At 37.7% G+C, this 233,595-nt stretch overlaps 3 protein-coding genes and 2 long non-coding RNA genes across 7 annotated transcripts; 3 read left to right on the plus strand and 2 right to left on the minus strand.

Moving 5' to 3' along the window:
• Positions 1-5,539: 5,539 nt before the first annotated feature.
• Positions 5,540-143,499, minus strand: CERKL (CERK like autophagy regulator). Its single transcript, XM_077154363.1, has 12 exons — positions 143,268-143,499; positions 97,657-97,899; positions 47,048-47,179; positions 40,121-40,184; positions 31,894-32,036; positions 16,540-16,614; positions 15,573-15,750; positions 15,434-15,493; positions 14,672-14,697; positions 14,470-14,578; positions 10,657-10,753; positions 5,540-5,722 (listed from the first exon to the last, which is right to left on the minus strand). The coding sequence occupies exons 1-12, from the start codon at positions 143,497-143,499 to the stop codon at positions 5,540-5,542; spliced, it is 1,542 nt and encodes a 513-aa protein (XP_077010478.1).
• Positions 29,855-42,888, plus strand: LOC143677837 (uncharacterized). 2 transcript variants are annotated; one of them, XR_013172918.1, is made up of 3 exons: positions 29,855-30,022; positions 31,729-32,061; positions 42,323-42,888. It is a non-coding gene; the product is annotated as an uncharacterized LOC143677837 (long non-coding RNA). The 2 variants fall into 2 exon arrangements; XR_013172919.1 differs by lacking the exon at positions 29,855-30,022 and adding an exon at positions 31,224-31,325.
• A 21,359-nt stretch (positions 143,500-164,858) lies between the features above and the next one.
• On the minus strand, positions 164,859-168,151 carry NEUROD1 (neuronal differentiation 1). The gene is made up of 2 exons (XM_077151973.1): positions 168,045-168,151; positions 164,859-166,428 (listed from the first exon to the last, which is right to left on the minus strand). The coding sequence occupies exon 2, from the start codon at positions 166,414-166,416 to the stop codon at positions 165,346-165,348; it is 1,071 nt and encodes a 356-aa protein (XP_077008088.1). The 5' UTR covers positions 166,417-166,428; positions 168,045-168,151; the 3' UTR covers positions 164,859-165,345.
• Positions 168,152-171,408: 3,257 nt separating this feature from the next.
• LOC143677838 (uncharacterized) lies at positions 171,409-172,973 on the plus strand. The gene is made up of 2 exons (XM_077154364.1): positions 171,409-172,080; positions 172,797-172,973. The coding sequence occupies exons 1-2, from the start codon at positions 171,508-171,510 to the stop codon at positions 172,824-172,826; spliced, it is 603 nt and encodes a 200-aa protein (XP_077010479.1). The 5' UTR covers positions 171,409-171,507; the 3' UTR covers positions 172,827-172,973.
• A 10,391-nt stretch (positions 172,974-183,364) lies between these two features.
• LOC143676427 (uncharacterized) lies at positions 183,365-190,187 on the plus strand. Of its 2 annotated transcripts, XR_013172075.1 has the most exons (4): positions 183,365-183,654; positions 184,739-184,855; positions 189,179-189,297; positions 190,042-190,187. It is a non-coding gene; the product is annotated as an uncharacterized LOC143676427 (long non-coding RNA). The 2 variants fall into 2 exon arrangements; XR_013172076.1 differs by lacking the exon at positions 184,739-184,855.
• Positions 190,188-233,595: the final 43,408 nt, after the last annotated feature.

Raw genomic sequence — 233,595 nt, forward strand, 5'->3', positions numbered from 1 at the left:
TCCTCAAAAAGCTGAATATAGAATTGCCATACGACCCAGCAATACCATTGCTGGGTATCTACTCAAAGGACTTAAGGGCAAAGACACAAACGGACATTTGCACACCAATGTTTATAGCAGCATTATTTACAATTGCAAAGAGATGGAAACAGCCAAAATCTCCATCAACAGAAGAGTGGCTAAACAAACTCTGGTATATACATACGATGGAATATTATGCAGCTTTAAGACAAGATAAACTTATGAACCATGTAATAACATGGATGGACCTAGAGAATATTATGCTGAGTGAATCCAGCCAAAAACTAAAGGACAAATACTGTATGGTCCCACTGATGTGAACGGACATTCGAGAATAAACTTGAAATATGTCATTGGTAACAGAGTTCAGCAGGAGTTAGAAACAGGGTAAGACAATGGGTAATTGAAGCTGAAGGGATACAGACTGTGCAACAGGACTAGATACAAAAACTCAAAAATGGACAGCACAATAATACCTAATTGTAAAGTAATCATGTTAAAACACTGAATGAAGCTGCATCTGAGCTATAGGTTTTTGTTTTGTTTTGTTTTGTTTTGTTTTGATTTTACTATTATTACTTTTATTTTTTTCTCTATATTAACATTCTATATCTTTTTCGGTTGTGTTGCTAGTTCTTCTAAACTGATGCAAATGTATTAAGAAACGATGATCATGCATCTATGTGATGATGTTAAGAATTAATGATTGCATGTGTAGAATGGTATGATCTCTAAATGTTGGGTTAATTTCTTTTTTTCCATTAATTAAAAAAAAAAAAAAAAGAGAAGGGATAATTGGAGATGAAGGGATACAGACTGTACAACGGGACTGGATATAAAAACTCAGAAATGGACAGCACAATACTACCCAATTGTAATGCAATTATGTTAAAACACTGAATGAAGCTGCATGTGAGGTATAGGTTTTTTGTTTTTGTTTTTTTTGTTTTTTTTTCTTTCTATTATTGTTTTAATTCTTATTCTGTTGTCTTTTTATTTCTTTTTCTAAATCGATGCAAATGTACTAAGAAATGATGAATATGCAACTATGTGATGTTATTAAGAATTACTTATTGTACATGTAGATTGGAATGATTTCTAATTGTTTTGTTAATTCTTTTTTTAATTAATAAAAAAAAAAAGACACAAAGACTGAAAATACACTAGAGGAGTTCAAAAGCAGATTTGTACAGCAGAAGAATCAGTGAACTAGAAAACTGGATAAATGAAATCAATCTGAAGAGCAGAAAGCAAAAAGAATGAGAAAAAAGTGAGCAGAGCCTAAGGGACCTGTGAAACAACATTAAACACTCTAATATATGCATTATAGGAGTAGAAGAAGAAGGAAGAGAAAGGGGCAGAAATAATATCTGAAGAAATAATGCCTGAAAATATCCCAAAATTGACTATAAAAAAAACAAAGAATATACATATTCAAGAAGCTCAATAAACTCCAAACAGGATGACCCCAAACAGATAGACTCTGAGACATATCATGGTTAATATGTCAACTGACAAACTTAAAGAATGACAAGAGATATGACAAGAGAGATATGACTGCTCTCATACAAGAGATCCTCAATAAGATTAAATGCTAATTTCTCATCAGAAACCATGGTGATTAGAAAGCAGTAGGATGACATTTATAGAACTGACAGAGAAATTTTGACAGACAAGAATTCTAAATCTGCCAAACTGTCCTTTGGAAATGACAGAGTTTAAGACAGTCCCAGATAAGGAGCAGAGAGACTACCACCACCAGAGCTGCCCTGTGAGAAATGCTAAAGGAAAAACAGTATGGAGGGTAAATACAATGCCAATATTATTGTATTCTTGGTATGTAACTGCATTTTATGTCTTGCAAGATTTAGACTATGATTACATAATAATATTTCTATGTTATTAGGGATGCAAAATAAAAAGATGTAATGTGTGAAAAAGAACAACATAAAAAGGGGGGAGCATAGAGGTATAGGAGCAGAGATTGTGTATGCTTTTGAAATTAAGTTAGTAAAACTTCAAACCAGCTAGCTACAGATTTAGAATATTAAATATAAATCAGTGGTAATCACAAAGAAAGTATCTAAAATATATACAGAGAGGTTACTAGATCAACTATACACAAGGAAAAGCTACAAAAGAAGACATGGGGGGATGCAAAAGACATACAAGTAACAAAGAACAAAATGGCTGAAGTAAGTCCTACCTTATCAGGAATTATTTTGAATGTAAATGGATTAAACTCGTCAATCAAAAGAGACAGGTTGGCAGAATGGATAAAAAAAGTATAATCCAACAATACGCTGTATACAAACGGCTCACCATAGACCCAAACACAACTAGATTGACTAGATTGATTTTAATAATGCTGGAATTAAAATCAGTAACAACTTCTCATCTGAAGGAACTAAGGAAAGAAAAGCAAACTAAATCTAATGTTAGTAAAAGGAAATAAGTAATAAAGATTACAGTGGAGATAAATGAATTAGGGAAAGGAAACAAATTGACAGCATAAATGTAATCATTTGGTTCCTTGAAATGATCAATAAATGTTAGCGTAACTTTAGTTAGACTGTCAGAGGGAAAAAAGAAAAGAAGCAGAAAAATTCCAAAATAAAAGAGGGTAATTACTACTGGATCTTGCAGAAGTTAAAAGGATTTTAAGAGAATACTATGAATAATTGTATACCAATGAAATAGATAATCTAGGGGAAATAGACAAATTCCTGGAAATATACAATTTAAATAAACTGACTCAAGAACATATAGAAGATTGCAACAGACTTATAACAAGTTAAGGGCAGTGACTCGGTAATCAAAAACTTCCCAACAAATAAAACCACAGGGAAATTTTACTAAACAATTCCAAGAAGAATTAACACCACTCCTCAAATTTTCCCCAAAAACTGAAGAGGAAGGAACTCTTCCTAAGCATTCTATGAGGCAGACATCACCCTTATACCAAAGCCAGATAAAGACAGTACAAGAAACTACAGATCAATTTTCCCTGGTGAATAGAGGCAAAAATTTTGAATAAAATACCAGCAAAAAAAAAGAACAATAAGTAAAAGAAATACTAGCAAAGTGAATCCAATGGCATATTAAAAGGATTTCACACCATGACCAAGTGGGATTTATACCAGAAATTCAAGAGTTGCTTAAATTGAGAAAAATCAATGAAATAAGTCACATTAACAGAATAAAGGAACAAAATCACATGATGATTTCAATTGATGCAGAAACGACAACTGACAAAATCCAACATCCTTTCATGATAAAACCCTCAGAAAAATAGGAATTATAGAAGGTAACCTCTTCAACATGAAAAAGGGCATTTATGAAAAAACCCACAGCTAACATTACACTCAATGGCCTTTAAGAAATTAAAGACCTAAATAAATGGCAAGATGGCCTGTGTTCATGGATAGGAAGACTTAGTATTATTAATATGCCAATACTACCTAAAGCAATCCACAGAGTTAATGCAATATCTATAAAAAAAAACACAGGGGCCATTTTTTTTTTTTTGGCAGAAATTTGATCCTCAAATTCGGATGGAATTGTAAGAGGTCCCACCTAGCAAAATCAATATTGCAAAAAAAACTCAAAACACTGTAGGTCTTACATGTACCAATATCAAAGCTTACTATAAAGCCCCTAGTAATTGAAACAGTGTGGTAGTATGGTACAGACATAAAGACAGACATACAGACCATTGGAACATTCATGACCAACTGATTTTTGACAAGGGTACCAAGTATATTTTTAGGGAAAGAAGACTCTCTTCTACAAATAGTGCAGGGAGAGCTAGATATTCTTTTGAAAAAGAATGAAGGTAGACACATACTTCACACCATATGCGAAAATGACTGCTAAATGGGTCAACCACTTAAATATAAGTGCTAAAACCATAAAACTCATAGAAAAAACCAAAAGGGTAAACCTTCATAACCTTGGATTTCATAGATATGATACCAAAAGCATGAGTAACAAAAGGAAAAATGGAAAAATGGACTACACCTAACTTAAAACTCTTTTACACCAAAGTACACTATCAAGAAAATGAAAATACAACCTGTAGAGTGGGATAAAATAATTGCTAAACAAATATCTAAAAAGGGTTTAATATACAGAATGGGTAAAGAAGTGCTACAACTCAACAACAAAAAAGACAACCTATGTTGCTAAATATTTTCCTGATTAGATGTAAGAACTTTCTACTTCATATTTTGAGAACATTCACAGTCTTGACAGCTGATCAAATGTATCTAAGTGTTTAATACTTAGAATTTAAGAACTTTGCTATCTGAATTTGCAGAATTTTTCCTTGTTGCCTTAATTTTAAATTGTTGTATGAAACTTACTGCACAAATACAGGCTTTACAATGATTAAATGGATACTTTATTTAAATAAGCCTATGGGCTAAGCTAACTAAGATATCCATTTTTGGTGGTTCTAAGTATACTGTTTGCTTTTTTTAAATGAAAAAAAATGAAAAAAAAGACATAAAAGGTAAAGACGCAGGTAACTATAAAAAGCAAAAAAGACAAATAAACCAATTTAAAATTGGGCAAAGGACTTGAATAGATATTTCTCCAAAGAAGATATAGTGAGCACATATAAGGATGCTCTGCATCACTGGCCATTAGGGAGATGCAATGATACACCATTTCATGCCTTCTTGTTTAAAAACAAACACAGAAAATAATGTATTAGTAAAGATGCAGAGAAATTGGAATGATTTTATATTTTTGGTGATATTGTAAAATGTTGCAGCCACTGTGGAAATCAGCTTGGTAGGTTCTCAGAATATTAGAAATACAATTACCATTTGAACTAGCAACCCCACTTCTAGGTATATAACCAAAATAACTGAAAGCAGGGACTTGAACAGATATTTTTACACCAATATTAATAGAAAGCATTATTTGCAATAGCCAAAAAGTAGAAGTAACCCAAATGATCAACAGAAGAATGGATAAATATAACGTTGCCTAAATATGTATGTGGATATTGAAATACCATTCAGCCATTTAAAAAAGTTTTGATAGATGCTACAATATGGATGACTCTTGAAGATACCATATTGAATAAAATAAGCCAGACACAAGAACACAAATATTGTATGACATCACTTATGTGAAATACCTAGAATAAACAAATTTCCTAGAGACAGAGAGTAGTTTACAGGATACCATGGGCCAGGGGACAGTTACAGCTTAATGGGAGAATTTCTGTTTGACGTGATGGAAAAGTTGGAGGAATGGATATTAGAGATGACAACACAATATTGTGAATGTAATTAAAGCCAAAAAATTGCATATTTCAAAGAGGTTAAAATGAGAAATGTTGAGATGTCTATGTTACCATACTTTAAAAAGGTTTCAAAAATCACCTGAAAGTTTAAAAACTTATCCCCCCAAATGCTTACATGATGGTATGAGTGAACAGAACTTCCATTATACTAGGGATTTTGTGTCTACTCTGTGAACACATGAGGTTGTGAAATAAGTAGACTTACCTAACATGGACCTCTGATGACACTTCCATTAAATCACCATCTATGTTCCAAGGGAAACTGTTTTCTGGAACAGGTTCATGAGGTTCATCTTCCCTTTCTGGATTATTTTCACTAGTATTATTCTTTGGATGAAGTTTTACTTCTTCAACAGTGTAAGTCTCAACAAATGGAAAGTTAAACTAAATGAAAAAAAAAATGCAAACAATCAGCATACTAGCTTTATCCCTTACTGCTAATACAAACTGAGAAAGTTCTCTCTGCCTTTTAATTTTTTTATTCGAGTTGTGGGTTCACTCAATAATCATGCACAAAATCCATGATCCTCATAGTCCATCATATTATCAATGCTTTGTATTAGTGTGATGTTTTGTTACAATTCATGAAAGCACATATTCTAAAATTGTACTATTAACTATAATCCATGGTTTAACTTAGAGTTGACTGTTTGTATTGTACAGTTCCATGGATTTTTAAAAAAGATATTCTAGTACCATATATAGATCCTAAAATTTCCCATTTTATCCACATTATAATCCAGAGCTGTTAATTACATTCAAAATATTGTGCTACCAACACCATCATTCATTACCAAAATTTTCCATCAATTCAAATAGAAACACTGTGTGTTTTAAGCCATAACTCTGTATCTTCCATCCCTACCCTATCACCTGGTAACCTCTATTCCATGTGATATTTTTCCTTTTGCATTTGGCTTACTTCACTTGACAAGATGTCTTCAAGGTCCATCCATATTGTCACATGTATAAGGAATTCACCCCTTTTTAAGGCTGAATAATATTCCACTGTGCATATATTCCACATTTTGCACATCCATTCATTGGTTGACAGACACTTGGGTTGCTTTCATATTTTAGAAATTGTGAATAATGATGCTATGAACATTGGTGTGCACGTATCTGGCCAAGTTCTTGCTTTAAATTCTGTTGGGTATATACTTAGAAGCTGGATTGCTGTGCCATTGGTAATTCTATACTTAACTTTTTGAGAAGCTGCCAAACTGTCCTCCAATTTGGACACAGCTGCACCATTTTACATTCCTACCAGTGATGAAAGAGTGTTCCTATTTCTCCTCCCCAACATCTGTAATGTTCCATTTTCTAAAAATACTAGTCATTCTGGTGGGTGTAAAATGTTATCTCACGTAGTTTTGATTTACTTCTCTATAATGGCTAATGATATTGAACATCCTTTCATGTGCTTTTTTGGGTCATTTATATATCATTTTTTGAGAGATGTCTAGTCATGTCTTTTACTTACTTTTTAATTGGGTTGTTTGTCCTTCTGAGGTTAGATTGAGGACTACTTTCCATATTCTGCATTTTAAAACTTTATCAGATATGTGCATTACAGATATTTCCTACCATTGTGTAGATTGTTTTATGTTCATGACACAGTCTTTTCTGATGCAAAAATTTTTAATTCTGATGAGGTCCTATTTATAAATTCCTTTTTCTGTTGCCTGTGCTTTGCATATAAAGTCTAAGAAGCCACTGACTAATACAAGGTCCTGAAGATGCTTCCCTACATTTTCTTTTAAAAGGAGTTTGATAATTCTGGCTCTTATATTTAGGTCATATATTTATAATTTTGGCTCTTATATTAATATTTTGAGGTTTTTTTTTTAAATATGGCATGAGGTAGGGGGCAATCTTTGTTAAAGAGACTGTTCTTTCCCAATTGGGTGATTTTTGCCCCATAGTCAGTTGTGAGGATTGTTTTCTGAGCTCTCACTTATATTTCATTGGTCTATATGTCTGTCCTTGTGCCAGTAAATAAATAATTCAAGATCAGGAAGTGTGAGTTCTCCAAATTCATTTTTCTTTTTCAGGATGGTTTTGGCTATTCAGGGCCCCTTACTATTCCATATAAATTTGATGACTGGCTTTTCCATTTCTGCAAAGAAGGTTGTTGGAATTTTGACTGGGACTGTGTTGATTCTATAAATCACTGAGTAGAATGATATAACAATTTTTACAATATTTCCAATAATTCTAGACATGAGTATGGAATGTCCTTCCATTTCTTTAAGTCTTTGGTTTCTTTTAGCAATGTTTTATAGTTTTATATGTACAAGTCCTTTACACCCTTGGTTACAATTATTCCTAGATATTTGATTCTTTAAGGTGCCCCTGTAAATGAACTTTTTTTCTTGATTTCTTCTGATTGTTCATTACTACTGATTTTCACATGTTGAACTTGTAAACCACTGCAAAGCTCGTTAAAGGTTGGGGATATTCTGTATATAGAATCATTTCATAAATGCTGCAGTTGGCTGCGCAATAAATGTGGATCAAATAATTTAGTAGGCAGAAGAATACACAGACTTCATGAGGCTGCCAAGGAAGGTTGAAATACTAAAGCGGCAATAATGGAAGGCTTGCAATGCTAAACAAGGATATGTAAACAAGGATCAGCTGGTCGTCACTGGCTGAATTTACTCTTCTCCCATTTGTTGTCTCCCAACCATGTCCAAGCACAATTGTATACCTTTAAGAATATGTGAGGTAGGGAAGCAAAGAGGTGCAGCCCTTCTGGAGGGCAGTGTGGTGGCTCCACAGGAGGCTAGGGAAGGGGCTGCTGTGTGATCCTGCAACCCAGTAGTTGGGTGCATACTTGGAGGAATTGAGAGAGGACGGGAATGAACATTTGCACACACTGCTGTTAATGGTGGTAGTGTTCAAGTTTTGCAATGGATGGAGGTGACCTAAGGATACATCAACTAAGGAATGGAAGGGAGAACTGTGGTGTATACATACAATTGACTATTGAGCAGCTGCAAGAAGGAAGGAATTTATGAGGCACGCAACTAGGCGAATGAACCTTGAGGACAGTATGTTGACTGAAATAAGCCAGAAACAGTAAGGCGATATTAGTGAAGCTATAATGCTTCACTAATATCGACTAACAATAATGTGCAAACTCTGAGAATTGAATTTGAAAGCATGTTATCAGGTGAAGGCCTATTGTAAATGTTACGATTGTAAGCTCTCACAGCAGTCACATCTATTCTGGAGTTGTAACTGTTATTTATAAATTCTGAGATCCTGAGCTCTTTGTGTACAATCTGGTAGTTCCCTCGAACTTCAGTTGTTTGTGTGACACCTGAAATTCAGAGCTAGAGTTCTGCAGCTACAAAAGTCTGTGCTACCCCATACAGCAACTGCTTAAAACATTGAAAAAGTAATCAGACTTCAATTAGAGATATGAATGAGGCTGATCTGGGTAGGACTAAGGTAAATTAGACTAAAGGGTAAAGGATGATATTGACTGTATTTTAAAACTTCAACTTCTGTGTGAGACCAAAGGAAAAAATATTTGGTGCAAAATTTATATTTTCAATAGCACACTAATCTAACTTGTATGAACAACTTATTTGAACATATAACTACGTGGAAACTTGGAGAGGGAATGAGACCTTGCTGGTTTGCACAGGTTTGTGTGATGCCCTGAAACATTCCAGGGTCATTTGGGTAGAAGATTAAAAAATATTTGAAAGTACCTCTAAGAGACTGGGGAAAAGGGTGGAAATATTTAACTTCTCCACCTGGGGAAGACCTGATATTTTCACAATCACTGGGGACTGCCAATTTGATGGACCAGGCCCTTGATCTTGGGTCTTGCCCTTATGAAACTAAATCCTACTAAAGGAGAAGTTAAGCCTATTTAGGATTATGCCTATGAGTCACTCACAGATAACCTATTTTGCTGCTCAGATGTGGATTCTCTTTCTAAGCCAACTCCACAGGTGAATTTACTGCCCTTTCCTTGGTGGGACATAGTCCCAGTGCTGTAAATCTCCCTGGCAATGTAGGAAATGACTTCCAGGGATAAGCCTGGCCCCGGCATTGTGGGATTGAGAAAGCCTTCTTGACCAAAAGGTGGAAGAGAAATGAAAGTTTCAGTGGCTAAGAAATTTCAAATAGAGTCAAGAGGTCATTCTGGAGGTTATTCTTATGCAGTATATAGATATTCCTTTTCAGTTTTTGGTGCAACTAGAGGGAGATATCTGAGACTATTGAACTGTAACCAATAGCCTTGATTCTTGAAGATGATTGAATAACTATAGAGCTTTTAAATTGTGAATGTGTGTGTGTGTGAAAACCTTGTGACTGACACCCCTTTTATCCAGTGTATGGACAGATGAGTAAGAAAAAAAGACAAAAAACGAATAAATAGTAGGGGGGAGGAGGAGTATGAAATGTTTCAGGTGTTCTTTCTTACTTTTCCTATCTTTATTTTTTTGGGGGGATAATGAAAATGTTCAAAAATCTACTATGATGACGAATGCACAGCTATATGGTGAGCCACTGATTGTACAATTTGGATGATTATATGGTATGTGAATATACAATATATCTCAATAAAATTGCATTAAAAATATGTTGAGACCATAGGAATTTATATCAATACCTATGTAATTTAAGAATTATAAATCTTGAGATATTCATATATTTCCAGAATCAGTTTCTTAAATCTTAGATCAAAATATCTGCCTAAGAATATGGCCCATACTAGTTATTGTTTCTTTTTAAAGCAAATGACTTAAATGAAAATGTAAATACATACCCATAAGGACCACTACACATTCAAGTGTTGAATAAAATTTAAGATATCTGTATAAAGGTGGTATATTTTAAAATATGTACCTGCAAATCTGCTTCAATCAATGAACTAGGCAGATCTGCAAACAATGTCAGAAAAATCTAAACGTTGTAACTAGTGAAACTCTGCTGCCACAAAATCAAAAGGCTGAAAATCTCATATTTAATTACTTTTCATTCTCAAGAACAACATGAGTAGGTAATTTTATCCTTAATGTGTTCACATTTCAGTATAGCATTGCATTTTCTATTTTCTCTGTGTGCAAAACATAAATGTAAATAACCACCACACCATAGTTTTAAAAAGGTCAATCTACATTAATACTGGTCGATGTTTTTAAAGTTTGAATAAAATACAGGTTAAAGAAAGGTTAATATATTCAGAAGAAAATAAAGTCTTCTTATGACAAAGGCGTGATATCAACTCTTATAGCATATCTGCCTCTATGATTAATAGCTTGGCACATAGTACCAAAAAGATTTTACTATACCTGATTCTTTACACTGGCATATCTTTTCAGGTGCTTTATAAATTCTGGTCGAGAAGTGTTTCGTGCAATTATAAGAGCCATACTTCCATTATTTAATCTGAAATTAAACATTTGTTATGACATGAAGAAGCTTATAATAGACTGCACAAAAATAACTCTATATATTTCCTTATGACAAATGCAGTGTTTACAATAAGTTTTTGGAAAGATAGATAAATCATTGTCATATTAAATTTACCTGAAATTCTTAAACTGTATCATCTTCTGTTATTTTACAAGTTAAGTAGGCTTTCAAATCCGTTTTATTAAACAATTGATTTCTTCCTTAGCCTAGTGTTTACATTAAAGGGTTTTTTAAGAAAGAAACTTCATGCATCCTACTCACACCTCAAGACACGATTTAAAACTCCAATGTAATGATTCAAGAATTTTTTTTCATTTTTAAAAACTTTTATTGAAAAATTTAACATAATATCATAGAATATTTGGAAGGCAAGAAGAAATAAGTTACAAGCCAACAACCCATATGCAATTAATAAATATAACTAATGTCTAATTTTCCATTGTTTTTCTTAGGCAGATCTATTTAATGTAGTTAAAATTAAAATGTACATACAATTTTGTTTCCTTTTTTTATCTAGCACATGAAAACATTTCCTAAACTGCCACATTATCTTTTTTTTTAATTTCAAAGTACATCACAACAATTAGTAGTAGAACAGATTTCAGAGTTTGGTGTGGATTACAATTCTATAATTTTTGTTTTTTTACTACTAGCTGCTCTAAGATTCTGGAGACTAAAAGAAATTTCAATATAATGATTCAGCAATCATACTCATTTGTTAAACCTTACCTTTTCTATATAACTCTGCCATCACCCTTGATCATTCTCCCATTCTTTAGGGGCATTTGGGCTATGCCCATCCTAACTTTATCATGTTGGAAGGGGGCTGTTTATAAAATGGGATTGGGGGGATGGAACTAGTTGATGTTCTGGAGAGGCTGGTCCCTCTGCTGTTCAGGACTTTTCCAGTCCAGGGACCCATCTGGAGGTTACAGGTTTCTGGAAAGTTACCCTAGTGCATGGATCCTTAGTAGAATCTTACATAATGCCCTAGGTGTTCTATAGGAATGGTTTGGGTTGGGGGTTGGCAAGTTATAGTAGGTTGGTAGCAATGTCTAACTTCAGCTTGCATAAAAGTGACCTACAGTATAGCCTCCCAACTCTATTTAACTCTCTCAGCCACTGACACCTTATTTGTTACACTTTTGTCTCCCTTTTGGTCAGGATGGCATTGTTGACTCCCTGGTGCCAGGGCCAGACCATCCTTGGGAGTCATCTTCCATGCCGCTAGGGACTTTCACCCCTGGATGTCATGTCCCATGTAGGGGGGAGAGCAAGTAACTCTTAGGATACCTATAGGTAGGGTAAGCTTCTCAGCTACATACATAAGCTTCAAAGAGCAAGCCTCAAAATCAAGGGCTTGGCCTATTGATTTTGGTGTCCCTAATATTTGACACAATATCAGGGGTTTTCCCAGTGATAAAGTTTAGTAGTTTCATATTTTTTCTCCTATCCATTATTTAGGAATTCTTAATGCAAAACCATGTATGTTTTTTACCATGTATGTTTTAAAAATATATATTAAAAATGGTTAATATATGCAAATGATTTAAGGTATAAATACTTTCTAAAATCTAAGGTAGGATTTACATGTTTATTTACGGATGGAAGTTTTAAGTGGCATGGGAACCTATATAGCTCAATTGGCTCCTGAATAGATGAAATGGAACGAAGAAATGTTACTATAATATGGTCAAGTTAAATGACACAGCATTTTAATCTTGTACAACTATTCTGTTCTATATGAGACAAAAAAAATTCAGAGGTATGAGTTACTGTCAAAGAAGTCACTTGCAACAGCATTTAGCTTTAGAAGGCAGTTTGCAGCTATACATGCAAATGACTTCTAGCTCTCTTTCAGTACAAATCTAAAGTTGTTCCAAGAATAACAACAGTGACATAAAACAAGCAAACAAAAAAAAGAGCTCTTTAATTTTTATAGAAGCTCGAATTAGAGCTATAAGGGACCTTGGAGATTCTATCTAGTCATACTTATTTTATGAAAGGAAAAGAAGACACTTGTTTAAGTGATTTGTTCGAGGGGATATAGAGAAAAACAAAATAATCACTAGAACCAGAGCTCTTAATTCCGAGTATCTAGTGCTCCTTCTATTCATTAAAAAAAATGCTTAATTTTTATTCATAAACATGAAAAACCTTTCATATGTCTACGTCTCAATACTTACTAATAATTGAAACACATCTATGTGACTGTCACCACTCTAAATGCTTTATATATATTAAAACATTTAATCTTAGAATATAAATATATTCACTCCTATCAGCAATTTGCATGGAGGCATTTGGAAGTAAATTATGCTTCATCGTGAAAACAGAAGTCTGAAAGTTGACTCTCCTGTGCAGTTATCCTGAATCATTCATTCAGAAGCTGTCTCTGAAAATCTCTGGCCAGCAGTGTAAAGGGCTTTGCAAAAATGGCTATGTTTGATTATAATCCATAAAAGAAAGAAATCTGTAACTAGTCATCCTTCTCTGAAAAAGTCATCAATAATGATTAAACCTGGAGCCTCAGCAGCTGAATTCTAGTCAAGATGACAATTTATGGGCACCTTTGAAGGAGGTATAAATCAAGTGCTCCAAAAAGTACTGAACTCCCTCCCATGCACCAGAGAGTGGGGGAGGAAGGAAGGTTAGATAAGCATTGTCTCAAGTTCTGCAGAATTTCAGTGCTAGCCATGTCTCCATGGTGTGTGTTGAGGATCCGGGTTGGGGTGTGGTGGGGCAGGCACTTCAAGGAAGCACATAGGAGCCTAAGATTTCTAAGGGTGTGATGAGAAAACAATCAGGGTCAATTCCTACCACACATAAGCTTCAAGATACTCCTTTAGACTTAGCCCTAGAGGCCATTAATGAGGGCTGTGACAACTGGGTTTTTCAAATGAAAGTCTTTCATTTCTCTTTTTCTTCACTAACTTTATATATTTCCCTGTCCACTACCTCGGTATCAGTTGCCAAAGCAGAAATTTAAAATCAATTGCTTTTCCTAGCTGGCTAAGTATTTTTCTGGAAAATTGAAACTAATCTTTAACATGAAGTTATAAGTTGCCAAAGTACCTGTCATTCTTTTATTCCATTTCCAGGCAGAAATCTAGGGTTGGCTTTCTTTTACATTCTATAGGATTGGATTTGAGACAAATATTTTCAGAGCAATAATGGACAATTGCTTGAAAAACATGTGCCACCGGAGAAATATCTACACCTTGAGATAAAATGTCTCATGATTTATTCATCGCCAATATGGGCAGTAGGTGCATATCCACCATCTTCACACTAAATAAATGGGAATGCTTCCTTTGAAAAAATGACATAAAATATACATACCCACAAGCTTTGCATGCTAAGTAAATTTTTGTATACATTAAAATTGGAAAACGTAGACAGTCATAAGAAATGCCAGAAATGAATGTAATATTCTAACAACGGATAGATAGAGCAATAAATTAGCCATCAAATAACATGATAAAATTATGTCAATAATACCCAAATTATATTATTTTAGCCTTAATGACATTAAAATCTCAATGTTGTTATCTGGTAATTTTTCCAGTTTAACAGTGGTCCTCAACCTCTTCTGATGACGAATGCCAAAGGCAGCCAAAGAAAGCCCATCTCTCGATAAGATTCTAGATAGGTATGAAAAGCATCATTCAATACAAATGCTTACTAACCTGGTATTAGGTGCCAAGCCTCTCGGGGCCACTGAACACAGGCACGGAATTGCCATAATGCTGACATTCAAGAACTGACCCTGGATTACGTGCCATTGATCATCACAGTCTAAAGGCAATGGAAGTGTTTGTTACTTTCCTCACAGGAGCCAAATGTCAATAGGACCTAAATCAGTACTCAAAGAGATAATTTTGGACTCACCAGATTTGGGAGATCCCTGTGCCCTCCTGAAAGAAAACCAGAGAGGGAAACAGAAACACATAACACACAAATAGCATTTATTAATATGAGGAAATTACAGAATCCAATATTGCATATTTTAAACACTTTCTTAAAGTAATTAGAAGTAAGAAAAAATATGTTAACAATTCTGTTACTGCCAACATTGTAATGGGTTAACTCAGTTAAAGGTAGAATATTATAATAGGAGCAATGTTTTGTAAAAGACCAGGGCCCTTCCTTCAATGACAACTTATGCAATTAATTACTACTGTTCTCTCAGATTTCAGCTTGTCAGTTCCTATGTGAAGTCTACTGCATCTCTCTGACAAGGACAATTCTCACTCTAATGGCATTCCAAGCATCATGTGCTTCTATATATTATACTGTAATTCCAGTTTTAACATGGAATTTAAATGTAAGTGTGACTGACTTACATTTGTATTCCATTTTAGATAGGTTACCATGAGGGCAAAAATTGGCTTTTGTTGTATCTAAATTATCTGCACGTAGTAGGCACTTAATAAAAAGCTGTTGAATGAATGAGTGAACGGTCTAAAGACAGAAGTCAAACTACATGGCCTACTGGAAGAGGACTCCACAATTCTATATGCTTTACCCGTATGTCAGAAAAACAACCAGCTAGCCTAAAGTGCAAGTTTGATAAATTATTTATGTCAAAATGTTTTATGCTTTAAGGAAAGATGCTTAGAGATTTCTATATTGCTTTGAGCTTTGGCCTACCTTTCTTGTAAATTCTGAGAGCCGTTATATGGTAAAAATGATATTTCACAGGCCTCTGGCCTAAAATATAATGAAATTTGTTATTAACAGTCACTGAATCTGGGATGTGGAATTTTTGAGATTTAAGAAAAAGACTTACTTAAGTTTTGCCAGTGCCTTAAGTACAGCAAAATCTCTCCGTTGGTTAGGGGACATCCATCGATGTTTTTCTGCCAGAGCCAAAGTTCTTCCACCAAAGCCAAACATGGCTGAGAATCCAAAGCGAAGAAGCTTGCCCGTGGTGCTGAAGGTACAGACATCGACCAGCTGTGTGTGCCCTGGTATGTCACCCGCCAGTCAATGAGTGCAATAGGGCCAGTTCCCAAAACAGCAAACAGAGGACAATATATTAATTGACTCATAGAAGAATAGTTTGTACTACTACATACCATGATAAACAGCCTTGCTTTCTCTTCAATTCTCATTGCCTACAACTACTTTATTAGTCATTTGTAAACTTTTTTGCCATTAGTATTAAGTGAACAAACACAAAGCAATAAATTTTGCAGCATGTTGCTACTTCATATAAAACATGGATGGGGAAGTAAAGTTGAAATAGATTTGCAAAGTAAATTTAGGTTTAACAGTATATTTTTATTGCTTTTATCTATACTTATGTATTTTGCAACAACTGAGATAATAAAAGGTCTAGCAAGTCCACATAGGTTGAAATTTTTTCTTGTGTTTTTTTAAAAAAAACTGTAGTCCAAATAAATAAATAAAATCATAGTCCTAGAGTCTGGATAGAGTCAAACAAAAGTGTCTGATATACTTAAACAGCATGCTTGGATTTTCTTAACTTTTCTGGTCATAAAATTGTGACTTTGAACATCATTACAGTATTTTTTCTATCAAGATCATGGTAAAACTTCATTTACTGCTCTTTACAGAAACCTGTATTCTGAAAAGGTAGGCAATCCAAACAGTGAGCCTTTGACTATTTGGCATTTGTTTGTTAGTCAGTCATTTCTCTGCCTTTCCTTTGATAAGTATAAAAGACATGAAATACCTTTGTGTGTAAGTAAGAACTCCCAATAAGACGTGAAAATCCTTGGAAGAATTCTTACCCATTATAATGTGCAAAGTTGCTGTTACCACATGAGGGATCCCAAGAAGAGAATGTGCCAATATGTTAGTAGAGCCTGCCAAATCATTAAAAAACATGTATGGTCAGCATAACATATGCTTTAAATTAACAATTGCTCTTAGTTATATAGATGTCACTATATAATGTTCAGATGAAAAATTAACGGACTTTTTCAAGGGCGGGGTAGGGCAGAGGATTGCTATTTTCGTTACATGTGCTACAGTATTGAACTTTTTAAACTTTATATATGATTTATTATATAAAAATAAAAACTAAACTTAGGCCAGCTATGAGGACCAGGTGATAAACTGTGCATTAAATTTGAGAGCCCTGAGGAATCCTTAGCACAGAACCCTGCACACACATAATAAATGATAAGATACTTAGAAGGTTGAAACCATTATTACTAATCAATCTGCTATAGTTACTCTAGAACCAAAAAAGAAGAATGCCCTGCCCTTAAGGAACATGCCAACTATTTGGATAGCAAAACAGGCCAAATGCTTGCAAATGTCAAGCACTACAATCCTTTGAATCCACTGACCATCAGTAACCCAACGAATTCCAAGTGAACTTTCACATCTAGCACCTTCTCTGCCCTGACTTCTGGTCCTAAAGCATCTTCCAGGGAACTAAGATTTCTCACACCAACGACATCAATGCCATTAGTCTCTCTTCTAAGGCTTCCTTCCACTTTGCCCTCTGTGCACAGCCTTACATAAATTTGATGAAAATTTCCAAAAATTAAATGTCACCATTTCTTAGTTTCCACAGATGATATGTGCTCTCATGTTTTTATATTTCTTAGGTCCCTGGGGGGAGGTGTCATGGAGAGCAGGGTCTCTGTCATCCGGGTATAAATCTTAACCCTGAAGCTTGATCATTAAACCTTTCTGACTTCAAGTTTGTCCATGGTCATCTTAAACTTGAATCATCTGGGGTGATTATTAAAAATATAAGATTCCAGGGCCCTACCTATACCTAATGAGTTAGAAATGCTATGGAGTTAGGAATTTACATGGTTCTCCAGGAGAGTTAGCTCACAAGCTTTTAAAATCACTCATATAAAAAAGTTATTCACAAACATCAAACTTTAGAAAACAAAAATAAAAGATCGAAAAATAGGCCATTTCTGGTACTACAATATTCAAAATTGAGTACAAATGCATGTTTCCATCCCACAATTACTTCCAAAGTATTCCAACTGAACTGGATTTGGGTGGTGGAGGCATGAAATACATTATTATATGTGAGTGAAATGGATGATACAGTTCTCTTCCCCTTCAAGCTCTAAGCAACGAAATTAAGCACAGGTTAAGGATTTTTATTTATTCAAAAACATTTATTCAGCCTCTGACATGTACTAGTCATTTAGATACAACAAGGAAGTATATATGAATATAGTCTTACTCTTCAGGAAATTTTAAGTTTATTATGCAGTTGTCAAATATACACAAAAGTACAGAGAATCTTAGAATAAATTTCCAGTGATGTCATCAGCACGGCAACACACGACACCCCCTGGAAAAGTCTTCCCTTAGAATAAACTAATAAAAGGATAAATCCCACTTACTTGAACCTCTGGAGGATGATAGAGACTGGGGAAGGGACTCCAACCTGCTAAATCAAAGAAAAGGAAAAGAATCTCCCACATCAGGTAAGAGATTTCCACCTCGGACCTCCCCCCACTCAGTCCTGTAGGGAGCTCCTTGGAGGCAGCATGACCCAGCTCCTTCCTCCCACAGATGCAAGCTACAGACCACTCACAGCAGGGAGTTAGAACCCCACACATATCCAGGCACAGGAACCCAAGTCCACGGAGACTGAGAGCAGAGCACAAGCAGATGAGGAGTGCCACATACAAAAGGCACCCAGGGTAAAAAAAAAAAAAAAAAAAGAGGGCGACCAGGGCAGAACTGTTAGCAGGATTCAATCCAGTCTCTGTTTACTAATCTACCTAAATGCAAATGGACCTTTCTAGATTGGCCCCATCTAGATCCCTGGGGTGAGAAACCTTAATGGGAAAGAAACTAAAAGCAGAAAAGCCTCACCGAAAGAAAAGTGGGGGGAAGGGAAGGGGATAACTGAACTGCTGTAAGGCAGGACAGGTCTCAGAACCGAAAAGTATAAGGAAAAGGGACAATGAGTGAAGGAGAGAATTTAAACAAATCACAGAAGTTAGGGAAACAATTCTGCACAAAAACAAACAGAACAGAACAAGATTCCCAGAGAAGAAACAGAAAAGGAAGCTCTCACTTAGAGGTGAAACAATTGCACAAAAAGTACAAATCTTAAAGAGTTCCACATATGTAGAACAAGAAAAAGGTGATAAAGAGCTAAAAACATCTAAAGAGTTAAACAAGGGCTATTCTAAAGGTCCAGAATAAGTTGGACCAAACATCAAAGAAGAGCTTTAAAACAAAGCCAATCAACAATAAAACCTTAGGCCAGAGGGAGAAACTGACCTTCAAGGTTAACTCATCAAGATAATCAGATGCTCAGCATCAGAAACTAATTTCAAAACAAATCCAAGTCAACTCAAAGACATGGAGGAAAATATAAATATAGAGCTAAAGATATTAAGAAGGCACTGGGTGAGCATAGAGAAAAATTTGAAAGTTTAAAAAGAAAAGTGATAGAAGTTATGGGGATGAAAGGCACAATAATGTGGACTGAAAACACACTAGAGGTATACAACAGTAGATCTGAACAGGCAGGAGAAACAGAGAGAATCAGTGAACTAGAAGACAGGACAATTTAAATCATACAGTCAAAAGAAAAGATAGAAAAAAAAGAGCAGTGGCTCAGGGATTTGAGTGATAGCATGAAGTATACAAACGTATACATCATGTGTGTCCCAGAAAGAGAAAACAAGAGAATGGAGAAAGAAAGAACTTTTGAAGAACTAATAGCCCAAATTTCCCACCTCTAATGAAAGACATAAATATACATGTACAATAAGCTCAACATACTCCAAATAAAATAAGCCATAATTAACTTATTCTGAGACACATACCAATAAGAATGTCAAATGAGACAAAGAGAATTTTGAAAGCAGCAAGAGAATAGCAGTTTGTCATATGTAAAGAATCTTCAGTAAGACTAAGTGCCAATTTCTCATCAGAAATCATGGAGGCAAGAAGAGAGTGGGATGGTACATTTAAGGTATTGAAAGAGAAATACTGCGAACCCCAAATACTTTATTCATCAAAACTGTCCTTCAAAAATGAGGGAGGGTGGGCTGTGTGACGGTGGCTCAACAGGCAGAATGCTCGCCTGCCGTGCCAGAGACCTGGGTTCGATTTCCAGTGCCTGCCCATGTAATAAAAAAAAAAAAAAAGGAGAGTTTAAAATATTCACAGATAAACAGAAACTGAGAGAGTTCATCAACAAAAGACCTGCCCTATCAGAATTACTAAAGGGAGTTCTGAAGGATTATAGGAAAAGACAGAAGAGAATGACTTTGGGTACTGTGAAGATATGAAGATCTTCAGCAAAGGTAACTAAAAGGGCAAATACAAATACAATAGTTCTCTATCCTCAATCGACAACTCTATGCTTTAATTCCTATAAGAGTCAGAATACAATTGAACAAGAAAAGGGCATATTTCCTGATAATGGACACCCAACACATAAAAAGGTAAAGTGAGACAAAACCAACATATACAGGTAAATAGAGGGATATGGGAGCAGAAGAAATGTATGCTATTAAAGCTAAGTTGGTATATTCTCAAACTGGTAGCTTATAAAAGTAGGTTGTTCTGGTTTGCTAGCTGCCAGAATGCAACATACCAGAAACAGAATGGCTTTTAAAAGGGAATTTAATACGTTGCTACTTTACCGTTCTAAGGCCGAGAAAATGTCCCAATTAAAACAAGTCTATAGAAATGTCCAATCAAAGGCAACCAGGGAAATACACCTTGGCTCAAGGAGGCCGATGAAGTTCAGGGTTTCTCTCTCAAGTGAGAAGGCACATGGTGAACACAGTCATGGTTTCTCTCTTGGCTGGAAGGGCACATGGCGAGCACGGCATCATCTACTAGCTTTCTCTCCTGGCTTCATGTGTCATGAAGCTCCCTGGGAGGTATTTTCCTTCTTCATCTCCAAAGGTCACTGGCTCGTGAACTCTCTGCATTGTGGTGCTGCAGCATTCTCTGCTCTCTCCAAATCTCTCATTTTCTAAAATGTTTCCTCTTTTATAGGACTCCAGAAACTTATCAAGACCCACCCAAATGGGTGGAGACATGTCATCACCTAATCCAGCTTAACAACCACTCTTTATTAAATCACATCTCGGGAGATGATCTGATTACAGTTTCAAATATACAGTATTGAATAGGGATTATTCCGCCTTTATGAAATGGGATTTTGATTAAAACATGGCTTTTCTAGGGTCCATACATCCTTTCAAACCAGCACAGTTGTGTAATACAAACTCCAGAGTAACCACAAAGAAAATATTTTAAAAATATACGGGAAAACAAATGACAAAGGGACCAACAAGTACATCACAAAAGATCAACTCTACAGAAAAGGAGATTACAATAAAGGAAAAGAGAGGCAAAAAAAGTATGACACAAAGTCCAAAGAACAACATAGCTAAAGCTTGAAGTAAGTATTGCCTTTACAATAACACTGATTGCTAATGGATTAAAATCCCCAAAGGCACAGATGGGGAGCACGTATAAAAAAGCCTGATCCAACTGTACGTTGTTTACAAGGTACTCACCTTAGACCTAAAGACACAAATCAGCTGAAAGTGAAAGGATGGAAAAGGATATGCCATGCAAACAGTAATAAAAAAGAGCTGGGGTTGCCATACTAATATTAGATAAAAGAGATATTAAAAGTCAAAACCCAGCTGTTACAAGAGACAAAGGAAAACACTTTATATTAATAAAAAGGTCAACCCATCAAGAAGAAATCACAACCACAAATATCTATGCACCTAACCACGGTGCTGCAAAGTACATAAGGCAAACACTAGCAAAACTGAAGGAAAAAATAGACACCTCTACAGTAACAGTTGGGGAGGTCAGTACACCACTGTCATCAAATGATGGGAAAATCTGGACAGAAGATCATTAAGGAAACAGAGCACTTGGATGAAATGATAAATGAACTAGACCTAACAGATATCTACAGAACATTGCACCCCAAAACAGCAGGATATATATTCTTCTCAATTGCACATGATCATTCTCCAAAGACAACCACATATCGGGTCAGGAAATAAGTCTCAATAGATTTTCAAAGATGGAAATTATGAAAGATTCTTCTCTGATTATAATGGAATGAAGCTGGAAATCAATTACAGGCAGAGAACTGGAAACTCAAAAAAATACATGGAAGTGAAATAACACATTCAAATTATCAGTGGATCAAAAAGTAAATTACAAGAAAAGAAAAAAAAAGAAAAAAAGAAAAAAAACCAAAAAGTAAATTACAAGGTAAATCAGTATATATCTCAAAACAAATGAAAATGGGATACAGCATATCAAAACTTATAGGATTCAGTGAAGGTAGTGATCAGAGGGACAATAAGAAACCTATAAGCTTACATTCAAAAGAAAGAAAGAACTTAAATCAAAGACTGAACTGCACACTTGGAGGTATGAGGGGGAAAAAAAAAAAAAAACCAGCAAACTAAACCCAAAGCAATCCAAAGGAAAGAAATAAAGATTAGGGCGGAAATAAATGAAACAGACAACAAAAAAAGCAAAAAGCATTAACAAAACCAAAAGCTGGTTTCTTGAGGAGATCAATAAAATTGGCAACCTCTTAGTGAGACTGACAAAAAATAGAAAAGAGAAGATGCAAGTAAATAAAATCAGAAAGGGGTATTCTACTTTCTGATATTACTACTTTCTGATATTACTACTGTACCTACAGAAATAAAAAGGATCATGAGGATACTATGAACAAATGTATGCCAACAGATTAAGACAATTTAGATGAAATGGAAAAAATTCCTAGAAACACATGAACAACTTAAACTGACTCAAGAAGAAATGGAAGATCTCAAGAGACCAATTACAAGTAAAAATATTGAATCAGTCATCAAAAACCTCCCAAAAAAGAAATGCCTAAGACCAGATGGCTTCACAGGTGAATTCTACAAAATATTCCTAGAATAATTAATGTCACCCCTGCCCCACCTCTCCCCAAAAAATGAAGAGGAGGGAACATTACCTGACTCATTCTATGAGGTCAACATCACCCTAATATCAAAGCCAGATAAAGAAACTACAAAAACAGGAAATCACAGACCAATTTCTCTTATGAATAGAGATGCAAAAAAACTAACAAAATACTATCCATTCAAGTAAAAAATGCATTAAAAGAATTATACACCATGATTAAGTAGGCTTTATCCCAGGTATGCCAGTTTGATGCATCATAAAAAATTAAATTAATGTAGTACACCACATTAACAGCAGAAAGGAAAAAAAATCCACAAGATCATCTCCACTGACACAGAAAAGGTGTTTGATAAAATCCAGCCTGCTGTCTTGATAAAAACACTTAGGAAACTAGAAATGGGAGGAAAGTTCCTCAAGATGATAAAGGAATATAAGAAAAATCCACAGCGAACATCATACTCAATGGTGAAAGATTGAAAGCTTTCCCTCTGAGAAGTGAAACAAGACAAGTATGCCCATTGTCAAATTGTACTGGAAGTTCTAGCCAGAGCATCAGGCAAGAAAAAGAAATAAAAAGCATCCAAATTGGAAAGGAAGAAGTAAAATTTTCTTTTGCAAATGACATGATCCTGTATAGAAAGAGTACAAAAAATCTATAACAAAGCTACCAGAGCTAATAAACCAATTCAGCAAAGTGGCAGGGTACAAGATCCACATGCAGACATCAGCAATGTTTCTATATACTAGTAATGAGCAATATGAGGAGGAAATTAAGAAAAAATTCAACTTATAATAGCAACTAAAATATCTAGGATCAAATTTAACCTAGTATGTAAAGGGCTTATACACACACATACAAAAGCTACAAAAGAAATCAAAGAAGAGTTAAATAAATGGAAGGATCATGGAGTTCATGGATTAAAAGACTAAATATTGTTAAGCTGTCAATTCTACGCAAAATGATCTATAGATTCAACACATTTTCAAACAAAATTCCAAAAGCCTATATGCAGAAATGGAAAAGCCAATTATCAATTTTATTTGGAAAATCTTGGGGCCCCAAACAGTAAAAACCATCATGAAAAAGGAGAATGAAGTGGGAGGAGGCACACTTCTTGATTTCAAAGCTTATTACAAAGTCACAGTTGTCAAAACAGCATGATACTGGCACAAGGATAGATATACAGACCAATGTGATTAAGTTGAGAATTCAGAAATAGACCTTCACAACCACAGCCAATTGATTTTTGAAAAGGTCATCAAGCTCACTCAATTGGGAAAGGATAGAGTCTTCAACAAATGGTGTTGGGATATCCACATGCAAAAGAATGAACGAGGACCCCTATCTCACAGTTTCACTAAAAACTAACTCAAAATGGATCAAAGACCTAAATACAATAACAAAAAAGTCTTGTACCCAGGACTATAAAACTTCTAGAAGAAAATGTGTCTTCAGAATCTTCTGTATGCAATGTTTACCCAAACCACAAGCATCAGAAGAAAAAATAGGTAAGTATAGGTAAGTAGGACCTTACCAAAATTAAAAACTTTTGTGTATCAAAGGACTTTATTATGAAAGTAAAAATACACCTACTCAATGGGAGAAAATACATGGAAACCATATATCTAATATGGGTTTAATATCCAGAATATATAAATAAATCCTACAACTCAACAATAGAAAATTACAACCCAATTTAAAAATGGGCAAAAGACTTGAATAGATGTTTCTCCAAAGAGGATATCAAAGTGGCTAAATGTACATGAAGATTTTTTATATCATTAGCTATCTGGCAAATGCAAACAAACAAAAATAAACACACTGAGATATCATTTCAAACCCATTAGAATGGCTAGTATTAAAAAAACAGACAATTATAAGTGTTAAAGAGGATGTAGAGTTATAGGAATACTCATTTATTGCTGGTGGGAATGTAAAATAGTGCAGCCACTGCTGAAGACAGTGGAGCAATTTCTCAGAAAGCTAAATATAGAAATACCATATGACCTGGCTATCCCACTACAAGGCATATACCTCAAAGAATTGAAAGCAGGGACTGGAACACATATATTTACAAACCAATGTTCATAATGGTATTATTCCCAGTTGTCAAAGATGGAAGCAACTCCTATGTCCATCAACCAATGAATGTATAAAAAAAATGCAGTATATGTATATATGGAATATCACTCAGCACTAAAAAGGAATGAAGTTCTGTTTCATGTGACTAATGGATGAACCTTAAAGACAATATGTTGAGTCAAATCAGTCAGACACAAAAGAATAGATATATCATCTCACTAATATGAAATAATTCAAATAAGCAAATTCATAGAAATAGAATCTAGAACATACATTTCCAACGACTAGAATGGGGGCAGGGAATGGGGAATTAATGCTTAAGTTGTACAGAATTTCTATTTGGATTGATAGTAAAGCCTTGGAAATAGATGGTTGTGACGGTAACGCAACATTGTGAGTATAATTAACAGCACTGAATTATACATGCGAAAATGTGGTTAAAAGGGGAAAATTTAGGTCATATACATAATAGAATTAAAATTGAAAGATAAAAATAGGACTTTACAACACAGTAAAAGCTATTCTAAGCAATGGGACTATAGTTCATATCACAATTGTAAAAGTGTTCTTTCATGAATCATAACAAATGTATCACACTAATGTAAGGTGCTAGTAATAGGGTGGTATATGCAGAAAAAAATGCATGCTAATGTAAACTATAGACTATCGTTAATAGTACAAAAATAATAGGCTTTCATCAGTTGTAACAGAGGTACTACAGAATTGTAAAATACTAATTATGAGGCGTGGGCAGTATATGAGAATGCAGTACTACGTGATTTTTCTGTAACCTACAACTTCTCTAAAAAATGTTTTAAAAATAAAAAAAATTAATGTTCAAATTAAAAATCAGAAGGAATAAAACAGAAGAAATGCCCATGTATTAATCACCCAGCTTCAACAATTATCAATGTTCAGCCATTCTTGCTTATCTCTCCCATGTAGTATTTTCCTGAAATATTTTTGAATAAATATATGCTATATTCTATCTTCTAAATACTTCTGAATGCATCTCCAAGAGATAAGAACTTCTTTAAGATGTCAAAATACTATTATCATACCCCACAAAACACTATTTTAACAATATACTAAAGAAGCATCTAATACCCAGCACATGTTCAGTCTTTCTTGATCGTCTCTAAGTCTTTTTCCAGTTGATTTGGTGAATTAGGATCCCAACAAGTTCCACATATTGTATTTGATTAACATCTATCTAAATCTCTTTAAATCTATCACAGTTCCCCTTCCTTTTTCTCTTCCTCCTTTAATGCTATTTATGTATTGAAGAAGATGGTGGATTAATTTTCCTGTGGGGTTTCTCAGTGTTGAATTTGGCTGATTCTATCCTCATGATGATGTTTAACATGAGGCTCTCTCCTCCCTGCTTTCTGTAAATGGGTGGTTGGATCTAGAGTCTTCCGTAGACTTAGGTTTAATTGGGAGTGAGGTGGGAGAACACTTCGCAGATTTTGTTATATGCCTTCTATTATTGCATTAAATCAGGAGCTACATCTGTTTTGTTTTGTTTTGTTTTTGCTTTTAATGCTATTAAAGATTGAGCATTGTTTTCATTCTGACACACTTATTTTAAAGTTTCTGGCAATTGCCCTTTTAAGATCATGCTTCAATTTATAAAGTTGCATTTCAGACATGCAAACTTTTTCTCAATGGAATATAGTTAGGAACAGTAAGTATAGTTTTTAATCACATATTAGAATTTGGACCATTTCCAAATTCATTTTTATTATATTTGTAAAATATGCATGCTGTGTGTTACATGTATGTTGATGAGTATACATACGTGTATATATATATGCATGTGTGTTTAAACATGTATGTTTGTGTTTATTTATATATTTTTCCACTGATAAAAATACTTTCTTTGTACTTTCTCTCCATCAAGAAGTTCCTATTCCATGGAATATTAGAAACTTTAGATATTACGGTTTACCAAAAAATAAAAAAGATAAATGACTAATAAACTCTTAGGAGAATAAACCATGATGGGTGATATAAATTCCAAGCATGGGCAGTAAGGCATATGATGTATCATATAAATAAACTTTTTAATGTCACTCTTTTATTGCTTTTCTTTACACCCTTAAGCATGATTAATTCCTCCCTCTTTTGTGTATATCACATTTAGTATATATCACATTGTATTGCTACTTCAGATTTGATTTGGAGTCTGGACTCCCTGTTCCTTGAATTTCTTTAGAGTAGAGAATGTCATTTTCATTGGCAGCTTAGATGCACAGTGAATGTTTGCTAGATTACTTGTTGAATCTTCCAATAACTTAAAAATTAGAAAAGAGTTTATAGTGTCTACTTACTCATAGATATTTTGGGATGGAAAAAGCTATTTTCTACCAAAAAAAAAAATGCTTGTTATATCAAAGCCTACTCCATCTAACTGTGATGAATGGGCTTTTAACTTCTAAAACAAAATGAGGATCAAAAGTGGAAGGATAACCCTGATGAACAGAGTAATGCATAATGAATAAGAAAAAGACAAAATAACAATAATGCACATAAAGGATGCTCTAAATATATTTAATCATTCTTAAAGATAAGCTCCCACCAAATGGGAGTCTCCTCTATTACCTGAGAGACAAAGACCTCCTAGATAAAGAAAATATTGACTTCCATGGTATTCTCTAGTATGAAGTCTGTATTGAGACATTATAGGTTGATTTCTGATTTCCATATTATCAGGACAATTTTAAAACCTTCATGAATTTTCCCACCAGATTGCAGAAGGAAAGAGCTCTCCCAATTCAGGCTCCTATAAAATGTATGTGTCTGAGATCTTGGAATAAAAGGCTTGCTTCAGAAGAAGATACCAGCTAGCTCCTCTCATTTCAAAGAGGTAAAAGCTGTCTAAAATGGATAAGAAAGTGAATTAATCTACAATTATCCTTGAATTAAGGAAGAAATATGGGGAAGAAGTATAACAGCAGCCAAGAGCTGCAAATGCACGTACATGGTATGCAAATGAGTTATCAAGGCCAAAGGGCAGTCCCCTGATTTGTCATTCAGAAGCAATCCTGTATGGTCACAGGTAATTCTTTCAATTTGTGACCCTTTGATCACAATCCTTTGATATGTGTTTCAATAGCTCAGTCATTACCAAACAAGACTATGATTAAAATAAAAATCATCATCAGGTTCCTATCTAAGCATTAACAATCACCTAGCCTCTAGTAACACCAGTGCATAGAAAAGTAAAGTCCAGCTCAACCAATTGATAAGGTGGTTTCAACTGATTCACCAAAGGGAAAGTTCTGCTCCAAACTTTGTCACTCAGAATATGGCCCACAGTCCAGCAGCAATCACCTGGGCACTTATTAAGATGTTGAATCTCAGACCCATTCCCGAACTATTGAGCAGAGTCTGCACTGTAAAAGATTCTCAGGTGATCTGTATGCACAATCCACTTGGGAAAGTACTCCTCTAAAATATATGGTCCATGGATCAGTAGCATCAACAATTCCTGGGGGCTTGTTAAAAATGCAAATTTGTGGGTTCCACCACCTATCCACAGAAACAAACTATATAGGAGTAGGACTCAAGCATCTCTGTTTAAGCAAATTCCCAGAGTGAGTCTTATGAACCCTTCAGGTTGGAATTCAGGTTTGGAATAAGTGCTCTGGAAACCTGTTATTCAGTAGATCTTTACCTAGGAACTGGCTACTCACGCTTTTTCAGTTTTCCTTTGGCCCTCCACAGCCTGCTCTTTGGCTGTCTAATTGTTAATTAATTTGCGATGGGGGGGGGGGGGACAAATCAACCTATTTTGTTTCCCAGGCAGATTTATGGTAAATATTTTAGAGGAGGCCACGTAATTGGAGTGAGATACTTAGGATCATCGATGGATTGCTATACTCCATGAAACACATTTCCCCCATTATCATGAAAGCATTCTTCTAGAAAAGCTATTAAAAACCATAATGTAATGTTGTCTTGTACAATAGAGAATGATACAAATTATGAACTCAAGAAAATAAAGACCTTTTTCCCTGTGAACTTGAAGTACGCTGAATATGATGAAACACACATTCTTTTAGAATTCTACAGAACCCCTCTGCAACATTTCGTTAATTCTGTAGAACTTTCTATTGATAGTAAGCATGACCAGAAGTCAGCAAACTTCTGTCATCATCTACGCGGAATCTGCACCTTAGTCCTTAAACATGGTTTTTATACTGTAAAGAGAAAAGGAAAGTTCCTGAGGAAGATGGAGTTAAAATTATAAAACCAGAGATCGTCCTATATTTTTGCTGGATAATCTGAAAGATGGATCACATTTTGTTTCAGGAAATTGGACTCTATTTGAAAAGATGTTTACATGACAAAAGAACATGTTGCTCACAGAAGTAACGGTGTAATTTTAACGTTCTCACAAAAGCTATAAATGTCCTAGCTCAAGGTAAACATTTTAATTAGCCTGAAAAGTTATTTTTCTTAGCACTCCAGCTCCTTCACTCACCACCCCCTCCACAAACCAGCTAAATGTGCCAAATACAAAAAGTAAGAACAGTTCACGTAAAGAATGAGGGATGAAGGTACCAGGCAGAAACCATAGAGGCCAAAAACAAAAAAAAAAAAAGAATTAAAAAATTGTCCTTGGAAGAACAAGTACTTCTGCAGAACAATTAACTTAATTAACCAGACACCATGAATATTCATAAGGCTGTTAATGTCTCTCACATCCAGACAGATAAATGTGATGTAATGACTTCCTAGTCAAGCATATCTAAAATTCTCATGAAAACTGCACCTACACTTTGGTTCTTTGCCTGAAATATCATAGAAATTAACAGTCCCTCGGCAATATTTTATTCTCCTTTAATTAATTGGCAAGCATGAATTTATTTATGCAAACTCTATAGGAATATATGGCTCACAGCCATCAGTGTATGGATTGAGCCTTGTTTTACAACAACTGGATTGCTTTTTTATTTTTATGTCCTCTCGGGCTTTTTTCTCTGCCCACCCCCCTCCCCTTTTAATCGGAATCTCTCTGTATAGTTCCTTAGCACCAGTTCCCATAGCAACAAACACCATCGCTAATGGCCAGCAGTTCAAATACAGGCTTCCCCACATCTGATCCATTTGAATCTGACCATAATTCAGCAGCTTAGTCTGTCGGCTCAGTGGAGTAATTTACTAAACACTCTCCCTCTGGGTCTCTCTCCAGGAGGCAAATGGCTTCAAAAGCAGACTGTCTCTTCATGGTTAGAAGCTTGGAAACTTCCTGCCTAGCTCTCGTTCCCATTTTCTGCCTATCAAAACCCTGACTAGGCACAGAGTCCTCATATTAAATACATCCCATACATGACTTTCTCCTCCTAATAGGTGGAATCATTAGGCTGGAACTCCGATACAGCCCTGAGAGTCAGAGTTTTGGCACCATGCGGTACCTTCTAAACAAAAAAGCTTTAAAATGGCGTTTCTACAAATATCCATTGTTTATAGAGGATGCTTTTAAAATCAGAAACATGCTTTAAACATATAATAGTCAATAGAACGCGATGGCATTCCTTTATAAAAATCTGATTTACATGTTTAAAAGATAAGCATAACCACCAGAATTTGTATTTGATCCACTTCGTGTCAAATGCATACCTGCCGGGGCAGCCATCTTTCCACTTTGGACACATGGCAGTTAATAAATAACCTCAGGAGTGTAAGCACTAATGAAGAGAAAAAGTGACCTACACACGTCCAATTTGCGTGGTGGGAAATGTTGGAAAAATTCCGCCATCACAGTCAGAGCTACTAAAATGACACAGAAAGGTCAAAGTGCTGGCCTAAAATGAATCTTTTTTTTTTTTCAACTGAGTTAAGGTTCTTTTTTTTGTCTGGCACTAGAAATCATTATAGGTTCTTCTCTCTATATTTTTAAATTATCAGGACACATCCTTTTATTTCTCTCTTTCTAAATTCTTGTTTTTATGAGAGACTTTAAAAGGGTATTTGGATAATTTTGTTTCTTGTCAATTTAACAATATTAAGTATAATGAAAATGCTACTCAATGAATGTCATCAAATGGATTGAATGTTATTTTTTTAACCATGTGTATTCACTATTTTCGTAGGGAAAATTATTTCTCTTTTTTTCTTTAAGAGATAATGTGATGACCTGAAAATGGAAAAAAAAAATTTCATCACTATTTTTCATTTAAATAATAATTTCAGATGGATTAATTGTATAAAATAATACTAACAAGCAGACTGCTCCCTTAACTCTAAAAGCTTCCATTGTACCCTACTGCTTATCAAATACAATTCAGATTCTTTACTGTGACATCCAGGAATCTGCATGATTTGGGCCTATTTTGACACCATTTTCTCCCCATCAATTACCTGTTTTTACTCCTCAAACACTGCTGAGTTTTCTTACCTTTGCATATATTGTTCCTGCAACCAAGAAAGTAACTCTTATTTCTTCAGTCCAGATTCTACCCATCTTTAGGGCCTATTCCAAGTGTTAGTGAATCTATAAAGTCTTCTTTTAATTCACTCACCTCATAAACTGTGAGTACTCACTTTATGTCGTGTTCTAGTCCAGGTGCTAGAGGTGCAGCCATGAATTTAAAAGATGAAAAGCTTGGCCCTTAGGGAGCTCATCCTTTTGCACCCTGGATCCTCCTTCCAGTGGGAATTATTCCTTATTTATACTGCAATTTTGAGTTACTGCATTTTGCCTCAAATGAAATTGCAAGCAGCTTGACTGGCATTGCCTGTTACTGAAATTTCATATCTGGTACTGCCGGCCATTAGCCTCCTTTATGGCAAGGCAGAATCATCTTAATCTCATTTATTGACTGTTTATGTGGTAAACTACCCCCCCCACACACACACACAGGCACCATCTAATTTAATGTTACAACAATTTCATAATGAAATGAATCTTACAACTATTATCCCTATTTTACAGATTTTAAAGTTTCACATTTGCTGGAGGAAAAGCTGGAAGTCAATCCTGCAATTTTCAGACTTACAGTCTGTATTTTTAACTCTGTTACACTGTCCAGGATAGAAAGTACAAAGGAGAAAGATGGGAGGGGACGTTAATTTGACAAAGCCGTGGACACTGCCTTGCCTGCTGGGATCACACCGAGAGGAAGCTGTGCTGGGACGGGGGTCAGGACGCAGCTTGCTTCCACCCCGGCGCTCTTCTGGGCTCTAAGGAGCAGAGCGTGGGCTACCTCGCTGGCGAATCCATCTCCCCCAACACAGACGACCCTATTGGGGGACAAAGAGAAATGAAGTAAGTGAATGAAAAATCTAACTACAACTGGTAATAATTCATAAAATCTAAGCTCAAAATATTTTGTTAATCTCACACATCGTATATGACTGATCATTCACCCACAAACATTTTAGCATGTGCCAGCAGATGTGAAGACACTACACTATACAGGGAAATTTTATTTCAGAATGCAATACCCAGATAATCCCACATAGTCAAAACCGGTTTAAGCTGCATAAATAATTTCAACAAATTAACTCATATCTGGACGTGTAATTTTGCCCTAATGTCCAAGAGCACACTATTCTCGTTTTGCTTATGTTAAAATACTGTCATCTAAAATTCATCTGACTAACACAAATCAAAGTCATAAAATCTTGCTAATTCTCAATGTAGCTTTGAACAGACAGCAATAAAAATCACATAAAAATATGAAGCTTTAATTTAAGGTACTGCTAATTATCATTAGTATATGAATGCAGTCACTGCAAACCTGAACTGGTTTCCATCTCCTTGACACTGCTATTATATGGCACTTTCAAAATTAGTGTTACTATCCTTTGATCCAAGTTAGTCCTTATAATAACTTTTTAAGACTTTATGGCAAATAGACCATAGAAGGAAAATAATCCATAAGATATTAATAATTTGTTTCATAATCATTTAAATTTAAAAGATGAAAAATAATTTTAAGTGTAAAACTGTCATCAATTTACCCAAAAGGAGGGAGATTTTGCATTACTGTAAGCAGGTGTCAGAAAGCCAAGGCCTACAAGGGCCCAGAAGGAAGGGAAATGTATGCTCAGTCTACAGGAGCAGCAGCTTCTCAGTCCCGGTCCACTTACATAATAGGAGAAGTAGCTCGAGTAGAACCAGATCTGATCTTTCTAGAGCCCCTAGACTCTGGATTTGAAGTGAGTCACTGTTCTAGTTTGCAGCTGCCAGAATGCAATATACCAGAAACGGAATGGCTTTTAAAAAGGGGAATTGAATAAGTTGCTAGTTTACAGTTCTAAGGCCGAGAAAATGTCCCAATTACAAGAAGTCTATAGAAATGTCCAATCTAAGGCATCCAGGGAAAGATACTTTGGTTCAAGAAGGCCGATGAAGTTGAGGGTTTCTCTCTCAAGTGAGAAGGCACATGGTGACCACAGTCACAGTTTCTCTCTTGGCTGGAAGGGCACATGGTGAGCAAGGCATCATCTGCTAGCTTTCTCCTGGCTTCCTGTTTCATGAAGCTCCCTGGGAGGCATTTTTCTTCTTCCTCTCCGAAGGCGCTGGCTTGTGGACTCTCTGCTTCTCGCAGCTATGTCGTTCTTCTCTGCTCTCTCTAAATCTCTCTCATTCTCCAAAATATTTCCTCTTTTATAGGACTCCAGAAACTAATCAAGACCCACCCAAATGGGTGGAGACATGCCTCAACCTAATCCAGTTTAACAACCACTCGTGAGTAAATCACATCTCCAGGGAGATGATCTAATTACAGTTTCAAACATACAATGCTGAACAGGGATTAGAAGAAACTGCTGCCTTTACAAAATGGGATTAGAATTAAAACATGGTTTTTCTAGGGTACACACATCATTTCAAACCAGCACATTCTACCCTCTGGACCCTAAAAAAGACATGTTTTTCCCATATACAAAATACATTCATTCCATCACAATATCAGAAATCCTTAAACCATTTCAGTAGCAATACAAATGAAATACAAAGTTAGAAACAGCACAAACTTCTATCAAAGTTAGTTACAGGCATAGTCTGTTCTAAGGAAAAATTCCTCCATAAGGAGGAAGGAACACAGGCGTTACAGGACCCAAGCAATTTCGAAGACCCACAGGGTAAAGTCCATTAGATTTCAAAATCTGAGAGTCATTTATCTTCGGGGCCTCTGAAAGTGGCAGTCCCACCCTTTCCAAGGACCTATGCAGAGGCTTGCTTCTCTCCAAACACAACCTGGGGAACTTTGGGGAGATGACCTTTTTTTGGCTTCACCCTATACAAGCATTAGGGTCACATCCAGGCTCAACCCCTCCATGTGGTGGCGGCCTGGCTCTCGACAAACCCCAATGAATGTGCTTCACCTTCTCCAAGGCATGAGGTGCAATGACTCTTCCACTGCAACGAGGTGGAAAGCCCATTCTCTGCCTTCAGGGCAAACTCACCCTCTATATGGGCTTGGGTCCCCTGCAACGAGGTGGAAAGCCCATTCTCTGCCTTCAGGGCAAATTCACCCTCTATATGGGCTTGGGTGGGTCTGCTCTCCTAGCCCGAGTCTTCTTGACTTCAGACCCTGGCCTCCATGGTTTTGTCTCTGAAGTTATTTTTCCTCCAATGTGTCCCTTCTCTGAGCCCCCTAGTCCAGACTGGCAGCAGCCCTGTTTATACAGGTCCCATAGCACTCTCGTTGGCTTTCTATGCAGTAGCTTTGGATCATGCCCATTAGACATAAGGAGCTTCCACAAATCCTTCCTGGATAACTCTATCTCTAATCCTGGCTTTCTCTGAAATGGCTGACTGGTTCCATATTTGGACAAATCTTCATGTGGGGCACTATTCTCTGGGGTCTCCCTTTCTGGAGGCCCAGTATTTTTCAGAACTTCAATTTCTGGTTTCTTTGTATCCAAGAGTTCAGTTCTCAGCTTATCTCTTTCCTGTCACATTTCACTATAAGCTGTGAGGAGAAACCAGGCCACACTTTCCACATTTAATTTGGAAATATTTTCTGCTAAATATCCAAGTTCATAGCTTTTAACATCTGTCTTCCAGCCAAAGTCTTGTCAATTTTGCCAGATTCTCTGCTATTTTAAAACAAGGATCACCTTCCTTCCAGTCTGCAATAACATGTGCCTCATTTCTTTATAAGAACTTTTCAGATGTGTCTTCAGAGTCCACATTTCCACTGTTTCTTCAAAGCATTCTAGGCCTTCTCTATCAAGCTTCTTACAACTCTTCCAGAATCTTCCTCTTATCCATTTAAAAAGCCATTTCAACATGTTTGGTATCTGCAAACCGCAGTAGCACCCCACTCCTGGTACCAAGTTGTACTAGTTAGGGTTCTCTAGAGAAACAGAATCAACAGGAAATATTTGTAAATATAAAATTTATAAAAGTGCCTCACGTAACCTTGGGAATGTAGAGTCCAAAATCTGTTGGGTAGGCTGTGAAGCTGATGATTCCAATGAAGGGTCTGGATGAATTCCATAGGAGAGTTAGCTGGCCAAAGCAGGAAGAGAATCTGTCTCTTCTGAATCCTCCTTAGAAGACTTCCAGTGGTTAGATTAAGCATCACTCATTAAAGAAGACACTCCCCTTGGCTGATTACAAATGGAATCAGTTGTGGATGTAGCTGATGTGATCATTATTTAATTCTGTGAAATGTCCTCATAGCAAAAGACAGGCCAGAACTTGCCCAACCAGACAAAAAGGTGCCACAACCTGGTCAAGTTGACACATGAACCTGACCAGGACAGTCACCTAATATTTAAATATCCACAACTAGCTCATTCAGTATACTGAAAAATTCTATGTACCAAACAAAATAGCCTGTGGGCCATAATCAACAGAGGTTGCTGGTTCTCTAAGGTTAGGAAGCTGCAGAAAGTGGTACATCCAGAGGCAGAAGGTTACCTTTTCCATTGATTCCCTCTATCTTCCTGAGTCTTCCAATTGCTGCATCCAGGTGAGGCTGAGCTCTACGGCTGAACACAGACTGGACAAACCAGGTTTACCCTGGTTGGAAGAGACTCAGATTATGAGTCTCTGTCCTTTTGGCTAAGGGCATTATTTTCTTTTAATGTATGAATTGATTTCAGGGGTTTACAACATGACCATTGAATGAGAAGAAAGGAATTCTAAAGCACTGAGGGCTAACTATATGCCAGATACTATGCTACTCTTTTTCATTAAATCCTCAGAATTCTGAGAAACAAGCATTAACTTGATCTTTATATAAACGGGAAACCAGGCTTGATTTGAACCTCATGTGTCTGATTTCAACAATCTCTATGAGCAGATTTCCAAACATTCAATGAACTTAATTTTAACTCCTGGATCCATGCCCGTTTACTCTCCATGGTGTGTGTGGCTTAAAGGAACAATTTAAAGTCACCTGACAAAGCATCTAATTTGGCACCAAAAATTTGACTTTTACATGTAGATTGGCAACATTTCATCCCTGGAATCCTCCATCCAGGTACAGCCTCGTGTATATGTAAATTCATTGTTGGAGTTAGTAGAGATGGTCTCTGTATGAGCATGCTCTGCTAGAAAAAACTCTGAACTTCTTTCATAACATGTTGTTTTAAATCTTGTGAAATTAGTTCAAATGGTGATAATAAAGTAATATTTAGTATACAACGACTATGTGCCAGCAATGTTCTCACTGTTCTCCATGTATTAGCTTGTTTACTTTGAACAGTAACTCTATGCAATAGATACTATTATCCTCAATTCACAGATTAGGAAACTAAAGGCACAGAAAGATCAAGTAACTCTATAAGGTCATACCAATAGTAAATCATTCAACAGGGAATTGAAACAAGACAATTAGCACTAAAGTCTGTGGTTCTATTCAATATATATACTCTTTCTCTATATGAAATCCAATGAAAATAACTTTATGGACACTTTATTATTTCACAAATCAGCTTACTACCAGAACCAGCTGAATGTTAGGAAAGAATATATTTATTTATGTTGAAAACTACTGGTTCATTAACCTCATCATCAGATATAACTGCTCAGTCTAGGAAACAAAACATCATGAGAGTCTGGATATTACAGGAAAAGGTGTGTGTGCACGTATAACTTTTATAATGAGCTAATTTAACCATACTTTGGAGTTTATCTGAAACACGAACTTTAAAGTAAATAATTCTTTGCAGGTGGGTACTTCTTGTTTTCAGATAAGTAAACTTCAGGCAGAGCCCTAAGCAGAATGATTCTGCCCCAAAAAGCATAATTGGAAGCTAATATCCTCTTTCCTTTTGTAAAGGGAAATGAATATTCTTTTTAAATGGATGTGTATCTATTTGTCTATCAACAATATCATCTTTGAAATATTGAGTATATTACTGTATTTTTGGTTTAGACTTTTTCTTTATTAATTAGAGATAAGATACAGTTTTTACCTTAGTAACTAATATAGATATCATGGGCAATGTTATGGAACATCAGTCTTAGCTAGTAACATCTACATTACTGTGGTTATAGTTTAAGGTAAAATGAACAAAAGAAGAAAAAATGATGTGATTCAACAAATTACTCCTTTGAAACAAAGTGTCCGAGTGTTTATAATAGCTGGAAAGTTATGGATTGACCTTAACTACATTCACACTTATAAATTCAACTAGTACTGCTTCATATATAGTCACCTAATATTACCCTTTCTTTTCCTATTAAAATGTGCTATTCATGGCCAGTACAAATGGGGCAATACACAAGCTGAAGCTCCGAGAGTATCAGCAGTGGATCTGTGAGTACTTTCGAGAACACACTTGGATTGTACACTAGCTGTCATGAGTTACACTGTTCCTCTTGGCTTTGAAAACGTAAATGTGTCTTCATAGAAACATGTCAACATAGAAACATATGTAACATATGTAAACCTGCAATATTTTAGCAAATAGCACTTCTCAAAACTTTTTTATTGTTAAATATAACACATATACAAAGAAAAGAAAGAAAAAGCAAAGATTCTCAAAGTACACTTCAACAAGTAGATACAGAACAAATTTCAGAGTTTATTATGTATTACCATTCCACTATTTCAGATTTTTCCTTCTAGCTTCTACAAAACACTGGAGGCTAGAAGAATTTTTTTCTTTTTTGTGAAAAATAATATATTTACAAAAAAGCAATAAATTTTAAAGCACATCACAACAACTAGTTATAGAACAGATTTCAGAGTTTGGTATGGGTTACAATGCCACAATTTTAGATTTTTACTACTAGCTCTTCTAAGATACTGGAGACTAGAAGAAATATCAATATAATGATTCAGCATTCATACCTGTTTGTTAAACTCTACCTTCTCTGTATAACTCCACCATCACCTTTGATCTTTCTCTCTCTCATCTTTAGTGGTATTTGGGCTATGCCCGTTCTAACTTGATCATGTTGGAAGGGGCTGTTATAATATGGGATAGAGAGGTGGAACTAGTTGATATTCTTGAGAGGCTGGCCCCTGGCATTTCAGGATTTATCTGGTCCCGGGACCTATCTGGAGGCTGTAGGTTTCTGGAAAGTTACCCTAGTGCATGGAACCTTTGTAGAATCTTACATAATGCCCTAGGTGTTCTTTAGGATTAGCTAGAATGGATTTGGTTGGAGTTTGGCAAGATATGATAGGTCGTAATGTCTAACTGTAGCTTGCATAAGAATAACCTCGAGTAGCCTCTCGACACTATAGCAAATAGGACTTTTTAAACATTATTTGCCAAATAATTTCTCATTAATAAACAATGTGCAAAGCTTCTTTCTTCTTCTTCTTCTTCTTTTTTTTTTTTTTTGCATGAGCAGCTCCAGGAATCTCTCGCATGGCAGGCAAGAATTCTGTCACTGAGCCACCATTGTAATGCCCTCTTTCTCTCTTTCTTTTTTTCTTTCTTCCTTTTTTTAATCGAATCCATCTGCTCTATATCTAGAAATCTTTAGGTGATTTGCTAATCACTTCCTACCAATAGCTGGTCTAGAATCTGGCAAAGACACCTCAGGCTAAAGTACTCAAAGGAATGTGGGCAACTCATCAAAGTGTCATGGAATATCAAGCTTACCTCATGCCCCTCTGTGGTGGGCAACATATTAAAAGGGAAGTAGCTAACAGACATAATTTCGCTAATTACTTTTCTTAAACTTTGTACTTGCAAGATAATTTCCTACACGTGGTATATTAAACCTTCTGTCTACCTCTAAGTATAAATCTCTGAGGTCATCTCGTATCCCATACTCTTCATCCTCAATATTTATCTAATATTGCCATTCAGATTTACCCTTCTCAAATTCCTTTTTGAAACTCACATTTTACTTACTAAACTTTACTCTTCATCAGCTATTTTTTTCTCATAAGCAATATTAAACATTTTTTTAAAATATCCTGTTGGTGCTCCGTTTTTTTTGTGTTCACTTCCCTCATTAAACATTCTAATCAGAGCCTTGCACTTTAGCTGAAAGGCTCAACTGCCCTTCCTAAAGTTAAGGGCTTTTTTTCTTTTTGCCCTCTTGCTCATCACCATGTGACATAGCTAATTCACATACTCGCCACCTTTTAAAACCTGAAAAAATCCATCCCTGCAAAAAAATTATCCCTATAAGAGTATTTTTTTTTGCCTTACACATCAATTCAGTGCTTTAACAAATCAATTCAGCTCATTAAAAAACAAACAAACAAAAAAACAGCCATTTGAGTATATGTCACATGCCTTTTTTCTAATGTTTAACACCATTAAGTAACCTCTGTACACTTTACAGTGCATTGCAAGCAATAATTGGCAATGACTACTATGAATAAAATATCTATTTGGTGGTCACTAAATTATAAGAGATTATTAAATTTAGCTTTTTTTATTCATTCTGAGAATAACATATTTGTTTTTTATAAAACATTTACCCCCAAATTAATCATCGCCAAATTAACCAGCAGGTAGCTACTAAAACTATCAGTAAATTTGAAAATTAAGACCATAGTATAGTTATACCACATGACCAAAATAATATCTCCATAATGATTTTCCAGATACTCAGTTGGTTAAGTCCAAGAACTAAGGAATATAGATGCAAATGTAAATATATAAGGTAAGTAAGGGGGTGGGTTACACTATGATTTTCCACTGTATATAATTAGATCTCTTCTTTTGCTTGTCTCTGCCAGACCCTATGAGGTAGATGGGCATGCCATGTTATCATTATGTTAATTATTAGCACATGAATGTGATTGGAATAAAGCCTAACTCCAATATTACAAATACTTAAAGTTCTAGATCCAAATATATAAACATTAATAAAATCTATACAACATATAGAGATAGACAGATAGATAGACAGACAGACAGATAGACAGACAGAGGATATAACCTACCCATCAAATCCCTGGAGTTCACATTCCTGAAGCAGTGACAGAGCATGCCCTTCATATTCCGTTACTATTTTATAAAAAACAAAACACACACACAAAGTGAACATTTTAAACAATACTCTACACTTCTTAACTTGGTTTGGCAAAATAAGATAAACATGTGATATGACATGATCATTAAAAACATTTATTCCTGAATATTTATATTTTACTCATGAGAAAGAGGATAATATGTGTTCTACTGCTTCATGCAAAAGAGGGTCCTAGATTTGTTCCAACTACTATAAGTCATTTGGGGATAACCCAGACATAGTGGGTAGATAATTTACCTTGTGGCCTGTCTAGTGTTCCCTAGACACATTTCCTTTAAGTCAGAAGCCTAGAAGCAATAGTATTTTGAAAATAAGGCATATTAGCTGGCATCGAACAGTCGATGTTAAATCGTTTTGGCAACCTTAAATGAATAAATTAGCTGAAACGTTAGTGTAAGATGTACAGGGAACTGCTAGACTAAAGAGAGGAGTTGGGCATAAAAATGTAAACTGAAGCCAGCACCAAAACCGAGGAGGGTGGCCCACTGGCCCACCAGGACTCAGATCCTTAGAGAAAACGTATCTGTCAGTCTACATCGCTGTCTGCACAGTCACTGATGCCCTATGTGGTATTGCAGATGCCAGTGAAGACAGGATGAAGTAGCATAGTGCAGATGGCACTGAGCATTGCAACCACATTTAACATTTCCTAGAGCAGCTCTGCCAGAAGAGACAGCCCAGCTGCATCCACCCATCAAAGAATTCTGCTGACTGACATGTCATTGTGGATGGATTTTTTGTGTAAGAATGTGCATCATCATATGCAAGATTACATTAATCTTTCATGCCTGTCTGTCCCTGGTGCCAGCATAGTTCAAGCTTCTTCTACAATGTCTTTAGATTTTGTTAAAAATTATTAGTCTTGGTGTCTAAAATCATTCTACATCCAGCAGTGTTACATTGTAATTCTCCCATGGCTTATTCAAATGTTGCTAACAGTCACATGAATAAACCCTCTCTACATTAACTGCTAATCAGAAGAAAGCTATTACCAAATGAAAAAAAAATATTAATATTAAAGTTGGAAGGCTAAGGTAACACAAAAGATTGTCTACTGATCCTTCATTTACAACCACAGCAAGTGTTTGCAACCTGAAAATGCAAAATAATAAAGTGTCTTACATATATGCATTAAAAATAATTAAGGATATTATGAAGAAATATTTATGTTGAGAGTCAGTTCATCAAATTTTGCCCTTATACAAAAATTTATATTGATCTAGCTTTTCAAATCCAGTATTAACTTGGCTGAATGTAATGGCTGAATGCTATTTATATTTAGGAAAAATTGGAATGATATTCTATTTTTTTCCTTTGATTCGCAGATGGAATTTGAATATGCACTAATGTAAACTAAGAACAGTAATTTTTAAAGTAACATTTTAAAAGTTATATAAAATCACCAATCTGAGTCAGAAAGACAGAAAAGTTGAAAGAAACCTGACAACCCTCTTCTACAAAATATATTAGCACTATGACCAAAATGAATAAATTCCTTGGCCTAGAGAGTTTACATTCTAGAGAGAGATAGACAATATACATGAATAAAGAAATGCATGTACAATGTAAAGTAGGAATATATGATTATAAAGAAAAATAGCATAGGGTAAAAGGATAGAGAGTGATTTGGACTACTATGTAGCTATAGTAGAAGGAATTAAAATATATAATATGGTCTCTGGAATAAAAAAAGATCCAGATTCACAAGCATTCCATCCCAAATAAATGTACGTTACGCAGTGGGCTGCAAGGCAAATGCAGTTTCAAAACAACTAACCTAGACTTTTCTTCCATCTACTTTCCTTTCTCAATGAGATTGCCATGCAATGCCCCCTCTGTATAGGAAAAGTCCTCACTTTTTACAGGTCTTTAAATATAGAGTTTGCAATGCTAGGATTTCTCCATCTCTCCCCAAACTTCAGTTTAAATATTACATATTACTCCAGTAATACTACAGATATTATCTGGGATTGATAATTAATGTTGATGAGGAAATACGCTGAAATAAATCACATCAGAATTGAGTTAGACATAAGGAAAGAATTCTTGATCAGGTGATAAATTCTATAATGAGAAAAGATAATGACATGTCATTTTCCCTTCTGTCCTATAGGTACTTCAAACTTATAAGCACAAAACTGAATCTGTCATGTTCAACTTTAAATACATTCTCTCCCAAGTACATTGTTCCTTTTATCTTCCATCATCCATACTTCCCAAGTGAGAAGAATGAACTTCATCGTAGATTGTGCCTCTCTTCACTCCGTACAACCAAGCATACCCAACACCAGTCTTCTCTACCTTTGAATTATGCTGTGGAATCTCTCAGTTGCTCAACGCAAAGCCTCAGATCTGGTCACCACCATGTTTCACGTGAGCACTACAATAGCCTCTCTACCAGCGTCCCTCAAACCTCCCACGTTGGCCTGGATGACCTTTCTTGAATACGCTGAATCAGATCACTTCCCTGCCTAAAACCATATGATGGCTCTTCATTGCCTCTAGCGTATAAAGTTCCAACTCCCTAACTCACATCTCATTGTCAAAAACCGGACTGGCCTTGTACATCCACAACGAATTAAGGGGACAGTAAAAAGAACCCTCTGTCCAGAATTTTCTCTCTATCTAGCCGAATACAATACATGAAAATTTACTATTCACATTTTCATTAAACTGCAGGTAAAACTGGGAGGCGTCTTTTGTGACACTGATTTTATCAATTGTCTAGCTCTCTGTCAGGCTAGAATGGCAGTAGACATTTCCAAGGAAGGAAGGGCTTCAACTTGACCCACAAAGAGTCAAAGGGCAGCAATACAAAGAGGAGGGAGACTTGGTAAAAGTGCAAAAGTAAAAGAAACATAATTCTATAAGGAGGAGCAAGAAGAGGAAACTGACAACAAACCCAACTTTCTTGACAATTCTTCCAGGACTAGCCAGGAGGTGGAAAATCTCTCTGGTGACTGGACACTTAGGGGCCCTGAGCTGGTAGAGACCAAGGCTGCCCTTAGAGAAGCATCTTTGAATATAATGATGGAAACTATCTAGCAGTTTTGTTACTACAAAGTGTGACTGAAGGAGATGGGTACGCCTATGGAAAACAAATGAGATCAAAGGGAGACAAGATACCTGTGTTTCAATAGCTCAGTGACTCTTATACATAAGCGATGAGTTTACTTAATAGATAAAAATTACAGGGAGGCAAATGTCACCCCTCATGGCCTCAGTGGATGGTTGTACTGTCTATATCTAGAACAGAAGCACTTGTGCTAAGAGGCTGGCAAGTTTGCAATCCAGCCGATGCTCCGATTAAGCATGTGAATAATCTTCTGTGAATCAGCCCAGAAGGGGCACCTTTTTTTGTAAGCACAGAAGAGGTAGCTTTTCCTAACATGCATGAATGCACAGTGGCTCTGAACTCAAAGTAAGAACGTCTCAGTGTCATCCAGTAATGGCACACAATGCCTCCAGTGTAGGTGCCCTGGTTGATGCTGGGTGGTCCTCCATGGGGAGCACAACCGATGTTCCCCCACATGCAGCTGGGGGCAGGGAGGGTGGTTGGACTTGATGGCTTATATAGTTCTATTCAGTGTGATTCCTCTCCTGACTCAACTCTTTACTTTATTGTTCTACATATTTTCCTATAAATCTATCATCTCTCAAAATTCCTCTCATACCTTTAAGGGTGTAATTCCTAAAATTCGCTTTTTGGGGGAACAAGAGAAAGAAATGCTGACATATATGCCAACACGGCCTTGCCACTCCTGCTCTTTTTTGATCACAATAGGTTGTTGAGAAAAATAACTCAGTTCTTTCTAAGTTCTTCCAGAAGTTCTTCTGATGCCAATATTAGATAAAGTATTGCATTGAGGTGGGGTGTCAAAGGGGGGAATTCAACCTTAACTCAAATATTTCAAAAGACTCTCATCTATATTAGGAAGTAGAGTTTCAGCCCAAGCCAAAATGAAAGCTATTTTTATTAATGGGATATGATCCATTTTAAAAAGAAATTTATGGAAAAATCACTTCCAAAATTGTCACATCTTATTATTATTAATTTTATAAAGCTGAAACTAAGGCATTGTGGTCATATTTTTATACCGTTTTATTATATGCAAGATATTTTTAAATATGTCACTTTATTTTAACTACAAAACCACAATGTCAGGTAGGCGGGAAGACTAAACCTTTTTGAGTATCCACATGTTTAACACAAAACAGGAAACTTTTAAAAATATCTTATCAATACACATACAAAAATAATTTCGAAAGGAAAAGACACAACTTTATAATTTTACCTATAGGAGGAGTGTTAGGCAGCTAATCATTAGTCATTTTGTACAAATATCTAAGTGAATTTTAAATATGCTTTATGTAATAATTTATTTTATAAATAAATTTTAAATTTTATTTTAATTTATTTAAATATTAAATTTCTAATTTATTTTAAAATTAAATATAACATGCAATAACATTTAAAAATTTAGAAAAAAAAATTTCCCCCAATACAATTGTTTTAAGAAGGAAAACAAATTCCTATCATTTCCTCTGCCTGAATTCAGTCTTCATATATCATGTTTCCTTTTCTACAACTCTCTCTATCCCATCTTCATGTACCTGATGGAATCATCTCTGGTAAACTGGATTAAAATATAATGATGAACATTTACACCAACTCTGGATCAATGCTCGATGAGTAAATCCCTGGGAGTAGCAGAAAGATCCATCCACAATGTGGCCCAAATGTCCTCTGCTGTGCATTGATGGAAGCCTACCCAGAAGCCATTTCACCCTTTCTTCTTTATAGACCCTGGATTCAGGTCAGGCATCTGTGACCTTCAGACCAAGGGTGGCCCGACCCTCAGACCTTGGTTAAGGGTCTTACTGGCTAAAGGAGTGATTGGTTCATGTTGGGCACAGATATTATATTGGTGCAAACTGAAAGAAAGAAATTTTAATCCATGTTTGGGACTAAAGCATGTCAGTTCTCTCTCACGCCTCTCCCTATCCCACTAGGTAGGAACAAGGATACATTCAGTTCAGTGGAAGCCACTGTATGACAATGAAAAACAAAACAGATGATGAAGCCAATAGCGAGGATTTCAGAACAAAGTTATATAGAGAAAGAAGTCCCAAGATGTTGTGCCCATAACACAGACGCACCCACCAAGCTGACTCGTAAGTGCCCGACAGACAGCCTGCCTGCCTTCCCTGACTTTCCTTCCTCACCTTATGTGTAGAAAACTTTTTTCTCTTTTGTCTTCTCTACCTCTCAGAAACTGGCCCAACCTTCAATGTTCACTTCAAATGTTTTTCTTGAGACTTCTGATCACAGTTACCATCATCCTCGGAGATAGACAATCTTTTATGTAAACCCAATCATAATGATTGGTTCTAAATATCTATTTAGATATCTAAAAAAGTGCAAGTCCTTCAAAGGCAGGAAGCTATCTTACTCAATTTACATCCTGCACAGTGTTTAACACAAAGTATTCAATGAGAGTTTCTTGAACTAAATGATACATAATTATATCCACAAATTGTTCTGTATTATTTACATATTTAATCAATGAAACAAAACCATTAATTTATCAATAAATTCTCAACTTTCGTCAGTGCTACTGAGGTTGGCCTATTAAGCTACTATATCACATCCACGTAAAAACTCCAAGTCTCATCCTAACATGCATTTCAAACTTTTCTTTCAGTCAATCCTTGACAATCTTTGGAGAGAGTAATGAAAGATCTAGATTTGCCCTTTTCCTTGTAAATCTTTAACATTTATGCTTTATTTTTTATGACTCTTTCATACACAATATACATTTACAGTAAATTGTGACTGAGGAACAGTGTTACATAATAAGTCTATTTAGAAGACAGGCCCCAAGTGTACTTAGAATCTCTTAGTCCCAATTCTGAGTTCACAGGAAAGGGATTCAGAGAGCTCTGGTTTTGCTCATCCATGAGAAAGAGAGACGGGTCTCACAATGTAAGTAAGGCTACAGGACCCTTTTTGTGGGAAGGACAGCCCCCCTAAAAGTCATCTACAGTAGGGATTCAAGAGAAATCAGTCACAATTTACTGTAAATTTACATTGTATATGAAGGAGTCATAAAAAATAAAGCCAGAAAAGGTGAGGGTGGATTCTCAACAGCATCAAGGCTCTTTCCCCTCGATTCTACCTCCAGCCCCACTGTGATTATGGGAAAATAAGAGTCTCAAGGAAATAAAGGAAGCTTTGGTCACCAAATTTAAAAAGTCAGAAAGGATGTTACTAATCCTCTTTCCATTAATTTTAGCAAATTTCCATTTTCCTTGGCACAAACCTAGCACCTTTGCTATTTTAGACAGTGAATTTAAGCTTCTGGCTCCTCTAACTTTACCTAAAACCAGCAGCTAAGTGCTTAGTTTTGACCTAACCAGCAGGGGTCAGAGTCAGAGCAAAAACAACCTAATGAAGGAAAGGACATCAAACATGCAACTTGAGCAAAGATCAACTGCTTGACAAACAGAAGTAATATATAAATAAAAATCTAAATGAAGATGCCAAAGTGTGTACAGTTTCCTTTAAAAGAATGCCTAATAAACTTTAAAGTCTAAACAATTGTTCTAAAGAGAAACCACTTATATTCCAATAAAAATAATATAATAGAAAAAAAAAAAAGAAAGAATTAAGCTATAATCCTGGAGCTGGCAACTGCAGATTATGGACATACATTAAAAACTTCAATGTTATAATTAACATTCTATAAATTTCGACTAGGAGAAAAGGTTAGATTACATAACTTCCTTAACTGTTTTCTTTTTTTAAATGTAGAATTACATTTTGAAAATGACTTACTTGTTACATTAGTCTTTATTCCTGCAAGCTTCAACAGAGGTTCAATCTTGTCATAATAGAGCTGGGTAGCTTCTTTCTTATGACTTTGGGGGTTAAGGAGTACTTTCAATGACTTTGGTCTGCTTGAAAAACCTAAGAGAAAAACACAATGTTTGAAAATCTCTGCCAAAAAAAAATAATAATTAAAAAAAAAAATCTCTGCCAGCATTTTTTCTTTCCTCTTAAAATTGCATACTTAAGACTAGTTAGAATATTAGACACGTATTTAAATAGAATGTGTTATTTTAAAAAAATGTTTCACAAGATTCTAAAACATTTATGTCTCTCCGAACAGTGAACTAGGCATATCCCTATTAAAATAAATCATTAGTTATAACAAAGCATTTAATTTATGAAGGAAGGTGTGAATGAAAGCAGCTTTGTGACTATTAGGCAATATTTACGTTTATTTAACAAATCACATTTAATAGATCAAATGCACTTGGGGCATTTGTTCCTGGAGAAAGAGCCATGGGCTGGAACAAAGAGAAGGGTCTGTAACCCCTCCTTAAACATTCTCGTTATTGGAATGAGGTGCCTCAGCAATCCCAAGCTAGCGTCGCCCAGTCCATGACGAGACCCAGGCTGAGTGGGAATAAGTAGGGATGAGTCATCGCCAGCACCAGGAGCTCGTAGCTAAAATGAGGGGGTTTTGTCAGGGTTCTAGCCTGAAAAGAGGCCAGGGGAGAAAGAATTATTGTCCTGGGAATTGAGAAAAGACCGCCTCTCAGCCGGGATTTGCTGATAGCGTTGCTTCACAGTTGGGGCTGAGATTTGATACTACAATTTTCTGGGCTTGCAAGATGCTTATCACTTAGAACCCAGTTGGAGCAGGTGCAAGGCAAATTTTCTGTCGTTAAGAAGGGGAGGCAGGAGAGAGGAGTCAGAAGAAACCTCACGACCCACCGTTTCTTTTATCGCAAGCTGCTTTAAGAGGACTGTATTTCAAGGCTCAAAAAACAGTTACTAACATCCATTTTCTCGTAAAACCATTACTCAAGATAAATGAAAAATATCTATGACACCAAGGTCACATTTTTGTGCATCCTGAAGTAGAGACAATATCTCATTTCTCATCCCATTTGACACAATAAAAATCTTTCAGCAACATATATGGTTTTGAATCCAGGGAGTTCCGGATGAGGAGGAGAGAGCCACCTTGAACTCCTTAAATATTCCTCACAAACTGCTCCAAAGTCCCCACCTAGGTAAGAGACCTCCCGGTTACCCAGGCTTGAAACCTCCAAGCCGTGCTCAATTGCTTCCCCGCCCCCACCCCGCCCCAATTCCTACATTCAAATGAGGGCGCAGATTCATGAGATGGCATCTCCTTGCCCCCAAGGGCCTTCTTCCCTTTTCTGCTGTCCTGCTCTGGCTTGGCGCCTTCTGGGGCCTCTGCAGCCTTGCTATTCTCCTTCCACCTCAGCCTCCTGCATCACAGCTCTGATTACCGTGTCACCGTTCAAAAACTGCCATGGCTCATCCCTGCTACCGAGCACCTCTAACCCCCTCGAAGCGATATCCAGAGCTCTTCCTCTCCAAACCCCAATCTCTCTTCTCTCTCTCACTCACATACTCAATTAACGCTTATTGAGCACTGCTGCCGAATACAAGGAAGAGCAGCAAAATAGTGAAGACCTGGCTCGTGCTTGAAAGAAGAAGACACATGCATGAAAACAAACAGTACAGGGCAGAACAGATTTAGCATACAGAGACCCAAAGTGCAACGGAGTGTGCAAGAAAGAAATGGTTAATTCTTATTAGGGGTCTGGAAAAGGCTTCATGGGAAATGAGTATTTTAGTTCGGCTTTTGGTTCCTGTAGTATTCATTATCTAGAATTCCTTCCTCTTCTCATCTTATCCCAGCCCTTATCACAACAGCAATGGTAGGGCAAAGGAGGGAATTTTAAGCAGAGACATCAGCATGAGTAAATGCATTCAGCTAAGTAAGTGTAGAGGATGTTGATGTTCCATTTCAGCTCCACCATCATGCTCCAGAGACACAGTATTATTTGCCAAATACCAGACAGGCCAGCCTTCCTTTGTCAAGGCTGTTTCCCCTTCCCACTCCACCCAGCTCCACTTCTATCAAAATTCTACCACCCCTTCAAAGCTTACATTAAACACCACTCCCTCACCGAAGCCCTGACAAATCACCAACAGAATTCACTTCCCTGGCATCTCTGCTCCCACTTTATTCTTTGTGCCTCTATTATGTAATGCAAACCATCTACACACAAAAAACCTCTGAAGACCTAATACCTTAGGGCTCCCACTGGCCAAACCCGGGGAAATAAAAATTGAATGATGACAGTAATGTATTGTATTACAGTGACTTAAAAACTCTCCATTAGTCGAATTGACAGTAAACCAACAACAAAAAAAAAAGGGGGAAAAAGAGAAAGTTCTTTCTTATAGTTAAATACAAATTATAGAGAAAAATACAGAGTCCAAAAGTCATTACTTTCAACCATCATAATAATTGATTCAGGAAAGAATCAGCAAAGGATGCAAGGCCATCAGATGAAAGTCAGTTAGAGAACAAAATATATACATTCTTAAACTCTTTCCCTGCATGCTACTCTAATTACAAAGGGCAAAAGGCAGCTTTACAGCAGAAAAAATCTGGCAGACACCACCTTAACCAAGTAATCAAACTTAACACTCTTAATGGTGCAAAATGACACACATGCCTTGTGAGGTGATACACTGAGAAGAAAACACCATTTCCATGGTATTCCTGCCCAAAGTGCATAATGTCAATCTACTGTATTAGTTAGGCTTCTCTAGAGAAACAGAATCAACAGGAAGTACTCATAAATATAAAATTTATAAAAGCATCTCACATAACAATGGAAAGTAGAGCCCAAAATCTGTATGGCAGGTTGTGAAGCTGATGATTCTGATGGAGGGTCTGGACAAACTCCACAGGAGAGGCTCGCTGGCCAAAGCAGGAAGAAGCCTGTCTGTTCTGAATCCTCCTTAAAAGGCTTCCAGTGATTAGATTAAGCACCACTCATTAAAGAAGACACTCCCCTTGGCTGATTACAAATGGAGTCAGCCGTGGATGCAACTGATGTGATCATGATTTAATTCCACGAAATGTCCTCATGGCAGCAAACAGGTCAACACTTGCCCAACCAGACAAACAGGTGCCACCATTTGGCCAAGTTGACACATGAATCTGACCACGATGTCTACCACGATGAAATGCTCAGACAACCCAAGTTAAGTGACATCACCCAAAACTATACACATATTAACCTTATACACTGCAAAAATGCCAAGGGCATGAGGGACCAAAAAAAAAAAAAAATAGTTAATGAAGTGTTTCAGGGTAAAAAAGTCTAAAAAGATATGACAACTAAATGCAATGTGTGGACATGTTACATCATTTTATAGGCCATTGCTAACCTTTAATTAGGAAAGACTAAGCAGGCTCACTTTTTTTTTTTTAACTTTTTTAAACTTTTTTTATTATATAGCATAACATATGTACAAGTCACAGAAATAAAAAAGCAATAGTTTTCAACAAATAGCTACAGGACAGATCTTAGAGTTTGTCATGGACTACCATATGATCCTCTCAAATTTTTCCTTCTAGCTGCTTCAGCATACAGGAAGCTAGAAGGCTTCAATATTTTTGTAGCATCACAATCAACTTTTTTTCCAGGCTCACTTTTATGAAAACACAACGTGGAGAAGAAATTTGCTCTAAACCCCAGAGTCCAAGAGTCGGAATAAAAATCCAGATTGTTTACCTTACCTAGCATGTAACTTCATGGGAATATCCTCCTTCTTCTTCTTTCAGAGACGGTCAGTCTCATTAAGGATGGTATTTAGGTCCCAAATGGACATTCCCCAAATATTATTACCATTAAAAACCAACTTTTATTCCCCTTCCTCCTACACAGTGACACGGGATGAACAGTAGAAATTTGTAGAAATGAACAGTCATTTGGAGCTTGTGAGGATAATCACACTGAAGTTTAAGAGTTGTGGGCTTCCACTATACATGAACAAATGCGTGTGGCAGGTTCCTGCCCAATTTTTATGACAGAATCCCTTAGATAAGGCAGAAAAGGGCCTAAAATTCTTTTTAAAAAGATTTTTAAATTCAGATTTAAACAATAAGATTTTGTTTCTAAGTCTCAGTTGACAGCAATAAAAATAAAATATAAATAAATTAACCAGAATATCCCACTCCTTAGACATTCTGGTAAATTGAGGGTTTATTAAACAGTAATCAACCAAGTAAATCTGTCCCTTGAACATGCATTTATTTTCTTATTTCTTCTTTAGATGCATTTAATGTGGAACGTATGAAGCTGAGTCTAAATTTACACACACGTATAAATTGGGCAGTAATGTGATGCCAATTAAACATCAGAGGGCGATTTCTATTGAAAAAAAGTGAGATTTTAAAAACTATTCTTAATTAGGTAGAATGAAGAGATACATTTAAAAAAAAAGTTTCCAAACATCTCTTCCATATCCTCTCAAGTCTCCTCCTACTTCATTTGACTCTACTTCCTTGAACTCTCTACACTCCTTTAACTCAGTGCCGATACACCTGCTCACTTCTCTGCCTACTTATCCATACTCTCTCCCACCACAGCTTGTGTGTCCAAATAACCTCTACTCTTTGTTCAGACTCACCTTCAGCATCACTCCCTTGATGAAGCCTGCCATGGCCTGCTTGGCTAGGAGATTTCCCCCTATCTCTTAGCTAAATTATTTCTAATATTTTATGGTCTCAATCTCATATTTATCTTTAATCTTTCTGGAATATATTTTAATAAAATTGGGATTCAACTTTCCTTTTTCTACCTGTCCCAACGCTATTTGTGCTGGTTTGAAAGGATTGTATGTACCCTAGAAAAGTCGTGTTTTAATCCTAATCCCATTTTGTAAAGGCAGGTGTTTTTTCTAATCCCTATCCAGTATTGAATGTTTGAAACTGTAATTAGATCATCTCCCTGGAGATGTGATTTAATCAAGAGTGGTTGTTAAGTTGGATTAGGTAGAGTCATGTCTCCACCCGTTTGGGTGGGTCTTGATTAGTTTCTGAAGTCCTATAAAAGAGGAAACCTTTTGGAGAATGAGAGATTCGGAGAGAGCAGAGAATGCTGCAGCACCACAAAGCAGAGAGTCCACAGTCAGCGACCTTTGGAGATGAAGAAGGAAAATGCCTCCCGGGGAGCTTCATGAAACCAGAAGCCAGGAGAGAAAGCTAGCAAATGATGCCGTGCTCACCCTGTGCCCTTCCAGTCAAGAGAGAAGCCCTGACTCTGTTTACCATGTGCCTTCTCACTTGAGAGAGAAACCTGAACTTCATTGGCCTTCTTGAACCAAGGTATCTACCTGGATGCCTTTGATTGGACATTTCTATAGACTTGCTTTAATTGGGACATTATCTCAGACTTAGACTGTAAACTAGCAACTTATTAAATTCCCCTTTTTAAAAGCCATTCTGTTTCTGGTATATTGCATTCTGGCAGCTAGCAAACTAGAACACTATTCATTGGATAATACATCTTTCCCCATGGGTCTCACAATGTCACTTTTATATATACTAAATTTCTGAATGTACTTGGATTATTTCTGAACTGTTTGCACTCTAAGAGCCACTCAACTATTCATGTGTTAGTACCACAAGAGTTGATATATTATGGTTTTACATCGTATATTAATAGCTGGGAGTGCCTTTCCCCATATTACTTTTATTTTTCAGAATATTCATGGATAAATCTTTGCTTTAGAGTCAGTCTGTCTAGTAGAAGAAAAAAATTCTCTTTGCATTTTATTGGGATTATATTTAAATATAAACTATCTTAAGGGAAAATAACACTGATGATATTTAATCTTTCTATACAGAAAGACGATAAATTTTTCTACACAAATAAGAAATTTGAGTCATTTCTTCAGATATGTGTATAACAATTCTAGACAGATCTTTCTTTTCTCCTGTTGCTGTTGAATGTATCTTTTCCCCCAATTCATCTCCTAATTGGCTAGTGACTGCATATATGAAAGCCATTGATTCCTACACCCAATATTTTTCTGAAATCACTAGCTTTTCATCATAAATTTTCTCTGCATTTTCACAGATTTTCCAGATTAGCAGTTAATTCATCTGAAAATAATGATAGTTTCACTTTCCCCTTTTCAATTTTCATACAAATTCATTTCCTTCTCTAGTTTATTTGTATTAGTTTCTTTTCCCAGTACAATGTAATAATGCTAATAAAGGACATTTCTGTCAGTTCTAGAATTTAATAGGAAAACCTCCAGTGTTTATTCAAGTAGGATTTTACAATTACTTATATATATCATGTTGATGATATATCCATCTGTTCTTATTTTGTTAAGAGTTTTGTGACTTGATAAATAAATAAGACTGGAGGTACTTTGTTAGACATTCGTAGGATTTTACACAACCTCTATAAGTAAAATTTGGGAGCATTCCTTTCCTATGCTCTGAGTCAGTTGAAATAGTAGAGAAGTTTCCTTTTCTTTAAAAGTATGCTAGATATCCACATGAAACATCAGGATCTGCTGCTTTCTTAAGAGTACCAAAAAAGTTTGTTCTGTTTTTCAATGGAAAATAATTTTTTTTTTTTAGGTTTCTATGTCTTCTGGTGTCAATTTGGCCATTTTTATTTCCCTGGAAAGTATTTTCATTCATTTCATTCTACTACTAGGAGGCATCCCAGATTGATGCCTGGGTTCTAGAGGTAGCCCTCCTAGTGACTAGTATGGCAACACCATTTCCCCTTGCTAATCAGAATACATCACCTTAGAAAACATAGTTAGTTGTATGGTTCAGTAATGTGGCCATTTCAACTGAATCATAGTCATGTTCCCATGTAGAAATACTCTTTCCCCATACTAAAACATCTCAACCAAAAAGGTCAAAGTTGCAGAGGCAGAAACCAAAAGTACTGTGAATGGGTCATTAGATTTGAAGTTAAAACAGTCAAAGACTGGAATTAAAATTTCTTTAATATCACAAGGTTTTGCCTCCCAGCTGGAATATAATATATTCAATAGGAAACATGATAAAACAAGTGAATCCCATAGATGTCACTCAATTATCTCATTTCTTTTGTTGTAAAACAAGTCCCTTGTTTAAAAATACTTTGCATAGGATATAAATTTATTGAACAAGGCATTTAGTAAGGTCATGGTAGACACAGCAGACAGGGCATGCAAATCCATACCTAGAGTAAGTATTCATTGTTCTACATAGTTCTACGACCAGAACATACTGTGGACAAATCACTGACCTTCCATGTTGGGGGGGATCCACTGTATCAATCCCCACCAGGTGGGGAGATAGGGGCCCTGGGACATAGCACTCTATTCAGGGCTCAAGATTGTTCTGTCTGAACATAGCACATTCATCAATGACAGGGAGTAAAATCAGTTTTTGTGAGGAGAAGTGTTTATTAAACCCAAATATTCTTCCCATCCCTGCACCAAAAGTACTTTAGTTATGTGTCCACTGTGCAAGCCTTGGGGTCTCTAACTTCCGGACACCTTTCACAGGTGGGAGGGCACATGGTGGCATCTGCCAACTTTCTCACCTCACTTCATTAGGCTCCCTGGGGGACATTTTCCTTCTGAATCTCCAAAGACCTCTGTCTGTGTGGGCTCTGTGGGCTCTATAGGTCTTTCCAAAATGGTTCCCTCTTAAAGGGCTCCAGTAAGCAACCCCACTGTGAATGGGCAGAGACACATCTCCATGGAAACCATATAATCAAAAGTTACCACCCACAATTGGGTGGGTCACATCTCCCTGGAAACAATAAAAAAATGATCCCACCCAGCAATACTGAATGAGTATTAAAGGACATGTTTTTTCTGGGGTACATAATAGCTTCAAACCAGAACACCAACCTTCCACTCTTTTTCTTCCAAGTTCCTGAATATATGTTAGTTCCTAACAGTTAAATGTTGACAAATTGATATACAGCAATCCCTCTGGCCTTCTCTTCTTCTTGAGAAAGAGTATCACTGAAGTTCTGCCCACTAAGAGGATTTCTCTATCTTTTAGGAAGACTCTTGGGGGGTGGGGGCGGGGGGACCTTTAATGATGAAGTAAATCACTTTTGTTATATCATGCAGAATCATTTCTAAATCAGGCCTTAGACAATGCGTGAGCATAAAGAAGAATTTGAAAGTTTAAAAAAAAATGACAAATTATGGGGATGAAAGGCACAGTAATGGAGATTTAAAACGCACTAGAGGCATATAACAACAGATTTGATCAGGCACAAGACTCAGTGGATTAGAAAAAGGACATTCAAAACCATACAAACTATACTAAGGGGCAATTCAAACTTCAGGGGAGAAACAGAATTTGGAACTAATCAAATATGATCAAACAAATATGCTGAACCAATTCTAGTAAAAGAAGAAAAATATGGATAAAGAGCTAATGGATATAAAGATGACAGCATGAAGTGTGCGAATATATGCATCATAGGTGTCCCACAAGGAGACTAGAAAGGAAAGGGGGCAGAAAGAATGTTTGTGGCAATAATGGCCCCCAATTTCCCCAACTCTAACGAAAGCATAATTATACATATTCAAGAACCACAACATAATCCAAATGGATAAAACCTACTTGGACTTCTTTGAGACACATAACAATCACAATGTCAAATGCCAAAGATAAAGACAGGATCCTGAAAGCAGCAAGAGAAAAGTAATTTGCCACAGACAAGGGATCCTCAATAAGACTAAGTGTTGATTTCTCATCAGAAACTATGGAGGCAAGATGACAGTGCTATGATATATTTAAGGTACCACAAGAGAAGAACTGCCCTTCAAAAACAAGGAAGAAAAAATATGAAGGAGAGTTTAAAATATTCACAGACAAAAGAAACTCAAGGACTTTGTCAACAAAAGCCCTGCCCTACCAGAATGACTAAAAGAAGTTGTACAGGTTGAAAGGAAAAGACAGAAGAGAGTGGCTTAGAATAGCTACAATATGAAGATCTACAGCAAAAGTAATTAAAAGGGGAAATGTAAAACCTGATAAGTACTCTATCTTCAATATATAACTATAACCTATAATCCCTAATAAGAGTCAGAATACAATTGAACAGGAAAAAAAAGGTATATTTCCTGATAATGAACAAAGAGGTAAACAGGGATATAGGAGCAGAGAAAATGTATTCTAAAGCTAAATTGGTATATTCTCAAATTAGTAATTTATAGATATAGATTGTATAATACAATCTCCAGGGTAGCTCCAAAGAAAATATTTAAAAATACATACAGAAATTAAAACAAGAAAAGGATCAAGCAGGTATATCACAAAAATCAACTGTACAGAAAAAGAGGTTGCAATAAAGGAAAAGAGAGGAAAAAAAAAAAAGATATGACATAAAATCCAAAGGACAAAATGGCTGAAATAAGTATTGCCTTTACTGAAAGAACACAGAGTGTTAATGGATTAATAACCCCAATCGAAGGCACAAATTGGTAGAATGGATTTTAAAAAGCCTGATCCAGTTATGCATTGGTTACAAGACCATGTGTTGGTTGTTTGTCTTAGAAGCAAAAACAAAAATAGGTTGAAAGTGAAAGTATGAAGAAAGATGTTCCATGCAAATAGTAATAAAAAAAAAGAGCTAGGATAGCTATACTAACATCAGACAAAACAGTCTTTAAGTCAAAAGCTGTTAAAAGAAACAAAGAATGACATTATGTGTTAATAAAAGGGACAATCAGAAATATTTATACACAATACCACAGTGCCCCAAAATACATATGTCAAAGACCGGCAAAACAGAAGTAAAAAATAAGCACCTCTACAATATTTGTTGGGGATTTCAATACACCACTCTCATCAAACATCTGGACAGAATATCAGAATTTCAACAGAATGGAAAGCAGAAACTTGGACATACATGTACACATGGATGTTTGCCAAAATTGGAAGCAATCCAAGTGTTCATGAACTGATTAATGGATAAACAAAATGCAGTATTCATATACAACGGGATATTATTCAACATTATAAAGGAGTGAAGTCTTCGCTGGTTTGAAAGGATTTATGTACCCTAGAAAAGCCATGTTTTAATCTTAATCAATCTTGTGGGATCAACCACTTCTTTTATTTCCTATTCAATAATGTAGGTTGGAAATTTGATTAGGTTATCTCCACAGAGAAGTGACACACCCAATTGCGGGTATTAAACTTTGCTTAGAGGGAGATGGGACTCTATCCATTCTAGGTGGGTCTTGATTAGTTTACTGGAATTATTTAAAAGAGCAAACATTTTGGAAAAGGTTTGAGATTCCATGACAGCAGATCCATCAGAATGATGAGGCAGAGCACATGCAACCAGAGACCTTTGGAGATGAAGAAGGAATACACCCCCCGGCAAAGATCCATGAAATATGCCGGGAGAGAAAGCCAGCAGACACTGCCATGTTCGCCATGTACCTTTCCAGTTGAGAGAGAAACCCTGAATGTATTTGGCCTTCTTGAACCAAAGTATCTTTCCCCTGTTACCTTAGATTGGACATTTCTATAGCCTAGCTTTAGCTGGGACATTTCAAAGCCTTAAAACTGTGGACTTGCAACTTAATAAATTCCCCCTTTCAAAGCCGTTGTGTTTCTGGTATATTGCATTCCAGCAGCTAGAAATCTAGAACAAAGTCCTATACCTGTGATGACATGGATAAAACTTGAAGGAACTATGGTGCGTGAAATAAGAACAAAAGAACAAATACCATATAATCATACTGATAAGAAATAATTAAAATAAGGAAACTCAGGCGGGCCGCGGTGGCTCAGCGGGCAAAGTGCTTGCCTGCTATGCCGGAGGACCTCGGTTCGATTCCCGGCCCCAGCCCATGTAACAAAAACAAAAAAACAAAATACAATAAAAAAAAAAACAAGAAAATGTTTAAAGATGTTTCCCTTTCTTCCTTCCTTCCTTCCTTCTATCCTTCCTTCCTTCTCTCTGTCTTTCCTTTAAAAAAAAATAAAAAAATAAAAAAATAAAAAAAAAAAATAAGGAAACTCAGAATCTAGAATATAGGTTTTCAGGGGCTGGGTTAAGGGTAGGGAATTCTGCAAATTGTACAGAATTTCTATTTGGGTTGATTATAAAGTTTTGGAAATGATGGTGGTGATAGTAACATAACATTGTAAGTTTAATTAATAGAATTTAATGATGTGAATGTTCTTAAAAGGGAAAATTTTAGGTCATATATACGTTATCAGAACAAAACTTAAAATATAAAACCAGGACTGAACAACCTACTGAACTCTACTGTAAGTGGTGGATTATAGCTTAATAGTACAATTATTAAAATTTTCTTTTATGAAATATAGCAAATATATCATAATAATGCAAGGCATTAATAATAGCATGGTATATTTGGAAAAAATACACCCTAATGTAAATTATGGACTATAGTTAATAGTACTAGTATAATATTATTTCATCAATTGTAACAAAGGTACCCCACTAAGACAAGTGTTAATGGGAGAGGGATCTATCAGAATGCCCTATTTTTACATGATTTTTCTGTAAACCTACATCTTCTATGATTAACAACAACAACAAAAAAGAAATCTAAAAAGAAAAGAAAAGGAGGCATATGATCCAGTAATCTCACCTCTTGGTATAAACCCAAAAGTATTGACAACAGGGACTCGAACCTTGAACACCAATGATCACAGCAGCATTACTAACTTTAGCCAAAAGGTAGAAGCAACCCAAGTGTCCATCAACAGATGAATGATAAGCAATTTGTTGTATATATACATCCATACAGTGGAATATTAATCAGTCATGAAGGGAATGAGTTCTGATACATGCTACCAAACACATGAACCTAAAAGACATAAGCTAAGCAAAATAAGCCCAACAACAAAGGACAGACATATTATTTCACTTATATGAAACACCTAGAATAAGCAAATGCATAGATAGAAAGTAGATTACAGATTACCAGAGCCTGGGGGTGGTAGGGGGAGAATGGGGACTTATCACTTAATGGGTATTGAGTTTTTCTTTGGGGTGAAAAACTTTTGGAAAAGGATAGCGTGATGGTGGCAAAAGATGGTGAATGTAATTGATACCACTGAATTGCACACATATAAGTTCTTAAAACGGGAAGTTTTGTGTTATATGTATGTTACCACAACAATTTTTTTTTTAAAAAAGAAGTCATACACTGCAAGACTTGATGGTTTCCTCCCAGCCACATGCATGACCTCAGCTCCCACTGCCCTGCCTGCTTTTGACTGCACTCCACAAATGACCTTCTTGTGCAACCCTCTGGTCTTGCTGTTATCTCTTCTTGGAATATTTTCCCCATTTCTTTCAGGTATCTTCAAAAATGTCACAGATAATGAAGCCTTTCTTAGTCACCCTATAGAGAATAGCAAACAGTTTCATCACATTGCATGGCAGTACGTATCACCATTCCATGTACTTTAAATTTACTTGTTTAATACTTTTCAATCATCCCTTTTCCAGTAGAATATAAGCTCCATGAAGTCAGGTTCTTTTGGGTTCTGCCCTCTGCTACATTGATAGTTCCTAGAATAGTATCTGGTACATAGTAGATGTCCAATAAATATATATATATATATACTGAATTAATAGTTTTTTAAAAGTAAAAGGGAAAAGAAATGATAAAACTGCAATTTAATTACAGTAAAGAAAAATATCAACACTGCAAACAGTTATGTAAGCTTTTTTTTAACTTGCTATGATTAAAAAATCAATTTTAAAATGTAACCATTTTTGCTGACCCCTAAAAAATCAAACAAAAGCCAAATACTTTATGATAAAGAACCAAAGAGTTATCAAAAGTGGGTTCATCAATAGACAACTAAATCCTTTGAAAGGAGTATTTAGCATGGAGAAATTAACAATCTCTTCTTGCCGCCAAGTTAAGCTTTTAAAAAACAAAAGCAATTCAGTCTCTATCTCACACCTACGTATCTATACATTTAAAACCAGTAGAAGAACCATGTAAGAGCCAGTAAAATATTTTCTAAATTAAATCTTACAGTCGCAATGAAAATAAATATTAATCCTTTTGCTCAGAATTTAAATAAATCAGTTTGTCTTCCAGAAACAGGGGCATCAGTTACAATAAAATCTGAACAATGGGCCTGAAAGAAATAGCCATTAGGGTACAGGACTTATGTTTGCTTTAAAAGGCAACCTCAGTTACCTTATTCTGGCCATGGGCTCAGGGTGCCGTCCTCCAGTCCTGCCAGGACGCTCGTGTTATCTCACAAAAGAAAGGAAAATGCAAAGAAGCAGGTGGCCAAAGGGATGGCACCGCTAAGTAAAGATGAAACCAATACAAAATTCACACGTTGCAACTGCCAAATAGTCTATAAACCTGTCTTCCATAGTAAGAACTTCAACAATAAGAAAAGCATTTGAAGATTTGAAAACAATGTTAGGAAGAAAAGGAAGAGTACAAAGTAAATTATTTTTAAGAAAGAAATAAACAGGAAAGGAACTATTTAACTTTGACAGTGAGTAAATAGACAAGCATATCCTAGCACTTTTGACCAAATATTAACATTTCCATGTAATATAATAAAATACAACTTCAAGGATTTATGTAAAATCAGTAGCTACAAAGAACTCCATGAAAAGCTTTAGTAGCATGTGGCAACACAAAGCATCAGGCAGTTAAGACACTGCTCTCCTCTCATTCAATTATGACAAACTGTTTAATATAAAAACTACACCGAGACATACAAATCCCCTGCACTTTTGAATCTCAAAGTAATAAACGCGTTTATTCATAATTTCACAATCATATCAGCATCCCCAATAAGTATCATCCAGTATTAAAATATAGGTATAGTTCAGCATTAACATGCAACTAACTTGGTTCTCAGCCCTTTGGTAACCCTCAGTTCGTACTCTTGAGTATAGACCTTTTTAGCACGCCACTCTGAAATGAACCAGCAATGTAAAACAGAATGGCCAACTGTTCCTCTGTTAGTAACAAATGTGCTAATATGTACTAGTTTAAACTTGATCTATCAGTGAGTCAATGAACCGTGAAGGGTGGGGGTTAATCAGGGTGTTCTCCAAACAAAGGCTCACGAGAGCGGCAGGGACGCCACTCCCAGACTCACATCTGTGCTGTTTTGAGTGCAATGTGACGGAAATGGCACGGCATTCAGAGTTAAGAGCCCAGAACCTTGTCATATTCATGCGTATGTTCATGACTGTTTTCATAGAAAGCAACCAAATTATTGTAAATATAAACCCTAAACACAGAAAAATTTAAAAATACAGTTCACCACAATTCTCAGAAGCTTTTAATATTAAACTATGCCCAGTTAATGTGTAACAGCGCTGGTAAGCCCTTTCATACCTAAGATTTGACAACTTCCCATTAGATCTCAGAGTTGGAGAGATTTAATATTAGGTGATTTATATCAACGTACCTGAAGTTCGTTTCATTCACTTTGTCACTAAAAGCTTATTGATGCACATCTTTGCACATACAGGTGGAAAAAAGTTTAATGCTATAGTCTACTTAAAATAACAAAATCCAATAACTTCTAAATTCAACATGCAACCCTCCAATGTAAACATATCTCTATTTCTAACAGCTGAAACTGACTAAACAACAATTAGTAGAAAGAGTCACCTGCTGTCAGAAATAATCACCTCAATACTTAAGGATTTCAATAATAAAGGAGCCAAGATTGTCTGGAGAGAGCAAGAATGAAGGAGTACACAGAACAGCAGAGAGAGAGAGACTTCAGTCAAAATAGACCATCCACTACTTTTTTCCATAGTTTTTAAACAATATTGATAAAATATTTTTTATTCATTTTTAGAAGATGCTTTTGGATGATCTATTTCACTGTGTCACTTTTCCCAACTGAAAATCCAGACTGAACAAAATACATATTACTAGCTTTGGAGTTTTTTTCTTTTTTCTGCTCTAGTCAATCACAGGATAAGTGAAAATAAACAGCAATTAAAATGATTAAATATATTAAAAATCCAATTTGATGAAATAATTACACATTTAAGTCGCTCACAAACTATGAAATTATGAAATGTTAGAGAATAATGTCATGAACATGTTTTAATTTAATGATTTCAACAGTTAGAAAGTTTTTTTCAAAGTATCCTCTATGGATCATATATGAATAATTATTTGTGACTTTTAAGAGAGAAGTTTTTAATTATCAGCAGTGCCTTAAAAAAAAAATCACTTTGCTTTTAGTATATGGAGAACATATGTTCCATTGTAGAAATGAGGATTCTTAAAAAGGTCTGTGTACTGTAAAATGGGTTAAAGACAAACGGCAGAAAGTTTTAAATTGATCTGTTAAAGATTTATACATTTTCATAAGCACAGTTATCTTTGAATGACAGTTAATGTATTTTAATGTACCATATATAAATTATATTTTAATCCTCTGTTTATGCTGGAAATTACATCAACAATAAAATCCCCTAAACCCACATAAAATAAATTTATAATATTTCAAAATTATTAATATATATCTAAAATATACTTATGTTATTAGTTATGTATTGGTTTTCATGTTGCGTATTTTTAAATAATTCATATAAAAGAACATGAATTAATAGGTCACACTGCCATATTTGTAAAATAAGTTTCAAGCAAATAAAAAGTAGTTGAATATATATATATTTTTTGTTGTTTCGTTTAATATATTTTTATGCTCCTTTTATATTCTAAATGATAAATGTATAAAAATTAACACATGCACGTATAAAACTACTATTGTGCAAGTAATATCTTAGGAAACAAAGGATCATTTATTTCCCAGATAATGTAAATAGGTATGTTTACTGAATGCTGACTATGTGTCCAACATGTTTTAATAAATCACCTTTTTTTAAATTTTCACAATGCTCCTTTAAAGGTAGATACTATATTTCCCCATTTTACCTATTTGTAAAATAGAAGTGACACACAGAATTTAAGTAACTTGTCCAAGGTCACAATGACTGGTAGAGCCAGAATTTGAGCCCAGACACTGCTTTAGAGCCCATGATCTCACATCATCTAGAACAGATGAGGGAGTTATTGATATCCTAATCTATAATAAAGAAAGAGTATCAGAGTGATTAACTGATTGGCACAGAGCATATAACATTAATTACTAAATAGCAAAACCAGGGCTGGAATTTTCAATCTTAATCCAAAGGCCACAACACTGGACCACATTGCTTTTGGCAGAAGCTAAGATGGGAGCGAGTTATTCAATACTTAAATAAAATTAGGCCTACATTTTACATGATAAGGATACTATGTGTTTATAAATGTCTAACAACTCAGTATAAGAAAACTGTAAAGGAATTCGAAGAAACACTCTTTAAAATGGTATTGTTTTAGGATTTCCATTTTGGAAGACTATGCAGCAGTCCGACTATAAACCACTCCATGAATCTTCTCAAACCATGGGACCAACCAGGAACACAAATACAATCACACCTGACCCACACCATTAGCATTACTTGGAAACAGAGAGTACCACAAACTTCAAATTACCTATAAAGAAAGTATGCTTTACAGACTTACCACTAGAACTCTACATGTGGCTGCAAATCTGTGGGTTCATAGAAGAGGGGAAGGTCATCTTAAAAGACTTTGAGATAAACAAAAGAGAGGACCAGATAACTGAGGTGAAACACAGAGCAAACCCCTAGAAAGAGAAAGTTCAACATCAAATGCTACAATACTGAGCATGGGTCTGAGGCTCAGATTTCATAGCACCAGGTCTAGGGAAAAGGCTTGAAATTGATGGAGACCAAAGGTGGCAGTCTTGGATAATCATGACTTCTTACAAAAAGAAATACAGACAATATTATGTTCTTGGAGATGTTGCTATGAAAGAAAAGCAGTCTAAAAAGGGAAAATTAAGGATCCTGCAGAAACAAAATATAAATATGTCCTGCAAATGTCTCCTCATTGCCACAACCATTATCATCCATTAAAAATGCCTTCACCAGGCTGAGAGGAAGTGATCTTGAACCGGCAACCCAGTCCACAAAACGTCTAGAAATATTTTTTAAATCAAACCAATTCCCATACAAAGCATCTTTAGGAAGAAAAGAGAAACTGTAGATCAGAATACTTTAGTTGATGATTATCCTTATCACTCAACAACAAAATAACACACTGGAGAAAAATACATAGTACAATAATTTAAATTGAAGCATCTATCTTCAATCAAGTGATGGGTTTATATATCAGAAATGAAGAATGCATTACAACATGCTCAAAAGAGAACAGATGTGAATATATAATAAGACATATTGAAGGAAGGCAGGAAAACAATCAAGAAGATGAAAATGAGATCAAGAAAAGAATCAGAGAGAAAGTGGTAAAAATAAGAGAAGCAAGGAAGTTCCAACATAAATGTAATTGATAGTGCTGAAGAAGTAAAACAAAAACTAAGAAAAAGAATAGAGTATATGCCTTCTTCTCATACACTCATGAGATATTCACAAATCAGTAATTATCTATTTATGCACAGTGATGACAAAGCAATAAATTCAGAAATTAAAAACAATTTTAAAAGTCTTCTACTAGGAAGTTTTAAAACCTATGATTGGGTAATACAAACAAAAAACACAGAAATTCTAAAAAATTAGAATGCAAATATTTCATAAAAGAAGCGATAAGATACACTTAAAACAGTGATTAGAAGAAAATTCATAGAAAATCACCGAAAATCAACAAAAATGAAAGAGTGAAAATAAATTTAATTCTCAACTTATAAAGCTAGACAAAGAACAAAGTTAACAAAAATAACATACAAGAAAGGACATAAAGGACTTCCGGATAAGATGGTGGCTTAGTAAGACACGCGGATCTTAGTTTCTCCTCCAGGACAGCTACTAGAGGAGTAGAAACGATACAGAACAGCTCCCAAAGCTATGACAGAGATAAAAAAGACAGCGTACCCCATCCTGGAACGGCTGGCTGGCTGAGAGAACCCGCTCTGGTGAGATCGCCGAGGGGTGTGGGCTTCACCGGGCGGGGCGGCAAGCGGCCGGAGTCACTCCCTTCCCCCTTCCCGGGCCGGCTGGGAGAATTGGACAGGCGGTCCCCTCAAACCGCGGCGGCTGGCGCCCACACCACGCGTGGCCCCCTGGACCAACTGAGAGAATTGGATCGGAAATCCCCAGGCCATGGAGAATGGTGACGGGGGGGGGGCCCTTCCAAACCTGTGACTCCCTGGGAACGGTGCACTCTCCCAGGCGGGCCGCTGCGGCTGGCGCCCTCCCGCCACGCTTGGCGCCCCGGGCTGACTAGGAAATTCGGACAGGCGCTTTCCCGGGCTGCGGTGGCCAGCGACCCTCCCCGCGTTCAGACCCCGGGCCGGCTGGCACTCTTCCAAGCCGCTTCGGCTAGCAAACCTCCCGGACGGCGAGAGTTTTCCAAAGTTAAAGGACCCACAGCACCTTTTACTGGTGGGACCCTCAGACAAACGTGTGCCACGAGCGCCACCTACTGGGCAGGATAAGAAAAACAGAACCCAGAGATTTCACAGAAAAATCTTCCAAACTTTTGGATCCAACACCCAGGGAAATCTGTCTAAATGCGCAGACGCCAGCAGAAGATAACGGATCACGCTCAAAAAATTGAAAATATGGCCCAGTCAAAGGAACAAACCAATAGTTCAAATGAGATACAGGAGCTGAGACAACTAATGCTGAATATACGAACAGAAATGGAAAACCTCTTCAAAAAGGAAATCGAGAAATTGAGGGAGGACATGAAGAAGACATGGGCTGAACATGAAGAAGAAATAGAAAAACTGAAAAAACAAATCACAGAACTTATGGAAGTGAAGGACAAAGTAGAAAAGATGGAATAAACAATGGATACCTACAATGATAGATTCAAAGAGACAGAAGATAGAATTCGTGATTTGGAGGATGGAACATGTGAATTCCAAAAACAAACAGAAACTATCGGGAAAAGAATGGAAAAATTTGAACAGGGTATCAGGGAACTCAAGGACAATATGAACCGCACAAATATACGTGTTGTGGGTGTCCCAGAAGGAGAAGAGAAGGGAAAAGGAGGAGAAAAACTAATGGAAGAAATTATCACTGAAAATTTCCCAACTCTTATGAAAGACCTAAAATTACAGATCCAAGAAATGCAGCGCACCCCAAAGAGATTAGACCCAAATAGGCGTTCTCCAAGACACTTACTAGTTAGAATGTCAGAGGTCAAAGAGAAACAGAGGATCTTGAAAGCAGCAAGAGAAAAACAATCCATCACATACAAGGGAAACCCAATAAGACTATGTGTAGATTTCTCAGCAGAAACCATGGAGGCTAGAAGACAGTGGGATGATATATTTAAATTACTAAAAGAGAAAAACTGCCAACCAAGACTTCTATATCCAGCAAAATTGTCCTTCAAAAATGAGGGAGAAATTAAAACATTCTCAGACAAAAAGTCACTGAGAGAATTTGTGACCAAAAGACCAGCTCTGCAAGAAATACTAAAGGGAGCACTAGAGTCAGAAACGAAAAGACAGAAGAGAGAGGTATGGAGAAGAGTGTAGAAAGAAGGAAAATCAGATATGATATATATAACACAAAAGGCAAAATGGTAGAGGAAAATATTATCCAAACAGTAATAGCATCAAATGTTAATGGACTGAATTCCCCAATCAAAAGACACAGATTGGCAGAATGGATTAAAAAACAGGATCCTTCTATATGCTGTCTACAGGAAACACATTTTAGACCCAAAGATAAACATAGATTGAAAGTGAAAGGTTGGGAAAAGATATTTCATGCAAATAACAACCAGAAAAGAGCAGGAGTGGCTATACTAATATCCAACAAGTTAGACTTCAAATGTAAAACAGTTAAAAGAGACAAAGAAGGACACTATATACTAATAAAAGGAACAATTAAACAAGAAGACATAACAATCATAAATATTTACGCACTGAACCAGAATGCCCCAAAATACGTGAGGAATACACTGCAAACACTGAAAAGGGAAATAGACACAAATACCATAATAGTTGGAGACTTCAATTCACTACTCTCATCAATGGACAGAACATCTAGACAGAGGATCAATAAAGAAATAGAGAATCTGAATATTACTATAAAAGAGCTAGACTTAACAGACATTTATAGGACATTACATCCCACAACAGCAGGATACACCTTTTTCTCAAGTGCTCATGGATCATTCTCAAAGATAGACCATATGCTTGGTCACAAAGCAAGTCTTAACAAATTTAAAAAGATTGAAATCATACACAACACTTTCTCGGATCATAAAGGAATGAAGTTGGAAATGAATAATAGGTGGAGTGCCAGAAAATTCACAAATACGTGGAGGCTCAACAACACACTCTTAAACAACGAGTGGGTCAAAGAAGAAATTGCAAGAGAAATTAGTAAATACCTCGAGGCGAATGAAAATGAAAACACAACATATCAAAACTTATGGGATGCAGCAAAGGCAGTGCTAAGAGGGAAATTTATTGCCCTAAATGCCTATATCAGAAAAGAAGAAAAGGCAAAAATGCAGGAATTAACTGTTCAATTGGAAGAACTGGAGAAAGAACAGCAAACTAATCCCAAAGCAAGCAAAAGGAAAGAAATAACAAAGATCAGAGCAGAAATAAATGAAATTGAAAACATGAAAACAATAGAGAAAATCAATAAGACCAGAAGTTGGTTCTATGAGAAAATCAATCAGATTGATTGGCCCTTATCAAGATTGACAAAAAGAAGAAGAGAGAGGATGCAAATAAATAAGATCAGAAACGGAAGAGAAGACATAACTACTGACCTCACAGAAATAAAGGAGGTAATAACAGGATACTATGAACAACTTTACGCTAATAAATACAACAATTTAGATGAAATGGACGGGTTCCTGGAAAGACATGAACAACCAACTTTGACTCAAGAAGAAATAGATGACCTCAACAAACCAATCACAAGTAAAGAAATTGAATTAGTCATTCAAAAGCTTCCTAAAAAGAAAAGTCCAGGACCAGATGGCTTCACATGTGAATTCTATCAAACATTCCAGAAAGAATTAGTACCAACTCTCCTCAAACTCTTCAAAAAAATCGAAGTGGAGGGAAAACTACCTAATTCATTCTATGAAGCCAACATCACCCTCATACCAAAACTAGGCAAAGATATTACAAAAAAAGAAAACTACAGACCAATCTCTCTAATGAATATACATGCAAAAATCCTCAGTAAAATTCTAGCAAATCGTATCCAACAACACATTAAAGAATTATACATCATGACCAAGTAGGATTCATCCCAGGTATGCAAGGATGGTTCAACATAAGAAAATCAATTAATGTAATACACCATATCAACAAACGAAGCAGAAAATCACATGATCATCTCAATTGATGCAGAGAAGGCATATGACAAGATTCAACATCCTTTCCTGTTGAAAACACTTCAAAAGATAGGAATACAAGGGAACTTCTTTAAAATGATAGAGGGAATATATGAAAAACCCACAGCTAATATCATCCTCAATGGGGAAAAATTGAAAACTTTCCCCCTAAGATCAGGAACAAGACAAGGATGTCCACTATCACCACTATTATTCAACATTGTGTTGGAGGTTCTAGCCAGAGCAATTAGACAAGAAAAAGAAATACAAGGCATCAAAATTGGAAAGGAAGAAGTAAAGCTATCACTGTTTGCAGATGATATGATACTATATGTCGAAAACCTGGAAAAATCCACAACAAAACTACTAGAGCTAATAAATGAGTACAGCAAAGTAGCAGGTTACAAGATCAACATTCAAAAATCTGTAGCATTTCTATACACTAGTAATGAACAAGCTGAGGGGGAAATCAAGAAACGAATCCCATTTACAATTGCAACTAAAAGAATAAAATACCTAGGAATAAATTTAACTAAAGAGACAAAAAACCTATATAAAGAAAACTACAAAAAATTGCTAAAAGAAATCACAGAAGACCTAAATAGATGGAAGGGCATACCGTGTTCATGGATTGGAAGACTAAATATAGTTAAGATGTCAATCCTACCTAAATTGATTTACAGATTCAATGCAATACCAATCAAAATCCCAACAACTTATTTTTCAGAAATAGAAAGACCAATAAGCAAATTTATCTGGAAGGGCAGGGTGCCCCGAATTGCTAAAAACATCTTGAGGAAAAAAAATGAAGCTGGAGGTCTCGTGCTGCCTGATTTTAAGGCATATTATGAAGCCACAGTGGTCAAAACAGCATGGTATTGGCATAAAGATAGATATATTGACCAATGGAATCGAACAGAGTGCTCAGATATAGACCCTCTCATCTATGGACATTTGATCTTTGATAAGGCAGTCAAGCCAACTCACCTGGGACAGAACAGTCTCTTCAATAAATGGTGCCTAGAGAACTGGATATCCATATGCAAAAGAAGGAAAGAAGACCCATATCTCACACCCTATACAAAAGTTAACTCAAAATGGATCAAAGATCTAAACATTAGGTCTAAGACCATAAAACAGTTAGAGGAAAATGTTGGGAGATATCTTATGAATCTTACAATTGGAGGTGGTTTTATGGACCTTAAACCTAAAGCAAGAGCACTGAAGAAATAAATAAATAAATGGGAGCTCCTCAAAATTAAACACTTTTGTTCATCAAAGAACTTCATCAAGAAAGTAGAAAGACAGCCTACACAATGGGAGACGATATTTGGAAATGACATATCAGATAAAGGTCTAGGATCCAGAATTTATAAAGAGATTGTTCAACTCAACAACAAAAAGACAGCCAACCCAATTACAAAATGGGAAAAAGACTTGAACAGACACCTCTCAGAAGAGGAAATACAAATGGCCAAAAGGCACATGAAGAGATGCTCAATGTCCCTGGCCATTAGAGAAATGCAAATCAAAACCACAATGAGATATCATCTCACACCCACCAGAATGGCCATTATCAACAAAACAGAAAATGACAAGTGCTGGAGAGGATGCGGAGAAAGAGGCACACTTATCTACTGTTGGTGGGAATGTCAAATGGTACAACCACTGTGGAAGGCAGTTTGGCGGTTCCTCAAAAAGCTGAATATAGAATTGCCATACGACCCAGCAATACCATTGCTGGGTATCTACTCAAAGGACTTAAGGGCAAAGACACAAACGGACATTTGCACACCAATGTTTATAGCAGCGTTATTTACAATTGCAAAGAGATGGAAACAGCCAAAATGTCCATCAACAGACGAGTGGCTAAACAAACTGTGGTATATACATACAATGGAATATTATGCAGCTTTAAGACAGGATAAACTTATGAAGCATGTAATAACATGGATGGACCTAGAGAACATTATGCTGAGTGAGTCTAGCCAAAAACTAAAGGACAAATACTGTATGGTCCCACTGATGTGAACGGACATTCGAGAATAAATCTGGAATATGTCATTGGTAACAGAGTCCAGCAAGGAGGTAGAAACAGGGTAAGATAATGGGCAATTGGAGCTGAAGGGATACAGACTGTGCAACAGGACTAGATACAAAAACTCAAAAATGGACAGCACAATAATACCTAATTGTAAAGTAATCATGTTGAAACACTGAATGAAGCTGCATCTGAGCTATAGGTTTTTGTTTTGTCTTGTTTTGTTTTTACTATTATTACTTTTATTTCTTTCTCTATATTAACATTCTATATCTTTTTCGGTTGTGTTGCTAGTTCTTCTAAACCGATGCAAATGTATTAAGAAACGATGATCATGCATCTATGTGATGATGTTAAGAATTACTGATTGCATATGTAGAATGGTATGAATTCTAAATGTTGGGTTAATTTCTTTTTTTCCGTTAATAAAAAAAAAAAAGAGAGAAGGGGTAATTGGAGCTGAAGGGATACAGACTGTGCAACAGGACTGGATATAAAAATTCAGAAATGGACAGCACAATACTACCTAATTGTAATGCAATTATGTTAAAACATTGAATGAAGCTGCATGTGAGGTATAGGTTTTTTTTTTCTCTCTATTATCGTTTTAATTCTTATTCTGTTGTCTTTTTGTTTCTTTTTCTGAGTCGATGCAAATGCACTAAGAAATGATGAATATGCAACTATGTGATGATATTAAGAATTGCTGATTGTACATGTAGAATGGAATGATTTCTAAATGTTTTGTTAATTTTTTTAATTAATAAAAAAAAAGAAAGGACATAAAGATAAAAGCAGAAAATGATGACACTAAAAATAGTAGATCAAATTAATAAATTAAGATCCTAGTTCTTCGGGGGCTAAAAAAACTACTTAGAAAAAAATAAACAAACTACTTGCTAACATAACAAAAAATGAAAAAAACATAAATATAGAGCATAACTGCTAAGGTGGGCTATCAATACTGAGAATTTTTTTTTTAATCATAGGAGACTATACTACCAGAACTTTTTGCAAATAAATTCGATGAAATACACAATTTCTTTAGAAAATGTAGTTTACACAAATTGATTCCACTGCAGAGGGAGAGAAAGCAAGCCTTGCACTAAAGAAATTGAAAAGTTTTCAAAGAACTACCCTACACAAACGCACCAGGCAGAGATGTTTCACAAGAGGAGTTTATCAAACTTTTAGACAAGTGGGACAATTCACGAGATTTTTCAGAGTATATAAAACAAAGGAGAATTTCTAAACTCCTTTAATGAAGCAAGTATAATACTGAAACCTAAACCCAATGAAGAACACAAAAAGATTAAAAAAAATATAGATAAGTATCAATTACAAATATTGATGCAAAAAATCCCAAATAAAATAGTCAATAGACTGCACGTTTAAATATTTAAATAATTATTTAAATTATTGTATTAAAAATACATCCTGATAAAAGTGGGGTTTATACCAGGAATGCAAAATAGTACCAGATCAGAAAATATATTAATATAATTTATCATATTTATAAAATCTAAAGAGAAAAATAGGTTATCTCCATAGATGCTTAAAAAGCATTTGACAAAGTTCAACATTTGAACTAGGGGAAAGGACTCTCAAAATAATGAGTGAATGGATTCTTCCTTAACATGGATGGAGAAAAATATATCCATACCATAGCCATCAACTTGCCCAATGCAGAAACACTAGAATCATCCTTACTTATTCTTAGGAAGAAGCCAAGGATAATCAACTATCTCTACTACCATTTTTCATTTTCCTGGAGGTTTGTGCAAACATGATTAGTCGAGAGATGACAATTAGAGGCATGAGAATTTGAAAAGATTCCAGCAGCAACATCTTTGTGTAGATGTTGTGTACATCTACACAACATCAGTATCAAAGGTTACTGAGAGAATTTTAGTTGGGTTCAGGTGACTCTCTTGTGAAACTGTGTTACCCTTAAGCTTATCCGTTGTTTGTCCAGGTAAACACTTCTCATTTGTATCTATTCTGAGTTGTACAGATGATGTATTTGGGTTATTGTCATTGTTCACCTCCAGGCTCAAAAGCATTCATTTTAAAATACTCTGTAGAGTGCAGCTATTCTGTAATAGCTTTATGATCCTGATAAAGTTCATCACAAGTAGTAAAGCTGAATCTTCCACGTCACAATCACAGAATTAAAATCAGTATTTGGAAGGGGGAAAAAATGTGAAAATATCAGGAGCAAAAAGAAAAAGAAAAGAAATAAACTATCAATGATAATTCTCGTTTTAGATTCCCAGCTGGAAAACGAATGGGTTGGCTTAAACAATGGGAATTGGCTCATGATTTTGTGACTAGAAGTCCAAAATCAAGGCATCGGCAAGGTGACACTTTCAGAAGACTGTGGCCATCTAGGGCTGGCTGCCAGCTATCCTTGGTCCTTGGCTTTTCTGTCACCTGGTAATGGCATGGGGCAGCATCCCCTTCTGTTTTCCTTTGATTTCAGGTTTCTGGCTGCTCCCTGTGACTTCTCTTTCTGACCTTCTCTCTGCTTGTAAAAGATTCCAGTAACCCAGATTAAAACCCAACCTGGTTCATTTGGGCCACATCTTAACGGAAGTAACATCTTCAAGAGATCTTATTTACAATGGGTCTTCACCACAGGACCAGTGGTTGGGACCTGAACGTGCCTTTTGTGGGTGGGGACACTATTCAACCCCCCAAAATAGAAAGATAATAATAAAATAATTTAGCCAAGTTAGATACAAAATGTGAAACTCAATTTCTTTCATATATATAAATAACTCTTAGAAAACATAATGGAATTCTGTTTGCAATAGCAAAATGCCAAGAAACAGTTTTAAGTAATAAAATATTTAGGAATAAATTTAAGAGATATTCAAACTATTAATGAAGGAAACCATAAAACACCCCTGAAAGGTACAAAGGTAGACCTGAACAAATGAAAAGGCATCCCTTACCCTTGGTCGAGATGTCTCATCATCAGGACGTCAGTTCTTCCTGTTTATTTGCTAAGTGTAATGTTCTTTCAGTAAAATTACCAAGCTAGACAAATTGATAATAAGGTTTATATAAAAAAAATTAACACACTACAATAGTTAGAACAACACCCAAAAGAAAGTGCTATGAGAAGAACTAACCCTGCCAGATAACAAATCTTACTACAAAGCCTCTCTAAACATAAAACTGGCATATAAATAGATAAATTGGCCAATGGAATAGAATGAAAGCCCATATACAGACCCAAATCCGAAGGGAAATTCAGATTGTGATAAAGGTGGCATCTCAAATCTCTACTACAAAGATAATCTTTTTCATAAATGGTACTGGACAACCAGATACCATTTTTTATAAAAGATGTATTGAGCCCATACCTTACAGTGCATACAAAATAAACACCAAATAGATTGGAGATCTAAAAATTTAACTATACAAGTACTAGAAGAAAACAAGGGTTAATTTCCCCATAATTTGAGGGGGAAGAAAGGCTTTTATATTTTGACTCAAAAACCAGATGCAAAAAAATTCATAGACTCTAGACCCTAGGTTACAAGGGGCTAGGCTGGATTTAGAGAATGAAGAGTTGATGCTTAATTTGTACAGAATTTCTATTAGGTTGATTGGAAAGGTTTGAAAATGAATGGTGGTGATGGTAGCATAATATTGTGGGTGAATTTCACAGCAATGAATTATACAGGTGAATGTGGTTAAAAGGGGAAACTAAGTTATACGGATTACCAGAACAAAAATTAAAAGATAAAACATAGGGCTGTATAACAAAGTGAACACTATTATAAATGATGGACTCTAGTTAATAGTATAAGTGTAAGGATGCTCTTTCATGAATTATATTGTACAACACTAATACAAGGTGTTAATAATAGGGTGGTGTATGGAAAAAAATGCACCTGTGTAAACTGGATGATGGTTAATAGTACAATTTTAATAATCTTTCATCAATTGTAACAAAGGTAACTACTGTTAAAAAAAAATTAGTGTAATTACTTTTTTAAATGTTATCATCAGACAAATGTCCCACACCAAAGTATGGTGGTGGGGTGGCGGACGGGAAACTTGTATTTTATATATGATTGTTCTATAAACCCATACAACTCTAATAAATATAAATTTTTAGAAACACAATAAAAATCTGGTAAATCTAAGTACATAAATTTTAAAAACTCGAATCTTTGCATGGCAAAATCACTATTTTAAAAAATCAAGAAACAACCTATGTATCAATAGAAAAACATCTGCAACACGTAAGAAAAGTTCTAATATCACTAATATATAAAAAACATGTAAAAACTGATTTAAAAAGACCAGAAATATTGTGTAAAATGGGCAAATGATATGTAGACAATTCACAAGATATTAAAAGGGGTCTTACATGCAAATATGTTCAACTTAACTCAATTTTTTATATATAAATTAAAACTACACTAATATATCATTTCTTACCTATCACCACTGGAAAAAACTCTCAACTGTGAGATAATGTGTTCATGAAGATGTGAAGAAACCCACATTTTTACGCACTGCTGGTAAATATAAAAATGGTACAGATCCAATGGAGGAGAATATGTCAACACCTAATGAACTACACAGACATTTATGCTTTAACCCAGAGACCCATTTCTAGAAATTTACCCTTAACATACCATATTAACAAAAGTGTCTATTGCAGCATTTATGCTGTAAGATATTATAAACTACGAAAATGCCCCCAACATGGGAGATTGGTTGAATAAAATATGGAGACAGCACAACAGTATCTTACACAGCTGTAAATAACAATAATGAAGCTTGGCTCAAAATGATATGGATGTATGTTTGTAGTGGTTTGAAGCTGTGCATAACCCAGAAAAACACTGTCTTAAATCTAATCCATTCTGGTACACGGAAACCCATTGTAAGGAGGATGTTTTCATGGGGCAGTTAAGGTGTGACGCACCTCATTCAGGATAAGGCTTAATCCTAATACTGGAGTTCTTTATAAACAGAATGAATATATATATATATTCTCTCTCTCTCTCTCTCTCTATATATATATATATATATATATAGAGAGAGAGAGAGAGAGAGAGAGAGATTGAGAGAGTGCCCCATGGAAGCAAGAAGTTGAAGACAATGAAATCCAGAAGGTAAAGGAGAGAGCAGCAGATGCCACCATGTGCCTTGCCATGTGACAGGGAAGCCAAGGATGCTGGTCTTAGAGAACAAAGCATTGTCATGATGATGCCTTGATTTAGGCATTTTCTTGGCTTCAAAACCATAAGCTAATAAATTCCCATTGTTTAAGCTAAACCATTTCATATTTGCTTTAAGCAGTCTAGGAAACTAAAACAATGCTGTTAAGTGAAAAAAGTAAAGCACACCACCATTAATGCTGTTGCGCTTTTTGTTTAAGAAAGAGAAATATATATATATATATATGAGCTTATTTAAAAAATAAATATATAAGCAAGATAAGCCAGAAACCAGTAAAACTTGTTACCTATAAAGGGTAGGTGAGAGGATTGAGGCGGATAAGATACCAAAAGGGTTGGGGGTTTTCCTTCAGAAAACATGTTTTCATTCAACATACCCAAAAAATATTGTTAAATCAATGAAAATGGTGAAGGGTAAAAAAGGCACAAAAACTGAGTATGAACAGAAATAAAGTCAAATATATTTAAAAAGAATAGCAAAACTATTCACAAGGGAATAAAAGCCAACCCAAATAACTTTTGAAAATAATACTTGAAATACTTTCAGTCTAGGGAACCAATAAAGAACTGCCAACAAATCTTGAACTCGTTTTAATAGGTTTGTGTTTCATAGTGGTTTGGCCACAGTGACTCAAACTATTCTGTGCATATCCTATGATTGAGTAAATGGGTAAATTGCTACTGTTGGGAGCCAAAGTTCTTACTATGGAAGAAGGGAGATGTGAATACAGAACCCTGTAAGGTTGAACTGGAACTGGAAATACCAACATAAACTTATGATTTCTAAAAAAACATACTCCCTAATTCTGTCCTCTGCAAGAGCCTAGAAGCTATGACATATTAACAGCAGTGAGCACACATGGTTCCTTGGTCTTGGTTTCTCAATACCATGGTCTACTGAAAGCCATCAGGGATCCTCAAAGAAATGACTGATTACAGGGCTGGGGGGAAATGTATGAGATAAGCCTAGAATATCTTTTTATGTGAGAAAGCAAAGAAATGCTCCCAAAACTGATGAAAGCATGTTGAAAAAAAAAAAAAAAACGCAGGGGTCAGCTCGAAGGAGCTTGAAGTTGTCTTCAACTTGATACCTCACAGGAAACTCAAACTCCACTTATGTTAAATAAAATTCCTTATCTTTCTTCCTATACCTGTTCCTTTATTTCAACTCCAGGCATTCGCATCCACCAACTAAAAAAAGTCTAAGTCAATAGATCCATCAATTGCTCCCCTTGATCCAGCTTATTCCTTGACATAAAAACTTTAATTTTTTCTTTTCTCATCTCTTGGGTTCTGACAACATTAAAACTGCCAGATTCATTTCCATTATAACTTAAGGGCAAACTAATCAACTACATGAAAATACTTTCTATTGCATAAAATTACTATGAGAACATCTTACAGTTACTGTCTTAACTAAAAGTGAAATTTAGAATGATATTCTAGAACCACCTAGCCCCTAAACTCCAAACATTGCTGGTGGTTTCTGCATAATAGTCTGCTAAACCAAACTTGGGGAATAAGGGTCTTTCCTCTTAGATTGCAAAAGAGGCCTCTCCTTTGCCAATATCAAGTGTTCATTCCTAGTTGGATTGTCTAATATTCTTGGCAAAAATAGAGGTTCCCAATACATAGCACAAACAGATTATTTATTGCCTTGCAAGAAAGTAGTGTTACTTATTTTTAAAAGATTTAAATCATTCTTTTGGGAGGCAGTATGGTACAGTAGGAAAAGGGTAGATTTTGGAGTTTAAAAAGCCTGGGTTCACATCTTACTCCACCACTCAGTAACTTTGAGACAGAGGGTAAGCCAGTCAATCTCTCAGGGGTCTATCTCATTATCCACCTTCAGGGATGAAAAAGAAACCCCGACCACACTCAAACGGTTATGAGAAAGATGAAATGAGTCGACAGATGTTAAAAGCAGCTAGACAGATGTGGCTGAGCAAGCAGGAGTGCGACGAGTCCAGCCCTTCCATCGTCCACCGCACACGCTTTTAGGTGGACTGATACTTAGTAGAATTACACTCTTTCTTGACATAACCTAACTTGCACAGAAAACGAGATGAGATTGACATGGCATTTTTTTTTTCTTTTTTTTTTTTTGCCGTGTTTTTTTTTGGCATTTGATTAAGGATTTAAAATCTGGAACAGTGAAAGTGACAGCAGTTGAGCTAGCATCCTCAGGGTGGCTGAGGGCTTTGTACATGGACCTTTTTTTTTTTAATGGTCTTTCCAAATGCCATGAGATGCATTGTTACAGGAAGTTCTTTGCCTTCCCAAAATCCACCCGCTTCTCCCTAAGGAGAATGGCCTAGTCCTTCCCCATACTCACACTGGGGAGGGCGATGGCATTGCTTTCATATAAATCATGTGTCATCCAAAATAAAAAAATCTTTCCACCTTAATATTTTTCATTTTTATCTTTTAATTTGAATGGTCAGCTATTGTGCCCCCCTTCCTTTTTGTTCCCTAACTTTAGATGTATGAAGGCTTTTGGTGTCCCTGGGAGTTGGTCATGTTGCAGAAGCAGCCAGGACTTACCTGTACATTGACTTGAGACCAGTTCAATAAAAGTGCACACTTTACCAAGCAGTATAAGAAATAAGCAGTATATTCAATTTACTTCAATACTCATTGAGCTTGGCAGCAGGCTAAGTGTTATATATAATAAAAAAAATAATAACCCAATGCTGACTGAGCACTTACTAGTGCTTGACAGTCTCTTCATTCTAAACAGCTTAAAGAACCTCTGCAGAGTGAGATATTCCAGGATACCAGCCCCTCACAGATCTTTGTGTAACTGGTAAAAAACTGGCAGAATCATCAGCCTCAGCGCTCTGGAAAATGGTTAATGGTTGTAGTTAACTGGGTAAGCAACAAAACGAGAAAAAGACAAACTAAAAACAGTAGGGAAATCTTTGGGCAGCATTGCTGACTCCACCCCTATCCTCTCCCCAGCTCAGTGTGGAGTCAGCCTATGCTCTTAAAGTAGGTCCCTATTCCTGTTTCAGAGGGAACAGAAGAAGCTGTATGTGCATACTAGGGTACATGTATGGCTATGCCAATCTCTCTGGAGGAATTTCTGAAAGACAGGACCAGAATACTTATGTTTGGCTTGCCATCCCAGAAATTGTTCTACTTGCAGAAGCTGGTGGAGAGCCAAAGCAGTATAAGAATCAAATTGCAATAGCCTAGGGCAAAAAGATTGCCAGATTTAAAGCATAAAATACCCAGACCAGGGAGAAGAGAGGGCATATGGATTCCTGTAAATGGAGAACTCCTAAGGCCAGATACACATGCCCAAGAAAAGACATATGCTCAGAAAAAGAAAAAGAACATACACTTTCGCCTTAGGTATTCTTCAGATTCATTGGTTGACGGGCTAAGCTCTAAAGGAGAACTCCAGTCTATGTGGAGTCAATCTGCAAAGACCTTGAAAGGTGCTTTGCATTTTGTTTCTTAGTTTATTTTAACTCCTGGCATTCAAAAAAAATCTGTCACATCACTAGCTGGATAAAAACTTAAGGAACAGACACTTCAGGGACTAAATTCCAGTGTTAACATATTAAAATATTACAAGGTGCGGTTTGCAACAGACGATAACTTGGTGTACAAAGAAACAGGAAACAGCCCATCCAAAGGAATAAAAGAAAATATCAGAAACCAAAAACAAAGACCAGACTTTATTTTACCAGACAAAAACTCATAGAAACAGATTTAATTACGCTTAAAGAGCTAAAGAAAAACACAAAGAACCAAAGGATATCAGAAAAATGATATACGAATAAAATGAAAAATTCAATAAAGAGATAGAAATTAAAAAGCAACCAAACAGAAAAACCAGAGCTGAAGACCCCAGTAAATGAGAGAAATTCTGAAGAAGGGGTTGACAGAAGATTAGAGCTGGTAGAAAAGAGAACCAATGAAAGATAGGACTACTGAAATTATTCCATTTGAAGAGTAAAAAGAGAGAAGACTGAAGAAAAGTGAACAGCCTGAAACTCGGAGTTAGAGCTATGAAGCTGTGAAAGTCAGCAATACCCCTACAAGAAATGTTAAAAAGTTGAAAAAGGGATCAGACTTTGACCAAAGATATGAATGAAGGTAATCTGGATAGGACTGCAGTGGATCAGAATACAGGTTAAAGACAATATCGTCCATTTATTGAAACTTCAACTTCTGCATGAGGCCAAAGGGAGAGGTGTTTATTTGGTGGAAAATTTAATTTTAGGTAGCATATTATCTAATTTAACTTGTATGGTCCTAGTTAAGTTGAGCATCACAAGTACATGGAATCTTGAATAGGGCGTGAGATCTTGTTGGTTTATCCAGGTTAGTGTGATGCCCCAATATATTCCAGAATAATTTGGGCAACGAATAAAGAAGTATTTGCAAAGTCCCCTTGAGGGATGGGGGAAAAAGGAGGAAATATTAACTTCTCCATTTGGAGATTTCTTGATATTCTTACAAACAGTGGAGAAAACCAAATCAAGGCTGAGCCCTCAATCTTGGGGTTCTCCCCTGTGAAACTTATTCCTGCAAAGGAAAGGCTAATCCTACTTATAATTATGCCTGAGTCACCTCCAGAGAACTCTTTTGTTGCTCAGATGTGGTCCCTAAACCAACTTGGCAGGTGAACTCACTGCCCTCCCCCCTATGTAGGACATGACTCCCAGAGGTGTAAATCTTCCTGGCACTGTGGGACAGAACTACCAGGATTTGCCAGGACCTGGTACCATGGGTTTGAGAGAGCTTTCTTGACCAAAAGGGAGAAGAACAAAATGAGGCAAAATAAAGTTTCAGTGGCTGAGAGATTTCAGAGTTGAGACATTATCCTATAGGTTATTCTTAGACATTATATAAACATCTCTTTTTAGTTTATGTTGTATTGGAGTGGCTGGAATTAAATCCTGAAACTGTTGAGCTGTGTTCTAATAGCCTTGATTTATGAAGATTATTGTATAACGATATAGCTTTTACAATGTGACTGTGTGACTGTGAAAACCTTGTATCTGATGTTCCTTTTATCCAGGATATGGGCAGATAAGTAAAAAAAAAAATGTAGATAAAAAATAAATAATAGGAGGGGATGCGGGGTAAAATAAATTGGGTAGTTAGAAATACTAGCGGTCAATAAGAGGGAGGCGTAAGGGATACAGGATGCATACATTTTTGTTTTTTCTTTTTACTTCTTTTTCTGGAGTAATGTAAATGTTCTAAAATGATCATGGTAATGAATCTATAACTATGTGATGATATTGTGAGCCACTGATTGTTCACCATGCACAGAATGTATAGGTGTGACAAGAATATCCACTATCACCAGTATTATTCAACATTGTACTGGAAGTTAGACAGACAAACAAATAAGCCTGCATCCAAATTAAACAGAAAGAAGTAAAACTTACCCTATTTGAAGATGAGATGGTCCCGTACATATAAAAGCCTATAAATCCATAATACTGCTAGAAATATTAAATGAATTCAGCAAAGTGATGGGGTATAAGATCAACACATGAAAATCAGTAGTGTGTCTATACTAGTAGAAAATAACCTGAAGAGAAAATCAAGAAAAAAAATTCTATTTATAATAGCAACTAGAAGAATCAAATACCTACAAGAAAATTTAACCAAGGATATTAAGGACTTATATATGGAAAATTATAAAACATTGCTAAAAGAAATCAAAGATGGCCTGAATGAAGGGAAGGACACTGTGCTAAAGGATTGGGAGACTAAAAATCGTTAAATTGTCAAATTTATCCAAAGCAGTTTACAGATTCAGTGCAGTTCCAATCAAAACTCCAACAACTCCCTTCATAGAAATGGGAAAGCCAATTATCAACTATGTATGGAAGGATAAGGAGTCCCAAACAGCCAATACATCTTAATAAAGAAGAACAAAATTGGAGGACTCATACTTCCCTATTTCAAATTTCATTACAAAGCTACAGGAATCAAAACAGCATAACAATGAAACAAGAACAGACATATAGGCCAATGGAATAAAACTGAGAATTCAGAAATCTTCAAATTTATGTTCCACTTTTGACAACGGTGTCAGGTCCACTCAATAGGGAAAGAATAATGCTGGGGAAACTGGGTATCCATATGCAAAAGAATGAAAGGAGACTCCCACCTCACACCTTATATAAAATCAACTCAAAATAGATCGAAGACCTAAACATAAGAACTAAAACTATGAAATTCTCAGAAGAAAACATAGGGAAACATCTTCAGAACTTGTGGTAGGACATGGATTCTTCTATTTATAGCAAAAGCACAAGCAACAAAGGAAATAAATGGTACTTCATCAAAATTAAAAACTTTATGAGAAGCATATCAAGAAAGTATAAAGACAGGGCGGGCCACGGTGGCTCAGCAGGTAAGAAGGCCAACAACGTTCAATGTTTCTCTCTCAGCTGGAAGGGCACGTGGTGAATATAGCAGCGTCTGCTGGCTTTCTTGTGGCTCTACAAAAAGGGACTCTCTCCAAACTGTTTCCTCTTTTAAAGGATTCCAGTAAGCAACTCTACCTTCAATGGGTGGAGACACACCTCCATAGAAATCATCTAATCAAAAGTTCCCACCCACAATTGGGTGGGTCACATCTCCATGGGAACAATCAAAATGCTCCCACCCAGCAATATTGAATGAGGATTAAAGGACATGGCTTTTCTGGGGTCCATCATAGATTCAAACCAGCACAGGGGGTTACTCAAAGTTATGCAGAGAAGTATCAGATGATCCAGCAATGTCACTTCTAGGTACATACCCCCAAAGAATTGAAAGCAAGGACTCGAATAGATATGAGCACACCAATGTTCATAGAAACATTATTCACAAGTGCCAAAAGATGAAAGCAACACAAGGGTCAGTCAACAAATGAACAGAAAAACAAAATGTGGTATATACATACAAAAGAATTTTATACAGCTGCAAAAAGGAATGGAGTTCTAATACATGCTAAAACATGGATGAACCCTGAAGAGGTCATGTTGAGAAAAATAAGTCAGACACAAAAGGACAAATATTGTCCTTTCCACAAACAATTAGAACATACAAATTCATAGAATCAGTCAGAAATTAGAATACAGGTTACCAGAGGCAGGAGTGGGAGTGGGGAGTTAATACTTAATTGGCACAGATTTTCTGTTTGGGATCACTGAAAAGTCTTCATAATAGATGTGATGGCAGCACAACATTTTGATTGTAATTAAAATCATTGAAATTTATACTGAAAGGTGGTTAAAACGAGAAATTTCATGTTACATATGTCACCATAATAAAAATTTGTAAAAGTCATAAAAAGACCATATCACCTGGTAAGGCATTAGTTATAAGCAAACAATTAGTACAAGTGACAACGTGGTCTATCAGGAGTATAGGAAATGCTATGAAAATCGAAGAGCAAGTGCCCGATTTTGAGGCGTGGTTCACAAAGTTTCACAGCAGAGGATTTGCTAGCTTATACCAGGGTGTGAAGAGCAAACTGGACTTCACTGGGCAAACAACAAGAGATACAGGACAATCCAGGCAGAGGGAACAGCATTCAGGGAAGCATTGAGGTAAAAGAGAACATGGTTGGTTAGAAATTTGGTCTGGCATTAGATGCTGGAAAGGAGACAGTAACCCGACCATGCAAATAGGCATGTCTTTGCCATTTCTTCCATCTTCACTGGAAAAGTGAATTAAGGAATTGCATTAGTTTTCTATGACTGTCATAAAGTACCACAAAATGGGTGCCTGCAAATAATAGAAATTTAATCTTCCCCAGTTCTGGAGGCTAGAAGTTCAAAACCAAGATGGCAGTGTGGCCAAGCTCCCTGCTGTAGGAGCCTCTTCTTGCTTTGGTAGCCCCAACTCCTTGGCTTGTGTCAGTGTAACTCCACACTCTCTGCCTCGACTCACATGGTAATCTTCCTCCAGGCATCTCTTTCTCCAAGTCCAAATTCCCTTCATTGTACAAGGACACCAGTCATATTAGATTAAGGCTAAGCATATCCAGTATGACCACATCTTAACCTGATTACTTCTGCAATGACCCTATTTCCTAATAAGGTCCCTTTCACAGGTACTGGGGGTTAAGGCACGAACATACGTTTTGGAGACACACTTCAACCCCCAATAGATGTAACTAATAGGAACAGAAAATGTACTTTTTAAAAATATTTAATTTTCTACTTACCAGTATTTTCTCAAAGACTAAAACAAAAAGCAAAAAATGTTTTCTCTTTAATCATGATACTTAAGGAGAAAAAATCTGTTGATCTGAAAAATGTTTGCCATTCTTGCTTCAGCATGTAGTCATAATAAATATCCTACTACCTGCCGCAAACAGTGACAGATATATTTATACAAGATTATAATAAAATTCCTGGAGTTATATATAATATCTGTATAAATACCACACAATTTCATTACCATTAGTGCTAGTCTAATGAATACCAGGGGGCTTAATAATAGTGTCAGTTAATATGAAATATTATGTATTTCCTACTTATGCATACTGTGAGAACACTGCGTTATTACTTTTTACTTTATTTCTTTCTGGTGAAAAAGTTTTTAAATGACAATCCATTATACTCTCATCTAAGGATTAATTCAACGTTTAATTCACTCCTATAGACTTACAGCATTCGTATTTTGTTTACAAAATGTGATACAACTACAAAGCCCAGTAATCAGTTATGAACCAGTGTGTGTGTGTGTGTGTGTGTGTGTGTGTGTGTGTGTGCATGTGTACGGGTGTGTTTTAAAAATTCCTTTAGGCCAACAACAAAAAGTGCCATCTCTTCCAAAATGCATTTCCAACTCACCCCAATCCACCTAAGGGAACTCAGTTAATAATGGTGGCAGTTATGAGGAATGTTTAAGAGTTGGAAATGCATTAAAATATTACTGCTCACCCAAAAATGTTATCTCCTCCAAAAGCCTGGATTTCTGAACCATAATATTGGAAAAACAACACTACAGAGATAATCTTCAAATGAGATAATATACTTCCTAAAAAGTAGAGCATCTGAGGACCTTTCTTCAGGGGACAGATTAAGACCTAATGTAAATATATTTAAGAATTATAAAGTATAGTAAAGACTTAACAGCAATAGCACATGGGTTAAGTGCTCTCCCACATTCAAAAGATACTTGAACCCAGCTCCTCCACCATTTATTAACTGTTTAATCCAGATCTTAAAAATTTTGAACTATTTTTAGCTTGAGTTTTCTCACATATAAACAAAGATGATTATGAGAATAATTAATTCTATCATCTGCTAAGTCATGTATTATTTTAATTCCTCAAACCTCACAAAACTCATAAAATAAGTAATATTACTCCCCGTATTTTTTTGCTAGCTGCTGGAACATGATATACCGGAACTGGAATAGCTTTTACAGACAGGGGAATTAATAAGTTATAAGTTTACAGTTCTAAGGAAATGGAAGCGTCCAAATTAAGGCACAAACTAGCAGTTAACCTTCATTCAAGAAAGGCCGTCGGGTCTGGAACACTTCTGGCAGCTGGGAAGGCACGTGGTTGGCATCTGCTGGTCCCTTGCTCCTGGGTTTCGTTGCTTTCAGCCTCTGTTCCTATGGGGGTTCCTCACTTTGCTTCTCCAGGGCTGGTTTCACCTCTTGGCTTCCCTTGGCTCTCTCCAGGTTCTGGCTTGCTTAGCATCTCATGGCAATGTCTGTTGGGCTCCAGGCATGTCCAAACATACGTGTCTCTGTTCCCCACGTGCTGGCATTTGTGCCAGGTCTGCTGTGAAATTTCTACGGGCTCTGAGGTTTCTGTAGTTTCTGTTTCTCTCCAACATGCTTCCTCTTTTAAAAGAGTCCAGTAATCGAGACCCACCTGGAATGGCTGGAGTCACATCTCCACCCAAAGTCACACCCACATTGGGCATGTCACATCTCCGTGGAGATAATCTTATCAAAAGTTTCCAGCATATGTGATTTAATCAGGATTAAAAGAAATAACTGGCTCCAAAAGATTGAATCAGGATGAAAACAAGGCTTTTCTGGGGTACATAATACTTTCAAACTGGCACACTCCCCCTATTATATGAGAATGTATTTGTAGTTGCTGATGCCATTTCTATGAGGATTATAGTTAATTGCCTAGAACAGTGTTTGACATTTCATGGCAAATAAAGGCTTAATAAAATCAGTTATCATGAGGGATTTAAATTTTCAAAAGAATGGCTTCATATATCAAAGAAGAAATTTTAGCTAATTTATATAACAGCATGAAAACTTAATTTAACATTTCACTGAAAATATTTAGAAGAATTTTCATTTAGCATTTCAAAGTTAATCACATAAGATCTAACAAAGCATGCCTAAATTATTTTCAGGGAAGAAATTTTGTTACCCAGCAGGTTATGCTTCTTCTTACAATAGGATTTGGAAAATACCAGAAATAACTGGAGAATGAATACTGCTCAATTCCTATTATCAAAATATGCTGACAATGACTGAAATGGGAATATAATTTTCTACTGTAAAATACCAATTAATATCTTTTAAATATGAGAAGAATCCATTATATACACAGAAAAAAATCCCTGCCTTAGAATAAAATTGCTATAGAGGCCAGTGAGAAACCCTTGGGAAGGATGCCTTTTTCACTCATCGCAAGTATAAAACAGCATTAAAAGTGTAAAGAGCTAATTCAAATTTGTCTTCCACTGAAAGGCAATAGCTGTAAATTAGGGTCGATTCTGAAGGGGCAAGGGAACCCTCGGCATGCCTCTGCCAGCCTTTACTAGAGTCTTCTGAATCAGTCCCGCAGTTAATACCTTAGAAAATAAGTGCTAACCTCACACAACTCAGGAATGGACAACGGTCAAGCTTTAAGAATATTTAACATGACAATCAGAACACAGACTATTCCCCTGCCCCCTTTTTTGAGGGGTGCATGGTCCAGGACTCGAACCTGGGTCTCCCGCATGGAAAGTGAGCATTCTAACCACTGAGGCACCCGTGCACCCTCTCGTCCTTTTAATCCCTGTAAAACCTATAATAAGAATCGAGTGCAATGTTCTATATATGCTCATTAAATCAAACTTATGGTGTGCAATTCTTCAACCTCCCTGGTGTGGTTCTTGACCGCGGCAAAACATTAGAATGACTGAATAGGCGTCTAAAGGAAACCTGTGTGGGTCTCTAACACCAAGACAAGTTTAATTGGAACTTACGAATTTCAGACTCAGAGCCATCAGGGCCTGAGAGGGATAATTTTTTTTTAATGAAACTCATCATGAATCATAACAAAAAAGCTATCTTTTTGTCCATGCAGGAGCAGATTTTATTTTTCATCTCCTTCAAATACATTTTTCTTAACTTCATCAAAACGGTTATCTCCTTTTAAAATTTCTTTAAGAGAAATTGAGGGGTTTTCAGAACAATCATGAATAAAACAGAGGATTCCATACACCACCTTCTCAGTAGCACCTTGTATTGGTGCGGTATATTTGTCACAATCGATGAAAGTACATTCTTATAATTGTACTATTAACTATTTAACCTAACCTATGGTCCATGGTTTAACCTACCGTGTTGTGCAGTTTCATGGATTTTTTAAAAATTTATTCTGAATATATACGACCTTTCCTCTTTTAGCCACATTCAGTTATATATTTCAGTGTCGTTAATTATGTTCACACGTTATGCTATCACCACCACCATCCATAATCGAAACGTTAAAAATGCTATTCCTTTTGACAGCATCCTATTCTTTTATGTTTTCAATTTCTCTTTTGGGTTGATGACTTAAAATGTATTTATTTCTCTGCTTGTTCTATTATGTCAAACTCTTAGGGATCTAATGCTACAGTTTGTTGTGTCTGAAGACTCAATGAATTTTTCACACAATTAATTGCTGGAATGGAAATGGCTCACATTGTCAAACTTTCTAGGTAAATAATTGTTAGTATTCTTTCATTAAGCAAATTTTACATGGTAACCATGTGCCTATACATTCATATTTTCAGTTACAAATTTGATGAAATTGGAGGTTTGGTTTTTAAATGATCTATTAATAGATTAATATTCTTTAAAGAGTTTAGCGGGGCCACTACTCATTTGGAATTTAACAGAAATTAGCTTAATTTCACTGTTTTCTGCTCAATGACCAGCTCAGAAAGCAAGGAAAGCTCAAGGGAGAAGATAAAAAGACTTAACTTTAAAGTCAACTTATTTTTTAGCTCCATTTTCAATCCTCGGTTTGATAACAAATATTTTTATTTGTAAGCAATATCTTATTATGGTACAGAAAGCAAAAATACATTTAATTATATATTTAGCAGGGAAGTTTAATTGAAAAGAATAAAGGTACAGAAATAGGCCCTGAGAGTTCAGAATATATAGTTGCCTTAATGAGTATATTATTTGGGTGGTTAAAAGGCAGTATGAGAGGGTGGTGCGATGGTGGCTCAGCGGTAGAATTCTCACCTGCCATACTGGAGACCTGGGTTTGATTCCTGGTGCCTGCCCATGTAAAAATAAATTAATTAATTAAATAAATAAATAAATAATAAAAATAAAGTCAGTATGAGGGCAGTGCAACAGTGGCTCAGTGGCAGAATTCTTGTCTGTCATGCCGGAGACCTGGGTTCATTTCCCAGAGCCTGCCCATGTCAAAAAACAAACAAACAAAAAGGCAGTATGAGGTCTGTAGAATCCTGGAAGTCAGAAAGGATGCATGGCAGGTTATAATATACTAACAGGTTATCAAACTTGAAGACAACTAAATCTGAGGTCTTCAAATGTTTTAATTTTAGAACCTTTGTTCAAACAAAGCTTTCCTCAGACCTGCTAAATATAAAACATCAATCAGGAGCTACATTGGCCCCCAAGTGAGGCAGGGTGTGGTGGTGACACTCCACAGAGCCCGGTTTGAAGTCACTACAGGAGGCTGACATCACGGAGCTTTTTTGGACAGAGTACCTCCAGCAGGATTGGACTTTGATATTAACATGTAAATGAGATAATGCATATTTAATCGGTTTTGACATTATTGTTACTATATCTTACAGTAAATACATATTCAAAAGTGATATGCATGATTTTCATTCTCCAACTTCATTGGTCATAAAAATAAAGTTTTAAATCACTTTATCAGTGCGTCAAGATAAATTAACCATTTTTCAGGCAGAAAATAACTCATTCCTAAGGAGACAAGATTTGCCAACTCAAATAGTGCACAACCAAAAATCTGAAGTTTTCATACTTTTGACATGTAACAGCTCATTTTAAAAATAATCGCTATAATACTTATTTCCAGTTTGTTTTTCCTTTTAAGTCCTTCATTTGGAAGCATATTTGAGTAGAAGCTTCACATCATTCTGTTCTCCTGCTAAGAAAAATTCTGGCTGGTTTATGGTAATAGAAATGATGAAATAGCTTGGAAAAAAACTCAACACATTGTACTATGATTTTCTTATACAAGATAATATAAATGTCAAATAAAATTAATGTTTTAAGAAGCCTGGTTTTGGCTATCAATACTTTTATGGGTTGGGGCATAGATTTGCTATTTAATGGTAAACTAGAAAAGATTACTCTTAAGAATAAAAAATAGGTATTTAAGTAATTTTTCCATTTTCTTTATTTTTCACAGCTGCGAATTGAGTGAAGCAGTTGAAATAGAAAAGCAGGCTACATTATAAGGACAAAAGGTACTAAATAAGTCTGACTTTTACATTTGTCTACTTTATGAAATTAGCATTTAGAATTGAAACAAAAAATGACAACAGAAATAACTCAACCAAATTTATACTAAAACTACCCTTGTTAATTGTCTCTGGGTAACTATCAAACATTGCAAATCAGTTAGCAAATCATAAATACAAGAAAATCAGTAGTCCTATGCCATAAAGGCTCTTCGATTTTTTTTCTTATGACTTCTGTCTTCTCCAACTATTTAGTATCTCTTCTTTGTAGATTCTATCTATAATTTAGTCCTCTCCTTTTTAAGTATTATACTATTCCCTCTGATTTCTCATCTACTCCCATCACATCAACTCTTCTTCTTTCCCTCTTTATATATTCCTTTCAAAATGCCAACCTGCTAAACATGTCCAGCTAGACCTTATAATACATCCCACACATGTCCAGGACAGAAAGTCCCTCCTTCAAATCCCCCAGTGTCCTGACTTTGCTGCACCCATTTATGACATTACCATTCTACAAGTTACTTTGGCCTAAGACTTTAGAGTTTTCGTTCTCTGTCTTTGGTTCCACAGCCTTCTGTCAAGTCTGCCACTTGCAATGAACTGGTTCAGATAGTTACACATCCTTAATTCCCAGTGGCCCTGAAGATCACACAAGTGGTCATAGCTCCTCCTGCATGGGGTGCCTTTCTTAAAGCCCATGAATATGTTTTACAAAAGGTTGGAGCTTGCAATTCACTATTTCTAAAAACCTAACTATGCAGAAACTGGACCACACTTTGGTTGAATAAAAATATTATGTTACCATGTCTAGCACATACATGTGATCTATTTATGTTAATCTTTTCACTTCCTTGACTGCTCAAGCAAATATATTACAATGGGTTGACTTAAACAAGAGGAATTTATTGGCTCACAGTTTTTGAGGCTAGGAGAAGTTCAGATCAAGGCATCATCAAGGCAAGGCTTTTTCCCCAAAGCCTGAGATTCTGGGCCTGGATGCTGGCGAGTCTTGGTCCCTGGGCTCCTTTGTCACATGGCAATGCACAAGGCAGCCCATCCTGTCCTCTCCCTTCTCCGCCTTCCATTGATGTTCAGCTTCTGGCTGTTTCCTCTGTGGCTTTCTGAGTTTCATTCTGCTTTAAAAGGTCTCCAGTAATAAGATTAAGTCCAATCTCTTGATCTGTTTAACTGAAGTAACTTCATCAAAAGGCCCTACTTACAATGGCACACCCACAGTAATGGAATAAGTTTAAGGACATGTTTTTTCTGGGGTACATAGCTCCAAACCACCACAGTTACTCATACTTATTTTTGTACTTCAGGTATGAAAAAGCAGAAAAGACTATGTTCAACCACTTGTACCACAATGACTTCCTAGTAGCCTCAGTTTCAACCAAGTATATTTCCTAATGGTTTGAATTTCTGAATCAGTGATCGATTGCTATGTTCCCTATCAAACCATTAACATCTTGATTGTGGGTCTTAACACATCTGTAAAACAATGAGTTTTCTTGTTTGTCCCCTGTGCCAGCTTGAAAGGATTTATATACCCTAGAAAAGCCATGTTTTAATCCTAATCAATTTTATGGGAGCAATGGTTTCTTCTAATCCCTATTCAGTACTGAAGGTCGGAAACTTGATTAAGTTATCTCCACATAGATGTGATGATCAATTGTGGCTATTAAACTTGATTAGATGGAGACGCGTCTCCACCCATTCTATGTGGGTCTTGATTAGTTTACCAGAATCCTATAAAAGAGGAAACATTTTAGAGTAAGCTGGAGATTCGGAGATAGCAGAGAAGGACAACAGCATGACAAGAGCCACAAAGCATAGTCCACCAGCCAGCAACCTTTGGAGATTCTGAGAGCGCAGAGAAGGATGGCAGAATACCACAGAACCACAAAGCAGAGAGTCTACCAGCCAGCAACTTTTGGAGATGAAGAAGGAAAACACCTTCCGGGGAGCTTCATGAAGCAAGAGGTCTAGAGAGAAAGCTAGCAGATGCCCCCATGTTTGCCATGTTGCCCTTCCAGTTGAGAGAGAAATGCTGAACTTCATTAGCCTTCTTGAACCAAGGTATCTTTTATTCTTTTTTCATATTTTTATTGACAAATTTTCACAAACACAGTCCATACATGGTATGCAATCAATGGCTCACAATATCATGACATAGTTGTGTATTCATCACCATAATCATTTTTTTTATGAAACATAACCACATACAAACACAAACATTCTTACCTATGATCATTACATTCTTGTTATATAGTCAATAACTCACAAAATCCTCACATAGTTGTATATTCATCGTCATGATTGTTTCTCAGAACATTTGCATCAATTCAGAAAAAGAAAACAGAAAAAATCTCATAATACCATATCCCTTACCCTTCTCTTTCATTGATCACTAGCATTTCAATCTACTAAATTTATTTTAACTTTGTTCCCATTATTTATTTATTTTTAATTCATATGTTCTAGTCATCTGTCAATAAGGTAGATAAAAGGAGCATCAGACACAAGGTTTTCACAACCACACAGTCACATCACAAAAGCTATATCATTATAGAATCATTTTCAAGAAACATGGCTACTGGAGCACAGCGCTACATTTTCAGGCAGTTCCCTCCAGCCTCTCCATTTCACCTTAACTAAACAGGTGATATCTACTTCATCTGTAAGAATAACCTCCAGGATAACCTCTTGACCCTGTTTGAAATCTCTCAGCCATTCACAGTTTCTTTTGTCTCATTTCATTCTCCCCCTTTAGGTCAAGAAGGTTTTCTCAATCCCTTGGTGCTGAGTCCCAGCTCATTCTAGGATTTCTGTCCCACCTTGCCAGGAAGGTCCACACCCCTGGGAGGCATGTCCCAGGTAGAGACGGGGGAGGGCAGCGAGTTTGCTTGTCATGTTGGCTGAGAGACAAAGGCCACATCTGAGCAACAAAAGAGGTTCTCTTGGGGGTGACTCTTAGGCCTAATTGTAAGTAGGTTTAGCCTATCCTTTGCGAAGTTAAGTTTCTTATGTACAAACCCCAAGATTGCGGGCTTAGTCTATTGCTTTGGTTGTCCCCACTGATTGTGAGAATATCAAGAATTCTTCACTTGGGGAAGTTGAATTTTCCCCCTTTCTCACCATTCCCCCATGGGGACTTTGCAAATACTTTTTAATTCACTGTTCAAATCACTCTGGAATTTACTGGGGCATCACCCTGGACAAACCTACAAAATCTCATGCCCTACTCAAGGTTCCAAGTATTACGGTGTTCAATTAAGCTGTCCACATAAGTTATATTAGGAAACGTACTAGTCAGAATATAAATTTTGTACCAAATAAACATTTTTTGCTTTAGTCTCACACATAAGTTAAAGTTTTAAAATATAAATTACCATCTATTTTGAACACCCTGCATTATTGACATTCTTTATTCTTTCTCATGCAAAACATTATTAAATTTGTACATTTAGTCACTATCATTATACACTCTAGGCATTCCTAGGTTATACCAACTCAGTCTTTATCCTATATCTTACCTTCTGATTTCATTTGTGGCCCCAGGCCTCCTCCCTCTATCATTCTCACATCAGCTTCAACCAGTGTTCTAACATTATTGTATTACAGTTAGGTAGTATTATTATACTATCCATTTCTGAATTTTTGCAATCAGTCCCACTGCACAATCTGTATCCCTTCAGCTGCAATTACCCAATATCTACCCTATTTCTATCTCCTGAAGACCTCTGTTCTTAACTGAAATTCTCCAAGTTCATTTATTAATGTTAGTTCATATCAGCGAGACCATACAGTATTTGTCCTTTTGTTTCTGGCTAATCTCACTCAGCATAATGTCCTTAAGGTCCATCCATGTTGTTACATACTTCATAACTTTATTCTGTCTTACAGCTGTATAACATTCCATCGTATGTATATACTACAGCTTGTTTATGGGCAAATGCCACTCGTCTGTTATGGGCATTTGGGCCGTTTCCATCTCTTGACAATTGTAAATAATGCTGCTGTAAACATTGGTGTGCAAGTGTCCGTTTGTGCCTTTACCCTCATGTCCTTGAGTAGATACCCAACAATGGTATTGCTGGGTCATATGGCAATTCTATACTTAGCTTCCTGAGGAATCGCCAAGCTGTCTTCCACAGCGATTGTACCATCTGACATTCCCACCAACAGTGAATTAGTGTGCCTCTTTCTCCACATCCTCTCCAGCACCTGTCGTTTTCTGTTTTACTGATAATGGCCATTCTGGTGGGTGTGAGATGATATTGCATTGTGGTTTTGATTTGCACTTCCCTAATACCCAGGGAAGTTGAGCATCTTTTCATGTGCCTTTTAGCCATTTGTATATCCTCTTCTGAGAAGTATCTGTTCAAGTCTTTTGCCCATTTTGTAATTGGTTTACAAAACCAATTAAACAAACAAAAAAAGTCTGTATTTTTGTTGTTGAGTTGAACAATCTCTTTATATATTCTGGATACTAGACCTTTATCTGACATATCATTTCCAAATATTGTCTTCCATTGTGTAGGCTTTTTACTTTCTTGATGAAGTTCTTTGATGCACAGAAGTGTTTAATTTTGAGGATTTCCCATTTCTTTCTTTCTTTCTTTAATGCTCATGCTTCTGGTGTAATGTCTAGGAAATTACCTCCTATTATAAGATTATAAGATATTTCCCTACATTTTCTTCTAACAGTTTTATGGTCTTAGATCTAATGTTTAGGTCTTTGACCCATTTTGAGTTAATTTTTGCATAGGGTGTGAGATATGGATCCTTTTTCATTCTTTTGCATATGGATATCCAGTTCTCTAGGCACCATTTAGTGAAGAGATTGTTTTGTTCCAGGCGAGCTAGACCTATATATCTTTCCCCAGATGCCTTAGATTGGACATGTCCATAGATTTGCTTTAATTGGGACATTTTCATGGCCTTAGAAATGTGAACTTGTAACTTATTAAATTCCCCTTTTTAAAAGCCATTCCATTTCTGGTATATTGCATTCTCGCAGCTAGCAAACTAGAACATCCCCTAAGACAAGGACATTCTGAGGAGAGATTGTATCACATTCATTTGTGTATGCCAGCACTTTCCACAGTGTTTGACAGAAATGGCTGATGGATGAACTAACACATATTGCCTGCTAGTCAATAGAATTATGGTGACTTTTCCATAACTGACAATAAAACAAGGCATTATGCTAAAAATTGGAATGTGAAAAGTTAACTCATTTTCAACTAAAAGTAGAAAGAGTTCTAAGGCTCTTTTTTGGTAGCTGTAAACCCACTTTCATCTGGTCACTCCTTTGGTATTTAGTTTTAAAATCTCATGTATTTGATAGTTACCCATGTCCCTCTTCTAGTGCTATTTTTTTTTCTTTTCTTAAGAATTTGTCGCATCTTATTCATTACTCCAGTTCAAAATATAGATGTACATATTTGAAAATAACCCTTCATATCCAAACTGCACTAAAATTATCATTTTTGACTAGACTAAAAGACTAACCACTTGCACCTTTTAATGTCTTTTTAATTATTTTATTTATATAAGAAACAAAGGAGAAAATATATGGAAGGAAAAAAAATCCCATTTGCTGCATGAAGACAAAATTCAAAATGAATAAATAAATCCTTATAAACCTTATTCCTTAGAATAAAGAAATCTAGTATTCAGTTGCTAAGTCATTTGTATTTTTGTAAAGTAAACTATTATCTATCACCCCCAAACTTAAGTTAAATCTGCCTCCACACAAATTCTTTGGGTTAGGAATTTTTTTTTTTAAATCAATGAACAATCGCCATCTGTCAAATCTGGTGCAGTATAATATGGAATAGGAACAGTGCATGTGGGGCAGAAAGACAATTCCAAAAGAGTGGAAATCAGAGCCAGACACGACCAGGATTAGGTAAGCAGTCACCCTTACCCCACAGAGACTGGGAAAGATACAGGGTTCCCTCAATTTGTGGAATGAAGTTTGAGTCACTTTTGACTCTCAGAAGACAGAAACTTTACTGAACACCTGAATTACATGAATTTAAAGTGAAAGAAATATGAAGAAAAAGAACCTGAGAATGTAACCTTAAAACAGAAATGCCGATAGACTGTAGCAGAGAGCTCTAGAGCCTAGAATGTTCAATTATGGATGATGAAGCTGATCCGGTCCTTTGTTTATGGGAGTGAGGAGTTGACTCCTCCTTAGGACCCCCTGAGTCTACGTAGGTGTGGAGATGTAGCAGTTTGTCTAGTCAAACTATCTTGGTTAGGTTCTTTCATTTTGACTAGAAGATTTTTACCCTGACTTGTTTGTTTTGATTGATTTTAAACCAGAACACTCCATTTGCTTCTAGTCAGCACAATCACTCTATACTTCAGGACTACATCAGAGAATATGACTCCAAATATCCTATTCCCTCCAACTCTTATCAAAATCACAAGGATAAAAATAACATTCTCCCAGGATAATAATCTAACAGATATGTAATTTACTGAGCTCTGTAATTTGTCTAGATTATGATCCTAGATCTGAGCCAAAAAGATGGATTTTTTTTTTGACTAGTCCATCAGAGTTGTCCCTCTACTCCTATAAAAGTGCTTTTACTAAATTGATCTATGTTGTTACATCCTCTACTTACTTGTTATTGGCTTTATGAGTGAGATATATTGGAGAATTTGCCTCACACATCACTTGGCAAGCCCTTCATAAGCCCCAAGGGAGATTTCCTCAGATTTTCATGCAGGGAAGAGCCTTGCATCTCCTAGTCAAATGACACATTCTTACTTTACAGACCTAGTAAAGTCCTATGAGTATCTGGTCATGTGAAATACAACTGCATTTATTAATTTATTTTAACTTTATCTTCTGAAGTGAACTTAAAATAATACTAAAAAGATTTACTGTTAATGTGGAATGTTTTTAACTAAATACACATGTTATTCGTTTTCAAAGAGATAAAGTAAACTATTGTCTTTGGGGATCCTGGCCCCTTTGAGAAAATCAGATCTCCATGAAGGTCTTAAAAGGGCTATGGTAGAACGAACTATGTCACCCAATTAAAAGATATGCTCTTCATCTGCATTCGTATGGGTCTGAACCCATTTTTCAAACAGGACTTGTAAAAATGCATCATCAGTTAAGGTGTAGATTCACTTGTGACTAGGATAAATAAGATCCTATTTAGGTGTGGCCAAACTGAATGAGGGCAGTTTGAAAGGAAGTTCGGAGGCAGCTAGAGGATCCACAGAAGCTAGTTGTCAGTGGACATCATCAGAGAAAAGCCACAAGAGGAGATCAAAGACATCATCATGCAGCAGAAGGCAGAGAAGGGAGGCACGACTCCAAGGGTTGCGGCAAGCTAGAGCCAGAACGTCAGACTTAGGGGAGAAAGCCTGGCCCCACCAACACCCTGAATTTGGACTTTTAGCCCTTAAAACCATGCTTGTTGTTCAAGTCAACCTCTTGTGTGGTATTTGTCATAGTGGCCTGGCAAACTGAAACAGGGGCTAACAAGAAAGGATGGGGTCACCTAGCTCCAGGCTCTCCCAGTTTTAATGCAGTATCACTTCAGCTCAACTTTCATGGGTACATCAGCTAGCTGTCCTTCACCAGTGCAGTTCTTGATCAATGGTGCCAGACCTGTAATCCCCTGACATCACCATGTGCCTATTCTTTGCCTGGCACCCATCTCCCCCAAACTGCACCGTCAGCAGCTATACCATCTGCCACCATTCACCCTGATCAGTCTTGCAAAAAGGAAGAAATAGGCTAAAAGGAAAGCAAGCAATATTCTGATAAACATGCTCTCATTTCTTTGGATAGCATCCTTTAGAGAAATTTAAGTTCAAATAGGCAACTCAATTGGCAGAGTATAAGTCATGGTCCCTTAAAGATTATTTTCAGAAAATTTTTATTCTCAGGCTGCCCAATATATATGTACACTTACCATCAATGGGTGGGTGGAAAGAAAATAAACTGTAATATAAGCTTGATATATTTTCCTAGTAGAAAGACACTAATAGGGAAATATTCTTCCAAAAATAGCAACTCTCAAATTGATACAGTTATTTAAGAATTGTGTTTTCAGGTTATTCAAGCTTATTCTTAAAAGCAGAAATTTGTGAATTGCTTATGTGCATAAACATAACATCATGTTTAAGCTAATAACCCATGAAGGAAAATAGACTCATGAATTCCTATAATGGAGCACTTACCTGCCAAAATTTTCTTGAACTGTCTAAACCATAAGTCACAGTGGTCTTCACTTAAATTAATAAGATCAATTGCAGAGTCCTTTAATTTATTTTGCTCTTTTTTCAAGCAGATGAAGAGTGTGATTCCTAGTAAAGTACCACTTCTCTGCTGTTTAACAAAACAACGCCGTTTCAGTTTCACAGAGAATATGTCTTTCAGTTCAATAACTTCTTCTTTACATAGCAAATCAAATTTGGAATCACCTGAAAAGAAATGAAATTTTTTTATTAAAACCATTGTATTCATACCTTATCTGTATGAATAATAGTGAACACCCGGAAAAATCTTTTTAACATATGAAATTTAGCTGATTGTCCATAAACCTGTGTCTGTATAAGATGGGAAGAGAAGAAAAGAAAAGTTGGGTCTATTTTCCCAAGAACTAGAGGAAAAAATACAGTATAAATGCAATAGAGTCCTTGGCACACAACTTAGGACATTCATAATCTAAGGCTATTCAATGTAAGAATATTTCAAGAACACAAACAAAGCAATCTTCTGGTAAAAATAAAATAGTTATCATGCAAGCGGCTACTTTGGTATTAATATGTTTCCATAACTTTATGGAAACAACAGACTACACTAACAAAAGTGAGTTTGGTAGGTTGCTGAAGGCATGTAAAGGAAAGGAATTGTACATTTCAGGTAGCATGTAAAATAGATGGACCCATTAAGCCAAAATATTCCATATGCCTTTATGAACTGAGTGATTCACCCTGCCCTTTTCTGTAACTAATAATCGATCAACCTAAGGAGGTGAGATAAATTTCTCTAGTATGGTGTTTTTCAAACTCTTTAGTCTCAAAATGCCTTTACATTCTTAAAGATTGAGGATTCAAAGTAACTTTTATTCAAGTAGATTATATCTGTTGATATTTTCTGTTTAAGAAATGAAAACCAAGACTTTTTTTTTTTTAAACACAGGACTACAAAACACACACTCCACTAGCCAGACATCACAGAGCCACCGGAAAACTCCACCGTATCCTTGGGAGAGGATATAAGAGCAAGTAAGCTCTTGGCAGTACTATGAAAATAGTTCTTACTTCTCTGACTCTCTGATAGGGTCCCTGGACCATACTCTATATGATTTGTTCCCCTTGATTATATTATTATGACCCTTTACAGACTCAACAATCCAATTAAATAAAATTTGTGTTTCTATTTTAATACTTAAAATTGCTACAAACTGACCAGAAGAGTCAATCTGGGCCCTTTTTTAAGACCTTCAGACATCTTTGAAAATAGCCTTTCTTTCTTATAACAGTATATTACTCCAAGCTCATTCTGGATTTCTCAAGATATCTTGGTTCCTTTGGGGGGAAATGCCATCAGAATCTAAAAGCCAGACAGTATGGAAATATGCACAAGGGTAACCAACCTCTTCCACATTAAGTCTCCAGACATATATTTGCACATGGTTAGCCGGTATACATGTGACCAGAGTCTTTAGAACACTTGGGAAGGATCAAGGAGATCTTACACCACTTCCCTACTCTCAAGAATGCAAGGAAGCAGGCTTGTCAATCAAAGGTCTTGAAAAATCCTTACTCTATAGTATAAAACAGGCAGTATGGTAAATAGTGCCTTGTAAAAGTCCAGGAAGCTTGCTACTGGTGTCTGCCTCATACAGCTGAATATATACAGATAAGTTGTATCACTTGCCTTCTTAAAGGAATTTGTAGGCTTGGTTATAAATGTGAGTATTTTCACCCAAAGTCACACAATTACTAGAGTTGACTGCCACTTCATTTATTTATTTTTTCATTTGTAGTTCTTAAAACATCAAAAATTTCCAGGAACTGGAAAACTTAATAATGTCATCCTTATTATACTAAATTATTCTGTACATTCTGGCCAATACCATACATAAGGAAAATAAATTAACAGACAATGATTGGCAGCAAAGAAATCGGCAGGAAGAAGAATAGTTAGAACTCTTACCATTTATAGATGACATCATAATATATTTTCAAAATCCTAAAGAATTAACATAAAATCATTAAAACTAATAATAGTACCCAGTAAGGAAGTTGGCTAGCAATATGTCAGTAACCAGGAAGAAAGTATACTGAGGATGAAGAGATCTTATACTAATTATCAACAATAAAAAATATTTTATCTAGGAATAAACCTAGCAAAATGGTGCTAAAATGCATGGGAAAAAATAAGCCTATGCCATCTAGAGATCTACTTAGAGACAAAGAAGTTAATAAATGGAGACAAACCAAGTTCTAAGATTACATATTTTCCATGCCAGTATTCTCTTTATTAATAACCACTTATAACGCAACTCCAATCAAAGTTCATGGTATTTTCTTTGATGGAAGGAGCAAGAAACCTGATCAAGTGATTTGCGAATTCTCTTGGAATATATTGCATTAGACAAGAAAATGTTTTAAAAGCACAGTAATAAGGGGAAGTATGTACACACCAGACATAAAATTTTAAAGCTATAATAATAAAAACTTCTAGGAACAGATAAATGAATAAACCAGAAAAACACTTAAACACCCTTAAACATTCACTGTTGTAATAATGGTGGCATCTCAACTCAGTGGAATTATTCTATAAATGGCAATTTAGAACTAGTTCATCTTTTGAAAGAGAAAAAAATAAAGCCTTCACTCATAATATACACCAAAATATTTCTAGATAACAAAAAAGTTATTACCATAGTCATAAAAGCCCTTTCGAAGCATGACTGTAAAGGCAGACACATAGAGATTAAGATATTGAACATAAAATATTTAATGCCTATAAAGTCCTAAAGACCCATAAATAGAAGTCACAAGCAAAGGCCAAATGGATGGAAATATTTGCCACATGACAGTTAAGTAATCTATTTAATCAAGAAGAGAAACACTCTAATGGGAAAGTACATAAAAGATCCAAGCAGGCAGTTCACAAAAGAAGAAATGCAAATTGACTGATGAACATATGAAAAGTTCAATCTAATTAGTAATCAAAGAAATGCAAATTAAAACAACAAGACACCATTTTTTTGCCTTTTAGATTGGCACAAGATCAAAAATAATGCCCAGTGTTGGTGAGTGTTAAAGGAAGCAGTCCCAGGGCTGGTCGGAATGCAAAAACGGTAAGTACTGAAGAACAAGTTGGGAATATGAATCAAAAGATTTCAAAATGTTAATTGCAGCAGTATTTATAATAGCAAAAAAGCATTTGAAGCAATATTCATGTTCTTCAACAGGAGAATGGTTGAATAAATTTATAGTCTTCTTCTACAGCTATTAAATGAGAAATTAGATCTGCGTTCCGCAAAGGCATCCATCCTAAGAGGTGTGAGTGGAATAAAAGCAAATTGCAACATAATTTGAGGGATCTGTTCCTGCTTTCATTAAAAGAATATGATAGGGTGGGCCACGGTGGCTCAGCAGGTAAGAATGCTTGCCTGCCAAGCCTGAGGACCCAGGTTCGATTCCCGGTGCCTGCCCATGTAAAAAAAAGTGTAAAAAAAAAAAAAAAGAATATGACAAACTCACATGGAAAACATACAAGATCATCATTGGTTATCTATTAAAAGAGAGGTAGGAAGAAAGGAGGATGAGATTAAGTTTTTTGTATAAACCTTCATACTTGTCTCTTTCTATAATCAACATTACATTTTATAATTTTTAGAAATGTAGAAAAGGGAAAAGCCTTAAAAAGTACATGTTTTTGATCCAGCAAATTTACTTAAGGGATTTATCCTTAAGAAGTAAATAATATGCACAATTTAGTTAAAAGAATGCTTACTCAACCATTATTTGTGTAAAAACTTGGAAACAATGTAAGTATCCAATAACTGACTATTAGTTTGGTAAAATCAAGTATATTCATACAATAGAATGCTATTCAGCTATTAAAATGTAGAAAGTTGGCTGATTATGGGACCCAGAACACCATAGCATATTTCATTACTGTTTTATATGTATTTATTGAATATATAATGTTTATGAAATACATCCTCATATGCATAGATACTGACTATATACGTAAAAACTTGGGAGGATGGTGGGACTGCCTTTTACTCTGGTTGTCTGTATTTGTTAGTTTTTTTACAATGAGAATATTCCTATAATTGAAAAAGATTGTTTCCTATATTCATCCTAAAATAGTTTCTGATCAACTTACTTTATTAAAAAGATTTACTTTTCTAAAAATAGCTGGTATTTAGTGAGCACATACTATATGCCAGAAATTTCCCTAAGCACTTTACATGTATTATTATCTCGTTCAATCCTAACACCCCTATGAAGTAGATGCTTTCTTTCAAAAGAAGAAACGCAGGATGGAGAGTTTAAGTAACTAGGAAAGGACAGATTCAAGATTTGAATCCAGGCACTTTGGCTGGTCTTATCCAAAACTGCTTCCTGTTGGCCAGAGGTAGGGACCTTCTGATAAACAACTCTCATCTACGATTTTGAAAGCCTGTCAGATTTAGCCACTTAGAAACTGAACAATCATTTGCCTGTTTGTAGAAGTCCGTAGGAAAACGGCAAGAAAGCAAAGTGTAAATTAACTGACCAGTGGCTCATCAGAGACTGAGGCGGACTTCAGGAAGGAAATGAGGTTAGATTGTAGCAACTGGGAGCGTGCAGAGCTTCAATTTGCAAAATGCTGTAACTACGTGAGTAGTCGTTCTTGCTTTCCCTGCTCAGGCTTCCAATCCCTTTTCTCTGCATGTGCCCACAGACAAAATGCAATACGTTCACATGAGTGGTCTCTGCCAATGTGGCAACGGGAGACAAGAAGGGAAAACTATAGATTTAGAACAAATATTTAGTTTTAATTTGAAGGGAAAATAAGCATAATTGACTCCTGCGTCAAAAAGTTTTCATAAATAGCTAAAAATAGTCGAGTGTTCTTCAGCACCTTTTTACCCCCGCAGCTATATAAATCTCTCAGGTGATAACCTCCAATGTAGAAATTCTCAACTTTCACTCATTTTGGCAACATTAACCATTCACAACCCCTGAGTAAATCTGTCTGGGGCTCTCTAATCACAGCATTCACTTGATTATGAAAATAATTATTTCCAACATGTCTGAAGATCTGTATATTAGTTGTAAGGTAAAATGTTATCATTCTGAATACAGTCTTCATGAATACGCTTACTAGAATTTTGCGACCTTGAGCTTAAATTTTTGTTGTTGTTGTTAAGAGGCTTGGTACCCTCTCAATATTGCTTATCAATCAGCAGATTTAGGTGGTGTTTTGCTATGTCTCTCTTTTTTTTTTTCTTTAAGTTCTTAAGATATGACCAATGGACCGGCTGGCTCTGGGAGGCAGCAGGACATTTGCTTACTAGACACGAAAGGGAGCCAACAACCAAGGTTCCTCAGGTTGCTGGGTAGAAAAAGCCCTCAGGTTGACCCCAGAGGAGAGCGAAGGTTCTGGAGATCCTGGGATAGGATAAGCAGAACATCTAAGTAGGTCATCGCTTCTCCTGGCCCACCCCCCCTCCACGCACACACGAAAACACTTCATCTTTGAGCAATCTTAGACCACAAATTTTATAAGCAATCTGATTAAAAGATCTTTAAGATTGACCACTTATTTAGATCCTTTTGTAACATTACTTTAAAAAGGACTCAGACTCGCCTTCCTCTCCAGGTCAATCAGAAAACCATTGTTCTTACTTATAAATTAGTTATTTATGAACTTATAAATTCAGAAAAAAAAATGTAAGGACTTATCTCTGCTTAAATTTTCACCACAAGACAGCTGCTCTGGTTCCCATACCAGCCACCTTTGTTACAGTACAACTATTTCTGCCACAAATAAAAATAAATGCTTTCATAACTGCATGCAAAAGCTGCATTTCCATGTACAATCTAATACATGCAGGCACATTTTAGACCTAACTAATTTTACCTTCATTTTTATGTTCAAGGTAAAAACATCTTTACTGATGAGAAATTTGGAGAAAACCTTATTGATAAATTGATATTTGACATAACAGTAGGTAAAAATATCGAAATTCATGCATACTTTTTTTTTTGCAGGTTATGTGAATTAAATTCTTCCAGATGATATACGATTTTGCTTTGTGGCATGTGGTTTATTATTTGAAATCTATTGGTTCATTAGTATCATGTTGGTCATAGCTAGTTGTTTCAGAACATTAACTGTCCTCTCGCATTACTTACAGAGATACTGGGGACCATCTGTTCTCGGAAGGGATGTAAGGATACATCTACTGAGTATCATTGTATTTATTTAATTCAGCACCCACTTCCTATTGTTGTACTTTCTTGGGGAAAAAGTCAATTTAATTACAGGGAGTAAAGATAACCTCTGCTGGCAGGTTACCCTGTCACGGTGAGAACAAAGCAGACCTGCTTAAAGTCGGTTCCAGTGGTTAACAAGAAGAGTAAAACCAACAACACTTAAGAATATTTAGCAAAGGTTTAACAAAAATAGAACAGTGAATGGCACTTTTAAAAATATGACTGTAAGCCTAGGGCTTGTCTAAGTCAATCTTGGCACATCTGTCTGATGCACACCGTAAACAGGATTAGTGCTGGATTTATCTGCTTGGTGCTAATTGTGCTCACAGTTTCTGCACATGTCCACTTTTTAAAATACTGCCTGAAAAACAAGCCTGCCTGTTAGATGGCTCTCGAAACATAGTGCATGCACACACTGATGGTATATCAGATGCTTAAGCAATGTGATGGCTAACAATTGTTTTGGCTCTTCAGAATTACTCATCTAATCCCCTAATTAAAAATACAAAATTCTGTTTCAATATACCACATACTGAGATAAGTCTGTGAAGCAAGGGACCAATAAATTTGAATACACTTTAATTGTAAGAAGAAACACAATTTAATTGTTAATAATCAGGTTAAACCAGAGTTTAAACAAACAGGGCTGCTCCTGTAGTTGACTGAAAAATCACAATGCCTTAATATCCTCAAAAATTATGACACAACGCTTGTCAGTAGAAAGCTTAAGTTCCAAATGCATTCAAACACCAATAATGACAGTGAAAAAATAACATCCTTTTGTAGCAAAAGAATTCTAAAGGAACTTTTCTTTTAGGAAATTTTAAACTTACCATTTTGAGAGAGAAACAGAGAATTTGCAATTCAATACCCCCAAGTCACATTTTAAACATGCGAAAGAAAAAAAAATTATGTTGGACTTCCATTTTCAATTTTGTCAGTGTAGTTATTTCTATCATGTGTAGACAGCTTAGACAATTCTCTTAAGAATTTAAACCCTCAAGGATATACAGGTATTTTTGCAAGAAGTGTAAAATGAACTAATCCGACAGTCAAGCAAATTTAAATTTTACTCTTTGGGTATTTTAAATGTAGAAAATAAACATGCTAATTAATTATTCATAACTGCACCTAATGCCTATGATATATCAGATGATACTGACATTTTAAAAATGACAATAGACTATAATTAATTACAAATACACTAAAATTGACATTTAAAAAGCACAGTAATAGTAGAAAACTCAGGCTGCTTCACTTCCATTCATAGACAGTCTTGTGATCTAAAGCTTTTCCTTGATATATAATGTATCCATGGTCCAAATATCTTGGCTAGCTTTTACAAATCAGGTTTTTTCCCCTAAATCTCTACCCTTAAATAAAAAGTATGTCTATAGCTACAATGTTGTTTCATGTAGTCAAATATGCAAGAGCAACTTCTAAAATAAATTAACCATTTAATGTTTGCAATAAATTCAAACACCTTTATCAGCAGTTGTGGTGCCTCAGAAAATCTATAAGGTCAAAGCAATTTTTATAATACCAAAGATGTTATTTGCATTTTTCACCATGTTGACATTTGCACTGAAGGTACAAAACCAATAGTGGGTAAATTCTGGCATATTAGCACGAATCAAGCAGCAGCACCAAATTTTACTAATAGTTGCTGTATTCTTCACTACCTCATATTCATAGCTTTTTTTAAAGAGCCAGTTTCATTTAGGAATGTCCTTGATGAAGTAGTAACATTTAAAAAAAAAAAACTTAACCCTTGCGTTACATTTCTTTCAATATTTTATGATTAAATGGGCAGTAAACATAAAGTATTTCCACGGCTACCAATGGAAGTCAAAGGTTCTCTCCAGGAAAAAGCACTTGTACTACTGAAATGCAGGTGCACTAGTTAATTTTAGTGGAACACCATTTTTACTTGAAAGATTGATTCTATGGTAGTCTGACAGTATATGGCAAACATTTTCAGGAAACCGAGCTAAGTAAGTCAGTTGCTTTAAGCAAAACAACTGAGAACATTTTCTGTCAGTGATGAAATTCAAGCTTTTAAACAAAAAATAGAATTTTGTAAAACTACCATATGCATGAGAGTTTCTCAATACTTACAGAATTTTCTGAAGAGATTGGTGGGGTATTAGTGAATCTGACTTCTTTTTTATTGTATAATGAAATGTGTCAACATTTGGCAGTTCTGTTTAACTTATTGTACAGTTATTTCAATATAAGCACATTTTCCAAATGGTCAAAGCAGGATGTTACAAAATCATGCACAGATAAAAGATCCATTCAAAGAGCAAGATAAATACTCAAATAAAAGACAGCAATGTCTCCACTGATATGTTTTCAGGTTCCACATTATAACTACACTTTAAGAAATTACTGCTGTTCAGCTTTTGATGTAGTATCAAAGAAGAATATCCACAGTTATTTGAAATTATTATTAAAGGTCACTTCCCTTTTCCCACTACTCATCTCTGAGAAAATAGATTTTCTATATATATTTCAACTAAAAGAACACTTTCACAACAGAATGAATGCAGAAGCAAGATGAGAATCCAGCTGTCTTCTATTAAACCAGATATTAAGGAGATTTCTTTAAATGCAAATTATGAGGAATGGATTTTTACTTGTAAAATAGTTCTAATAATATTTTATTTATGTTAACATGCAACTGCCTTATTACTTCCATTTTTAATGAGTCAATAAATATTTATGTGTTTATTTTCTAATACAGTAAATATTAATAGATAAAACTAAAACAAAAACTCTTTGGGCTTCTCAACAATTTAAGAGTATAAAGGAGACCCAAGACCAGAAAGCTTCCATGATACAGAGTGTTATGAAGATATTCACATTCTTAAGAAAAATCAACCTAAAGATGACATGATGCGTGCATTTTATCTTTTACCACCTTGCCTCAAATAACTAAGATTTTATTATCACATTATTGCTTTAAGGCTACCTACGCAACAAATTTCTATTACATCTAAACCACAATGAACAAAAGCACAATTCTAAATATTTCATATTGGTTAGCATGACTAATTGGATTTCATCATTTTCACTTGAGGACAGAAACTACTGTGCTACCTCTGTAGTGACCACTTATTCCCTGACTTTACTGTCTTCTTATGTATTTGCCCACATCTATCTTTTTATTGTCTACATTTCCATTTCTCTTCCTTAGGAAAACATTTGTGAACAGGAATTCTCTGAGAAAAGCACCAACAGAAAATATGGCCTTAATTGATGCATCTTAATCCTATGATCCAGTCATTTCTTTGGCATATTATTCCAGATAAGCTTTTTACAAATTCAAGATAAACCTCAGAGGTTTGGCAATTCATCTTTCTTTCTCTAGTTTCTTAGCAACTCACTTCAGCACATCTCCATAGTTCCCTACTGTCTCCAATTTCTGTATCCCATCACCTAGTTCACTGTTTCAAATGCAGGCTAGGCTTCCAATAAAAGTTTTTTATTGACTATTTACCTTCAATCAGAATATCTTAATCATACTGCACGCATTTCTACCTTCAAAACTTCGTGCCTTCATTTTCCAAATAGAATGCCTTCTTGATCCCAGTCTTTTCTCAACATGAACCATCTCTCAAAGTACAACTCCAAGAAAGGTCCTTCATTTTCCAGCCCCTCTGAACTCCCATGACCTAAAATTACTTAGCTGACATTTATTCACAAATGAGAAGTTCCTAATTTAACAGTGGGTGATGGGGCATTTAAGAAATGAACTTGCATTTTTCCATGATATTAATTAAACGGTGGCATAAAAAATGATTGGGGTTGGTGGGTTGGGGGTTAGAAAAAGAATGAGACAAGGAAGCAATTTAGGGTAAGTCCAAAAATTGACTTCTTTTGCTGAACATACCTGAACACCTACTATATTCCAGGCACTTTTTTGCGAATATTAGAATGCTAATATTAGTGTAGCCTAGCCTCTAGAGACATCTGTTTCTCTGAGGACAAAAATTAAAGGGTTCTTCACTTTTTGTGGCCTGGAACCTGCTGGACTGTGGAGCAGAACTAGATCCAAGACATGACGGTGACTTTTATTGCTGGGGCTAAAGACAATGTCTAGACACTTGCTTCCTGCTTGGTAAAGGCCCTTACATCCATTCCATGGTCCAAGCCGTTTACTGACATTCTCTTCTTCTAATGACTTGAAGGATAATCACATCTATTTTGCTTTTCCCTCCATCATTACTGAAAACCGATGCAGTACCTGTGCGGGTCAAATCTTCCCCAAACTCACAGTGATCACACTGACACCACAGGATTTTGACACATAAATGTAAAAGGCTCACTTTTATACCACTCCTATTCAGTTCTTCCCCCAAGATTCTGTAATTATTTGCTCCTAAGAAGGCAAGAAAGTATTCAGAGTAACCATTCAAAAGCCACAGGCAGACCTGTGTTAGAAAAGAGCAGCATCATTACTTCAGAGACCAAGGAAGGAGTAATTTTTGCCGAAGACCAGTCCTAGCGCCAGAAAGAAAGCAGTTCATCTGAGGAGACAAGATAAGTAGGAACAGAACGTCATGAGCTTGACCATCTGGAAATGGATTGGAAGAGATTCACATAATTAGCCCACAGGACACCTGAATTCACCATCAGCCCGCCTTCCCAGTGCCAGCACGCTCACCTGTGGTCAAAGGCTTTTTGTGGGATACTGGGAGGATGGGGGATAAAGAGAAGTTTTTGCCTGAAGCTACCTATAATGGACATCTAAAAGCAACCTTAAAATAAATACACAAAATTCAAGATCTTGTTAGAAAATTTGTAAACCTTTATTTATTCATTTGATGAGTATTTGTAGACTTATACTTAGTGGAGACAGAGGAAAAATGACAAATTATTTTAATATAGGTTATGTTTTTATCTAAAAACCCAACTTGACATTCAAGACAACGTTCCTCTTCATTTTATTATGCTAGGCATGATGTGGGAAATGTGCTTTTATTTCACTTCCACTATTAAAAACATATTTGACCAATGTGTTTGGCTTTTGTTTTGTTCTCAGCATTCCAAAACCCTAAGTCCGAAGAGAACTGATTCACTTAGAAGGGAAGCTACAAGGAAATTACTTACAAAATGTAGTCAAATTTCCTAATTTGCTAAATTATATACTGCTGGATTAAGCAAGAATTAAAGAAAAATTTTAGGTCTTAGTAAACATACATACATACACACAAACAATTCATAAATTATGCTAATCAGTTAATAAAATTTAAGTTACTAGCCACACAAAATATGATCCTCTACTTATGCATTTGAAGTAAATGACAAGTTTAAAAGCAACTATGGAATGGAAATCTGAGGAAGTTAATTTTTTTCAGAAATAGCCTTAGATTGATTCAAAGGGTCTGATATTAAAATAAACACAATGTCTTCACCTCAGTGTTCTACATCTATAGTATTTATACAAGTGTGTTTCCAATTAAAAAGGGCTTTAAAACAATAGTTTCTTCCCATGCTTTTCTCTATAATCTAATTTCTGCCACAGAGTTAACGCTGTGGGTGACAGGCCAAAATTAAAGGTAAAGGTGAGAGAGTGTTACCTGAAGATGTCGAAATTTTCAAGAGAAACATGCTAAGTACATTTATGTATACCATAAAACTTGTAATCAAGCAAAATAGCTTGTAGATTATAACAAGCCATCCTCTCCTCTATGCTGTCAATTTTTTTTCAGAAAGATAAATTTGATATCAATACGATGTGACACAACTGCATCAAACCTTAATTTCACTCACAGTAAGAAGTCACAGGATTAAATAACACTGTGCAGTCTTTTAGAAAAGTTTATTGCTTCCAGATGGATTCAAGTTTCCTTTCAGTCCTGATTACATCTAATATGCACAGGGTGCCAACACTATAAAGAGCAGAATGAAAAATATCATTTATATTGATAGCAAGGGGCAAAGAGGAAAAACTTTGGCTTCTACACAGGTTGTGTTTATTCAAGTCATGACTATTCTTAAGAAATTGTAATAGAAAGCATTTAGTAAAAAACAAACACCATACTTTGTAAACATCTTGAATAATGACTGTTCCAGAGAAAAACCCAAATCTACAACGTACCCATAAAATGACTCCTCTCTCAAGCTGCATGCTTTTGCCCCATGTTGGGTTGTGCCATGTGTCACACCACATGGGGCTTGCTACCAAGATGTCCACCTGTGCTTCTGTGGCAGAAGTATCCGTGTTTATTTTGTCTAATAGGAACACTGTTGAATATAAGCCATTACAATCAGATATAAAGACCTTCAAAAAATACCGACTACTCAAAGGCACGTTTGCCAGATTTAAGGGTGAAAGCAAATCACCACTTGTGCTAAAAATAGCATTTTCTAATGTACCTAAAAAACACTCCCATAATGGATAAAATCCTTTTCAGAAAAGTTAGTTCTCCCCATATGAGAATTAAAAAATAAAAATCACATCTGCTCTGTCTAGTCTATGAGACAAAAGCAATAAAAATTCATGACTGAGGAACAATTACAGTCCAAAGTCAGGTGCCAAATCTTTCAAATACGCTAAAACTGTAACTCTTCCATTTTCTCACTTTCTTTCAATTTTTTCAAATGTTCTCCTGAAAAAAAATACAAATTACAAGCGTGAGTGAATATAAATGTTAAATAATTATTATATATCCTTCAAAACAGATTAGCAATTTAAATACCATTATGGTCCTGAAGCTAATAAAGAGCAAGAGTAAGAAATTAAAATGATTAATTTCTAGAAGTACAAAAGTTTCACTTGCTGAAGAACCACTGGGGAAAGTGGTGCTACTGTAATTTGGGCTCACATCTAACTTTCTCCTGTGGATACTCAAAACTAAGACAAATGTCAGTGAGGTATTTTATGACTCACATTTTCTTTAGAGAGAAATATGTAAAGGATATAAATCAATATTAACATTTCATGTGATTTTTATAAGGTATTTCACTGCACTTTATTTTCAATTAAATCTATAAGTGGTACTTAAAATGAATGAGTATTAAAATTTTTAATTTTATGTTGATTGAAATAAGTGAAAATATCCCTGATTAATTGTCTGAAAAAGTTTGAAGACAAGGTGTTCAGAACAGGATCAAATTACACTAAAATGTGACCTAAAGTTACATGCCAGATCAATACCAGATCAATGAGCAGCGTCCCACCAGATAGGCTACCAGGCACTGACGTTACTTATGGCCTTTGTATCAGCAGATGACGCATCCACTAAGTGCTTCTGATTCTACAAATACCAGTAAGTGTTTTAGTTAACTATCACTAATCAAACATTATCAGAAACAAAGTACTATTTAACTATTCTTAAACTGGTCACCCTATCTTCTGAATGACACATATTTGCGGTAAAAACAAGGATATGATGTGAGCTTCAACCTTTCTTTCAATAATTGTGAATTGGGCACTTACTACATGCCCAACTTTGATGTACAGAGGGAAGCATTTTAAATGGAGATATTCCCTGACTACCCAATAAAGCAATCACTGAACAAAGAGCTGAAAAACTTAAGGAAATCAGTCATGTGAACACAGGTCCAGAAGCCCTCATCAGCAATTCTAAAACCCCAAAACTAAAATCACATTTTTTTCTTAAATCAAAACTTCAGGTGACTTCATTTGGCAGGAAAATTGGACCTGAACTTAAAATGACACTAAGTCTTTATCCTGGATTTCCATTTAGCACGGATATCTTTCATTGAGAAATAGTAATGTTGGATCATGGAATGCTACCACAGACCAGTTATGAGTTTTGCAAAATACGTACTATCTGTTCCATATTAGCTTTCTTAAATCAGTAACTATCTGATTTTAACACCCAACTAGTTGCAGGGGTTTCTCGGCTTAGCAAAGAGTAGGTGTAAAGGTCCTGTGGCATGAGTTTACTTGATGTATTCAAGAACAGCAAGGATATGGCTGGAGCTGGTCAAAGAGTGGCGAGAACAGGAAGGTTAGGCGTGGGTAGACTGTGTAGGAGTTTGCAGACCTACAGGAAGGACTTCGGATTTTATCCTTAAAGAGATGTTAAATCATTGAAAGTTTTTGAAGCAAAATGATGTATTCTGACATGCTTTTTTAAAGTACCATTCTAGCTTCAGTGTGGCGAACAGACTGATGGGAATATTGCCTGTCAGACAAAAAGAGACTAGAAAGCAGGTTAATACAATACTCCAGGAGAGAAATGATGGAGAATAGGGCCAGGATGGTGGCATTGCTTGATCTTGGCTATCTTTCAGAGGAACAGCTGAGTATATGCTAATGGATAGATAGAGGAAGAGTGGAATCTAGTAGGTCCTCATGTATTTTTTATCTGGACAACTGGAAGGATGAAATCTGGATTTACTGAGATGGGAAAATTCATAGGAAATACATATTTGGAAGCTGCAGGAGAGAATCTGTTTTAGGGCATGAAAAGTTTGAGATGTCTGTTAGGCCTCTTGGTGATATTGAAATAGGCAAATTTATAAATCTTTGATTCAGATGAGAGGTATAGACTTTTGGGATACAAATTTGAAAGTCATAAGCATTTAAACAAAAAACAGAAGCTCTTGCCTACCATGCCAGAGACTTGGGTTTGATTCCCGGAGCCTGCCCAAGCTTCAAAAAAAAAACAGAAGCTAGAGGAGGTTCAATCAGAGAGAATGAGAACAGTAAACAAGAGGCCAGAGGCCAGATATGGGAATATGAGGCTAAACCAACAAAGAAGGGGACAGGAGGAGAACCAAAATCAGGATGTCCTAGAAGCTACATGAAGAAAGTTCTATCAAAGAGCACAGCAGGACTGTATCAAACCCTGCTGTGCTGATCTGAGTGTTATGTACCCCAGAAAAGACCATTCACATGAGTGTAGAAAGTATTGTGGGTGGGACCTTTTGCTTAGGTTGTTTCATTGGAGATGTGACCCACCTAGTTCAAGGCAGGTCTTAATCCTTTTGCTGGAGACCTCTATGAAAAGAATAAAAGACCAAAACACACACACACACACACACACACACACACACACACACAGAAAAACATACAGAGCCCAGAAAGATGAAACCAAGTGAAGGACAGAGAGAGAGAAATGCCCCAGAGATGCTAAGAGAAGACTTGTAAATGATCATGATGATGAATATGCAACTATATGATGATATTGTGAATTACTGATTTATATGTAGAATGGAATGATCAAAATAGGAATGTTTGCATTTGTTTCATGTTTTTTGGTATTTTTAAAAAATAGAAAAAAATTAAATTAAATTAAATTAAAAAAAGAGAGAAGACCTGCAAGCCACAGACAGCTCAGAAAGGTACTCCTGGAGAGGCAAGCAAGGACACACAGAACCCAAAAACAATAGAACCCGGGAGTGAAGGACGAACAGATGCCATCCCATGTGACAGAGGTGTCCCAGATGTTGGTGGTCTTTCTAAATAGAAGGTATCCTCCTATTGGTGTTTTAATTTGAATATTTCCATGGCCTTAGCACTATAAATTTGTAATTTAATAAATCCCCATTATAAAAGCCAACCTGTTTGTGGTATATTGCATTCCAGCAGCTTTAGTGAACCAAAATGCCTGCTTTAAAGGCCAAGCTAGATGAAGGCAGATTTTAACAAGTGAACTATGGAGTAATAGCAATCAAAACTCTGATCACAGAAAAATCAAAAAAGCATGAGAAAAGAGGTAGAGACTGTGAATGTGTAATAAATCTAGCTGGAAAGTGGGGGGTGGGGGCAGGAGGGAAGTGAGCCTAGAAATGGGACCAAGTACTCTATGTGGATTATCTATTAAGCTTCATAATAGCTCTCATGTAGAAATTATCTTCCTTTATAGATGAGGATGTAGAAATGCAGATAAGTGCTGTGCCAATGGTTTTAACAAAGAGAATGATAGAATTTGATTCCAAGGGCATCTGATTAGAAGCTCATCCTCTTACACTATATCACACAACTCTGAATGAACGTATCACCTAAAATAAACAAATACTGAAAAAACAGCGTAGTGTTCCAAGAAAGGACCCTGGTGTTTGATTTCAGAGGGCTTAGTTTTAGCTTCAGCTCTGTCCTTAAATATTACAGCAACGAGTGCCAGATACTTTCTCATGTTTTTCCTATTAAAAAAGAAAGCAGTTTTTGAGGGTGGGTACTGGGGAAGGAAATGAAATACTTAGAGAAATCAGAGAAGGAGAAAAAATGTAGAAACGAGTCAACTGGTCTTAGTATCACTGAGGTAATACCCTAAGGTCACATCCCACCTTCGGTCCCTGGCTCCTTCTCCTTCCTCAGGGAACCCCAACCAGTCTGGGCATACAAGGATCCACAACAGCTGAGAGCCCATTTATCTTCCCTAGTTTCCAACAGGGAATGCTGAGGCTAGAATTGCTAGATATTTCATTTTGAAGAATTATTCTGATAACTAGCATTTTCCCCCAGAATTCTGCAGATTATTTAGGATCATATGCCTTTATAAATTATACAGAGAGGAAACACATAATCCATCAATCTATTAAGTTTCAATATCTAAATGCCTACAGGATGTCAGGGGAAATTTAACCAAAATATTTAGGATTTAAGGGTGATCGTAGGTGATTCTTTCCTTGTAGCAGCTCAATACACTGGGGAATGGAAACATGTGGGTAGCTAAGCATCACACAGGAAGTTTACTAGATTCTCATTTCTGAATTATTTCTTTGCATAGGATACTGGGACCCCTTAGAAATTTTAAGAAATGATTACCCATTCTATTTCTGTTTATTGTTCTACTTTTCTGCCCAGAGTATTTTTTTTTTAATACAGATTCATTCATGTGCTCTACAATCCTCTTTTTTTTAATTAGCCAGCATTAAAAGGTCAAATTAGAACCCAGTTTCCTTCTTATAAATGTTTTATCTATATTTCCTTTTATTTATTCTTCTGTATTAGCAAAATTTCTATATTAAGCACAATTAACATACATAATCAGGGAATAAAAAATGCATTTCAAACCTGTAGCTCTAACACTGCCTGAAAGTAGTCATCTATTTCAACTGTTTCCTTTGTTCATTCATTTCTACTAAGCAGCTAAGAAAAACCGAAAATATTTTATTAAGAAGCTCAGCTATTTTCCAAGCACTTACTAGGTATAAAGTTGATAAGAAGTAATAAAACTTCCCTTTACATATTTGTCAATTTCCTTTACTATATATATATATAGATAGATAGATATAGATATAGATATAGAAATATCCCATTAGTATGCCACCCACTGTGACAGAAAACAAGTCTTTACTGTAAACAACATGATAACAGAGACACAGGAAACAGAGGCCAGTATGCCATCCCTGCCAAACAATGCACTGAATCAAATTCATTACAGCTGAATGAGATAAGGTATCCTCCAGTTATGATAAAAATTAAAGGAGATAATTCTTGTTTCTCCATTTTAGAGAAGACAAACCAGATCCTTACAGAAGTCAACTACAGATGTAAATGACAGAACTTTAACTGCAACCACAGACTTCTGGACTCTAAAGCCTAGAGGTACTTACAAAGAATTATACTGTAATTGCAATGGTATTATTAGAAGCTTTATAATTAGGTTTTGAGAGGATCCAGTTCACTCCATAGAATGGGTTCACATTTCAGCATACTTCTTTCCTGTCTTTCTGAAACCTCAAGTTAAGAGTAGCACTTGCAATTCTATTCAGACAAAGACACCAAAGAGAAGCAGCAGGGATGAGTGGTGAAGAGCCTGGGCTCCTGTAAAAGGTTGTCAGGGTCAGGAGCTAGGTTCTACCTGTTACCAGTTGTGTGTCTTCAGAGAAATCATCTATGTCTTCCTTCAGTTTTCTCATCTATTATATGGGAAATAACAGCCCTAACCTCCAAGGGTTGTTGGGATGAGTTAATATGTAAGACACTTATATAACAGTGCCTGGCACATAGAACATGCTATCTAATAATAATTAGTGTCATTATTACCTAAACTAATTTCAACTAACCATTGACGTTACCACATTAGTACCAGAATTAGACAACCCAAGGAAGTAGCATGTGTTTCAGAAAGGTAGTAAGCAGGAATGATTTGAGTAAGCCACCACCTGACAGAACATAAAAATCCTCTGGTCTCATTTCAAATCTCACTATACAGAGTTCCTGCTGGGGGAAGGCGGCATCCTGAATGGCCCCTTAAAGCAAACTAGGAAACATCCCTTGGTGCAAAGGCTCTATGAAGAAATGTAAGGACTACATTAGAAGGAGGAATGCAGGAATTGAGAGACTACAGAAAATTACATGATACACTAGAGATAAGAGTAAGAGGGAGAAAGTCACCAGAAGTTGACTCATGTATAGTTTTATCAATCTTAGGCACAAATATTTTTCCAAACATTGTGTGAAATGTGTTAAATCCACTCTGTAGTCACCCTAATTGGGTTTGTGTCTACCCAATCGCCCCTCCATGAGAAGTTCTCCATTAATTTCACCCCAGGATTGAATGACAATCTTTTTTTTTTTGGACAAACACTAATGATCATGTAGTGTGGAACAGAAATTTGATCACAACCACCTGGCTTCATCATCTTGTGGTTTTTCTTCGATCCTGGGTTTTGTTATGGAAATACATAGACTGCTTAGGAGGAAAATGATCTCACACTCTGGAACTGAAAGGAAGCACTGCATGCATCACTGTCCCGTGTACTGAAGCACTAGATGTGATAGCACACTATCCTTGAAATATGTCATTCTCCTTATTCACCATTATAGCTCCTCAACAGATGTGAGAACTATGCCATAGCAACAGTTTACAGGTGGAGGAGGTGCTAAGATTTTTAAACAAGGTGATGGCACATCTACAAGATCATCAACAACTACCACAAAAACATGCTAATTTAAGACATACAAAATAAATTCTATGGTACAACTATTTCAGAATATTGTCAAAATATGAATAATGTCTCAACCCAAAACTTGCATTCATGTTCAAAGTCTTTTTGTGAACAACAGAAAAAAAAATGCAAACACCTTTACATTTAGATCTTAATAATGATTGACTATTTAGACTGTGACCACTGACAAACTTCTATTCGAGTTTCAGACCCAAAATCACGACCATCAATCTCAAAAATTTTTTGCAAGGACTTCTACAAATTTGCAGCTACCTATTTAAGAAATGGTTTATTGAGTGGTTATCAAACTCACCTCCTGATAGTTTTAGACTTTCCTTGACATAGACTTAAGCAGCTTTGCTTTTAGGATCAGTTGTGGATGGTGGTGAAATGCTTAGAATGAAGAGATCAGAATTACAGAAACCACTGATTTAATATAGTCACTGTTACAAATAATTATGCCTTGCTTATTTCAGAGAGTTACTTGGATGTTTGAAGAACAAGGGATCAATTCACTTATTTAAAGCATTTTAGATGGGCATAACAATAAAAGAAAACACTGACCTGTAGAAGATACAGTCAAAAAAGCCTTAGTTGTAAATATATTAGGATTTTAAATCCTGGCAGCCTCTTCTAAAACCTGTTGAAATGACCTTCCACACAAAGAAGCAAGAAATTGAGGGCTTTTTCTGATCTTTAAGGGACTACATGAGCTAGCTCATTTTCCTTTTAATGAAGTTTTGAATTACATTATTTTTCCAATACACACATGCAGTTACCATCTACACAAGAGTATTATAATCTATTCTATGTAATTACTGCTGAGATCAGCAATTTAATGCCCTTTGTTTGTCAAATTTTTGTTTTCCCAAGAACCAATGCCACTCTATAAAGATGTGTTTCCAGGATACATATAATTATGCTGGGTAGAACATCTGTTGCTTTGCATTTTCAGAGCTTTAAGATAAGCACACACTTCTATGTCTACGTTAGGGGAATGGCTAAAGTCCTAAAAGCTTAAATAATCAGAAGAATTTTTTAAAAGTATTCACCCAAAGTAGAAGCTAATTCTAGTTTAAATATTTCCAAAGAGAATTAGCTTATTCCAGTCCTTATTTAGATCAAATTTAACACGGTTGATCATTTTAATACCATTATTTGATAATTCTGAAAGTCATCTTTACAAAGTTTCATAAAGGAATCTTAGTGAATTTTCTATTTTAATCACCTTTCAGAAGCAGACCAACTAACAACAACAAAAAGACATCTATAATCAAGGACAACAGAGAAAATAATATTGGTGACCTCTTTTCTGTATTCCACCTTTCAACTATTCTGATTATCCAGCAAGTATGAATTGCTCAGACTTGAGTAAAGTAGGGCGCTCTTCCTCCAAGCTACTTCTCTGCATGGCCTTTCAAGGTTGCCCCAACAACCAGATGGACCTTATAACTTCCCAAAATGCAAGGTGATTTACTTTGCAACATTTACCAAGGTGGAGGTAGGGAGACGCTGCTATCAGTGCCAAAATCCGAATTAATCCCTTAATAAATGAGGAAGAAAAATCAGACAAGATAATCTCTCACCAAACATTAGTAATCACAGACAAAAAACTTGAAGTTATGAGTTCATCACATTTTCAGAAAACTTGAGAAGTCGTGACAGTGTTAGTGATACTTATATGTATTTCACTACATTTGAGAGCTGCTATTGCTGCTATTTCTCAAGCTAGTATAATTAAATGAGTATTGTGTAAGCTGCATTTAGACAGACCAGATTGCCCAGAGATTTAGAATTGAGAAAGCGTACTTAAAATGTAAAGAATAACCCATCTTTCAAAATCACTTTAGTATGTTCTAGCTCACTTGACTCTCTTAACAATCCTTATTTCTCTGAGTTATATATAATTTGGAAGTAAGTAAGCATACATTAACCATTATACCAAAAAAGCAAAAATAAACAAGTTCACCTCAATTTTTACAGAGATTTATGGGAAAGGGTACAACTCACACTCAGGTTTGGAAAAGATTGATCTTGCCCAAGGAGTACTGCAGCAAATCCATCACTTGCTCAACTTGTTTTAAGGTTTAATTTCTTCTTTAGCATCTCTGACTTTTCTTCACATGATCTATTGTCCTTTCACCATACCACACAGAACATGGCATAGAAACTGATCTTTCTTCTCTCTTTCAATATTTCCAAAAGTGAGCAGTGAAGACTATTCAACACCAAAAGGGAAAAAACTTTAAATAATTGATTTATTTATTATTTAGAATGCTGATGTTACATGGGGAGGCCACTAAAATGATCTTAGGTGGGCATTAATGGAGATAGTAAGGGATGCAATATGGCGTGGGGGAGGCCAGAACAGAGGAAGGTAACTGAGAACCTTGTGTAAGACTTGAAAGTACCATTTACAATATTCCCCACGTTGTCTGCTGGCATGGTAAGTAGCAACTCTCACAAAACTCCTGGATACGTTTGCTCCCAGATTTCCATTGTTTTTCAATTTTTGTTTGTTTGTTTGTTTGTTTGTTTTAGGTACATGGTCCAGAAATCAAACCCAGGTCTACCGCATGGAAGGTGAACATTCTACCACAGAACCACCCACGCATCCTCCAGTGGATGCCACTGGAACTCAGACTAGTACCTTCTCAAGCTTCCAAACCCAAAAAACCCTTCCTAGCTGCACCTGGAAAGCTAAGGATCAAGACTAGTCTGGGACTGAGTGAAGAGATGGATCAATCTGTAAAGGTTCTACCAGGCTGTAACTCATCAAAGTCCAGGTGGGTCCAGCCAGAAGGATGGCCCTTCATCTACCTCCACACCTCACTCTCCCTTTCCTCCCCCAGACCCTACTCACTGTAATGCTGCTCCAAACACAGCCCCTTCCCTGGGGGCTCATGCTCGAATTTCAGGGGCTGAAGGGTTTTAAAGTGGTCCTGTGTGGGAGGACTCAGGCTCAAGCAAAACTCGCCCTTTTTACCACTTACCCTGATGCTTGTACCCATCCTACCTCACTCTCCAGGACTCACACATAACTTAAGAGTCTCAGAAAAAAAGATACAGATATGGGAAGAAAGGAAGAAAAGGAGGAAAGGGGAACTGAGCTTATTCTGGGAGTTTTTCTAAAAGTAATAGTGCTGGACATTTGTATTTTGCTTTTTCCTAATAGCATTTTAACCCTAACCACTTTTTAAGTTAAGTCATCTTCAGATAGTAAAATACCATATTAAGGTTTTTATCAGAAATAAAAAATATATAGTACTAAATTTAGTATTTTGAGGACCAGGATTAAATAAAACTATGCAAAAGAATTTTCTTAAAATTGTCACCTATTGGGTAGGTCATGGTGGCTCAGTAGGCAAGAATGCTTGCCTGCCATGCCCGAGGACCCGGGTTTGATTCCCAGTGCCTGCCCATGTAAAAAAAAAAAAAAAAAAAAGTCACCTGTCAATAGCAGTGAAAATAAATACATCATCTTTTAAAAGAGTGCTCCCATAGTTTCTGCTGTTTTTAACCAGTTCCACATCTTTGCCCTTCCCAAGAATAAAATGAGTCCCTAACCTTACATTATTTTCTACATTGCCATCCATAAACTTGGAAAGGCATTTTTAAATTCAGGGGTTAAGAGAAATTTCTAATCTGGAAATACTTATTATCCTAAAATACCATTATATTTATTCTAATATATATGGATCAGGGAAACAAAGGAAAGAAATCCAATTATTTAAAAGACTAATCCCTTAACACTGGGATTTTCTTTTCATTATAAAGAGTGTGTCTTACTAAAAACAAAACAAAGCCTTATTCTTTAACGGAGAAACCCGATGTTTCTCTAGTGAACATGCAAGGTTTACTAAAGAATTTTTGAATTAATTTTGCCATTCTCCCATTTCCCATGATACAACTGACTTCTTAAAAGGGAGGGATAAGGGGTATGGTATGTATAAATTCTTTTTCTGTTTTCGTTTTATTTCTTTTTCTGAATAGATGCAGGTGCTCCAAGAAATAATCATGAAGATAAATATGCAACTATGTGATGATACTGTGAATTACTGATTAATATGTAGAATGGAATGATCAAAATAGGAATGTTTGTGTTTTTTTTGGTATTTTTTTGTATTTAAAAAAATAAAATTTAAAAAAGAGCATCAAGTAGACGACTACAGCTCCACCTGGTCACAGTATTATACCAGGCACCATACAAAGTTAAAGGAAATATATTTTTTTTCTGCCCCCCCCCCCGATACTACAGACAAAATTCAGTGTACTAAAAACTAACAACAATAAAAAGTGTAAGCAGTATTAAGTAGCAAATGAAAATTGCTAAATAATCCTTTATACATCAACTATTCATCCAGTATACCCAGTATCTAAAGAGCCTTCTCATAGAGTTTGGTCCCAGTCCTACCACTGCCCCAAGTGCCTTGGATAAGGTGGTAGGACCAAAGGATGGGAAGCTATGTCTGAAAGAAAGAGACCTGCTCTACGAGAGGAACAAAAAAGTCACTGGGGACATCTTATATTTGGTCCTACCTCCATTTGGTCCCCTCACCACCAACCCCCCCCAAAAAAATTAAACTACATTTTAGGACAATTACATTCCCCTCTGGGTCAAGCCATCAGATCATTTTAAATGTTGAATACTGGGCCCAGAGGGCTGAGGAAACTCCCTCCTCCTCAAGGGACAGTGAAGCCTTTAGCTCTCCTATTTCAGGCCTAAACAAAAAGCTACTTAAGCACTCAACCCAGCCCCACTCCAGTTTTATCACTGAAACTAAAGCATCTTGCCCATCCCTCACAGAACTGGGTTTTGGACTGCAAGGCACGCACACATCACAGAGGCCAAAGCTGAGCCACAAGAGGTCCAGCCTCTAAGGTAACTGGCAAGGGTCTCAGCTCAGTTTCAGCCAAGTAGTGCAAGCACAGGGACAGAAGGTTGCCCTAATGACATAAGTCACCCAAGGGACAGAAGGAAACTAAAAGCAGCAAGGGCAACTGAGCACAGAGATGTAAATGATGACATGCTTAGAGTCTGAGGGAGTCCAACAGTGATGCATAGAAAGCAAATGAGTAGAAAATAAAAGGCAACTTTCTAGTTATCATCTTGATAACATAGAAATCTATTAAGGACCAGACAGCTTATGCATATTTACTTTATTAGGTTTAGGATTGGTATCAAGTATGTAGGTAATGCAAAATTTTATAGATAATGGCCTCTAATAAAATAAAGGAAATTGGAGAGAAACTACACACTTCCCATTGGGAAACATGGACAAATATTATTATGCAAAAATTGCTGAGTTTGCTGTTTTTTATGTTCCAAGCTGTTTTGTTTAAGTACCATAGATATAAAATAATTTATTTCTTTGAACAAATATCTATATCTTATTAAAAATTGGGACAATCAAGAAAGAAGAAGAGAAAGCAAAATGCCAGACAATGGAAATCCTTGCTCATTCCTTCTTAGTCAGTGTCATGCTAAAGGGAGTAAAAGAAGAGATTCCAACTATAATACAGCCAGCTGCTTCTGATCTCTAGAAGTTCTCCCAAACTCCATAAAGCAAAGGTTCCACAACTTTGTAAACTATATTTCCTTCTCCTTTTGCCTGCCCTTCTGTGCCGATCCAAGACACTAAGAAGGATTAGCAATTAATATCAGACCTGAACAATGATTAATGATAAACCACAATTACTACCCTCCTTCTAAACCAAAAAGTTCTTGTAAAATCCGGAGTATTTTCAGGATCACTAGAGCGCGATTTTGAATGTAAAATTTTGGATCCCAAAGAAACCACTAAAAGGAATGTTTTTATTTTATATTTTTTGGCATGGGCAAGCTCCAGGGGGTCTCCCACATGGCAGGCAAGAGCTCTGCCACTGAGCCACCACTGCCTGCCCTGGAACGTTTTTATTTTTAAAGTATCAGTGGCAAAGTATTAAAGTAATTTCCAAGGAATTTTAAAATAGCTTCAGTTTTTCTCCAAATTATGTCATAAAACTACTGGCACAGTTTTGTCAGTTACTATCAATAGCATAAAAACCTGAAAGAGAAGCCTACTTTATTGAAATATTGTAGATTCACATTAAAAAGTGACGGACAGAGTCAAATTCTAAAAAAAGAAACAGTAGATACCACCACAAAACTAGCAGATGTTTCTAAGGGTCATTTGTACAAAAACATAAGCATATGTTAAAGAAATCTGACACTATCACAGAATCAGTTGGTGTCTAAAATAATAGCAGCTCCGTATGGCAATATGGTAATATCCATATCAAATGTACAACACATTATGTTGTAACAGTAAGTGCAGAGAAAAGAGCATCAGTGGCAGCAGTAATGACCAATTCTTTCATTAAGGTGAAAAAAAAAAATAAAAAGAGGTTATGTCCAAGGCATAGTATTCTTTAAGCCAGCAAATTGAACAGGATAGAGAGTATGTTGAATTTTCAGAGTATGTATTTAACTGAAAGTCTTATAAAGGCTTCAGAACATTAACTCCATAAGAATACTGAAATGTTTATAGTGACTTCTGATGTGGGTTTTTCTGATTTCTCCAGCCTATCTAAGAACAATGCTGAAGATAGTTTTTATTCCCAAAGCTAACGATAATGCTTGGTTAATTTAGGATCTCACCAAGTGAAGTGAATTTTTCACTTTAAAATCAGTGGCTTCAACACCCACGTATTCTACCCAGTAGCTTAAGGACTAATATAACTGCTGAATGATTATTTTAATATAATGTAGCTTAGCAAGTACATTATCAGCTTCAACCTCAGAAGCCTGATTTCCTTTGGAATCAGTCCCCAAAGGAAACAATGTATATGAACAATGCCCATTAAATATTATTGACTGAAGACCTTCGAAAAGTTAAAGGCAGAAGGTACTTTCCATATTAAGTGTTAGGAATCACCTTACACTCTAGGAAAGTTAAATCGGAAAAACATTCAGCACTGCAGTGTGTAGCTTCTGAAGTGGCAAAACTGAATGCAAGATGGGTCTGGAATGCACCCCACAAAGTGCGTAGTTATTCACGCACAAAGAATATTTCAGAAAGACAAGGTTCATCCAGAAGACATATCCACGGCAGCAAGAACCTCAGTAACAGGGTAGGTTTTGTCCCAGTGTAAAATGTTCAAACAACCTAGATCATGACAGAGTTGTCTTTAGTTCAAAAGCTAGGATTCCAAGATAGGTTTTCCTCTAACACGAAAATGCTAAGCTTAAGAAATGCACTCATGATTTTTTATTTAGAGAATAATTTATTTCTACTATAAAAATAAGAATTTATTATCAAAATTCCATGGCAAAAATGTATCTCTATTATTTAGCTTACTCTAAATATGTAAATGGAGCATCTAAGATAAGTGGGCTATGAATGGGATATTTAAAACCCATTTTATTCATTTTAACTGTAATAAATTTTATCTGAATACCCTGAAAACCATAACAAAACATACACTATCCTCCCTTTACATTTCCAATACATGAAAACATACTTAAAATATAAGGAAACCAATACATGCTAACATCTGCTCAATTTTATTGATCTTATTTTTCCTGCACAGATGGACACTTGAAAGTACTTTGAATTATGTGTTTGTAACATTTAGTAAACTTATAAGCTTGGTTTGGGGTAAATAATAATTATTTCTATTAGGCAAAAACAACAACCACACACACGCACACACACACAAACCAACACCATAGAAGAAATTTTAAGAAGTAAAATGAAAAACTCTGAATTTAAAGTGGCATAAACAGTTATTTCCTATATCTAAAAATAGTTATCTACCAAATTATTTTACTGACTTTTTATATTTCAATACTTAATTCCAAATGTAGAGATCATAAATTTGTCAACGTTTAATGAATAATATTTTCTGAAAATAGAAAGTTTCAAACTCTGTATATTTTCAAGTAGCCTCTATTTAATAAGAACCAGGGCACTGAAGGAGAGAGCCTGAGACTTGGAGATGACACAGATCTTAGGTTTGATAGGGTCCCTCAGAAGCTCTTTCTCCAGTTTATGGATTTTCCCAGCCATTTCCCTTTTGCTTGGACATTTTGCTAGTCATTGGCACATTAAAGTTAAAACTTGATAGAATAACTTTCAAATAAAATAGTTCTCACTTTGTTGATTTGAGAACTGATTTCAGCAGTGTCCCCTTATCCATTCCATTGCCTAGGCTAGAAATATCAGCATTACCCTTGCTGCTTCTTTCCTTTCCCTAAAGCTCCACGTCCTACAAATTCTAAGTGAAAACATCTCTTACATCTACCCTCTCTTCTTTGTTCCCCTGCCTCATACACTGCTTCATGGAGCTTCCAGAATACTGTTCATGGGCTCCTCAACCTGGACCTCACTTTTAATCTACCCTGCCACCATGGTTGCCTTTTAAAAAGAAAAACTCAAAGGCTTTGACATCCACTAACGGCCAATGTGCTGGTTTGAAAGGGTTTATGTACCCTACAAAAACCATATTTTAATCCTGATCCAATCCCGTGGGAGCCATCATTTCTTTTAAACCCTATTCAGTGCTCTAGGTTGGAAACTTGATTAAATCACCTTCACAGGGATGTGGCTCACCCAATTGTGAGTATTAACTTTTGAATAGAGGGAGATGTGACTCCACCCATGCCAGGTGGGATTTGATAGTTTACAGGAGTCCTTTAAAAGAGGAAGCATGTTGAACAGAGGCACAGAGTCACCAACCAGAGATCTTTGGAGATAAAGGAGAACGCCCCTGGGGGAGCTTCATGAAGCAAGAGACCTGGAAGCTAGAAGATGCTATGTTTGCCATGTGCCTTTCCAGTTGAGAGAGAAACCTTGAACCTCACTGGCCTTTCTTGAGTGAAGATAAACTCTTATTGGTGCCTTAATCTGGACATTTTTACCGATTTGCTTTAATTTGGACATTCTTACAGCCTTATAACTGTAAACTTACAACTTAATAAATTCCCCCTTTTCAAAGCTGTTCCGTTTCCGATATATTGCATTCTGGCAGCTAGCAAACGAGAACAAATTCTGGTACTGGAGAAGTGGGGTGCTGCTGTGTTATGCAAATACCAAACATGTTGGAATGGCTTTTTAAATGCATAAGTAGAAGATGTTGGAGGATTTGTGAGGAGCTTGATAGAGAAGGCCTGGAATGCTTTGAAGAGACTGTTGGTAGAAGTGTGGACTCTAGGGATGTCCATGGCAAGACACTCTGTGTGCTATTGTGAACTGGAAGGAAGAGGATCCTAGTTTTAAAATGGCAAATAATTTAACTAGTGGCTTTAGCTGGAAGGCAGATTTTAAGAGGCATGAACTTGGATATCGAGCAGAAGAGATTTCCAAATTAAATATGGAAAGTGCAGCCTGGTTTCTGCTCACAGCTTATAGTGAAATACTAGAGGAAAGACATAAGCCAAGAACTGAACTCTTGGGTACAAAGAAACCAGAAATTGATGTTCTGGAAAATTTGGGGCTTCTAGGAGGGGAGACCCCAGAGAATGGTGTCCCACATGAGGATTTAACCAAATGTGGAACCTGTCAGCCATTTCAGAGAAAGCCAGGATTGGAGATGGAATTATCCAGGAAGGATTTGCTGTCTGATGGGCATGATCCTTGCTTGCTACACAGCAAGGCCAAGAAATTCTTGGCTACAAAGCCAAGAATGCTATGGGACCTGTATAAAAGGAACTGTAGCCAGTCTCGGCTGGGAGGCTCAGAAAGGGGACAATGTAAAAGTAAAATAACTTCAGAGGCAGAACTATGGAAGCTAAAGTCTGAACTCAAGAAACCTTAGGCCAGGAGAATGGACCCACCCAAGTAGTTGGAGAGGGTGAGTTTGCCCCAAAGGCAGAGGATGGGCCTTCCGCCTTGCTGCAGTGGAAGAGTCATGCTGCCTCATATCTTGGAGAGCGCGACACACATTCCTTGGAGAGTGGGGAGAGCCTGGCTGCCACCACATGGAATAGTTGAACGTGTGCTCTGGAGATGACAGAGAGTCTGGATGTGGCCCTGATGCTTGAAGAGGGAGAGCTGAGAAAAAGGTGGTCTCCCCAATGTCTCCCAAGGTTGCATTCAGAAAGAGGTGGGCCACTGCGTACACCCTTGGAAAGGGTGGGACTGCTGCTTTCTAAAGCCCCAAAGATAAATGACTCTCAGACTTTGAAATCCAATGGCTTTGCCCTGAAGGTTTTCAAAATCACTTGGGTTTGGTGACCCGTGTTCCTTTCAATTCTTCCCTATGGAAATGGGCATATGTTTCCTATGATTGCTCCTCCTTTGCATGTTAGCAGCAAATAACTTGTTCTGAGTTTTACAGGTGTAGAGTCAGAGGAGAGTTTTGCCTTAGGACAGTCCATGCCTATAATTGACTTTGATGAGAGTCTGTACTGATTTTAACCTTCTGTTGTATTTGTATTGCTACTTGTTCTAGTTTGCTAGCTGCCAGAATGCAACACACCAGAGACGGATTGGCTTTTAATAAAAGGGGATTTATTTTGTTGGTTCTTCAGGCCCCTGGGTTCCAACAACTTTCCCCGGGGTGACTTCTTTTTGCATCTCCAAAGGCCTGGGCTGAGCTGCTAGTGCTGAGATGAGGAATGCTGAGCTGCTTAGCTGTGCTACGTTGCGATCTCTCATTTAAGCACCTGCCAATTAAGTCAAACGTCACTTATTGCAGCAGACACGCCTCCTAGCCGCCTGCAGATGTAATAAGCAATAGATGAGGTTCAGGTACCATTGGCTTATGTCCGCAGTAACAACACTAGGTATGCTCACCTAGCCAAGTTGACAACTGAATCTAACTAACACACTACTGAAGTGGTTTAAAGATTCCTGATATTATAATGGAACGAATATATTTTTATATATGGGGAAAAACATGTCTTTTTAGGGTCCAGAGGGTGGAACGTGCTGGTTTGAAAGGATTATGTACCCTAGAAAAACCATGTTTTAATCCTGATCCAGTCTTGGAACAACCTTTTCTTTTAAACTCTATTCAGTGCTGAATGTTGGAAATTTGATTAGGTTATCTCCATGGAGATGTGGCTCACCCAACTGTGGGTATTAAACTTGATTAGATGGAAACCTGACTCCACCCATTCCAAGTGGGTCTTGATTACTTTACCGGAATCCTTTAAAAGAAGAAGCATTTTGGAAAAGGCTTGAGATCTGAGAGAGCCGCCAAAATGACGAGAAAACCAGAGTCCACCAGCCAGCATATTTGGAGATGAAGAAAGAGGATGCCTCCGGAAGAAGCTTCATGAAACAAGAAGCCTGGAGAGAAAGGTAGCAGACGTTGGCATGTTTGCCATATGCCTTTGCAGTTGAGAGAGAAATCCTGAACTTCATCAGCCTTTCTCGAGTGAAAGTAACCTCTTGCTGTGGCTTACTTTGGACATTTATATAGACTTGCTTTAATTTGGACCTTTTTCTGGCCTTAGAACTGTAAACTAGCAACTTATTAAATTCTCCTTTTTAAAAGCCATTCCATTCTGGTAATCGCATTCCAGCAGCTAGCAAACTAGAACACCCATCCTTTGCCATACTGTGTAAGGGGTTCCCAAGACTGCTCTCTCAGGCTTGGTGATTCATTAGAAGGATTCAACAAAACTCAGAAAAACTGCCATATTCATGGTTAGAGTTTATTACAGCCCAAAGATAAAGATCAAAATCAGTGAATGAGGTGAAATCCAAGAGAAATCAGGCACAAATTTACAAGTGTCCCCTCTCAGTGGAATTGCATAGGAAATGCTTAATTCCCTCAGCAATGATATGTGATGATATGTGTGAAGCGTTGCCAACCGAGGAAGCTCACCTGAGCCTTGGTGTCCAGGGTTTTTATTGAGGGTCAGTCACGTAAGCATGCAGCACCTTCACAACTGACCTTAGCTACAGAGGTCAAGCTTATAAAACTTGGTCCAGGGTCTCAAGCACACAAAAGAGGCATCAATCACACAGTTAGCATAAATTGGTCAAACTGAGACAGTGTGGCCCAAGGTCTCAGGCATATAAAATGCTCCTATCCGGCAGCCTATTCCATGGGCTCAAAGGTTCCCGCTAGGAGCTAGTCAAGGCTCACTCCTGAAGAAAGACCTTATTTTGGAATGTCCTGGGTTTGAGCAACGTGGGCCTGCTGAGTTAACCCTTTACTGTGCATGAGCCTTACTCAATCCTCAGGTTGAGATGTCAACTTTCTGGCATGATATTCAAGGATTCCTACAGACTATTGACCCCCTTCCCTCATAAACAGATGCTTTTCCCACAGGCTCACTTGTTATTTTCCAAAGCACTTCCTCCTTTAGTACGTTCTTCCCCCAAAATGCTCTTTTCCTAGAATATCTGCCATATAAATTTTAATTGGCAAAGAAATCAAGGTGAAACAAATCATATATGGTATACTAACATGCAACTAAGAAAGGGGAGTGATAGTAGGAAAAAGATTTGTACATGTTTGCTTATATTAATAAAAAAAAAAGAGGAAGAAGAAACCCCAAAATTAAAAAAAAAAAGTTACCTAAAACAGAAAATCAGGACAAGGGTAGAAGGGACATGGATCAAAGTTATACTTCCCAGAATATAGATGGCTTGATAATTGACTTTGGAAGCATATGAATATTTATGTGACTATAAAACAAAATTGATTTAAAAAAGAAAAGCAATGCCTAAAAAATAAAATGAAAATGAAACAAGCATACCTGTCTATCTGATCAGGTTCATCACCTCACAGATAGGAATGATTCCTAGGGTTTTTAAAACACAGTATCTGATTACACATTCCTGGTGATATTTGCCCTAAGAACAACAGTAACAAAAAACTGCAAAATAATCTTGAAAGCTTTTCTCAATGATTTTATTTGAGCATAGCATTGGTATTGTTATTCCATGTTAAGTAAGAATGAATGATTATGTTGATGTAATTTTGAATGAGGATTTGAAGTGTAGGAGAAAGGAGATAAAGCAAAAACCCTTTAGTCCTGAATTTCAATTTGAAATATCAATATAATCCCATGATGTATTTTCTCTGCAGAAAAAAGAAAACCGCATACTTTCTTTCTCTATTCACTGAAAAGCCTGAGAAAGAAGAACCATACAAAAGAAGTAAAAGAATAGAATAGAAATTTAGCATATTAGTGATTAAATTGTGGTCTCTAAATGATCACCACCCTATAAAAGGAACCAGGCTTCCTTGATGAAAGGGATGATTTCAATGTTGAAGATGAACCAAAGGAGAAAGGAAGGAAGATAACGAAGACAACCAAGGTAACGTCAAAAGGACTCAGAAGTCAATTTGGAGAGGCTCCCGATAGTCCAAGAATAATTTTTAAAAAGGGGGGGGGGGGGGTTTACAATTTGAGAATCAGTAAGAAAAAAATCACTGCTTTCTATTGAAATATATTTAATATGGTTAACTCTATAAATTCATTACAAAGATGATGGTAATAGGAATAAACAAACTCGGTAGTCATGTGGCTTCTTGAACCTCCCTTTGGAGAAGAACTTGCTCTTCAGCTGCAAGCACTGCAGCCTCCAGCAGCTGGTATTCAGGATCCACCTCAATTCTGGACTGAGGTCACACCCTTCCCAGGCAGTCCCCAGCCCATGGCGGAGCACATCTGAGGTCCGGCCATTTCTGCCCAGCACAGGACTCCTCATAGGCATTCTTTTCTCTACAGGTCTCACCAAGCAAAGATCTTGTCATATCTGCATTACAGACTGAGGCTTTCCCTGCCCAGCCTGTTTTATCCCCCTTTTAAGGTGCCCAATTGGCATGGTAGTCTGAAGACTTCCCTTTATCTGCTCTCTCCCCTTTGGACCTTTCTCGGCACTACCTCCCAATAAAACTTTCATATTCCTCACTGCGCCTCAGCACCTGCTCTGTGAATAACTCTACTGACAATCACCTTTGAAGGATGTTAGGGAACCAACAGATTATCTTAAAATAGTGAACTAAGCAAGATAATCAAGGATTAAGCTGCCTTTCTTAAGAAACTGGTCCTCAGGATAACCATAGTTTAAAGGGAAAATATTCTCTTATAGAAACGTTCTAGTTTAAAAACAAAGGAAAAATAAAATTAGACAATACTACTTCATAAATAATGGACCTAGGCAAAGCTCAGCAACCAGTATGGCCTGTAAGAAGTCAAATGATATATACATATTTTTTTAAGGTCTTTGATTTAGGTATGAACCATGTTGCTTCATTGACTCTAACTCAGATATTAAACTCCTAAAGAAATTAGGCATTACAGGGAATTCTTGCTAGCTCTGTGGAGGAAAACAGCATAACCGAACAAGTACAAGCTCTGGAGTCAAATAGCTTGACTTTGAATTCCATCAACTCCACTTATTAGTATGACCTTGGACAAGTTATTTAACACCTCTGGGCTCCAAGGATAAAAATCCTATCTGCTTCCAAGTCTTGCTGAGAAGATTAGGCAAGATAAGACACTTAACGTAGTACCTGGCAGAGTAAACACCAGTAAATGTTTGTTATTTTCAGCCAAACACTGGGAAGACCTCTGTAGTAGCACTATTTATGATGAAAACCTTGGAATGTACATAGAAATCCCCTGAATGCAGCTGGTACATGATATTCAACTTACCTGTAGGCTTACCATAAATCCGTGGCACTATATCAATGCTGCAAAGAAAGGTTTACCAACTATAACTGTTTTTTAGCATGCATGCCTACATGTCTGCTTCTGGATTCGTCATCTGTTAGAGCAAAGGTCCTCAGTTTCTTTCTCTAATGCCAAAAGTTGGCATAAGGATTAATTTCCTTCAACTGCAGTCTTCTCCCTCCTTTCCCTTTTACCCCCACCAGGTAAAAGGCATCATATTTTGAAGACTTTCCCTTTAGACTATGGAAAAACAGACTGATTCTGGAACACACAAAAGCGTATAGAGAACCATGCCTACTAAGTTTCTTCCCTTGGTCATATATACATAGACAAAAGCAAAACCAGAACTCACTTGCTCAGCATATACTCTCTCCACCACTGGCACAGTACTTCTAAAACTTGGGCAAGAAGACAGCATCAGATAGAAGGTCTTGGAGACCCCTGTGTTTAAGATGCTTGTAGACTCTAAATGTCTAAAATGTAATTTATTAAGCTAGCCAAGTAACAAGCTAAGTGGGATAATAAGCAATAAGGTTCAGTACCAGAGAATATTCTGGTACTGAGTCATACGAATGCAATAAGTTATATCTACTGCATCCCTGGCTTGTTAAATAAGATGTTCTATTTTCCCAAGTTACACAGGACACAAAAATGCCCAGACTAAAGCAGGAGTATCTTTCTGCGCACCCAACTTATTTGCTCCCTCCACGAATCCCCCTGGCTTTGATTCTTTAGTTTCACCATATTTAGACTTCTGAAATCCACTTTGGGTCCTTGTGCCTTGGACAACTCCATCTGGATCAACTTCTCTGGTTTACTGACCTTACTCTAGCCCATCTGACTCAACTTACATGTTCCCCGGCGCCAATAAAAGAAAGCACTGTTTCCCCTCCTAGATATCTGTGCCAGTTCCAGCTCCAAAGGCACCCACAGGGGCAGATCAGTTTTAAGCAGTACTTGTGTTCAGATGGTACCACATGGTTGTGGCACATTTAGGAAACTTTAGTATGCAAACCTCCCTAGGATGCAAGGGTTCGCAGCTGACAGCTACCATTTCAAATATATAAATCCCATGATAAAAAACAATCTGTGTATGCTAAATGTTAGTTCAAACAATCAACCACAATGAATCTGAGGAATAATAAAGTAACTTTATAGAGAAGACTTCAACTTCATTCCCAGCAAATTAATTCACAATAATAAATAAAAGCATTTTTGTCCACTTGAACTTTGTTAAAGGGCTCTATCACTGTGGCATCTCCAGCTCAGTTGCTTTATAAATCTGAAATAGCAGCTTAAATTATGTGGCCATATCAGTTCTATGCTGGGGCTAATTTTTTGCACACTATTCCTTCAATAGAAATAAAGATTGAAAACAATGCCGGGAAATAAAGGGAATAAACACCTTAAAGTGACCACGCATTAGCGCTGCATTGTCCAGAGTGTCGCCCTTTAGCCTCCTCTGGCTAATTAAATTTACATTAATTAAATTTAAGTAAGATTAAAAATTTAGTTCTTGGGAATGATCAAAAGTTAATACTGTTTGCGTCTGGTGTTTTTTTGTATCTTAAAAAGATTTAGTTCTTCAGTCACACTGGCCACATTTCAAGTGTTCAACAGCTCCACGTGACTGGTAGAAAGTGTACCAGACACCTTAGTTAGAGACCGTTCCCGTCGTTGCAGAGAGCTTAGCTGGGCAGTCTTGCTTGAAAGGATTCACTTTATAGTGGTTTTTTCTCTGTGAGCCAGTTTACTTGCATAAGAAGCTAAAACCATGGAGCAAATTTCTACACTAGGTTAATACACCTGTCACACCATCTAAAAGCCTCATAAATAGATAGTGCATGTAGGTGATTAGTAAGTTTGATTCTTTGCACACATCTTTTCAAAATATCTTAATTTGCAAGATTAGGAGAACCCTAACTTGCTTTAAAAGAGGCACTTTCTTAATATGCAGACTGAGGAATCAAAGCATCGCATTTTACTGAGTAATTAGTCTTCAATAATTCACATAAGTAATAGGTCATTTGGGGGGTTAACCCCTGCTTCCATCATTTCTGGCCACACGGTCAGCCGACAGATGTCTCATGTGGGAAGTACACCACAGACAACGGGTATCTGTTTCACGTACATCTGTTCCCAAACAGCTTAGGCAGATTAATACTTAGAAGGTACCTTGCTCAAGTCCCACAAAATCACTAACTTGTTTTGAAATTATGTTTTTTCCCCTGTCATCTTCACATGTTTCCACATTATCCTTCATGTTGCTGAGCTTCTAACAAATAAATAAGTTTATATATGCTAAAATCAGTTTAATCCTTAATAGTAAGAAACGCTCTCAAGACCTATTTTGAGCCCAGCTTTCTCTGATTCTACTGACCGCTGCAACTCAGCCGAGTTGGGAGTTGTAGTAGGACTATACTTTTTAAAAAAAAACATAACAGGAAAGTTTTTAACTGAGGCAGAAAAATGGGATGTTATAAACAATTAAGATTTGAAACCCTACTTTTATTATTTTTTAATATTTAAAATATAATATTCTGATGCTAAGTAAGCCTATTATGAACTCTCTGCTGAGTAATTTGATTAGAGGACACAGGAAATGAAATAAAACAAAAAGGATGGCCTTATCATTTGTCAATCACAAAAACTCTGCTTAAGACTAGCCTTGACCAACTCTTTTCAGAAAAAGGATTCTTTCTCTCCAAAACCAGGACCTGTTCAGTAGAAACTGCCCACCTCTTATCACTATGCCCTGAGGCTGGGGATGGGGAACAAGCAACCTTAACCCATATTTCCCTTGTGTTTTTTCCAGTTAGACATTCATTAGGGCTCAGAAGCTCCTGCTGTAAAATACAGGACCCCTACACACACACACACCAGTCAAGCCTACGATCATTCAAACCTTACCCAGATTAATTTGACAAAATGGCTTATCACCTAAAACCTACAGAAATAGGTATTTTCTTTAAAATGAAATTTCACAGATGGTCAGAGCTGATAGTACTTAGGGATAACACAACGCCCTCATTTTTCAGGGATTCAGCGATTTGCCCGAAGTCAGTTACACACTTATTTGACTGCAGAAACAAGCTCTCTGATCTATTTATGCCCTATTCGTGTTTTCTATCCTGCAGACAAGCTCCCAGGGGTGCTTTGGTGCCCAACTCTGAAGCCTTCCTTACAACACTCATGGGGACAGAGTACAAGCAACCTTTCATGCTGGAGTAGGGAGGCTATTCCTGTAGTGCTTTTCATACTTCAGGTTCTTACCCACCAGTAAACTATAAAGTTAATTTGTTTATAATGAGGAGAAAACACAGAGTGATTCTCACATACCAAGGGTAAATACTGTTTTGCAAAACTTTTGCTTTAGCAGATCACATATTAGCACAGATACATGTGCAATATTCGTCAATCTCTATAGGGGATATCATTTCAGAAGTCCACTGAAGCGTCAAGCAGCCACGTGGTCCCATCATGAGATACCAGAGATAGAGATATGCGGGTATTTTTATTTCTGCCACAAGATTTCCCCATGGATTGTTTCTTAAATGTACCAAAAATATAAGCTTAACAAAGCTTAAGCCTATCTATTACTAACTCTCCCCACCAGTAACTTTTTCTGAGAAACAAAAACATTGTAACTCATCACACAGGACAGTAAACAATCCTGCTCTGGGAATGTAAGTAACAGAAATACTTACATCTTCTGCTTTAATCTAACATTTCAAATAGAAGCTTACCACTTGGTAAGCACACGCTCCCTCGGTAAGATTCAAAACTTATGCCAAAAGACAAATCAGTGATACTCTGAAAATATGGAACTCTGAAAATATCTGATTCGGTAACAGCATACGCTTATGAACTAAGTTATGAAACATGCAGTTTAGCCTGTGACATCTGCCCACATCCCCTTTAAGAGCTTTCTTCGCTGCTTTTGGCATCCTATACGCAGTCCCTAGCACCAAGGGACCTTAGGCTGCCCATACTGTAGCACTGTACTTGGCTTGCTCTACTTTGGCAAGGTCCCTAGCCCCATACATATCTAACCTGACTTGACCTCAAAAAAATGCACTTGATCTCTTTCCCATTGCTTCAGTATTTTGCCGCATTTTAAGTAACAACTAGCTAACTGGATCATAACCTTACATTGACATGAATAAATTCACGTCAATAAATTTGACTCCACACATCAAGTCAACAGTGGTATATGTCAAGATTCTAAGAGAAAGGCCATCAGTCACCATTGCAACCAATAAAGATGTTTTCTTAATAGATGTTTCATCTTATAAATAATTTATATTATAGTGGTGGCATCCTGATCTATTTATGCCCTATTCAGTGTTTTCTACCCTGCAGCTGAGCAAGAGAGAACCTTCCTGCCAAGCCCCAGGAACTTACAATCTAATGAAAGAAATGAAGTCTCATTCAGTGCACTCAGTCTATGAGATGTAATATGGCTAAAGAGAAAAAGAAGAACTATAATGAATCTTCAGGAGTTTTAATGAATGTAAACATACATGCACTCAAAAAAAAAAAAAAAAGGAAGCTAGTTTCCAGTAGATGGAATAGCAAAGAAAAGATACACTATGCAGAAAGCTGCCTTTGTAATTCTTCATATACAAAGTAGTAAAAACAGAAAAGTGCTGGGAAATGAGGATGAAGAGATAGGCAGGTGCCAAGCAGGAAAGAAACCCTATACCTTATAAAAAAGCTTCTCTCCTCCAATCACCTACTTCAGTGGCTTTCCAATAAGGCAGTCATAGTTCCACTCTGCAAAAGGAGATGCCAACTAGACAGACTCAGAGCCATTCACCCACAATTCCATTCAAGGCACCTCCACTTTTATCTATAATATATTGGGGATCCACTTAAGAACATGTGGGGAAAAAAAAGAGTTCCAATGCTTAAAAAAAGGTGAAGGGTGAGTAAACTAGTTTGTTAAGCTGCCAGAATGAAATAAACCAGAAATGGAATGGTTTTTAAGAAGAGCTTACAATTCTAAGGCCACAGGTATGTGCAAACTAAGGCATCCAGGGAAAGATATCTTGTCTCAAGGAAGGCTGCTCTGGGAAGGTACATGGCTGGCATCTGCTGATCCTTATCCCCAGTTTGTTGCTTCCAACTTCAGATGCTAGTGGCATCCTCTCTAAAGTATTTGTGGGCCTTCAGTTAGCTCCTCCAGGACACAACTTTGGGTCCTGGCTCACTTAGCATCTCTTGGGAAGGTGCATGGTGATGCCTGCTGGGCTCTGCCCATCTGCTCTGTCAGTACTCCAAGCATCTCCAAACATCCATGTCTCTGTCAGCTCTAAGGCAACTGTTATCCAAGCGTCTGCATCTGAGGTTTCTCCAAAATGTTCCCCCCTTTAAAGGACTATATTAAACTAATCAAGACCCACCTTGAATGGGCAAAGTCACATCTTCACCTAACCAAGAAGCCACACCCACAATCCGTGTAGATAATCTACTCAAAAGGACTTCTACCCTACAATATTGAGTCAGGATTAAAGGACATAGCTTTTCTGGGGTACATAACAGCTTCAAACTAACACAGGGGAGTACCACTCTTGTAGGTGATGAGACTGCATGAAGAAGTAATTAAATTATAATGAATTGGGGAAAAAAACTAAAGTTCATTAGATTTGTACTAGTAAGAAATTCATTCACTCAAGAAATATTGATTGCTTATGTGCCAGGCACTCTTCAAGGTGGTAGCAGTGAACAAAACAGATCTATTTTCCACAGCAGTGAATCTTCCCATTTTCCTCATCTGGATTCAGCCTCTATATCTCTCTACCTGCTCTGTAACCTGATGTAAACTGTATCAAGTGGTCCCCTTGCCCTCTGGCTTTTAATTGGCTTGGAATATGGTGAAGGCCAGAAAAGAGGGACCTCGAGCACTTATTCCCTGGCCCCCTTCCTACAGGACTGTTTGAAGAAATAACCAATCCAAGCCAAAGACCACAGTTTCTCAGGTGACCTTCTCCACAAAGTCCAGGCCCAGGCCACTGCTCCCGCCCCTTGCCCTTTTGAACCTAAGATTGGTGTCCCCACCCATCTATTATTAGCCCCAGGAGTCCCTCACTACCCCCTGCTTCCTACCCTACTTCTTTATAATTATTGCCTTTTAAAAACTCTTCTGGGTAGCAGTGCTCATGATTCACAATGGATGGAGGTGGCCTAAGGGTACAGTGACTGCAGGAAGGAAGGGGAACTATGGTGTTTACATGCACTGGACTCCTGAATAGCCACAAGAAGGAATGAAGTAGTAAGGGATGCAACTAGGAGTATGAACCTTAAGGACTGTATGTTGAATGAAACGTGAGAAATAAAAAGACAAAATATTATCATGCCTCACTCATATAGACTAACTATGACATAAACCTTCAGTGAACCGAAGTGGAGAACATGGGTTATCAGGTTGGGGCCTACTGTAAATGGTCCTAGATTGTAAGCTTTTATAGCAGTCACATGTATTCTGGAGCTGTAACTTATTTCTAAATTCTGAGATACTGAGCTGTTTGTATATAATGTGGTTGTTCCCAGAAACTTTGGGTATTTATGTGATCCCTGAGACTCAGAGTTAGAGCTCTGAAGCTATGAAAGTCAGTACTACCCCATACAAGAACTGTATTAAAAAATTGAAATAGACATCAAACTTTGACTAGAGATATGAATGAAGCTGATCTGGGTAGGACTAAAGTAAATCAGAATACAGAGTAAAGGATGATATCATCCATATTTTAAACTTCAATTTCTGTCTGAGACCAAAGAGATGTTTATTTGTGCAGAATTTATATCTTGGGTAGCACATTATCTAATTTAACTTGTATGGTCAGTTTAGATGAACACCATAAGTGTTGGTTTATATGTTCAACTAAAGGAATCTTGAATAAGGCATGAGATCTTGTCAGTTGGTCCAGGTTACTGGGATGCCCCAATATAACCCAGAGTAATCTGGGCAGTGAATAAAACAGTATTTGCAAAGTTCCCTTGGGGGAATGGGGAGAAAAGAAGCAATATTCAACTTTACCATTTGGAGAATTCCTCACAAGCAGTAAAGAAAACCTAATCCATAGGCGGAGACCTCAATCTTGATTTTCACCATGAAATTTATTCCTGCAAATGATAAGCATAACTATAAGTAGTCTTAGCTTAAGAATCACCCTCAGAGAACCTCTTTTATTGCTCATATGTGGCCTCTCTCTAAGCTGACTTGGCAGTGGAACTCCCTCCCTACCCCCCCTACATGGGGCCTGACTCCCACGGGTGTAAATCTCCCTGGTAACATAGGACAGAACTCTCGGGATGAGCCAGGCCCAGGCATCATGGGAATGAGAAAGCCTTCTTGACTAAAAGGGAGAACAGAGAAATCAGGCAAAATAAAGTTTCAGGGGCAGAGAGATTTCAAACAGAGTTAAGTTATCCCAGAGGTTATTCTTATACATTATATAGATATCTTTTTTAGTTTATGGTGTATTGGAATAGCTGGAGAGAAGTACCTGAAACTGTTGAGCTGTGTTCCAATAGCCTGGATTCTTAAAGATGATTGTATAATGATAAAACTTTTACAATGTGACCGTGTGATTGTGAAAAACATGTGTCTGATGCTACTATACAGGGTACGGACAGATGAGTAAAAAAATATGGGTAAAAAGTAAATAATAAGAGGGATAAAATAAGTTGGGTAGAATTGGGTAGAGTGAAATACTAGTAATCGATGAGAGGGAGAGGTAAGGGGTATGGGATGTATGAGTTTTCTTTTTTCTTTTATTTCCTTTTCTGGAGTGATGCAAGTACTCTAAAAAAGATCATGGTGATAAATACACAACTATGTGATGATACATGAGCCACTGACTGTACACCATGTATGGACTGTGTGTGGGTGAAGATTTGTCAATCAAAATATTTAGAAAAAAATTAAAAACAAACAAGAAACTCTTCTAAAGTGATCTTGACATGAACGTACCACCTATTTCCTATTAGGACCCTCAATAATACAACAGACAAAAATCCTTAGCCTCTTGAAATTAATATTCCAGGGAATAGGGATGGCTTGGGGGAGAACAGACAGCAAGAATTGAGAATATTAGAAAACACATGTCTTGAGGAATTTCAGCAGTAAAGGGAGGTAAAGGATGTGCAGAAGAAAATAATGTTAAACAGGTGATCAGTGAAAACCTTCTACTTAGTAACATTTGAGCAAGACCTAAAGAAGTGAAGGAGTGCCTAGTAAGAGTTAATAAAGGCCTGAGCAAGGACAGTGATTGTCTAGACAGAGAAGAAAGGTATATTGGAGAAATATTTAGCATCTAGAGTGGACAGGATTGGTGGTTGATTAGAAGTAGTGAATGACGGAGACAGAGGGGTTACCTCCAGAACCCTGGCTTAGATAACATCTGAGACAGCCTTCTAAACACGCTTCCACATGTTAAAACAGAGAAACATTTATTATTTGCATATATAATCCTGTGATTCAGCCAACATAAACTACAAGAAATTCCAACCCTCATCCTGATCTCTGTACCATAAATGACACACATCTGAAAAACAAAGTTATATAGTCTAATGACTCACTCTAAATACTTAGTTAGTGCCAGAAGAGTGATAAGGAATACAAGACCAGGAGCTATTTTAAAAAGCAAGGGAAGTACCATTGTAGACACACTAATTTCTGCGCGAGTCCAAACTTGAAGAGTCCAGGAGGTATTTGAAGTCAAGACTGGAGACAGAGACTAGGACGCTAAAGCCTGAGGAGACATGGGTTGACAGCAGTGGATGACACTGCCCAGAGAGCACAGACACAGAGACCAGACTCCTTGGGAGCATGAAAATTTGCCAGCATGACAGAATAAAGTCCCCAGGGGAGACAATGACAAACCAAGTGCCAGTGGTATCATACAACCCGAGGAAACAGAATTAAGGTCAAATAAGGAGAAATGCAAGAAGGTTGATGCAGAATTTTTTCCATTTGATTGGACAATTAGAGAGTCTCTGCTGACCTTTGACAGAAGGGTTTCAGTGGAGAATAAGGACAAAGCCAGGTCTTACATAGCTGAATAAATGGAGGCAATGGAAGCAGACTAATTCTTCTGATAGGAGAATATCAGAGAACTTAAAGGGGTAGGACAGCAGCTAAACAGAGATGCTTTCAGGATCAAGGCAGGGAAAATGTAAAATGGGAGAACCTTGATCATTCAAGTGTGTGTATGAACCCAAGAGCTAGTAAAGAGCTAATGACTGAAAAGCCTAAAAAGGGTGCATAACAGGTGAAGCAAATTCCTAAATGAAGCTGAAGAGACGGGGTGGGGTGGCTTTAACTGAGAGATGACAAACATCTGTGATGTGGCCAGGGCCGGGAGTAACTGAAATGGAATGAAAGTGAAAGTCACTACAACGGAAGAGATCTGGAAAGTCCAAAGCTTCAGTAGTGATTGAGTTATCACCATTAATAATGGCAGGACTTGGGATAAAGAGGGTACTGTGAGCTAGAGGACAACATTTTAATAAATATTGGAGAGAAACTGGAACTATCTTCATGTTTTCTACTAAATAAAATCTGATTTACCTTCATTTCACCTTCATTTCACCTTCATTTCAGGTAGCCCTTTCACCTTCATTTCAGGGCTCTCCCATCTGGCTGCTATTTGCTAATCAGTTTCATATCTTGATCGACTAGATCTAATGTACAAAACCATACAAGTATTTCTTCAGTCAAAAGAAAAAAAAATGCTGATGCTTTTGTGCCTCGTGTGTTGACTTATAGGCTTCTGTGGGAGAAAGGGTAGCATAACCATTATTCCAAGTCACCCTTGAGCCTAACACAGAGAACTACAGTCACTGTGATTCTACTAATTTACCCTGCCATCAAGACCATCAATTACAGTATTTTCAGTAACAGCCCTCAAAATATGAGAGTATCTTTGCTCACTACCCAAGATGGGAAATAAGGGAAAAGCTGACATGGTGTTTTATTTCATCACTGAGACCAACTAAGGCACTGTGCGATTTGAAAACTGAATGGTCATGCAGATATCTCGTAGTATGACCCAATAATGCCCACTGGCTCCCCCAACCCATTGCTATTGTCAGACAGCCCAGTCATCCATCACTTAGTGGCAGACATACTCTCCCCAACATGTCCTCTAAAGCATGGAAAATTTCCTCCATTTTCTGACTCAATTTCATGTGTCTTTCATCATTCACATCAAATTCTACATCAAGGAATATTTCTCACATTTAAACATATTACCTTATAATATCTCCACTTTTTCCTTTCCTTTCCCACTCTTATCACTTGACTTAAGTAAAATATCTCTTGGTTTCTCCCTTAAATAGAAGTACTTATTAATCTTGTAGGCTCTGGTGGCTAAAGTGGTCTGAAAGCTAAATGCTAGCCCTTTTTCTTTGAAATTAAGATTTCGCATTCAGAACACCTTTGGCACCAGGGCCTGTGAACCTGTATCAAGGAAAAGAAAATCAAAAAGTTTTAGGGCAAAATCAAACAAAGAATGAGAATGTTGTAACCTTTGGAATTATGAAACTGTAAAGATGTTCTTTTAAATTCTTCCACCACCAAGAACTAATCAAGCCTAATTTCCCTCAATCACCACCACGCAATATAAAACAGCACTTCAGTTTTCATGTCATTTGCTTTCTCGCGTACCAACACTGCATCTCATTGCACAAGATCTTATATTTCAGCTTCACCATAGATTAAATTGGCTTTTGTGGGAAAATCTGGACTCTGTCTATAAACTCCAACTCCAGACTTCAAAGTTAACAGAAATAGTTCTATTCTCATATCCCAAGCTTTTGACTTCAAAAGTTCAACAAAATATTCCACCTTGGTTTTCAGAACCCCTGAAGACATTCTAATTAATGTTGAAGGTACTTTTAGTCGTGAGAGTGATGGCATATGCAGTACAAGCAGGATACACACTACTAACCAGGGACTGTAACTAGTCCCTGACTAGTCAGTTCTATTTCATTAGGATTTTGTAGAGAAACGTTAAATATTTTTAACAAAAATATCACATGATAGTAACACATAATAGTCTTGTTTTTTCAACAGGAGGAGGCAATATTTTTATTTTGTTATTTGCTTTCATAAGTTTGTATTTAGTGAGAAAGGCTGTATACCGCATTTCAATACTCTGCCCTGAATCACCTCTAGATTAAGACTTGGAAATATTTCTACTGTTAAGAGCATTTCAACACTTTCTAAATAACAAAGATTTTAAGACAATAAAAGGCAAATGCAAGTCAACACTTTGAATGCTGCTTGCACAAACTGTGACCATCCCATTTAATGTCAACATTAAAAATAAATAAATAATGAAGCTTTGAGACTGTGGCTGAAGAAGCCTTGATTCTAGCCACCTGCAAGGAATGCGAGTTAGAAAAGCCCTTAGAGACGTGCACCACAGCACCGGAGTTAAACTCGCCAAAAGTCAGCAAAACAAGAGCTGGGCTCAGCCAGAACCCATCTGTAGATGTATACTCTAAGTGGTTTATACTTTGAGCGTAACGTCCAAGTGGGTAGATTAAAACTTCTTCAATTTGGAGTGGAGGGATCGGTGACTTTCCCGCGTTTGGTAAACACCGTCCCTTTGGGAAGTAGTTTTCTCTCCTGAGACGCAGAGCAGAAGCGGAGTGTGACGTGTGTCCGGGAAAGGAATGCGGGCGCGCGAAGCCGGGCGGCGGGGCTGGGGGCGGGGGGGGGGAGGAACCCAGCGGCGCGCTCTCATGTCGTGGGTGTGTAGGGAGTTGGGGAATCCTGCTGGGGAGAGGGAGGAGAGAAGAAAGGAGCCGGGACCCCAGCACTCACCCGCAGGGCGCTCGGGCAGGATGGGCCGCCACCTCAGGGCCCGCTCGCTCAGCACCACGTCACAGCTGCCCCTCCCGATCTCGAAGATGCCCCGGAGCAGGATTTGCTCCGCCGCCGCCTCCGGCTGCTGCAGGGACGGTAACAGCGCACCGGGCGCCGCCGGCGGGGGCGCCTCTTTCTCCCCGCCGCCCTGTAGGGCGCTCACCCGGCCCGCGCGCCTCCCGCGGGGCATGGCAGTGCCGCAGGCTGGGCCGGAGCCCGGGGTCCCGGGGAGCAGGAGGAGGAGGAAGAAGTCCCGGCAGCCGCTGCTTCTGCTGCGTCCGGCGCTGCCACAGCAACGGCGCTCAGGGCTGAAACCCAGGAGCGAGGCGGGGCGGGCAGGCGGGGCCGGCCTGGCCTAGACCAGCACCTTGGCCCGCCAGCCTCTCATCCCTGCTACCCAACACAGAAAGACCACGTCCCGGAGAAAGGGGCTCCACCGGCTTAGTGTCTGCTGCTCCTCTGGTATTTAACGTATTGCACTACTGAGAGTTGTAAGAGCCAGCGCTTCTCAAACTTTAACTTGCATCCGCATAACCTGGGGATCTTGTTAAAATGCTAATTCTTATTTAATACGTCCGGACTGGGTCATTTCTAAGAAGTTTCCGGTGCCCATGCCGCACCTTGAGTTGAGAGAATAAAAGCCTGTTTTCCTACCTTCTTCCCAGTGTACATTCTTTGAGAGCAAACTTGTGCTTTGCAACAATGTTTGTATGCCCTCAGGAACTAACCTTTATGTAGCTTCGGTAGGGTGGAAGCCAGAGGTAAGCCCCTTGTTTACCTAGATATGATAAATTTAGTATTAGGGGAAGTAGCCTGCATGTTCTAAGTATTTGGGTCCTACTTTCCCCAAGAAACCTTCACTGCAGTCTTATCCTTGCCTGGATCTGGCACTATCTGGAAGAGATGACCACCAACAGCAGGTCTTGTTCTCCAGAAACCTACTGCTGTACTGTAATATTACTTGGAAATCAAGAAAGCCCTTGGGTGGTGCACTCATTGTCCTCTCCACCTAGAAGGGATTCCTGAAATTAGCTGTTTGTTGATTTGGAAAGCACTATCTCTAGAACACTGGTTCTCAACCAAGGTTCTCAACCATGGCTACCACATTAGAGTTACCTGTGGAGATTTTTAAAATCCAGATGCCCAGATCACACTCAAAGACAAAATCAGTCTGGGGATGGGACCCTACATCAGGGTTTTTAACGTTCCCGACGTGATTTCAATATTCAGCCAAGGATGAGAGTCCCTGCTCTGAGCAGTTTAAAACACAAGCAGCTGGTACTTTGTGGTGAGAAGAAGCCAGTCAGGGAGCAAGTTCCCTGAAAGAGCAGGGTGGGTGATAAAACAGGAGGCTGTAAGGTCATTATACTGAGAAAAGTTGGGGGAAGAAGAAGCTAAAAAAGAAAATACACAGAATTGTGAATCTATTTCTAGTATGTTAGTACCCAAACAATCTTATCAGGTGGGCAGTCCCTTCTGTCCCTTTTAGCCACACTGCAGGCTCAAAGAAAAGAGCTAACAGTAACAGGACTCTCTCAAGGTGCTCTACTCAGACTTGGATTTCCAAAAAACAGGGAGTGAGACTATGTTTCTAGGCCTAGCTAATCCCTCTCAAACATAAAGCACCTGTGTGTCTGTTGTTAGGACTCTTACTGTTTAATGCTCTGAAAACAAATATCCAAGCTTCCAGGCAAAGAGGAGAAGAACCTCAGATTGATCTGATTGCAGTGAGCTGTTTCTTGGAGCAGAAGGACAACTGCTGCTAAACCCCATGCAGGCTTCAGGTGGCTGGGCTCAGCAGTCATTAGTGGAGAAGAGCTGGTGCCCTGGCAGAATGAGTTGAAGTTCTGGAGTCAGCATCTTGTATTCACAGCTGTCAGGTAATCAACACAATTAGAGCTCACTGGCATTTTAAAAGCTTGCTGATAGCCAGGGCAAATAGGCCAAGGCAATAGTTCCTTCTCTGACCTTTGCAAATTTTTTATTTTCCATTACAAACCTGTTCACGCCAGAATGTTCCAAATCTCAGCAAATAATCTCATCCAAACCATTGATGTTGGCCTTGTCCTTCACGTTGTCACATACCTGACATCCAAGCCACCAACAAATCCTGCCAATTCCATCTACCAAAAAAAAAAATATTCTGAGTCTAACCTTGACTCACTTTCAGCCTGTTCTCATCGTAGACTGTACCTCTCTCCAGGACTAATTCAATAGCCTCCTGGTCTAGTTTGCTAGCTGCCAGAATGCAATATACCAGAAACAGAACGGCTTTTAAAAAGGGGAATTTAATAAGTTGCTAGTTTACAGTTCTAAGGCCAAGAAAATGTCCCAATTAAAGCAAGTCTATAGAAATGTCCAATCAAAGGCATCCAGGGAAAGATACCTTGGTTCAAGAAGGCCGATGAATTTCAGGGTTTCTCTCTCAAGTGAGAAGGCACATGGTGAGCACAGTCAGGGCTTCTCTCTCAGCTGGAAGGGCACATGGCAAACACGGCATCATCTGCTAGCTTCTTCTAGCTTCCTGTTTCATGAAATTCCCTGGGAGGTGTTTTCCTTCTTCATCTCCAAAGTGCTGGCTGATGGACTCTCAGCTTCGTGGTGCTGCAGTATTCTCTGCTGTCTCTGAATCTCTCGTTCTCCAAAATGTTTCCTCTTTTATAGGACTCCAGTAAACCAATCAAGACCCACCCAAATGGGTGGAGACATGTCATCACCTAATCCAGTTTAACAACCACTCTTGATTAAATCACATCTCCGGGAGATGATCTGGTTACAATTTCGAACATACAGTATTGAACAGGGATTATTCTGCCTTTATGAAATGGGATTTAGATTAAAACATGGCTTTCCTAGGGGACATGCATCCATTCAAACCAGCACACCTCCCAACCAATCGTGCATTCCTATACTGTCTCCTTTAGTCCATAGTCCGTTCTCCACCTAGCAGTCATATTGATCCTTTTAAAAGTAACAAGACCATATCACTTCCTTCTGAAAACTTTGCAGTGACTCCCCATTAGTCTTGGAATAAAGATAAAATCCTTAGCAAGATGAGAAAGCTACTTGAGTTAATAAATGAATTCAGAGAAGTGACTGGTATAACACACAAAAATAGCAATACACAATCTGGAAAGGAAGATATTACATTTACAACAGCAACTAAAACAAACATATAGGAATAATTTAATCTAAGAATCAAATGTCTAAGAATAGCTTATACAGAGAAAACTGCAAAACATTACTGAAAGAAATTAAAGAAGACCTGAATAAATGGAAGATCATTCTGGGTTCATGGATGGGAAGAGTAAATATTGCTATGATACCAATTTTACCCAAAGTGATTAACAGATTTAATGCAATTTCACTCAAAATTCTTATGGCCTTCTCTGCAGAACTAGAAAAGCAATCATAAAATTCATATGGAAGGGTGAGGGGGCCTGAATAGCCTACCACCTTGAAAAAGAACAAAAATTGGAGAACTCAGACTTGCTGATTTTAAAACTTACTACAAAGCTGCAGTAATCAAAAGAGCATTTTGATTTTGTACGGCACAAACGCAGACATATAGACCATGGAATAGAATCAGGAGTTCAGAAATAAACCCTGACATCTAAGGAAAATTGATTTTTGACAAGGGGGCCAAGTCCAGTTAATGGGAAAATAGTCACTTCAACAAATGGTGCTGAGGTGACTGGATATCCATATACAAAAGAATGAAAGTAGACTCCTATCTCATACTACATACAAAAATGGATCAAAGATCTAAATATAAAAAGTAAAACTATAAAACTTCTAGAAGAAAACATAGGGAAACATCTTCAGGAACTTGTATTAGGCAGTGGTTTCTTAGACTTTACACCCAAAGCACAAGCCACAGAAGAAAAAATAGATAAAAAGAAAAAAGAAAAGATAGATTAAAAAATAGATAAATTCATCAAAATGTAAAACTTTTGTGCATCTAAGGATAGTATTAAAAAATTGAGAAGACAACCTACAGAATGGAATAAAATGTTTGGAAAACATATATCTGATAAGGGTCCAGTATCTAGAATATATCAAGAGCTCCTGTAACAACAAAAAGACAACCCAGTTTAAAAATGGGCAAAGGACTTGAATAGACATTTCTCCAAAGGAAATATACAAATGGCCAATAAGCACATGAAAAGATACTCAATTTCATTAGCCATTAGGGAAATGCAAATCAAAACCAAAACAAGATACCATATCACACCTGCTAGAATGACTACTGTTTTTTTAAAAAAGGAAAATAATGTTTGCAGGAGAGGCTATGGAAGAAATAGGAACACTTGTACATTTTTGTTGGGAATGTTAAATTGTGCAACCACTGTCCTTTGATGCACTGACAGTTTAGCAGTTCCTTGGAAAGTTAAGTATCAAATTACCAGATGATCGACAATCTCACTTTTAGGTACACCAAAACAGATTGAAAGCAGGAACTGAAACATTTTCCATCTATGTTCATGGCCACTTTATTCAGAATTGCCAAAAGGTAGAAGTAACCCGAGTGTCCATCAATCAATGAATGGATAAACAAAATGTGGTATATACATACAATGGAACATTACTCATCCGTAAGTAGGAGTGAATTTCTGATGCATGCTGCCACATAAATAGACCTTGAAGACATCATGCTGAGTGAAATAAGCCAGGCACAAAAGGACAAATATTTTATGATCTCATGCACATGAAATAATTAGAAAATACAATGTTATAGGGTCAGAGATTAAAATACAGGTTACAGGTGGGAAGTGGGGAGGTGGAGAATGGGAGGTTAATGCTTAATTGGTACGGAGTTTCTGGTAGGGGTGATGGGAGAAGATTGTTAATGGGTAGTGGTAATAGTAGCACAACACTGTAATTATGTACTTGAAAGTGGTTAAAATGGAAATTTTATGTTCTGCCTATGTTACCAAAATAAAAGTTAAAAACAAAAAACCATAGACCTGTACAACACAAAGGGTGAACCCTAATAATGTAAACTGTGGACTGTAGTTAATAACACAATTATAAAAATGTTATTTCATCAATTGTAACAAAGTTACCATAGTAATGCAAAATGTTAATAATAGGTTAAACTTTCGGGGGTGTATATGGGAACTCTGTACATTCTACATGATTTTCTGTAAGTGTACAATTGCTCTAATTGAAAAAAAAATCTTTATAAAGCTGCAAAGCCCTTCATAATCTGGTCCCTAACTACCTCTCCAAGGTCACCTACTAATACTTTTCCCCCTGCTCATTCACACAAATCCTCTTACTATTCCTCAAACACCCTGAGAATACTCCCTTCTCAGAGTATTCACCTTTGCTATTTCCTTAAGCAGAAACGTCCTTCCCTGCAGCTAGCCACATGGCTCACTCCTGCTCTCCACTGAATTTTCTGCTTAAAACTTCATCACTTTAAAAGGCTGTTTCTGAGCATTCTCCATTATTCAGTATTCTGCAATTCTGTGTATTAGTTTCCTACACTGCTGCAACTCGTTACCACAAACTCAACGGCTTTAAACAACACAAATTTGTCTTATAGTTCTGGAGGTCAGAAGTCCAGAATCAGTTTCACTGAGATAAAATCAAGGAGTCAGCTTGTACTACGTACCTTCTTGTGGCTGTAGGAGAGAATCCATTTCCTTGCCTTTTCCAGTTTTTAGAGTCTGACTGCATTTCTTGGCTCATGGCTCCTTCCTCTATCTTCAAAGCCAGCACAAAGTGTCCTCTCTCCTCTCCAACCTCTGCTCTGTCCTTACATCTTCTCTCTTTCTGGTTTTGATTTTCTTGCCTTCTCTTGCAAAGATCCTTGCAATTACACTGCACCCTCTTGGATAATCCTTACTGTAATTACATCTGCAAAGTTCCCCTTATCAGGTAAGGTAAGATAAGTTCCCCTTATCAAGGTCCTGGGGATTAAAACAAGACATTTTTAGGTAAACTTAATCTGTCTACCATACCCTGCATTTTTTATAGCGCTTATTAATTATTATTATATATTTACCTTTTTTTTACTAATTGTATTTAAAGCCTTTCAAACTTTACACTCTAAACCCACCAAGCAACAAGTCTCACTTCCCCCTACACTGATAACCTCTAATCTACTTTCTGTCTCTATGAATTTGCTTTTTCTAGATATTTCATATAAATAAAATCATACAGTATTTTTCCTTATGTGCCTTGTTTATTTCACTTAGTATAATGTTTTTAAGGTTTATTCATGTATCAGAATTTCACTTCTTTTTACAGCTGAATGATATTCCATCGCATGTATTATCACATTTTGTTTATCCATTCATCTGTTAATGGAGATGTGGGTTGTTTTCACCTTTTGGCTATTGTGAATGATGCTGCTATGAACACTGGTGTACAAGTGTGCCAGTTTAAAAGTATTATGTACCCCCAGAAAAGCAGTGTTTTAATCCTGATTCAGTATTGTAGGTGGAAACTTTTAATTAGATTATCTCCGCAGAAATATGGCATGCCCAACTGTGGGTTTGACCTTTTGATTAGATGATGTGACTCTACCCCTTCCAGGTGGTTCTAATTAGTTTCCTGAAGTTCTTTTAAAAAGAAAACACAGATGCCGACGCTTGGAGAACAGAGACGTGGATGTTTGCAGATGCTTGGAGTCCAACAGATGTTAAGCAAACCAGAACCTGGAGAGAGCCAAGGGAAGCCAAGAAATGAAAGCCAGCCCCAAAGAAGCAAAGTTAGGAACCCCCACATGGACAGAGACTGAAAGCAATGGAGTCTAGGAGCAAGGGACCAGCAGACAGCAGCCATGTGACTTCCCAGCTGACAGAAGTGTTCCAGACACATCAACCTTCCTTGAAGTAAGGTTTCTCTATCTGGATGCCTTAGTTTGGACATTTTTATAGACTTATAACTAAAAACTTATAACTTATTAAATTTCCTTTTTAAAGGCCATTCCATTTCTGATCTATTGTATTCTGGCAGCTTACAAACTAACATAACAAGTATCTGTTGGAATACCTTCTTTCTATTTCTTTGGGTATTTTGGATATATACATACAATAGAATTCCCATGGAAAGTGGTAATTCTACATTTAACATATTAAGAACTATCATACTGCTTTCCACAGTAGCTTCACCATTTTACACTCCCACAAGCAACCTAAGAAGATTCCAATTTATCTGTATCTTCCCCAGAACTTATTTTCTGTTTTGTTTTTAAAATAAAGGGCATCCTAGTGAGAGTGAAGTGGTATCTCATTATGGTTTTGACTTGCATTTCCCTACTGGTTATTGATGTTGAGATATTTTCATGTGTTTATTGGCTATTTTATATACTCTTTGGAAAAATGTTAAAGTTACTTTATGGAATTAAGGACTTCTTACTGCTAGTGTATTAAAATCCAAACTCACACCAGGACTTTGAGATTCCATGTGATCTGATCCCTTTCCGTCCCGACCCCCATCTCCTATCCTTCTTCTTCATCTCTTACTACACTGTATCTAACTAAATTGGCCTTCTTTTCTATTCCTCACATAAATCAAGTTCATTCCTGCCACAGATCCTCTGCTGTTTTTGTTTACATGTCCTGGAACACTTTTCACCTAGGTCTCTGCATGAGTTTGCATGGCTTCCAGATCAATTTCAAGTCACCTTCTCAGAGGGTCTTCCCTCGCCAGCCAATCAAAAGATGACACATACTCAATGTTATTTTCTTCACTGCAATTTCCACTGTCTAAAAATAAGTATCTTATTTGTTTACTTATTTCTTGTCTTTCTCCCCTCTCCTATCAGATTGGTACCTCAATGAAAGGAGTGACCTCTGCTTATTTATGGCTCTATCTCTTGCACTTAAAACAGCACTTTCTGTGTAGTAAGTGCTCAATAACTGTGCTGCATGTATGAATAAATAAATTAACTTAAAAATTGAATTCCTATACTAATATATGATATTATGGAACATAATATGTGTATCTTATAGATGAGAAAAAAGCAAGATTCATGCCAGCAAGCCATATTTAATTTTTCCTGCTCAGTATTTATTTTGGGTGAAGTGAATTTTAGTTGCATCCATCTCTCAGTCATTTCTGATGTTAAATGGGCATGTTATCAAGATGTCAAGGGGACAGCTTCCCTCTAATGCAGAGTGGAGATTTTGCCAGAATGTTCCTGCTACTCTATCTCCTGCTGCCTAAAAAGTAGAGGACCATATGTCCCTACAACAATTACAATGAAAATAGAAAAATTCTAGAATCCCACCAAGTCAGACTATCAAATTTTCTGCATGTGCCAGTTTTTTCCCACTCAGATTGAAACTCTGTTTAAAAATGAATTGCTCAGCTGTGTTCTGGGTCACATCTCACCCAACATGATTTTAGGCGACTCCATAAGTGGTAACAATAAGTAACATACAGGGAAGGAGAGCAGGCCCCTCATCCCTTTCCTTCAAGGTTTTTAATCTCTTTTCACATAGGCTTTGACATTCATAAACTTGGAACAAAAATGCTGAAATGTATTCCCATCAAAAGGAAATCTTTAATCACTCTCATGGTAACTACTGGCAGTGGTATAGTATGCTAACTTACATTGCATAACTAGGTACACAGATAAAACAGGCAGTTTAAATTAGAAATCTATCCTCATTTCTCTCTCTCTCTCTCTCTCTCTCTCTATATATATATATATATATACATACATATATATCACATATATAGAGAGAGAGATTGATGGAGAGATTATGGCAATGACAAAATATATTATAGAAACGAACAAAGGCGTTATATAAAGGAGGGCAATGTTCTTTTTCAGTATTGAAAGTTGGATGCCAATTTTCGATTCTTAGTGACAAAGACTTTAGTGCTGAACTCACTGTGTAACTTTTATTGCATTATCTGTCACCACATTGGGGAACGTCGTTGTCTATGTAGACAGCCTATACAATATCCAGGACCCAAGTTTCCAAGGTCACCTTATCCTAACACCTTTTGGGTCCCTCCATTGCAGGCACATATTCTGATAACACCCTCTGGACCTGGTAGAGTTCTTGAAATCTTGAACTCTGAAAGCACATTTTCTGAACACAATCTTGTGTTCTTTGCAAACTTTGATATGTTTAAGAATCATCAGTTCATTTTAAATGAACCACCTCCCCCTAACACACACACACACACACACACACACACACATGCACACACACACACAGATGCCCTGAAATGCTGTTTTGGTAGCTGAACATTGCTTGAAATACGCATTCTAAGGAAGCACACCAAGTGACTATGTGTTTGGTTACACAGACACTTTTTTTTTTATTTATTTATTTTATTTTTTTTTATTAATTAAAGAAAAAAATAAATTAACACAACATTTAGAAATCATTCCATTCTACATATGCAATCAGTAATTCTTAACATCATCACATAGATGCATGATCATCATTTCTTAGTACATTTGCATTGATTTAGGAAAAGAACTAGCAAAACAACAGAAAAAGATATAGAATGTTAATATAGAGAAAAAAATTTAAAAAAATAATAGTAAAAAAAGACACAAACAAACAAACAAACAGACAAACAAAAAAAAAAACCTATAGCTCAGATGCAGCTTCATTCAGTGTTTTAACATGATTACTTTACAATTAGGTATTATTGTGCTGTCCACTTTTGAGTTTTTGTATCTAGTCCTATTGCACAGTCTGTATCCCTTCAGCTCCAATTACCCATTATCTTACCCTGTTTCTAAGTCCTGTTGGTCTCTGTTACCAATGACATATTCCAAGTTTATTCTCGAATGTCGGTTCACATCAGTGGGACCATACAGTATTTGTCCTTTAATTTTTGGCTAGACTCACTCAGCATAATGTTCTCTAGGTCCATCCATGTTATTACATGCTTCATAAGTTTATTTACACAGACACTTTTACAATCTTTCCTCTTTTATCTGCCTTCTATCCTTGCTTTTTTTTTTAAAGTAAAAAGCATGTAGTTTCTCAATTTTTGTTTATCATTTGAAAGTAATAAGATAAACAAAAGTGGTTTTTAAAATAAGGGTTTTATTTCTTACATAAAAAGAGAACTCCAGAGTCAGACTGTTCCTTGGGTCGATTCATCCCATATGATATTGAGAAAACAGGGTCTTTCCTTCTTTCTACATCACTGTCCTCAGGTATCAACAAGAAGTCCACTGGTGGCTCCAAGGTGGCTGCAGGGCTCCCAAGCATCATATCCTCTCCCTAACTTGGTAAAAAGTTTCCTCCTGAGCATTCATTTCTTATCAGGGAAGAAAATATTTTCTAAAATCCTCCCGGTAGATTTCCTCTCAAATCTCATTGACCAGAACTGGGCGATATGCTTGTGCTCTAGCTTCTAGGGAGTCCGGGACTTATTTTTAGCTTGTACGTGGGGTTGAGACCTACCAGCACAGAAGAAGGAGTTGGGTGATGACTGTTGATTAGGCAACTAAACAGTTCCATGTCTTATTATTTTCCCATGCTGTATCAGTGATCTGTAGCTGCATGACAAACAACCCCCGAACTTACGAGCTTAGAGCAGTAATGAGTTTTAATTTAATATTCCATGAGTTGGCTGGACTAGCTGGGTAGTTCTTATGCTCCTTGGGGTGTCAACTGGATGTACCTACATTCAGCAGGAAGCTCGGTTGGGGCTGAAACATCTAAAATGGCTTAATTCATGTGTCTAGCAGTTCCCACATCAAACAGTGGTCTAACTTGAGCTTTTGTAAATAATGAGGCTGAACCAAAAGAGAAAAAACAGAGCCTCCCAGACTTCTTAAATCCTAAACCAGGAGCTGCCACAGCATCATTTTTACATTTTGCTATTAGTCAAAATAAATCTCAAGAACAGTCCACATTTAGGAGAAATGGAAATGGAGTCTACCACTTAATGGGAGCAGCACTTGCATCACAAAAGGGCTTATATATGGGAGTAAAAGGAATTGTTGGCAGCCATATTTGTAGACACTTTACCACAGTCCACTTTCTTATACAATGGTTAATATCCCTTCCATATACTCATTCCTTTTTAAGACCTGCCAAAGTCTCATCCAACATGGTATCAGGTGCTAAGTCCAGCATCTCTTGGATGAGGCACTTTGGGTATGTTCCTCTGTGATAGTTTTATGTGTCAACTTGACAAGTCTATAATACTGAGTTTTAAAATCAAGCACTAAGCAAGGCATTGTGGTGGAGGTATTTTGTAATGTGGTTAATAACAATAATCAGTAGACTTTAAGTAAAGGAGATTATCCTGGATCATCTGGCAAGGTCTGAGCCAATAGTTGAAAGTCCTTAAACATATAACTGAGTTTTTATAAAACACACACACATACAGCCTATTGGTCTTATTTCTCTGGAGAATCTGACTGATACATCCTCTTATTCTGGGAACTTGCAAACAAAAAAGATAAGCTCTCCGTCCACATGCACCCATATAATGATATGACAGGGAGAGGATTGATGATTCCTCAATCATCAGTCATCACCTCAATTGATGATTCCATTCAAAAAGGGGGAGAAATATAAAATACCTAAAAGCCACTGGTCCATAGCAATTCCAAAATTCAGGTGAATTGTGTTGTCAGTTCCCCAGATTGTGGGAAAGAAAATGTTCCTTATTCAGCACCCAGTTCTGCTCTCTATGAATTGTTCCCTAATTTATTATTCTTAGAAGTTCTTCTCGCCAGACTCTGTGCTTTTGGTTCTTCCCTATATGTCATAATTTTTTCAACAAGTAATGGCCCATGATTGCAGCTAAGTAGCTTTTTCAGCCTTTTTACAATGCATAGAAATTTGAGGTCCAGAGGCCTCTTAATTTAGAATAGTTTCTGTTTCATTTAGTCTAAATAGACACAACTCTTGTAGAAGCCTCGTGAGTTTCCTTTGCATAGCCACTCTTAAATATAATATCATCTTATACAAAAGCCACTCCCACATATCTTTTAAGATTGGTGCCTCTCTATACTGGGCTGCAAGTCAAGGTACTCTGTTATAGTGCTCGTAAAAAAAAAAGCCCTTTTGTCTCATAAGCTATGTCATACAACCAGCATTTGTAAGGCTATAACTGGCAGCACCCTGCATTTGACCTTTGATTTGAGACCAATTTTTACTTTTGGAGGATTTTGTCAGCTAGAGAGTCTAGTCTGGACCCTCTATATTTCCTTCAAATTACGCTTGCTCCTCTCTCTCTCGTAAAACTTTATCTTATAGGGCTAAAAGAAGCCAATTGGAAGTTTTGAATTCTGCCTGAAAATCTCCTTGGCAAGATCTCCAAATTCGTTAGACAATTGTCCTTTCTTCCAAGTTACTGAAGAATTATTGCAGGTCATCTTTGAAGAGAAACTACTTCATGGCCTCTCATAGTTCATCACTTAAACTTCTCATCTTTCTTGCCCAAATGTCATTTTAAAAAAACTGCAACTATCTGCCATTCCCACACTGAAGTGTGGACCATTGAAAGATTGTTGCTGATATGTACGGATTGAGGCTACTACAAATTTACAATGTCGTGATCTCAAGACTTTGCTTGGCCTTCAACCCTGCTATACTAGTGTTGGTTGGTCTTGAAGAGCTTCATTTCCTTATCCTCAGAGTGGCTATTCTAAACCTGCAGTTTTTTCCTTCAAATCCTTCTTTTTTAGAGGATCATGTCTCCTTTTTTTTTTTTTGTACGTGTGCCTCTGCTTTTGAATAAAATATCCACCTAAGAATAATTCTCACTATTCTTTTAACCAAACCCCAAAATTCTCTTTCCCTACTCTGACTCCTGTCTCTGGAAAGAAGTATCCCCATGTCCGAGATAATTATTTCCCCTGTGTTCTAGACTGTCTACCTTTCTCTGCATCCACTACTTTCCTCTTTCTATCACACTCACATTCTATTCAATTTCATTTTCATTATACCCAAGGTTTTTCCATCTTAGGGTATAAAAATGTTCAAGCAACAACAAAAACACAACCTCTCTTGTTTTGGGCAACATTCCATGTGCTGTGGCAAAAAAAAAAAATTAGAAAATAACCTCAAACTGATTTTTAAAAATAAAACCAAAATACAGAGGTGGGGGGCTTCTAGAGAGACTTGATCCAGCAGCTGAAATGGTATAAAGCAAGAGGCAATTCCTCTCCCTTTCTTCACTCTGTCTTCTATAATGTAAGCATAATCTTCAATTTCATGAGTGTCCCTACCTCCCACTCTAGCTCTCTCCTTCAAGTAGTCAAACGGCTGCCACATTCCAAACAACGAATTCTCATACCATGCTTGTCAGAAAAGTGTGTGTCTCTGTAGGTGTTCTAATTTGCTAGCTGCAAGAAGGCAATATACCAGAAACGGGATGGCTTTTAAAAGGGGGAATTTAATGAGTTGCTGGTTTACAGTTCTAAGGCCAAGAAAATGTCCCAATTAAAACAAATCTATAGAACTGTCCAATCAAAGGCATCCAGGGAAGGATACCTTGGTTCAAGAAGGCTGATGAAGTTCAGGGTTTCTCTCTCAAGGGAGAAGGCACATGGCGAACACAGTCAGGGCTTCTCTCTTGGCTGGAAGGCCACATGGCAAGCAAGACATCATCTGCTAGCTTTCTCTCATGGCTTCTGGTATCATGAAACTCCCCGGGAGGCATTTTCCTTCTTCATCTCCAAAGGTCGCTGGCTGGTGCACTCTCCGCTTCGTGGTGCTGCAGCATTCTCTGCTCTCTGAATCTCTCATTCTTCAAAATATTTCCTCTTTAATAGGACTCCAATAAACCAATCAAGACCCACCCAAATGGTGGAGACATGTCGTCCCCTAATCCAGTTTAACAACCATTCTTGACTAAATCACATCATCCAGGGAGATGATCTCATTACAGTTTCAAACATACAATATTGAATAGAGATTATTCTACTTTTATGAAATGGGATTTATATTAAAACATGGCTTTTCTTAGGGGGCATACTTCCTTTCAAACCAGCACAGTAGGTATTACTCACATAAACAAAGGAAGTTTATCTTTTTCAGAAGTCCTGGTAAACTCTCCTTGAATATCATTTATTTTTAATAAGTTACTATTTGTCAGTCGACAGAAGCACACTTATGATGGGTCATTTAAAAAGAATTCATTGGCTTAAAGCAATAAAGGTTTATTAATTAATCATGTCCCCATGAGCAAGGGTGAGCAGAAAACTAAAATGAAAGCAAACATAAGAGGCAAAAATCCCAACTGTCCCCCCCCCAAAAAAAAAATTAAAAATAGAGTCTAGGTCTGCACAAAACCAATACTTTTGATTAGTTGAATATATTCAGAGGAATTTGGAGTTAACTGGTATTTTGAACATTCAAAACAGTCAAATAATTAGATGTAGCCCTTGTAGAGCTAAGGTTAAAGTCTTAGCCCCTAGATTTTAAGCTCCCAAGGAAGGTACTGATCCAAATCCCATATAACCCTAAAGTAAATAGAGATAGGCTTTTAGAAGTTTGGCACTTAAATTCATTTGGCCACATAATTTTTTAAAAAGAGATTCTGTAATCTAAACTTTTTGAACTTGCGTGTTTAATAAGTGTTTGTGAAACTGGTATAGATGTTAGATTTTTCCCGGTGTACCTGCTGCCCCCAAAATTTAGTGTGTCATTTTTCACATGAAAAATTACCAATAGATTGTATTTGACATTTTTAATTAATTTGAAGATAAGATTTTGAAACAAAATCATGCTTACTTTATTTGGTGGGCCCATTCATACCTTACTGAATCTAGATGTCAGTTTAGGTTAATTCACAAGATTAAGTGGTTTTAAGTGGTTCAGACGCTTAAGATTAAGATTTTAAGTGGTTCAGATGCTTATTAAATAGCTATAACTTGTCACCTTGGTCAAATAGCAAACCTGATACTCACTAAAATATGTTGTAAGTTATATGTTGTAGCATTGAAAGTAAATGGTGAACTTTTCTTTTTAAAAGAATTTTAATGAACTCACTTATGTTCATGAATACTTAACATTTCAATTTATTAGAGACCTTAGCATATTTATAAATTATTCACAATATTTTTCCTTTACAATATATTTTAAGTAAATTCACTTCTAATTTATTAGGCAAACTAAAACTTTGGTAAGTAAAATTTCTCTTTGCTTAACATTTTTCATATGCCAGGGAAAGTCAAGGAAACAGTAAAAGAGAGTTTCTTTATCCAAAAATCTCATGTTGGGATTTAAAAATATCTAAATAAGCTGGTTTGCCTCTATTAACTAAGAAATTCACTCAGTAAAGAAATACTGTAATTTATATATCACTACTTAGATTCTGTTTGTAACAGTTGTAACTATTATCCCAAACATGTATTTACTCATTGACTGGAGTAGAGATTATTCCATTAACTGAATAACAATAAGCAATGTCACCCCAAGGCTTCTTTTTCGAATACTCTCTATTCCTCTGTATCTTGGATGTGGACATTATATAATCATGTACATGCAAACTACCACAGATTATAAATTTATAATCCCCTGCTATGAGTAGACAAACATTACAATTGTTAGTAATATCAGTGATCAGGAATTAACAGTTCTCTAGAGCAGCACAGCACCCCTTTACTGACGTCACGGAAAGTAGTAATGATCTCTTAACTGACATCATTGAGAGAGACGACTAAAAGAAATGCTATTGATATGCTAAGTTTATACAATGAATATTTTAAAGTAGAAATTACAGTTTGGAGTAATTCAGCAGCATTTATCTCAACCAATAGTATAAATAAAGATTTATTTAGCTATAAATAAGTTAAATAAGATTATTTTAAAGTATCTCTGTTATACTTCAGTTTTCGGTAATTTTATATTAGGTCACCTTCCGTGCATACTACTAGCACTTCTGTTCCATAGACAGTTCTTGTAATAATTTGTGGATAGTGCTGAATTGAATACCTGATGTTGTCAAAAATAACTATGTTTATCTTTAGATTCTGCTGTATTGTTATAGAGGATCATGTTCCCCTTAAACATACCATTTTCTATTCTAATGAATGCTTTGAAAGAAGACAAATTACTTATTAACTGTGTACATGTGACTATATTCCCTTTGAAAGTTCGATTCTTCATTTCTGTACTTTCATCAGGCCGTGGGTGGCCTACATTCTTTTTTTTAATTGGTTGAATGCTATTTAACTTCATAGCTGGAGTATACAATGGTTGTAGGTCAGATTCTATTGGAATCTATCTTTGGTTTACTGTAATCCAAAATATTCAGTTATGATAGTTGAGGGCTATTTTGGGTAATGCTAACAACAGAACAGGAACTGCTGCTGAACAGAAAGGTAATAGCATATATTCAAGAGTTCTGCATAAATGTAAAAAAAAAAAAAACGTATGGCATGGTCTGAAAAAACCCTATAATGCTCTGCTTCTACTCCAATTCCAGTTCATATTTAACCAAATGATAGCAATTAAATGAAAAGATGACTGATGTCTCAAGTTCACTGATCCTTCAAGGGGGTTGGGGGTGGGAAGTTTGTTGTCATACAGTATCATACAAAAGTAGTTTTATTTCTTCCCTTTTTATAGGATTAGTACTTATAACCCTCACAGGGCTAAACCCATTTGTGGCCCTCTCCATTCTCAACTGTGTTGATTTACAGCATAGTAACTAAGACAATGGACTTTGGCATCAAACGGGTGTGGTCTGAGTCTATTGAACAGTTAAATATGTGTTGAGGCTCTCTTGGGTCTTGGAAGCACTAGACAAACAGCAACAAACAAAACAAACAAGGTTCTTGTTCTTTCGAAGCCCCCATTCTACTGTGGGAGATAGATGATTTTTAAAAAACTGAACAAATATATAAGCAAGGGGAAATCAGATAGTAATAAGAGCCCTGGCAAAAGGAAGGGGCAGTATAATAGTGATTTGGTGGGGTTGAGTTGCTACTTTAGATAGGGGTCAGGAAAGATTTATTTGAGAAAGTAATATTTGAACTAGAATGTGAATTTGGAAAATAAGCCAGACGTGCAAACATCTAGCTTCTTGCAGCTTCCCTATCTGTAAAATAAAGCAGAGGGCTACTCTGATGATGAAAGATCTGGATGAATGAAAAGCACTTGGCAGTGACATAGTAAAATGTATGAGGCAGTCTTTCTGGCTGTCTGTTCTGAAGACAATAAAGCCTAAAGCAGGGTTAGCTGTTGCTCTTGTTAAAATAAGTTACCAAGTTATCTCATATGCTAGTTATTGCAAATATTTTATATTTGCTAGATTCAACCTATTCTAGAGATGTCATTTCACAATCAGATTCATCCCTTTGTTATCAATCCATATCTGGGCATCTCTAAAGATGGTTACTGACACTATCCATCTACATCTAAATTAGCTGGACAAACAGCACAATGATGTTTAGATGGCCAAATCCGCATTTAATGTAGATTAAGATCTAGTCCAGCATTATCATAATACTCTGCATTTTAAGGTATTTTTTTTAAATCAGCAATTTAAACAGAAGTCCCCAGAGACTGTTGCCTTGTTAATGCCACTAGTTTGGCTGCACAGTTAATTCCGTCAGAGCCACTGAAGCAAGTGTTAGTTTGTGTGAAAGCAGTCCATGAGTCAATTGCCAGTACAGAATTCTTCCTGACATAGGAAGGCAGATGATCTCAACTTTTGAGTGCATACAGTGCAGATTTCCAGTTGAATGGCTCTTGACAATAGTGTCCTCCAAAACATAATGCTTGGCCAGGAGCCAGTGATTATGCCACCATACAAATCACTGCATCAGACGCCAGAACGCCTCTTTGCAATGGCAACAACAAGAGTTCTCAGTCCTGGTGTTCCACAAGATGTTGCACTGGCTCTTTTATTCTTATCAGACATTGGAACTAAAGGTTTTATTTAGATGGTTTTCTGGAAATAAGTGGTGATTGAGAGAGAAGGAAAAAGAAGAGAAGAGATTTATTATAATTTAAGAAACAACTTCTCTATTTTATGATTCCTATTAGGACAACATCAGCCTTTGTGTTGAACCCTAGTTTTATTAATTGTTTAATAGATATTTTCATTTTAAATCTCTTGTTTAATTATAGAACTAAAACAGCTTGGTTCAAACTGTTAGCTAATGATCCATATATCATTTTCCTAATTGCTAGCTTCTTTCAAGAATGCATTAATTTTATAAGCATACATAGACTTTCAAATGTGAAAATATTGGGAGGTTTTTAAAGACTAGTAATTTGGCATACAAGATTTGTTTCAAATGTTGTTTTACTGTATCATATTGTGAACCTAAAACTAGTGGAATATTCTTATAATATTATAATCTTCCATTTTAATTTGCATTCACTTATCCTTTTTTAAAGATTAAAAGTAGATAGATCATGCTGTATAAATGCAACTGGGAATAAAAATGAAATCTATTATAGAGTGTTCTTATACAAAAAGGAATGATGCACTGGGTAAGCTATTTAGCCAAATTGTATTTCTGAATATGAAATTGACTGCTGTTTTTTTAGCTACAAACTTTTCCAGAAAATAACTCTATAGAGCATTTCACACTGAGTAGACCTACAAGCATCTTATTTGATAAGAGTAATTGCTCAAGATGAAGAAATGTACAGAACCTTAAATATTATTCATAGCAAGCCTTTTATAACAAAATTCTAAGAAATACTTTTCCCAATGCTGCCAAATTACCAGTTTTCTTCTTTTTGATTGGTTTATCACTTAGTGAAACATTTTCTTTGCTTATTGGCTAGATATAGGCATTAGCCAATTGTAATAACTATAATAGTCTCTTTTAACTATGGGTAGGAATTCATAAAAGAAAAGAAGATAATCAAAAAGGTTTCTTGTGGTTTGAAAATGCCTTCCAAATATTCATTAAACATTTAAGTGAGTAAATTTGTAGAATATGTTTCTGACATTGGCACTGGTTCTGTGGTATTTCTCTGATCAGATGGAAGTACTGTGTTATGCAGAGTGCATTCAGTTCATTCATGCATAAACAATATCATTTTCATAAATTAAAACCTCCCCTGCAGAAGGAACATCTGTGCCTGCCTTTGAATAAAAGATAGTGGCATGTGAGTTGCTCCTTGACTGACTGAAAGAATCCTTATATTTTAGAACAAAGTTGCATAGGCAAAATGGGGGGAAAAATTGAAACCAAGTTGTGATCTTCATTTCTACCTTACAAAATGTTCCACAGTATGTATTTCCCTGCATATTGTTGTAAAATATGGAATTCTTGAAGTGTAATTCTGTTTTTTCTTGTTTCACTACAGCAACAGTTTTAAATTTGGATAAAGATGTCTATTTTTAACTATAGACATCAGCTACTGAATGGATCAGATCAGATCTGAATGTTCACTTCATAGCCTCCTAGGCTGCAAAACTGGCAGTGTTCAAATATCATAGCAGTATTATGTCTCTTTAAGAACAGCGAGAGCAATCTTAGATATGGGAAGCAACAGCTTGGCTCCAAAATAACAACTCTGATTCATTTGGAATGTGATTGCTGCATTTTGGATAAAGTTGGGACTAATTTAAAAGTATTTCTCTCATGTGATGAAGGCTGATGGAAAACATGTTAAAATGATATATTTTAAATTGCACTCAAACATTTTTAATGTTACAATATTCCTTACTGCTACTCTCACAGCTTGATGCAGCCCCATTGGCAACGCTATTAGTATGGCTAATTGTTCCCGTCCATTAGATTACTCACATTTTTCTGGAGCAGCTTGCTAAATGAGGTCAGCTTTCTGGAACCCCTAAATCACCAATGAGAAGGAGATTAAAGGAACAAGCTTGGGTAGGGGGACAGTCATCCAATGTGGCATCCGAATCAGAGGAGGAACAATGGAGTTACTAATGACAGTAATCAGAGCACCACAGTAGAGCCAGGACGCAAGTGCCAAAATGTTATTCCCCAGGAATCATTCCTGTCAGTCAATACATCCAGGGGAAAGAGAAATGCCAAAACGTTTTTTTTTAAATTGGACTTTGAAATGGACAGAATCATCTATAAGTTTTTTTCCAATGGGTTAGAATTTATGAAGAAACAAAATAGTGCCCCAAAGGGGAAGGGGAAATAATTACACCTTCCTAAAATATATTATAGCACAAATAATTTGTTCTTGAGTCAGATAATTCCTTACTTTTTTTCCTGGAAAAATTATTTAGACCATTAGAAGAGATTTATAAAACAATTATAATATACCACTTCTTCTTAGAATATTTAATTTAATTAAACCATTTCCCCCTGGTATTCTCTAAAAGTATATGATTTTCTCTTTGGGACAGAACTGGTTTGTAGTTGAGATCTGTCCAGTTCAGGAAAATGTACCTGTAACAGAACACCAGGAAAACAATAAAGTTTTTATAAGTTTTAAAATATGTTGACAGACTAACTTAGGGTATGTGTTTGTGCCTTGTGTGTTACTAACTAAATCTCCTTTTAAAAGAAATAGAAGAAAACAAGTAACATAAACCACTTAAAACTAAGAAAAACAAAAATTGCAGCTATTTCCCCCTTCCAACCTTATATTCCAAATAATGAAATAGCAGTTAGGTGCTTTTATTATCTACAAAGAGCTGGTGACTTCTTGAGCAAGATAAAAAGACTATGGAGAATTTACAAAGTAAATTCTTTTTAAATTTTATTCTGTGAATAGTGTTTAGTGTTTTATGAACCAGTCAAATAAAGCAACTATTCCCAGGAATTTTTACACTCTAAAAAATCTATTTAAGAATAAATGCAACAATTGCACAGATTTTCAATGCTATTTTATTGCAACTGAATGAGTGTTTTCTAAATTGTGCATTACACCATAATATACAGGATTACAAACAAGATTACAGTACAGATCGATTCCAGTGGTACCAGTATCACATCTCAAACAGCACTTATTCTGGACTGCATTTTACATGCAATAGCTAGTGTTCTAATTCTGAATTAAATGATTTGAATTTATTTAAGCTACCGTACTATTTGACTACCATAGATATAAATTCCAACATTAACAACCTGATTAGATTTAGGCTCAGATTCATTACATGAACATATGACAAACCACCATTTGTGTGACTATGTATAAAATCATGCATTTATATTTTCTGGAAACACCAATTGCTTCAGGTTCTCCGTAAAATCATGGAATGCAAAGGAGTAAAAGACTAAAAATAAACAGTGCAAATTGTATGTGATAGTCAAGCAGCTTTTGATTCAAAGAAGGGTATGTTGGCATTTGTTTATAATATATATATACAAGCTTGTGCAACTAATGTGTTGAATTGATATGTTTTGATAGAGAACACCTCTCTTGATTTTTCCCATCCTCTTGAAAGTTATGATTCTGGTTTTTATTTTAAGGAAAAAGACTTTAAAGTGAAATGAATTGCTCAAATTGTGCAATTGTTTTACAATTAGAGAGGAAAGAAGTGCTAAGGCAACACAATAACTTTCTAAGCACTTTTTCTGCTGGTTTAAATTAGTTAAATTATTTTGTATAAATTAGATATAATTCTACTTTTCTGATATGTATAAAAATTGATGAAGCTGCATGGTTTTAAAATAGGAAATCCACATTATAAAAAGTCATTAAAAATTCTGTACAAAATCACAACAAAATAATCCAGCATGGGAAAGGTAACAAGTAGTAAAATGCTGGTTGAAAAATATATATTTATATATACTTTAATTGGCCCATTACTAGTTTAAAAATTGCATAGATCCTAATTATTGCTTGTGATTTTGTTATCCCGATCAGGTAATTAATACGATCTGAATACAGCTACACCAAATTTGTGGTGCAGCTTTTTCCCCCCAACTTTACTGTATTATTATCTCTTTAAAATAGAAGAGCTATAGAAAATAATACACAAGGTGAACAGGAACTTTGATCCCGTCTTTTTCCAAAGGCAGTAACGACAATAAATACATATATCATATCACTCGAAGCTTGGAGTTGTTGCGCTTTGCAGCAGGAGTACCCAAAGGGCTGCCTTTTGTAAACAAGACAGTCATTGTAGTAAGCACAGTGGGTTCGTTTCCCCGGGATGGTGAAACTGACGTGCGTCTGCCGAAGGGTTAATCGTGAAAGATGGCATTGAGCTGGGCGCTCATGACTCGCTCATGATGTGAATGGCTATCGAAAGACATAATATTGTCTATAGGGATCTCGCAGCGAGGGGCAGCGGCGCCTGAGAAGATTGATCCGTGGCTTTGGGCCCCTGCGAGGGTCGCTGCAGGATAGTGCATGGTAAAGGCATAATTTTTCTCAAACTCGGCGGCCGGTTCGTGTTTGAAAGAGAAGTTGCCGTTGATGCTGAGCGGCGGGCTGAGGGGTCCGTCAAAAGAAGGACTGGTGCAATCAGTCAGGGGGCTTTCGAAGAACGGCTCCAGCGCCGCGCTGTAGGCGTGTGGCGGTGGCTTGACGTGGAAGACGTGGGAGCTGTCCATGGTGCCGTAGGGCGGGCTGGGCAACCCCGGCGACTGGTAAGAGTAGGGATGCACAGGGAAGGAAGCGCTGGCCGTTGGCAGGTGCGGGGGCATGTCCTGATTCTGCTCAGGAAGGAAAGTCCGAGGGTTGAGCTGCAGGCAGCCCGCAACGAGGTTGGTGGTGGGCTGGGATAAGCCCTTGCAGAGGGTCTGTACGAAGGAGACCAGGTCCGGGCTTTTACCGGAACGCAGGATCTCAGACAGAGCCCAGATGTAGTTCTTGGCCAAGCGCAGCGTCTCTATTTTGGACAGCTTCTGAGTCTTGGAGTAGCAGGGAACCACCTTGCGCAGGTTGTCCAGTGCGGCGTTCAGCCCGTGCATGCGGTTCCGCTCCCGGGCATTGGCCTTCATGCGTCTCAGTTTAAACCGCTCCAGCCGCGCCTTAGTCATCTTCTTCTTTTTGGGGCCGCGTCTCTTGGGCTTTTGATCATCGTCCTCCTCTTCCTCTTCTTCCTCCTCGTCTAGGTCCTCGTCTTCGTCCTCCTCTTCTCCCGCGTTCCTCAGTGAGTCCTCCTCAGCGTTCATGGCTTCGAGGTCGTCCTCCTTCTTGTCCGCCTCGTGTTCCTCATCCTGAGAACTGAGGCACTCGTCTGTCCAGCTCGGAGGACCCTGAAGCTGAGGCTCGCCCATCAGCCCACGCTCGCTATACGATTTGGTCATGTTTTCGGTTTCCTACATCCAGGGAAAAAAAGGGAAATAGAAAGAAAAGGAGAAAACCCACGCAAAACACTGCATTCAAAAGCTAAATATACCTTCGGCTCCCACTCTAACTCTGCCCAAATGCATGTGAGAGAGAAGGGCCAGCTCATCACAAAAATGGATGCCCTCTAAAGAAAAGTTAAATGCAGGGTTTTATACTGTTGCTTATGTGCCTCGTTGGTACACAGCCGAGAGGACCCGTCTCAGAGGGCGGGGGGGGGGGTAAGGAGGGGAGCTGGGCGGGGCTGGTGAACATCATATGTATGTGTACACTCACGCATGTGTATATGTTTCCTAGTGATTAACTTAAATGTGTTTATAGTGATTACCCAGCAGGATGATGCGTGTGAAAATGAGTGCACATTTCAGCGGCTTGGTGTTTAATTTGCATGTGTCCAAAGTCACTCACAACTCCACAAAAACGAAGAGTTTGAAAATCACACCTTCTATTCCCATCTCTGTCCTGGCTCCTCGGTATATTTAGCGACTTAAGTTGAAGAGCCATTACGTAATTTACTAGACCTGGCAGCGATTTTTAAGAAGATTATACCCGTGGAAGATTGAAGAGCAAATGCTCGGAGGGGGAAAATTATACCACCAAATTATTTCCCCTCTGATGGAACATTTGGCAATAAAGTGGGCAGGGATCTTCCATCTCTCCCTTGCCTTTCTTTTCTCTCCGCCTAGCCCTAGCCCTCGGCTGAATTTCCACCTTGTACAAAAGCGCTTGCTTCATGGGCTTGGGGGCGCGGCGTAGAGGCTCTCCCACGCGCCGGGATCAGGTGCGAACCGCTCCTCTCTAATAAACAGCCCATTGAAAGGGCTGCCCGCTCTTTATTGCGGTTTTTCAAAGTTCGCCTTAAATCTCCCTTTAAAAGATTGAATAATTAGAATGGTCAGCGATTGGCAATGGCCAAGTTGTTGCTTCTAATAAGGAAAGTAAAAAGCCTTTAGTGAAACAATTGAATTTGTGGCTCCAGTCGTGGCTGGAGTGGGCTTGGCCATCTGTGGAGCTGTAACAGGTAGCAGGCGTGGGTCACTCTTTCCTTACTCCGCTTTTTTCTCTTCTCAACTAAACTTTCTCAGAACCCGATTTATTTTTATAAGGTGTGTATACCCAGGATATTCATGTCCCTTTCATTCTCCGTAAAATAATGAGTGGCACTCTCATTGTGCGTAATATATAGGTACACAAAATAATCTTGGTAACAAAAGCTTCCCCCCACCACCACCACTGGAAGAAGTGAGGAAGTGAAGTATTTATTTGCTTTTAGGATTTTGAAATAACCACAAGCAAATAATCATATAGTTACGGTGCATATGTTTAAATTTTAAAAAAAGAGCTCCTGTACTTAAAAAAATAACGTAAAAGAAAAAAATTAGAAAGCCTGCAGTGGAGCACATGAGTGCCGCAAGTCAGTACGTGTGTACTTGGTTGTCTGCGGTTATTGGGAGGGATGCCTCTGCCAACACGCACGGGCACACTCACACATACACATAGACATACACACAGAGAGAGAACATGTAGATACATTAGGTCGTCAATTATTGCTCTTATTCTCGAGCAAAAATGAAAGGATCGCAATTACCTGTGGTTGTTAGTGGATCCTGAGCAGGGACGGTCTCATAACCCTGGGGCCTCCGGATGTCGAGCCGTATGCGTGGGGCGAATTCCTGGTGTCCTAGCTGCGCGGGCTCTCAGGTTATATAGCAGAGTCGGTGATGCTCTGCGCGGGCGGGGCGGATTGAAGAGCCGGGAGCTGGTCCCTGCGCCCAGTGTCTGCGCACGCGTCCCAGCTGCGCGCTCCCTCCCCGCCCTCCCTGTCGGCTTACTCTTCTCCCGCCCTCCTCCGGCTCGGGCTCCTTTCCACCCCCCACCTCTACCTCCGCGCGTCCTCCTTCCTCCCCGGCATGCGCCATATGGTCTTCCTAGTCCAGCCAAGAGCCGGGAACCACGTGACCTGCCCATTTGTATGCCGCGGAGCGCTCCATTCCAGCCCCTTTGTGGCCAGAAGAAAGTGGCCCATCTGTCGCCAGTTAGAGACTCTGCGGACCTGTTTTTACCCGCAGGAGAGATTAACCCTTTCAGGCGGCGGAAGGGAGGGGGGATAGAGGGGGAAGGGAGATTTGAAGGAAGGGAGCGGGAAGCGAGGACATTTGGAGTTAGATCAGAGTTATGGATCCGCGTTGGGGCTCGAAGTGGGGCGGAAATGAGAGCAGAATCGGGTAGACTGAGGCTCGCAGTGAAGTGCCCCGGCCCCTTCCATCCCTTAGCCCGGGCACTGGCCTCCTTGGTGTCATACTCCCTGTTCTCTCTGAGGGGACCATCTCTAGGCTTCTTCCCTAGGCAGAAGCTTTGCTCACTGTGTACAAGGGTGGCTTCTCCTAATCTCCAACAGCCCCTCCGAGCAGCAGGTAGGTCGTGTCAAAGAGGTTTCATCTGCAAACGCAGCTTTGAGAATAGTCTCCTACTTTCCCTAACCGGTTCACCAACACTAGGCCCCTCTAGTATAGAAATTTTGTAGCCATCACTACCCTCCGTCATACCTGATCCCCTGCGTGTCCTGACCCTCAGGTATCCCTGACCTTGGAACCCCCTCGCGGATTCGGTCCCCTCCCAACATCCGCGGAGGCTCTGGTCCCAGAGCCAGCCAGTGTGCACACGCATGCCTTGGCTTCATCGGCCTCCGCTCTCTCTTCTGTGGGACTTAGGGGCCTCCTTGACCCTTGGATTCTGCCTTTTAACCAGAGCTACTGAATCGTCGTGAAGGGTGCCCTCACCGAGCCAGTCCTGGAGACTTCTCTGACTCCCCGACGGTGTGCCCCAGTGGCCCCGGTTTTTGAGGTCAGTGAAATGAGTGAGGAGATGAACTCCCTGCCACTGCCCGCTCTGCGCCCTTGGTTCTAATTTTCTCGGGCCTGTAAATAAGTATTTGACTCAGACAAACCTTTTCAAAGAGAACATGCAATGGGTTCGCGCTGAACAGGTCTTTCCTCACGTCTTTCTAGAAAAGCCATTAGCACAACTCCGGAAGGACTGATTACGCAACTTTTGCAAGCTGGAAGCCTCAAAAATTGATACCACCACCTCTTTGAGAATCAACGGACCACCACAGGGCTTAACATCAGTTCTGATGGAGCCATATTTGTGCTCAAACAGTGATTCTTTAATCACTGTTTCCCACCAAGACATGTTCCAGAATGATATTAAAAAGAGAGAGAGAGAGAGAAGAAATTGGTTCTTTCTCTACCCTGTCCACTCTTTCTCTGCCAGCTTCGTCTCTAATTCTCCATTAACTGGCCCCTAACCTCCTCCCACACTAGAAGCAGCTTGCAATGAATTCATCGTACTTGAATTTCTTCTTTAAAGGCAATTGCTCTAAAAGCCCGCAAACACGTTTCAGGTTTGCAAACAGTGTAGGGTAGGGCGGCTTGAGTAGGGTACATCTGGGAACAGAGTGGGTGGGATCGGAGAAGTTCCCCAACGAGGTCGCAGGTGCATCATCCGTAAGGACCGCGATGGCAGCTTACGCGCTCCAGCAAATCCGAAAAGCGAAGAAAAATATCGTGCGATCAGACACTTGGCCCCCAAAACCTGGAGTGAGTATGGCTGCGGAGTTTTGCTTTCCTGGGTTTACTCGTCCGCGGACAAACATACATACACACACACACACACACACACAGGAGGGTAAAATAATTCACCCAGGAGTTTGGTATCAGTACGGTCTGCGTATTTAGTGCTGGATTAAAACTGTAGGAGCATTGAAGGAACCGCCTGCAGAGGCCGGGCCAAGATTCGGGAGTCCCAGCACACTTGTAGAAGGATCCGGCCAAGTGTCGCCCTCTTCCCACAGCACCCCCGGTAGGCTGGCCCACCGTGCTGCGGGTGTACCGAACTCGTGCCCTGACTCATTTCAGGGATGGAGGGAGAGTTCCAACGGCCCCGAAATCCCGGGGGGTGGGGGTGGGGCTAGAGGTTCCTCTGCTATAGCCAACCCTACAGCCGATCTCTGTCGGGAAGCGGAAATTTCCCCAGTTTGTGTCAACCCGTGAAATACAGGAGATTCTTGGGGAAGCCAGATGTTCCTGGGCGAGAAGGACGTCCGAATGTTTTCCAGGCCGAGACTCAAGTGGGCAAAGCGCCGGAACTAGACGCGTTTGCCCCGCTTCCCGGCAAGAAAATTTCCCCTAATCCTACTACCGGCCTTCCCCCAGGCCTGGGGTTTACATTAGGAAAAGGCCATTCCAGGATGTTCCAGAAACCTGCTAAGATTTCTTCTCACCGTAGGACCCACTGAACTTCCTGGGCTGCGTCGCTGCGGTGTGGACTTGACTCTGGGCTGGGACTGCACACCCCGGGCGCCCGCATTACCGCACCCAGCGGGAGGCCGCGGCCTGGTGCCCAGGCCCCGCAGGGAGGAGCTCAGGCCCGGCTGGGATTGAGGTGCTTTCTGTTGGGGGTGGAGAGGGGTACCAGGAAGTGGAGTGAGAGGACTGAGGTGGCGGAAGCATTGGGCAGGGATTCACCCGGAGGCGTCCCGGGACTCGGCCGAGAAGCCGCCCTCCACGGCACCGCCTCTCTTCACTTTTTCCCTTCTTTTTTTGGGCTTTGTGTAGAGGTTTCCACTTTGTCCCTTCTGATTCCCTAAGTTCTCTCCCTCTCGCTCTGTCCCGGCTGCCCGTTAGCGGTCCTCCTTGCCCCCCTTGCTGCCCGCCCCCCGCCTCCGCAGGCTGCCGAGCGGCACGCGAACTCCACGCGCGGTCAACAAAAGCCGCTTTCATGACTCACTGCCCTCGAGCAATGCCCCAAATCTGCCGCCTCCTGCGTCCCCGCTCGGAGCGCGCGGCGCGGTCGGGGCTGTCCCGGCCGTTACAGCGGCAGCCGGAGCGCCGGCGGGAAGGGGGGCGGGAGAAGGCGTGTGGCTGGGTGGGTTGGGGGGCTGGCTGGGTGGGAGACGGGAGTGTGGCTGGAGAGGGGGGAGACTGTGGCGGGGTGGTGAAGGGGGAAGCGTGTGGCTGGCGGAGTAGAGAGGGGGAGGCGCCTCCACAGGGATGAGAGAAGGAGCAGGGCCGGGGCCAGCGTCCCCGGCGGTGACCTGCTTCTCGGGGAAACAGATGCTCGCTCTTGCAAAGGGAGGTTTGCGTTCAATGAAAGGATCAAGTGTGGCCTGGGCGGCGAGGTCAACCTCCCGCGGCGCCCGCGTCCTCTCCCAGCCCCGCCTAGGTGCCAGTCAGGCCTGGACTTATTCCCCGAGCGGGATCAGTGACAGGGGGTTACGGAGGGGCCCGCGAAACTATAGCGCGCTGGGGTCAAGCGCGGTGAGGGCGGAGGGCCGCAGGTCCCTCATAGGCCTCGCAGCTCGGAGGTCCTCGCGGCGCCCGAAGGGGACGACGTTTCCCTTCCACCCACACCGCCGGCGCGGCTCGAGATTTACGACCCGGCCTCCAGAGGGGTCGCTGGGCACCCGGGTTCTGGCCAGAGGCTGGAGCTGCCCGGGGCTGACAGGCGGGAGGCTGGAGAAAGCCTTGAGCGAGAGAGATGCTATTAAAATGCTTCGCCGCCGCCCGGAGCGCAAAACTCGTCCTTCCCAAATCTCCTGGGCTTGCGGCATAATCTTAATTAAGGTAATTGATTCATATTGCACCTGCGAGAATGGAAAAAAAAAAAATTGATTCCAACCCCCACAAATCGCTTAGAGCTATTGGATGGAGCACAGCGCGGCTGTGATTTGGGGAGTGATTTAGTGCTGGGCTTCTCCAGCCCGGTCCTACCGGGCCTCTTTTATTTATTATTTACTTCCTCCAGGCCCTCCGGGGTTTGGGTGGCTTCCCTCCTGACGCTCACAGAACCTAGGAAGAACTCCGTCTCTGGTTCCTTCCTGGTCAGGAAGGAAGCGCTTTACCTGAACCATTCAACACGAAGAATCGTCAGAGAAATATCTACGGAACTTGGGACATTTGGGCAGGAGCGGTTCATTGGCGCGAATGCCCAAGGCCTCGTGCATCAGATGGGCCGTGTGTGCGAGTGTTAAGTGTGTGTTAATGTGAGTGTGAGTGTACGTGTACATGAGATTGTGTGTGATTGTATGCAGGCGAATGAGTGATCATATCTGTGAGTGTGCGTCTGAACGTGCCTATGTAATTGAGTGTGTAGGTGTAGTGTGTGTGTAGGTGTGAGTGTGCATAGGTGTGTTCGTGGGTGCACCTGCTCCCGGGTGAGGAGAGTGCTCGGAGGGCACACACCTGTTTCACGCGGATCAAGGAACAGCTTGCTGTCCCAAGGGGACCTCAGGGCCGGGTAACTGACAAGCACCGGGTGTTTGCCAACCTTTGCTTTACAGAAAGAAACAAGCAAACAAAACTCCCGGTAGCTGGGTGTAGCTGCGGGAGTGGAGAGAGGAGACACACCGACGACGTCCGGACCTCCCCCTGAACAATGGCTGATGCAATGGGTCGAGGAAGGAAACCTGGGCAAGTTCTGGGAGCTTTAGAGCCCTAGGCATTTCGTAGAAGCGTCTTCATCAGCACCGTGGACAACTCCTACTTCACTGGCCCTGAAATTCGATGTATTAAAATTCAACAAAAACTCTTCCCTTGCAGTAGTCTTTCACCTTTTCCTGTTTGTCTTCTTCCGCAAAACCACCGGCCACCATGTTAGAACTTTTAGTCAGAGAACCTGTCCTGTAAGCCTGCTTATAGTTAGACCCTTTCTTTTCAGAATAAGTTTCCTGGAAAACTAGATATCCAGATGGGGGAAGGGCTTAAACTATTACTTGAGCTTGCGACTCTGAAGCCAAGATAGAGAGCATATATATTGAACAGCTTTTCAAAAGATAGTTATGCTTCTAATAATTGCACTTTGTTTTTTATACGTGCCTTCAAAACCAAAATGAACCTCCTATTTCATATCTACAGAAAAACATCTGAATGTTGTTGTTTTTTTTTAATTTGCTTTTATGGGGTATACATTTTATTGGTAATATAGAGCTTTTTCCCATCACCATCATCCTATCAAGCCTCCAGTTATTTACCTAGATTTAGTGAGCCACACAACTGTCCTAATCATGCCAGATTTAAAATATTGCATCTTAATACACATGACTTACCCAAAATATGCCATATAAGAAAAAAAAAGTCCAGTAGGGATCTTATTTGGAGACGATCAATACCTTTGGTAATTTAAATACCTTAAAAACATACTCTATCATCTGCCTCTACACATACCCACACATACACAACATATAATTTAAAAAACATTATTAACAATCAGAATCCTTATAAACATTATTCATACTCTGCTTTGATGGAAACTTTAATTATTTTGATTCAGGAATTTACCTCTAGGGCCTCACCTTCTTTAAATAAAATGCTTTCTGTCCTCTAACAAATACATTTTCATTCGAATTAAATATTGATAATCTGACCTTTTATGTCTTTAACTAATCAAAGGAGGAAAATTCCAAATGTGGATCTCAGAGTTGGGTCCTGGTGGGTCTTTCCGCTTGAGTAGGCACTGAGATTAAACGAGTTGAACTTCCTCTTTCACTGTTTTCCCCTTGCACTAATTGCTTATGCAAAAAATGCAGATTTGTATTAATTAGTAACTCCACTGATGAGTTCTGTGGTATTTTCACATAATAAATCATGCTGCAGACATGAATTTTGGCACATCACCCAGTGGTGGCTCAGGCTGCAATACAGATTTCATATTAAAATAAAATCTCTGACTAAATCTACCTTTCCAAAGCAGGTAGTGTGAGCAGCCACCTGCTGAGAGCACCTGCCATGGGAAATTATTTTTCATTCTGTGACAAGCCACTTTTGGGCCCAAAGAGAACAATCTTTATTATGAGGTTAGGCTCTAATAATAAATAAACAAACAGTTAAACACATACATAATACTTAAATGATACAAATGTGCTTAAGCTTTAGGTGTTTTGCAGACAAAGATGTTATAACAGAAGGTCTACTTTGTAATGGAACTAGATGTTTTAAAACAACTTCCCAGGCCATCGATAAATAGCTCAGTCTATTTTCCTCCTATGAGATCTTTGCTTCTTTGTGAGATGGTCTGATATTCTGAGACTCTCTTATTACTCATCCTCATTGACTTATCCTCTCCCTAGGCAGGCAGTCTAACTATGAAAGGAAATGAAGAACTACAAAACCATCATGAGTAAGAGTATGAATGTCGAGAGCCATCTCAGAGGGAGCTGGCCACACCTATCCTTGTACAGGATGAGAGGCTTTGAGTTGACCACTACAGTTGTACACTATGAGGCAAAATCTCCTCTCCTCATGGTTTCTGAGTTTCCACACAACTCCTTTTCTTCCCTCTGAGAACTGTTTAGTTCGCTGAAGCAGACTGTGATCAATGTTGAAAAGATTAGGAAGATAACAGGTTTTCCTGTGCCTCCAATCCTTTGCATGCTCCTATTTTCTTGCCACTGGTGGCAACTTTACAAGACCCTTCTGATGCTCTCAGTACCTTTAAGCTTTTTCTGTTCCTTGCCCATCTATACCTACTCTTGAAAGAAACCCATAAATATATGCACCTTAAGAGGCTGAGAGAGAGAGAGAGAGAAAGAGAGAGAGAGGGAAAGGGATGTGATGCCCCAATCTAGAGAGTTTGTAAAGTCACAGGAGACAAAGACAAAGGAATAAACACTGAATATTAACATTCAGAGAAGAATAAAGGCGGAGGAAGGCGTATTTCGGATAGAAGCTGGGGCACGATCCCACTTCTTAGGGTTTCCTATAGACAAGATGAGGGGGGGATCCTAAATTTTCATGTTCATCACAACACTAGAGTGTAGAGGCTGTGCAGAGAGCAGGGCTGGGCATTAGGGAAGGTTTCAGTTTATTTTCGGAGGATGTATGTCCTCATCCTCCTCTATTCACTATCCTCTCCACTGGGCAATGAATGTATATGGCAAACCTGTACTGAGTACCATCATGGACCAGACACTATGCGGCTAGGCGCTAGGGATACCGGGGTGAAGAGAAACAGAAATCTCTGCTGACTCTAAGCTTTCTCTCTGCTGATAGAGAAAGGCTTTAATAACACCCACTCACAGATGTACCCCCCCCCCACCTTTAGGTAAGCACATGATCGGAAAACAAAAACTTGCCAGTCCATGAAAGTAGGGAACAAAGGAACCTGGCCAAGACAGATACGGGAAAGTTCCTGGAGGAAGTGAAATGAGATGGTGCCACTCAGGGAAAGGAGGCTGGGCTGGGAGGAGAGCTCTCCAGGCTGCAGGAAGAGTGGGGAAGTTGAAAAATCTGACAAAAGTCCAGTGTAGTACTAAGAGGAATAATGGTGAGAAGTGAGATAGCCAAAGAAAAATAACCTACCTCCTATTGAAGAACTCTAAACTGTTGGGAAAATGTGAAAGAGACTTGAGCCAAATTTACATTTTTAACAGGTTATTTTAACCACAGTATGGAAAACTGATTGCAGAGTGGTTGAGTTGGGTAAAGGGAGACTATTGCAGTTTTCCGAGAAAGAGATGACACTTGCATGAGTCTAGTCATAAAGGAGATGGACAAAGAGAATATATTTGATAGATATTTAGAAAAGTTATTCTGAAACTATAGCCTAGTTTCACATAAATTACCCACTAGCCATCAAAAAATCTGTGATTCTTTCTTACCTTGAGAAGATACATACTACCGTGAGAAGTTACATACTGAGTTTAACCTAAATCAATAATAACTTGCTAAGCCATAACATAACCAACAGCCTAAAAATATCAGCTTACTTTGCAAGGCAAGTAATATAACAACACACCTTCATTAAGCACTTAAGACACTCAAGGCACACTGAGCTAAATGTTTTACATACATTTTTCTATTAGATCCTTATAACACAGCTACGATAATTCTCATATGACAGTTGACGAAAATTAGGCTGATGCAAGTTTAATAATATACCCAATGTCACCTAGCTAATTAGTGGCCGAACTGGAACTCCAGCTCAGGTCTACTTGATTCCAAAGCCATACCTTTTAACTACTGTGTCACACGATGGAAAGGATATGACTGTGATTTACTTATATATTGTGCTTTGGAGAAAAGTACTTTAATTTAGTTTCCAAGGAATCATTTTGTTAGCTTGATGTTTCATGGCTCAATTAATTTTAAAAATAGCCTTAATAAAAGTAACTGTAACTTCAATTGCTGAGTCTTTCTGGAAATAAAAATGTGGGAATGGTTAACAACAATTTAATCAGTTATGTCCATTCAAGTTTTGTGGTGAACAAAGTCAATTCATGAGAATTGACCAGGCTAGAAGAAATAATGTAGTTAAATCATTCTACATGAGAGAAGTAATCTTTCTCACAAAAAGCTTGTTATTCAAGAGTTACACTAAAAAGTGATTCTTCCTGAAGAATTCTAATTGTCTTGGCTCTGAACATATCTAGGGCAACATAAGTAATTCTTGATTAGCATGCCCCTAATTTTGCCTTTAATAAAGCATTGAAGATTTTTGTCTTCTTTTGGGAAAATAAAGTCTTATTTAATTACTACTCAGTTAACGTTTCTTGGCAAATTCATTACCTAAACACAAAGAAATATGTCCTCACCTGGAAATGGGGTGCTAGCAAAGGGAAAGACTGTATATAACTTGCATCCCTTATTAATATAATTATTTTATAACTGATCCTCAGCTTTTAAACATGGGAAGATTCCAAAAGTCAATAATACATATGTTTCAATTTGAATAGTTAACAAGCAGATGCATAAAAATGCATAATTTAAAAGAAAAAAATAAAACTTGTTTTTCCTTTTCAGGAGACTTCTTGTCAGTTTTATGGGAACCAGGTTTTAAAAGTTATCTATACCAGAAAGTCCACTTTGAATGTGGCCTTCAATGTTATATTGTACTTTAATGCCAACATTTCTTAGTTCACAGATGCACATTATTACCCTTTGTCCCCTTCCCTTCATATGTGTGTGTGTGTGTGTGTGTGTGTGTGTGTGTGTGATCTTGGAATCTTTTTCCTATTTGGCCCCTGATTTGGTCAGTAAATCCTTGCATTCTCTCAAATCGTGTGTAACTTTTTGGATTATTCTTGAACAGTTGAACAAACCACTAGTTCATGGAAAATTTTGCCTGATTACAGTGCATAGTCTTTGAAAACTTATTGCTTTTTTGCATTCAGAATTAAATTGAAAAGTGATCTTATTGCTGCTTTCAAAGCAATAGAATTCTTTCATTAGCAGTAACCAGATATGTTACATGAATATTTTCTATTTAAATATTAATGTATATTTACAAATATTTTCTAATGACTTATAACAATTAGATTTTGACAGTTGTGCCCATTTTAGTTTTTATTTGATTACATGAATATTTACAACCCAATTAATATAATCAAAAGATCAATATTAGTATACAAGACAAATTGTAAGACAGGAAGACTTTACATTAAACGCATGACTATCTATTTTATGCATTTAAAATAGATAGTCATCTTAAATGCATGACTGTGATTTTGCACATAACTGTTTCTGGTTGACAAAACCTTTCTTTCTTTTATACTCTGAAAATGTAACAGGATTTCAGATCTTATATCTCTGCTTTAAACCCTAAAAAGGCGACACCCTTAGAATGACCTATGAGGCTGGACGACTAATGCCCCTCAAACCTGTTACATTTCTGGCTTATCTCCTTTTCTTCTTTCTCTCACTAAGTCTGCTCCAGCCACAACGTCACAGGCTTCCTTGTTCCTCATCAGGTCAGGCTTGCTCCTGCCCTAAGGTAGAATTTGCTCAAACTATTCTCTCTGCCTGGATTTCTCTTCTTATAGACATCTACTTGGCAAACTTTCTCACCTCCTTAGAGTCTTTGCATGAATCTCATCCTCTCTAAGATGCCTAATCTGAATTACCTTATTTAAAACTGTGATTGCCCCCTCTTCCCACCCAAGCACTCCACTCCTTGGGTGCTCTCTTGTATCCTTATGCCATAGCACCGATCCCCTTCTAACATGATTATATGCTTTCTTTATTTACTATGCATATTGTTTATTGTCTCCCCCAGATGGGACGTATATTCTGTAAGATCAAGAATCTTATTTGGTCTTTTAAGTTTTTTGCTGATAAATTCTGAGCCCTTAGAACATTTTCTATACATAGTAGACATGCAGTAAATATTGGTTTAAATGACTCTGAATAATTAAAAACCACAGAATATTTGAGCAGGAAAGGCCTTAAAATATATTAAGCTTACAGGTCCTCAGTTTTCAAGACATGACAATGAAGACCAGAAAGGCTTAAGTCCTGAAAGTGCTACAGAGAGACCCAAGGCTAACGTCTAGCTTCCTTGTCTAGTGCATTTTCCATCACACATTAGCTAACATCCATTCTCCTCTCAGTGGTCAAGGACAGGGTTCAGTCCGTATTTTCATATATTTCCAGAAGTAACAACTTGGTAGGCCTGGGACTTTCAGCTTACCTCTTTCTTTGTTTCCACTCCGTAAGTGTATGGTGATAAGAACTCCTATTCCCCACATATCGAATAGATTCATGTGCCTGGTATGTTTCTACATGTTACCAACATTATTCTTCTATTCTTATCATTCCCATTTTAGAGAAGTTAAATCGAGGCTTAAGAATTAAGGAACAAGACCTAACTGGCAAAACAGGTTCTGAATGTAGGTTTGACTATTTCTGAAACTTGAGTTTTCCTCATGTCTGTTTTTTTAATGAAACTTTATTGAGATATATTCACATACTATATAATCATCAAGGTATACAATCAATGGTTCATAGTATCATCACATACAATTGATTTTTGAACATATCCATAACCCCCAAAATATGTATGAGAATAAAAATAAAAATGAAAAAGAACATCCTAAACATCCCATACCCCAGAACTCCCCCTATTATTTATTTATTTATTGTCCTTATTTTTTATTCATCTATCCATACACTGGATAAAGGGAATGCCAGTCACAAGGTTTTCACAATGACACAATCACACTGTATAAGCTATTTTGTTATACAATCACCTTCAAGAATCAAGGCTACTGGAAGGCAGTTCAACAGTTTCAAGTATTTCCCACTACTTTTTCTAACGCACTAAAAACTAAAAAGGGATATCTATATAATGCATAGGAAAAACCTTCAGAATAGCCTCTGAACTCTATTTGAAATCTCTCAGCCATTGAAATTTTATTTTGTTTAATTTTCTCCTGCTTTTGGTCGAGAAGTCTTTCTCGATTCTATGATGCCAGGTCCAGGCTCATCCCCAGGAATCATGTTCCACATTGCAAGGTAGATTTACACCCATGGGAGTCAAAACCCACATACTGGGGGGGCAGTGAGTTTACCTGCCAAGTTGGCTTTGAGAGAGAGGCCATATCTGAGTAAAAAAAGAGGTTCTCTAGGGGGGACATAATTAAAAGTAGGCTTAGCTTCTCTTTTGCAGGAATCACTTTCATATGGGCAAGCCCCAAGATCAAGGGCTTGTCCCATTAAATTGGTAGCCCCAATGTCTGAGAGAATATCAGGAATTCCCCAGGTGGGGAAATATAATATTTCCACATTTTTTCCCCTGTCCCTCAAGGGGTGCATGGTGGAAATTCATTTCTGAAACTTGAGATTTCTCCATGTCTTTTTGAAGAATTCCTTGACTAATTAAAAGATAGGTCATTTTCTTTGTTTGCCTAGAACCTGATTCTGAGGCAAGGATTGGAGGTCAAGTATTTTATTTTGGAGGTGATTTCAGGAAATAGCAATTGGGGAGTGGGGGAGTGGGTCAGGAAGGGAAGACTACAAATAAAGGGTGCAACTGGAGTTTAATTCTGTTGTGATCTCTGGAAGTCAATGTAGAACACATTGACTTGGGGACTTAGGGTATTTATAGACTCACATCAGTCATTGGTTCAGGGGACAAAAGTCTCTAGCATTTCTGATTTGCTGGGTATTAGAGTGATATCTGGCCATCTAGAAACTCCTCGTGGAATTAAAAGTAGAGATGGTATGCAATATGATGGTGGGATATGGGGAGAAGGGAGATATGGACATCCTTTACTACAGTAGTCAATTGTTCCTGTCTTCCCTAAGCAAAGTTTTTCATTTCCTTGAACTTTTTCATCATTCCATCATATTGATTCATTCTTTCTCTTGTGTGTATTACAATCATATATCAAGTGCTGCTAGATACCATGTATTGGGCTGAATAAGCTACAGACTCTCTGTCCTAGGAGCTAGAAGTGCAGAGAGTCTCATAAACCATGAATTTTGGAGCCATGTGATATGAGCTAAATGAGGGACCATGAAAACAAAGAGAAGGTCTGCATGAGAAGCCATGTCAAATGCAAGCCAGACCAGCAGAAGCATTCAGCTGGCCCAGAGATACACAATAAATATTAAATATTCATCACTAAGTTTTGTCACATTTTGTTATGCAGCAACAGCTGACTGAATAGCTTAGGGATTTGTATGTTTTGATTAGTCCTCTCAGGTGAGACTTTCCATCAATATTCTACACTTATGAGTGTTTCAAGAATTTGAAAATGGTAAATACACCTCATAGTAAACATTAAGCCAGCATTTATATGTTAAAGATTGTGCTAAAAGCTGTAGACAAGTTATCGCATTTAATCCTCAAAATATCTCTATCAATAGACATTATTATTATTATTGTCATCACTGTTAACATTATATAGATAAGGATACAGACAGCTTAACTTGTCCAAGGTCACTCTTCTAGTAGGGGTAGAGCCCTTAGTTTTATTCTGATGACATGACTAACAATTTAATTAAGGACGAAGTATAGCAAATATTTTGTGAAACTTTGTGTTCAACATGTCCTGGGTCTACTTTACTTTCAACCCTATGATCCTCTCAATTCCTATACTCTCTTAGCTAGTCATGCATAGTCACACAAAATATAAGCTGCCTTTCTACTTATAGCAGACACAGTGTGTTGTTTCATTCAACATCCAATCTAATTCCTTTTGTGAGTGCTTTTCCAGAATGAAAATACTGGAAAACTAAAAGAAATAAATTTAAAATGTTACCTACACTTCCTATATGCGATTTAGATACTGCTAATTAGATGTACTAAGTTTGAATTTAGAACTGAATTACATGGGGAAGTCAGGGGACAGAGGATTTTAATAACTGGCAAAAATTCTGGTGCAAGTTACTGAAGCCAGCAGGTGTGGTGGTGACATTCTGATTTGTCAGTTTTCTAACACCTGCAAAACTAGTACCTTTCTTATTGGTCCGATTCTGTGGTGTAATATTAGCTTCCGCATCTAGAGGCACAGAATCGAATGTGTTCTTTAGTCTCCTAATGTTACTGTGAATTATCTACACCCATGATGAATCCATTTGTACAGATTCCAGGTCGTGTTGATTATATTGTCTGCAATTGGAAACTCTTCCTTATTTAGTAATTGGTATCAGAAGTGGTTATGGGCAACAAAACCTCAAAACGTCAAGAAAATGGGAATGTAAGATTGACTCTTTAATCTGATTGGGTTTGAAGGCACTAAACGAGGAGGTGACAGTAAACCATGACAGTCAGTGTGAAATAAGTTGATTATTTTCAACTGGTCACCTGGAATGAAGTGCCACACCGAGTGGCTGTTACAATGGACCAGTGTAGGAGCATAAGGAATTTAGGGATGAATTGTCTGCCTTTAACTCAACTGAGTAACTTCAAGGAAGAACATGATTTACTAGACACAGATCTTTAAAAACCTAGAGAGTTACTATGATTTCCATAAAATAAATTCATTACTTGTAATCAACTAGCTGGCACAGCTAGAAATCAAGCACAGGTTGCTATATTACACTGTAGTTTAGTGGTTCTCAAAATGTTGTCCCTGGACCAGCAGCGGCATCAACAACTGGGAACTTGTTGAAAAGGACAATTCTTAGACCTCCTTCCAGATCTACTCAGGCCAAAAGGCCAGAGGAGGGGCCCAACAATATATGTGTACAGTAGTTCTCCCAGTCATTCTGATGCATAACATTTGAGAACCATTGATTATCCCCAGCACCTGAATACAACCAACTGTGAATCTCTAATGTGAAGGAATGAAGACTTAGAATCGCAAAGGCAACATTTGGGAGGATTTGGATGACTCCAGCTGCTCTGAAGACACAACCCCCACTGACAGCCTCCTTTCCTAACATAAGCATCCACTATGACCATGTCAAGGAGTCTGCCCTGATCTGCCTGACGGCTGCCTGAAGTACTCAACTCGCAAGAAGATCCTCATTACCTCCAACCTATGTTGAATCTCAAATACCAGCTGAACTCAGGAGGGATAAGAACAACCTCATATTTGAGAGAAAACTGATAAATAATTGCAAGGTTTTGTTAATTTTTATTGACCTAAATGTAGGAGAAATGTGTGAGACTGGATTCCAAAGATGCTAGTCTAGAGAGGATAGAACATTATTTTAGATCAGGATGAATTTATGAATACAGTTTTAATTATTATTAATTCTGGATTCAAAGTGCTGCTGATGCTCCTGGGAACAGTTCTCATCATTTGCTCAGAAGGTGATTAAAATGTACATTCATAAATGACCTACATCACATGAAGCTGAGATACCAAAAATGATGTAGAAAAAGAAATACAAAGATTTAAGCAAAACACGGTGAATTCCTTATGTCCTATTTTCTCACCCATTTCCTAAGCATGCCCTCTATGCACAGAAGTCACTCTTCACGAACATACACAAAGAATGTACTGCTTTGAGGGTGGCGGTCTCTTTGAAAAATCCCCTCTTCAACCTGGGAAGGAAGGTGGGCAAGTGACTATTGAAATGGGCTCCCTGATAGTAGCTGTGATAATGGGTTTCTGGGGTGACAGGCCAGGTCGCATCACATAAGAGTCAGAGACAAGATAGGATTTTTACCATAACACACAGCAAAGCTGGAGAGATGTTGGGGTTATTTAACACAGAGACATCTGTGGCAGTGTCTTAACCATGGGATTCCTAGAACTGAAATAGGCCTGAATAATGATAACAATGACAACGACAACCTCCACCTTCTAAAGTCTTGTCATAGCGACTATGATATCATTATGACTGCTCAGCCAATTCCCAAACTTGGGTCTATCCCCAAACATGCAGCTCTTTGAATCCAAGGAAGCCAGGTAACCCTGAGGAGACTCCCTGTGATAGCATCACAAGTCCCACAAACCTCTCTGAAACAAGGTAACTGTGCATTGGGAAAAGGAAAACAGTCAGAGCCCTTGGGGGGTTAGTGTCCTCTGGCTCTGAAGGAACACTTGGCCGGGAGCATCACCATTCTCCCTCAGGAGAAAGGGAGCAGATGAAGGGTAGGGAACAATGGAGTAATTCTGTCTCAGTGACACCTATGGGTCTGCAGGTTCCCACGTTTCCTTCCTGTAGAGATGACTGAATATCCATGTTGGCTTCCTGACCCAAGAAATGGAGGTTAATATGCAACAAAGGGCCAAAATAAGACATCTTGAGCTTCCTATCCTTACCAGAATAAAACTGCACACTGCGGGAGTTGAAAATATTAGTCTGGCATCAAAAGTTTGAAAGATGTAAAGTGATACAGCCCCAGCAGCTGTTTCCTTTTCTTTCATAGAAATATTATCTCCAAATTTTAGCTGGAAAAATTGCCCTTCAGAAATAAAAGATGACATTTTCTGCTATATTACAGCTATGTGACTAGGTTTTTTGTCCAATGGGATATGAGAGTGATGAGAGCAATTTCTAGATCTTATCACTAAAATGATGTGTCCATCCATTTCCTTTTCCCTTTTGTGCTGGCTGGAACGCAGAGCAAGGCATTACTCTATGGACAGTATGGGAAAAAGACAGAAGGAACTTGGATCACTGATCACACCACCATACCAGCTCTAATTTGTTTACATAAGGGCTTTCCTTTGAGTGAGAAATACTTTTTTGTCTTGCTAATTCTGGTAGTTTGAATCTCTCTCCTGCAACTGAACTCATCTGCTAAGAAATATAAGCAGTTCCCCATTAAATAAACCAACTTCCTTTGGCCTGTGTGGATGACATAGGGGTCTTGGAGAACATTAGTGGATTTTTGTAAACTTAATCGCATGGTGATAAATGCAGGGGCTGGGCCACATGGGCTCTTTATTTGAGATCACAGTGCTGATACTTGGTATGCAGTTGCTGTTCTGACAAGTGAGTTTTTCTTTATCCCAATAAACAGTACCAGAAGCAGCTTGCTTCGACCCATCCTGTGCAGGGTATATGAACTCTTGTGCTCTATGCAATGATTCCTCCTTCTCGCCAGGCCACAGGTCATCCTGCTGCTCCATCACCTGCCCGATGTTACGCTGTTGCCACAGGGAATGCAGAAAGTGGAAGTTACCCTGCATGCGCAGACAAGGCCTGTGCATTCCAGAGGGAGGCAAGTAAATCAAAGGAAAGTTTAGAGGCCTGTCATCTCAGTGAATGTTCTGGAGATCCAATGAAATGAGGCACAATATGATATTTCCTGCCAATAAATGGTATTTTGCTTCAGTTTGTAACCATTTTCCACTATGATTACTAAGCAGCATTTGGATTAAATAAATTTAAAAGAGGAAAGGCAGATAAATAAAGATAAAGTCACTGTTCTCATCCATACTGAACTAACTTTGGAAAAAAATTCTGGTGACTATAACTGGCCTGGACAAATGACATGAAGTTTATGAGAAATGTAATGCTCTGCTTCGTATGAATAAATTTCATATGGTATGGGATAAAGAAGCCATAAATGATTTGTGATATAAAGAAAACTTATTGTTCGCAGAGTTAGAAGATAACTTTAACATGTGTGGAATAAGAAAGCCAAAGATGCCAGGTGCTTTGTTGAGTGGCATGAAAAACTAGAGAAGTGGAATAAAATGAGAGAAAATAGTCATATATAAGAATTTTTAAAAGGAGTTGGAACAACCCTCTTAAATTGGTGATGGGAAAGTAAAATGGTGCAGCCACTATGGAAAACAGTTTGGCAGTTAAACATATAGTTACCAAGTGACCCAGCAATTCCACTCCTTAGTTATATATCCAAGGGAACTGAAAACACATGTTCGCAGAAAACTTGCACACAAATGTTCATAGCAGCACTATTCATAATAGCCCCAAAGTGGAAACAACCTAAATGCCCATCAACTTATGAATGGATCAGCAAAATGTTGTATATCCATATAATGGAATATTACTTAGTAATAAAAAAGAATGCACATGCTACGAGGTGGATGAACCTTGAAATCATAATGCTAAGTGAAAGTCACACACATAAGGCTTCATATTGTATGATACCATTTATGTGAAATGTTCGGAATAGGCAGAACTATAGATCTGCCGAAAAAAGCACAGGTTTCTTTGGGGGTGATGAAAATGTTCTAGAATTAGGGAGTGGTGATAGCTGCATGCAAAAAACCACTGATGTGTATATTTTTAAAGGGTGATTTTTATGGTATGTGAATTATGCCTTAATAAAAAAAAAAGTGGAGGAATGAATTACAATATCTGTTCTCTTACCCTGTGTGACAACATATACTTTCGGTTTTCCCTCTTACCGTTTTGAACAGTCTGTTTGCGTTACTGTGCATATTTCTCTTCTTTTGCCCACTCCTTAATTCCTGGTTTTCCTTCGAGTTCTGTTCTTGGCCTTCTTCTGTTTTCTCCTTACATAACATCTGTATTAGGTAGTAAGGAAGTCATTGTTTTGACTGATTCTGATATGGCTGTATTTCAGTTGTTACGGAGTTTTAACTGAGTAATTTCATGAGGTATAAACTTTGCAGCTAGCTCTTCACCCCACCAATCACTGTGTAAGTAACAGATGTGCATCATGAGCAGTAACCAATCATACCAATTCTTTCAAAGTCTGTCAGTTATTGGTCACTGCATATCAGCTATTCTATTCATGTACAGACTGCAAAGTACGTAGTTATTTGTCTCCTTGTCTCCCGGTGATAAACTCACATGACAGTTTCTTTAAAAAGTTTAGCCGAATAAGAAAATTGACCAACAACATAAAAGTGCAGCAAAGAAATTAATGTGATAATGCTGGAAATGAAATTAGAAGATTTGAAAATGGCCACATCAAAACCAAGGGAGGATAATCTGGGTGGGCCACAGTGGCTCAGCAGGCAGAGTTGTCACCTGCCATACCCGAGCCCCGGGTTCGATTCCCGGTGCCTGCCCCTGCTAAAAAAATTTAAAAATAAATAAAACCAGGTGGGACAAGACCGCGGCCTGAATAAACTGTATGAAGCATATTGAAAAACTCCAACTATTAATTATAAGGCAAAGTGACTTCAACATTATTTAGTTAAAATCACTTAAAGAACGGAAAAAGCACTTTTGATTAAAATGGAGCATTTTCTTTCACTTGGGATTGAAGACAATATTGAAAAAAAAATCCCAATCAGTATGGCTAGCATTTAGGTCAAAGCATTAAAGTTTCTTGCTACATTGAAAGAAAGCAATTATAAGGATATTGAAGAAAGGCCTTCTACTGGTTTCATTGTTTCAGAAACCAGCACAACTCTGCAAACTTTGAAAGGAACAGAGTTATAGAAGAAATAGATGATTGTGGGAATGTTGACACCACCACTATGCCAGAGACACAAAAACAAAGCTACGTAAATGAGGAAAGTGGTCGTGACAAAAAAAAGGATGAAGATGTTCCGGAGGAAATGACTCTGGCCAAAAAAATAATAACAAAACAACTTAGCATTAAAGGAAATCTTGGCGCTATTTCACAATATCCAAAGTGCAGAGGCTAAAATATTGGTCGCTAATCCGAATTTAGGAAGGAGTATGAGTATTCACCTAGACATACAAAAGACGCTCACTCTGTATCCTAAGTTATATAGCAAGAAGGCAAGCATTGTCCACGCTGCTTTTGATTAGTTTCTACAAAGAAATAAAACACTTTAATGCTCAGTTTTTCTCATGTTTTAAATTACAGTGTACTAAATAAGTATTTGTTTTACTTTTTTTATTTCCAAACAGGAAGAGAGTTTTTAATATTTTGAAAACATTTTTAAAGGTCACAGAAAAATCATAATTTTCACCATTATTATTAAGATCGTGTGGCATTGTTTTAGCTTACAAGGTCATTTTTATGGCCCTGTCCTACCATGTGAAGTGAAAACTGCCAACATTTTTTTTTGATGCAGATACAGAAAATGCAAGTCAAACGGGCTTAAGAAAAAAAGGCACCTCATTAGCCGACGTAATAAAAATGCCCATTGCTGTTTCAGGCATAGCTGGATTCAAGGCTGAAATGACATAAGCAGAACTCAGCTACTCTTCACCTTGAAACTATATATTGGATTCCTTCTTGGGCTCTGTGTGATGGCCTCCAGGACTCCTGTCCCTTGGCAGCAAGATGCCTGTACGTGCTCTAATGCCATATTTTCCAGGTTCTCGTCCGATGGGATCGAGTGCTGTAGGCCTTTTTATCTGCAGCTCCTGTACAAATTCTTAGATTCACACTTGTTTTCCAAGCTTAGGCTGCCCGACCCTGAGCTCCAATCACTGTGGCTAGGTGTGTGTGTGATGTTCTGTTTGACTTAGGGCTGGGTCTCACATTCCTTGAAGTCAGAGAAGGAGCCCTATGCAAACCATTAAGAGTACTGGCAAGGAAGTGGTAACCCACAAAAGAAAATCAAGAGAAATGTGCTGGCCGACAATCATTCCCCTTGGTCAATAATCCGTTGCTGCAGCTTTGGTATCCTCCACAGGTTAGTGATTCCAAGATCTGTCTCCAGAACTTATGACACATGACCCACAGAGACTAGCTCAACTAGCCTTCCTCTTCAACCATTCTCACACTCAGCTTTATTTACACTTACTGTATTGTGCTACCATCACAAGGTATGGTGCTATTCATTACCAAACATTTACAATCGACCTTATTAAACATTCTGTACTCCTTAAGCATCGATCAGATGATATATTTCTGGTAAAAAGTAAGCATCTGAATTGAGATGTGCTCTAAGTATAAAATATGGTCAAAGACTTAGTACCAAATAAAGAATGTAAGATATATTATTAACTTTTCATATCAATTGCACATTGAAATGAAGTATTTAGATATCAAGGTTACATAAATAAATTATTAAACTTCATTGTAATCCAATCATTGTTAATGTAGCTACTAGGAAATTTAAAAATATGTATGTGTTTTGCTTATATCTCTATTAGACAGGACTAACCCAGACTCTAAGTTTTGTTGGGACATAATTGGATAAGACATCATGATTGTCTTATCCAATTATTTTAAAAAATTATAACATCTACCATGTGTCAGGCATTATTGTAAGCACCAATTAAAAAATGTAAGCATTAACACTTTTCATCCTTCTAACCACCTTTATGGTTTGTATTTGTATTGTAAGTATTATTATCCACATTTTACATAGGAGGAAATTTGCACAGAGACTAGCTCAACTAGCTAATTGTCACAGAGCTCACCTGGAGGAGCTAGGCAGTAGAGATCCAGAATCCCTGCTTTACATCGCTTTCTTATGCTGCCTCTTGTTCACTCTTTTTTTCACAGGTGTCTAGATAAATAATTAATACCTAACTTCCAATTAATAAAAGATACAGTTATTCTGCTTCAGTTAATCAATCTGTTTATTTAATAAGCATTAATTGAACTCATGTTCCAGATGCTGTGCTAGGTGATGGGGACCCAAACATGAATGAAATGAATGCTTTGCTTTTAAAGGATCTCTGTCTAATGGTAGCGACAGCCACATGAAGGGACAATGAGAATAAGAACTGTGAAGCAAATAACGCCAGTGGTGAAATACAAGGAAAGAAATATGCACGTGCTATTTGGAACAGGTAAAAAGTGTACCTTTCTCAGTCCAGAAGTGAGAGGTGTGAGGGGAAGAGAGAGAGAAGGGCTTGAAGGATGAGTCAGTAAGCTGAATGTGGGTAGTGGAAGCGGAGGGGCTGGTGAGTATGGTATAATGGGGACAAGATGAGCAGAGGTGAGAGATAGCCTGGTGTTTACCACTGAAGTAATTGAAGGAGATGAACAACAAGTTCAGATTTACCTCCTCATAAAATCACTCTGGATGAAGTTGGAAAAGAGACTGGAGGGATGCATGACATACAGCAGGGAAGCCTCAGTCTGTTGCTGTAGTCCTGAGCACAGATGCTGTTAGTTTACTCTGAAGCGGTGGCAGTGGGGAAGAAGAGAAGTGGACATGCTTTCAAAATATTTGAGGGATAGAATAGAACAAACTTGATGTTTGATTGAAAGGAGGATGGAGTTTGTGGCAGACGCTGCAATTACTTACTCAATATTTATTTTGAATATTTATTTTGAGCAGTGGGGAGTTTTTGAGGTGCCAGTGTGCCCATTTCCAGTCGATGACCTCGACAGGGATGATCCAATCATTATAACACAATTCCTTGCTTTCTCAGTCTCCCTAGTAGGTGGGATACTTGTCTGACCTATCCGATGAAGGAATGGTAAAGGAAAGTTTGTGAGGTTATTGAAGGAAAGCTTTGTTTCCTGGTAAAAGGAACTCACGTGGCTGTTGCCACTTATTTCTAATTCTGTTTTTCGTAAATGCAAAGGTGATGAAGCATCTGTCTTGATCTCACCGGGTGAAAACCAAGGGAATTGTGATGATATTGCTGGACATTGCTAAGCTATTGAACCGACACCACTGCGACTCTACCTCAAACCAAATTGTTATGTAAGAAAAATAAAGCACTTCTGTTTGAGGTGCTATGAATTGGGTTGTCTATTACTTTTTTTTCTATTTCTTTGTAGAGCAGTATAAAGTCTTATTAAACAGCTGTCGTTTACTATATTGCTCATTTCTCTTTGGCATATATTACCTATATGGGCATTTCTTTTAAAAAAAATGGTATCCAAATGTTATATAAGTAAAGAAAACCCCAGTCAGTGTGACTAGTATAAGCAAACTGTGTAATAGATTTGCAATACATCCCTTAATGAATAAAAGGCAGGCTCCATCTTCCAATGTTTGACACTATTATTTTTTAAATATCATCTAGTTTTCCATTAATGCTAAAACTGAAATTCTTTTCTGGTTAATCTCATAAAGTCAGGTGATGCAAAAAAAAAAAAGATGAGCCATAGATGACACTGCAACTTGCTAGTTGGATTTAGCATTTTGAACCACTCATTTCGTAAAGGCATGATTGTCATCAGCACTTGTAAGAAAAGTCCCTGAAGTTTGTCTGAGTCAGGACCTTGGAATTCATCCTTGTTCTTTGTTTGCATGCTTCAGTATACAAACGATCATTGCTCTAGTGTCAGCTGCTCTTATGTCCCCAGTGAATTGCAGTATACAGGTAAGATAGATGTAATTAAGTATGGTAGCTTTACTTTATTTTTCTACAATGAAAGGATACCAGAGAATAGAGAATTATAGCATCATTGTGAAGAAATTCTTGACCTATAAGACAATTGTAGTCAATGAGACGTTTAGTTATGTGGAGATATTTGGGCCAAGAATTGATTAAAGGTGCGATGAATTTGAGAAACTACAATCAGTTAAAGAGTATGAGCCATATATCTATATTGTTCAACTTTCAGTTGCATGTATTGCTTTGAACATAGTAGGAAATTAATAAATACTGAATTAAGCAAAAACCTAAAAGAGTCTTAGATTATAGGCAGTAATCAATTAGGCAGAAATTGCCAACTGTTGGTTCTTCATAGGATGCCACTTTTTAAAAAATATTTTTATTGAGGTATCTTCACACACATACAGTCCATCCAAAGCATACAATCAATGGCTTACAATATCATCACATTGTTGTGTATTCATCCCCATGAACATTTTTAGAACAATTGCATCACTGCAGAAAAAAAAATAAAAAGAAAAAAACCTCATCTCATACCCCTAACCTCTCCCTGTCATTGACCACCAGTACTCAATCTACCCAATTTTTTTCTTTTATCACCCTCATTACTTATTTATTTTTGTCCTTATTTTTTCACTTATCTGTCCATACCCAGGATAAAGGGAAAATCAGACACAAGGTTTTCACAATCACATGAGCACACTGTAAAGGCTATATAGTTATACAATCATCTTCAAGAATCAAGGCTGCTGGAATATAGTTCAACAGTTTCAAGTATTTCCCTTTAGCCACTCCAGTACACTATAAACTAAAAAGGGATGTCTGTATAATGCATAAGAATAACCTCCAGAATAACCTCTTGACTCTGTTTGAAATCTCTCTGTCATATTATTTTCTCTCATTTCTCTTTTCTCCCTTTTGGTCAAGAAGACTTTCTCAATCCCATGATGCCCTGGCTCATCTCCAGGGGTCATGCCCCACGTTGCCAGGGAGACTTACACCCCATGGAGTCATGTCCCATGTAGGCAGGAGGGCAGTGAGTTCATCTGCCAGCTTGGCTTAGAAAATCTACATCTGAGCCACAAAAGAGATTCTCTGGCGGTGACTTTTGTCTATTACTTGTTGCTAAACATTTGCTTATTTGATATTGGGTTAAATGAGAGTAGTCAAGAGTTTTCTCTGGTTTCTGCCTAAAGCAATTTGCATTATCCTGGGTGAGCAGTATTAAATTAAAAGGAAATATTCTTGTATGCTGAGTTTGATGGGTGTGGGCATATCCAGGTAGGAAGCAGGTCATTGATACACATGTTCAAAATTGAGATAGCACTCTCTGGGCTGAAGATGCAGATTTGGGAGTCATTAGCATGTTGGTATAGTAGATAAATTCATACAGGAAGATAAAAATAAAATCAAAGAAAAATTTCTGCATATGGAATCATACCTTTCAAGTACAAATATGACATCTAATTCCTAGCCAATCCCCTCCCCATGATACGTACAAATCCAGGGTGCTGGGGTTGTGTTGTGATATCTGGGTGCCTAGTTGGGATGTGGGATATGGCAACACTTGAATTTAGGCTGAAAGCATTTAAGAAAAGAAAACTCTAGTGGCAGTATCTTGGTTTGGGTTCCCTAAAAGCAGACTCTAAGCAAAACTTCATATTCAGCTAGCTATTTGGAATGCTATTTCAAGAAACATAGGTAGAGATATGAAGAAGTGACACAAGAAAAGGAAGGAAGTTGATAAAGGATGTGTGATCAAGTAATTACCACTGTGGTTAAATAAATGGAACTTCATGTACTGTTGGAAAAATCTTGGCGCTATTGTAGATTGTGCCTCAGAGTTATGCCACCTGACTGTGAGGGAGCTGGGTGTTCACACACCAGTTTCCGTCAGTCATTGGCCAGGGCTGCTGTGCAAAGAGAAGCAGATGCTGGCAGTTAGAAGTCTCGCCAGCATGCACTACACGGGAAGTTCTGCGGGCATCGACAGCATCTGAGACAAAGTGTAATCAAAGCCAGGAAGGTCATGGAATAAAAATGGGGCAGCTAGAGAGAGGTAAGAAGAGTTGAAACAGCAACCCTGGACACCAACAAGAAGAGGTTGTTAAAAGAGCTAACCTGCCACAAACATAATGAACAATGCTATGAAACTGCAACTCTAGGGGCTTCTCATTTTACTACTTTTAACTTTGAGTGGATTGAAAATGCAATTCCCCTCTTAAAAGAAATAATCTCTGAAAAAAAATGAAGCAAAACAACAAAAATCTCGGTTCACTTCTAAAATATTTTGCTCCATCTGTTTCAGTAGAAGATTTTCAAAAAACTTCTCTTGAAACTTTAGAAAGTCAAATGAAAGTATTCTCATTGTTGAAATAATATGTTAGCGGATGGTTTATCTTAGGTTCTACTGTCAATACATTGACAACCTTGAATATTTTATATGTCAAATTCTTGGAAGGATTAGTACATTGTAATGTGAATTGGATGGAGCCACAGGAGTGCCATATGTATAATCAGAAATGGAAATATCTTATCTGCAGGTAGTTTTATTTTTCACAGTTTGCTTATGAAATTTGCTTTTGATAACCAGATAGTCTGTATGAGATCGTATTTGTTTCTCATTGTGTTTGACTTTTTGTCATGGAGGAATTCAGAAGAGGATTATGCTAAAGAGTGGTCTGTGTGCCCTGGTGATTTAGAATTCAGGAGACCCAAATAACCCGGTGCATTATACAGTACCTATCTCCAAGGCCATGCTTTTCTGCTGCCTTCTCAGAGGCTTCCTATAAAATGAATATGATCTTGAACATGACAGAAGAACTGAAAGTTAGTCGACCCAGGAATAAATACTGTTAGAGAGAGTATATATTATTTTAAATGTTGTAAAGCACGAAGAAATTAAATAGGCTATTCTGAAACATTTGACAAATTTCCTGTCATAGTCCGTCTGGCATTGTGATGTTTGAAATGCCATTGTAGGATACCTGGCTATCCATGCTCGAGTATAAAACCTGATGAATGTGGAATACCTTGCAAATACCTCAGGGAAAGTCTTCTTTTTGTAACGGGAAATCGCAGTTCTTTGCAGCACAAGGCTGGGTATGCTGAGTACACACAACCCCCGCCTTTTTTTTAGAGAGCAAATACAAAAGCTCCTAGTGCATTCTCTCTGAATAACTTTCCTCATCTGGTGATGAAAAACATGGCAAAATCATGTACAAGTTAAGTAACTGTAATAAACAGCTTCTAGAAAGTTGTGATTCGAGTAAAATTAGAATATGCATTGTTTCCAAGCAGAAATTGTCATAATCAAAAGAATTATTGAGTCAGACCTTCTGTAATCCTCCCAATTCTCTGCTTTAAAAAAAACACAAAGAAATAAAAATATAAATTAAAAACCCTAGCTCGGCAAGTCTAGCACTGGATAGAGAAGAACTATACACGGCCTCGACTCAAAAACCCTGCTTGTGTCATTCTGGTGTCACCAAAGGTGTTCAAAGGGGAATGGAGAGTTTGTTTCAAAAACATCCCCCATATAGTCTCTCCACTCCTCCCCTGCTCTCCAAAATGATGCTTACTCAAGCCTCCTTTTAAACACGGTATTACAATTTTGGCCTACTGATTTGGTGAGAATGACAAATTTACATCCCAGTTCAGACAGAAAGGGAATATTAGTAAAGGGGTAAGGAAAGGAGATGCTAAGCATTTTGCCATTAATTTTAAGCACAAATCCTGGACAAAAAAAAAAAAAAAGAGTTGTATTTATAGAAGAAACAGTGCTCCTTTTTTTGTCTCTTTTACCCAGACACAAATTTAATCGCAGGACTTTTTCCAATCTATAGCACAACCTCCGTGTTCCTTCACAGCCCAACTATCTCTCTGAATCTCTTTGTCCTTTATCTATGCTAACATATTAATATATTCATGTACCACACCCCCAGGTAGCATGTTTGCATTTTAATAAGGGCCTTCTGGAAATAACACATTTTACCAAAGGAATAATTCAAATGGTGGGAATAGCATAACAGGCCATAGAAAAGGATGTAGATCGGAAGGTAGGTCTTTCTGCATCCTGTACACATTCCACCCAGACCCGCACCAGCGTTCTTAAAATAGGGTTTCCCAAGGTGTGTGTTGTAAAATCATAGTTCTTTAAGTTGCTATATAGGAGAATGGGTTTGCATGATCAAATAAGCTTGGGAAATGATTTACACCATGCCATCTGCTAGGAGAGTCACTTTAAAGGACTATTAATAGAGTAAAGGTTCTAAGAAATCCCTTACTAACTCAGAGTTTGGGATTTTATCTCACATCGTGGTAGAAGATGCAAGACTCTTGGGTAGGAGACAAAGGACTTAACTACAGCACAGCAAGTAGCATGAGTATCAGGTTTGCTTTGGTTCGTTTGTCCCCCAAGATCTATGGAGAGTAGCAGAGGGGACCTAGAGGATGTTGTACATGTGATGGGTTTGTGTTGCACCAGGGAATTCATCTCTGAGCTTGGGGAATCCACCTCTTTTATAGAAAGGCTGCTGTATGTCCCACAGGGAGGTGTTACCATGTTCCTCAAGATTGCTCCCTATAAATTCAGCCATGAGAAATGGCCCAAGCAAAAAATGGTCAGAGTCTTGCATTCTTGACGCTATCAGGAAGACTATTTAGGGAAGCTTAGGGCCCACAGTAGGTTGTCTCTCCCAACAGTGACAAAACCTATTTAATTTGGTCTAATACATAAATTCCCAAAATCATTTGACCAGACCACTATTTTATAGAGTAATAGCCTTTTATATTCGGCAGAACCTGCATTCAGTGGAACGTGATTCAAGAAAGTTGATCTGTATGTGTTCATTCTGTTGGTCTCCGCATGGTGGAAGTTCGCCAGGGCATCGCATTTTAGGTTTGATTGTGTTAATACAAGAGACAGATTTTCTAACTCAGAGCCAGGTAGGCAACTTTTTTCTGGGCTTATCACTTCCTTTCAATGTTTGCATTTGAACCAAGTTTGGGACTTGGAATTCTTCTGGAAGACATCTTTTCTATCCCCATCTCTCTCTCTTTTTCCTCCACTTCTGCAGGACTGGATGCTGATTACAACTATACTACCATTTCGACTTTTTGTTTTCTATTCTCTTCTGATGGCCTTCACTCAAGCAATAAGCAGTTGATGACTACCCGTTGTCATGTTCCTTTCCTCTTCACCATTGACGGGCTGATTGTCACCCAAATCCTCTAAAAAATAGCAGCCTCTTCAGTTCCTTTTTACTCTTATATCCACATGGGCTCCTTTTATTTATTTATTTATTTATTTATTTATTTATGGTAAATCTTGTATTATTTTGTAATGACAAAATGGCATAAGCTCTCTCTCAAATCTTGTGTCTATCCTCCCAATCAAACATAGCTTTAGACTTTCCCTTTTCATTTTTCTTTTGACTAAGATCTTTAACTTCTATCAAAAATTCAAATAGAATGACATTTACTTTCACTTCCATTTTGTACTATAAATTGCCTATTTCAGTTTTCTCTGTAACAATATTTCGCGTGTTCATGTAGAAACTGTGCTTAATTGCAGTTGCAATATGATATTCCCTTGAAATTAGAGAGTAGTGAGCATCTGTTTGATCATCTTATAAGTCTGGAAATGGAAGTTGAATCCAATATCCGTGATAAATCGTTAGCCACAGCTTTACATACTGTGGAACCGAATGTTGTTTTCCTCTGGACTTACTGCTCAGAGTGTTGAAATTCTTAAAAAATGACTATCTACCCATATTGCAGTCATTTAACCTGATTCTTCTCAACCATTCTCTGATCAAGAAATTGGGCTCCATCTAAATGCATAGCTGGTTTGATTTTAGAAACCTGACATTTCTACCAAATGATCAGACTGGTCGTATAGTCAGGGAGCTAGCTTGCTTTCAAAATAAAAGGTGCTCCAGGGACAGGAAGGGGTCAGCATTTCTAAGTATCACATCGAACACTAGAAAGACAAGGGACCCTCACCCTAGGAATTGTCCAGGTGGATGCATTTAACAAGAATTGTAGTTCTGGTCTCAAACCAAATATTCTTTTAGTTTTCAGGAAATTTATTATTTGGAAGCAGCTGAAACTTCAAGGCCTCAGTAAATTTCTGCTTTTATATTTTTGTGGGAAGATTTATTTTTAGTTCTGATTTTTCCATATCCCAAAAAGACATGCTAGTTCTGGAAACAGGATAAAAAATAATCTAAAATAATCAGGAGAGGGAAGATTTTCCAGGTAAAGATGAAATTCTTCCCATCCATATCTTAAAATGGTTTGGTGTTGAAAATGATGAAAAGAATTAATCTATAAAATCACCAGAGCAGGTCTGGGCAGGACAGTTCCATTGACTCCTTTGTGCTCGGTGTTGGGGATTCAGCAACTAGCCAAAAGACAAAAATCCCTGCCCTCATAGAACTTACATTTTACTGGGAGACGGCCAATAATAAACTACAAATGCATATTAGACAGTTGTAACAGCTAAGGAGAAAAAAATACAGCAAGGAGAGGGATAGAAATGTTGGGGTTGGGGTAGACTGATGGTCAAGGAAGACTCCACTCAGCATCTGGCATTTGAAGAAAGCCTGAAGTAGGTGAGGGAGAAGCCACACAGACACTCGGGGGAGTGCACTGGAGGCAGAGGGAATGGCAGAGGTAGAGGCTTTGACACAGGATCTTGCTTGGCAAGTTGAGGGAGCAAAGCAAAGAGGCCAGGTAAGAGGAAGTAAATTACAGTAGCAAGCAAGGACCGTGAAGTAGAGAAATGAAAGGAGCGTTGTAAAGACCAAGGAGGCAGATTTGTGAAGATAAATGCCGTTCCTGCTTTCACAGAGTTTACAATCTAGCAGGGGAGAAAGAGAATGAGTAATAACCATAAAATGTGATGACTGTTAAAATCAAGGAAGTACAGATTGTTATGAAAGTGGTGAGTTCTAATGGACTTTAGGAGTCTATTATGCTGAGACCTACCTGGTGGACATGGGTTAGGAAATTGGAGATTGTGGTGGCTGATGGGAGGGGATGGGCCTGGAGCTTTTGGTGAAGGCCCCGGCAGAAACAGTAAGAATAAATAGTGCAGAGAAGAACACTAGGAATTGAAAGGAAGCAGACGTGGGGATAATGTTGCAAGACAAAGCTGGAAAAATGGAAGGTGAGATTATAAAGAGCTTCATAAGATACATAAGAGTTTGGTCTTTACCTGAAAGTATTAGGGAACCATGGAAGGTTATAAGCAGAGGGTCTGTCTTTATGAAGGATTGCTCTAGATGAAGAGAGGAGCGCAGATTGAGAGAGGCAAGTTGTGATAAAGGGAGAACAGGGACCACAGGCCTGCAGTAGCACAGGGAGGAGGGGATGGTGGTTTTGGACTTCACAGGTAGCAGTGGGAATGGAGAGACACGGACACACTAGGAAACATTTCGGGACTAGAATGGATAGGACTGGACGATTGCCTCTATAGGTGGTGGTGAAGAAGGTTAAAGGGAAGGGTAAAAGGTCACTCAAGTTTGTCTCAGGCAACTAGATGAATATGGGTGCCAGTGGCTTCGAATAGGGGACAAAAAAGAAGAGCAAGGTCAGAGATAGGGTTTGGCTTTCAGAAAACACAACATTGATCTAACTCTAAATAACAGTTACTGGATTTCTTTTCTACCAGCTGGAAATTTAGAAGATGATCTAATCATATTATTATTTGGGTGACTTTAATATAGGAATATCATTTCAAGGCAGCATTTCCTAAGATATATATATATACATGTAAGTGTGCAGTCATGGGGAACTCGGTTTCGGAAACAAACGTTAGCAGGTCAATGTTGTAGTATAGCTGAGCACGTGGCGCCATCTTCAGGACAGTGTGTTAAAATCTTACCATCTAACCAGACTAAAAGGCAAAGTTCTAACAGCAAGACACAAAGCTGGAAAAAAAAATCACAACTCCAATTGTGTGATAAAGTCCTTCGTCTTCTTGAGAACTATAGTTTATTACAGGATAAGGAGAGAGAGAGTGGCATATTTTTATTCCAGTTTGACAGTATCTGTGAGCTGGAAAATGAGCTTTGCTATGTATGGAAAAGACTGGAAAAGGAAATTAAGGCAGCATCACTTGAGATTTTCTGCCTGAGTGCTCAGATTCTCTGGGGCATTTCCAATTTCATATATTTATGTTCTTCACTAGGTGCTTTGTTTAATGTAGAGCTAAGTGGAATTTAATTCGTATGCATGAATATAAAAATTAGGGAGAAAACATCTGTCAGATATTGTGCCCAATTTTTCAGTTCAGAAAATGCTGTCTCATAGGTTGATCCAATCTCTACTTTAAAAATAAAAGGACTAAGCAAGATATCAAAATCATACTGATAGTTTATGATGTAAGGAAGAATAATAGCTCACTAGCTGATTTTTGTTTTTAAAATCCTCTCAGCTTTCAATTATTCCCTGTGAATAAGCTCCACCCATTATTTTCATAGGATTTGCATATAAAAACATGTGCATATATGTTGTTTATCACAATGCATCTGCCTCCCTCAAGTGTAGGAAGCAATGTTTAACCTACCCTGAGCATTTAGCACAGTTTTGTGACTAGCTGGGAGATAAATGGCTTGGTTTTGACAGAGTCAAATGATTTTTTCTCCATCTTGTGGCACCCCATTTGCAAGTGAGCTTTCTTCCTAGACTACTCGCATTAGATACATATACCTTTTGGCTGAAGAATTGCAAGTCCCAGAGTTCCTGTTAATCCTGAAGGAGATAAAATAATCTAAATTCCATTTCTAGATAATGGGGACTTAGACCAGTCCATCATGATGGGTTTGGGTTTCCTAGAATCTAAATTGGACTTAAGGGGGTAGGGCAAAAGAATGGCATGTACAGACTGTGTAGCCCCTAATGGTATCATAGTATCATGTGTTTACAACACGCAGGGTCTTTACAAGGATTATCTCATTTAATCATCAGAACAGCCTATGGGTTGATTTTATTGTCATTTGTATTCTACAGTTCAGGAAACTAAGCTTTGAGAATTTAAAATAGTTTTTCCATGATCTCTGTAGATCAGAAAGAAGGAGCCACCAAAGCGATGGCAACCCAGTTCAAAACAGGTGTCAGGGTTGCCAACAGGAGCACAGCTCACACAAAGTGGATGGAACAACATTTTACTCACATAGGAAGAATCAGAGCAAATCAGCTTCACTAACGGGTGATTCCGTATGGTGAGTGGGTCTCAGTCTGTGGTTAATGCAGGGAGACGTTCTCTGAGCAGCTCTCTTGTGTGTGTCGTACTGGAGGAACCCCACTCCCTCCCCATCGGGCACCGCACAACATGCCCACCTTTGTCAGACTGTGTCCACTGAATATTGACCATGCTCGGGATAGTAGGGGAAGGAATGCACATCTGGTCCTGAGCACAGGATGCATTTGTGGGTCCCAGGAAAAAGGCAACAAGCTTTGCTAGGACTGTCCTCTGCCACATCTAGTGAAACTGGAAATGAATTCTAACTTAGAAAATGTCTTCCAAAGTCAATCAGCTTGACCAAAACTCTTAAAGGGGTAAAAAAACAAAACAAAACAAAACAAAAAACAGTATGCTGCAGATGTGAAATAAAGCCCAAATCAAGAACCAAGTTGGCAGTCCAAGCAGTCCAAGGTTGAGGGCTGGAAGCAGAACCTGGAATGATCTCTTGAGGTGTAGAAATTCTTCTTTCTCACCTCTTGATAGTTGCAGAGTTTGGGTACTGTCTTGCCTGGGAAGCCCTGGTCAGGATACGAGAGCGTGGGTCTTTGAGACTTCTGAGGACAGGTCTGGGAGAGGTGGGATTCACGGACATGATGGGGTAGAAACCAAGGGATCATTTTGTTCCTGAAAACAGAAATCACCACGTGAGGTTAGCAATGCACACTTAGAACACCAAACAAGGGCAAGAAACAGAGAAAACACCTTGCTGAGCTGGTAGAGGTTGGTATACCGAACATGGTGCTGCAACAGTCACCTTACATGGGCACAGCTGAGGTCCACCAGTATGCAGGGTGGCCTGTCCGAGGGGTGACCAGCACAGGGACAGCACCAGCAAAGGGCTTGGTGGCCACAGCTCTGGCTCAAGACTGAGCACTATCCCTTGCTGTTGTGACTTTTGACAACTCATTTACTTTATTTGATCTTTAATTTACTGTGCTAAAATAATGTCAGTGATAGCTACTTAACAGGATTGTTGTGACATCAAAGAAACAATATACGTGGAACACTGCGAGCTCTAGTACTCACTGGAGACCTTGTGTGTGCTGGACATTGGGAATAGAAAAATGGATAAGACCCAATCCTTACTCTCAGTGAGTTCACAATCTAATAATACAGAAATGTTAGTTCTCTTTGTTATTGCAAGCCCTCCTCTCGAAGTCTTCCTCTCATCCCTCAATATGGATTTTGTCTTAGTTTGGGTTTCTTCAAAAGTAGACCCTGACACAAGATTTTGAATGCAAGGGGTTTATTTGTAGGTGCAAGGGTGCACAGACGACATGGGGAAATGTGATGGGAAAGGAAGGGCAGTCACCCAAGTAGGTGTTATCATGAGTGATTCTGGGAAGCACTGCAAAACACATGGCTCGGAGGCTTCCCACTTGAGGGACAGGAGAGCTAGAGTATTTTTATATCAACTTCCATCAATCATTGATTGAAGATTTCTTCTACTGGGTGTTAATTCCCATTACTTTTGACCTGCCTGATGTAGAAACTGAGTGTCCTGCCACAGCTTCAGAAAAATGGCTTTGGGCTGAGAAATGCAGATACTGGCAGTTGGATGATGGCTGAACTGCCCTGAAGTCATAAGAGTCAAGGATATGGACAAAGCACTGACAGCATCTGCCAAGATTTGTCCATTGTGTCCCTGGTAGGTTCACCCAGACCTCAAGCACCTAAGCCAAAACCAAGGGAGAAGCATCTTTCCAACACTTACCACTGTAGAAGAAGGAGATCAGGGGAACGTGAATTGGAGTAGCTCCGAAGTAGGCTGTGCCCTAACACTTTCTATGACAACACTGATTCAAGATTTATTGGGCTTCTTCAGAACTTGCAGAGCTGTAGGTCAATAGAATTATTGTTTAACTGTTGAACTGTCTGTGATGATGGACTGTGCTTGCATTGTCCGATATTGGTCATCTGTGGCTCCTGAGCATATGAAACGTGGCTGGTGTGACTGCATTTTAAATTTTATTTAAGTTTAAATAATTTAAATAATCACAGGTGACTGGTGACTACCATATCGGATATCAACCTAGCTTTAAATTATTTAAATTTATGTTTTTAAAAAATTATGTAAGAAATTTTGTAAGAAATTGCTCGGAAATCATCTCAATAATTTTCTTTTAAAGGATAGAGGTGAATAAAATCTGTTCTATGGCTGAGGGTTAAAATCAATATTAGGTTTGGAGCTAAGGTCAAAGGCAAATGTCACCATCCTAATGCAAACTTCTGGGACATGGGAATAAATGTGAAATCTTACGAACATTTGTATTTCATTAAAAATTTTATTAATCAAATTTCTAAAGTTTAACATAATAATACAGGAATTATAATTATCTCAGTTCTAATGCTATTCATTATTCTAAATTAATATTTACTTTGTACTGAGGTTGGTGAAAGAGCAAGATATTTAGGGATACTTTATTTTTCTTCTTTTTCTTCATGATCTCATTATGTTTATTTTAACTCCTTTGGTGTTCATATTAAGAATATTATTGTTTTTATTGGCACATCAGTTATAAAGTTTCATATGTTTTGAGTGGAAATTGCATATGTTTTGAGAGACTTGACCCCGATACTTTGCCATAAACACGATTATTTTCAGTGTGATTTTGTAGATTTGGGTTTTCTTTTTCTGGAACATTTATGTTGCATTAAGGCCCAAACAACTGTACATCGATTTTTCAATTGAATGAGAGTCTAGCAACATAAAACCCCCATAGAGAGATCCAGATTCCAAACTGCATCTAGAATGATTAAGCTATATTTGAAAGGGAATATTCAGATATGAACAATATTCCGAATTACATGTCTTTTTTATATTACTGGTTTTGGTAAACTGATTAGATATGAAGGTAACTTCCTGACAATCCCTAGTCGCACATGAGTCCTGGGATGCCAGAAGTGTCAGTGAAGCGGTGATTGGTTATTTGACCTTCCAGAGACCTAGGCCAAAGATAAAGGGATGTATAGATTTGGGCTGAATACTTAGGTCAAAGATGAAGTTCCAGTGTCCCTGTTAGAAAGAAGAAATGTGCTTTGACCTGCATAAGTTGCATATTTCTTTGAGACTTTGGTGTGTATGCTCTTCAGGGCCAAAAAAATAAACAACTAAAGAACACGACACACTCCTTCTGAGTCTCTTTCTAGGGGGCTTCCCTTCTGGCCCAATATAATGGCCCTGTTAGGATGTATGTAGGGCCAGAGTCCATGAAGGCAATGTCCATATTCTAGAGTTAGAGTACTTCTATCCCAGGTAAAAGAAGTCCGCTAACAACTGACACTTATGATGTTGTTCTTTACGTGTGTGTTTGAGGGGAAAGGATACAAAGATCACTTCATATATACCCACCTCAGTTTATATGCCCTTAAGCTATTTATTTGGGGGAGAGAACTATAATAAATTAACATCTCATATATATATATATATATATTAGTTTGAGAGTTACACACTTTTAACTGTCTCTTATCAAATTTTGGGTTGCTCACAGCCAGTATAACTCAGGAGTGCTTCCCAGTGACAAACAGGAGAGTCAACTGCCAAGGCACAACTCCCAGCTTGATGCAAAAGCATTTCTAGATCAGGATCCGCTGCCCGCAGAGTCACCTCATTCAGGTCAAGGGTTCTGAGATTATGTGTTATTGCAGTGGTTAGGAGAGCAGTCCTTGGAGTCAGGTGGTCTGAGTTCACAGGCTATATTCCTTATTTGCTAGATGACTCTGGTAAATTACTTAACATCTTTGCCTCAATTTCCTCAGTTTGTAAAGCAGTGATAAAATCATTCCTAACATAATCCCAATAAAAATATTTAGTGTTGTTAAAAGAATTAATGGAATTAATGTAATTTCCAGTGCCTGGAATCTAAGAAGTGCTTGATGCATACTAGCCTCTATTATGATGATGTTTACTGAGCTTTTCTTTTGCCAAATTTCAAGTGAAGTCATGACTGCAAAATAGTTAACATTGCAAGGAGGCTCCCAGCTGAAAAGCCTAAGATACTGTCACCACTGGAGTCAGGTTCAGGGTAACCAGAAAAGGGCAAACTGATCACCAGCATTGGTCTGCTGCTTCCGTTCTAGGAAGCAGAGTAGCTGACACATGGGCAAGAGGAAAGGAATGGAGCATGATGACTGGGAGAGAGTTCCCTGACACGACAACATGGGAGAAAACACAGCTAACGGCCGTCAGCCATTCTAACATGCAATTGGATACTGCCAGTGACTGTTGGTCTATGTTATGAACAAGCATTCTAATATGTTTTTTTCCCATGAGCCTCTATTTTCTGTACGCATTTATGCAGTGCACCATAAAGGGACATATGGATACGATGACACTTGAAAAGCAACGTAAGACTTAGTTGAGAGTATAGATTCTGTCTCCACATTTTCTGGACTTGAGTCCTAGCTCTTCTTGAACACACTGTGTGACTTTGGGCAGATTGACAAACACTCTGGGTCTTAGTTTGCTCATCTGTAAAATGGATATAATATTAATACCTTCTGCAAAGCTTTGTTATGAGGGCTGTACAGTTTGGCATAAAATGCAGAAGAGTCTAGTGCTTAATGAGTAGATGACAAATGTTAGTTATTAATAGTTTTACATTTTTGTTTATTTATTTTTTATCATTTTTAAATAACCCACCACTTTATAGAAACTTAAACATTACATATCCAGATACCCTGCTATGAGTGTTAGATTGTATGTTTGAAAATGAATGGAAATGACAAATGAGAATGAGATAAGAGACATGTTTCTGTTTCCACTTAGGTGGGGGAAAGCTATTGGAAAAGCATCTCTGCAGCTATTTTGATGAAAGAAGTTACGTAACTTGGTGGCCTTCATACAGACATACTTTGTCTACTGTCTACTTGAGAGAATATCCATTCGTGAGGAGGGGGTAATGAACAAATGAAAGGTAGATAGGTTTACTTTTGTGACAAAAGGACAGATAGAGAGGAGAGAAAAATAATAAGATAAAAGAATATCATTAAAATTGTATTAGTTGTGATGATGCTAACTGCTGTAGTAGATAAATCTTGAAACATCAGATGTTTGACACAAAGAAATATTTCTTCCTCTTATCCCAGTCAGTGAAGTGGTTCCTGAATGAGCAGCTCTCTTCTAAGTGGTATTTTAGGATCCAGGCCCCGCCCATCTTGTGGATTCACCATCTTCAACACAGAGATTCAATGTGTCACCCCAGGGGGATTCTATTAGAGCTAGCTGGAGGTGGAAATCACATGGAATAAAATGGTAGATAGGAAATTTGTATGGGGCAGGCCTGCAAGGAATGCTTTTCACTGTGGCTCACAGTCCACTATAGCCAGAACTCAATCTCCCGGCCTTGCGTACATTTAACTCTGTGCCTAAAGGAAATGACATGGATTTTTAAACACATCACAGCCTCTGCCTCAGATTCTTTTATGCCAAATGACTATCATATTTCCTAATACCAACCAATACAATGCTGTTGTAAGTAGGAACAAGGGAAAGCCGAATTGTATCTGGAGATTTAGGGAAAACTGAATCGAGTCTATTTTATTACCACAGAATAAAGAAATAGAGATTGCCGTTTCATGCAAATCGAAATTCATTGACTCCAGAAAGCCCTTCCGTGATTACTTTATAACGAAAATAAATAGCACTGAGTGTGTGAGGCACTCTGCTATGAGCGTTATATGTATTATCCAATTTACCTTTACCATACTTCTGTGAGCTAAGAATTATTATCTCTACTTTATAGATTAAGAAAATAAGTCCTGAGAAGGGTCCTTACTTGCCCAAGATCATAGAGACAGTAAGTGGTGGAGCAGAGATTCAAACACAAGCTTGACACCAAAAATCATCAGGCTCTACTGCCTTTTGTGCCTTTTACCATGACTTAATTCAGGATTCCTTGCATATATTCATTTGCTGCTCCCATATGTTTCTGCAAGTTTCAGTATATATGTTGCTTTGTAAATTGTATCAGTTAACTATTGCTGTGTATCAAACCCAACAAAAGCAGAAGCTTAAAACAAGAATAACGTATTTCATAAGATCCTGTGGTTGACTGTGTGCTTTTTCTGTTCCACTTAGTATTAGCTAGAGTCACTCATGAAGTGGCCCCAAGGTGATGGCTGGGCTGTCTGGAAGGTCCAAGAAGGCTGTCTTACATGCCTGGGGCCTTGGTGCTGTCAACCGGCTTATCTCAATTCTCCTTCATGTGGCTGTTCTCTCTACATGGCGTTTCAGCTGCTAGGACCTCTTCAAATGGGATAGTCTGGACTTCCTTACAGTTTAGGGGCTGTCTTCTAACGGAGAGAATCAGAGGCTGCCAGAGGCCTGGAACTGGCTCCGCGTTGCTCCTGCTGCATTCCACTGGACAAAGAAATCACAAGGTCTACCCAGATTCAAGGAGATGGTTAAAGCGACTTCAGCACTTGCCGGGAGGAGCAGAAAAGAATTTGTGGCCATGTTAATCCACCACATAGGATTTTTTGTGACTATCTGATATGGCCATTTCCAACTAAACGCCTGGGTCTTAGTGGTTTTGCAATTGGTTCTTAGCTCTACATTTTTGGGTTTCAAAAATATTGAATGACCGACTGTAGACAAATCATAATCTATTAAATGTAGGTGGGAGAAAAGCAATGTGAAACACCTACAACAGAGTAGGTACCTTCAGGGTGCCTTAGGCCTCTGACCTGTGAAATTTGGTAAGTTATTCTTCCCAATAATTTTCTGTCCAGAAAATTTGTGGCAATATGCTGGCATATCTTTGCAGGTTCTCTGCTTCTATGCTCACCTGATTGCAGATGCTTACTCGCGTGTCTGAGCTGCAAAATGGAGTTTCTGCTGATATGCGTTTGGAAGTCATTATGAATGGTATATCCTGAATGTAGAGCAAATCATGATTTAACGTTGTACAATGAATTAACAATCCCATGGAAAGGTTCTGATAAAATAAGATCTCTGTCCATTTTTGTTGGCTCTCTCTTAGTAGAAAATAAATTTCTCTATGTCAAACATTAAAAATTATCTTAGTTCCCACTGTTTTGAAGCTTAGGTGGCTACAGCTCTCACCCTGTTCTTGCTTCTCCTGGCTATGAACTTTTGGCATCAGCTAATTGTTGACTACTTTATAAGGTTTTTTGTTGGGTAAGACACATACACACACACACACACACACGTAGAAACCAATGAATAAAATAAGAAAGTGAAAGAAGATAAAATTGAGCAAATCTAAAAAAATGAGAGTAAATAGACATCAGCTGTTAGGAATCTTATCAGTGAGACAGAGGGATGGCTCTTGGGAAAGTGAGATAGTTCAGTCACATTTATCTTGCAGAATGTTCTAAGAAATGATCGTGATGATGACTATACAACTATGTGATGTTATTGTGAGTCATTGATTGTATACCAAGAATGGAATGTTCATATGTTAAGAATGTTCATGTTTGTATGTTATGTTTTGTCAAAGAAAAAAAAATTACCTTGCAGGAGTCCTGTCCTTTCTTTGTATTAGATATCCTGCAACGGGAACTCATACATGGTTTGCTATAATAGAAGTAATGGGTTTTTCTTCCATTCTGGCCTTTTTCTTTGCCAAGGCCCCTGTGAGTAGATAATGACAAAAATTTATGAGGGTTAAATCCAAAAGCAAAGGCCTGGGGCATATTGTTGGAGAGATAAAGACTGTTCATTTGGGACTTCTCTGTTCCTTTATTACCTGAGAAAAGATGGAGTTGTAATTGACATGTGGTTCTTGACAGATGTTGACAAGGGAAAAACATGTAACTAAGCCCCTTGGAGTGTTTGCAAAGAATGATTATGATGCTTGTCTCCATGTTCCATAATCTCAAGAGTACAATCAAATTTCTCCCCTTCCCCTGCGTGGGTAAGCAGACATCCATGCAGATGCTACAGGACCATATCAGCATCTGGCCAAAGAATAGAATTCTCTCATTTCATTTCACATAAAGGGCATACACAATAGAGACCACTGGACATGGAGTGAATGTTTTGATTTATTCTATTGCTAATCTCGTTTGAAATAGATTAATTGCTATGGAGAAAGAATCCATCAAAAATGTTCCTTTTTAACTGTCAGAGTTTGTATCTTTCACTCTAAAATTAAACAACTTATTGCACTGCTTCAAAACATTATCCATACTTTGTTTGATAAAATAAAAGGATAAGAAAATTAACAAATATGCTGTTATAATAGCACCACCTAAGAATAAGTATTAGATTTGGAAAGAACATTTTCTCTGTGTTTATCAAATATTCAGATGAAAAATTGGAAGATTATGAGTCATTCAGATGTTCTAAATATCCAGATGCTTGGTGTTAGCACAGAAGACATTTGGTGACAAATGAAACTTTCTTTTTCCATCCATATGTTTCATTCTCATTTCATAAGGAGAAAACCATGGAATAATGGAAACTTAAACATATGTTTGTCTTTAAAAATAAAAGCAGAGAAAATGCACAGATACTATTTTACGTTTCTTTTCAGTAAGTCTGCAGTAATAATTGAGAATTCCTGGTATTTTAATGAAAGAAGACTTTTTCTTGGTAAATAGAATACCACACTGATCTGATTCTTGCATTTTTTTCTCACTTTATATTATCCCGTGCTTCAGTAGTATGGCTAAATAACAATTTGAGTTTTGAGTTTATTTTCCCCTTATATTTTCCATTTCCCTTCCTGTTTTAGTTTGCTAAAGCAGTCAGAATGCAATATAGCAGAAATGGATTGACTTTTAAAAAAGGGAATTTAAAGTTGCAAGTTTACAGTTCTAAAGCCATAAGAATGTCCAAACTAAGGCATCCAGACAAAGATACATTAACTCCAAAGAAAGGGCCAATGATGTTTGAGGTTTCTCTCTCAAGCTGGGAAGGCACGTGTCTACTAGTTTTCTCTACCATCTTATTCAAATGCCTTCACCCAGGAACACTTCCGTTCTGCATCTCAAAGGCTCTGGCTGTGTGGGCTCTAAAGCTTTTTCCAAAATGGTTCCCTCTTAAAGGACTCCAGTAAGCAGCCCCACCTTGAATGGGTAGAGACACATCTCCAGGGAAATCACCTAATCCAAAGCTTGCACCACAATTGGGAAGGTCCCATCTCCACAGAAACAACTTAATGAAAAGATCCCACCCAACAACACTGAACAGGGTATTAAATCATGGCTTTTCAGGGATCTACAACAGTTTAAAATCAGCACTCCTCCTCTCCCCATATTGAAGCTGGTCTCAGGCTCTGTAGTTCTTTAACTGACAGGAGGAGTGAAAAGCACAAATAGCCTTAAGCTTCCTAAATTTGTTTTCCAAAAGCTTAAGGTTCAATGAAAAGGGTCCAGTTGTACAGAATATAAAGACTTGTACTCTTTCTTGCACACTGGGTTTATGGACTGAGACTCAAACACCCAGTAAAATTAACAGTGCTAGATATTATGCTATCATCATCATTCAATCTGTCAGCTTAGGTGTGCTGCAGGCATCATTAAGTCCGAAGTCTCTTTATAACAACAAAGTGCTATGTCTCTCTCACATTGCACATGTGCTGTGGGTCCTCTTCACTGGGTATCCAAGTGGGAGCCACAGCCCCTATCCAGAACATGGGCTTTCTTGTGGCAAATGGGACCACACAATATCTCTTAAAGGTTCTGCTCACAAGTAGTCTATGTTATTCTCACTCGTACACCCTTGGCCAAAGCAAATCACATGGGCAAGCTTGTATCATTGGGTAGGAAGTATAATCCTGCCACCACGGAGGGACCCAGCAAAGGGGTGGGGGAAGCAGATAATTTTTTTAGGGGAGGAGGTGCATAGTTGGGGAACTGAACCCAGGTCTCCCACAGGGAAGGTGAGCATTCAACCACTAAACCGCCCATGCACCCAAAGCAGAGAATATTTCTGCCTCAAAACTCCTTGCCATGATTATCATTTTAGGTAGGTATTATGCACTTAATTGTGCAGATCACTAGGCTAGATATATCAAAATAGTTTTTCATTTATATTCTTTCCCTTCTGGGAGATTGTAAAATATGAGGGAGTGCACTAATTCAGACAGACAGCCAAGAGAATGACAGTAATGAACAAGTTTTGCATATTTTCAGAGAGGAGTGTAGTATTTATAAATCATACGTAGAAAAAGATTAAATTCATGTCCATTTAGTTGGTGGAGGAAAGGTTTGTTGTTTAGGAGCTGTTTGAATAGGGAAAGGGGAGCAATGACAACTAAAATTTGTTTAGCTTGTATGATTTATGACTGCTATTTTATTAATACTGCCATTTCGAGATGAGGACATCAAGATTCAGAGAGATTAAGTGATTGGCCCAAGTTTTCAAAATAACTACAGAACCAGGATTTAAGCTATCTTCTCCAATTTTATACTTCGTGTGGTTTACATGCTGAAAAGAACAGGCTGGGATAAGCACGTGGTGTACCTCACGGGAGTTTCAGACGTGGGAGGATAGATTCAAAGAAAGTAGCCTGAGCACAATGTTGGATGATGTTGCTGATTCATCTATGGGACCAAATGAAAAAAGTGGGGCAATCTGGCATACACTGCCTCAAGTACTTTGAAGCCATGAACTAGTGACATGGGGAAAACTAAAAGTCCAAAGCACAAAGATTCACTCAAGAAGTATTGGTTGATGACCTACAAGCAGGATGATAAAGGAGGAGAGGAATTAACGATATCAGTTGTAAATATGAAAGAACTTAGTGGGCCTAAATGTTAGACGTAAAATCATCTGAACTATTTTCCATCTCCCACGCTCAGCTCCCATAAGTTTACAGGATATTAAGAGACTATTTTTTTTTATGTAGGTATTGTAAGATCAGTCTGGAAAATGGGTTCTAGATTCTCTTTGAAACAAGGGATCTTCTTGTTCCTCTCTTTGGTTGAGGGGGGCAGAGTATCTGTGTCCTTGAAAAGCTTTGTAATGCTGTCCGGTGACCGAGACAACACTGTGGAATGCTGCAACTGATTTGATTTCTAGGTTAATTCAGACCTTCTGGGAAGTAGACACCAAAGACAGGACTAGACAGGCAAGAGATTTGTTGAGTGAAACGTCTGTGAAAGATAAAGTGGAGGGAGTGGAGGACAGAGCATTCAGACAAAGATGCAGGTCGTATACCTACGAAAGACAGAGGGGGAGGGAAGAGAATTGGGTAGAAAATGTCTCTGACTGCGATGTAGTTCAGAGAACATTTTGGGCAGGCTCAAGGAGTTCTCAAGTCAAAGTGGCCAGTCATAGGATCCCATGTCTAGAAGGGACAGTCTGGGACTAGCACTCTTAATCTACTCAGCTAACTGCTGAGAGTAGCCTGTAGGGGTGACCTAGTGTGATCACAGATTCAGAGAAGCATCAATTGGGGTCATCTGTCAATTATGCTCTCCAGAGCAGATCTGAGCTGCCACAGTCCATATCTTGTACCACACAGATCTATTTCTCCACACAGTTTTGGATAAAAATTCCTTCATGCTTCCTGTAGATCTCAATTCATGAGAGGCAGCTTCCAAGGAGTTTAGTGGAATAGATGACAACCCCTGTCACAGCAGTTAGTGTCAGGACCAAAATTGATACTTATCCTCTTGCTCATCCATCATGCATTTCTAAATCCCTTCCCGCTCAGCTACCACCTGGGCATGTCTGAGTTCTTTACCTGGTGGTGTTATCTAAGTCTTCATCCTGAGAGGTATGAGCTTTTGGCAATCTTACCTTTCCCAGGCCCAGGTGAAGCACGAATCTGTTAACCCTTATAGTCAGAGAAGGGGTGGGGGTGTTCAAAGATGTGGCCAAGTAGATCATCTGGGTCCACACATATTCCGCTCTACCCATATTGGGTAAAATCAGTCCTACAGCCTCCCATCACTATGGTGACAGGCCATAAGTATAAGCTATGACCTCTTCCGGGGCAGTTTGGACTCCTTGGCCTGCTCGTCTATGGACACAGGGAGTCCAAACTGCCCTGGAAGAGGTCATAGCTTATAGTAAATGGGACTCTTTCTCTCTTTGGGGACTAGTACCTCCAACCTTGCAGAGTTCATAGTTGTGGAGACAGGCAGCACAAACTCTTCACTGTTCAGTACCTCTCTATTGTAAAGCTTTCTGGAAACCACTAAAATTTGATACAAATACTGCACACATTGTACCCACTCCCACATTCAGTCTTCTCCTTATACCTCTTTGCCTCTAATTTTCTAGTCATTTTCTTTCCCAACTCCTCAAATTGGCCATTTCTCAGGATCTCTATATTCTCACCTCAGGCCTCTTCTCCTTGTACATCATGAAAATAACCAGGCATACTGGTTATTTTGTAGGTACACAACTCTGTCAACTGGGAGGATTTTTCCTCCCCACTATAATTTAAGGCCACCCCTGAACGTGTCCATAATAGAATCACTGTCCATTTTTAGTTTGCCCTCCCAAATTGAGCCTTGGCCCCAAGTTATATAGTTCTCTCCATTCAGGCCGTACCATATGCCCTGGTACTAGAAAGCTAGACTTGAAAAATCTTCTCAAAATGATACTGCTCATTCTGTGCCATATAAGTTATGGGTTTTCTGTTTTTACTCTCATCCTTTATATTTATTTGATGCCTCAATGACAGAATTATATATTCTAATTAATAAACAGGAAAAACACATATCACATTCCAAGTTGCCAACATTGGCAGCATTCAGGGATGTATTTTACTTGCATGCACATTTTCACTTATTCTAAATGAAAAAGAAATACATAGAAACCTAATCCTTGCTTGTATGAAAATCCTTAATTGTTTTTCTATAAACTATTTCCATCCAGAGAAGCAGGTAGCTAGTAATATATTCTACAGCTGGTAAGGGGAAAATCAGCATTCAGTGGATGACTGGACACTGGCATGTTTAAGAAATTCGTTTGACCGAACTTCCGAGTTGTTATAGAGGGGATTTGCACAGTAGGTAGAAAAGAGGTGGGGATCAGCTTTGAAGTCATCTAAGACAATAGCGCAGCACAGTGAAAAGAGCATGGGTTTAAACCAGCACTCAATAGCTATGCCAATTTGCCCAAATTACATCTTTTCCTTTATAAATGGCAATAACAATAAAATTCCCAATTTTGCAACGTTTTGTGAAGAAGATCTAATAAATAAAAATGTGTAAAGTACCTAGCCGAGGGCCTAGCATATAGTTGTGTTCAATTAAATTTCTTATTACACTCTAATTTAATGTAGTTGAACCTTATGAAACTGCCAACATTTGACCTTCTAAACTTATAAATGCTAATTACATGTGGTTTAACCTAATATAATTAATGCAACTAGGCATAATTAAATCCCAATTTCTAAAATGTCTAAGGATCAAATTTTTTTATTTCTAAGGATTCCTTACTTGTTTATGATGGCACGATGATTTAGAGATGAGAAGTCTTTTTGGTGCATTTAGTTCTAAAATGGTCGGGTTGACCTCTAATCTGCGGTCTATATCTTGGGTGTGAATTGTTGGATTAGATAAAATTCCAGAACACAGAAGTATGTACTGAGTCATTATTCAGTACGTCTTCCCTTCCCCAGTCATGTATGCTAGTGGATATAAATATCCATACAATTATATGGACTATTATATATATATATGCAATTATATATATATAGTAACTGATGTTGTCTATATTAACCTGCTCCTGGAAGGGACTGAGAATAAAGAAAATGACTGATATTTCTGTAATTCAGAGAATTTCTGTAAGTTGTAGCATGGTTTTACCAAATGTCAGAGCTTTTATATTTGTACGCCACCATAGACTGGAACTGCAATTTTCTATTATAACTACTTTTAGCTGCTGAAGTCACATGGCTCCATTTGAGGCATATACATAGGTATATTTTAAGGCGATCTATTTCCTGACATAAGTTAGTGTTTGGTACTTTAATTATAACTCATCAAGAAAGACCATCTATTTACCTGTCTGTTGATCAAAATTTCTAAATTATAGTTGGAGGAGAAATGTGAATGCTAGATTTACTTAAAAGAAATAACAATAATTTACCCACGTAAGGAAATTATAGAGTACACGTAATAAACTTAGGTGGATAATGGTTGGGGAAACCAATTGGATACATTAATTATATTATTCCAGAAGCTATATTTCTAACCACTCATATTAGAACAAAACAAACAAAAAAATCCTACTGCCTTGATTATTGTAAAAAAAAAAAATCCCTTTACTGTAAAAGTGACTACCTTATGCCTTAAATGATAATTTAAACTACATTCTATTGTTTTCAAGGACATGTAACTATTACTGTAATGATTTATTTTTTATTTAGAATGACAAAAAAAAAGCAGAGGTCTGAAAAATAGGGGGAGTTTCTATCCCAACAGAGCTAAGCAGATTAATTTAAAATGCTTAGTCAATTTTTAAAATATTTCCCTATAGATTAAGACAAAGTTCTATGAATCAATCTGAGGGTTGTAGCCTAGGTCTAAAAGAAGGAGAAATACCAGGAAAACATTAAAAAGTGTAACCAGTTGTCTAGGAACATGGCAGATGGTTCAAGTCAGAAGTCACATAATAAACTAAAAGAACCGAGGTTCAAAATGTAAGGTACAAGTTATGCGAATAACACAACTGAATTCCAGCCCCTGAGCTGGGGATCTAAGCCAAGCAGAGGTGCCCGGTCACAGAACCCAAAGAGCAATCAGTTGAAACAATAGAGCTTTTTTGTTCCCTGCCCTTTTAAAAAGGTAACAGGAGATAATTAATGCCTGGGCCTCTCTGGCACTGTCAGACTCGAGGCAAGTATGGGCTGAAGGAGGGTCTGTACCCATCTAACAAGATCTGGAGACAGTCTGACTCCCTAGAAGTCATCGTGAAGGAATCTGAGGGGGAAAAAGACAAGTCCCATAAATCACACGGTCTGAACATTCTTGGACTAACTCACCTTTAGCCTGTTGGTATTTCTGCATGATTTCTTTAGTTCAGTATAAAAGAGAACCAAGAATTTGAATGTTAGGCATGGCAAGTGTTGAGTTACTGTCACTTCTCTTTTTTTTTTAAATAACATCTCCAGTCCTCTGTCTAGTTAGCAGTATTTAGGACTGGAATCCAATTCTGAGGAAAGTGGAGTGTTGGGCCTGTTTGGACCCTTGATTCAAACCAATTGGAGAGAAGTTCGTGAAAAAAAGGGAGAAAATGGTTTAATTTGGGTAGTGCGTAATTTTGAAAAACTCCGTAATCCATTTCCACATTACACTGAGAAAACACTTGCTTTGCACTGGCCTCTCCTCTTCACGATTTTCCACTCATCTCCTTAGCACTTGCCAAGTGTAAATGAGAGCCCGAAGGCCTAAGCAGCCCATTATCCACCTGGGATGCTAACAATGCATATCCCCCACCGTTAGCAAATATCCACAAGTGAAACTTCTAGCACTTCCCCTCAGGAATTGCATTAATACAATGACTTCCTCTGTCACAAAACGATGGGCTTTTTTTCCCTGATATTGTCTAAATTTTCCTCTTCCTAACTCTACTTTACTGCTTGCTCCCATCCTGATCTCTTTCTGCACTGGAAGGCAATATCAAAAACCAAAACAAACAAAAACCAGTATCAATCTTTCATCAGTTTTCTATTTTTAGCTCTCGTCTGATCAGGCTGTATAGTCAGATGGTTTATATTTAGCTACTCATACGTTTCTTCCATTAGTCACGCTGTCTGCTATCATTCCCTTAGTCATTTTTGTTTGCTGATTGGTTGGTTGATTGGTTGGTTTCTTGGCTGATTTTCAGGTTCATGAGGTTTGGCCTAAGAATGAAAATGGCATGTACAGGAACAGCTCCTAAGGGTGGGGTCAGATACTTCAGCGCACAGACTGAAATAATGTTACGTATTTATTGGAAACTAATCGAATTTTACATCTTCTTTCAACCCATATCTCCTTTGGCATCATATTATTAGTTTTGAGTTCCTTCTATTACTGATATTTTCCCATCGTGGAGAAGAGTTTCTATGACATGCTGCCATGCACTTAGCACCATGCCTGGGACATTGTTGGAACTCTAGAAACGTTTGATAAATGAATGAACAAATAAATGGTTTAAATATTACTGGTAAGATATTTCTTATTTATTTTTTCTGAATTCATAAGATGTTCTGTTTTTTTCCTATTTTTGGTCTAATATCGCTTAGGGTTCTTTTAAAAGCAGTTTTATTGAGATATATCTACATATCTCACAATCCATCCACAGTGCAAGAAATGGCTTTTAGTATCTTCACAGAGTTGTGCATTTGTCACCACAATCAATTTTAGAACATTTTCATTTCTCCAAAAAGAAATACCCCATACTCCTCAGCAATTACCTCTTAAGGTTTTATTTCAAGTTGATAGACTATCAGTTAGATTTCTAGAGTGCCATCTCTTCCTGTATAAGAAGTTATGTGCATTTTTTGCATAAAACTTGTTGAGCCACATACCTTATATTGATTCTTGCCACAGGATTCCTGGCCTGGAAAGTAACTTTAGAAGCCATCCAGGTTGATATCAACATCTTAAAGATGTGAAACCTGACACCTAGAGGATAATAAACGTCTTAGATTATAGGAAATATGAAAACATTTTGTACTAAAATATTCTCTTTTGGCCGCACTTTATTCCTTGTGTGTGAAGATGAACGGTGTTTTGTTCAATGGTAAGCACTTTCATATCACCCAAGAAATACATGTTTTCATATGTTTGAAGCTGTAACTGCAGTTTAAAGGGCTTATTTCCATTGTAATTCAAATCGTGCATTTTGCAGGCCGTCTAAGGAGCCACCGCTGAGTACTAAGGTTTCCCAGCTGAACCCTGGCATTCTAGAGAGTTAAAAGTTGATCCCTTAGGCAGAGTTTTGAGACCCATTGTAGGTCAATAACCAGCATCCACCTGAAGTTCTTGCTGAGGTCTCTTTTCTACACATACACATTTTTTTGTGGCGTATTTGCCTTTTTGATTATATATGGAATTTCAAGGTTGGTCACTTGGTGGCGCTGTAGTTACTAGCTTTATTTTCCTATGTATTTTTCCATTGCCCTCGTAGCTTTTGTTTTTTAATTGCAGGTACGTGAAATATGTGTACCTTTAAAATTCTGCTGCAGGTAAAATGATTTAATGGCTCAACTTCTGGATTAATTTTAAACATAAAAAATGCTGTATTGGGGATTAAACCGTGCCCCACCAAGGGCATGTTCAGGTCCGATCTGGTCCTGCGGGTCTGAACGCCTTTGAAAATAGGATCTTTGAAGATAGATGTTGTCAGCTAGGGTGCACCCAAACTGAATAACAGTGGACTTTAATCCAAAAATGGCTGGAGTCCTTATAAGCAAAGGGTATTGGACACAGAAAGAGAGGCCACAGGAGCAGCCAGAGGCTGGACGTCAACAGAACCCAAAATGGGAAGGAAGCGAGGCCACCAGGTGTATTAACATAAAAGCAAAGGAACAGACTGCCTGCAGCCAGCCCCACGATGCCACAGTCTTTGGGGGAGAAAGCATTCCCTTGCTGAAACCGCAAATTTGGATTTCTCCAAGCCTCAGAACCGTGAGCTAATAAAATTCCTGCTGTTTAAGCCAACCCATTGCATCGTATGTGTTTTAGCAGCCGGAAAAGTAAAGCACATTGTAAAAGCAGACTCTTGCTAATAATGATCATTATTGTAATGACTTGAGGCATAACCACTTACCGACATTAACCAAGTGATTAAAATCCATCATGAGTTTAATTTGAAAAGATGTAAGTTCCTTTGCATAAATGGCTAATGACATTAGCCTCATCTTTGTGAGGCCAAAATGTATCATTATGTGACTTGACGCTTTCACCGCTTCATAGAAATCCTCGCTGTGCTAACATGGGTCTTATTACGCCTGTTGTTTACCAAGCATGTGGTGATCTCTAGGCCAGCGCTGAAGCGGGCCATATGGCACGCAACATACGAGCAATCATCACTCTTTTATGGCCTTGCTAGTTGATAATTTATTATTTCACAAGGCAAGTGACCTTAACAGATGTTCAGATTAATTACCTGGTCAGTAAAACCTGGAGGGAAAAGGAAATGTTCTAGTTTTATGACTAATTTTTTTTTACCAAAAGCAGCATGTGATATTTATAATGATCAGATCTTTTTAAATGTTGTATTTTGTAAACTTTGCAGTCATGCCTTGAAAAAGTGTCTAATCCTTAAAGCTACCAATAATTCCACCGAAAAATTATCTATCAAATGACTAAAATAATAATAATAAGATCAGTACTAAAAAAGTTTTTCCTACAAAGAATCTGGCTCTGCTCATTAAATTACTCACCTCCTCACTTTTTTTTTTTTTTTTTATGAACCATGAAAATATATTTACTTTGAAGGGTAACCTACCTAGCAGATACCCCCACCTGGAGAGTGATCTTGCTCTCAAAATACCTTAAATAAATTAGAAGGGAATAAAACACATAGCAAGCCAACCAAAACAACAACAACCAGCGTTCACAACTGTGGAAGGGAACAAACCCTGTTTTTTTTTTAATGGGTTCCCTTTCACTTGCGGAAATTTTTCCCAAAGGAGACAACCAAGTAAATGTCTCACGCTGACTGGTATTAGAGATTAGCCTTCAACAAGACTCACCAATTAACAGTGATCTTTATGGCTGTGTTAGCCGGTTCTTCTCAGAACAAGTCAGTGGTGTTACTCTCATTTTTCAGAAAACGAGTGAGAAACCCAGGCGAGAGAATTAACATGCCCAAGATGAATTAGTGAGTAGGTAGAAGGCATGTCAATTGGCTAATAAAATGCTAATGTGAAAAGTAAATAGCTGCTCTCCAATCAGCTTCTTTCAACTGCTTCAAAACTCCTGTTCTCTAGAATGTCAGTCGGTGAGTGGACCTGAAGGTTTGCACAGGTAAGGGATGCCCCAGGAAAATTTAGACAATGGAAAACTTAGGAGCAAATACATGCAAGCTTTGCTATAGTATTTTAATGAAGTAAAAGTCACAAATTGCCAGTTAAATTACTAGGTTTGGTAGCACCACTGGCTAAAGCTATTCATTCATTTATTCACACACACATTTGTTTTAAACATGGTTATTAGATATCTGTGCTATTCAGGGTGTTTTGGATACTGGAAAGTTAGTATGGCCAGAGCGAACCTTCTAATAATTCATAGTACTGCAATTCCCGGCCCAAATACTTGTGTTATGCGTTTAAATAGGATACTTTTAGTTCAAAGTTAAAATATGGAATTTAGTAGAGAATGTTGGAATGGAAGGAATCATGTTAGAGAATCTAGAAAAGAAAACTGAGTTCCAGCAAAGTAAAACTACTTATTCAAGACCTCACCCCTAGACAGTGGCAGAGAAAAGTTGATTACAAATTTTGGAGCTCATTTCAATATACAATACTGCTTCCCCCAAACCTTTTAAATATCTCCTTTGTATTTCCAAAACAGGAATTTTAATTCCAGAAATCTATATACAATAATCATGGTGGAGACAGAAGATGTCTTTGAACCTGAGCATAACATAATAGAATGTAGTAGATGATTTATGTTTATATTATTAATGTCCATCTTAATTCAAGCTGCCCAGTGAAATGTTATATGCCTTAAAGATACGAAAACTGTGCTCCCTGGGTTTTATGGAGCTTTGATAATGACCCTAATACTTTTATGGACTGGAAATTTTCCCTTTTCAAATACAGAAAGGGGAGAAAACACATGCTTCTACAAGAATTAATGGCTATAAATTTGTTCCGTGGTTACAGATTTATTATTTCTAATAAAAAATACATGTAAATAAAAGGCTTTTGTTTGTTGCTGCTGTTGTTAAAAAGCTCTTTGCTCTACTTATTTAGGACTTTCTGGCCAGTAAAAATTCACAAGTTCATGCTTCAAGTTTTGTAAAACTTTTCTTTCCTTGCTGAGTTGTTTTTAAATAATTATTTTAACATTTTAAAACAAGTTAAGTAAAACATAAAATCATTAAAAATAACATATTTTGATGACATTTAAATGGCTCTAAGACAAAAATCCTGAGTCGGTGAAGCAAAATAGAGGATTATGACACGCCAGGACAAGTCCCGAGTGGCTGGTCCACTGAAGCTTGCTTGTTTATGGCCTGACCACTTATCTGCTTAATTTCCTGCTAGGCAGACAGGATCCCGTCACTCCCCTTTACAAGCCACTAGCACACGTTTACAACTCTGAGGGGGAGCAGAGTCAATTTAGACTCAGAACACCAGGTCCAGGAGTTAATTGAGCCCCTCCACGGGGTGGAACCACACCTGTTCCTGTTTGGAGAGTGGTTCATGGAAGATACCTCACAAAAACCTCAGAAATTAAACCTTCCTTCCTTCCTTCCTCCTCCCTCTTTCCCCTTCTCCCCCTCCCCACCTTTCCTCTCCTTCTTTTTGGTGTATCGTGGAGAGAAAATGTACCAAGGGAAGAAATTCTCATAATCTTTATCGACAAAGTGAAGGTTCAACTTTTGAAGCTATATATATGTATGTATACACACACACATATACTTGACTTTAAGGCCATCCTACTTCCCTCAGCCAGGGGGTGACAGTTATATTCAATATGTGTCAATGGGTACATTGTTTTCTTGATTGCTTCACTACACCTTCATAGAAATTACTATTTCAATTTTCCTGGCTTTGAACTTTATACAAACAGATTCATATGCTGTCTTCTGTGATTTGCTTCCTTCATTCAGTATTTTGTTTCTAGGTTTCTCTATCTTGACACATGCGGCATGGGTCATGCCTTTTTGTGTAAGTATAGTTTTCACTTCATTACTCTAGTAAAATTTATTTTTTCATTCTAAGGTCAATGTTTTTTGTATTGTTTCTAGCATTTTGTTGATGTCGGAAAACTCTAATATTCCCACATGTGTCTCCTGATACACATGTGCAGCAGTGCTCTAGGCTATATATCCAGAAATAAAATTGTTAGGCCAGAGCATATGTTTTCCAAAATGGTTGTACTAATTACTTGCCCACAAGCAATGGATGAGAGCTTCTAACCTTGCCAAGGCTTGGTATTTTCCAACTTTTGATATATATATTTTAGACCAAACAGAAGAGTAAAAATATGGAATTACATTGTGGTTTCAATTTGCATTTCTTTGATTTTTAACAAAGTTAGGCATCTATTCATCTGTTAAGGGGGATTTCTATTTGTTCAACTAGATACTTATTTATGTTTTTTGCCTACTTTCCTATTGGGTTATTTATTTGCTTTTGTTGATTTGTAGGAGTACTTTAAATATTCTGGATCCTTTGTTGGTTATGTGTTTGTAAATATCTTCTGCTAGATTGTGATTAGTATTTTTGTTTTCTTTTTGGTGCATTTTATGATTAGAAGCTCTAAGTTTTAATGTAGTCGAAGTTATTCATCAATTCCTTTATGATTTGTACTATTTATGACTTTTTAAATAAATTTTTCCTTACGTAGATGTTTAAAGTAAATTCTTCTATTTGAGAACTTTGTAAAAGCTTTAAAGTTTTCATTTTCCCCTCTAAGTCTTAATCCATCTGGAATCAATTTATAGGTATGATGTAAGGAAGGGATCCATTTTTTAGTCTATATGTCTAATTGTCCCACTTTGCTCTACAACTTCACCTAATGGGAATAATCTATTGAGTGAGAAAATAAATCTCATTTGCAGGAATTCAGTTCTTTCAACAGGAGGCAAATGTAGGATTAAGAGCAGGTGGGTAAGGAATAAAACACCTTTATTAGACTAATCTATCCTTTCCCGCATTGACCTGTATCTCTGGTTTGGTCATATATTAGATGTCCTTATACATGCGGGTCTGTTTCTGGATGTTCTAATCAATTATATCCACCACTTAAAAAAAAACTGAAATACTTTCTGTATAATTGGTAGCATCCTATACTTGAGATACAGCAATGAACAAAAAGAAAGAACAAGCCCTGCCTTTGTGCAGTTTACACTGGAGTGGGGAGGCAGACAGTAAAGAGATAAACAAGTAAAATCTATAGCATGTGAAAAGCTTATAAGTTGCTATGGAGAAACTAAAATAGAGAAGGGGGCTAAGGAGAATGTTGAGAGGTGAGGGGAAGCAGATATAATTGTCTTAAGGTGGGGAGTCAGAGGAGTTCCCAAGCATAAGACGGCTGCCCATCTCTGTGGTGATATCGTACTGTCTGAACTTCTATTGCTTTATAATAAATCCTTAGGTAGCTTCCGTCTTATTCTGTGTTTTCTTCTTCAGTTAAGCTTTGACTATAGTTGGCCCTTTACCCTCCCATTTAAATGTCAGAATCAACTCGTCAAGGTCCATGAAAATAAAATAAGTAACAATGACAAAAGAACTTGTATGAACTTGCATTAGATTTGCCTTGGATCTCTAGATCAATTTGGTGAAAACTGACAGATTCTGTCATTGAGTGTCCCTATTCATGACTATGGCACAATTCTCCACTTCTTAGCTCTTCCTTAATTACCTTCCATTGGTGATTATATAGATATTCATTCTTATTATTCTTATAATAATTTTCTCCATGAAAGTCTTCCACGGATTTTCTTAGAGTTAATCTTAGTTCACAATTTTTGATTCTGTTACAAAACTGTTCTTTTTAAAAGTAAACATTTTCTAACTGTTGCTGAAGTATGGAATTCCAATGGGTCATTTTGACTCTTTTGGGGCATACAACATAAATATGGAAAAATACAAAATCACAAGTATACAGCCCAACAAATTTTGTCTAAATGAATACATCTGTATAATCAATATTCAGATCAAGAAACAGTATTTACCAGTGCCCTAGAGAGCAGCCTCTTCCAGTCACACCCTACTCCAAGAGTAGCCAATACCCTGACTCCTAATACCACACATTGCTTTTGCTTGATTTTGAACCTTTCAAAATTGGAATCAAATTGCATGGACTCTCTGTTTGTCTGGCTTTTCTTTTTTTTTCCTCAACAATACGTCTGCAAGATTCATCCAGATTGCTGCTTTCACTTGTGTAGTTCATTCATTCTCATTGCTGTTCAGTATTCCTTTGTGTGACCATATCCCATTTTATTTATCCATTCCTCTCTTGATGGGCATTTAGGTAGTTTCCAGTTTAGGGTTATTGCATATAATGATGGGATGAATATTCATGTGCATCTCATTTGGTAAGCATATATACGCATTTCTGTCGATATATGACCAGGAGTAGAGTAACTGGATCAGCTTCAGTCTATATTACCAAAAGTTTTCCAAAGCTTTATCTGGCACATAATAGTTTTTCACTTTCTCAGAAAAATAATAAGAATTAATATCTAAAGGCAATTCCAGTCACTATAAGAGGTTGGACATTGGTAGAGATGTGGCATATTTTGAATAAGGAGCTTTCTAACCCAATCTCAATCATATTTACTCACAGACTCAGCCATGATTATAACTCTGCCTTTCTGTGTTGTTTTTGGTTTTAATGTGGTGAATTGCAGAGAATTGGATGAATTATAGAGAAATGATAAAATTTTTATTAAATTCATAATCAATTCTATCATTCTGGCTCTTTTTGACGTAAAAGGAAGTAAACTGTGGGGTGGCATACCACAAGAAAAATCTGACTTTTAAGACATCCAGTCTTCCAAGAAAAAGAAAATACGTAGAAACCACAGAAGAGGGGAAAAGACTTCATGAACTGGCCCCTACCCAGCTCTGTAGACTTGTCTCTCTTGCCACTTCCCCTTTGTACGCCCACACTCCAAATATTCTAAACAGCTTTCATTTCCCCAAAGGTGCATGCTCTCTTTGCCTCCATGTCTTTGTAAGGACTTCTTCTCCTTTACCTAGAATGCCCGCCTGCCCTCTTCTTTCTATACTGGCTAACTCAGACTCCACCTTTAGCTCTCCTTTAGGCCACACCTCCTTCAGGAAGCCATTCCTGAGGGAGGTGTCCATTCATCCTTATGATTCCTATTTTTGTCATTGTTCTAGTCTATGCTGTAACTGCTTCTATTGTTTTTCTCCCAGGAAAATTAGCTCCTTCATAGCAAGGACTTGTGCTCATCAGTATATCCTTAATACAACTCATTGTACCACAGTCATTCAACTGATATTCCTTGAATAAATAAATTTTAAATGTCTGTGGAGTTCATATATAGCCTGGATATCACTAAGACCACTGTCTATTGCCAGAATTAAGAAGAGGCATCCTGGAGGTTGGGGCCCTAAGTATCTGGTATTCGTGGGGGTTGCCCATTTTCAGTGCTGGCATACCCGGCACCTCTGAAGTTGCAATCCTTATAGCCTTATGAAATTTCTGTCAACTTCTGGTCGAATTGCCTTAGACTGCTCCATCCAGTGTCCAGAAATTTAAGGGTTAAAATAAGAAGAAATTCTTGTATTCAGAGATGGGTATCCTTCTGCAAATCTCCCTACTTGTCTAAGACTCCAAAGTCCATTTCAGGCAGGACATGTAGGCTGGAAGACTGTTCCTTAATTAGGGAAAATTTCATGAGCTATGAACACTTTTATACCTTACTGCTTATGAGGATGAGACTGTCCCAAGTTTAAATTTTGTACATTGTAGAATGAATATGATATAATAGCCTTTTTTTTTCCTTCTGCCAAGTCACATGGTTGAATTTCAAGTTTCCTTGGTCTTTTTTTTTTTTTTTTTGCCTTATGTAAAAGCAACACTCCTTTTCCCAAAAGATACAGCCACATCATTGCTTCTCTTTGCAGATGGCTAGTTTGGTTTGGTAGTTTCTCTTCCTGATCAGAGGCTGGCTAAGATGTGTCTTCCCTGGTCTCCTCATCACAGCTGCAATGCTTTCTTTCACCAGGGTGTTGCAACTTTGATTTGTCTTGCCTCACTTCAGTGCGTGATTTGGTGGAACCATATCAGCAATGACGTCACCACTACGTTTGCTTTGGTGGTTTGCATCTTAGGTTATCAATGGAAGCCTTGTGTAAAAACACACAGGGTCAAGGCCCATATAGTTCAGAGAGTTTGTGCAGTACATGGGTTGAGAATTCTCAAAAAGCATGCTTCACAGGATGTAAAGAGAACTTCAAACACTATGTCCTTATGTTCAGTACATTTATTAAAGACAATGTTGTTTCTCTTTGAGAGTAGGGACTGAGAAGGAATTGATACAAGGATAAATGACTAAATACATTCTCTTTAATGATGTGTTACATCAGTTAAAATTATCTGGGCACTAACTGTTCTCAACCTTGGCACTCCACAGAGTTTCAAATATACCTATTGATTTCATAGAAATGAAATATCTTGAAAGTATTAATAACTGCTTTTGATGTAGTGGAATGTGTTTGCTTCTCAGGCAACTCTGCAAGGGTAAGACGGTTTTAGTTGGTAAGCTACTGGAATGTAATATATCAGAAATGGAACAGCTTTTAAAAAGGGAATTTGTTAAGTTGCACGTTTACAGTTCTAAGGCTGTGAAAATGTCCAAATTAGGACACCCAGAGAAAGATACCTCAACTCCAAGGAAAGGGCTGGTGAAGTTTGAGGTTTTTCTCTCAGCTGGGAGGGCACATGGTGACATCTGTTAGCTTTCTCTCCTCATTTCATAAGGTTTCCCTGGGGGTGTTTTCCTTCTGCATCTCCAAAGTCTCTGGCTGTGTGGGCTCTATCAGCACTCTAGCTTTTTTTCAAAATGGTTCCCTCTTAGAGGGTTCCAGTAAGCAACCCCACATTGAATGGGTGGAGACACATCTCTATGGAAACCATCTAATCAAAAGTTACCACCCACAATTGGATAGGTCCCATCTCCATGGAAACAGTAAAAAGACCCCACCCAGCAATACTGAATGAGGATCAAAGAGCATGGCTTTTCTGGGGTACATGACAGTTTCAAACCAGTACAGATGGATAGAAAACTTTCAGACAAGGCTAGCACAAAACTGCAGACAAGGGTAGGTCAGAATCTGGACCAGGGATTACAATTCTATGACAATTCAGAGATATCTTTGAGTCTCAACCTCCTTGAAAAGTCAGTCACTTTATATATTTACCAAATCTTTGTCCAGAGACTTTTTCCTTGGTTCTCATTGATTTTGTCCCAATTTCCCCAAAATATCTCCTTTGTCATCCGTCTGGAGAAGGCCTGAAATTCCTAGCCTTCAAAACATTTATTTGGGTTAAGAGAGTTTCTAAAAGAGTGCACAAGAGCATCCTACTAAAATATATTGCTAAAGGAGAGAAGACATCAAGCCTGGCTTTCCACATATATTAACAATCAGCACATATCCATATATTCATTTTTGTTGTTGGTTTGTTTGAGTTGGGTTGGGTTGGGTTGGGTTTTCGCTTTATGTGTAATTTATTGGAATCTCTAGTCGTCATCTTAGGAATCAGGGAAGAATACGTGAAACAGAACAGGTAAGATTTAGTTCTTCTGTTGCTTTGAAACTTGTCCACTTCTTAAGATAGTATTGGTACCGAATATGCAACATTGAAGCAGGAAGAAATGCAGTACCCACAAAATAGAATCTCATACGTGCCCACGTCAGGAAGCAAGCCAGAAGGCAGAAGGAAGCAAATTTAGAAGACAATTGAAAGTGATTGAAATAAGCCTTGTAATAAATAGTTCAGGTGAGAAGAATCAGAAATGGAAACCGGACAGCACAAACCCTAGACTGGATTACAGTACCTCAGGCAAGACATTAACTTGACTTTTTAATGTTGTCACTGAAATGGCTTTCAAATCAACAACTTTATGGTGAAGACTTATTAGCAACTTGAGTGCTGAGTCATTGTTGGAACAATAAATGCCTCCATTTTTTTCTGAGGATGTTTTCAGTGGGTCCTAGGGTATAATGGCCTTGCTGCCCCAGGCATTTGGAAATCAATTATTTGAATTTAGAATGTAGGCTCTGGACAAACTTTTGTCATCGCTATCAAAATCACAGCTATCTTTAAAACTATCTTTCCTGATCTCTTTCTTTAGTTTTCCTCAAGGGTTTTTATCAAACCTGCAAGCCTCAGATGGAGGTATGTTATATAAGATGACCCTGAATTCAGAAGCTAAGTGTGATTTATAAGCCTAGAACTCTCAAAGCCCCGATGTGTCTCCGGAGTATATTTACACTGCTGTACTGGCTTCTGAGGCAGGGCTGCATGGAGGGAGAAGCAGGATGTGCCAACCAGAGCCTGTTATCTTATTTTGCTTCCATATTAGAAATGTCCTAATCTGTTGACTGTAGAATGGCTCATGTTTCATTTGAAGGGATTCCTTTTTCCTGAGAGCGAGAGACAACTTGTGCTTCTTCGTGAGCACAAGTTGTATTTCTTGGTTTTTTTCTTGTTGCGCTTTGCAATTTTCTTTGAGTCTTCATACATAGGAATTTTACAGTCATCTCAAGTAAATACATACCAGGGAAGAAAAGAAACTGCATTTAACACTATGACTCCTAAGAGATACGAGTATCTTCTTAACTCACAAATTGTGCTTCTTTCAAACAAACATAGTCACAATCTTATCTTAGTTCTTTGTAGAAAAGCCACTAAATAAATCCATTGAAACTTGAATTTCCTTACCAAGTCCATTTTATTCCAAGGTTTGTAAAGGAGCTTTAACTATTTCTGATGGTCTGGCTGTTCTACAGGTACAAATCAAAACCCAAGAAAAACTATAGTACATTTATTTTGGGGGGCAGCAGGGGACCAAAAACCCAAATAAGAAAGTCGTAGTTAATAAAAAGTACATGTCTGTGCTGCTTTGAAACTGTTATGTACACCAAAAAGCCATGTTCTTTTAATTCTCATCCAATCTTGTGGGGGCAGCCTTGCTCTTTTAACCCTACTCCACTATCGTAGGGTGTGAACTTTTGATTAGACAGAGATAGGACTCTGGCCATTCCAGGTAGGTCTTAATTAGTTTACTGGAGTCTTTAAAAGAGCTCATGGAGAGCGAAAAGGGTCCAGAACCAGCACAGACACAGATATCCGGAGATGCAGAAAGATGCCAGAAGCCCCGGGAGATGCCAGAAGCAGAGAGAGCTGTATGAACCCAGAACACAGATGCTTGAAGAACAGAATCTCTGACTCCAAGAGATGCTAAGCTCAGACATGAAGCCCAGAGTTTTGCCTTGGAGAAGCTAAGTGAGGGACCACAGAGGTTTAGAACGGAAGCCACTGGAATCAGAAGCTGGAAACCACAGAGTCAGGAATAAGGACCAGCCAACGCCAGCCACGTGCCTTCCCACTCTTCAGAGTTAAGGTATCTTTCTGTGGATGCCTTAGTTCGGACATTTTTAAGGCCTTAGAACTTAAACTTGTAACTTAAACAGCTGATCCATTTCTGGTATAATGCATCCCAGCAGCTTTAGCAAACCGAAATAGTGTGAAATTTGATCATCTCAAAATAGAAGCAAATGACTGATACACAGAATTTTCTGAAGGCTAATAAACATATATGCCATTTAAAATAGCAATGAATATTAGTAATCTGGTCCTAATTTTGTCTTTTTGCATAACCAGGAACATATTGGTCTGTTTTAACAGGGTATAGAGATCAGGGCCACATTTAACTTGCTAAATTCTGACCCAAGTGTCTTTCATTTATCCAGTGTATCAGAAGTATTGATTTTAAAGGCAATGATTTAAAAAATCATTGGCATTATGAGCTTCTCCTCAGGCCTGGGGTGTTTGGATGCATGCAGGTAGAAGAGAACGGTCATCTCATCACAGGGTCATGGAGAAAGATATGTTTACCGTGGGTGTGCCATGCAATGGGTGTCACTTATGGTTCTTGGCGGATGAGGGGCCATGCCTTGGATTTGCTGCCCTGGGATGCACTGTCATTTTGAAGTCATCCCTGCAATAGAGAATGAAGACTTTTCCTGAGAGACTGGGGCCAAACAGCACATCAGTCATGACTTTCAGAGATACAAAGTGAAGCATGCAGAGTTCTGGCATAATTAGACAGTTTAAATGACTTCTACAGTGTAGCGGTGACAAGAACCTAGATTACACCCCTCCGTACTTCCACTATTCTGTTCTAAGTCACGTTTTCACTGTGTGTAACTCTGGACTCACAAGGTTTTACATTTCCAGAGAGATGCATGAAATGAACAAATCCAGGGCTCCCTCTATTCCCAGAACTGATCATATGACTCTGAAGAAAAGCTAATTTATAATTTGACCCTGAGAACAGCATGGAGGTCGATCAGAGAAGTTTAATTTAATGTGACCTACCAGTCAGCGTATATCTGATCCCTCCTGAAAATGATTTTTATTTCCAGTCTGTAAAACCCTGCAGGGGAATCTGTGGCATAGGTTGACAATGTTATGCCTCCTTTAGTTTTATTAAGACCAGCCCCTTCAGGCACCAAGGAAGACTCATTCATTCTCAAATTCCAGGATAGAATGAACAGGTCTATTTTCAATCTGATGAAAATTTTTTATTGCAGAGACTGCAATAATCTCAGCTTTAATTTCGTATTTTTGTTCTAATTGGCTCTCCTGGAAGCCCTCTACGTCTCCGAGAATGAGCTAATCCTTCTCGGGCTCCTCTCTAGCGCTGTGTCAGCACAGAGCACCAATGGCAGCGAAGATGCTACCATCAGCCGGATCAGTTCAATGCATGCTAAACACAAAATGCATGGAGTTCAGTCGCTCCAGAAAATTTACAGGTGCTGCTACTTAGAAGAGGGTGCTGACAGTGGGAAAGGAGAGAAATGAAAAGTATAAATGGGGGAGGGAGAGAGGGAGGGACCTGGAAAGTTGGGTGGAAGAAGCACCAGAAAACAGATACAGACTGTGTGGCATGCAGGATCAAGTGTGCGGTAGAGAAAAAAGGTCAAGAAACAACAAGAATTGGGAGATGGAAGACCAAGTTGTATGAAGAACAGTGAGTGATAGAAGAGAAAAAGCATAGAGATACATTGGCAGTCATTCTTCTCCTAAGGCCTGAGTGTGTCTCTCACAGTCCTAATTGCTGCTCCATCTCAGCTGAATGTTCAGACATATTTGTCTTTTGGATGTGTCATGAGTGCCCCAGATGATGAGAACTGCAGCCACCATCCTGGCAGCCTCTTGCTCTGAGTTCCCACTGGACCTTTAACATTTTAATGAAACCAGTGGATTTCCTGACCCTTCCCAATGAGAGTATGCACTATTTTTTAGAAGTCACTAGAGAATATAAAAAAGCAAAATGTCATCTCTAACAAGGGCCTCTGTATATCAGGGCCAACTGAGCTCCATACTTATTGGCCTAGATCATTGAATAAGTCCTTTTTATAACATCCCTAATGTAATCATCTAAAAACAATGGGAAATTCTTTACCATTCTTCATTGTAGAACTGTCCCTTTTCTCACTCTGCACTTCATAAAGCCAGTCATGCATAGCACTCCCATTGAATTCAGGTAGGCTTAAGCTTGGAGAGTTCTAAAGGGTGCAGAGTAAAATTAAGAGCTGACCACAAATTTACTAAGACAGAAGAGTTCGAAACATAATCGAAAGTGTCTGCCATATTCTTTTCCACGGGAACCTGTGCACAGCACTTGTTCAATGGAAAAGTCCTGTGGGTGTTTTAAAATCACGATGGTAACAATACACTTGATCTTTGCAAGCCTAGGGTGAAAACAAGAGGTAATTTTAAAACACCCCAAGCTTTTGCCCTTAACAAACAATTTACATTAATAATCTATTATGTTAATGTTAAACTTTTTGAATCTGAATTTCATCGTAGCAACTCTGTTGTTAGATTAAAAGAAAAGTTCAAAATCACATGTATGAGAACAATGCACTTTAGATACTACTTTGCATTTTGACTTTTTGTACGCCTCGCCTCTCCTGAAATTAGTTGCTTGATTATATATTATTAGTTTTGTTTTTGCTTATCTTTATCAAGCACTTTCTACCTGCCCATGTGCTGAGTCCTTTTGAAGCATCATTTCTCCTTCTTCCTCACACCAGTGTTAGAAGTTGGGAAGCCTGTTTTCCATATTCTGCAGAGGAAGGAACTAAATCTTCTACGTCACAGTTAGCATGGACTAGGGGTGAGATCTGAACTATCAGTCTGTCTCCAAAGTCTACGTTCTTACTCACTCTATGAAGTGATCTTTCTGCTTCTGGGCCCTAGATTAGCCACCTCATTAAATCTATCAGGCCAGTAGAGCACCTGGCATCTAGCCCAGATGTGGGGAGCCTTGTACCATGCAGCCAATAGATGGACCAGGAATGCCAGAGGATACAGGAGGCAATATAATAAGTGGTATGTCATTTTGTCCTAGTACAGGGTTATCACCTTTCTTGTATCATCTCCAAATCAGAATCAGGTTAGTAAAATTGTTAGAACTTGAATCCAAGGGGCTGCCCTAGTACAGTTTCTTGCTAGGGAAAAGCAGATAAAAAGTAGTCGGAGTAAGTTTTTCATTGGGTCTGAAAAGCAATATGATGTAGCAATGGATGTTAATCTCCACTAAGTAGATTTGTCAGATCACTTTTCCTCTCTGGACCCAAGTCTGTCTGTTCATCACTAGGACCAAGGGGATCACTCATCTGCTCACTCATTCAACACATTGTTTAAATAATTATTATGAACCATCTGTTCACTCATTCATTCACACATTCAACACACATTGTTTAAATAAGTATTATAAACCAAGGCCTCTGCTGGATATTGGATGTATCAAGACTGTAAGAGATAGTCACTGCCTTCTGGATGCTTTTAGTTTAGTAGGGGAAAAATGACAAGTAAATAATTGTAATTCTGGGTGGTGAATGCCATGCTATAAATATACGGAGCATGCCACAGCAACACCCAGAAAAGAACTCTAGACTAGGCATGGGCAGGGGTGTTCAGGGAAATCTTCCTGGCTGAGATGAGTGACATCCAAGGTGAGTCCTGGAAGGAGGAGAAAAAGTTATCCAGAATCAGAGGGGTGGGTAAGACTGGGAGGGAAGAAAGGGAGAAGGACATTTCAGATGGAGGAACAGCCTGCACAGCCGAGGGATGAGACGAACCCTGGTGTGTCTCCCGAACTGCAAGGAGTCATGACTGCTGGAACTCTGCGGGTTCTCGGGGCACAGGAGTGCACGTGGGAGGGCAGGTGGAGGGTGGAGTAATTAAGCAGGAGGGGAAGAGAAGAGAAGTAGGGAAAGATGAAACCGCAGAGCTAATCAGAGACCTGTGATGAAGAGTCTTGACTGTTGTGAGTATCCTGACCCAACAGCAACAGGGAACGATGAAAGAGTTTTAAGCAAGGGGTGGCGTAATTAGGTCAGTGTTTTTAAAGGGCATTCAGGAGGAAGTGTGGAGAATAATTTGTGGGAAGGAAACCCAGAGGCAAGCAGACTGGATTGGAGGCTTTCGAGTGGGCCAAGACCACTGGTTCTAGAGCTTGAGTGAACAACAGAATCACCTGAAGGGCTTGTGAAAACCCAGATTGCAGATCCCTAGCTTGAGAGTTTCTGAACTGGGAGAGCTGGAGCCAGGCCTGAGACTGTACCTTTCTAACAAGTTCCCAACAGTGGCTGGGAACGCAGGTCCAGGGGCCACACTTTGTGAGCCGTTCTTTGAGGTAATACTGACGGCTCATTGTAAAGTCCTGGGATTATTCCCTATTAAAAAGTATTTTTCCTTCATAGAAATAACATTGTATGAACCAAACTCATTCTATTCAAAAGCAGTTTTCGCAAGGTAAATATGAGCTTATTGATAAATAGGATTCATTATTGTTGTTCTGGATCATTTTTATTTGCTTCATTCTGTTTCTTCCATTTCCTCAAGCTGAATTTTGTTTGCTACCCCAGAGAAAAATCTCATGGTACATCCAGTAATTTGCGGCAGGATTAAAAAGCTTACATGCCACTGCACTTGACTAAATCCTTTGTCTAAAATACAAAATACAATAGACCAATTGAAGGCTGTAATATTATGGCTCAGATTTGAAAAAATGAAACCCTGTGCAGAGGTGGAATCCTATCTGCTTTATATGGTTTTAAAAACCCACTCCTCCTATTTTGAGGCCAGAAAACAAAAAAAGAGGTTATGACTGTAAATTGCATAAAAACTTGGCAATCATAAATTTCTTTCTTCTCAAGTATCTGGGAAAGAACAGTATATTAAAGCGACACAATACCTCTTCAGGAAAAAAAAAAAGGGGAGGGGGACTCTGTTACTTTAGAAAAAGGCCTGAATGTCCCTATAATTGCAACAAAAAAATTATGTGTTAAATTTTGGCATCTAAAGGACAGTGAACTTGTAAAGTCATCAGACTTCTTCTAAATAAAAATATTTAGAATTATTTTAGCTCCACACTGGATCTCTAAGTGTTGAAGCTAAGTATGATAGTATAGATAGCATGAAATGATCATAAAGAAAGATGTGGTTAAAGACATAAACAGGAAATGCTTTCTTACTAAGACCATCTCTTAGGTGCTAGTAAACTTCCACTGATTTTTTATGATTTCCTTCTCTTTATCAGTGCAATACCTAAGGTGTGACTTCAGCAATTCTTTTCTCTTTTGGTATCAAATGTCTTCTTCAGAAAGTTTTGCCTTAATATGCCAGCCCAGGGTGTCCCAGTTGTAGTTTATTAATGTCACGAT

This window comes from Tamandua tetradactyla, chromosome 3 (genome assembly GCF_023851605.1).
Source record: "Tamandua tetradactyla isolate mTamTet1 chromosome 3, mTamTet1.pri, whole genome shotgun sequence".
Classification (NCBI taxonomy): Eukaryota; Metazoa; Chordata; class Mammalia; order Pilosa; family Myrmecophagidae; genus Tamandua; species Tamandua tetradactyla.

Excerpts from the sequence above, each read along its gene's own strand:
- CERKL (XM_077154363.1), bottom strand. The coding sequence starts at position 143,499 with ATGCCCCGCGGGAGGCGCGCGGGCCGGGTGAGCGCCCTACAGGGCGGC. Across the intron at positions 14,579-14,671 it reads ACAGGGATCTCCCAAATCTG|ACTGTGATGATCAATGGCAC; the intron begins GTGAGTCCAAAA and ends CATTGCCTTTAG. Across the intron at positions 10,754-14,469 it reads GGCTTGGCACCTAATACCAG|ATTAAATAATGGAAGTATGG; the intron begins GTTAGTAAGCAT and ends GTTTAATTTCAG.
- NEUROD1 (XM_077151973.1), bottom strand. The coding sequence starts at position 166,416 with ATGACCAAATCGTATAGCGAGCGTGGGCTGATGGGCGAGCCTCAGCTT.
- LOC143677838 (XM_077154364.1), top strand. The coding sequence starts at position 171,508 with ATGAGAGAAGGAGCAGGGCCGGGGCCAGCGTCCCCGGCGGTGACCTGC. Across the intron at positions 172,081-172,796 it reads GCGGCATAATCTTAATTAAG|AAAGAAACAAGCAAACAAAA; the intron begins GTAATTGATTCA and ends TTTGCTTTACAG.